This window comes from Columba livia, chromosome 9 (assembly GCF_036013475.1).
Source record: "Columba livia isolate bColLiv1 breed racing homer chromosome 9, bColLiv1.pat.W.v2, whole genome shotgun sequence".
Lineage (NCBI taxonomy): Eukaryota > Metazoa > Chordata > Aves > Columbiformes > Columbidae > Columba > Columba livia.
Window position 1 is genome coordinate 10,151,017 of NC_088610.1, and position 288,201 is coordinate 10,439,217.

The 288,201-nt window shown below is 41.1% G+C and overlaps 8 protein-coding genes across 23 annotated transcripts; 3 read left to right on the top strand and 5 right to left on the bottom strand.

Annotated features, from left to right (window-relative positions):
* Positions 1–2,054: 2,054 nt before the first annotated feature.
* On the bottom strand, positions 2,055–56,167 carry USP13 (ubiquitin specific peptidase 13). 3 transcript variants are annotated; one of them, XM_065072921.1, is made up of 21 exons: positions 55,912–56,165; positions 46,166–46,291; positions 42,103–42,163; positions 32,080–32,201; positions 31,520–31,662; positions 31,138–31,322; positions 26,729–26,823; positions 24,867–25,054; positions 23,167–23,238; positions 22,807–22,900; positions 18,128–18,253; positions 16,715–16,868; positions 14,968–15,142; positions 13,193–13,281; positions 12,704–12,826; positions 10,971–10,997; positions 10,096–10,239; positions 8,984–9,150; positions 8,326–8,488; positions 6,633–6,717; positions 2,055–5,981 (listed from the first exon to the last, which is right to left on the bottom strand). In XM_065072921.1, exons 1-21 carry the CDS (start codon positions 56,062–56,064, stop codon positions 5,888–5,890), a joined length of 2,586 nt encoding a protein of 861 aa, XP_064928993.1. In that variant the 5' UTR covers positions 56,065–56,165; the 3' UTR covers positions 2,055–5,887. The 3 variants fall into 3 exon arrangements, with proteins under 3 accessions (XP_064928993.1, XP_064928995.1, XP_064928996.1); XM_065072923.1 differs by lacking the exon at positions 10,971–10,997 and having other exon boundaries at positions 55,912–56,167; XM_065072924.1 differs by lacking the exons at positions 2,055–5,981; positions 6,633–6,717 and adding an exon at positions 6,735–7,396 and having other exon boundaries at positions 55,912–56,167.
* A 7,904-nt stretch (positions 56,168–64,071) lies between these two features.
* Positions 64,072–69,838, top strand: MRPL47 (mitochondrial ribosomal protein L47). Its single transcript, XM_065072943.1, has 7 exons — positions 64,072–64,580; positions 65,116–65,261; positions 65,823–65,883; positions 66,668–66,764; positions 68,192–68,322; positions 69,013–69,108; positions 69,557–69,838. The coding sequence occupies exons 1-7, from the start codon at positions 64,087–64,089 to the stop codon at positions 69,675–69,677; spliced, it is 1,146 nt and encodes a 381-aa protein (XP_064929015.1). The 5' UTR covers positions 64,072–64,086; the 3' UTR covers positions 69,678–69,838.
* A 990-nt stretch (positions 69,839–70,828) lies between these two features.
* ACTL6A (actin like 6A) lies at positions 70,829–80,996 on the bottom strand. 3 transcript variants are annotated; one of them, XM_065072941.1, is made up of 14 exons: positions 80,847–80,996; positions 79,888–79,964; positions 79,521–79,695; positions 79,048–79,148; positions 77,600–77,697; positions 76,843–76,937; positions 76,509–76,615; positions 76,334–76,423; positions 76,090–76,151; positions 75,658–75,772; positions 75,249–75,329; positions 73,899–73,994; positions 72,719–72,805; positions 70,829–72,114 (listed from the first exon to the last, which is right to left on the bottom strand). In XM_065072941.1, exons 1-14 carry the CDS (start codon positions 80,869–80,871, stop codon positions 72,034–72,036), a joined length of 1,290 nt encoding a protein of 429 aa, XP_064929013.1. In that variant the 5' UTR covers positions 80,872–80,996; the 3' UTR covers positions 70,829–72,033. The 3 variants fall into 3 exon arrangements, with proteins under 3 accessions (XP_064929013.1, XP_021148753.1, XP_064929014.1); XM_021293078.2 differs by lacking the exon at positions 80,847–80,996 and adding an exon at positions 80,457–80,728; XM_065072942.1 differs by lacking the exon at positions 80,847–80,996 and adding an exon at positions 80,416–80,728.
* Positions 80,997–81,008: 12 nt separating this feature from the next.
* GNB4 (G protein subunit beta 4) lies at positions 81,009–155,488 on the top strand. Of its 7 annotated transcripts, none has more exons than XM_005506575.4 (11): positions 81,009–81,214; positions 83,167–83,326; positions 139,469–139,565; positions 144,526–144,564; positions 145,291–145,397; positions 146,334–146,397; positions 147,219–147,381; positions 147,575–147,641; positions 147,802–148,003; positions 149,198–149,414; positions 150,521–155,488. In XM_005506575.4, exons 3-11 carry the CDS (start codon positions 139,509–139,511, stop codon positions 150,625–150,627), a joined length of 1,023 nt encoding a protein of 340 aa, XP_005506632.1. In that variant the 5' UTR covers positions 81,009–81,214; positions 83,167–83,326; positions 139,469–139,508; the 3' UTR covers positions 150,628–155,488. The 7 variants fall into 7 exon arrangements, with proteins under 7 accessions (XP_005506632.1, XP_064929017.1, XP_064929019.1 ...); XM_065072945.1 differs by having other exon boundaries at positions 81,077–81,150; XM_065072947.1 differs by having other exon boundaries at positions 81,148–81,219.
* Positions 155,489–155,769: 281 nt separating this feature from the next.
* On the bottom strand, positions 155,770–180,430 carry MFN1 (mitofusin 1). 2 transcript variants are annotated; one of them, XM_065072926.1, is made up of 18 exons: positions 180,275–180,430; positions 179,684–179,805; positions 178,688–178,823; positions 176,460–176,622; positions 175,718–175,842; positions 174,102–174,210; positions 170,816–170,923; positions 169,955–170,108; positions 169,758–169,825; positions 165,096–165,217; positions 163,480–163,606; positions 163,093–163,197; positions 162,008–162,110; positions 160,828–161,057; positions 160,159–160,314; positions 159,443–159,639; positions 158,148–158,282; positions 155,770–157,331 (listed from the first exon to the last, which is right to left on the bottom strand). In XM_065072926.1, the coding sequence occupies exons 2-18, from the start codon at positions 179,796–179,798 to the stop codon at positions 157,262–157,264; spliced, it is 2,223 nt and encodes a 740-aa protein (XP_064928998.1). In that variant the 5' UTR covers positions 179,799–179,805; positions 180,275–180,430; the 3' UTR covers positions 155,770–157,261. The 2 variants fall into 2 exon arrangements, with proteins under 2 accessions (XP_064928998.1, XP_064928999.1); XM_065072927.1 differs by lacking the exon at positions 180,275–180,430 and adding an exon at positions 180,017–180,242.
* Positions 180,431–183,676: 3,246 nt separating this feature from the next.
* Positions 183,677–188,502, bottom strand: ZNF639 (zinc finger protein 639). 2 transcript variants are annotated; one of them, XM_065072938.1, is made up of 7 exons: positions 188,395–188,502; positions 187,388–187,640; positions 187,085–187,189; positions 186,702–186,769; positions 186,026–186,133; positions 185,185–185,322; positions 183,677–184,912 (listed from the first exon to the last, which is right to left on the bottom strand). In XM_065072938.1, the coding sequence occupies exons 4-7, from the start codon at positions 186,757–186,759 to the stop codon at positions 183,765–183,767; spliced, it is 1,452 nt and encodes a 483-aa protein (XP_064929010.1). In that variant the 5' UTR covers positions 186,760–186,769; positions 187,085–187,189; positions 187,388–187,640; positions 188,395–188,502; the 3' UTR covers positions 183,677–183,764. The 2 variants fall into 2 exon arrangements, with proteins under 2 accessions (XP_064929010.1, XP_064929011.1); XM_065072939.1 differs by having other exon boundaries at positions 187,388–187,618; positions 188,395–188,468.
* Positions 188,503–191,729: 3,227 nt separating this feature from the next.
* Positions 191,730–236,574, bottom strand: PIK3CA (phosphatidylinositol-4,5-bisphosphate 3-kinase catalytic subunit alpha). Of its 2 annotated transcripts, none has more exons than XM_065072917.1 (21): positions 236,275–236,574; positions 218,988–219,401; positions 217,272–217,481; positions 216,454–216,704; positions 214,616–214,861; positions 213,806–213,891; positions 211,844–211,949; positions 210,560–210,712; positions 210,317–210,451; positions 206,465–206,589; positions 205,979–206,060; positions 205,367–205,531; positions 204,722–204,825; positions 203,481–203,652; positions 203,046–203,152; positions 202,407–202,528; positions 201,801–201,879; positions 200,954–201,124; positions 200,305–200,422; positions 199,993–200,144; positions 191,730–198,870 (listed from the first exon to the last, which is right to left on the bottom strand). In XM_065072917.1, exons 2-21 carry the CDS (start codon positions 219,337–219,339, stop codon positions 198,600–198,602), a joined length of 3,207 nt encoding a protein of 1,068 aa, XP_064928989.1. In that variant the 5' UTR covers positions 219,340–219,401; positions 236,275–236,574; the 3' UTR covers positions 191,730–198,599. The 2 variants fall into 2 exon arrangements, with proteins under 2 accessions (XP_064928989.1, XP_064928990.1); XM_065072918.1 differs by lacking the exon at positions 236,275–236,574 and adding an exon at positions 225,436–235,441.
* Positions 236,575–236,749: 175 nt separating this feature from the next.
* On the top strand, positions 236,750–253,285 carry ZMAT3 (zinc finger matrin-type 3). Of its 3 annotated transcripts, none has more exons than XM_005506571.3 (6): positions 236,750–237,127; positions 243,013–243,338; positions 244,692–244,811; positions 246,517–246,683; positions 246,791–246,891; positions 247,926–253,285. In XM_005506571.3, exons 2-6 carry the CDS (start codon positions 243,069–243,071, stop codon positions 248,135–248,137), a joined length of 870 nt encoding a protein of 289 aa, XP_005506628.1. In that variant the 5' UTR covers positions 236,750–237,127; positions 243,013–243,068; the 3' UTR covers positions 248,138–253,285. The 3 variants fall into 3 exon arrangements, with proteins under 3 accessions (XP_005506628.1, XP_064929024.1, XP_005506627.1); XM_065072952.1 differs by lacking the exon at positions 236,750–237,127 and adding an exon at positions 237,246–238,410; XM_005506570.3 differs by lacking the exon at positions 236,750–237,127 and adding an exon at positions 238,527–240,241.
* The last annotated feature ends 34,916 nt before the right edge of the window (positions 253,286–288,201 follow it).

Here is a 288,201-nt window from a genome sequence, read left to right on the forward strand (position 1 = left end):
TTTATACTAGCTGAGGCCTGGCCCAAAGGATTTTGGCACATACACTCCGTATGAGGAAAACAGGGAAAAAAGTAGATCACAGCTTTTCCTGAAGATCATGCAACTGCACACCTCAAAATTAAACCAGAAGTAATAATGTTACAACACAATCTCTCTGAAAGAACAAAGCCAACTTTCTGTGGTTGAAATCGTTACTCAAGCAACTTACCATAACATTAGGGAAGTTTCTTCGCCCCAGGTGTCCTGAGGCAGCCTGTTCCCTAACACATAAACCAGAGTGGGAGTTGACTGGAGGCGTTTTTCAGTTTTGGCTTTCATGTGATGAGGTGAAAGAGCTGACAGAGTAGAAATGACATCTTTATGCATCTGTTATGGGACATTAGCATAAGTAAAGACATGAGAGGGACATAAAATTCCTGTACCCTGCTGTGGACAGAAGAGATGACAGCCAGCAAGGGGGCTGTGACAGTTAGAGGAGAGGGTGACTGACAAAGCAGGACAGCATTGGCATGGATCTGAAGGCTGACACTCTTAATGGACATGTGGGTGGCTCCAGAAAAAGACCCAGAATATACAGCCACAGTTTGCCCATAGAAGGAAAGTTCTGTCAGAAGAACATTGGCTGGCCATGGCTTCAACCAGAACCTTCTACTAAAAAAGAAAAGGGATCAGACACTAAGCTCACATTAAACCTTAGGGAGCAATTAGTGTGTGCTCTTCACCCTGGCACGTTTTGCCAGGAGATGTTAAGGTTAGTTTAGTTCTTGCTTCTCAGATGTACCAACAAAGAAGAAGCAGGAATGCCCATTAGTAATGTGCTCTGTAGGAAACACGGACCAGGAACACAGCCCTGCAGTCCTGTAGCCAAACAACGGGAGTGGCTGGGAGAAAAGCATTAGTGCCAGATCCTACATACAAAACTGTTCAAAAAAAATCACCACAAAGGTTACTGGTAAAGAAGTCTGAAAATATGATCACCTACTCAACCCCAGCTGTCAGCCATGCACTATCCATCTTCAATATTTTTATGGCATTTGTCTTTCACCACGGCTGTGACTCCCTTATTCATGTTATACCTGTAGCACACCTGAGGGACAGAGGGGTGTTACCTCCCATTTTAGCGCGGGGAACAGAGCCCAGGGGTGGCGTTGACTTGTCAGTTATCAATACTGCCTCCACAAGCAGCCCACAGAAGTTAGCGGGCACAAATCTTACACAAGAAATTCTTGCATGAAGTCTGAACAGGGCCCTGTAGCTTGTACAAGAAGCCACATTCTCCCACCTTTTACAGTTCCTACAAGTGGTGTGAACAGAGTGCAGCATGACTTGCCAAGGGCACAAATGCCATCTGTGATAGAAACCAAAACAGATCATTCAATTTGGACTCCAGGAGCTGAACCACCTTCACCTTTTGTATCATTCAACATTTCACATGGCCTCTGCTTCCATGTCAGGAGATGTCATGCTCAGACCGGTAGGTTTACCTCTTGCCTCTCCTCCAGTTCCCAGTCCCATGACCCTATAAAAATACAAAAGGGATGCCATCCCACAATCTTCTTTTTTGGTCTGTTCTTGCATCTACCAAAGAATCCAAATGGCCACACTGCTATGTAAATCCCTTACACGTGAGGAAAAAAGACTTCTTTACTGAACAGGAGGTCAAATTTCTAAATGAATATGAGGAATTACAGACCACATAAAGCAGGAATTTGGAGGTGAAATAGCAACACTGTTCAACATGAATATTGCCAACTCTTGTGTTCAAAGAACATCAACTAGCTTCAATGCTAAAAAACAAAAAGTCAATCTTAGTTTAAATCCTGTTTTCTATTTTTGCCATGTTTATATCCACTCAGAGCCTGGGGATTTTCAAGTGCCAGGAATCACGAGAAATCAAGACACTCACAAACCTCTTTGTTCTCTATGCAGGTTTTCTAATTAGAACACCAAACACCACAAAAAGTAAGAAAAAAGGCAGTATCAAAATATACTCAGTGTATTCCTCTTCAGTTCAGACAGAAAAGAAGGAAGCAAGAATCCACACAGTCACAAGATGTGAGAATATTTCTTTTTAATTTAAAACAGTTGCAACAATGTCATTCACAACCTTTCTCATCTCAGACAAATACTTTCCAAAATGTTAACAGTGCTTCAAGCAAACAACTCCGAATGGTGCAAAGTAAACCAGTACAGACACTTCCAGGATACAACAGTAAAACCACTGAGGAGTGAATAGAAATGAAAAACTGATCTCAGCCATTAAGGTAGGAAGGATGATGGGAAGAGAATAAAAAGTTATGTCCAGTTACATATTTTGCATAGTCTTCCAGTGTATGAAAACATCAGAGATAAAAGAGGCTGTTGTCAGGATGGAGAACAAAAGGAATGAATTGGAGATGCTTCTACAACAACTTAATGAGCTGTGGTTGCATCTGTATTCAGAATGTGCACTATGACCCAGGGGAGGCTGCCTGAATCAAAGAAAATGGACTGACTCTGGCTTCAGTTACACCAAAGAGAGTCAGAATTAATGTTACTGAACCCAGCAGAATTAGAAGTGATAGCAGCCCAGAAACATATAGGCTACTTTTTAGACCATAGCTTTGAAGACATTATTTCGGAGTTTGTGTCTACATGTGTTTTGGAGACTGGAGATTATGACTCAAAACAAAGGCTCTACCAGATCCAGCATGCTGCTAAGAATGAGAGGGGAAAAAGGATGACAAGGAGAAGTTGCTGAGTTTTTCTTCCCTCCACTCTCCTAACCTCAATGTACCATATGAAAAAATAAAAATGAGTCTGAGAAATAAAAGCATTATTTGTTGCCGAGTCCTGGCTTGCCGTAATTCTCAGGTTAGATTGTCTCAAACAGCTCACAGTGATTTTTCTTCCTCTATTCCTTTTTGTCAAGCAGCTCTCAGCACACCCAGCCCCAAAACAGCTCTTACAGTACCCAGGCACATGGAGTTTCCTCATCAGCCACTGCCCAGGCTGTGCACTGAGGCCTGACCCAACGCAATTAAGTGCATACAAATTTTAGCAAGCAAAGCCTGATAAATTAGTTGCTTTTTCAGTACAGTCTGATTGTGCTTAAAAAACAAACAAAAAACCCAAACTCCTCACCCTCACTTTAAGCTGAAGAGTCAGGAGTTTACATCCTGCGCCTCCAGACTCATGATGTACTTCACACATCCTACCGCAAAAATGAGGTGACTTAAGTGGCCATTTCAAAAAAGGAAGGGAAGCCACTATTTTGGGAGCTAATAATTCCTCAAGAAGAATTTTAATATGTTTTCAAGTGCTAAATTTTAGAAGATCCATAAGCCTTTCCCCTAAATTGCTCCTTGCGCTTCTGACCCACTTGATAGTCTAGGAGGCAGCACACAAGAGTGATGAACTGAAAAGAATTTCAGAAGCCGAGCTGCTAGAGTTCACCTATGGCAGCCAGGGAATGGCTCTCCCCTGGCATTCACCATCTCCAGTTTAGCACCCGCCAGCTTTCTAAATGCTCCTCCTGTTAACAGAGATCAATCAGTCCCACAGCTACTCCAGGTTTAGGAGGTACCAGACAAATGGTTTGTTAAGAGTCCAAGCTCCATCCCTACTCCTACAAGACCAGCCATGTTTCCAGTTTAATAATGAACATGGGAACAATGCTGTTGGCCTTTATTTACCCGAGGTTTCAAAATAAAAAGGTAGCAGCCATCAGATCTTGTTTATAAGTAGCCCTTTAAGTTCACATGGCAAGAGGGAAGCTGTTGTGTTGAACTTCCTTGGAATATATCTGGGCATTTAAAAAAAATCTAAAATAAAAAGAAAAGAGAGAGTGCTTTTGTCCTTTTTCTACTACCAGAATGAAAGAGCACAAACATAGATATACAGAAGTTTTGTTCTTTCATATTAAATAGAAGATGTATCACTGCACAATTTGCTGATCCCATTTTCAAATCTGTCATTTTCTGGTGAAACACACAAATACTCAAAACCTAGAAGGAAAACAATTACTAGCATCCTGTATCTCACAGGAGCCACTTACTAATGTTGTAGGACGTTGTTCTTTTGTGTCAATAAGAGCACTAAGTGCAGGAAGCTTTCCCCACAGTTAGGAACCATTTACTCTCTACAGAATTATTGCACTAGAATTTCTCTCATAATCTTTTAAGATCAAAAACTGGTTTAAAAAAGTGGGTTTTGGCTCTGCATGAAGCCATATGACTACAGAGGGGGAACCATGTTCCTCCAAGCACTGGAAAAAATAAAGTGGCCTGCTCATAACCAGATTTTTAATTTGGGTTCTCTTCTACAGTGTGTAGCTGCCTGAATTTTGCTATTAAACTTGCAGGCACTGACTGCAGAGAAAAATCTAATTACACCTCCCTGCCTCTCTTGCACTCTTCTTACAGAGAACTTTTTTTCTTTTTGACTGTTCCAATTTATTTTGAGGGCTCAGTGAGTTTATAAGAGGCAACTCCAGCAACAGTCTCTAAGCAGTGGCCAACACGGAACCTTCAGGGTTTTTCTGGAATCATGAAAGGTTTAGTGCACTCACCATCATATTTTTTCTAGAATTAGTGTTTTCAAACACAATTTAAAAAAACACATGTATTCTTGCCTATGACAAAAACTGAAATAACACCCCCCCAAAAAAAGACAGGAAAGGTCAGCCCCTACCTACCCACCCCTTCATACCTGGCAGGGATATAAAACCCCCTCTTTAGAAGGTGCCTGTTGAAGGGATCAAATTATTGGTGTGTTTGCAAGTCTTAAAAAAGCCAAAGCATCATTTCAAGGTGTTCTATTATTTTTCTTTTCGGGAGGGAGGAGAGAGGTGTAAATCAATAAATTGGCTATTTTACTAAGCAATTTCCCCCACTCACGAATAGCATTAAATATTTAAGTAACCTTTGGCAGAAAGCAGAATTGCACTATGAGCACTTTGTCAGGGAGTTGATTTCAGCTGGAATGTGAATGCTCTAGATGCATATTTCCCTGAAATAAGTGTAATGGGACATTAACACCTTCTTTACCTCTTTCATAAGAAATAAAATAAAATAATAGCCTTGCCTTTGCTAAGGGTATGCATTTAAGTTTATAGTCAGAAAGTCTGCTTCTTTTAGCCATCTGTAATCCTGAATCTGTTGGAAGAACTTGCAAAACAAACATTCAAGAGATGAAGAAACCTATGTCTGCAAAAATAAAATCTACTGTTTGTCTTTGGCAGAAAATGTACAGGGCACTGACAGGACATTGCTTCCATCTCCCTTAGATTCCTAAGTTTATGCATCCAAAAGGCAAACCAAAATACTGTAAAACTGAATTCCAACAGCTATCACTTTAGTTAACTTGTCTCACAGTACTGAAAATGATCTCTCAAAAAGACATTCTGATTTGAAGAACACTCACACAACCCTCCCTCCAACTTAATATGTGATATGATTTCTCTAAGTGGTCTGGACTCCGGCTGAAAATACTGTCTCCCAGTTACCAAAGATGCAAATATTTCTTTGTTGTCTTCAACAGATGCCTGGACAAAACAAGCAGGAGCTGGGCTGAACTGGGCTGGTTTTGTTCATCTCTGAAACTCGTGTTTTTTCCATATAGTAGCTGCAAACTCCACCATTAATCTGCATGGTCTTAAGGTGTCCTTTAAGGTGTATAAATTGAAAACAATGTACTATACATCACCCAATAGAAATTTTCCCACTAATATTTAAGGCGGCATCAAATGACTGTTTTTAAATAAACTATAAATATCCCTTGTTTTCCTTTGCTTTTTGGCAGTCCAAGGGTTGGGGGTCTTTCATTGGTTTTAAATTTTTATTGTACGCTTTTTTGGGCAGGTTAAAAAGGCATATGGCTTCTTAAGGCCAGGTAACAGATTTAAGGCCTAACTTGGTATCCTGTGGTAAAAATAAATGTAGCCCAGGTCTTTGGGAGGTCGTTCTGAGGCACAGACTCTAAGGTCATTGTAGATCATCCATCTGAAATGAAAACAAGACTGATTACATTCCATGTGTATAAAAATCATCACAAGTTTATCAGGGGCTTCTAAGACCCAAACTTTAAAGAGCTTAAAATCTAAAATTAGGCATTGCAACAAAATAAAAGATTAAAGAAGCAGCTGAAGTAGGTGTACTGGCAGAGTGAGGAACCGAAAAGAAGAGGGACATTCAGATGAATAGGTAGTTACTGTTCAGATAAAGGAAAACCAGTGATTCCCAATGCCAAATACTAGGAACATCCCAAAATCACAGCTGAGATCAGCAACACCAAACTAGCAATACTAATATCAGCCCAGTTTGATGGGTTTCTGTTGATGGGGAATGAAAGGAAGTTGGGGGAAGCTCAGATAAACAGAGCCAGATACAGAACTCACGCCCCAAAATGAACAGAGACTTGGAACAGCAAGCACAGTAGAGTCGATGGTACATTTCAGTAAAGACCTCAGAGGAATCAGTACTGACTCATCGCATCTACCATCTGTAACAATCTTCATTTATTTCATGGGAAATGTACACATGGTAATTACATGCATGTTTTGTCTGCCAAGAACACACAACCTGCTCTGTAAAGGTGCATGCTTCAAAGAAAACATTTGCTTATCCTTGTGTGTCTCTCCCAATTCCACTCACCTTCCTTCTTTTTTGAGGTGACAAACATAGTGGCCACTCATTGTGGATGTTCCCATGTGGCTGATGAAGCCAAACAGCTCATATCCTGTTTAAAAAATATAAATAACACTGAAAGTCTTTCGTCGCTAATGCTGCAATCTGACTCCAGGGGAAGTTTTATTTCTAACAGTGGAGAAGTAGCTAAGCACACCTAACTCAGACTTTGCATCCCCAACTACAGTTTCTGTTAAGACTGCAGCATATTCTTGCTTTAGCTAGTGGTCAGATTCACTGTCAAACCTCAAACCAATCCAAACCAAACCCACACAGATCTGTGCACATACAGCAGGGCTGTGATCACAGCCTCTACTAGGAAAGAGAAAACAGCAGATTCATTCCCAGTTCACAGAGCACCACAGAAAGTGCCAGATACGGAGCTCAATCTGCACACAAATTAGCTAAGTTTATAAGCATGAACACAAAAACCAGAAGTTTAAATTTCAGCAGCCCATAAAAGAGAGGACAGAAAAGAAACCACTTCCTTTAATACAGGGACAAATTTTGTGCTTAAAGTCTCTGGAGAACTCAGCATTGGTTCTTGCTCCCCACCCATTCATGCCATTCACCCAGATTACCACCAAAAGTAAAAGGGTACCTTCTTTCAGGATATTGCATAAGGACAGGGGCCTGGATTTTGGTGGAGAAGGCTTTCTGGAGCCATTTTACAGTATCATGTTGGTTATCAGGATTTCAGGCACTCAGTAAATGGTCTCAGTCTATAAAGGCTAAGTACCACAAAAAATAATTACTCCAAATCTTTTTTTTGACCTAATGATAATCAATGATTCCCATGTCTCCAAGAGACTTAAGATTGGTCTTTATAATGTTAAAAACAAATAAATGAATGTTCTTATATAATAACAGCAACGACATATACAAAAATCAAATTGGCTCTTAATTTTTTTTTTTTAGTCAAGATCAGAGATACAAGTTTAGAACATACTACAGTTACTAGAACTGGTCACTAAAGACCCTTCAAAAAACATTATGAGATAACCTTATGTTAGAACCACCACTGAGCTTTTGTACTCTAATGCTTTTACACTTACAACATGTTGTTTGCCTACTTCACAACTTTGACTGCTGTACATCAGCCCCATCTTGTGGCTTTTTTAACAGTAGTATGACTGAGGATTCCAAAGGGAAAAAAAAAAGTAAATAGCAAAGAAGTACTTGCAGGATACCAACTATACCTGCCATATCTAGAATAAGAAACTTGGCTGAAGGGTTTATTCCAATCTCCCATCAGACCAGAGGAGGACAGAAACTCAGGGGGTCTGTAACAGCAGCATTTTCTTAAGGATACTCAGCCTCTGAAGATTTAAACACTCTAGCTTTTCTTTGTCTTTTTTATCTTACAGCAACAAAACAAAAAGTAAAGCTAGGCCAGGAGAGACTTAGATGTTCTGGCAACAAGAAACTTGGACTTCAGTTATCCAGTGAGTCCAGTGAAAGTTTCCTGAGCAATAGAGCCCACAGAACTTAACAGCCCCACAGCACTGGTCTCAGCGACAGAAGCAAGACTGGAAGTAAATTGTCTGGATCATGTTCAAACACCCATGATAACTACTTTCAAAACAGAAAGGAGCTCTGTGAATGGTGTAGGTGTGACACAACAGCATGATAGCCAATTTTAAGCTGAAGGAGAACTTACTTCCAGACCCATCTTTGATCCTGGGTCCCTCCAACCCTGTCTCTGCAAGGATATTGGCATTAGCACTGTTCTCCATATTCATCATGTCCAAAGCAGGCTCATTTTCTTCCTCAAGTTCAGGATGGCTGAATATCCATTCCAGTGCACGCTCCAAGTTATTGTTCTGAGAATCAAACAAGCAAAAGAGCAGCCTTTAATACATTCTCTAGCATCGTGCTACCATTCAGTCTTTGAACAGAGCAAGGGGATCATGTTTGACAGCACTTTGATCTTGTAAGGTACGTACTCTACCTCTATAGAGAACAGGATTTGACATGGAAAATAAATCCTCCCACAATTAATCCCCATGTCCCCTGGGTTCACATCTTGAAGATACATACTCTTTAGGAATCCAGGTTGTTTCTCAACAGATGGCAAAAGCAGCTAAGTTTTCCTCACTCTCCTCCACATTTTAACATTCAAGTGAAACACACGAACCACCTTCCCCACTCCAACCCAGAGAAGTCAGACATCCCACACTCTGCCAGAATAGTTCTATGTGCATCATCCACTAACTGCATTTTTAAATGCATGTTTCAAAGGCATTCGAGTGTGCACATGTACCAAGCACATAAGCTGAAATAAAACCCAAGTGCTACCAGTAACTCATGGAACTCACTGTTGCTTTCAGCGCTTGAATTGCTAGATTCCTTTGGAAGCCCATGGAAATGATAATTGCAACCATCTCTTCAGGAGGTTGGTTATCTAGCCCAACAGCTCCAAATGCAGCTGCTCCACTGGAAGCAACTTCTCCAAATGCAGGTAAGACCAATGGCTCAGCAAAGTCTGGAACAAACAAACATTCATCAGTTTGTTCTTTTACCCCACTGACCTAGAAAGTCAACAACAAACACAAACAAACAGGACCTCAAAAGCAGTCCTGAAATCAACATAAATTCATTTCACTGGCCCATCTGGGACTTCGATGTGTGGAAGGCCTTAAAAACAACAAGATGAACATGCACATTACAAAACATCTAGGTGGACAAACTCATACTGAGCAGGCTGGAACAACCTGGCACTTCACAGAAGTGAAACAACTGCAGGAAAGTGGCAACGTCTGATATGGAAGCAATGATGACACCAGAATAGTAGACAACCCGGCTGATACACGTATAGATATAAAATGAACTGATGCCACAGCTGAAATATATCAGTTAAACCCGAGTGAAATTCATTCTCCATTTACATGAGCAACACAAAAGCCCACAATGAAGTGTGAACTCAACCAGATTTGGAGGTTCCTGGCAAGGGAGTGCTTAGGTGTACTCGGTACTGAATCGTAGGTCCAAACTTTGCGTGGATGAAACACAAGAAGTGGAGAACATCTAGCAGCCCAAGTGGACAGCTGTAGCTGGAGCTGGCTGATATGGAAGAAAAGCAACTGGACCACAGGATTCTTTGCACTTACACTTGATCACAAGTCAGCTCCCCCCTCAGCTGCACAGACTTAGCCAAAGGGTGGAAAACAGAGAGAGCTGGCCCACACCATCACTGAGGACAGAAGAGTTTATTTCTGATGTAGCTTAGATTTGTGCCTTCTTCTAGGCAGAGGATGCCAAGTAACGATCAAGATCTGCATATCACAGGAGCAGCTTAGGAAAATTCACACACCTCCAGGTGCCCTGGGGTAGGGAACGGGGTTTCTCTGTCACACATTACAAAATTTCTACTGACTGCCAAAATACACAACCAGGGGTTGAGTTTAACTTACATCTTCCAGTCACTGACCTGGTTCTTCCATGTGTGCAATGATCCAGTTGAAAGCGACTTCAGCACCCAGGTTGCCTGTATAGTACACAGCTTTCCGACACGCTTCCAAAGGAAACCCCATTTCTGCCAGTTGCATAACCGAAGACTCATCAATATCTAGAGCTACAAGAAAGGACCTTCTAAAATAAAAAAGTCTAATTTCATCCACTGTATAATATTTCCTACTGTTATTCATGGTGCCACATATCACAGTACATATCTCTTGGACTTGTTTTAGTACCGCAGTAAACCCACACCCATTAGAAAACAGCCTTTTACAAAGTAGTAGAGCATCTGTTATAGACCTACTGGTAATCTTTTGTGTTAGTAATCTAAATAGATCCTTAAACCTTGATGAATTCCTACAGGGCTTTATTTACTGTAGAAATTCGCAACTGCATTTCAAGGGGTGAAGAAGTTAGAGCTAGCTAGAGAGGGCAGCCAAAAACAATCACCTCTAAGGCAGGATCTTGCAGGTGAGATAAACAAGAGCTGCTGAGTTTATCAATCTCCACTTGAACTTCATCTCTGAACAACAGGGACCAACAGCTTCAGAGTACAGAGGGAGCCGGAATCAAACAGCTCTGACCCACAGAACTGCAAGGTCCTGCTGATGAGCAGCAGATAGAGGAGCAGCTCATATTCTGTCTACACTGGTGCTACTGCAGACTCTTAAAGAGTCCTGCACACATGCAAGTAAGTGCTGAACAAGTGGAAAAGTCAGCTATTATTTAGAAGCATGCAGAGCAATACTCCATGCATCCCTATGACGACAAAGAAGCCATTAGCTGAGCAAAACCATGACGATTCCTTAAGCAGATGAAATACCAGTCTTTGAAAAATGAGATACGTACACTCCATGAAATGGTTCATCATACGGTCTGAAAATTGAGACAGGAAAAAAAACATGGCAAATGACTTACATGAAAGCTAAGTAGATTCATATGGGAAAAACAATTCCATATTTTTAAAGTCATAGAAACATTTGAGCTCATACAGGCAAGGCAGGTTCATTCTTACACTCCTGATATTTTTACCAATAATTAGACCAGGGATGCTTCTGCCCAGTAATTTCCCTAACTCAGAGAAAAGTGCCACTGGTACTATAAACCAGTAGGAAATACAGCTGATATCTGACTGAAACCAACTTAAGCAAGAATATGTTTTATTTCTATATAAGGTACTGTTACCCATGCACTTACACTAAAACCAGGTCAGATTTTTATGCAAGAGCATAAAAAAAGAATAGGCCTTGGTGAGGAAGCTACAGATAAGGGACAAAATTAACACCTCTAGAGAACTGCATTTTGCCATAGCCTTTGCTCTGACACACATCAGCACCTTGAGACAAAGCCTTTTTTAATGGGCTATACAGCTCACTTACATGCAGAGAAGTGCACTATGTATGCATGCACACCTGCCAGGGCCTATTGCAACCTAACAACTCTTGTAATTTAAAAATAAATAATATTTTGAATCTTAATTTATGCCCGGAAAGCTTTTTTTCTTAAATCACAGTTCTTTGTGTATTAAGTATGGTTGTACAGTGAGTGAATCAATTCTGCATACACGCTATGTTTATTGTTCCACCTTCAGCCAAAGTATTTGAAGTTATCCAAGGAAACTCTACAACTGAACCATCTGCTCAGAACTCTGACAATAAAATCCTGCAGGAAATAATCATAGTAATTGACAGATTTTGAAATTCCTTCTGACCAGAATGTATGATATACTGTATACAAGGGAGTATATAAGAATCAAGAGATTGATTTAGCTACAGTATCACCCGGGCTAACAGGTTTTAGACAAGATTTAGTGTAAGAGTGCTCAAAAGATAACAGCAGTTTAGTAACACCTCATATGAAATACAGGAAAGGAGTGGATTAATGCTTCACTCTACTTCTGACACCTATCATGAGACTCAGTGCAGGGGTCTGAGACCAAGTCCTTTGTACCAGGCCCTGGGAAGTACACAGCAACTTTACTGAAAGGGAGTCACGGCAATGAACAGACAGAAGATGGTCCCTCAGTATAGCTGATATCTATAGATGTCAAGCTCTTCACACACACATCTATCCACTTCAGTCCTACATACCAATCAATGTTCAATAAAGATGAGCACAAAGACTTCATCCTTAAGTAAGGATAATCATCCATGCAGATGGAAGGCATGGAACAACTCTACTGGTAAAGATGTAGAGATCAGAAGGTAGCAGAAGCTGCTCCACTGAGCAGCACTGTACTATTGCAAAAGAGGAAACCACCACACAACAGGGTAGTTACAAGACTATAGTCAGTAAAGCAAATTAAATCTGTTTCACAAAGTATGCTGTCTATCTTTGGGCACAGCAATTTCATAGAAATACTAATTATTTGGAGAGAGTCCCAAGCAACAGCATCAATCACAAATCCTGAAAACATCAAAGCAGAAAAACTGGGGTGTTGTAACAATCTTCAATTACAGAAGCACAACTCTGTTTTGTTTTGTTTTTTTCCATAGTGCCAAAAGGTGAAGATTAAGGAGAATCAGTATGTGCTAAAGGGAAAAGGGAGACAGGAGAGAATCAGGAGAGAAGTCAGTAAATACCTTTTGGGTCATCGGGAATGACAATGGGAGGAGCAATGTCTGGAAGTTCCTCTTCTCCTGGCTGGAGACCCCTGGCCCGAAGGTGGCTGATATCTAGGAAATCTGGCATGTCGATAGAAACATCTACAGAAGCAGAGAAACAGGCTGAGCTCATGAATCCAGCAAAATCACTGCATGGTACAACCTACCCCTTCAGAGAAGGGACTCAAGCTACAAACACAGACAGGAAAATCCTCCTGAAAACAGTTACTTGAGAAATTCAGAACACTAAAGCACCATTTAACCAGGAGGTCAGTCTACATGGAACTGTATTTTAACTCCACAGACCTCATGAACTGGTTTAATTTGTCATAAAACAAGATTCAATTAGGATCTTCACAGTATGAACTTGAGACTCAAGCTAGGTCCTCATTACAGACCAAAGCGTGTGTACACCTTATAGATTATCTTGGATAGAATGAGAAAAAGGTAAATATAAATGGCACATACCAAGCTTTTTGGGTATCCAATCAAGGCCAAAGGTAAATTTCTTTATCTGCACCACTAAGTACTCAGGAAATGAAACAAAACGAGAAGTCCTGGGAAGCACAAGAAATACAATTCAGCGAAACAAGGCAACAAATCACATGCAGCACAGATTTCAGTACCTCAGCACACGGACATGAGTAACTTTAGCCCTGAGTGAGGTGACTAGTAATGGATTATGTGTACACAAATTTCACAAAAACGTTTATGATTATAGGTGAGAAGTATGGCAACAGCTTTCTATGCATTCATATCCTGACTGTCAGCACAAACACTTGCAGACAATTCAACATGTAGGAAGATTATAGAAAACAACTACAAGTAATATTAAACTTGCTTACTCAAGTTGTTCTGAAGTTCACTGTCAGGAAACAAATTTTTAATGACATATTGACTAAAACTTCAGGGCATGGGCTTAAAACACAGCTCAGACAGAATGAAGTTACAATTAAATCTGCATTTTTTTCATTCTCTTTCTAGTAACAGTAGCGTTGTCCACAAGGTATTAGTCCACCTATAAAGCATTTCATTAAGCACGGATAAAAACCTCCTGTAATTTGTAGCTTTTCACACGGAAGTGCTATGTTAAAAAGTACATTATATTCTTATTGAGCTACTGCAATATTTATCAAAACAGAGAAGGACTCTTGAGTTTAAGGGGATCCCTGATATTTGCCCACTTAGTGCAAAAAACAGATTTAATCTTGAACACAACGTAATATTATATGCACCACCATTCTCCTTCTCTATGATCCTGTTTTTCCCTCATTTAATTTCCTGTATCCTTCCCTTTATTTTCCATCCTTTCTTCTAATTCACCTAACTGGGTAAAATACAGTAAATGCATCATAAATATAAGACTGTCCTACTGTACTATAAATAACTACTTTCTAAATTCTTGTTAGCACCACCTTGCAATTTCAGTAACTTTATCAGCCGCAGCACGAAACTTTTGAATTTTAAGTAGCAAATTATTCTTCATCTTTCAATGCTTTTAAAGACCTAGCAGATGAATAACAGGTAAATTACAAATTAACCCTGGATCTATTTAAAGACTAGAATGTTCTTCCAATATGTCCACAGTTAATACAAAAAAATCTTTAGATTTCTGCTGCATTTTTCTCCACCATACGCACTTGTCTCCCAATTTTCAACATAATGTCAGTGAAAGTGTGCTAAGACAGCAATGACTCATTGATATGCTAAGTGGTCTAAAAATAGAAGGTACCTAGCCCCAGCAAACCAGCTGCAGAGCCCAGTTTTCAACCACTTCTTACTGCTGACATAAAAATGGAACCAGATATGCAACTGTGTTCTCAGCAAGAAATACTGCCCCTAAAAACTGCACTGATCTCTACCTGCTGTCCTATTTTTTCTTAATGCTTTTTTAAGCCCAAGATGTTCTTGTTTCTTTTATCTACCTGACTATAATCACACAAGATGGGTTGCTTCTTTTATATGTCCATCTTGTACCATGGCTGCATATAAATGACAGCAAACTTAACATATGCAACCAAACACTGTAGCATATAAAGGTGATGGGTTGAAATCCAAACACAAAAAATAAATAACACAAAATAGCATAAATAACACAGCATAGCACTTCACAAAGGCTAAAATTTCCATCCATCTAAAGAACTTTCTCACAAGAAACACAACCTTCTCATCATGTCCAGGTAGCAAGATAAGTGCAGATCACTACCATTTGGTTTTTAACGGGCAGCCAGGCACACACTTACTTAACTCCTGCAGATTTTGCTTGAAGGGCACTGCTCCAGAAATCCTCTACGTTGCTGGGTTCAGAAAAGGCCTGTAGACAGGCACTAAACGGGATCTTGGCACGGACAAGCTCTGGTGGAGGTCTCCTTGCAGCCTCTGCTTCTCGTCTCTTCAATTCATAGGCGATTAATTCATCTGAGAAATATACATTATGCTAGAAGCTAAATGAACATTGTCCTGGTTATGATGTCCCCATCAGTCTTATTTTTGAAAGTTTTAGAAATGCAAAAACCTACTTAACAATAAAACTTTTACATGGCTCTAACTAGACATCAAATTTTTTTGTCTGCTTTGGGGTCAGGACCTACGCTTACAACCATATCTCTTTTTTGAACGTTTCTGTTCATGGTGAAAAAACACAGAACGGGAAATACTGAGCAACAGGTAACTAAAACCTTGCCATGACAGACAGACTCCTGTGTTAATAGTAACACCAAATACCTGCTTCATCAGCTCAATCTGACTTGGAAAATTATTGCTGTCTATCTGTGCCATCTGCCTTTCTGACTGGACAGGATTAAGTGTGATCTAGAAAAAGTCCTGACACTGGCAAGCTTAGCAGCACTGGATGGTAAATTCATAAACTAATTTTACCTCTCAAGTCATTACCTGGAAATAACGCTTTTATAAGCAGTAGGATCATGTCTGAAAATGACGGACATAGAATGCAAATGTCTCCAAAACTTAAATTTTCAAATCAAAATAGTCTTTTTTTTTAAAATATATCACCCAGTTTTAGGAATTGTGGGCTAGGTCAAAAGCAGTAGGTAGAATTCTCTGTCTTGTGCTATTTCAAAATATCTGATCAAATAATCAGAGTAGCTCCTTCTGGCTTTAAAAAAAAAATTGAGATTATGAAGGAAACCAGAGGCATATCCCCCCCTCTAGTGTTCCAGTGGTACGTCCTTCACTTCCACCTCAAACAAACATTTATTATCTCAGTCGACAAGACCCTTCACCACTTACTGCAGGGGCAATCAAGATCTGCCAGTACCTCCCTCCTGATTACAAATCTTCTAGCCTCCTCAGTCATTTTCTCCTTTAAAAATCTGCTGCTACCAAACACAAATCTGATTTTTTAAATTGTTATTATTTATTTTGTGTGTGTGTGTTTGCAAAATATTTTTACAAAATATTCATTAGCTACTACGTTCAGTTCATTTTTTAGGGTTAAGAAGATTTTATATACTGGTTTACTGTGCAGGACAAAGGATATCCAATCCTAATGTAGATCGCTGGGCACACACGCACAAAACCCAAGGGTAATTACATTGTACTACAAGTGCTGTGGCATATCACTGGGTCAAATTCATGTTAAGATTTAAAATCACAAATCTCTGAACATCTTTATCATACAAACTGCTACCATTCTTGGGGATACATTCCTGAGTGGTGACACTTAATGGTGGTCCCACAGTCCGAGAAAAAAATCTGTCTGAAAACTTGCCAAGAGTATGCAGGTAGAATCCTTCTTCCCTAAAAATAAAATCGGGGACAGTAAAGCCACAAACTGATGTGTATTTAAAATCTCCTTCAAAGAAAACCAAACCAAGTAACTTTCCCCTAATCAGGTCATTGGTTTGATTCACCACACGGCCTTGAACCATTCTATTCATATAAAGAGACGACATGGGGGTGAGAACTTATTTCCCTCGGGGTTGAGAGAGTCACCGGAAGGACAGTCAATGGACCAGTTTCTTTCTTTACCTTTGTTCGTTGCTGCCTCCATGGCAACAGGTAACTGCATGATATAGTCCACCCTCTCTGTGTAGCGGACCTTTCTGGACTGGCAGCATTGTGTGCGTTCTTCCACCAGGAACCGGAAAACATCGCTAGGGTTTTCTGAACCTACAGGGTTCCTCTGAAAGGAATATTAGATCAAATCATTTAAGTGACGATCATTAAAATGGCCAGAAAACCCAAAGGCTACTGGTTGTTTACAGCAAGCACAGACACCAATCTTGCACCCGTATCTGACAGCTTAGCTTGTATTTTATTACATGCAGAACTCTTGCACCCACAGAGAATCCCGCTGAAGTCCACAATGTCTGCACACACAGCAGTATCTTTCCACACGTAGTAACTGGCAGAGTATGTACCTAATGAATCTGACTGAGTCAAGGTAAACAGAAGAAGGTAGGAAGGCGGCAGGTTACAATAAAGATAGAAAGCTCAGGTAAATAACATGGAGCATCTTGTCAGCAAATAGAATTGCTCCTGCCACTCCAAATCTGCACTGAAACAGAACAAGGCACTTGTAGTTCATTATCCAGATGGCAATGTCATACAAATAACATATTTCCTCTTCATTGTTCAGGTTAATGTCTGTTATCAGGAAAAAAAAATCAAAACAAACGAGAAAAATGTCTTCTAACCACCCTGTAATCAATACATGCATTTTGGGATGTGGAACATTATGCATGCAAATGTGAATAACTTCATCTGAACTGTAACACATGAATAAACACCCTTAATTCTTGGGGAAAATGGGAAAAAGAGGGAGGAAGGTTGAAGAAGAAATGCTTTAAATCAAACCTGCATGTATTTGTAAACTTCCTCTTCAGAAAGACAGCATTAAAATTCACAGTACTGATTCTTTTACACACAGTATTGAGCAGGAGCTCAGTGGAACTAACATTTTATACAGAAATATTCAACCGCAAATAGTCACTTTGCTTGCAGCAGGGGAGTCCTTCCTCCCACAAGGATTCAATGATGTACAGCTGGGATTTGTAAAAGAATTGGACATGGTAATTAGTTTGCTCCCAGTGATTATATAAATTTGGAATAATAATAATAATCACAATACTCAATTCATTAATATTCCAAGACAGACTTCAATATGGTACAAAAATGGAGAGCATGTAATCACAAAATGAACAGCAATTTAAAAGTTGCAGTTGATATCAGCAGCACTGGCTCCATGTGTGGTCATGCAAGAGCCTGAAGTAAAGAGCATGAAGAATTAAAGAAAAAAACGTTTCTAAACCAAAATTAATTTAAATTGGTGCCATTTTCCATATATCCAAGGCTAAAAAGAGTATAACAAAAAATGAGCCACTCATAACAGCATTGTCTACCACAACCAGGGAAAAGAAGCAGTAATTCAGATTTTCTCACCTCTACTAGATTTATAAGGTGTAGGAAAAATTCCCGAGCGTCTTGTTGTCTATTAGAGGAAAATTCTGGGTGTCCTTTACTTATGAAAGCCTTAAACATTTGGGGAGATATTCCATTCTGTTGAGGCTAAAAAAAAAAAAAAAAAAGAAAGAAAAAACTTTTAAAGGAGGATTTTTCTTAATTCCTGGACAAAATATCCCGAAGTCACTCCACTACAAACATCTATGGCCTATTTCTGCCACTGGAGAAATGATAGTTTCAGTTTAACTTGGTTTTCCATTTTAATAAAAATGGAAAGGGCCCTGAAACATTATTTGATGTTTTTAAAAAATGTTTTACAGCGTTCACTGTATCTGATTTTTCCATGGCATTTTCAAGTTAGAAAGAGATTGCTGAAGGTTTACTAAAAGTTAGTAGTTTTCTGAAAGCCTACACTGTTTTCCAACATTTGACATTCCTTTCAGAACCCTTTTCCACCTAAAAGCGTGTGGGCATTGAAGCACTTTGGTATATCAGCTAGCAGCTTTATGCAGGACAACACCTTTCCAGAGATCCCTACAGAATCAAGCACAGAACAACCAACATGTGTGCAGTGGGCATTCCCAGATGGGTTGTTAAGAATAAACATGAATTTGCAATTTGCAGGTGTCGGTGATGTTGAAGGACCAGAACATACTTCCTCTGGCCATTCAGTTACATCAGTATGAAACTACCCTAAGGCAGAAAATCTCTAGCTTCCAAGAAAGACCTAGTTTTGACTTTCTCACCCCCTATACCGCTTTAAGAAGCTTCTCCAATCACTCCAAGCTGCATCCTCAAGACAACACTAGCTATTATCCCTTTTAAACAACACTTTTGAAAGGCTCAGATTTTTTTACTCATATTTGCCTTCATTCTCCATGAGACTAACTGATTTTCAAGACAATCCAAGTGAAAGCGTAGCCTTTAGGGTATGTCAGATGTTAAATACTCAGTCAATCCTATTCTTTACTACACTTGGACTATCATACCAATATAAAACCAGAAAAAGCAGCATGAAATGGAAGGTGTGTAAAACACTCTAAAAGAACAAAACTTTACTCTTGGTTTCACCGGGGTAAGGTATTCCTAGACCCATTGCAATCAGAAGCAGATTCTCAATTTTAATCCTTTTTTCAACTTCTGGTGGCACACCAGCAACCACATTAGGCTCAGATGCTCTTTAGAGGCTCATGTAAAGAGACAGAGTCTCAGCATTGCTTGAGCAAGGAGATGTTCTAGGGGTTTCTGAATCATGTATCACTTCAGTGTCCTCAGCTGCCTTTCAACAGAGATAGGACTGAGGAGAGAAATGCATAAACCAGCTCAAATCACTACATACCAGGCTTCTTTCTATGTCAGAAGCAAGAACATGGCAAGGTGGCACATTTGCCCTGATGTCCATAGCAATGAATTTGGAATTAAGCCTTGTTCCCACCTATACATTTTTTACTCAGCCATTTGAGCAGGGAGAAACGAAACATGCCACGTGTGACAGTCTACAGAAGAGGACTGGATCTTGCCCCCTAAACCCTTTCCATCTCAAGGGCAAGAAAAATAACAGAAGAAATGGCAAAGCTCTAAACAGAAAATCAAGTTCTAGCTGACAGCCCTTTAGACTTCCAGCCTGTTTCTCAATGTTAAAGCGGGTCCAAGAACACTGCTGCCATTTCCAGACTCAATGCCTGAGGTGAAAAATTTTAGCTCCACAGTACCACAAATATTTATAGAATACCTGGCATACTTTCCCTATCAACAGTTGCAAAACAGTTTAGCTAAAAATAGACTGTGCTGGACCATTGCAGACCTCTTACGAATGCTTTTACAGGCAACAACTCCCCAAAACTTTGGATGAATTCCAAAGACCCAGAAAGCTAAAGAACCTACTTGCGTGTAGGAGAGGAATAAAAAAGTAAATGAATAAAAATAAAATGAATAATTTATTTTATAGACACAATGCAGAAGTACTTGAAAATGCTGAAGGTATAAAATTCTATGCAATTCTATTTATTATAAGTGTCAGTAAAACTCTCTGGATGACTATCTGTATGTATACCACTGTTATTGTCAGAAGGGGAAGACACCAAAAAAAAAAGGCACCCTTTTTTGTATGCCCAGAGTGAGGGAATGGATAAAAGATCTATACCTGCCTTTTTTGTTTTCTAAATAAATCTTCAATACAACACAGAACAAAAAAAATTAAGAGCTATTTGAAATCCTAATACATGCTACAAATTGTTTGCTAAAGAAGTCATCTGATGCATGTAACTACAACTTTGTTAAACAGAACTTAGGAATGGCATATTTATCATTAAATGCCACTGGACAGCTACTACTACGTGATGTCACCTGTCACTAAAACGTTCTCAACATCTCATTGCTAGTAGTGGCTGCTGGGCTAAACATGGATGTGTAGCTGTTTTCAAAGGGTTTAAGTCCCAGCACATGACTTTTCATTCATATCCTTTATGTTTTTAGGAAAGCAGGTCAGTCAGTACAGATAATTTAATGTGAGCAGTCTGTTGAAATCTATTCCACTATTCCTTAGTCACAGTGATGCACTGATAAGGTTTTAACTCATTTAAAGGAAACAATCAGGACTCATTTGTTGTTCCAAAACAATTAATAGCTACTGTACAAAGCAATTACTCAGGAGACACGGGACTTTCAGATCATGCAAACTACTCTGTACCAGATATTCTATCTTTGTCCAAAATCATCTTAGCATTCTGATTTCAGAAGGAGAAATCCCTATATCAATAACCAATAGATGAAGGTAGAGGAAAATACCTCTTTCCATGGACACTATCACCATTCTGTGACAGAAGTGTGCATGACTTCTGCTGTGTATGAAACTACAAGTCAGTATCAGAGGTTCTTTCATCATAAAGACAGTTCCTTTCTACAGGTAGTATTTTCAGTATTGGTTATTAGTTGATCTTTCATTTCTAACTATCCGATCTGTGGAGCCGGTGGTTTGACTCCACATGCTGCTTGGGATTCCAACAACAGAGGCTGGCAGGTACACAAATATATGCTAAGTCTAGTTTTCCCAGCATCACTTGAAACAAGACATTTCGAGGTAGATGTTTTAAATAGCAAAACAATCCTAAAATAATGGATTAGCTTGGGTAGACAACATTATCTCTGTAACTAACATTTTGCTTAAGACAACTGTTGATTGGATGACTCTAGGGAAAACAAGGCCAATTCCAAAAGCAGCAGAGATTGAGCAGAATGGCGAAATCTAAACTAATCTCACTCTCCAAAGGCTGATGGAAACTTACGCCAACTTAGAACAAAAAAAAAAGAACTTTCCCATCTCACCACTAAGCTACTGACACCTTTTCTTCTTCACAAAAGCAAGCAAGAGCAGGTAAAAAGATAAACCAAGTGAATCAGGTAGTGCCCATAAACCTTGTTAATACAAATAGATCACTCAGACATTTGTCAAAAATCATCCTTACTGTTAAAACCAAGACTGTTGGGCAAAGAATACGAAGAGGTTTCCTGACGACTGTGAGAGTGGATGTATGCATTGCTGGAGGAGGAAAAATCACAGACAGATGAAGACACAGGTCTATGGATGTTCCAATGCAAACACATGCCATAATGAATTTTGCAATGTAAGAGAAACAAAGCAACTTTCATGTTGCAGAAGAACAACACAAAGGCAATATGAAGACTATAGAACCAACAATACTGGAGTTCTCGAAACTAGACACTAGGTAGAAAATGTGAGCTAAAAATCTCTGTTGCTACAAAATTACCACAAATTATAGTAAAAAGCAAAGTACAGTCTCCCACTGGTAATACTCACTATGACAGAGAAATGAAATGCCATATTATATAAACATGGGGAAAAAAAGGTTATTTCATCCTCCAATTCCTCTCTCCTTTGTGTGTAGCATGGTAGCTATGCAGCACGTGCCCCTCAGTATACCTTTGTTCTGAAGCTGCCTGTTCTGAGAAAGCAGATTCCAAAGTCTTCTATTCTGAGTTATTGTAAGTCAGGATATACATATTGTTCTGCCCAGGTTGTTCAGCAATTAGGAGTTTCAATTTATATCCCAAACTACACATACTGCTGCATTTCCAGGATGGATTCCACTGGCACAGACATGCTTCTGCATGATTTCTCTACCATGAGATACTTGAATAAAGCCCCAGCAGACATGGCCATGCACGGCACCTCCTTCATTACACGAAAGCCTCCAGCACCACTCAATCTTGCATTACCTAGACATCTCCTCCTGAAATCTGGTGGAATATTGTCAGACACTTCCTGGAAACAACTCTTTAGTTCTTTATATTCTTTCTGAAACTTGAAGAGGGTTTAGAAGTTTGCTTCCAAATACTCAGGTCTCTCTAGGTAACATTTTTTGTTCCTCAGATAAGACAAACATAAGTTGCAAGTTCTATGCACTTTTGTACTCATCACTGGAGCAGGAGAACACTTTATTAGCTGAACCAACGTTTGCTTTAATGCTTTGCACAAATAGCCCCTGACTAATATATTCCTGACTAGAACCCTGCACATTCCACCTTGCTAAGCATCCCATGCTGGATCCACACGTGTTCTTTAATGCCCAGCACCTGTTCCCTTTTCTCAGGATATCACTTTTATCTAGTTACCAGGCTGCTAAAACTCAGTCAAATACCTTGTGTTCTTCTTTCATCACCTGCTCAATAAGCTCGGATTTCACGGGTGGCTTAGAGTACTGGCCTGAAAGGAGGCCGTGTCCCAATTTAGCCCTGTGGGGAAGAAAGTGACAGGGTGGAAACAAATGTGAGAAAAACAGAAAAGCATAGATTTTTATTCCAAGCAAAAAAGAAATTGACTTTCTTTGATCACCTGATGAAACATCACTACATGCAATTAAGCAGGTAAATCTTCCCGTTCTACCTTGCGCAAAATCTCACTTTCAAGACCATGCAGAAGTGGATTTTTTTGCCGTACCATTAGATTATTTCAATTCTATTTAATTTGACCAAGTAAAACATTGAGAAGTGTCACTTACATCTGAGTGTTGAAATCTTGCGTTGGATCAAGCGGAGAGTAATCAAATATTCGTGGAAGGTTTCCCACATACCTGGGTAACAAGAACAAAGCAGAAGCATTCAAATATTGCAGCTAGATTTACACAAGGATATCCTAACAGATCCTCAGCCCTCACCAGTGACACATCAGCAGACTTCCTCTGTGCTAATGAGTCAAATTTTGTATCATAGCAATGACTTAATCTATCCCTGGCAAACATTTCTATCATGGAAAAATAACAGTAAAGAAATTAGGAAATAGACACGTATGTTTTGCTTAGAAGCTTCTAGCTATAAAGGATATGGAGCTGTCATTCATCTAGAATTTAAATTCTGTTCCTTGATCTTGAAACAGTTGCAGAATGGTGTTGCTCAAAACCACGGAGCTGGGTTGAGAACCAATGCACTTTTGACTCCTAACGAACATTGCCAAATAAATTCCAGTTTTCTATCAGGACCAAAACATATAAAAAATAATGGTTTTTATTGAGTTTCTTCAGAGGAAAGAACACTGAGGAATACATTGTTCTAGACAGTTTGTTGGAAAGTGAAACATTTAGTAGTGCACTATCTGAACACTGTTTCACTTGAGCCCAAGAAGAACAGGCTAGGTAGATATGGCCTTGTTGAAAGAACACATCTAATTTCTGCCTGGTGCTTCTTCCATCAAAGATCTCCACTACTTTGTTGATACTGAGTGCTCCAAGTGACTCCAAGGACCATGCTGCTGAAAACAATTTCCCTTAATAAAGTCCATTTTGATACTTTTTGAAAATGGAGGTAGAAAAGCTGGCACATAATGAATCTACAGACTGTATCCATTTGGCTAACAAAGTGAACAAACGTTAAGTTTTCTCCCTCTTCTTCTCCAGAAGGCCATTGCTACATGAAAACCTGGGAAGCTTTCCAAAATCTAAAAGCCTTACTTTCAGCACACACATTATTACTGCTGTGGGATGAAAGAGGACTCTGAATTTTATTGCAAACCGTAGACTGCCCTTTATAAAAAGGCTTCTTTCCTTGGACTGATGTGTTCAGTTTTGATCAGTCAGGAATATTTCATATTCTTCTGTTGTGATTTTTCCTTTTACTCTCTTAATTATTCAGCGGAAGAACATGTTCACACTACCCTTTTCATGAAATGAGATTTTTTTTTTTAAATAAGAATTTTAATTTAGAAATGCCTCTGATAGTTTCCCTCTTCTTATCCAGACCTGCATGCAAAAGACACATTGCTTTTCACTAGCATGGATCAATATTAACATGTTTGTGTCAGTACAATTTTGTGAACAAATGACACTGGAGCAATAAAGTGATTCGTGCAGCTATACAAAGGCATGGGCCAGTACAAAAAACCCTGATGTGATACCAATGGTACAGAGATAAATAGAGATATGTACACGTGTATAGAAAGCAGAAACAGAGCAATCAAGTTTACAAAGTGGCATATGATTTCCCACCCCTGAAGCTGAGTAAGTTCTCATTTCAAAGGCAGATAGAGTTTTGTGTTCCAACATTTTCCAGAACAGGACAATACATTACTAAATCCTCTAAAGAAGCCACTGAACTGACTGAGACCTGTTTGCAGGTGAGATAAAAATTAAAATACAATTTTGCTTGGAAAAACAAGACTTTGAAGAATGCAGCAGCTAGTGACAAGAACCAGCTTGAAGCTACTTACGCTCGCTGGAACTCTGGGATGCTGAAAATGGCTTGCATGACAGCATTGAGGTAGCAGCTGTTTCCCAGGTTCTTCATGCCAGTGTATCCTGGGCCATACATGGGCTTGAGTTTCACGCCAGCTTCCTGAATCACTTCCCATTCGGAGACTCTTGGTTTTATATCATTATCTCTTAGCTCATTTTCTGTCTGAAAGCAAAAAGATTTTTTTTTCAACTTGTTTAAATTCTGCAACAATTATGCTGCTGCTATCATCATCACCAAATTTGTGATCTGTACTATAGAAAAGAAGAGCCAAACCAATGGGCAAAGGAAGGTAAATCCTGCATGCAGGGGAGAAGATCAGGGTCAGGAGGCCAGCAGCTTGTTCTTCCAAGATACCTCTTAGCTCTTTACCACAGACCACAGGCTCTCCAGGCATTCCTACTTGTGACCTCAGTCCCAGCTGGGAGCTTCACTTCTCTCAGGGCTGCAACCTCAAGCCTCAGCATAAAAACATTGCATTTTTTTCAGGCTTCCTATTCCATTTGTAATGGCCAGGAATAGCTGCTGCTGTAGAAGCTGGTCCTAGCAAACAAACCAGATTAAAAGCTGCAAATCCAAGAACTCTTCCCTTCTTTCAAATGGGAAAAGCCAAAATTTATGATGCTGATGTTTCTCTCCTTTCCAGTTCAGCTTTCAGCTTGTAGATACGGGTCGCTCCAGTGTTATTTACTGCAGCACTACTCCACCACTTCACCAGGAAGTTTTCAGGCTGGTCTGAAGACCAGAAGTGAAAGCTTTGCAACACCTGAGACTAAGTTTTCAAGGTTGCTGAGTAAAACAGGTTTTCAAGAAAGACCACTGGATAAAAAGGACTTCTTATTCACAATATTGGTAAGGAAATTAGTATATAGCAAAAATATTACTAGTACCATGAAGGGTTTTGAAACTGCAGTTTAACACTTCTCTATCATTTTAGAGTTATTATTAGTTTTCTCTCCACATGGGCAATGAAATACACTAAACGAGGATCAGGTTTGTTAATTTTTAGCAGTTTTCATGTGTGTGTTCTCAGGTAGTGATACTAGGCCATGTGCTTGAGTGGAGAGAAAAAACAAACAAACAAAACCAAACAAAAACCACAAACAAAACCCCCACATAACAAAACAAACACCCACTCGGCTTTATAACCATATTCCATTCAGATTTCTCAGATGATTTAAATAGAACTGGAATCAACATCCACTATGATAAATATTATTAAAAGGACTTCTCTACTACTACAGACCAGCAACACGCAACATGTTCAGGAACAGGCCCCTTTTTGCCCCAGCCCCTTTCTAATGTACCACACCACAGACCATGCTGTTTTCTAGACTTGAAACAATGTATTTTTTCATTTTGTAATGTATTGATTAACAAGACCTAAACTGAAATTTATAACTTTATGTAAAAAAGCTTTCAAACAGTTTTTTAATTATCTATTGCTTAGCTTGATTTTGCTTAAGATTTGTATCTGTTTACACATGCAATAGGCTTTCCTTCACTCACTGTAATTATAGATAATCTTCTCATTAAGTGAGGTTTGTTTTCTTGAGGAAAATGGTACATAACACAAGAAGTGAAACATGTAAACTAAAGACTTCGAAGGACCTCTTTTAATAGGAAACTTTAGATTTGAGAGTAATGATTCACTCATCTCAGACCTCAGAAAACAAAACACGATCAGGCTGGCTGAACTCTTCAAAACGAAATAGTAGAACAGTCCGAGGGAATCACACAAATATAAGCTACGCCTATCATTCTTCTCCCATTTCTCTCCCACCCTCAACTAAACAAAAACCAAGTAAACAACAAACTAATACAAGGCAGATTTCCTACCACTTGCATCTGTAGCATATCGATTCCGAAGTGTGCCAGATGTTTTGCTATATGTGGATCTAAAACTGGCTCCTCTTCATCAAAGGAATAGACATCTACAAAAGCAGAGAGAAACAGATGAACCACAGTATCAAATGTTATCCCTTCTCTTTGTCTACCAACATCGCATTGGCAGTACAGGTCTGCCTATACGAGATGCCTTATTCATATTCTCCACATTTGGTTACGACCAGCAGAAAAATGTATAGACATCCACATAAGTCAGTAAATATCTTAAATGTTCTCAGCACAATCAACCTCAACTACTGTCCTCGAAAGAAATTACATGCCCTCACAGTATTAAAACCTAAGAATATTCATAACGGTCTTAGTACTTCCCTCCCCCCCCAAATAAGAAATTTGTACGGAAAATAAGAAACAGGGAATGCAAAATTCTCAGATATGTGGCCAGTCCACATTTTGAATATGGCAACTAGAGATTCTGAGGTTTTGTGGAGCTATTAGACACAGGCAGACATATCAAAACTGAGAATATCTGGGGCTGACTACTGTCAATGTTATTTTAATTTCTAGTACAGTTAAGGAATCCATTTACATCCTTTTCCCTCAGAAATGCAGGGAGAATTGAGAAATTATTTACTAGAAATAAACAAGTATTTATTGGATTGGACACCATTGGATTGGATTTGGGAGACTAATCTTGTGATTATGGAGAAAGGCCAATTTTGTGACTGAAGTGTCTTGCTTTATTTTATGGGAGACCTAGATTTCAGTTCTAGCTCTATGATAGGTACTTACAGGCTTAAGTAAAATCCCATAAACATTTTGGCAGGGCAAAGTTCAAACTGTGGAAGGAAGCAATATGTCTAATACTGATATTTTCATTATGAAACAGAGTTTAATAAATCCAACAGATGGACAAAATGGTTGAGGAAAAAAACCCCTCATTTTTGTGTTTACCAAACAAGTTCTGTAATGAATCTGAGTCCAGGGCAGGTTTCACCTACTTGAGCAAATAACAATAACGCTGCAGGCATCATAAAAGGATATGAGTGATAAGCCATGCACTAGTAAGACTTGAACATTTCTTGCTCTTCTCTGGCCCTTTCCTCTGTAGTGAACAACTGCTTCCCTGCTTTAGTCTCATACCAAAAACCAGAATCCCCTGCCAGTCTGCCTGCACTTCTCTCAGCCAAGTTTCCTTCATTTCCAGCAGGGTTTCTCACAGTCACCCTGCCCCAGGCTGTAACACAAAACTTAGCCAGGAGAAAGAAGAAACAAACACAGGAAAAGAGAGCAGGAGCCCAGGTAAAGGCAGTTCAAAGCACAAATACCACTTCTGAAGGGTCCTTACCCTGCCCTCCTCTGGCAACTACAGACCCTCGGTCTGACTCAGCCCACCACCTATGTGAGACCTGAACAAAAAGGCAGTCTCCTTCAAGTCTGCCAGTGCCCAAGCCACACTGAAGCAAAAGGTTGAAGGTTAGTCAAGACCTCAAAACCTAAGAAACTTTTTAAATGTACCAGCCCTATGAAAAACATTAACTCTCTCAAACCAGGGAACTGTGCTTTGAGCTGTGTTGCCAGCTGCTGATTAGCCATCAGACCCTCTATTAATGTTGGCCCTGGTGACCTCTCTGGCATGTGTGTGGCTGTAGCTGCCCATCTGGTGGAATTCCACTGTGTGGTAGCAGGACAGGACTGTTCATCCCCCCGCAAGAGATCACAACATTCCTATAGTCTTCTGGTGAGGTCACAGCACAGTCAAAAGATTCTGCAAATTTCAAACACCTAATGGAGTGAGATTACACATCAACTGATCTTGGGTGACAGCTTTCAATGTGGAAGCTTTGATTTTGTTTTTCCTCAGCTCTGGCAACTGAAGAGAGAGCAGCCATCTGGGACTACTGACCCAGAGCAGCAGAAATGGAACACAACACACACAAATCTTTTGCTCAATCCCAGCTCTTGTGTCATACATATACTTCAGTACCTTCTGCTGCGTTCCCAACTTAAATTACTGGGAAAGAGACAGAATTCACTTATTTCAAAAAGATCAAAGACCAGCAAATCAAAGAAAGAAGATGACAGTGCCCAGACACAAGTCTGTAATGCTGTCATACAGACTCTGGTAGATAAGGAAAGCAGACAACTCAGCAAATGTGATGTGCAAAACCTGGTATCACTAAAGTGAGAAAGTGGATGAAAGGAAGAATACAAGCAGGGGAAGAATCAAGAAAAATCTGAGACAGGCAACACAAAATATTATTAAACAGAGAAAATTCTTTATTGTTCTTATTATGGTAAGAAAACAAAAACAACAATGCTATGTGTACTTCCTTTTCTTCCATAGCTCAAGATTTATACCTGTTCTGCTGTGTAGACATCACTCCTTATTACTTAGAGGATAAAAGGCAACAACAACACTGTCTTTGAAGAAACAAGTTGCTCAGGATCCCCCAAAGAAGTATGAGACGTTGCCAAGACTGGGATCCACAAAGCAAGTACGTGTCAGAAACCACTGCCAAACCCCCATTCCATTCCTCAAACCAGTTTCAAATATGTAACCTCACGATGACTTGAAATGAAATCTAATGGCATTGTCAAAAGAGGCAGCAGGTAGCACAGTCTGCCAAGTAGTACTCAACTTAGAGAAGCAAGCAACTTTTTGGACTGTGTTGTGCATCCTGTCCAAGGTCCAAGAGTAGAAGACAGAAACTTGGTTCAATTTCTGCCCTGATCCCAGATCCGTTTGTTGACAGAACACTACAAAATGGGGCTAATGCCACAGAAATCTTTCATAATATATACAACACAGCTTTCTCAAGAAAATACAAGGAGATTTTCTCTGCTTCCTCTGCATACATACAGGGTAAGTATAAGTGGAATACTGGCAACACCTCATTCTCTTTCTTACTGATGTGAAAAACGCATGAGTTATGTCAGCAGAGTGACTAATGCTTATTACTCCTCTACCATTACCTCTCCGCCTCCAGCCCAGAGAAGGAGAAGCCAGACAGACTTTGTGTCACAGAGTCTCCCTCCTGAAGCTCATTTGTCATCCAGCCCTATTGAGAGGTTATGATTACCACTGCAATATAGAGCAGAGAGAGAATAATTACTGAAAAGGAAGCAAGGAGAGTTGGGGGAGGGAAGTATTTTCTATAGGGAAACCAAGTAAACATCATCCAGAAGAACAAAGGTCTGTGGAGAACAGCTGCTGCCCCTCATTCAGAGGGAAGGATGACAGCCTGGCCTTTGTTATCCCGAAGGCCACATAAGAGAGGAAACAGCTGATCGATGGGAGGCAGAAGGACAACTGCTGCTAAAGATGAGAAGAAAAAACATGAAAAAAATACCAAAGAATATTCTGTTTATTTTGTAGATGCAATTGAAACCTACAGCTGGGCAAATCCTGAACACCTTCAATAATTAAGAGATTGAGATAGAAATCATCCAAGACCAGGCTCATGCAAGGAAACAATATTCCATCCGGGAGAGAAAAGAATGAATTTTGCTGAGTGTTTCTGTGGCACAGCTGGTTGAATCTCACTAGAGTCTCCACTCCCTGACACTGAATAGGACTTAAAGATGAAAAACTCAACTGATGTGTGTTAAAAAAAATGGCTGCTCTAAACAGCTATTCTTCATCCATATGCTCATAAGCACTAAAACCAAAATATAATAATGCTATGTGTTTGGTTTTTATTTCTCTGTACAGCTGCAAAGGATCTTTTTGCTTATGACTTTTTCAGCTACTCACGCTTTTAATCTTACACACCATAATCTTCTCCACAGCAACACTGTGTAACGTCACACTCGGAGAATATGAAAATAAGGATACATCTATAGCTTTTTTTCTCCCCTCTCAAGATCAGACATTTTACAAAACGAGCATCACAGCAACCCCATGAAGATGAGTGTTCCTTAGACTGAACAGAATGTTACTGAAACAATAAGGAAAACCAGCACAGTTTCCAGTATGATAAAAAAAATATACATGTTGATAAGAAAAGACTTTTCTGAATTTAAAAATCATTGTCCCCTTATTGTTTCTATGTTACACAAGACTGAATCATTTTCCCTAGCAAATGCAGAAGAACTGAGAAACACTGCTTCTCTGGATTCTGCTGTTTCAAAACGATAACATTCCTCTATTATAAATCTGCTATTATACAAACTCAAAAAACTATTTACACCAAATATAGAACAGGAGAAGAAGAGCAGATAGAAAAGGTGAGGGCTTCTCCAAATGGAGTGTGTGGGTCATTTTTCCCCATCCCGATTCACAGGGTCTATCTGTCTCTCAAACACTTGCACTAGAAGCACAAACCCAACTGGTAATAGATGTACATTGACAGTCTCACGCACAAAAGATACCCCATCTCAGAACTTGCCAGGTGGCTGACCTGCTCCATCAGGCGTGATGGTTCCCAACTTCACGGCCAGGGGATAACCCGTCTCCTTGTAGTGCTCCATTGCATGCCCGTTCCCCCCATGGCCATCAAAGAACCACTTGCCACACAGCACCGAACCATCTGTCAGGTTTAGCCACAGATTCTCCCGCAGGTCACATTTAGAGCATTTCCAACCACTGCAAGTGAAATTTGGAAGAAGTTACAGAAATAAGGCAGGAACCAGCCCTGTATTTCCAATTATGGTAGGTCAAACCAAACATACACGCTCAGCCTGGAGTCACTCAAGAGAATTGTTGGCCAAGTTGCTGGCTTCAGTTCTGTTACTCTGGACTGTATTAGAGAGCCTGCAGTGAACAAACCTTATCACCCTCACCTGGGGGGAATTCTAACACCGTTGTCTAACTGTACAAGTGTTTTGGCATGTTTAGATGCCTGTAGTTCTTCTTCCCAGGAGTCAGGTTCCTGCTTTCTGTAGGGTGACTTTGCGCTGAGGAGTGCATCACAAGCTATCGTCACCTGGAAGACAAACGTATGTCAATCAAAACCCAATGTAATTCAGCGATTGGACAGAACTTGGCATTCAGCACATTGCTAACCACATACAGAATTGGATATCAGTAAGAATATTCATATACTTAAATACGCACATGTTCTTCTAGATTGCAGTTGTTACTATTTTAGCAGGAGAGCAAGCACATGTACTATGTGAGCTTCCCTGGGACAACCTGGCATCACAATAAGGGAAGGAATACAGCAGGTAAAAGGAAATCCAGAAAAAAGGAGACTTTAAAAAATTATGACTCTCTATAATAGCTGGTTAAGAAAGATCTTTATGTAAAAATCAAGCAACAACACATAAGAAAACAAAGCACCATGTTGATAAAAACTGAAGCAGGAGACAATTCCTATCACTACTTGCACACACTCACTGACCAGTGCTGGTAACTCTTCTATATTGGGTAATGCAATTTCATAGTGATCAGGAAATAGAACAAGTTTTGCTTCATCTTCATATTCAAAGTCATCACTGTTGAGATCACCGTTTGTCTCTAGATCTGGGAAAAAAAAAGATGGGGACTGTTAGGAGATTGTCCCAAGATCAAGGTTCCTAAATTGTGGCAGAGGTACCACTATAAAGCATTGCTTGCCTGAGATCAGCCTGCAAGTTGACACGGTCAGTAGTTTCTTCTGGCTATAAATGTTTGTGAAGTCCTAATCTAAACTGAAACCTGAACATTCTGCAAGAAGTTTTGAGGACCAAATTTTCCATCTTATTCTGGTCCCCAGTCACAGTTGATTTGCCCCCTTTCCAAGCAGTGCACTGTTGCAGACATCCCATTCTGGGAAGCAGCTAACAAAATTCTGGTCATCTTGGACAAAATCAAGATATAATACTGCTGTGCCTTTTACCCAGGATCTTGGAACACTATAAAATGTGTAGACCAGGTCACACTACCCACGGTCAAATTGCAGAGCAGGAACAATGCACCTCTGTTTCAGCCCCCCATACTTTCCAGATCACAGACCTGGCTGAAACATGCCATGGCTCCCATCCATCTTGAACCTGTGGCCTTTCCTCCCACAAAGACATCCATGGCTGGAAGTATTCCCACATCCATATTCTCAAATAGCATCAGCAAGTACAGTTATAACAGCATTATTCTTCTCTTGCTAACTACTCTCTGCAACCAGTATAACTATTTGTTTAAAAAGCACTTATTAACTACTAAAGCTTTCCTTTGGAGATCAAGCTTTCCACAGTGTTTGTGTACACACTTATTCCAGTGTAAGGATGACTTTTTTGTTTAAATATGAGCCTTGATCAAGCAACATCAGCTAAAACGCTTGTCCAGAAATAAGTGGACTCAAAGAGAAGCCAGGAGGTTATATAGGTAACTAAATGGCAAGTACTTACATCTCTGGCTTCATCAAAAATGTAATTATCCTATAGTGACAAGACCGAATTAAAATTTTGCTCAGTTCTTTCCAGGACAACTGAAAAAGTTAAGGCCAAACATGTGCATGTTGTGTCAGACATTTCACAAGATTCAACTGCAAAAATAGCCTGGGCAAGGATGGGATTTTCTGGATCATTCTGCCATCTGGAGATGCTGGACCTACTATATTCTGATGTACCAGACAGTCACTGACAGAGTAAGGCTCAACCAAGACAGAAAATGCATTAGCAGTAGGTAAAGCTGGTTCTTATTTTCACTGCAAGTACATGCATATGCTAAACGAGTCACTCAAGACTAAAGGAGCACGGGTAGCAACCACTGCACCCTGGGAATATCTGAAATCTCAAATGTATATTTTGGGAGAATAGTGAGGATGACAGAGGCCAGATTGAGAAAACTAAGCTCTCTATTTAGCCAGAGGGCAGTAACAACCTGAACATTATAAGTGAAAAAACATGTATCAAAATACACTTTAACTTGACCTAGAAAGACCACCTCTTGAGAGGAACATAATCCAGTTTCCATTCAATTCTTGGCTCGCCTGCTGCACCAGCCAGTTCTGAGGGGTGACAACACCCACCGTCAGTGACTTCCAGCAGCAGGACCTCTTTCTCAGCAGCAACCAACAAAACCCCCTTCTCACCAATTGAGTATAGACACAAAAGCAAGAATTTTTATTATACTGAAAACATGACATTTATAAAGAAAATATTAATTTGTTACTAATTTTCCAAATCACATCATTTTTTTAATGACCCCTTTCCCTTACTGCAGAATAACAAAGATAACCAGTGACCTCCCTTTACTCGGGGCTTTTTCCCCAGCTGTTAGCAATCCTATGTTTTGATAAAGGAATGAATCTCAGCAAATGCAGCCTGCAACAGTAACCTCTTTTGCTTTATGAAGCAAAGAAACTGAGTATCTCCAAGCTGATGATACATATGGCAACACATCACAGAGAATTTTCACTTAATACCCAGAAATTTGATGGAGGTCAGCATAGCAAAAACCAAAGTACTGACCATTTCCTAAATATGACAGAGGTTTCTCAGAGAGGATAAAAACTCAGTGTATGTTTAGACAGGTTTAAAGGCAGCAAAGGCCTCTTCCAGGGCCTGCAGTCACACTCTTAGCTCAGCCACCAGAGGGAACCTGAGGACAGCTCACATCAGCCACTGGAGATGTCTGTTAAACCTGATTTCCTTAAGATACCGACATTAAGTATATAGTACTTACAACATGCTATACAGAAACAGCAATGATATAGTTGCCTGGGTTCAAAATGCAGCCACACACTCCAGGTCATCTCACAAGCCAGACAACGACAGCCAGATAGTAGCAACTGCTGCTACTGACCTGACGTGCATTTGAACGAGTTTTCCAGCGATAAAAGACTGAGTATCCTATTAGCAATCGTCTGCTGCTGTCTGAGAACTTCACACACTCAGGACCATCAGCTTTTTGTGTGTAATGGGTAGCGAAGGAAGGTTCCTTTTTACCTTCCCAGGCTTCATACCATTCACATTACCAGAAAAGCAGAAAACGATGTCCTGTCAGCATGGCATTCTGGATGTCTAGCACACCGATATGGCAGCAGCACACTTCTTATTTTAAGGAAAGACACACACAGCTTCATAACAGCTCCAGGAAAAAAATAAAACAAACCAACCAACCAAACAAAACCACCACCACCACAGCAACAACAAAAAACCATGAGGATTTAACTGGCAATTCCACTTTTGAAGGTGATCATGTAAAGCTGGTACACTTCCATTCCACACACCTACTCCTTCTGAATGAGAGATAAAGAAATAAAGCCCTTTTGGGCAGTTTCTCGGGGTTCAGAACCAGTACTTAAGAATGGAAAGGACTTCTAAGGTCACTGACCAAAATCTCTTGATACAGCAAATGACCATATAAACTAATACCTTTTGCTGACTGTCAGACAGGCTTCTTAATTATGTCCAGTTGAAAACCCTCAAATTACTACTCATACTTTTAAATCTTGGCTTGTATGTGCTGAGAACCATAGTTGACAAGTTCAGTAAGAAGTTCTACCTGCATTCTATTTTCCATGGCTGTTCAAGGGCAAACACAGCTAAGAAAGCATGAGCATAGATATAAGAAAAAACAGATGACTATTACTTTAGAAGTAAACACTAATGAGGGCAGAGGCCGACCCCATAGCCACTGGGCATCACGTGCAGCCTGCAGGCAATTTTGAACTTGGATTTTGAAACTAGTGCAGATTTGAGAAAGGAACAAGAGTAGATATAGCAAAGAGGAGCAGCAGGAAATCTACTTGCAAATGGAGCATATTTGATTAAAAATTACTGTGACAGCAAAAACATTGAAAAAATACAAGCTTTCAAGCACTATACTTCATACAAAGCTGCTTCTCGGACAAGGCTGCTCTTCCAAGGTGCACTGTGAGAAGAAGAATCCCTGGGCAAAAAGGGTTTACCTAGTTTTAAGACTGAGCCATAAGACAACCAATCAGTTTGTAATCTTTTTGAGGAGCTGACAGCTTGGTGGTGAATGTCCACACGACAATGTTCCCCCCGTGTTGTGGACTAAGAGCTTTATGGTACCTCTTCAGAGCCCCAATTAAGCACTGTGGTCACTAAAACAAAGTGTCCATAGGTCACCAGTGTTGTGTTGGGAAGCCAGGACAACAGGCAAAGCAAAATAACAGACACGTTAAAAGAGAGGTTCGACTGATGTTGTTATTTTGGGCAAGCGGTCAGTAGAGTAAATTTACTCCCGCTCACAGGCATCACTTCAGTGACGCTGTGAAATGCATTGCTGCTGAACTGACTGAAAACAGCAGCTGGAAGTAGAAGACAGAGTAGTGTAAACCAACCCACCAGAGGGGAAGAAAAGGAGTGGATGTGCCCAGATCAGATTTAGATGAGTTACCAACTGACTGCACTAATAATAGTGCCATAAGGAGACTCCAGGCAGGACCCTTGAATGGGATTTCCCGTGCATATGGATGTGTCTGTGTACATATGAAAGGGAATACAAACTGGAAAACTGAATGAGGATGTTGACTAGTGAGCCTACAACTAAGTTTGAAACCCTAGAAAGACATCTTAGGAATCTGGGTTAGATCCTGCTTTCAGTGAAAGGAATGGACAAATATGTATGGAGTTGGAAGTGGAAGACTGAGTCTTTACATCAAATAATTATTTCCTGAAGCCTCTAAATATTACTGAATTGCAGCAGCAGCACTTTGCAAACTATGAGCTTCCTTTGTCTTCAGGCACATTTGGAACACTGACCTCATCAGACTAACTACAAAACCCAAGAAATTAAAAATAAAAATAAAAAATCACTCTACAGTCGTAACATTATCCTTTGTGGCAAAAGAAAAAGCAAAACTTTCTACTAGGATCATGTGAATCATTAACAGCTTGTAAAATAACATTCAAATTGCTTTCTACATTTCCAAAGCATTAGTATGTTATTCTTATTGATAGAGATAGACCTCATCCCTCACATTTTTGGCACAGTCATGTATTAAATAAGCAAAGCTAAACCATCAAAATTCAAATTCTTAACTATTTTGCCAGCAACATTAGCCTTTGTTGATCTCACCTAATTTCCACAGTTCTACCTAAACCATCAAACTATTAAGACTCTATTAGTGTAAGGTATCTGCTCACCATACTATGATTGACACTTAAGCTTAGATGGCAAAGCCAGAAAGCAACAGGTTGACTCGTGACCTAATCAGTTCCTCTGCTACTGCTGGGGAGTATGCACAATTTACTAGGCTAAAAATCAAAAATATTCTCAGGAAACACTTAAATCCTTTTAAATCACAACTTTTCCATTCATAGATATATATACTCCGTGTATGCTTACTTACATAAACTTAAACCACTCAAACCACTTGTGGTGAAAGTCCTCTTCAGAAGCTGACCAAACAAAAACATCCTTAATGAAAAGAGGGTTCTGCTACTGGCTGCTACGAGATCCAGACCTAAGTGGAGCTGTGGTCAAACCCAGTACTGCCACTCTTATGAATCGTCTTTACACTTGGCAACAGCAGCCACAAGTGCACTGCATGTCGACGGCAGGCAGGTGCCATGCAGCAAAAGCTCAGCAAGCTTACATGTTCTCCCAGCCTCTCTAAGTGGAAGTTTTCTCTTCCTTTCTGAGGCGTTCTCTGTGACCAGCTGTGTGTCATGGATACCGCTCCTCACCGCTCCTCCTCTCATCAGCAATTACCATCCTCACAGATCTGCTGACAGAGCTGTTCATTCGAGTACTTCAAAACACTTTTAATTGATGGTCTAAGTCAGCCCTGACTTTGCCCAAAACAGAGCTGACACAACTGGCAGACACTGCTGTGGTAACTGATCTGGAAGAGGACATCTGTCTATGGACAAGTTTTATGACAGCCAGTCTGCCAGCTCTGTTTTGCCCAGAGCCCAGGCTCTGGCACGGATGAACAGATGCCCAGAAAGAGGTACCACAAGGCAAAAATGCGGCGATTCCTCCCTCAGTGCCTAGCTCCTAGCTTCCAGGTGTATATCTGGGGTATTCTGTTTCTTGGGCGTATGGGGTCTGTGTTTGTTTGTCTGGTTGGTTTTGGAGAAAGAGAGATGAGGGAGATACTCAATGCAGCTGTGGTTTCTCTGTTCCAGAGAGAGGTTCACTTCTTATTTATAATGCAAAATAATAGAAAACAAAACATAAAATGCCATGCTATTCCTGATCTTCTGCTCAATTGTTTCACTGCTGCTGACAACTGAGCTGCCATTTTCAGAGAACCATTCACACCAACTCTCCCAACTACCTTTCTGAACAGTAACAGCTAATCTAGACCACATCACCGTGCACACAGTTAAAGCACTTGTCTTCTTCACATTTTTCAACATTTACTTCATCTATGGTTTAGTTACTCACTAACACATTAAAAATCACTTCTAGATTTGATCTCTTAGATAATGTTAAATCAACCAGCAAACTCTATTTCCTCATTTTTCAATCCCTTTACAGACCATTTATGATCACATTAATTCTTCATAATTAGAACATTATGAAGGACTCAATTGGGAGTAACAGGTCCAGAAGGATTCTGCTGGCTGGTAACTTTCTGCTGTAAGAACTGGGTGTCAAATCCCTTCAATACAGGGATCTTCCCTCTTATTCTACTACCCCTTTGACCATGATCTTGTAAGAAAGATCCTAGCAAATCCTATTAACTGGATTGCTCTCATTAACAAAGTCACTGAATACGTAGGGGAACTACTATACAAGGTCCCAGAACCATTACTTAACTTTGGAAAATCTACAACAGTTCTTTTCTATTCTGCCATATTTATACAACTTCCTATCAATTCTGATCCATTCTGTTTCTTCCAGATGGGGTAATACAAAAATTACATTTATTGATGATAATTTCCTCGTCCCATCATGTCTTTTTTTTCCCAAAACTAGTATCACATTTACCATAGTGTTGCTGATTTAAACAAGAGGTTGGATATCAAAGACAACAGTACAGATGTTTCTTATCTGAGACCCTTGTGAAGTCATGGGGAGCTATCATCTTGTCCCATTAATCAATTTCTTTTGAGCTTACAGACTGGATCTAAAACTTCTTGGTGCAGTAGCCACACACACTGACAAGCACAAAGTATCTTCAAACTTGCTAAACTAGATAAAAATGCAGTGAGGATACTGTTCCATGTATCATGGTGCAGACAATCTGCTTTAAATACCACCCTGAATCCTCGCAAAGCTTTCACAGCCTGAGCTGGTTACCACATCCACACTGCCTAGAAACACCCGAACAACTGAGACTAAAGGCAGTTAATGCATTTCAATGCACAATGTTATTATGCTTCCTGATTACATAGAGCACTCATAGCCAATACCCTCCAGCCTTCTCCAAAAGAAAACCAAACCAAAACAAGCTCAAAATGAACATGTGCACATGCACAAACTTTCCTGTGGATCTTTTAATGTTTGGGAAAGATAAAGCTTTCAGTTGGACTGACCCAACCAGTCTGTATTTCTATTGCATATGCTGGATAGCAGCAGTGTGAGAAAGTAATCAGTGAGCATCCAAAAGATGTTTTCCTAATACTAAGGAGATTGAAAAGGGTTTAGTATATTTAATCGCTTTACATCAAAGAGGATTATAAGAAACGATGTAATGAATGCCCAAACTGGATTGACTTCATACACAAAGCTTAATCATCTGGGCCTTCACAGAATTGTTCAAAGACACCTAGAAACACAGTGATGTTAGAGTGTGTGGCAGATGCACATTTCTCTGAGATTCGCAGCCTTCAATAGGGAAGTTCATGGCTCTTCAGCACCTTTTGTGCCCCACCATGTCTGTCTCCACGTACAAACCTAGGGTAATAACAAGGTGCTGACAGTCACATCCTCCCCTGCCCCGGAGCAGGGTGACTTCACCTCCACCCAGCTGGTGGGCTAGGACAGGTGGGACCCTCGGTCAATTGGCAGGGTCATTAACAAAGGAGGTGCCCAGAGTAGCTGCAAAGCTTCTGAACTATGTCGTAATGCCCACAGCCAGACCTGACCAGGCTATAAAACGAGGTCGCTGCCAAAGAACCCTGTTGAGTGGTCTTGGAGCAGAGGGTTTGTGAACTGGAGCCCTCCCCTTAGACTGCAATGCCATCTAAGGAGACTTCCCAGGATTGAGAGCACCTCACCTCCTCAATTTGGGTGAGTGGTTATTTACTGGATATATCCTTGAATGAGTCCTTGCCTAACTCAGGTAAATTATTATTTCTTGTGGGTACCCTGGAGTAAGAGACCTCTGGTTTTGTTTCTTGTGAGTATATGCATGCACATTGTGGATCCTCATTATTCTTATGTTTTTGTACCCCAATAATCTTCTCAACTGATATCTGAACTGTATTTTACATTGTTGGAATGCTAACTAATTGTATAAACCCTGTTTCTAGTTGGTTTATTAGCTATATTCTTCTGGCTAGAATAAAGTCTGTTTTGGAACTTGTTGTCTGCATAAAACTGACTTTGGGGTGCCTCCATAACAGAGTGACCCATTGATTATTGTCTATTCTTGTCTGACAGGGTGAACCCTCCATGGCAGGCTACATATATGGTCTGATAATAGCCAGCTTGGTGCAAACCTCTACCATAGGTGCACAAGGTCACAATAAGAAAGGCAGAACTAAAATGACTTATTAGGATGAGAAGCCCAGCAGCTCTGAACCAATGAGGAAGATGTTGCATTAAGAGATAAGACAACAAATTTTGCTAACCATCTCTGCCACTGTCACATGAAAATGATCAAATCAGCTGACATCTCTGCTTTCATTTCCTCAGCTATGTCCAAGGACAGGAATAATTATTTGTTTTTTTTTTTAAGCATGGCCAAGAAATAATAAAATCTGCTGAGCCAAGGAAGTGGATACAAAACATTTGAATGTATGGAAGTATTATCTCAAGGATGAGAGCATAGAGTTGATACGATTTTACTCCCAGCCATCAGGGACTGCAAAGATGACTGCAACAGAACAACAGACCAGATGAGATACATTTTCCAAAGTGCATTAGATTCCAGAAGTGCTGGATTAAATGGTGATAGTTCTGCATGCTAAATCCACCCCAGTGAAAGTGCACCAGCTTCAGACGTTGCCTGGGACCAGGACACTTGGAACTGCTGCACCAGACCAACTCAGTGGGAACAAAATGCCCATGTGCAAGGATGGAATCTGAGAAATCCTACATGGCACATCAGAGACACTCTGCCATGTACACTGTGTGCTGGCATACCACAATCACAGGAGCCTCAAAAGGTGTGCAGTAAATCAGCAACAATAAAATTTGATCATGCTTTTGTATTTCTTGTTTACAGGCACACTGCTATCACTGTACAACTGCTGCATTGCAACCAGCTTTGCTTCTGAACCAGTTATAAGCATCCAGTGACAAACATTATTTTCAATGTAAACTGACAGTAAATGGCATTTAGACCAGCATCTACAACTTACGTCTCTTCCTACAAAAGAAGTTTCATTTCTTTATGACTCATCTTAAGACTTTTTTCTCTCTAAGTCCTCCTTGCAAAACTTACTCCAGACATTAACAGCAACAACTGATCACAATCTGCACAGGCCTCTTAAGGACACATTCCCCAGATCAAAGCAATTCCAAAGGGAAGCCACTCTGTTGTTTCCCCTTAGCCATAAGAGCTGGTGATTGTAAAGAAAACATTTAACCTTTTCATTACCAGAAAAAGAATTCACTATTAATACAGAGACAGTAAATAATAGATGAATATGAGAAATACAAGTGGTGGGAAGAGGGAGAATGTAGGCATTGCATCAAGTTCTCATTCATATTTATGAGGCACTCAGGCTTTCTGGGTAATCTGAATCAATGGATATTGGGTGAAATGGTCATGGTAAGAAAACTGCTTTCCATGAAGCAAGGGAATATAATTGTCAACATAACAGAATAAGAATTAGTAAGAGATGCTGATAATATATGTACTGTTATATTAATTACAGGAGAGACCACAACACCACTTAGGAACATTCACCTTAGAAATGATAACAACCTTTCCTATGACCAGCTGCTGAGCAGAACAGTGCCACGCTGAGGCCCTATCTTAACATTAAGTACAGAGAAACATTTTAATAGAGTGTCACAAAGACAACGAAGGGACAGAATTAGTCAAAAAACATCTATCAAACCCTAAGCTGTTTGAGAATAGTTGACAGCCTACTTTAGATTAAAATGTTTCGTGTATACATACAGATATATCTGAATATGCACCAAAATTGCTAAGAATTACTTATTTGTCTGGACAAACTTTAAAAACAAGAACCAAATTAAAAAAAAAAAAAAAAAAAAAGAGTAATAACCCAAAATAAAAAGAAAATCCACAAGGAGCTCTGAAGCCAGACATAATGGTGGATAGAACCCAAGTACACATTCAGACAGGGTCAGAAAAGGACTGTGTGAAAGCAGCTGTTAACAATACCTAAAAATAGCGTTCCATTCCTCCTTTTTGGTAAAGCTCCACCAGATGCCCCTGGTACCTTCTGGAATGAGAGAAAGAAACAATTAAAAATCCATCAAGTGAGACAACAGTAAATCAGCAATAACCCCATACCATCACCATTTCTGACACACATCTATCTGTTCATGGTCCTTTTATTAGAATAATGGAATTGTTTAGGTTGGAAAAGACTTTTAAGGTCATCCCTAAGAACCACATCTATGTGTCTTTTAAATACCTTCAGGGATGGCAACTCAATGACTTCCCTAGGCAGCCCGTTCCAATGCTTGACAACCCTTTTGGTGAACTAAATATTAAATCCCAGTCCTTTCTGAGCAAGAATGTAAATCATTCAGCTTTGGCAAAGGGACTCAACGCATCATTGCTTACTACTCTTATGAAGTGAGAAAGCCACCATTTGAACCCTTCATACTTTGCTCTGCTAGCAACTAGGTAGAGCATGTCTCATGGTCACCATGGGTGATGCTGTTCTATCAAGAAGACAGAGACAGTCAGACGTCTCCACCACTAGATGCCCTGCACTATTTCTTAATTACTAAAGCTGAATTGGAGGGGGGGAAAAAGGCTATTATCTGCATAAAAGATTCAATCCTTCATAATTCCAGTATGACCACTTTGCAATGATCTATCAGTTCAGCTAATTTTCTTCTATTCGGGAAAAAAAAAATGCCCTTTCTGTCAGGATCCATGCGTGTTTGCATTAAGATCAATACAAGTTACCACTATGCTGTCTTAATATTAGAGAGTATGGAGGAAAACAAACAACGACCAGGGAATTTGGGGAAGATTTTATTTTATTTTAAATTTAAACTCCACAGCAAAGAATAGTAACTTGCAAGTGACATTGTTTCAAGCGTTACTTTCCCAGTTCAAAATACCTCAGACCACTAGGGAAAACACTAGTAGCTGAGTAAATGTAAAAGTCAATGCACTTGCTTCTTAATGCTGTTTATTAACTGGCACCATTAAAGTAAATCAAATCAAATAAGCCTCTGTGGCTATAATGCCACCATGATGCATTATGTAGTGTATAATGTTAGTATAACTGGTGAGGTAGCTAGGCAACTTTTTTTTTTTTTAATAATAATAATAATAATCATATTGGGATACAACAGGTGGAGAGAAAGCAGCCAAGAACCTGTCAGCCTGGGGCAAGCTCATGTTTGCCTCTGCTCCTTGGTAGGTGAAAGGGTCACATATTTTGGGTGGTTCCCTTCATCATGTAAATAAAGCTTTGGCCAAAGCAGACTGCTTGAATCATCGGTGAGGTGTTATACATCATAGGAAAGTTTTCCATTCTTAGAAAGACCAGATGGCAATTAACAGTCTTTGGCTGCACTGAAGAACAGAACCTATTATCCATATATACAAGAGCCTCAGGGAAAGGGAGTCAGGATTGCAACTCCAGCATTGAAACCCAAGAAAATATCCTCAATGAAGTGAAAATAACAAGCAGAATATATTTTTTTTTTCCTTAATACTGCTGGGAATTGGAAAGAAAGTAGCCAAGAATACAAATCTGAATGAATAAATTATACTTGCTCCCAAGATTATAGCTTCAGAACAAAAAAAAAAAAAGTTGTTTCCTATACTAGAAAGTTCTGACTGAATTCTGATGTCACCAAGTGGGATGTTGTGAAACTCATTAAGACTAGAGATTTCAAAGATTAAGAATTCACATGGAGTGTTTATAACTGCCAGCCTGACATTGTATATTTCAGCTTGATTTTCCAGCTGAACATACGTGAACTGGAATTGTAGATGCTCAATACTCCTGAAAAACCCAGAACTTGACAGTTTTTTACCTTGTTTCTCCACCTGTCACAAAACAATCTTGGCTTCTAATACACGTGACACACCCTGCAAATGTGAGTCTGCACAATGTACCAGTAGTGCCATTAAATTCCATTCGTGATGCTTCTCGTACAAAGTGTCAATGTAGCATATTATGTGTTCCCTTTAACTGTGCCATTGCCACATTTTTATCTATTTTCTTGATAGAGGTAAGAGTTTTACCAGAGGGTGATCCAGAATTTGGACTTGGGCTCATTTCTGATGATTCAGCAGATGCCTGTGGTGCTGATCTGCCACTGCCAGATGCTCTAGTTCTACTTAAGCCAATAGGCTGAAGGTTTGAGCTTTATTTTCTAATTGAATTGTGACAAGATACACAACTCACACTTAATTCAAACACTTTTGGAAGCAAACAGGAATTTCTGCAGCAATGCAGTGAATTCTGCAAGGATGTTGCCAAGCGAACCACAGGCAAGAATAGCAGCCTCACTAAAAGAATCTTAAGATAGCATGTATCCAATGCCTTTGGCTTTATTTTATCCCACACCATCAAAAGCTTGGCTTAAGAAATGAAAACCACAGCGCAGTATGTGCCAAACACTTCAAAAACTGTTCCAGTGAAGGTCTGACGTTTCACGTTGCTCAAAAGAAAACACGGATAGCAACTAGGAAGCAAACAGTCATATTAAACAAACCCCAGAGTTAATACACGAGGAATCCTATCTATGAGCCATATCAGATGACACAAACTTCACCTGCACTGTAGAGTCAAACACTGTTTCCTACCAGATGACCCAGTGCACCAGTGTGTCACCACCTCCAAACATAGATGCCAGGTTCCTCTGCTACATCATGATTCAAAAGAAGAAAAATAGGAACCACTGAACTAGTACAACTGAAGGTGTATGCAACGCCAAACAACAGTCGGTATATTTGTTTCTCCCTTTTGGAGTTCTTCAGCTTAATCTTTATCCAGGAAAGGATTTTTTGAGGCTTCATTTTAACCCCAGTTTACCTTAATATTGAAAATTCCCAGGTCACATGCTGGAAGAAAGTTATATACAAGGAAAGCTGACAGGATTTCTGTCCACCTGTCTCTCGTCCTAGATATCATCTTTCAAGAGTGTTAAATTCACTCAGAACTGTAGCTAAAACTAGACTAGGCTCTTAAAAACTCAGTTAACAGTGTGAAGGAAAATGTTGCTATTACCCTTACAAGGAAAGACTATTCTAAAGTATAACAAACATCATTAGTAATCTCAACCTGGGAGACTAGCAATCCATCTTAGTATAATTCTGATAAAATATGAATAGTCATCTACTGGAAATAAAATAAGTGGTCAGGGCACTTTACATAACTCAGAACCTTCATCACCCAGGGGAAGCATTGCTGTAGAATGAGAAACGTGAAGTATTCTATCCCACAGTTATTTTAGGCCCTTGAACTTGCCAAAAGAGACAGCTTACAGCAGAGTGAGCTACAAGCCAACACACTGCCTTCCATATAGCTCAGATCAGAAGTCATTAACAGCCCTTTAAAGATGCCAGCCAAACCACACAAGGACAGAAGTTTTAAAAAGCACACGTTATAAATTACTGTTGAAATGCAGTGATACTATGGAAGAACAGTGAACATTAAAATTGTATGTACACACTGACATGTGGGGGTATAAGACTGAATGAGGGCAGTGTGTGGCTCTAGAATCCAGCATTAATTTAAGCCAAGCTTTAGGTACCAGGCTAGGTCAGAATTTGTGCTCATGATTTAATCATACAGAAATCTTAGGATGAAAAGAAGTCCTGTCATCCTGAGATAAAACCCCATACAAAAAAAAAAAGTCTCAGAAGCTTCCAGCCAAATCTGAGTCAAAACCAGTAATTCTACACTTCAAAGGCAGGTTTCAGAAAACTATTTAGTTACCTACAGTATGCATGCAATATGCAGACAATATGTATGTGATATGCAGAAGTGCATAGTGAAAAAGATCAGTTGAAGTCAGGCAACAAACTGCCTTCAATATATGACTCTTCAAGGCTTTTGATTCATCTCAAAACTGAAGCTATAGGATTGGTTGGGATCCAAGCACTTAAATTGGATATCCAGGCCCAAATCAGACCATGTCCATTTCTGTCATTCAAGATTTGGTCTATGTCTGAAATGCATTACCTAAACAAGCACAAGAGAGCCAAGAACTGCCAGAGTAGTTGGTAGAAAAGCCACAAGTCTCACCTCTATCACATGTCGTTTCAGATGCAAATATACGCACTGTCCTGTTTTCCGGTAATGCCTTTCAATGTGTTCCCTTCCAAATCCCAGAAACGTATTCATGCACACATAGAGACCTCCTTCTGAATCCTAAAAGGAATGACACAAATAGTTACAGAAGAGAAGGAACTGAACAAGACAGAAAGGACTCAGCAAGCAGAAAAAAACCCACAAAGAACTGCAGACCCCTTCTATTATCACGCAAGCACTTAAAACATGGCTTTCATAGCACTTTATGGTGTTACATTATCAGTCCTCTAAGAGACTTCCACATCATATCACAGCCTACAGAAACTCATTGAAATAGGGTACTTTACAACTACAAATCAGTGAGTGTCCAAATTAGAGGACTAGAAGTTAGTCTTGAAAAATTCCACTTGAATGCCCAATCCACAGAGATTTGTAAGGCACAGAAATAATGAAGCACAGAGATTTGTTTGAAACAGAACTTTTTTTTTTTCCCACTTGATTGCAAGAACAACTTTCCAAATCAGAAGTGTGGCAGAGCTGTTGGCCCAGGAATTCAGCCACAACTACCATTGATCATAATCTTGTCCAAGAAAAACACATCTCAAGTGATCTTACAGCTCTTAGAACAGGCTAACAAGAAAACTGGCAAGTGTTTAATGAACATTCTTTAGTATCTGTCAGGGATTCTCTCTAATCATGCAATCAGAATGCTTGGAGACAAGGGCACTACAAAGGAAATATAAAGATATAAATTCCTGGTATTGATCACAAATGCTGACATTTCAGTAACATAACCTGGCAGGACGCCCATCACTTTTTGCTCTCCCAAAAGCTAGGTGTCGATGTTGGCTGTTGTCAGGTCTTGCTGCATTTTAACACTGCTCCCAGATCTCTCCTACATCACTCAGACTGCCAGGAGGACTTTCAGTCACCTGGCTCATTGGTGTTGGGTCGATTTTTTAAGTCCTATCTAACATGTATTGTTTTGAATACGTGGTGCATAAAAAAGACTGAGCCTTTCAGAAGCACCGCGACCTTCTTTCTATTGTGAATGTGTTTGTGCTATTGGGTAGTGTAGAACACCTCACGTTAAATTCCCCAAAGAACAACATGAACTAAACTCATCTATAGGCACCTTAAAAGGAAATTATTTTTTTATTATTATCTCCAGAAACAAGTCACTTTAGGCACATATATGCGTATAATAACGTATTGAAAACTGTCACAGCAACAATTACTTTGACAGGTTACCACCTGAGAGTGCCACACCTGAAACATGTTCAATATGGTTAACCAAGAAGCTCCCTCCTGCCTGGCCTACCTGTCTTCAAGGCTCTGCCAGGCAGGAACCTCTGCTCTACCTCTGAGCCTAGCCAGGCCACTCAGAGCGAGCACAAAGCTGCCTGTCCTGACATGCCAACCATGGCACAAGCTGGGCTCTCTCCAGTCCTGTGGACTGAAACAAGAAGCAGAGCACAAGTCTGACAGATAACAGCTGATCTCCAATACTGTCCTAAACAGAAGCAGGTGAACACACCTTATTCTCTTCAGAAAAGAAAGATGAAGGGCTAATAGCATTGAGCAGTTGTTGCCCATTTGATACCTGGCATAGACCAGCCAGAGCCTGACAAGGCTCTCCCCTCCCACCACTGCCCCAAAACCAGGCTTGAATGTGCCATTCTAAACCCAGTTAATTCTTCCCAACACATTTCAAAGACTGGCACTGAGTATTTCTCGAGGACTTGAAGGAATCTAAACTTCGTTTACCTACAATCTTTCATCCATAGTTGTGTGCTACTCTTTCAAACATACTCTTTATATCAACATAACTAAAGCCAGGACTGAAGAACTGTCAGGGCGAAGCAAGGGTTTAGACTATCTGCTACTCACACTTAACACACACCATGAAGTCATTTTTTCAGCATCTAGATATCACAATGATTGTCTCTGCAGAGTAAATAGTGAACTACTTAGCCATCTCATTTCTCATCCACATAACTCCTATCTTAGATTGTACAAAAACACCCAAACAAACAAAAAATCCCCAACTAAACAAACAAAAAACTAAACCAAAACAACAACAATCAAACACAGCTCCTTTGAATTTTACGTATTCACAGCCTTGAGAACAGGACTGACATCTATAATTGTGCTCAAAAAATAATAAAGTGGTTAAAAGAAAATTCCAAATCTGGTATTAAAAATATTTATAAAATACAATTGGTTTTACAATGTATTAGATTTATTTTAATTTCTACTACTGTTTTGCACATTTATCTACTTTAAGGCCCATTATAGCTTTGCTGTCTGCTCCTGCATTCCAAATCCTTTTGCATTATCTCCTTCTGTGAGAAAGTCATGGATGTGTCCTCTACAACAGAATCCTATAGGTACCCAGCCTAAATAAAAATACGTAGTGTTGTCACTCTAGGGTCTCAGGAACTTTGTATACAATTTGTTTTCTTGGAGACCATTCTCTCTCTTTCTGGAGGTAATCCAAGAAAGCACTGAACTGTTTCTGATAAGCAGCCTATGACAACAATCTGACACTTTCAATATATGAGCTAAATGTAGCATCTGAGTAAGTTGGTTGTGGTTACTAACAAAACAGTTATTTCTCCTGGAGAACACAGGCAGACTATTCTCCCAAGCAACCTGGAAAGAATTGGACACACTGTTCAAAATCCTAAAAGGTCACAGCAAAACAGGGGCACATGTGAAAAAGCCACCTTTGCAAACGGCTGCATAAAGGATAAGGCCGCTGTTTGGTGCTCAAAGAACACTCAGCTGTGACCTAAGACAGGCTTTGTGCTGCTGAATTTAACCCCACTGAGCACACAAGTAGTTCTGGAAGGAACGATATTGTACATTGGCATGTAAGTCTTTGTAATCAACACTCATTTTAGATGTCTGTGAAGGTTTATGCTGGAGGAATGCAACATACCTAAAGTACTGAAGACACTATTTTATACCAGAAAAACACAGTTTGTCCTGAGAGAGAAAACCAGGAATTTTAGCAGGGTTTTTCCCCCCTCATACTTACCTCAGCATGTAGTAGGCATGTAGAGTGAAGTTTGGAATAAAGCGGTATATAAACATTGTCTTCCCTTATTACTCTGACCTAAAGACATTGTTAGGGCAGAAGCTTGTACTTGCTGCTGAGGTCCAAAAAGCCACTCGAGGCTACACTAGTCTTCTTGCCCTCTGAATAGAAGTAATTGCTCTTCACTGTATCTCTTCCTGTCCTTTTCTGCTGATATGGTCACAGTGTGCCAGGTGCTTTTTGATAGAGAGGGAGACACACTGTCCACACCAGGGAGAAAAGTATTAAAAGAAATAGTCCTTCTTACTTCATTAGATAATAATTCATATTTTGCAGAGGTAGGATGAGGAATGAAAAGGACAGGGAATCCACAGTGAAAGAGAGCTAAAATGTGACAGTTACTCCCTCACATGCCTGAAAAACAGAGCAAGGAAGCTGGTAGATGAGAGGTCTGGTAAACACAAACACCAGTCCACAAGGAAACAGAGAGGGATCACCACATCACTTCACACACACTCATGGCACCAGACACTAGCAGCTTTCAAACACTAATAACCTGAGCAGGATTTGAATTAATGACCTGCAACCCCATTACCAACCCCCTGGAACCATTTAGGTCCCTCAGGGAAATCTATGATTTAGCAATTTCAGCTCCTGAGGTGGCTCAGACAACAATGAATTTACAAAAACACAATTGCTGTGGCGATTTACTAACATGACAAAGAGTTACAGACTTGGGCACAATGACTACTATACAGGTGTTTGCTTTACATCCACTAGAACAAAAGTAAAACTTGCTAATACAGGTACCAGAGAAATGAGTAAAATGGCACCTTGCATCTTCATACCCAAATATAAAGAATGAAAAGTTTGTTCATCCTATCACATATAAAACTGGCACATAAAAAGTGCCAGTTACGACAGATGGTCACTGGCTCCTCTGTGCATTCTGCCATGGTATCCATGAGTGTTTCCCTACAAAACCCTCAACCATACAGAACTGTTAGAGGTTTTATTCAGAGTACCTGTTCACCAGGAATCACTGTAATTAATCTCGCTGTGGTCACAAGACTCTTCTTGTATAACTACTAAGTAATCTTTAATATATTTGGGAGTTACAAGAACACCCCTAACATACATATTGAATCTCGCAATAGTGTAGAAAAATGACAGACATTTTATTTCAGGGCAGGTTTTAAAGAATAATAGAAGTTTCAGCACTTAATATTGATCTCAACAATACATAATAATTTACAATGAGGAATGAAAAGAAAGTGTCTCAGTCATTCACCTGTACTACCTACACTGAAAAAAGGAAAACAAATGAACAAAAATACCAAACCAAAACAACAAACAAACAAAAAACCCAACCAAACAAACTATAAAAACCCAAACCACAAACCACAGCCAACCAACTGAACACAACAGCACTTTGCGGGGGAGGGGGGCAGGGGCGAGAAGAGGATGGACTGGAAATCAACCCAAAAAATGTGTGCTGAATGCCAGGAATATATCTAGTCACATTCAAAAATAACATAGAGTATGAACACTGGCATAATTCTGCCTTTTAGACAACTGTTTTCTGTTATCTGCAGGTGATAAGAAAGCAATGGTACCAAAAGGTAAGCAGAAAAGGAATAATAAAGAAAAGGGCAAAATTTGGCAGCAGGTAAAGAGGAAGAGTGGGAGAACAAACAAGAAAAGGAACAGAACATCACCGACATATACAAGCACTGATGTGAAAATATATACAAGCAGTGAAGAGGAGCCATGTACTAGCAAAACTGGTAAAAGATGTGAGAGATATATGAAAAGAAGACGTTGGTTGGGCAGAGAAGGAAAGGACAAATGATCTGGCAGTAGGAAATAAAGGACAAGGCTTCTAATAACTGGACCGTTAACTTCAAGTGCAAGACAAATCCTTCTCCCTTTTAAAAAGAAAGGGAGAGAGAAACAAATATCAAAGTTACTATTTGATATTTCATCAGACTTTGTGACACCAATATGCAAAACACTGAACAGCTGGAAGAAAGTACACATCACTGAAATAAAAAACTTACCAGGACTCAGGGGTTCTGACGTTATGTGGACAACCAGATGAAGTGATAATAAACAATATATTACAGTTTTGAAAGGTTTAAAATCCTCTACGTTCTGGACTAAATGACAATGACTAGGGATGGCACTGGACATTTCCCTACAAGCACTCAGCTCAAGCAGTGCCGACCTGTACCTACTCCATAGTGCCTTTGATTTTGGGAGGGCCTGGTGATTTTTGCTTTGTGCAAAACTCTGTACAATTCTGTTGGTCACAAAGATGGCACTGTGCTTCCAGAATAGAAAATCTGGGAGAAAAGTTGAGAGGAAACATAATGGCTCCACAATGACTTGGCAGAGCTCCAAGGCTGTCGACTTATCTGCATCACTACATTTATCCTCTAGGACTCCAGTACGTTACAATCAAAGTCTTCTTGCTACCCAAAATATTCTAGCCCATCATTACACTAGATAACAAGATAACTGAAGTTCGGTCAGCCACAGATATAGAGGGAAAGGCTGGTAAGATCCAAATTTAGATCAAACTTACAGAAATGAACAATGCACATATACACTGATTGTTTTTCAAAGGTGCAGAATTATTTCTCATTTGTGAGCCACCGCAGGCACAACCCTTACTGATTTTACCATTCTCCAGCTTTGGAAGACCACTTAGTTAACCTCAGCATCCTAGTACACTCCCAGCCAGCAAAACACTCACCCATGGGCAGCTTTGTTATCTCCCTGAGATTAAACAGTACAACACTGCTCTGATTTTTCAGGTGATCAACCGCCACCAAGCAACTCATTGTCTCAATAATTTGGAGGTCCTTTTGTGGCTGGGCCAAAATCTTTTGTCTGGAGTACTCAATTTATCTTGGTATATTCAATCCTCCTATTTGTTTCTTCACTGCTGCTCTCATCCCATCAATAGAAACAAGACACCAGTCTGCTCCTTCCAGACAGTGGCCCCTGTGACTTTCTCATTTTCTTCAAGGAAGAAAGGAACAGACAGAAAGAAGGTGCTTATTTCTAGAAAATGCTATACAGTGTGGTTGCTGATATCCATTACATGCTGCAAACTCTCAAGGATTTTAGTCTCAACTGTACTGTCTAATAAACAGCCAAGCATCAGCACAGTTTAGCCTTTGGGATTTGTCCTGACATAACCATCACAGAGGCCCTGAGACACAAAAATTAAGTCAGCAACATTCACAAAGGAAGCTGTTGTCAGCAGCAAGGTTTTCCAGCAGAGTGAAGCCAAAGTTTAAACTACTCAAACACACAGAGTCCTGCAATCTACAGAACCAGACTGCTTGGTCCTGTCACCGTGTGAGACACATGACCTGTGCTGTAGTTGTAACCAATGCCCTTTGTGGGAAAGGCTTCAGAGCACATCCATCTACAACATGCATAGCCTGCCCATAAGCTTTTCTTGTACTCCAGTTTGTATCCCCTTTCCAGCAGTTGCTTCTCCTTTGGATGCATCTGGTCTAAAACCTTTAGAGGTCTTTGAGACAAGTATCCCACTAAAAGGTGTAATTTCCAGCTGGGTACTTTACATCTATATAAATAATATTAAGAGAACAAAAGATTATACAAATGCAACTTTTTGTGTCCTGTGCTCTCCTGAACACAAAGTCAAGCTCATCTGCCAAAAAAGGAAGAGAGGTCACAGTGGCCAAAACAGGAGAGAAGAAACCTACATCACAGCAGCACAGATACAGTCACCTGGATGGACTGAATCAGATCTGAAAAATTAGAGGAACGGGATTTCATCCATCAAATTGCAGGGTAGTGGTGGGCTACCACAGCCGCTGGGCCAGTCACGAGAGGGAGCGATACTCAACTCCAGGCTGCGCCCGTGTTTTGTAGGCAGTCTTCCTTCCCTCCTCAGTTCCCGTATGAAGAATCAACGGCTAACTGGAGTAGAAGTCCTCATCAGGGAAGAAGTCTTTCTAGAAGCCATCAAAGCCCCAAAAGAGTAATTAAAAAATAAGTCATAAAAAGGCATGTTTTCTAACCTTATGAGACAAACTAAAAAGTGTCAGTAGGGCTCTTAAGTGCACAGAAATTTGCCTCCTGTTTCTGCTGAATTTCCTGGAAACCAAGCTTAGCATGTTCTGTTGGAAATAGGCCAGATCTAAGGCCATGAATTTCTCATCTGTTTGGTGGTCTTTCTAACAATACTACCTTTCCGACAAGATCATCACGCTACAGTTAACGCACGTGGAAAACAAATACACTGGAATTTTACCATAGATAATAAAACCATGAGCACAATTTTTAACATTGATCATTTGCTTAAATATTATAACGAAACAAACAAACTGTGCAACTTCTTTCAAAAAGAGGCAGACACCTCAATAGGAGGAGGCTTAGTTAGGTTATACATGACTAACCTAAGAAAGTAAGTCCCAAAACCAACCTAATACAAAGCATACAGACATAAACATCTCCCTTCAGCCAAGGCAACAACCTGTCTGTATCCTTTCACTTTCCTTCTGAATGGAAGACTGCAAAAACACAGCTTTGCTGTTTTCATTCTGTAAATGACACTGCTTCACCCAAGAAAGCACACATTAGAATCACCATCCTAGAAACTATTCAGGTATCTGTTAGATGATATGCGAATAAAAAAATAAAATCTGAGACAAGACTTTTGTTCAGCTAAGCTGGGGAGTGATATGGGCTGAAACCCCATGGAAAACAATAGAAACTGAGACTCATTTAATTTTTACTGGTACTGCATAGGTTCAGCCAAGCCTTTTGCCCAGCAAATGCCTATAATGCATTTTACACAAAAATCTTTAACAACAGATGGCAACATTTTCCACAATCTGAAATCTCTTCCCAATAAAGTCAAGAGGAAGAAGCACCGAAAAAAAAAGCACACATTGTGATTCCAACTCCTTCTGCTACTTTTATACATAGTTTCTGTCAAGTTAACTTTTGTTCAAAAGTTTTATGTTTTGTTCAAACATATTGTTCTGCTGAACACAGACTTGCTGTGTTTACTTGAGGTTTGTTGGGGGGGTGGCAATCAGTTGTTTTTTAATCTGCAGCAGTATTTAATATCCCTTCCTACTCGTTAACAGAAACTTTTTATAAACCATAATGCTGAAGAAGCCTGAAAGTGGTACTAAAATCATCAACCATGTGTTCACTCAAACAGAAACCTGAAGTAAAGATCGTGGTAGGTTGATTTTTCCCCCCTCAAAACCTCTTAAAGTATATAATTCAATTAGCACCCCTGCAGTAGGGTCTGATTTGGCAGTTTTAATCAGGCTGCCGCCCAGCACAGTCAGGGCTGCTGGGTGACACTTGAGATCTGAAGAGTGTGGGTAAAAATAACCTCTGTTCAACAAGACATGATGAACACCAGACAGCTGAGTCACCTTTAAAACCAATTTTAATTTTCTGTATTAGGAAAAATTATCAAAGAGGGGGTGATAAAGGATTCAAAAATCTGTCTGAAATGTATCTTCCATTGAATATTCCGTAATGTAAACTCTGAGCTTCCTTTCGATTGCTCCCATTGACTTTAACCTCAATACACAGTGCTCGATCACCCCTGAGAAACCTCAGCTTTGCGTACAGAGGAAACTTTTATTAAAAATTCAGCTCCATTTAAAAAGTGGAATTTCTAAGCACCTGTTTCTTACAAAGCATCGACCATTGCTATTTATTAAGGCTTGCAGTATTACCAGCAAAGATAAAAATGAGTTAGGCCACAAATCTGCCACTGAACACATGCAATCTGTGGAGCTTGTGGACGTTTTGCAAGACAGCTGTAACACCATAAAAAACTTACTGTACATCAAACATTCATTTAACAGCAAGCTAAGCAAGCTGGGGGGGAAATACTACAAGTTTGTTGAAGTCCAATGATGTAACTGAAACCCTGGGAGAGAAAGTGTTTCAAGAGGACTTTCACATTGATGTTCAGGTTGAGGCTTTACTTTGGAAGCTCTCTTAAGATTTTTTAAAAGGAGAACGAGAGCCGAGACAGTAGGAAAACAAAAAGACTGGCATCTGCTGGCCAAAACACACAGACGGGAAGGCCACCTACTGCCTCTTTCTACTACCTCGGTGTGAAAGCAAAAACAAGGTCTCCCGGGGAGAGCAGCCAGACCTCGGACAGCCAGAGCCCATTTCCCAGCAGGCAGGAAAGTTTCCAAAAACGCGCAAAATCCCCGTGTCTAAGAACCAATTCAGACCGCCTTAAGGAGAAAAATAAATAAACAAAGGAACGAACGGACACCGCTACTGTGTGCGCGCCGGCAGCGACCCCGGCCGCGCCGTGCAGGGACACGGGGCACGACACCCGGGCAGGGCAGGGACACCCGGGCAGGGCGGGACCCCACCCCGCAGCGACCCCCACGCGTGGCGGGGGAGGCCCCGCGGCCCGGGCAGGACGGGAGGGGAGAGCTGGCTGCGGAGGAAGCCACGGCAGGTGGAGGCGGGCGGGCGGGCAAAGGGAGGGGTGGGGGAGATACTGAAGCCTGAGGAGGGTAGTGGCCCGGGGAGGGGGCGAAGGGCTGCCCTCGGAGCCAGGGATGCAGCGCGGAAGGGGCCGCAGGAGGAGCGGGATTGCCGCAGGGCGCCCGCGGCGGGGAGGGGGAGCGGAGGCAGCCGGGGGCGGCTTCGCTGCACTCACAGGCGAGTCGTAGGAGAAAGCACACTCCGTCTTGTAGACCCGGTCCCCTGACTTGGGCACCCGGATCGTGGGCATGTAGGGGACGAGCAGCTCGCCCAGGTCCCCGGCGGCCATCTGCGCATCGCCGCCGCTGAAGAGCGCGGCCCGCTGCATGCTCCCTCCCTCCGGCCGGCCGACGGCGGTCGGGCAGTGCGAGGGCAATGGAGGCGGAGGGCAGCCAGGCCCGGGGCAGGGCGCGGCAGCGGCGGCAGGAGCCGGGCCCGGGGGAGGGGAGGGGGAGGGAAGATGCTATTTTTAATCCAATGGCAGCAGGAGCAGCACCAGCTGCGGCGGCGGCGGCACTCGGGGGTCCCGGCGAGGGCGGGAAGGAGGGGCAGGGAAGGGGGGCGGGCCGGGAGGTGCCAGCGGAGGGGGCGCGGGGCCGCGCTCCTGAGGTGATTCTCGCCCCGCGCGTGCCGCCGACCGTTAGGCGCCGCCGGTGTCGCGTGGCCGCTCCGCTTCTCCACAGCGGCCCCGCGGCCAAACCCGGGTTGCGTGTCTCAAGGGATAGCACCTTTAGCTTAAAATGACCTTTTTTTTTCGGCGTCTGCTGTGTTTCTCTTTGCTTTTCACTTCGACAGAATCACAGAATGGCTGGGGTTGGAGGGGAACTCTGGAGATCATCCAGTCCAACCCACCTGCTAAAGCAGGTTCACCAGAGCAGGTCGCACAGGAATGTGTCCAGGCGGGTCTGGAATGTCTCCAGAGAAGGAGACTCTACAGCTGCTCTGGCAGCCTGCTCCAGTGCTCTGGCACCCTCAAATAAGTGTCTCCTCACATTTAGATGGAAACTCCTGTGCTTCCATCTGTGCCTGTTGCCCCTCATCCTGCCGTTGAGCACCACTGAATGAATCTGGTCCATCCTCTTGACACCCACCCGCGAGATATTTATAAACATTGATGAGATCCCCTCTCAGCCTTCTCTAGGCTGAACAGACCCAGCTCTTTCAGTCTCCCCTCACAAGAAAGATGCTTCAGACCTCAAATACTGTTAGGGGAAGGAGGAATAGAGTGAAATAACTTTGTAAGAAAAAAAGTACTAAAACAATACATTATCCAGGCAATATGTAATTATTGCATATGCCAGACAGCACCAGGGTTAAAGAAGTTACTGATGCATTAAAAATGAAGCCATATAATGTAGATGAACATCCTTCCACCCATAGTCCACACTGATCCAAGGATCCACTGATCACTTCCAAGCAGGTGATGTGACCTTTGCTAGAACCACATCTTATGTCAAAAATTAAGTTTCAAAACATGGTTCTAGTAAAATCTCAACAACAGAATTGACAAATAAGTTTCCATCCAGCTGTGAAGAAACAGACCAGTGCAATCTGTTCTCAGAACTTTTTCTAGCAAAAAATCAAATGTTGGGAACAATATGAAATACTGAGGGCAGAAGCTGATGTCAGTGGAATGGCCTTAGACTTACTCAAACCAGACATTATGTCAAAGACTTATGAGCATCTTTGGATGCTAGATAAAAACCAGAAATTAATACAGGGTCACTAGACAGATTTATTTTGCCTGAGGACTTTGTGCTTTTTTTAATGGCTTCTTTTATGATTAACTCAGCATTTATAAACAACGAGAGCCATAATAAGACATACAGGTCATCTAACGTGAAAGACTGACTCCAACAAAAAGGAGAAGTCAAAGCACGGATACAAAATCAATCAGTCTTTCTAATGTTTGGCAGTGCTAGGAAATGGCAAATGAGTTATTTGCTTTAAATAGTCTATCCAATGTTGCTTAATGCAAACGAAGAAATGTATGTGTTTTGACAGTTTGAAACCACAAAATCATCGGGGTTACTAAAGCACTTGTACTTACTGCCTTAAAAAGGTGGGAATTTTGAATAGGGCTGCAAAAGCAAGGGGCAGTTGCCATCACTCTCTGGAGGGATTTGAAACCAAAGGAGTACCATGGCTGGTAGAACCAGAGGAATCACATCCCTCTAGTGGCAAAATCCTGCCAGATGGAGAGAGTACCCTCTGTATTCCCTATGTGGTTGTCAAAAGTGGTGTAGAAAAATAGCTGCATGGTTCTCGAAATGTATGGCAGATGTGTGCGAGGATGTCCTCAGGTGCAACTTGTCTTATTCACCTTATGTCTTAATTTGTTCTTGGTTAATAATGGTTGCATGGCACATTTCCACTTGAGGTTTTACACTCGCTTCATTTGATTTTTTTAATTCCAATTCACTCTGTAAAACAAGCTGAGTTATCCTAAATGTTACCAGAAATGTTACCCTTTTTGACTCCAAAATCACTTACCTGGCCTCTCTACACTAAATGCATTGGGAGAATAAAGTTCCAGGTTTTCATCTTGAGATTTTGATGTCAAGAGTTCCCTTTGTATGTACTAAAAGTTGTGTAATCACCCAGCAGAAGATGGGATGTGTTCACCTAGCAGCAGTAAGATGACCCAAAAAACCCATTAACTAATGTCAACCTAAACCATTCTTTCTGGCTTGATTGAGCAAAACTCTCATGACAACCTCCCATAGCACTTTTTTCCCTTGTTCATCTTAATAAGCCTGTTACAGTAAGAAGAAAATTCCCTAAAGTATCAATAATTTGAATATATTGCTAAAAATATCAGATATATGGCAGTTACTAGGAAAATACTCAGTTTAATATTTGTCCACTTAGATTCTTCTTTCTCATGAGCAGCTTCACATGACAGAGCAGTTTTTAGCATAGAAACAGTGGGGGTATTTTCAAGTATGTGAAAGACATAGGCTTACAAACGGCCCAAAATCACTAAAACTTGAATTTATATGCACCACACACTTTTAAATGTTTAAGAATCTTTCCTTTGCTTTCTACTCCTACACCTGACAATATATATAGTCATAGGTTTAGAGAAGCACTGCTGTCTTAGTTCTGCCTTTTAAAAACACAGGAGATATCTGAGGTAATAAGACCAAAGCCTTGTTAAAATTAATGTTAAAGACTATCCTCCCCACAGCTACTTGGCAGGCAATTGTCCACATCACTAAGTACATATTTAAAACATGAAAGGTATGTGACAATGGCAGGTACCCCTCATGAAGCATTTTCTGAAATATTAACATATTACTGAGCACCGACTCTGTTTTCATCAATGGAGATCCTTTCTTCCACAAGTGGAACATGTGGCTGTGTTTTACATCTGTCACCATAAAATTAGGAAGCATATATAATAGCGAAAGTACCTGTTATGCTTTTAAACCTCATTTAAAAACAAACCATAAAAATAACCAAAACAACCAACCATATAACCAGAGCAATGCAGGAAGATGTTTGGGAGAGACCACTTTTGGATGATCTACACAGATGAAGGGTATTAACAGATATCTAGAGAGAAACTTTTGAGATAATGCAGAGAAAATGATGGCAGATGTTGAACAGTATGCAAGATGAGTTTGACTACAAGTAATCAGAAAGCATTTGTCTAAGCGGTAGATATAATTCTAATATTCCAAAGATTTGAAGCCATTTTTCTTACTTAAGTCATCTTCCACAATTATCTGACACAAAGCATTGTGAAAGAAACAAGCCTTACAGTTCTTTATACCTTTCATTTAAAACTTCAAATACTAGAAATCATATGATGAAGACTAACATTACCTACTTGTTTCGTATATGTTAGGTCACAAACCCAATTCTTGCACTGATGTTCTGAAGAAAAGGAGTAATTGTTGGCCACTGACATAAGGCATTTTCTCTGATTAAAAACTTTTAATAGCTAAATGAGCTTAACTGCCACAGTTTCTTTCAAATTGTCAGAATCAACACATTGTTTACTTTTATTAATTTCCATCGGTAAACAGCAGGATGTATATTACATAGCTCAGTCACAATTTATCAGTATGCATTTAAGACCATGTGTTCTGTCTTAAAATTGTTCAATTATCAGGTGTGGATTTCATAGAATTGTCAACAAGATTTTTATCAGGTGTTTCATAATGATACCAAGGTCCATCTCCCCTGTGTCTCATCAGTCTGCGTGCCTCCAACTCCATCATCCTAAAAAGAAAAGAGCAACAGACACACCCAACATGAAGGTTTTTTGGTTTTGATCATGCATATATCAATGTTTAATGTCAGGGTGTTACTGACAACAGCAATGTGTTTAGCATCTATGGTTTATAGATCTACAGTTTATAAACACTACTGAAACATAGTACCAAAATATGAAGGATTCAACTAAACATGAGTTATTACATCCTTCTATTTAATTTTTTTTTCAGCAAGTCATCTCACACAAAGAGTAATAAAACTACTTGCAGAAGTTCTGACAGCTTCAATACAGCTTTTGACTAAAACATATAGTAGCAAGAAAATCAGAAGTAAATGCAACAGTAGAAAGAGCTCCGCTGTCTTGGTTCCAATAGCAACAGTTCATACAACTCTTCAACCACCAGAGTTTACTCTAAGTATAGAATAAACTCAGTGCAACAATGTCGTTGCTGCCCACAAAATTTTCAACAGCAACAAGAAACGCGACTAATCCTGTCAATTGTTGTTTACTTAAATATTAACAGAGGCCAAAAGAGCTGTCCATTTCCTGACTTGGGAAGACAAAGCTATACCTTTATAAATGTGAACTGCTTTGGAGAGAGACTGTTGTTTTACAGGACAGCCCTTGGATCGTTCCATTTCTGGTAATCCTGATGCCGAGAAGGCAGGGACCACAGACAGTCGCTTCCGCTTTGGCACCAGCCAGTGCAGCAAGCGCTCGGGGTCAGGTGATACGTGAATAAGCACGTTATGTCAGGATCCAATGTAGTATGTTAAGCAAAGTAAAATAGTTAGCTACAACATGTATCAATATTTTTAAACACTTCCAACTATGTAACATACCTCATTTCAGTTTTCCTAGCTTCAATATCAAGCAAAGCCAGCTCTTTCTCATAGTCCTTTTCAGGGGGGTCAAGGAGGTAACGAGCTATCCAGCGACTAATAGGGTGCTTGAAAATATAAAAGCAGAGATTATTAATGCAAGTTCTAAGTAGAAATGTCATCATAACTAAGTCATATTGCATATCACCAGTCCTGAAAACATGTAATCAACACTATGGGTGCTGCCATTCAAACCGTAATAGTGAAGTCAAAACCATGCTGAACTATTTGTACTACCAGAACCATGAAAAGCTGTATTTCTTTTGCCATCTTTAATGCCAAGATAACCCCCAGATGACTATTCTCTAGCAAAATTAAAAGTTAATGGAAGCCATGATTTATTTTCTGCCTGTTGAAGTAAAGTTCCTTAAACTGCCATTCTAATCACAGAAACGGACTCAAAATCTTTCACTGTAATCGGTAACATTTTAAAGTTTTGCTTCCACTTAGAGGTCATTTCACTAGGAAGAAAAGTCTAAATGAGTTGGAACAGTCATAATAGTATTGCCAAATTCAATCACTTCCTATCAGAAACAAAAAAGTGCTTGCAGCAAGCAGCCAGGGACTAATTTTAAGAAAATACAATGAAATGAAAACAGTATAACCTTGAGTTTCTGAATATAAAAATCTTCAATTCTAGATATAAAAGCATGTGTGATGTTGGCCTTAGAAACAACGCTAGCAAACAATACAAAAGAAAGTAATGTCACTTTAAACTCCAATATCTTAAGCTGTTGTAGTTCCAGAACTAGAAACAAAGGCAAAATCTGCATGCTAAGAATAAAGAGAAGAGAAGAGAAGGCTGTTGTTATTATTTAGGAATATTATAAAAGAATTCTTGTCATATAGGTTCAGCAGTTTACTTGCAAATGACCTGTAACTTTACGCATCTACTTGTGTCAATGAACAGATTTCCTACAGCAACACACGTTTTGTAAAGCTAAAAAAAGGGCAAGTTTACCAAAATCATAATTGCACAATTTGAGTTCTACTACACTGACACCCAATGGCAGGGATATGTCCATCCTCACTACCATACTCCACATATTTTACTCCCAAAAGTATCATCAAGAGGAAGGCTGTCCATAACGTGCCACCCTTTTATATGCTATACTCACTTTGTAGTATTCCCAGTACTCTGGAACATAACCTTCGGGAATCTCTGCAAGTTCAGCTTCGCCTGACAAGGAAAAGAGGGGGAAAACATTTAAATCAAGTATTCTTTTTTTAGGTAAGTTACATTCTGCCTTTCACATTAAGAAAAAAAAAAATCATTATTTCACATAGAGAGTAATTAATCCCTCAATCTGAGCTCTGTTCAGAAAAATTGGACTTGTAATTTTCCCAGAGACTTCTCACTGCATATATCTAATTCCTCACTTGAATATAGAGCTGTTCACTAAACCTCGCTGGTGTTTGACAGATTGTCAAAATAAGGAATTGTTTAGTTTTTAAAAATGTTTAGCTTTTAAAAAAAATCAACAGCTACAGAAAAAGAAAAACACTGGCAACATCTTCTCTGTACTTATACAATACTACTATAACTGTTAGGCCTATTTCATGGTCTCCCAAAGAGCAAGCCAAAAGAGATCGCTTTTTTTCTACCCAGCATGTTTAGTTGCCATTTATCCACTTAAGAATTCTGACTGTGTACTTAGCTTTGTCACGACAGAGCACTCACCAATGAAGATATTGACATACATTACGAATAGTGCCGCTGGTATTCCCGTCAGAAATATATAGAATCTCTGTAGAGGGGATAAAAAGAAAAATAAACAGTACAGGAAACTCAGAAGCCTGACAAAATTTATATGAAGTTAATCTGAAAATGATGTCTTAGATTTGCATTCATAAGTTAGATAAGGGTGTTGTACGTAAAGACAGATTGTTGCTTAAAATGAGTTAAATAACAAACTAGAATACAGAAACAGCGACGTTGTGTGTGTCCAGGGGCCTATTTAGTTCCACTTTAAGCCTCCCGAAGAGGTGAGTCCCTGCAGCAGCAGACAGGGACGCTGTCCCCAAATGCTGTCTCAGCATCTTGTGACAGCTGGCTTCAGCACTGAACTGTATGGAGGCACGAACACCAATGCAATATAATCCACAAACACCGCCACGGCGGGCTCTGGTGACTGGACAAGACAGACAACGGGGTCCCGATCACACGAAGGGCGTTGTATCAGGTTGGCTGTTACCCGTCCTAATAGGCTTTACCTGAAACCTAGCTTTTTAAGGGTCACACATGAACACAGATGCATAATCTAAGAACGCTACTACAGCGTTAATTTAAGTACACATCACAATCTTTGCCATTTCGCCAATATTTTTACTTCATCTGGTGTTGATTTGACAACATATATAAAAAAATCCCTCAGGAGGAGGACTCGAAGTCCTTGTTTATGTAAATAGTGCCAATCACATTTTAGAATCTGTCACATCAACACTAGAGAAAGTCGTATTTTAGACACTGTTACGCCATTTACACTGGATGTGTTATGGTGAATGTAATAAACTTGCTTTAAACTCACCAACAAGTTCAGAAATCGAGTATCATAAAAACTCGTTGCCTTGATAATAAACATTCTCTTGCCATGGTTGCTGCTGTGTCGCACAGGAGCTGCAAATCGAACCAAAGTATTATGTGCTTTTCTCCCTTTGGTGATTGTTCCAGTATAAGGTCAACAACTCATGAGGGGAAAAACAAACCAACCAACCAACCAAGCAGCATACAGCTGTGGATGAGAAGTTACAAGCTGGTTTTCTGGAGGACATCAATGTTTCTAAAAGTTTGCCTGAACCAATTTCCTATTTTGCTAGAATGGACTCACTTTTCTTCTAATTTTAGACCTCAATCTATTTCTACCTCCAAGTCCCAACAAACGAATAACTGAATGTCGTTTTATAGGACCAAGTAAATTTACAGATGAGTATATTAAGTTTGGCCTGCTGCCAATTTTGATCCATGTTTTGCCCAAGAAACGCAATTTCTCCGAAGAACGGAGACACACGTTGCAGCCTCTCGAGGGGTTTCCCTGCACACTGAAGCGCTTCCCACGCCAGCTGAGCCCAGGAACAGCCGCAGCAGCCGGTACCGTTCCCGCCGCCCGCTCCGCTCCTGCCCAGCCCCGAGCCCGGCGAGCGCCCCAGCCGGGAGCCCACAGCGGAGGTCCCCGCTCCGCGCCCGCTGTGCCGCCGAGACGCGGCCCCGGCGGGCGAACCTCCCTGAGGAGGCGGGGGAACCTCCATGAGGCGTCCTCCCGCGTCCCTCTCCTCAGGGGACCCCGCTCCCCAGGGGACGCCGTTTCTCCGCTCCCCAAGGTCACTCCGCCCCTGGCACACCCGCCCCCCTCCTTCCCGCCGCCGAGGCCATACCGACGGTGCCGGGCAGGCGGGCGGCCCCGGCGAGCCAAGGCAGACGAGCAGCACCGGCCGCGCCGCTCGCGGCCCGCCGAGTTCCCCAGGCAGCCGCTGCCCGGAGCAGCAGGCTCATGGCCGCCATAGCTGGAACTGGCACGGGGGCGGGGCCAGCAACGCCCCTTGCCCGCGGCTAGGTGAAGCTAGGCGGCCACCATCTTGGAAAAGGGCAGATCCTTCACTCTCCTTCCGGCGCCCGGCATTGTGGGAGCGGCGGCGCGTCATGGCGGGCGCCACGGGGATGGCCGCGCTGTGCCGGCGCCTCACGGCCGCGCTGCGGCTGTGGGGATCGCGGCCGGGCCCGGCGGCTGCCGGGCTCCCCGGGTAGGCACCGGGGCGGGGAGGCTGAGGCGGGGCGCACTGCGGGCCGTAGCGCCGTTCCCGGAGGGAGTTGGGCGCCGGGCTGTCCGCTGTCCTGGTGTCTGACCCCTCGGCCGGGGTTTGCGGGGTGGCTTGTGTTAAAAGGCACCGTACGAACGCGGGATGAAGGATTCCCCTGCACGCCTTACAGTTTTGCAGTCGTTATGCTTCCAGCACGGGCTTTTTGAGCTTGTACCGCTTTTACCATTTAAATCCAATGTAGGAGGTTGTGTTCTTGTACACTGTAGCTCAAATTTGTTCCTTCTTTTAATTTTCAAATTGTTGTTTATCCTGGAGTACAGATAAATGATAATTAGATGAGACAGAGGCAAAGGGGAGAACAGCGAGGTGACATTTTGATGAAGAGTTGAACTCCCATTGTTGCCACTGGGCCGCAGTGTCCGTCTTTGGGACCTGTGCTCTCATGAACGAAACACCCTCGTTTAGCTGAGTATTATTTTTCTTCTCATATCTAGTTTTCCTGCCAATTTTTATGCAGATTGATGCTGAATCCATTCCACAAGAACCCGGCAAAAGCTGAGCCCGTCCATCAGCTGAGGTTTCTGCACACGTCTCTGTCTTGGAGAGGTCTGGAGGAGTTCTTTGATGATCCAAAAAACTGGGGAGAAAAAACTGTAAAGTCTGGTGAGTTGTATTTAGCATTTCTCATCGTTATCTTTGAGCCACTTGTCCTCTGCTGAAATCTGACTGTTCTTTTGCGTTATAGGAAATATTCATAGCTGCATATAACATTAAGTTTTATGTACATACATATACTTGTGCATCTTTATGCTTGTTATTTTTTTTCTGTGTTTATGAAAGCAAATAGCTGTTATGCAGCAAAATATTTTGCTGTAAATCCTCTGCCTTGCTCTTGAGAGTATCATAGAAAAGACATTCTTTGATGAAATATATGGTGCTATGGAAGAAAACTGTTTCAATGTAAAGATTAATTTTATATAATAGTTTTCCTTGTTCCCAGCCTTTTACAAACACAAATAAGCAGTACATGTTATTGCGTTTGTATGTTCAAAGCAAAGCTGAATATCCACAAAGACAGCTTTCCAAGAGGCAGTATATTTTAGAAAAAGTCATCCTAGTTCTGTTGAGTCAGCTGAGCCTGCAAATAGAAGCACTTTTATTTTTTTAGGATAACTTTGTTCTATTAAATTAAGTTTTTAAAGGTTGTAGTTTTTGTTTTTTCAGGGGATGCGTGGAACATAAAGCAGCTAAGGGCCAAGAGTAGTGAAGACCTGCACAAACTTTGGTAAGTACGTTTTGGTCTAGTAGCATCTTGTCTTTCAAAGCAGGTCTGCATGTTTTCTTAAAATGTGGCTAGTGAACTGATTAGCCACTAGCTTAGTCTTCCACACAGCTCTGCATGCTGAAGCTGCTTTGGGCTTGGAGCAGCCCCGTTCCTGTAGTGCTCAGAACAGGAAAGCTGTGCTGCAGGGGCTGTGTGGTGGTTGTGTCCAGTACAGAGGGTTCAGGTTTGGTACAGAGATGCTGAGTTTGAGCCCTCTGGGGCTCAGTGAACTACAGGACAGAGTTGGTTGTGAGCAGCCTGGGGTGGAACAAACCGCTGAATGAGAACAGTTTGCTCAGGTCTGCGTCCATTCCGATTCTGAGAGTCTCTGAGGCTGGAGATGGCATCACCGCTCTAGGCAACCTGTGCCAGGGCTAAAGTAGCACTTCAGTGTTACTATGAGTAGTTCTTTCCTTCTTGTGTTGTGCACCTGTAAGAAGAGTCTGGCTCTTTGTCAGGTATTGGAAGACTACTTAGTGGAAACCTCATCCCTCCTTAGCTCCCTTTATCCTAGGCCAAGTAAATCTGTCTCCCTCAGCCTCCCCTTGTATGTCCTGCACATAGCCCAGCAGAGGTGGGCAGGGGAGGGCTGTCTCAGGATCTTTTTGCTTCTTTATGTGAACTTAGGAGGTATAGGATATGCGATTATAAGTTAGAGAACTGTGCTTTATCCAGCAGGGCAGTAAGTGAATAATTGCCAAAGCATCTAGAACTTATTTTTGAAGTACTATGCTTTCTGCTCTAGGTATGTCCTACTGAAGGAAAAAAACATGCTTTTGACTTTAGAGCAAGAATCAAAACGACAACTCAAGCCTATGCCAAGTCCAGAGAGATTAGAAAAGGTAACTTTTTCATACTAGCTAAACATATAATTCCAAGTAAAATTGCTGAGTGAAAGCTGAAGTGTTTGTAAGCTTGTTAAAACTATTTAAAACTACTTCCTTGATCTTCATGTAAGCACAAACACTGTTCTCAAGCAATGCAGTGGGAAAGGCCTGTCTACTTTTTATATAATGTTAAGGAATATTTTGCCATCTTCATGCTCAGAAACTTGCTGGCAAAACTTCAACATTATCTATATTCTTACCCTTCATAAACCTTTTTTAGCTACTTAACTGTTGCCAGCTTCTTGTCTCTGACATTGTCTTCTCCAAACTTGTGACCTTTGTTTCTTTGCTGTCCTTGATTTTGTCATCCCCTGCTTTTGCATTTTTGTGATTCTGCAATTAATTTATTAAATTCTTTCCTCAGCATCTTTACCATTGAAAATTTCATTTGCTTATAATTCAACTGCCATCTCTACACTTCTGTCTCAGAGATGGAAATGTGCACCCTCACTGGCCAGTTAAATAATCCAGCTGTTTGACACATGATTCTCAGATATCCCCCTCTTTATCCAAATAAATCTGGGAAAAGTCTGACCTTTATGTTGTTCATCTGAATTGCATTGTTTGGTTAATCATATAACTCTTATTTGCCATCACACATAACTGCATTATGATCTCTTTTTGTGTCAGACGTGGATTTATTTGGTCTGCTCTTGTAATTTCATCACTGTACTTATAAATTAGGGAAGATCTAATATAAAATTATCCTCAGCATTTCCTAGTGTATCTTGTTCTAATTTACCGTAATACAGTTTCTCAACTGTCTTTTGTGACTCCTGTTCTGAACAGTATTTTCTGCTTAGTCCCACCTACACATCCATATTCAGCAACTACAAATCACAGCAGAACTTCTGTTGGGAGGGGACTTGTTAAGTAAGTGGCCCAAACACTTCAAAAGTCAAATTTTAGTAATTGCCTGTTTGTTTTTGGCTGAAGCCCAAGAAAAGTAGAAGTCAAGCACCAGTTAAATACTGTGATTGCACCAAGGCAGAATACAGCAATCTGCTTATGAAAATCAGCTGTTTCCCAGAGCATTTATCGTGCTGTCATGTATAATGTGTGTTATGGTAATATTATGAGACAGACCTGACTAAATACCTTCATCTGGCTTTATGTATTAGGCAGATAGTTCTTAACGAATATTCACTGTCAGATATTTAATCTCTCTTGTAACTCGGGTTTTTTTAGGCACCTTTTCTTTACTGTTCTGGTACACAGGGTCACTTCACTCAGTCTGCAACTGTGAGATTACTCATGATGGAACTCCTAGTGTCTTTTACTTTTGTTTTTCCTTTACATTTTGTCTTAGACATGCATTTGAGATTTAAGTTGTCAGCACTGGGGATTTTTTGGCCCATTCTGAAACTATTTCCTGTTTCCAGGTAGAAAAATCTATGAAAAATATAGACTTGGTTGTCAAAGAAAGAGAAACTGCTTTGAGGCTTTTACAAACAGGCCATGAAAAACCAGTACCTGGCGAGTGGAGACATGACTTCTTAGGACGCACCTACTGGTATGGAAAAGAAAATTGTTTCATATGCATGAATTCTTCTCGTGCTATCTCTCTTTACCAGAAAATCCTTATCTAAGAAAGGATGCCTACAGTGTATAGAAAGAAACAAGTTTTCTGGTCAGCATTCTGGTGCTTCTTGAGTCTTGGGGTTTTTTATGTGGTTATAATTGTTCCTAAATTACGTAGTGGCAAGGTCAACCAGTAATTATAACAAAATTAGTTCCATGTGACTATTATGATTTCTGTACTAGGAGGACGTCTGTTACTACAGCTATTCTGTAACACATGAACAAACTAGGGGTACTGTTCAAGTTGAGACATCTGGACTTCCCTAGATACAACATAAAATCCACATACTGGTGGACAACCACCCAAAATATTGCAAGAGCCCACATGAAGTTGGAGTAACTTTAATTTGTAGATGCAAAGAATCTCTGTACTGGGCCCTCTCTTCAAACATATGCAGGTTTTAAAACAAGACCACTTCCTACACAAGGTGCTGAGCTACATACGAGATGGAGTTACAAACCAAGCCAGTAGTAGAGCTGAAAGTAAATACCCACATTCAAATTCTGTGATCTGTTGGTCAGAGCATGTGATCACTGTACTGTAACCACGTGTAACTGGTACAATCTAAAAATGCAGACAAAAAGTATACATTCTGCAGTCACATTTCTCTATCTTTAACAGGTACACTTACAAGGAATGGCCAATACCATGGTACTTGAACAAAAAATACAAAAAGAGGAGATTCTATTACTTACGTCATGTGGATCACTTCATCAGGTAAAAATATTTCTTGACATTGAAAATTATTTTCTGATCTGTTCCTCAGTCCTCCTTATTCTACTTTGCAAGGAAAAATAGTACTAATCTTGTTTTGTGGTTGTGGTGGGTTTTGTTTGTTTTTAAAGCTGGTAGACTGAAAATAAGGCTTTTTAAAATTACTGCTTGTTCTGATGTCTTTTTGCTCTTCCCATCTCAGTTAAAGGACTTAGTTGCCTTGTAAAAGTCATTTTACATGTAGAGTACTAAGATCCTCCCAGAGGCTGGGATTCTGTGGAATTCAAAAGCAGAAGGAAAAAAAACATAGTTTGCTTTGCAGGCATTTTTGCTATTGAAAGCAAATTAATACTTAAGTTGTTCATCATTGGGAGCCCCTATTTGATTAGGGGACCTATTAAGGATGTTACAAGCTATCTAGAAATTAACCACACTTACTTACTTATTTCAGACTCAGACGTGAAAAATTTTTACGTAGAAGAGCAAGAAAGCAAAACCTAGAGAAGAGGAGGCAGAAGGTCTTGGAAAGCAAGTTCCCTCACCTTGCTGCAAAATCCCAGAGGCAGCAGTAACATGCTGGAAGAGAACTGCAAGCAATTGGTCAAGTATCTTTGTGACTGAAACATGAAACGAGTTCTGAAAGCACCAAACAACTCAACTGAGCATTCCCGAGGCTCCATTTTTTAAAATCCCATCTTTGACCTCAATTAAACTTCTAATCTGGAATTGAAAAGCAGCATTAGTGCATAACTCAAGTTAACCTTAACAGTTGTTTCTAGAAACATTTGAAAAATGACCCGTTACCCAGCTACGATAAAAGTGAGACATACATCAGTGAATAGTAGCAACTGACTGCCACATGAATATATAAAGTGTAGGGATAAGTTACCTGGTTTAGTTTAACAAATATGTATTAAAACCAGACAAACACAAGAGCCTTTATTCCCTGATCACGTGAACTACTGATACATCACTCACATTATGTGTGCTTTCTACATAAAAGCATGAGAAAATAGGCTCTTCCATCTGCTGTGGGGAACTTTTTCCCTGTTTTAACTCAGCTTATTAGAACTATGAAATTCTCAGCAGATGAACTTTTACCAATACAGTCTTTATACCTAGATTTCCAGATATCCATGACAAATTCAAACATTTGTGCAATGCTGTTTTGCAGCATGCACTGGTAGTAGTCTGTGAAACTGAAATAGAAGGGTACTGCTCTCAGTTGATGGTAAACACCTACGTCATGAAAGCTTTTAACCTTCTGATGAGACTGTGTAGAAATTTAGAATAAACTCACAAATACTACATTTTTAGGAAGCAAATGCGCTATGCAATGTAATGTGATAAACAGGGGAAACTCCAAAGGAACCAAAACTGTAGGAGATAAACACACCAACCTCCATCATCTTGACCTTCACTTACTCCTCTGTATCACACAAAATACCCGCTTCTCAAACAAACTCTTAACAGTGGTGAGGAAACCCCAGAAAGTGTTTTGCTCTCCATATGGTGCTAAAACATTCACAGATATTACCACTGTACCATAATTCTTTTAAGATAAAACAGAAGATAACTTTGATTACACATATGAAACACTGTAGCTGACTTAAGTTTGCCTCATTTTGTGAGAGAAATGTGGTTCATCAATAGCGTTGAACATGCAGAGCAAGCAATTTTGTCTCGAGCAACTAATGGTTATTACGATCAGACAAAAGCAGGCTGTTTTGATAAATTACTTTATTGTCGGGAGGTAATGTGAAACTGTTTTCAGCTAGAGGCCTCATCATTATTTACCCACAAGATCCTTTTAGGATACAAAAAAATGTAGTAGTACTGTTTATTTTTTTAATCAGCTAAATGCTATTTGGTTTTCCATATCTTTCAAGATAAGAAGCAAAACTTCATTGTGTTCCAATACAGCACATGAGACAGTTGTAAATTAAAGTAAGCTTAACAGCAACACAGAGCTGCATCCTGACAGCCAGTTCCTGCTGAAAAATAAATCATCCTACATCCTCTGATCCTGAGTGCGCACTCGCGGTGCAAAATGCAGGCACTTACTGACCTTGCCGAGGCAGCTGAGGGAGCTAAACCAGCCATAACCAAGCCGTGACCGTTCCTTGCGTTACAGCTCCCTGTAAGATGGCCCAGCCACATCCCGAGGTCTTCTACGACTATTCTCATCTTGGAGAGACAATTCTTTGCCTTAACTTTCCTGGCTCCAACAAGTTTTCCTTCTCACCTACATCACAAAGGCATTATATACATTCTTAGGTGCAAAGCACTGATTGTTTACTGAAATGAAATTGCTCTATAATAGAAAATTAGCAAACCAGTGCTTAATATAACATTCACCACATGGAATGTAACACTTTGATGAGAGAGTAAACTGAGTCACCTATAGTAGATTACTAAATACAAACATTCAGTTTCGAAATGGAAGAGTAACTTTCTCTGCAAGTACTCACAAATTTGCTCAAATATAAAAGACCAAATTTATTTTTTTTAAGAAAGAAATAAGAGCAGTTTAAGGCCAAAGTACCAGGAAGGAAGACTAATATTTAAAAGTAGACAAGAGATTTTAAGTAAATTTGCATGGGCATTTGCAAGGCTATGCCTCTATCTATTAGCTAACCTGTAAAGCTGTTCCCAGGAAAAGACACTAGAGAAAATAGACATTTATACAAAATTATAAAATGCTTGTTACATGAATTATTGCTTTACAAGGGATGTAAACATCCTTTTTCTATGATAGTACCAATTAGGTCTCTTAAAATTTCTAAGGTTTGTTAAAATGGAACTTGAATTACGCAAAAAAATCCAATATAAACTTTCTACAAAAAAGAGTCCATCCCATTCCTGAGTATGCTAAAGCTATAAAACAGAAGGAGCACTGAGCAGGCAGCAGTTTTCACAGTAGGAGGCTTAAGGACATTTTCTTTCTACACACTGTTTCCCTCCTTCTTCATATTCTTGTTTGGAAATCCACATCTGTTGAAAAGTACCCTAAAAAAACCCAAAAAATAATAAAACACAAAACACACAATAGAAAAAAACAAATCAGAAAACAAATGAAGGTTAAGAAAAACATTTTTAGGGTGAAAAGCAAGCAAGTCTTTACATTAAATGAGGTAAGAGGACTTGACCTGCTTATCTGCCTTTTCATTTGAGTTTTATATTGCTGGTGATTAAACTTCCAACAGAAGTTGCAGTATTGAAAACTGACTTCAGTCTCCCTTTTCCTTACTGCTGAACTAATCCTCACAAACCATTTCAGTACTCAGTAACTTGTACAATTAAACTCAGGAATACGACGCAGAAACAGATTTGCCACTTTCATGGTGTACTATATACGTGTCATTTCTAGACACTGCATTTCAAGCCTGCACCTTCCCATTCAAAATGGGAGAATATGGAAAGTTAATTTTTGATTGGAAATGCTCTTGTTCTCTAGTTTTTTTTAAACAGATTTCCTTCACCTTACCCCAAGGATAGACAAGATCATGATTGTTACAGTGGCACAAACTCTGCAATGCACACTTATGCAGAATTGCATTTTTGGGTGACAGGGCTGCTTAGCATAGCAATATAGTAACACAGATTTACTAACCAAAGAAGCCAAAATGGAACCACCAATCCATGAGCTGAACCTCCGCTCCACTGTTGTGTTGTTTGCTATCAACTTCAGGCGCATGCTCTGAATAAAAAAGGAGGAAAAATGAAAGAACAATCAGACAAATAGTAGGCTGGTGACCTTTAGGGACAAGAGAAGGACAGCATGAGGAACCTGGTGTATATACCAACATGCAGGTGAAAAAGGTCAATTTTATTGAACTTGCAATGATGCTCATCTGCCCTGTACTTAGAATTCAAGAACAGTCACAGTGGAACAGAACATTTGTGGCTTTTATCTTATCTCCCAACAGGGAGCAGCAGCAAATGCTTAAGGCCAGAAATAGGGCAGGTAGAGAGCACTAATACCCACAGTATATATGGTCATCTCTTAACAGTGGGCTATGTAAAATGTGCACTGGGACCAAAATGTTTCATGTTGCTGAACTTTAATAACCTCATCCTTTCTGGACCCATTCACTCCTTTTGCTTTCAAAAGGTCTTGTAGCAATAAAATATTTGAATTTCATTGGGTTCCTCCTCAGCTGTTTCAAGCAAGTAACTACCCTTCTCAGTTTTTCCTAACAATTATTTAAGAGTTGATACAAGCACAACTTTTTTTCCTGAGTACGAATATTCAAGAAATATCATAAGCTATATGCACTCGCAAGAACACAGGTGTAAGGTAATAATACTTTCTTTGACATCAGGTGTTTTAAAAAATACATAAATACGTTAAACCACCACGTTTTATTTATGAGTAGGTTGAGTTGTCTGTAGAATCCAGGAAGAACAATTCCCATGACAAAGTGACAAGACCTCAGCCAGAATGACTGAATATGCCTCAGGTTAGTCAGCAACACTTCAGAAGAGAGGCCATCAAGGGAAATAGCAACTGTTACTTATGGACAATTACAGAACTTAGAATCACAATCTGAAAGCAGGAATGGAAAAGCAAAATATTCAGAAAGCTCTTATAATATCTGCTGGAATTCATTTCATATAAGAACTTTCCAAGACTTCTTTCTTTAGAGAAGAAGATTTTTTTACCCCACAGAAATCTCTTCAGCTGCTGGGTTTGTAACAAAGTCAAAGTTATGATACACACTTGTGTATTTATCTGGCACAAATGCAAAATAAGAAGTAACTCAATGAAGTAATTTAAAGAGTTGTTTTACCGGTGGAGTTTTCTGAGACAGCTCCCTATTCAATCTGTCTGTGAAACTCTGTATTAGAGTGTTTCCTCCTGCTACGATCACACTGCCATAGAGGCCCTAAAAAAAAGAAAAAGCAACCTACAATATTAAATCTGAAATCGTTCTGAAAACGACTGTTTCACAGAATAGAGAGGAAAGGCACACAAGCACATACAATCAACAGTAATAATACTGTTGGCATCAAATGATGTATTATTACTCACAACCCAATTAATTTTTTAATCACTTGAAAAATATTTCAAGACAGCTGAATGTTAAACAAGAAAGGCAGAAGCTATGTGATAAATTATTCTAAATGATTTCACAAAATATTTTCTACTATGGAGAACCCTACACCTACAGATATCTCCTGTATCCAGACTGTTGGTTTCCTTACAGCTGGATGTCCCAGCCACAAACAAAAAACCCCACAGCACTACAGCAGTTTTCTATTTCAGTAATGCTGCAGCTGGTGAACACAAATCATGGCCTGGCCTACTCAGCCAGCCTGACACGCCAGTTAAGAGGAAAACTTTTTGCAACAATCCCCATGCAATCTATATCAGACTTCTATATTTTTTTTAAGTGGCACCTGAGAAAGTCAGAACATAGCTTTAAAAAGACAGTTTTCCTTTAAAACATTATTTCTTCCTTCTACTCTCTACAAAAGTTCCATATGATTGGTTATCTAGAAAGTGTATCTGCCATGCCCAAAAATCTGAAAATAAGACTCAAAATTATGAACATAAAATCACAGAATCACAGAATGTCAGGGATTGGAAGGAACCTTGAAAGATCATCTAGTCCAGAGCAGGAACACCTAGATCAGGTTACACAGGAAGGTGTCCAGGTGGGTCTTGAACATCTCCAGAGAAGGAGACTCCACAACCTCCCTGGGCAGCCTGTTCCAGTGCTCCGTCACGCTCACCATGAAGAAGTTTCTTCTCAAATTTAAATGGAACCTCCTGTGTTCCAGTTTATACCCATTGCCCCTTGTCTTATCATTGGTTGTCACTGAGAAGAGCCTGGCTCCATCCTTATCTGAATCCAATTCAATGAACGTTATGCAGTGCCAGCCACAAAATCTGGACATTAGCTATAGGTACAAACACTAAGTAGAAGTTAAAAACCCTGATTTAGCATTTTGTGTAACTAAACAGTAATTGTACATATTTCCACATACAAATATGTAATACGTAGAGAATTGTACAAATGAGTTTATCATTATCATAGGAAATCCACATTTCTTCATCAAGTGTTGCAGTTCTAAAACATTGTATCAGCACAAAAATATCTGTGCCTTAAAATAATACATGTCTGACTAATACTTACCGGCCTGATGTCTATATCACACATTCCAACGCTTGTTGTGACAACATGGCTCACACCCAACATCGTGTTACCAGATAAACCCTAGAATTAAAATTAGTAATCTACAGATCATCACTTCAAAAGAGCATGGCGTACAGAAGCCCTGAATGAGCTGAATTTACAAATATTACTAGAGAGGAAGCTAAAAAAATCCCGTTTTCCCATTCAGCTTATCATCACCCATTCTGAACTACATTTCATCCTTTGCTTGTCCAACCTTAATACACACAGGCATATTGTACCGCAAAGAGAACCACACAGTGTAAATACACACATACAAATAATGAAATTAAAAACATCATGCCATAGGAAGTTGCGATAATCTAGTAATTTAAAGCATTCCAATTACTATGTATCGCAGTTGCTTTACCTTTACATTTGAAGGGTCAAACAATCCCTCAGGAATTTTTAGACGCTCAGCACCGAAGTCACAGTTATAGCCATTGGGGAACTCGTAATGAACTGTTGGCATCTGCGCTGCTACCCTGAAGCATCAGTCAGAAAGTGACATGGTAAAGTGCAATGTAAACAGGATGGTAAAGTATCTGAGTAGCATTATATACCAAGGTTTCAACAAGAATATTGTGATTGATATGACTTACACTTATTATGGTCTCATGCATCTTGGAATATTAAATAAAAAATTATCACCTGGATACATGCTCTGTTTCTACTTTCAGAAATAAACTTTTTTTAATCTAAAAAATTCTTCTGTAATAAAACCAGCCAACAGCAAGGAACAGGCTAAGCACCCCATGCACAAATGATAATTAATTTTACAAGAAGGAAAACAGTGACATACTGTTCATCATAGGTTGAATCTGATACTTGAAGGACAGAAGCTTGGAAGTCCTGGATGACACACTATGGAGTTAAGAACAATACAGTTATAAGAATTTCAGTCTTCAATGTAACAGAATTTATAGAATGGATACTGACTTTTTGAAGATTTTCTAGTTCTTTAAGAGGAAAACCTGACATACTTGCACATAAAACTTTTTTATGGGACACATGGGGAGTGTGAGAGTGTGAGATGACTTACTTACATTACACATGTAGTTGTGCCAAGACCTAGTGACCTGGGGTAACTTCTCTTTTCTCTTCCAATTTGCTGGCGAGCCCTCACGAACTGCCTCCTGAGAATGCAGAAGAAATGATCATCAGTTAGCCATTTAAGCGTCTCCCAAAGAAAACACTTACTAAATAAAGTTACTTCCCCACCTTTGAAGCAATCATATATGGAGGAATTATCTCTATGTTCATTTCCTGAAACAATTCCCGGCATTGCATAGTAATAAAGTCTCCTGCAAGTGGTGACTTTACAATACCTAGAAGACAAAAAGAGAACCAATAAACAAAAAAACCCCACCAACCTGGAAAGCACTGAAATCACACTCACTCCCAACAAACTGTATCAGTGAACATCATTAAGTTTTTCTTTTTTTCCCCCTCCATATTTATGGGGACACACAGATTTAATAACAAAACTGTAGAAGCAGAAAGCAAGCTAACTCAACCTTGATACTACAATGCTGTTAACCATAGAGATTTTTACCTTGCTGAAGTACATATCCATCATGCACTGGAATAGCAGTGGTGTGTGTTGCTCCACTATCCAAAATGAGGCCTGTAGATCTCCCATTAGCAAAACTTGCCAAAATTATTACGGAAAATATTGTAATTTTCACTTTAGAAAAAATGTTGCCATATACCTAGAGCATAACTAGGAATGAGGACCTCGATGTGTTATTCCTTTTCCAGAGCATATCTTCTTCCTGTGAAGTGCACAACCTCATAGAAAAAAAATAGCATTTAACTTCTATCTGTGAACTAACTTGAGCTTTCGATGTACAAAGGTGAGACATCAAGTCAATACTCTACATACATCCAGTTAATTTTGACTCTGAAGCTGAAAACATGTTATTAGTTTAAAATAATTACAAATATTCATCTTAAGGCTATAGGAACTTAAAACTCCAATTACTGTATTTAGTAGTCTGGACAACACCATTTCAGGTCTGTAATATTCTTCTTCCCCATGGTAGACAATTAGACAATGCGGGGGAAAGAAAAAGTCAGACATTGCCTCCAAGGAAAACAGACAGATTGGGAGAACTTCACAATTGAGCTCTAAAGCTTTAAAGTTCAGAAACAGAATTTGTTTACTTCCTCCTTAGATGTTTATGGAAAAACTAATTTGAACAAAGAACAGTTAGACATGCTGTTATACTAGGAATTGCATAGAACAAGTTTACTGTTATTTGCTGGAGGAGAAAACAACAACAAAAGTGGTGAACCATTCCAAAGGATACGCTGTTAAAACAGCAGTTTTACACAAGAAAAAAGCAGGGATGTTGTAGTGTTCAAACATCAATTCGGTCAGTTTTTCACGCTTTGCTCTAGTATTCCACTAGAAGAAAAAAAGAAATCAAACCACAAACAAGTGACCAAAAGGAAGATGTGTTTATCTTGAGGATCATTAGAGCACACTAAAAGAATGCTAACATAATGAAGAACTAATTACATTTATTACAGCCGCGGTTTCAAATTATACCAAAATTCTACAGACAGAGATTTCTAGTAATTTACTTCTTTAGAACATTTTTAAATTAAAATTCTTCTACAATAATGCTTATCTATCATACAGAATTAAAGAAGTATCAACTTAAAAGTACAGAAAGCCTTCTGAAACTCAAGGGCAAAAGTGACATAAACTTGTACTGTTACAACAGATTTCTTGACACTTCTACAGCTCTTCCAGTATCTGTCTCTCAAAGAATTGTCTAAAACAAGCAACATGCCCATCTTTCAAGGGGAAAGATACATGAAATAACTTGCCCAGTTGAAAGAAAAACAGACCCAGATTTTCCTGTTTCCAAGGTATCTTCCTACAGTTCTACTGTACTTGCGATTAAGCCAGGATATATATAAAATATTCTACACATTACTGAAAACATGATGTTTTTTCCAAGTCAATACATTAAAGTAAGATTAGTTCTGTAAGGAGAATGTTAATGGGAACCTCTATTCAGACACCCACTGAGCCATCAAACATGAAATAACCATTGCAAATTCATCCATACTCTGCAAGCTAAAACTCAACACAAGGGAATAATGAAAAAATCTTTTCCATAAGATTTTATTAAAGAAAGGCATAACTTTTGTATGGCATGTCTACCTTTTGTATTCTGATTTTAAGATTTGCTCTTAAAATGCTGAGTGTTAGTAAATGACAGAAACATTGTCCATGTATTTTTCCAGAAATCTGCATTCATCCACTTCACTTACCTTGCAGGCCATTTGCACAAATCAAGACAGAAAAACTAAAACTTCTCCATTATAAATATCATTCTCTGTCATGTAATATTAGTTGTAAGGCTGAATGAAGTAACAGATTTTCAATGGCATTTTGTTAACTGTAACTTAATACATAAGACATCCAAACATCTTTTCACTTTTATTCCAGGCAGTGATATTTTTTTAAAAAAATTTGACTTATTTTCAATAAGTGAAAAACAATAGCACAGTTTCTAATAAAACTCACGTACACTATTTAAAATTGTTTTCTTTTTTAGACATTTTTCTTAAACAGATTACTTTCTAAAACCTGGCAAAGTATTTTAAAGTTATTATTTTTGTAGCTAAGTTTTAACACTCATAACATACCAGCCAATCTCAGACTTGTTCAAGACTAATGTGTGGAGAGTCAGTAAGAAGATACAGCTAAGACTTTTCAAAATACAAAACTGCTTTTACTCACTGGTGCTTCGGACATAAGGACAGGATGCAAACTTGCTTCAGATTTAATATGCATCTTGTAAGTATGATCCAAAATTGCCTGGAAACTATCCCAGTCTTCAACTGTAACAACATTGAAGTGAGCTGATTAGTTACTTCAAGTTTTTTTTCCATTCCATAAATACATACAGGTTTTCCAACACTTTTTTTGTGTAGAGCTCTTTAGCCAAAAGCTATCCTCAGCAGACACACAACTCCTTTAATAGCTTTGCACAATTCTCTTCTCTATAAGCATTGTGACCATAACATTTCAAGAATTACGCTGAAAGTCCACCAATGCTGTAAACCAGCTATACTTTATACAATATATAAATCAAGCATCCCTATTTACGGCTTCTGTTGCCATACATAGCATGTGTTTACATGAAAGCCATGACTTTCTGTAGCCTAGCAATACAATTTTAAAAACAGGTAGAAAAAGACAGAGCACCATACTCATTCCATTTTTTAAAGGTGAAATGGCCTCCATATTTTCCCTTGGAACTCTCAGGGCATTGGTGTCTATATAGTAAGTTGGGCCCCCTTGTTTGCCTTTGTCACCATCTATCTCCATCAGAGTGCTGCCATTGTCCCGTTCTAGCACCACACCAATGGCTGTTGGAAAATCAACCTGTAAGGCAAAAGGTGAACAGTATATGAGAATTATTAATGTTTTGGGTGGTTTTTTGCTCACAAATTCAGAGCTTTCCTTACACAATAGAGTCAGAACAAAACTCAGCATATTCTGAAAACCTGGAACTAACAAACAAGATCTAAGACATAAATTCATGTTGTGTTTCCATTGAGTCACACAGATTCTCACCTTTGGACAGTCCTCGCCTGCATAGCCTGCTCTCACTGTATACGAGCCAATGTCAAAAACAAGAGCCCCAACTTCATCTGAAAAGATTGTTAAGAAAGAGATAGTGAATGATTATTACACTCTACTATAATCCGAGACAAGAAGAAACTTCTCTATTCAGAACTCCAGTTACCAGTACCAGAGCTACAAGACTGTAGATGGGCATTAAACGGGATGTGCAATACTTTTGCTTTAGCATAAGCAAAAGCGGAATTCTAAGAGAAGCGGGACAACACAGCTGCATCGAAACATATGACAAGACAAAGCTTCCAAAGAGTGCTAACTAACAGTCGCGCAAACCCAGGTAAACCCAGCGCTCCCCGGGTGATCGGGATTAGAAATCCGGGAGTGAAAGCGGCGGCTCTGGCAGTGCAGGCTGACACACGGGGGAGCGCCCCCACCCCGCAGGGCCCGACCCCCGCCGAGGGGCTCTGCCCTCCCTCAGGAGAACCAAAGTTTGAAACACAACACCAGGACTCCCGTCCTCACGGAAGGGTGCGCAGAAGAAGCGCTCCGGGAGGAAACGACACCTCAGCTCCCAAAGCGCGGGGTCCTTCTCGGCCCACCCGGCATCCCAAGCTGCGCTAATTCAGCCCAAGGCCACGGCTTGGCCGGTCTCCGGGGGAAACATCCCAGCGCAAGGGCGCCCGGAGAGCAGAAACAAGGCCTGCAACCGCCTCCTCTTCCTCACGCACGCTGCCGCTCCGCGCCTAAGAAGCGGCGGGCGCAGGAGGGCCGGGCCCCGCGGCGGGGCTGTGAAGGAGCCGGGCCGCGGCCCCGCGCGGGGCCTGAGGGAGCGGCGCGGAGGCGGGAAGCGCCCGGGGGAGGCTCGCACGCGCCGCCTCACGGGACGGCGCCGAGCTCAACGGTCGCGGGGCGGGGGAAGGGAGGACGGGCAAGCCAGGCGGCACCGGACTCACCTCCGCCGTACACGCCGCCGCTCATGGCTGCCGCTGAGCCCGCAAAAGCGCTGCCCGGCCCAGGTGTCCGCCGGCTGCTCTTCTCGGCGATCCGGCAACAATAGCGCCTTCGCTCCCCTCTCCGCCGGCCGCTCAGCCTAACTGCAGGCCGCCGCCTTCCCGCCAATAGCAGCGCTCCGTCGAACCGCCGCTCGGGCACAAGGGCCAATCGCGACCGGCGGAAGGTGGGGCTATGCCGCGGACAGCCAATCCTAAGGCAGGAAGCGGAGGACGGGCGGGCAAGAACGCAAGCAAGTACTCAAGTGTAGGTGCAGCGCACGGGAGCTGTGGTGAGGCGGGAGGTGTGAGGAGCGGGCCGGGGAGGTCAGGTGAGGTGGGCTGAGGGAACGGTCTCTGGGTTCGGTGGAGTGGGGAGAGGTACCTTGGGGGTTCTGAGGGCTTGTGGGGTGGCCTTGCTGCCGCATGAGGGGACACTGAGGAGCGGGGTTAATGGAGAGCTCTAGGGAGAAGGGCTGGCTGAGGTTTGGCCTTCCCTGGGTCCTTCCCCTGCTATAGTCACTGCTCCTTTGGGCTCTTCCCCTGAGAATAAAGCGCTTTTAAGTTATTTTTTATATCCTAGCTTTGCGTTGTTCCCTTCTCGCTTGGAGCACCTCAGCCCGTGCTACCAGAGCCTGGCTGGTCTGGGTGGGTGGGCAGTTCTGAGTTGCCAGCTGTTGAACGGCTGAACTTGTAATTGGGGTTTCAATGTGGATAACCATGGTTTGGCGTCAGAGTTCTCAGCCAAACTTGGTGTTCAGCACAACCAGAGAGGGGAAACTATATAAAGTTGTAGGAATTAAAGGAAACTAAAGAAAGAAACCTCAGGTATAACCAGAGGTTGGCAATACAAGAGACTAAAATTCAATCTGGAGAATAGGGGAATTGGCTTAAAATGTAAGCATTCCTGGTATGCACCTTTTTGAATTCTTATATGAGTGTTTTGGTTTGTTGTTTTGGTTTGGTTTGGTTTTTTTTTTGTTTGTTTTGGTTTGTTTTGAAGGGATCAGGGCTGGTTTGAGGGGGGTGTGTGTGTGGCCTCGTATAATCATGAGTGGTCTTTTCAAGTTCATGTAATGTGTAGCTTATTTCTGTAATATTATAGCAAGGATCTTGAAGTCATTAAATTTAGTTAGTGTAATAGAATGTAATCTTCTTTATTGTCTTTACATTTACCTATAAAGTGTTACATAGCATAATGATTGACCTTAATAGCAATTAATTATTGGATTGTAAATAGTGAAAAAAAGTTTCTTATATTTTCACTGTAAGATAAAAATTAGTTCTATGAATCTTGCTTTGTTCTATTTTGATAGGGAGTTCAGAACTTCCCACAAAACTTGGGTTTTTTGTTTGTTTGTTTTGTTTTGTGTTTGTTTGTTTGTTTGTTTGTTTCCTAAGTTGTGACTTAAGTTTCAATTCTATTTCCTTATTTGCACTGAATTTAATCAATGAGGTAAGAAGAGATGTAGCATTTATATTTGGTGTACCCAGTAGTTTTATTCAGGTAGTTTGTAAAGCTGTTGTGGATAGAAGAGATTATTACAAATTTCAGCAAACTTTATGCTAGTGAAGGACAAAAGCAGGCTGGATATGTTTGTTTAGACTACAGCTCCCAAGATGCTGCAGTTAATGTTAGGCTGGTGACTAGCAGACCCCTTTTAAGTCTCATCCTGAATCAAAACATGGGAAAACTTGTAAAATTGGACAGTAAGGGACAACCAGTTGGGTGAGGTTTTTAAGTACAATTAGGATAATGTTAGGAGATGATTTCACTTGTTAACTCTCAAGGGTAAGGAACTTGACACACAGTTTGATTCTCTAATGAGCAAATGTCCTAATTTTATAATGAAATTAAGAAATCTGAAGTTTTTACATAAGTTATAATACAATACAACTACAAAATATGGATAGTAGTATTAGGACGATAAACACTGCTGTTTCACTAATGACACTTCGTAAAGTCAGTGCACCTCGATTTTGTATTATGAAATTTTTAAAGTTAATGTGTTACCATGATTTCCAGTATGTGGCACTAATGCCTAAGGTAGAGTTGTTTGAAGAGGAGGAATTAATTGCAGATGGGAAAACCAGTCTGGAAAATTTGGAATTACAACACCGGAGGATCTTTATTTAGCTCCTTCTTGTACTTAATTTTGTAGTAATTGTTCATTGTATTCAATTGACACTTTGAGCCAGATCACGCTTGTTGCACAAGAGCTGCTTATGATTGATCTGCAAGCCAGAAACAAACACGGCATTCTGCTGCTTAATTTTTTTCCAGTGTTTCTTCTACACAGAAGAATTTCCGGTGATGCCATCAGAAGATGTGTGTCTGGGTCAAGAGGCTTGTGGCTGTGTGAGACATGGAGAGAGGGCGTGCCTGTGCTTGACTCGCCCCTACTGCTCCAGTGGCTGATCAGACCCACAGCAGGAACTGCAAGGTAAGGTGCACTGCAAAATACACTGATATCTAGAAGCCTCAGGATTTGACAAGCATAAGGAAATATAGCCAAATCTGTGTAGTGCTCAAGAAGTCTGGAGGGAATGGTGAAGGAATTTCAAACTGACAACTGCCTGGATCTTACTTTTCCCTGCCTTTTGCTTTTATAGGCATTTACATGAGTTGAAAGTGTATACAATATCATCACTGTTGTTTGGTAACATTTTACAGTGACTTTGCTTCACAGCAGTGTGGATAACCCTACAAAGTGAAATGCACAATAGAAATAAACTCCAGACATCTTTTTTCAGAGTCCAGCTTTGCTTAAAAAAATGTAAATTTAGGATTATTTCAGTGAATTTTCGCATGTTATCCTATGTTTGCATAAGAGCAGGTAAAATCTAGGCTTTTGCCACCACTGTCTATAATGAACCCAAATTTTTTTTTAAAGTATTTTTGCTTAGTTTGCATAGTTCCTCAGAAGCAAGGGTTTTAAAATCAAAGTAGATATGAAGAATGAATGTGTTTTATCTAGGTTCCCATATTGGCACAAATGGCCACAGTATCTCAGCAGGGGTTGCAGGTGTTGGTATAATGTAAGCTATGTGCTTTTCATCGGAATATCACATACTGATTTATTGTATGTAATAACCGTAGAGTCAGGCACTAACATAAATTGTACACAGGAATAAACAGAAGAATAATTTTAAAAGTGAGGCATGAATCAAGACACCAAATAATGACGCTTACTAGTAAATAAAACTCAGTTTCATCAGTGATAGTCTGGAGCATCTGAAGCTTCCTGATTATTGCTTTGAGGTTTTAAAATCTTCATTGAAATGTAATTATTTCAAGCAAGTGCATTCACCTTTCTGGTAATATAAAGCAATGTAGAAAATGATGTCAAGCCAAAACTGAACAGAATGATTTTGTTTCTCAACAAGCTGCAGTTCCTCATTGGATTGCTGGTGGCCCATTGCTTTTGAACAGTGCTGTTCAACTGCCAGTCAATCTCCCAGATTGCAATGCCAGCTTTTAGATATGGATTATTCGTAATGTCTGTGTTCCTCCTTGTTTTTTGATTGCAAAATGCATGTTAAAGATTTTATTTTTCTTCTTTTCAGAAGAGGTCTTAAATGTTTACGTGAACTAAAAAAGTGTCTGTAGGTGAAAATGCAAAATCATCATTAATACTCATTCACTCAAGAGCTTTGAATGACCTCTCAACTTTCCACTTCTTTGCTCAAGTATTTGGGTACTTTGTCAGTTTTAGTACTTCCTTACAGGGATGCTGTGAGTATAAATAAGCTCTTGTCCTACCTCTGCAGGGAAAGAGCTACAACAGAAACTAAATGCTAAACCTCACTAAGGGGCCTCAGTGTTGCCACATGTGACCTATAGGCTCTTACCTCAGAATGGATTCCAAGCACTGAGTTTTGTTTCATATAAAATTTACTAAAGATGGACAACTTAAAACTAGATTTGCAATAGTGTAACACTGTACAGCATGTTTGGGCTTAGTGATTGAAAATGCTGAGGAAAGGAGATATGTCTGAAATCTGTGACTCCAGCAGGGAAGTCATGGGGGATATACTCTCCAAATCTTCTTTGGGAGCTGGTGTGTTTAACTTGTCATTTTGTAGAAGATCCATGATACACTGTTATTTTAGAAAATGATTGAAGGAAGAGGTGATGGTGTTTGCTGTTAGTATACAGTCAACTTCCCATCACCTATAGATGGCCTGACTAGTTTTCGGAGAGGTGGGAAAAAAGAGTATGCATGCTGATATTTCAGCTGACTCTGGCTGGAATAATAGCAGCCGGGATACACTGGAGAATGGGGAAAAAACACATAATATTATTCCTGCTTAATTGTTCTGAACCGTAAGTGGTTCATGTGAAACCAAATTGGAGGATTCTGGACCACTTCACTTATTTAGCTCGGGCATAATATGAATTCACAGAGCCAGATTAGGTGTGAAAGTGGTACAGCAACATCTGCCTGGAACTGGTTCTGAGGTAATAGGTCTGCTGGGCTAAGCCAGTCCTAGCCAGAACTTTATTGTGTCTGTATTGCCTTTCTCAAATGAGTCTCTTGTGTACATATGTCTCATTTTGCTCAGATCTGGCAGCACTTACTGTTTCAAGCTTAGTGCTTGGTCTGTAGTCACTTTGGATTCTTGCAGAGCTTATTAGCTTGGAAGCTGGGCCAAACTTGACCTGGCTCAGTACCACTCATCTGTAGAAACAAAGCTACTTACAGTTGGGAAGCCAGCTTAAGCTGATAAACAGAAGATCTTTGTGTCAGCTGTGCCTTACCATTACATCAGGCATTTTGATCCCCTGTACTTCCCACAGCTAGAATGGAAATTTAGCTATGACAGCTGAGCAGGTAGCATGGAATACAGATCTCCCATTTCTTGGTCAGCTGCTCTGTCTTCATCCTTGCAAGGTTTGAATTCCTATTCTCAGCTTTCCAGGAGGGTGCTGTGTTGGATCAGTAGCAGTTTGAATCTGTGATGCTGTGCAGCTGATAATCATGGCACTGTGTAGCCAGAGGTAAGGAATCAAAGGAAGAGCTTGCTGATTTAACCTGCTCCTCTGAGAGAGAGGAGCCTTGAGTCCCCGTTTCTGCATATGCATTCTTTATTGGGTGAAATAAGGTAGTCTTGGGAGTAGAGCTGTAAGGGTGTGCTAAGCAATGATCCTATAGGAGTCGTGACACTTTTTATGTTTTTTGGAACCCCTTTAGGCTTGGAATCTTGACTTGTGTTACTGTAGAAAGCTATTTTCACTTGACTTTTCGGAATGTTTGTTGTGAAGGGGAGGTTTTGGTGTAACCGTGTCTATTCTGTGCAACATTTGCTCTACCAGGAGGAGAGGGCCTTGGTCAAAGCTGGGGGCAGAGACACTAGCAACAACATCATGCACAATGCGTATTTGGGTTTTGGAATACAAACTAGAGTAGCATTATTTTCACTGGGTTTCAAAACCCAAGGTGTTGGCTTGATTTTCTTGGTTTATGTATTATTGTATCACAAAAAAGAGATAGTGCTGTTTAATGATTAAGGTTATAACAGCGAGGAAAAATAATAGCGCATTTGCTGGATGGGCATGTTTGCAAAGAGATTGTCACTTTTTTTTTCCTGAATTCATCCAGGTCATTAAAATGACAAGTATGTATGTTAAAATCCAAAATGAATATGTAGAGCTATGCAATTGAACTGCAGCAAGACGTCTCATGCAGAAAAGGGTGTGCTTTTATTCAGGAGACACTGATTTATACAGGCAAGCTTAGGATTGCAGGGCTTTATCTGAGTATTTGTTCACAGAAAATCTGTATTTTAGGGCAGTCGTGCTACTACCATTCAAAAGTATTGACTGCTAAATTGCAGTATCACCACATATCTGTATTAATATGCGCCATTTTAAAAAGTCATTGAGGTGGTAGATAAGATCTTTGCATTATTTGATTATCATTGGAATTGCTGCAACAGATAAGTTCATGGCATTTTTAATAACTATTATAAAAATTCTGGGTTTTATATCGCATGCAAATTTATAATCCCTTTTTCTTCCACTTATGTGGTTATATTGGAGTCTGATTTTTTTTCTCTTGCTGCTTTTACACTGGCGTAGTGTCTTTTATTTGAGTGTAACAGAGTTGTAGCCAAGAGATGTATCAGGCCCAAGACATCTTCCTTGCAAGTGAAATTTGGAGGAATTGGTGTTTCCAAGTCTTGTCAGGAAAAGATGTGGTACAGTGCAGAACTTGACAAGACCTGCAGATGATGGAGGTTTCCTTGAGTCCTGATATGTCAGCTTACATGTGTGGGTAGTCTTCATTATTTACTCCTTTCTATGCAAATTAGCTATGGCATAGGGCATGCTGGCTAGGAGGGTAGTCAGGGATATTATTTCTCACAGGAAATAAACAGTATATAAGAGCACCACTCTGTGACAGTCTTGGTATTTTCTATTTATTAATTTATTGAAACTTTTAACTACAGAAGGCTTTTAGGTCAAAAGTTTTATTATAAATCATGACACTTTTTTTCTTCAAACAATCAAGTAAAATAGGGAGAGAAAACTGTCTAGCACTGCGGGATGCTTGTGGTAGGGGAGGACTAATGGGGGCAAGTCCTAAGTATTTTTAAACTAGTGCTTTTAGAAAACTGTGCTTATGCTATCTTTTTGGTTGCTTCCACAGATGATAAGGTTGCAGTATAAGCTGTATTATATTAGTTGGCAACGGATAATCCATCTAGAGCACAGACTGTATGAATATCTTTATCCTAGTAAGAGGCTGGATCAGAAACTTTTGCTTTTTCAGATACACAGAAGAACTGGAGTATGAAACACCACTGGATAAAACCAGGCCTTTTAAGCTATACTGCTCAGCAGCTGCTTATTTTCAATGGCTTGTTTAGATCTACCCTAAATGAAGCTGTAAACACAGTTTCTCTAAGTGTATACCAACGCTTTCATACTCTCAGGTGCTAGCACAGCGATAGCCCCTCCTAGGCGCTTAAGATCCATGTTGCTTACTAGAAGTTCCAGTGCTGTACGGATCCTGAAGCTGCAGCATGTACCAGAGGTGTGGTTTGGTTGGCTTGGTAGCTTTTGGTTTATCTGAACTACCAGCTCTGAAAGAAATGCAGCAGAGATTGCAGGTGTCACCATCATTAGTGGCCTGTGTGACCTTGCCCTGTCTTGTGTTGGAATGGTAGGACTTGCCACTGTCCTCTCTTGTCAGAACTACTCTGATTTTCCTGCCCACGCCCCCCCAGCTGAAGTGCTGGTCATGTATTGGAGTATTTTGGCACATAGTTTGTGGGTCAGGAGAGACTGGTCTGAGTTGCAAAGGTGTTAGATGACAAATCCTGGAACTGGAAAAAAGAGCGAAGCTAATGAATTGCTGATTTTGATGCATCTGTGTTAAAAAGCATTAAAGTGTCTGTGAATTTAATTAAAATTGAGTACTAAAGGATAGTGACAGCAGTGTGTTCAGATGTTCGCGTTTTCTGAATGTTAGTACTTTCTATTCTGTAGTTTATCTCACTGAATTTTGCTGTAATAATATTCTCAGGTAAAGCCAAATCACGGGAAGGCCAGAGCATGCTGAAAGCCTTATAGATTCTGCTACTAAGGAATGTTATCTTTCAACACAGACATCCTTGACATCAGCTAGTCTAGCTGCAAACGTTACTAATGGTGAAGCACAAGGACACTAATAATGGGTTTGGAATCGTCTGACAAGGCACGCATCTGTCCTCGAGAAGAATAAAAATGTTCTTACTTAACAGTGTTAAAAAAAATCATCATTCACCTCTTTCTCATGTACACATGACGTGACAGTGTAAGGGCCTTTATAGAAATAATAATATGTTCTGATAGATTTTTTTTTTTTTTTTTTTAGATTTTTTTTTATTTTTTTGTAGCTCTCTGGCTTATAGTGCATTGAGCCTGCTAAAACCTGAGATAATCTTCTCCAGCTAAAAAACAGCTAAAAACTCTAAAGCCTGCCTGTCTTCTTCAAGGACACCCACATTTGAATGCATCTCAATTTCAATGAGTGCTAAACTTTACTCCAAACAGTTTTAATTACTTGAATTTAGGCAGCTAGGTACAGAAATATCCTAGTTGCAGCTGCTGGTTAGTTCTGTTTAATTTCAGGTTTGAAGCGGGGTAGAGTTCAAAGCCATCTAAGGTGTTTTCGTCAGGACTTCAGCACAAAACTCAATTGTCATGGTACAGCCATTTGCATCCAACTTTTAGTTAAGTGGTTAGGGCAGCTACTTCAGTTCACTTTCTCAGCTCTTTTTATTTCATCTCTGAGAACTGCGCCCTTTCCTGGTTTTAAAATGATCCTACTGCCAATTCTTTCTAGTATGCTCTTATGTGCATTTAGGAATCCAGAAATTCTGAGATTCAAAGAAGAGCAAGTAAAAGGATGCCTATCCTGGTTTGTAAATGGTAACACATGCAAGCAGGGGTGGAAGATGCTTTCTTTGGTTTTGTACCCAAAATCCCTTCAGTTTTATTTAATGGTGTGAAGAAGAATGGTGCAGATGAATATCAAAGCAGATTTCCTTTTTATCTTACTTGTGATTTTTTTTTTTTTCTCCATCTAATTGTGGAAGAATTAACCATACCCATATTTCTCTGGTTCTGTGATAGTATGATGTGTAGGTCAAATTCACTGTGATCATGCTCTGCAAAAATAACAACATGCTTTTGTTCTCTGACGTTTGGCTAGAATCATGTCATCTTTAGGCAGAGTATAGTTATCAGTAACACTAAATACAACTGCTAATGTGTTTATTTCTAATGACATAAACATATGAACTCTTGTACAATTTGTACAAATGCATTTTTAGGGAAAAATGAGGGTAGGAGAGCTAATGTGAATAAATATAAGTAATTTCACGTAACAATAAATAAAGCGAAAAGGAATAATGAAAAATACATTCACTCTTTTCTGAATACCACTGTGAGCTATTGAATGGGAAGTTTTAACAGAAATGAAAAAAGGGGCATAAAAACAGTGTCTGAATTATTAAAATAATCAGAAAACAATTTGCTTCCATTAAAGACTTAAAGATGTTCCCAATGCTTTGATTAAGAAAAACATTAGGAAGTTTCTTATTCACGTCGGCAGGCATCTCTGCAAAATGGAAGGCCCCTTGTGCTGCTCTGAAGCCATTTAATGCATATATGAGCATGGATTCTCAGAACTATCTATAATGCATATAGTGCTTTCTGCTCTCAGTGGCTTTTTTCCCACTCTCTTTACGTCATTTGCCATTTGTGAGGGTTGCCAGGGTAATGACCAATCATCCCTGGAGAGATGCCTGCTAGTAAGGACAACATAGGCTTTCTCTTTTTTTGTATTCTGCAGTATGTATTTGAGAGCTATTCTAGCATCAAGATTGCAGAACTTTTGTTTGGTTAGTGGGGAGTGAAAGTTTGCAGAGTATGAAATAACAGCTTACAACTGTTGAGGTAAGTGAGGATTTTTCTTCTTGATTTTATTAACATCTCCGGATTTATTCAAAACACTGAGCATCATTACCAATTTTTTTTGCTATATGTGTAACTGACCTTGAAAGTAGTGATAGCAGGGAGGTTTTGCCTAATTTGAACAATGAAATCTTAGTAGAGCTGCATATACAGCAGGTCAGGTTTTTATTCTCTTTGTAATTATGAATCCTACAGCCTTTCTTGTCACCACGTTCACCATAATATCCACTCATCCCCAAAATATTTTTGGAAGAATGAATTAAAAACAAAAAAACCCACAGCATGCTGTAATGCAGATTACAGAGCATTAGCTGTGTTGCCTCCAAGGCAAATGGGAAGTTCTGAATAGTCTTCATTGTACTGTATGTATATAACAGACCATGTCAACTGGAAAACTGAAAGTCCATTGAGCCCTGTTTTGTCAGATGTTGAACTCCTGTCTTTAAATATTGTCTATTAAATAGATACTTGCAAGCTCATAGGCTGGCTCTTTGCTCACCTGTGGGAAATAAGAAAATAGAGCCTTCAGATGGCAGAATTTTTTCTGGAACTGATGCTGTCAGTGGAAGCTGGTGATGGTCAGTGCCTTGCAGAATGGGCTGAAATTTTGGTTTTTTGCATGTAAGAGCCCTTAAATAATACATAGGAAAAGGAGGCCAAGAAAATCCATTTAGAAGTTCCCAATGACCTCAGAAGTTTCTGTTATGTGTAATCTGGGTTATGACACATATGATGGAAGTGGTTGGTTTGGGGTGGGGTTTTTTCATGGTGTATTTCTTGGTACAGTCCCCTGTTTGTGTGCTGGCTTCCTGGGAGGAAGGGACAATTGAAGAGGTTGTTGTATTTTTTCTCTGTAGAATTGCTAAGGTATCAAAGTTCAAAATAGTAACTGTCTCATCAAAATTACTACTTGCTGCTTAATATATTTGCACCTGTGCATAGCTTCTGTGTACTTCACATCCTGGCAATCTAACATGTCATGTTGGGCACTACATATATTAACCACAAAAAAGTATGTATATTTATTTCATTCTATTTCCTGCTTGTTGCAAATATATACAGAGAGTGAGTTTGACTCGCACATCTTGCCAGTGGAAATACACATTTAGGGCATTTAATTTATCATGGTAAATTCCAGTTGCTAAATTTTAGATGTTACTGTGTATTCAGATGTGTTTATTATAGCTTTGGATTATCAGAACAACTGGAGCACAGCAGTGAGTCTGAATGTGAACATATGAGAGAGAAGAAAATTGTGTGACAGTTTTAGTCTGAGGTGAAAAGGATCTTTTCATCAGGCTCTTGAGAAAATATGTTTGTTCAGAAAGTAGAACTGTTTCCTCTTTCTAAAAGCCATTACATTTTTTGACATCTCTGTTCTGAATATCACTTTTAAGCAGTCTAAGATACGCATAATAGTTAAATGGTTACACTGGAGGGAAAAAAAAATCAGGAAGTGCAAAGAAAATGTATCATTATCTAACCTTCCTACTTGATCAGCATTCCATATGATTCCACCATTTTTAGTAATCTGTGAAACAAAACCACAAAAATATAATTTTCTATTGTTCTAGGTGGTGTCTTATGACAGAAAAATAACATGAGGACAACTAGATAAGGCATGTTAATTAATAAAGTAGGTTTTCAAATGAGATATTCTGAGGTAAACCTTTCTGGAGAACATGGTGGGTACAAGCCTCAGTCTTCTATCTTTCTGTTCACGTTTATCCTGTCTATCTGTCTCTCCATGTCTCTCTTTCTAACTTGAAAATGCTCTGTGACTGTATTATGTGGAGAATAGCATTTACTTTCAGGCAGTGGGACAGAGAGAGAGAAGCTGAAAGAAGGCAAAGGGAATAAAATCTGCACTGTGAGTTTTTCAGTGTAATGTCTGTCAACAATTATGGCAGGGTATTTGTGGCTCTGAGGAGTGATACATGAGACGGGCAACAACTTCAACAACAACTCTGAGAAATCAGAAGTCAGACCGGAGTAATGAAGGAAAGCTGTAAAGTTAGGTTGAACTAAGTGGCTTTAGCAGTACTTGTACTGGGAGTGCAGTAAACTAATTGAGTAGTAGAGAGCTCCATGGAGCAGGCTGCAAAGATCCCTGGAGCATCTCAATGAGGCTGGTCTGCAGTGTTTGGGGCGGTAAACCAGGAAGGATAGGTTGGTTAGAGAAAGACACTAAAGTTTGGGATACAGTATTTACCCATAACACAGTATAAGTGCTGTTGAGTAATTTGACCCTTTTAATGCCATGTCCATTGCTGGAGTGTTGAATTCCTGTTGTTTCTTTATCTTCTACTTGTGAATACATGGAAAAGAAGAGGAAGAATTAACAGCACAAACTGATCCACTGGTGGAAAGTCAGGCTTCAGACTAGCGTGGAAAAGTTTGGCACAGGCTGGAATACTAGAAGATACCCATGAAACGGAAGACAAATTAGGATGACAAAAAGGAAGCGGTGCTTATCCTAAGAAGATTGAGACATGCTGGATAAGTGCAATAATATATATAAAACATTCAGTAGCCCTAATTCCCCATCCCTTGAGAAACAGAAGGCAAAAAATAAATGAAAGTGAATACTCATTGAGTGAACAATAGTTTCTAAACATAGTGTATGACAAAGCAAATCATTGTTGATAATGGTTTTAGTACTATCACCGCACTGGACAGCTCAGCCTAAGCTATGGCCTTTGCTGTTAGAGGTTGATTCTCCTGAGACCTGATGGATTATTTCAACTTGTAGGCATCATCTGTCCATGATGTGGCATTAACCATTTTTTTTAATAAACAGTATCTCTGTTAAAGGAATACTGTCATTTTTAATTTGTGGCTGTAGAGATTAATAACACTGGATGATGAAAAATTTACTAATTCATTTTTAACTGATCAAAGCCCTGTGGTTCTGTATTTTGTTGCTGTTGTTTGGAATCCAAGCTCTTACTGCATTACCTGGACCTGATTGTCCGCTGCCTTGAATAAGCATAGCTCTATTACTTCTACAATCTGGTGACATAACTCTAAAACTCTGATGTGAAATCATGAAATGCATGTATTCAGGGTATTAGAGAAATAATTTAATTGCTTGAACGTAGTTAAAGTGGCACCAGAAAGCACAGGAATAGTTACAATATAAATGTCTGACTTAAATTTCAAAAATGCCAGTAAGTGGCAAAGGAGTGGTGAAAATGTCCTTTATCATCCAAAGCTGCAATCCAGGAACACAATAAAGGCATGCAGAAGAAAAGTTACTGCTATTTGACCAGGAGTATGCATGGTTAGGAAAGTTTGAAATTTAGTATGTATTACAGTACTTTTCAACATCTCTTTTGAAATGCATGTTAAGGTTCACTTTGAACAAGTAATTAGAGAGGAAAATGTCTTGTGGTTTAAAACAGAATCCATTGTCAGGAGATGGCCATTTTTAAGCACTTGACTAAAAGCATAAATTGGAAGCTTTTAGTACTGTTTTCAGATGATTTAACTTGTTTCATTGCATGTCTGTAGGCTCTAAGTTTCATAGAGATGTAGATGCTTTTGAACATTGGATCACTTATTCCTGAATTTTTACATATTTACTGTATGATGTTGGACAAGTCCATTTAACACTTCAGGGCATGCTTCTTCCCATATGTAAGATGGGAATAAGTAGTAATTGCTTTATAAGAGTATGGATGTTATCTGTTATTCTTTGTGGAGTGTTTTGAGTAGTCATGTTGTTCACGGCTTAGTGACTTAGATATGCAAAGTACTACAACACAGAGCCCTCTGAGATCCCCCAGTTCATCTTGTTTTTCTGTTGTAGTTACAAGGTCAAGTTGAAATAATCCCTGTGATTATAAGAGCTTGTATGAAAAACTTTCCTGGAGAGCGACATCTGTTATCTGGTGGTAATAGTGATTCAAAGGAGCTCTCTGGGAAGAGAATACAGTCTGTCTCGCATGAACAGGATGACTCAGTAGTTCACATTTGGAAAGAGAAACATTCTCCAGGCCTCACAAACGTGATTCTGGAAACTCATTACATGCATTATTACATGCTTTTGTGAAGCTTTCAGACACAGCACAATGTGGATGGTTTCTGGCAGCCACGATCCCATCTTCCCCAGAAGCAGAGGTGACACCAAACCGCCTTCAGTGCCAGTGCTTCAGACTGAGTCTCGTTGTTCTCTCATTCCTCAGTGGCAGCGTATGTGGCTCTCCTTTCACGTTTAGAGTAAGGGGTGTAACAGCTAAGGACTCTAATATAATAAATGCTGAAGTCCCAGAGTCTCTTAAGTCCTGAGACAAGTTTACCTTGTATAAACTCTCCTGTAACATGGTAGGGCTGTGCTACACATGCACCTGTTTATTTGTAAGTGTTTAACAGCTGAAACTATAGCTTGGGTTAATGTGCTTACAGAGATTGTATTTCTCTGAGTATTTTGGGCTATGGACATGCACATCAAATTTCACAAAGATTTAATTTTGTTTTCCATTTCATATGAAATTTGAGTCAAATTCAGTCCCTCTGTGACATGCTGCTACATGTCCCTCTGAACCTTGCTGTTTCAGACCTACAAATCAAAGTAGCCTTATAGCTTCACCTGGAGAGCTGAACGTACATTCGACCTTAACCTGGTGCTGATTGATGGCTGCAGTTCAGTTCAAGTGGAATTACACAACTGAACAACATATGGGTGTTCAGTCCTGTTTACTTGCACAAAGGCTTGCATCTCGCAAACATTGCCCTATACAGAGAGAACTACTCGCAGGTGCTATGTAGTAACGTTATGCAAAATGCTGCAGACCTGAAATACTGTACAGCCTAATTGAGTGCAATTCCTATTGACTTCAATGGGTATTTTATTCAATTAGGTACTGCAGCATTTAGATCATTGCCTTTGTCTTACATAATTGCAAATATTATTGATGCTTTTAAAGCTTTCAGGGATCTTTCAGGCTTTTAGTCCACAAATTGACTGCAATGTGAAAGTCTTGCTCAGGGGTAAGAGGAGTACTTACATACATCTCATCTTTCATTTACTTATTCCTGAGTCTTTCTGTGCTATTCCTTTGGGAGTGCTTATAAAAAAATATGACATTAACAAAGAGGGGGGGAAAGTAGCATTTTCTCAATATAGCAAGATTCAGGTTTCACTTTTGCACATTAGAGGTCTGGCTTTCATATTTTCTTGCCTAAAATTCAGAAGTATATCTGATTAATTTCAGTTCTTATAAAATGATTAAATTAAGGTGCAGTAAATTTAGAATGAATATTGAGGAAAATTAACAGTTGACTGGGGCAAGCATGGATACAGTGCTTGAAAGTTTAAAACTACGCTGGTTGGAGCACTAAAAATTTTAACAAAAAGAACTAACCTGCTTTGCCAAGAAGGGACTGGATGACTTACAACATTTTTTTTTTTACCTTTCTAATGGTAAATCATGCAATATAAAGCCAGTGCTTGAGTTACTCTGTATAAGTAGCACAAACAGGCCCTGTGGAATTTAAATCTGACCGCTTGGCCTCTGATCACAGTAGGGATATGGGTAGGGTAGATGTCCTTTTGTCCTTATGTCTCTGTGTTGGGCGCAGTGAGAAACAGAATAGTTTCTACTTTGTTCCATTCAGTGCTTTGGGGAAAACTGTGAGTAAACCTTTTCATGCATGGTGCATGTAATCACATTTAATGCTTCTTTTTATCTAGAATCAACAATGAAACATCTAGAAATATATAGATATATATGTGAAAGTGAATGAAAACAGAATAGGTTGGTAGGGGTGGGCACAAGCATTTTTAGGATACGTATTATAGAAATCTGATTGCATTCCAGGCAGTATATTCTTACTATAGATCTTCTCAGAAAAATCCGCAGAGCATGCTAGGAGAAGCCACACACATACACGTGCATATTTTTAGGTCTGTTTAGTAAAATTTGAGGAATGTATCTATGGGAAAATTGATAGACATCCTGGCAAGAACACTGACTATTTAATTGTTGTCTTAGGTGAAGTGAAATTGGACTTAAAAAAAAGGTAGCCTCCTATAGAAGACATTTTTCTTGCCGCAGCAGAGCGCACAATAAATGTTATCTGTCAGGGAAAGAAATGGGCTATTTAAATTCAGGCAGCGTAGCATCTTCAGGCAGAAGGGCTATTTTTAACTTCAGATGTAGCTTAATTTAGAAACTGAGCAGTTGAAGTCCCTTTTTTTTCCCACTCCTCCAACTGGAGATTTTTTTATAACGATTGCAGATATCCTTGTGTGAAGATACTGGATAGAATAAAAAATACGTTATCCTGAGCTTCAAGGTCGTGAAAATACACAGCTAAACAAAGCAGCTTTGTGACAATATTGTCATACATGTGTAAACACAGAGATTAGATTAGATCGATGTTTTATTTTGTAAGCATAAGGGCCACTTTGGCAATTTCCCAGGAGGTCACATACAAGTTTTATATCCATTTATGCAAGATCACACCCAGATCTGTATTATTTTATGTAGAAAGTGCTGAAATTGCATATAGCCTTATACAACACATGACAAAGAGAGTGTAAATTTCAGTGGTTTCTAAGGGAGAAATATTCATGAGAAAACTGGCAATGATTCCCTACATTGATTTTTCTGAACCATCTTCTTGTGTTTGGCATTGTTTGTAAGTTAATCACAAGAACTGAGAAACTCAACTCGTTACAGCAGTTATTCAGAATTAAGAATTGCAGATTTGACTCTATTAACTGATTACAGGCTTTTTAATGTATTCAGATTCAGAATATGAAAAAAGTCCTCTCACAAATGGAAGTACTTCCAAGATGGCTTGTTGCAAACAGTTTCTTGCATAATTGCATACTCTATGTCACTCAACATTCTTCTATTGAATTACAATAGCATTTCAGCATAGAACTCGATTCTAACTTAATTTTATAGTTTACCTGTTCAAGCTCAGCCAAAAGCGATTCTGAAAGCTATTCTGGTTGCATAACAATAACAAGAAGTAGAGAGAGACATGTGCCATTGCAACAGAAATAATTGGGTTATTAATAAGCTGAATGTGACATGGAAAAGTCAGCTCTATTTCTGAGCATAGTGACACCTTCACCATTAACTCTTATGCACACACAACTTCTTACAATTTCTGAAATTTTGCTTAAATGGCTGAGCATTTGTTCACATACAGAGAAAATAACTTTTTCTGTAGCTACCTAAAATTCTGCAGTTTTAAGTGAAAGCTTCTGCTATCATTTATTCTTTAACTTCTGACAGCTAAAATTAGAGGCTTTCATTCCATTGTTTTTATACACAGGGTAGCATGATGTAATGTAGTAAGAACATCCTAAAACAAGTTAGGAATTTAGAGTTATATTCAATGAAGGTTAAAAAGAAATATCATCTAGAGCTGGACTATTCCTTAATTGTCTGCTTTGGATGGCGATGTTTTAAAATTCCTCTTAAACATTTGTTTTTAAGGAATGCTTTTTTCCCCAGCAATTTTTTATGTAGAGGGAATATGGGAGTTAGTACAGAAGCTATTAGAGATGTTAGGCTCTGCTGTGGGCTTTTCTTAGTTCTCTACTGGTCAGACAAACCTGAATTAAGGCTGAATTTAGTCTCTGGGAGGCATTTTACTAGTGCTATCAGACTAGAAAATTCAGACTGTGACACACAGTTTGGATTTGGGATGTGAATTCAGAGCCTTTTCTTAAAGAGGATTTTCTTTAATAGAGCAGATACAGTGCACCAATATTTGCTAAAATGTTTCAACTTTAGAAAGAAAAGGTGTTTTTCTCATCAAAGGCTTATCTGAAGCTTGTAGCAAAAGAAACATTCAGCACATATACTTTCTTGTTTTAGGTATGTTGGGATGCTGTCAAGAGGCAGAATTCAGTGTGTCTATTAAAGAGGTTTAAAAAAAGACTAGAAACCATCCAAATGGAGCAGTGGGGTTGTCAAGAAAAAGCAGAAATCTTATGGAAATGAGGGTAATACTTTTGGTCTTACAGAAACACAGGATATACCTTAAATAATTTTCTGAATAGCTTTATAAAATCTAATTTGCTTGAAATTATATTTGTCCATTGGTATCTGCTTTGTTTTCATTCAGTTTGTAGTAAAGAGGAAAACAGCTGTTTTAAAAGCAAATAGTAATTCTGTTTTCAGACATTATAACTCTTAAATAGCAAAATGCAGCAATGAAGAGTTATGGTGATGTAAAGATGATGAAGCTTAAGTAAGGGTAGGCTGTGAGACGTGAGTTTCAAGTAAAGTTAGGGTTTCTGATAGAAGAGCACTAAAATACTCAGAATTACCCTCAGGGAGATTTCTGCCGTTTTAGCCCAAAAACTCTTCTGATGAGATTTTAATTATAGTCACAAGTAAGGCTGAACTAGAAAACTGATGACTTTTGGTTCTGGATCCAATCTAATTACAATAATTAGTTCTTATTTAGTACTTTTCATCATAGCTCTCAAAGTGTTTTGTAATGAAGGTCAATATCATGGCCTTATTTTACAGAAAAAGGAAGCAACTACCTTTGAGCAGCTTGCTAACAGATCTAGGAAAAGACCCAAATCTTGTAACCCAGGTTCAAGTCTCATGTTCTCCCTATCTATCAAACCAAAGCAGTATTTAGGTTTTCATCTGCATATCTGAAACCAGCTTCATCATGGCTTGGACTCGAATTTCTAGTAGTATTTCAGATGGTTGTTATATAATCCAGAAAGGAAATTTAAAAAAAAACCCAAACAATACCCAGGCTTGGATTTTCCCACCTTGTTTCTTACAAAATTCCTGCCTTAATATCCACATAGATTTGTATCCCAGAACCATGAGTGATCTCAACAGGAATTCAGCTGCTACGCTGCTAGGAATGGTGGAACGTTCCACGCAGCAGACTGGCTGGATAGGATGCCCCCAGGGTTTCATGAACAGCCCCCTGAAACCCGCTCAGTACTGTGCAGATTCTTCACTTTGTCTCCAGAGGGCCTGAGATACGCATATTCCTGGATATACGGTACTCCGTGGTATATATTCTGTCTTTACCCTTTTATAAATCCTTAGCATGACAAATTCCACATTCCCCCTTGTAAAGTGACCACTGTGGAGCTGGGAATGTTTTCTGCAGACATTTATATCTCTGTGACCTTGCTGAGAGATACAGACATCTACTCTGGAACAGAGTGAGCCTGGTTTCCTTCCCTCTTTCCTCCTCTGGGCAACTACCAGCTATTATGACCGGGTCAATTTTAAAAGACTTGTCAGTGGTCCACACCGTGACCTGCAGGCTGGATCCAGAGCCGATGTGTTCTATAGGCTCTCTGAGAGATATGGAACCAAGCTGCTGGAGCCTCCTGATTTGTATCTCTGATCCCAAGACAGTGATTACACTCGCTGCTGTCTGTCTGTATGGTTTGTGTAGACTGTTTCCCTTGGCAGGGAATCACATGCTTATTGTACTGGCTCTTCTATAAGAATTTTATTATTTTTTTCTTCAAGAAGTTTGAGCCTTCTGTGTCCCTGTTCTTACAGAGTTTTTTCACTCAGCAAAGAAAATGTAGCGGTGTTTTCTCTGCCCACAAATCACAGGAGGGAGGACATGCAGTAGACTGGAGTTTTTATTAACCAGTATGTTGTCTTCTCAGAAATGTGCAATTGATTTTATCGAAGTGTGACAAATTGCTAGCAGTAAATAAATTGATATTCAGGTGAAATACAGGAGACTGTAAGAGTCATATCGTGTATCTGATTATAAAAATACAATATGCTATGCCTGTATAGCGATTTTCACACATTAGTATGTAACCAGTTCATAAACGTATGTAGGCATCACCATCCCATGTTACATAGACAGGAGATCTTTCATCTTGGAGAAGATGGTCATAGATGAGGTACTAAAATTAGTCAAATTTAAGAACGCATGCTCTCTAGAGGGGATCAAAGATGCTGTTTAGACATGCGAACAACCAGAAGCATCAGAGCAGGAAAGAGTGTGGTTGAACCAGTTAGTGCACTGATAAAATCTGCTACTTCTAGCTTCAGCAGAATTTGTGAAAGTGATAGAAATAGAGTGCAGAAACACACGAAAAGAGATGTGGAAGGCAGTTCCTGTTGCCTAACCGTACATGCCTAGCATAGGTGCCTAAAGCAGGGAGACAATTTTTTTCTGGGCTATTGGGAGATTAAATGCAGAAGATGTTGTTTCAGAAAGTAATTCGGAATCTGTGAGTCTGGATTCTGCTCTGAAGCACCTCTAGAGGAGCCTGATACTCTTCACTGATCATGTAGGAGACTTAGGTAAACAAACTGCTGATTTTAAGGCCCTGAGTTAGGAATTAAAGTTAAGCAGAGGTAAAAACCTCTAAGTCGAAGTGGGATCACTGCAAAGGCAACTCTCTACCTAGACTACAAACCTAATATTGATAATGTTCTTTCCTTGTGTGCCATCACCATGGGAAACTTCCATTTTCCCCTCAGACTTCTTTCCATTATTTATACAACATTCACATCTCATGTGCAGAGGCTGAGCAGTTTGTCTGAAAGACAAAGAAAGTCAGTGGAAGAGAGTACCTTGGAGCTGTGCATTGCATTTGTAACCAAATCTAAAGTCAGACAGACTCAAGGACTCTCCTCTTCTATGTTTCTTCCTAGAGATGGAAGGTTATTTGTCTAATCAGGATTTGTATTTTGTAAAAGTCCTTGGTAAAATCATAAATCGTGCTGTTTAGTTCAAGTTCTCTGAAAAACTGAGAAAACTTCATAATTAAAACAAGAGCAATAGTTTTTGTGCTATATGTGATTTAATAAAAATGCCTTATTTACTGGAATGTAAGTGAGGTCTGGCTTTTCATTAAAATGGATGAAAAATTTTCAACTCAAAAAGGATTCAAATATTTTATTTATGGTTAGAAATACTTTTTTTTTTCCAAATGTCATTACTGACAATCTTGCATCCACGGCCTCGCTTCAGAAGATCTGTTGAATTCTCTGTCCCTTGCATCTGACTTGCAGCACTATTAACGCTTTCCATGTTTCTCTATTGCACTTGTCTTGTTTAACACAAGACAAGAAGCCACGTGGGTGACAGCTCTGTACCAACAAATCTTTACAGACAGATGCTACAACTTGATCCTGATACTCACTGTATGTTTTACTTACTGCTGCAACTGCTACTTAAGAATATAAGCACCAGCTTTTTTTCCTGTATATATCTCCATTTTGAAGTCTGTTCTGATTTAACGTAATATTAATAGGAAACTATTTTTAACCTAAATTAAACAGAGGAACAATTGCATCAATATGTTTCATGGTGCAAGAGAGGATTTCTTCCTTTTGGCTGACATTCATCACCAGTTCTTGCATAAGCATTCACCATACCTAAATAAATTAGTAAAAACAAACTTCCTCCTCCTATTAAGTGGCTCTTTATACAAAGAAGATCAAATTCAGCTGATAAAGTCACCAGGAAGTATGTGTGATATTTAAAGTCAGGTTGACAGTGTAAATACTGCTGCAGAATAAAAAATGTCAGTTTGCCTCAGAAATGCTGTTGTGAATTTCAGGTTGGTCCTATGACAGAGCTAAGGACAGACTCCTTGATTACAGTTTTTACCACTATAAGATTAGTCTTATATTTAGGAGTTATGGGAGAGAATCGGAAAATTTTGTGTGCTGCATGCCACAAAACCATTCCGAAACCCTGTTGCTAAACTGACTCTCTAAAGTGGCTTAATGGAAGGCCAGTTACTGCACTTATATGCCTGGACAGAAAAATATTGCATAATATATGGTAAGGAACAATTTCACATTAGCTGAAGGATGAAATAGAAACACATTAATTCTTTCCTGCAATTTTGTTTGATTTGACGTTTAGTTCTTGTGTGAACAGGTCCTTTTTTGTTGTCAGTTTTGGTTGTAAGGTCGGTCGATTAACCAGACTGTCTGTCGTCCTACAGTACTCTATAATACAGAGGAGAGAGAAATCATTTTGGTTAAAATAAAAATTAGAAACACTGAGAAGAGATGCCCTCAGCCACAAAATTAGGAAGTTAAATCCCTCATGCTTAGCATGGAATAGCAAAATCGGAGTGGGTATATTCCCTGCAAACGGATAACTTAGGAATTAAGCAAGGAAACAGATGTTTATGAAATATGGTAATTCAGTCTTGGAGAAGACAAAAGAATGAAGCAAATTTTTTATTTAGGAATCTGAGTATTATTTTCTTGGATCTGTAAATAAGGGTAAATATGTGAAAAAAATTACTTAAAATCTCTAGGGAAAGAGCACAAGGACAAACAAAGAAATGGTTTCAGTGTGTAAAGCAAGACTTGTTCAGTGAACCACTCAAGCATTTGTGAAAAGTGAGCAAAGTGGTAGCAAAGATAGCTAAAGGAAAATGCATTTTGAAATTCTAGCAAGTAGATTTAAGTTCTAAACGTAACTACTGTAATATATAACTTTGGAAAGTTTTCCATAGAGACACAAAGTATCTTCAACCATGTGGTTGAGAAATGTCATTAATTTAGTATAAAAAATATACTAATACTGTTAATGGATGTGTGTTTTGTGGAGAGAAAAATATCTGTTTCCCTGATACGTATTCTTAAACAATCTAAGCCCTTAAAATGCACGCAACCTGTATCTGTCTTGGTGCTAAACTCTTCTAGTGCCAAAGATAATACACACACACACAAATCTACTCTTTGCACCACTGCTAAGCTTTACTATCCTTTTCAGTCTCTTTTTTTTATTTTTAATGTACTTTTTGATAGTGAGGAGTGAATGAGCAATCCTAGTTCCAAACATGTTCTCCTCCAGACAGAACTCCTGGCGAGCAGCAGCTTCCGCATCCCCGGGCCGACCGCTGTGCCATCCCATCGTTTCTGGTGCCAGCGATTCCTCTGTGCTCGTCTGATGTGGGTGCTCCTGCACTGGGGCTCATAACAACCCTTTCAGCTGTGTTTAAACAGACCCTTTAGATGTCCCTCCTTGACGTCAGCTCGGCTTTGGGGACTAGTTGGTATTTTTCATGTGACTGATAACAGGAGGTTTCCTGATATAGCCTTTCAAAGGAATGGGCAAAAGCAGCACAGCATGATTCTCTAGGGGACATAATCTTTGATACTTGAAAGGGACCTTTTCATCTTGGGCTTTGAGAGGCTGGGCACCCAACGTGCTAAGGAGATTTAGAACATCCTTGTTTAGATTTTTGCCTTAGGAGATTGCTGTCTGATAGGTAAGAATGAACAAAATCCAAGGTAAATTCTAAGTGTTTAATTGTTCATGGAGAAAAAATATTTCCCATGAATTTCAGTCATGTGCATGAGATTCCAAGTGCTTAAGGTGTCAAATACATTTAGGGAGAAAAAGGAAAACTGTTAATAAGGGGATATTCCTGAATGAAAACATCACACACCATTTTTTCCACAATTAGTATTCCTGGTTAGGTCATTGTGTTGATACTGCTCATTTGCATAAGCAACTGTTACAACTTGTGTTCACATACAAAGCAAAGTGTATTGTACTGCATATAAAATTTATGTTCCGTATAAGATAAGAAGTGGGATGCTTCATATGAAGACTGGGATACAGATTAACAGTTTGGTAGCTGTGATCCAGACATCAAGTGAATGTTTTACTTCAGTTACCAGTATAGTTAATGAGAGCAGTGATAATTCTATCAGATGAATTATAATGATGCACTGGAAATTACAGCTGCTGGCATGGAAGCAAAGCTTACTGGTAAGACAAATTGCAGTGATGCAGATAATTTCCAGAATGCTGAGGAAACTGCAGTAATGTGGGTTTGTGGTACATCTGGTGATTTGTTTTGTTGGGGTTCTTTAGGAAGTTGAGGGGTTTTGTTAGTTTGTTTTTTCCTGTGACTGGACAATAGCAAGAATGGAGCTATTTTGGCATAAGTTACAACATTATGTTATCAAAGGTAGATAATAATATAATGCTCAATATATTTCAATATGATAATCAATTTTTTCAGGAGTGACAAAAGTGGGCTTCATCCACTTCATTCCAGTAACTGATATATCCCACAGAAAATTGTTCTTGAGTTTGAAAATGATGGTGAACACAAGAGTTGTGAGCTGGCTGAAGTGCTGGCTCAAGGTAATACTCAAAAGGAAGTCACAAGGCTGAAGGAACGTTACTAATGGTGTTTCTCTGGGATTAGTCTTGGGACCTGTTTTATTTAATTTATTTACTGTTGTGTTGAGGTGAAATTCCTAGATCAAAGTTGGAAGGTGCTGCCAATGCTGAGAAAGACTGGGTTGCCATTCAAAAAGAATTAGTAATGGTAATGTTATATGACATTGGTAATAAGTAAGTAGTATACTGTACAAAGGCATACACCTTGGGTTCGGTAATAACTTCATCTGTACGCTGGGGGTTTATGAACTGGAAGTAACAGAAGTAGAAACAAATCTGAGTGTACTTGTCAGTGGAGGGGTGAATATGATCAGACAATAGAATATAATTATTGTAGAAAAAAACAATGCAATCGTGGAAGGTGAGAACTTTTTAACAGAGAAAGGGACATGGTGGTACCATATTAGGAGTGTTACATCCATTTGAGGATTTCTACAGTTGTGTTTAAGTTCATCTGTCTGAAAATAGCTAAACTGTGAGAGGTACAAAGAAGAGCTACACAATGAGTAAAGGAATGAAGCTCCATCTCTGAAGGAAAATTGTAGATGCCTCATATACCGAAGCAAATGGAGGTTTCTAGGGAGATGAATTATTAAATATACTGGGAGCAAATATTGATAATGGATAGGTTCAGTTTCCATGATCACTTAATCCTTAGCCTGTCTGCTGAGATCACTAACAAAGCTGCCACTTGCTGCCTCTTCAGTAATTTTCTTTTGTGATGTGGCTGCTGGCCGGTGTTAATTCCAAAGGTCCACAAAAACTCGTGCGTGTGACACTGACAAGAGGATTGCCAGTAAGACTGTATTTTTGCTAGTACTGTAAAAAGTATTCAGCAGCCTTAAAAAAATGCATACAGTTTGTCAAATCTTGGCTGCAGATTACTTACAAAAGAAAGAACTAATCTTTATTCAAGATTTTACTGAACTTCCTCCTGTTTGGTCTTTTGAACTGAGCTCTGAGGTGTCACTCCCTCACCCGCGCCTAATGAGCCAGCTCACCACCATGACAGCTGCTGCTGTCTGGGTTTGACTTGCGAGAGCTCCGTAAGTGCGAAGTGTGATGACATCATGCTCCCCAGGGTGCCCGTTATTAGCTGCTAAAAATAGTTACAGGCAAACACAGAATAGAAAAATCAAATGTCTGTCGAAACCACTCGGGAATGGGAAGGTAAAGAGCTAGAGCTCAGCTGAGGGACTTTTTATCTCAAAGGCAACAACGTTGGACTGCCGTCCTAGCAAATGTTTTAGATGATGCTTTAGGACTCGTGAGCTTGGAGGGCCCACAGAGACAAGTTCATCCCTGGTGTAATTCTAAAACTGTCATGGTAAGTGAGCTTTTTGTGTTTATTCCCCACTGGTTAGGTTATCTGATCTGGGTAATCTGTGTTTTGCAGTTCTTAATGTATAATAAGTGTAGCTGTGGGATTCACACCACAAGAATGATGTCAGTGTAGCTGCCAGTATAATCACTATTCTATGCAAAAAATAAAACACAAAGCAATATTAATATTGTAAAACAAAGTGTTCAAAGGCTAAGAAATAATGTACCGTATAACCTATATGCAGGTGTAAATCATGCCTCCAGTCTCCAAATGTATTTTGGGGATATTCCGTGCAAGTTCTTTTGACACCACTCAGAACCTTTAGGCCTTGATCTGTGGACAGGCTTGAAGACAGAGGTTACATTTTCAGGTGTTAACTTAAATGCAGTTTTATAATTTAGACTTCTGTTTAATATTTCTGTGGTATTATCAAGGTGTTTCGGATATTAAGCTGCTCCAAATTAAAGCTGATATAAAAAAGCAAGCGCCTATAAATACAGAAGCAATATAGAATAGAATCATTTAGGTTGGAAAAGACATTTCAGATTACATAACATGAAAGTCTTTGCAAATCTCATCCTGGGTTTTTGATACTAATTAGGTCATGGACAGAAGTGTTCATCAGGGCTTATCAGTGCTGTTAGACGACTTTCTAACTGAGCTCCCCTAACAGTCTTTTCTACACTTCTTAACGTACTAAGAGCAGGCAGGGTAGAAATAGGAAGCTGTGGCTCTTCCATCCGTACACCACAGATTCTCATTCCAAGTTACAAATGCTAACCGGCGAGCACCGGTGAAACTCCTTTGGCCAAAGTATTCTCTTTTTCTCCACTGTTTAGAGTCACCTTGGCTTCATGGTGATTCAAACCCATCAGAAAACAGGGAGAACAACCTCTTCTCTGTCCAGCTTTTGCACCCTGGTCCCAAACTGCCCGGTGTTCTGTTTGCAGCCAGTACCTGGGCTAAAAACACAACTCTGCTGATCTGACAGAGCCTGACGTGTGTCTCTGTCAGCTGCTTGCAGCAGCCTTCCCCAGGGGGACTGAAGAGCCTGATGGATGTACTGCAGGTTATTAGAGTGCATGCTAATGAAGCAACAGATCCATTACAGTATTTATCCATTTGGCAAGATCCAATTACAGGAACTTTGTGAAGTATAAAACAGTTTGATTTTAGCCGCGTCCATCCTGTAAAAGATGATGTCTCTAAGAGATATACCCATCCTAACAGTATTTCCTTGTGCTGATTCATCTATGTTCAAGGTTTTTTGGAGCCAGGATTTGATTCTGCCTTGTTGCTGGTAATATTTTTTTGTACATCTGTCTGATAATCATAGTGGATAAAGCTGAAGAGTCCCCTGGGTCTTTTGCTTGTGGGGTATGACATGTAAAGTACAAGTTTCTCTTCCTTTTACCGATCAAAAGGCAGGGGACTGACGTAGGAATTACTGTGTGGAATTACATTGTCTCTTATGTAGGAATTCAGACAGTGATTGTGATAGTCCCTTTTGTCCCTCAAAAATGAGAATTTATGACTCAAATGGGTTCCTCTGTCAGTCACAGATTTTTTTACCATTATGCTAAAACTTGTTTTAATGGTATAATATCCTGTCCTTTCAGTTGCAAGTGTGATGTTTTAAATGCAAACTGGTTTACAGTCATTTTATTCAGTCTGCAAAACAGGCACCAAAAAAACAAAGTGGGAAGAAATTCTGTATTCAGTGGTGCTGGACAGAGGGGAAAAAGATAATAATAATTAAAAACTCTTATTGAAGAATTTTTCCTCTTTGCATGAGTTTGTGAGATTTATTTTTTTTTAGGAAGAGGACTGTTTTTAGGTGATTCCTTAAAACTACCTGAAGGAGTAGCATCTGAAAGAGAATAATAAGAAGCAGCAAAAATACAGGGACTTCTTACAACATAAAATGCATTTTTAGCAGGTGGCCAACTTCTTGTTTATAGAAATATTTCCTGCTGCATTAAATTTTCCTTGCTGTATCTCCCCGAAGGCTGAACATTGCTGTCTGCTTCAGACAATGCAGCAACGCCCTTATTTTGTACTAGCAAATGATTTTTTTCTATGCACAAGCTATTTCAGTATTCCAGAGCATCTCACTGCTCTAGAATGCATTTATCTGAACGTAAAGTAATTTATTCATAAAAAGGTGATTCTCTCTTGGTTTGGGGGATACCATCAAGGATAAAGGCACATGCAGTAGCACAGACAACTGAGATCTGGCAGAGTTCTTGTCTGCTTAACACTTTTACTGATGGCCTTGACAGTGATTATAATGCCAATAGAATGAAATATCCTCCACAAAATATAATTTCCTGTTGGAATGCTGGCAAAGTAATGCTGATGAGGCATACACTTATTGCGTCATCTACAGGTGATGGCACTATCTTGCATGTTCTGTTTCGAAGGTTAAACAAAGAAGTGTAAAAAAAACTCTCTCAGCAAGAGGTAGAACTACCCGAGCCTTAGGTCTGACTTTAGCTGAGCATTCAAACCCTTGTGCCATGCTTTTTGTGTGCAAATGGACCTGCTGTTTATTTAAACCTCAGTTTAAATAGAAGTGATGTAGAAAACTGAACTGTGTAAATGACTGTGAATGGATTTACTTGATTTTTGTAGAAAATCTAAGGATAGTGGGCCAAAACAATAGATAAAATTAGGGTAAAAGTCTTTGTAAAACACCTGTAGAAGTATTTATCGTATGTTTGAGTTTTACATGGTCCAAGCTAGATCACACTGAAATGATGGATAATTAACAAAACATATGCCAGGAATATGCAGGGTGTCATCAAAAAGATGGACCCAATTTGAAATCACTGTATCTCATGAACAGCTCATGAATGAAACTCTTACCACTTGAAAGGGCAGGGCATGGAGTTTCAAGTGATTACTGCTAGATAAGCCATTAAACAGTTGGTAAATTTTTCTGTAACTGGAACATGTTGCCGTCGGGAAATAGACTGCTTTGACATTGGGTCCATATTTCGAATCACCCTGTGTTTAGATCCAGTAGCAGGAAGCTGAGTTCAACTAGATTCAGACTGGAAATGAGGCATATGTGTCTGTTAGTGTGAGTCATTAAACATTAGCCTGTCTAGACCAGAAACATGGGATATTTCACATGCACAGAAAATTGAGGGTTTGTCTACACAGGACTACACACACATGTAATCCAAATTCACTAACCTTGACAAGTTAAAGAATATGATGTGGAAACTACTTAGGAAATGTAGTTGACTCTTTTGCTGTAAAATGTCAGACTAAAATATGAGAATAAACTCTCTTGCTGGAAAATACATGAGTCTATAGCAATAGCTCTGTCCTGCATGTGCACAGCAGACAAGAGAACAATAAAAGGTTTTCATTATGCTGCATGAAAAGATATTAATGGCACTGTCTCACCGCAAATTTTCACACTATTAGATAGTTAGATTGTGTCCAATCTTGGCTCATCACCAAGACTACTTGCCATAAAATTTGTGACATCAGAAGAGAGACATCCACATTACAGTGAAATTTGAAGATTGTCTAATATGTAACTTTGTGAGACAAGAGTCCTTATCCACAGAACCAGTGTTGTCAGCAGCGCTGTTTGTTTGAATTAATGCTGCAGATTGGATCTAGTCATTGATGCTGATCTCGGCTTATTCAATGTACGTAGGACGTACATTGAATACATTACGTTTTCTAACACACCAAGCCAGCATTCTCTCATGCAGATATCAAAGCTAAAGTAAATGGGAGCAGGCAGCATTTTCCAGCCTGAGATGTCAGGCCATTACAAATTTTGGGTGCCTAAATGTAGATGTAGTATAGATATCAGAGTTGAAAGATGTCTCAAAAATATATCCAAAGTTATATATTATCTGAGGACAATCTAGAATCAGCTGTTACTGCTGACATTGTACCAACCCAGCAAAGGAGTCTTTTGATGTATTTCAAGAAACATGTAAGTTCAGTGTCCTGTAACTGCATCTGCAACCACCAGCCTCTCGGATAAAAAACTTGAGAAGGCTGTTATTTGTTCTTTAATCATTAACTTTGCACTCTTTTTGCCTTCCTTCCTCTCTAAGCTTCCTTTTTGTGAAGATGAAACCGCGTAATGCTGTGTTTGCCTATAGGCGTCCTTTTTCCTGTGAACACAGAGAACCCTGAAGAACAAATAAACTTTTTAAGTTGCTGATCCTGCACGTTTGTAAATGCATTGGGAGATTTGGCTCACATATGGGGACACAAGAATCCCCGTCTCCTAGGGAAGAAACGTCAAAGAACATGAAAAGAAAAGCCTTAGTAGGCACTGGGACTAGAAGAACAAAGAGTGCTTCCAAACTGCAGTAGTGAAAGCCATTGGGAAATGTGGAATAGTCTGACAGAAGCAATAAGAATGATGGTTCTGAGTCAGGCACTAAATCAGTTTAAAAAAAAAAAAAAAGAAGAGGCTTGATCCAAGTGAATTAAAGCCACTTACATTCCTGGAAATGAATTATTTCTACTTTATCAAAAAAAAATAAAAAAAGACAAAGAGGTTAAGAATGTAATTATATGTTGCAGAAAGAATTCAATGGCAATTTCTGTCTCCCAGACTTAGATTCAGGGTACTAACTAAAACTCTGACACGCTGACTTTCTGTATGGATCTCAGCAGCGTTGCCTGCACTGCCTATTTACTTTTCGGTACTTCCTCCTGGAGGCTTTCTTTCAGTCTGTGTTCTCAGCAGGCTTTTAGAGGAAGCTCTGGGTATTATTGTGTGTCCAGAATAAGCAGAAAGCACAGTACTGTCTTCTGTGCATAAGCTCTCCCCTTGTGAATTTACAAATATTGTAGAGAAACAAAATGATCACAGAAATAGTGTTTTGTTAAACAACCTTTCAGAACTGGTGCTGCGGACTTTGTTCCTTGCTTTGTCAATGAGTTCAAGTGTATCAGTTACACAATTTACTATTTGTGTTGTGAAGGCCTTGAAGGAGGTGCCGAAGCCTATGAACCGTGTCTCCCCTTTCCTATCTTAGGCTGAGAATATTTTCATTCTACTCATCTCTGCTTAGATGCAGAGTGTCTGAGGACTTGTTGCAGAGTATCTGTTCCAGTGCACACTGATGTTGTGCCAGTCATATGTCATGAGGGAGCGTCCTCCCACTGGTATGAACAATATGACCGTGAAAGAAGGCAAACAGTGACTGCTTTGTGTCCTCCACAAGATGGGTAGAAGATAGAGGGAATATGTTTTTGTGCACTGTGTCAGGGCCTTGCTTATCAGTTGCACAACACTGCTAATATTTGTTTCCTAGGGCTTACAAATGCAATTAAATCAAGGTTGTAAAACAGAAAATTGTATTCATATGCTTTGTGGATTGATGATGACAGACATACCATAAAATGCTAAAAAAGATCAGCTGCAATTAGTCTATAAAGAACATAATCACCAATATGAATTTGACAGCCATGATTTCAAATAGTCAACTTCATTCTGTTCTATATACTCATTAAGAACGTCTTTTTGTGGTGATTTTGTTGATAGATGGAGGTTGGTTTGAAATAATTATATTAAGATTCAGTTATTCATAAAACTGTATCATTTAATAACAAAAATCCATTTGCTTAGGGGTGCATTTAGGTTGCTGCATTGAACATACCCAGACTCCTCTAGTCACTGGAGAGGGTCTCTGGCATTTTTAATAGCCTGAAGAGTAGAAAAGGACTGGGGCAATTTCCACAGACTTTTTTCTGGTTCTCCTGATGCCCTGAAGTAGATGAGATGCTCCTATATCACAGAGACCACTGGGTTAAATTAACCAGGTTATAATTAAGATTACAAAAACAATCCCCCAAGTTTTATATGCTTGCAAGCAGCATTATCTCTCATTATCCCATTTTTTTTTCCTTGCTACTTCCCTTGAGAGAAGAGTTAAAAATTGCCCTATTATGGGATGAGGGGTGCCCAACGGGCAGCCTGAAAAAGCAATCTGAGAACTATGAATAGCATGGCCAGCTGGAGCCCGGACAGTCTGACTGTGACTGGTGATCCCCTGGAACAAAACTGTGCTGCAGAAGCTGCTGCAGAAAGCATCCCCAGCAGGTGCCACCTGGAGAAGGCAGTGACAAGAGCCTGGCCTGCCAGAGTCAAACACAAAGTGAGGTGAATGGGAATGAAAGAAAAACAGGAAGGGGAACAGTAGGAAAAGGAATTAATCTTTATTTGGTGTGCTGGAAAGATCAAACCTCATTGCACTGTTGCAGTGCTTTGAAGTACATTTTGTCTTAGGACCTGACTCTCCTTATGCCAATTTAAATCATCGGCTTAAAACACAGTGATGTGAATAAGCATCAACCCCTTGCTTGTCTGCTCGTACTGACTAACCTTTATGATGGATGCTTGCTTTTTAGCACAGTAGTGAACCAACAATGCTAAAACGTGGTTTGTTTTGCTGTGTCAAGGGAACCAGCTATCACTGTAGCCACGTCACTAAATCACATTACAACCCTCGGTCTAATGACATTTGTATAGATCTCCAGCTCTCCACTTTTTGTCACTAATCAGAGTAGTCTGAAGATAGTCACGCAGGGACATTATCCCATTTGATGTTCTGTCCCTCTACCTTAACTAATCATTTCTACAGTGCACACACAGGCCAGCATATCCTGACTTTTCCAATTCCTTTTGCTATCTTTATTTTTCTTTCTTTTAGCAGAAATAATTGGGAAATCGATGAGGTTATTGTGTCAGGTCTGTTGCTCGGCTCCCCAGTTTCCTGTTTTGGTGGGATCTAGCAGGAAACTTGAAATCCAAAGAACAGCCAAATCTGTCCTCATGTTTGCTCTGAGAGGCCTACCCTGCCTGTGTAACTGTGATAGGTGAACATGGTTTACCCTTAAAAGATTAAATATGCTTTTCTTACAGTATGTCTCATCCCAATGAAGACAATGGTAGGGTTCATATTAGCACTGCTGGGTGCTCTTGTTTTCTCTTTCTGTTTTAGCAATGCAAAAATAAAAGAAGGTAAATTCACTTCATTGTTATAGGTGCTTGAAACTGCAGTTAACTGCAATTAATTTCATGAAGTGAACAGAATTCTTTAGGATTTTAATCAATGTAGCTGCAGAATTCCGCCAGCCATCTTAAAACCATAACATTTATTTTTAAGATTGAAAATGTTAAATTGATAATTTTAACAATTGTAAGGAATATCCTGTTATATTGACCTTGAGAATCTTATTAAACATAGCAAATACAACACTTGCTTGCTAAAATGGAAAGATGAGATGTTCAGTCACTTAGAGCTTCATATGGTAAGCATCAGGAAAACAGCTACTTTTTAAATGCAGCTGTCAAACTGGCAGGTTGCAAAAGAAACAGATTCCCAGCTATTCAGTAGTTATAAAGATCAAGGTGATCCAGTTTAATCAGATCATCAAAGAGGGAGACTTGAATTTGTTGAATTCAAATCAGTTTTTTTCTGTTCACTCACTTAGGCTGGTCCTAACCACAGGTTCATCAGAAATTCATAATAAACTTTTGAGCTGTTACTCATTCCAAGATGGCACTGAACATCAAATATTAATAGCTGTCAATTATAAGGCAGCAGATACGTGAATGAAAATGCAACTGCCTTTTTGAGAAATGCCTTGGATTGATTATAACCACGTTGACATAAGATGGAATTCTTTGCAAGTACAGATATCAACTGATTCTGGCAATTTCCTTATGGGCATTTTCCAGTGGTATTTGATGTAACCAGGCGTCTCTGAAGATAAGCTGTGGACTCACCATGAGGATCATTTAGAAGTCTCTTCTGAAAAAGACGTCTCTGTGTCTGCTGTAGTTTTGACATGATTGTAGAACTTTACTGATTTCTGACCCTTTGTCCCTGTCTGTCGCTCAGCCTCCACCACTCTAAACCAACCTTTTCATCTTTGGAGTTGTGGAAACCTTGTTTTTTTTCACATGCTTGTGAATGTATTTGCCAAGATAATCAGGACTTCTTTGCAAAGGTGCTACTGCTCTGCCGATTTGGCAGAGCAGGCCAAGGGATGAAGCAAGAAGCCAGAAAGGAACGAAAACCTTCAATTTTTGATTTCTTATTCCAAATGTCTTTGAATCAGCAGCTCTGGGCCCTTCCCAGCGCTTGAAGGAATGCCAGTTCAGTACAGTGAGTGAATAAGGTGCGTGCGGGGGCGACTGCTTCTCTGTCAGTTGTGAGAAGCTTTACTTTAAAAAGTGCCTATTTTTTTGCCAGCATTACAGAGGTTTGAATGGTTCTGAGGAGCGGGTAATGGTTTAGGGAGGCTTTCTTGTTCATGGCCTGTTGCCCAGTCAAATCCAGCCCAGGTCATTAGTGACTAGAACCTGTTACCATGTTAACACAATCTGATGGATGATGCGAACTGTGCCCGAGTACAGTTTCTAGCAGAAAAAGCAGCACAGAAAACAGCATTGCCCTGGTCCCCAATTGACTCTGTCACAGCCAGAGGGGAAGGAGCTGCGCCTGCAGGTCCATTCGGGGCAGAGCCGAGCTGGGCGTGCAGCTGAGCGCTGTCAGTGTGAGCTTCCTCCGCTGCTGCACATCCTTCCCTTCTCTGCAAAGAGAGAACATTCGCCTGCAAAGCTGTCAAGCTGATGCTTTCTCCAGCATTGAAATGACATGCAGTGAAAATGGGTAAGCAAAAATAAGGAGCACCTTGGCTAAGGAGCAGTGAGGTCTTCTGGTAAAAGATACACGGAAGAGCCTGAACGGTTTCATTCAGAGTTCTCGACCAAAGCCCCGAGTATATGAGGAAAATGATTAACAAACCATTAACAATCAGGCATTAAAATGGAAATTACTTCTTTATTGTTATCTCTAATTTTATTTTACAATGTTTTTCCTGATCTTTTTTGAATTTTGCTTATTTAGACTCTCATACTGGTCATTTTCACTTTGCTTATATTTAATTTCGCTACTTTGCTCTTTTGTTCTTCCATCTGAAAAGCCCTCGTGTTGGGTTACTTGCTCAGCAGCAAGGGTAGAAGGAAGGCAGGTGGGCAGGTAATGTGAATTCTGATTTTGGCTCTGCCACTGCTTGCTTGGCAAGCTGTTTACACCACTCTGTGCCTTACTTTCCCACAGAAAGACACTCATAGTCGAAGAAGAATTTAAAATCTTTAGCAGAAAGAACTGTGCATCTACTAGTGCCATTTACTAAAGGAAAACACAAATGAAACCCAGTATTTTATTCCATGTGCTCCTTAAAGTGTATATGAGTTGACTAAGCCAAGTAAGCCTCTGTTCTTCATTTTCCTTTCCTGAATTAGGTCTGAATGTTGAGTCATCATTGATGTACACATCCAAATCACTATAGACAACTTAGCCTTCGAATTGTAAAAAATCTGAAACATTCTAGATTCTTCAGCCCATTTAACACATGTGATATGCAAGTAGCAAATCCTCATAAGTCGTGAAACACAGTTACAGTATGGATCTGAAGCTGCACTGCAGAGAGTATGTATTGCTGTCTCCTTAAACTTCAAGGTTCTCTCTGTTCCCTCCTCCCGATTTAACTTGGATAAAGCATCCACCAACAGGGCACAGTAGTTTTAAGGGCACAGTTGCTGTATAAGTTTGTATTACTTAAAGTCTTTTAAAACTGTTGCAGATAAAAATAGAAATAGTGTTGTTTCTCTTCCTATGCCACAGTGCCCTTTCCAGCATCATTAATTCACTATAACTGAAACCCTTTTCCCTCAGGAATGGCTGGGGTCATAGCAACAATGTTGATGCAGATTCAGGTTAAGAGCCAGCAGCAGCTGTATGCTGAAAAGCTTACTAAAAATGGTCTCTGTCTCTCTGTGGACCTGGAAACCCAGCCTCTTGTATCAGATTCCTCATCTGTGACCATAAAACTCTTCAGGTGCCAAAAATTCTGTAAGTTAAATGGCAAAACTTTAAAATTGCAAGCTTGAGTAATACTCCTAACAACTCAGTGTAAGCTCAGACTCAAAGTTCAGAGAAAGGTGAAAAATATCTGTAATTATTCTAATATGCAACACTTGACTGTAGAGAAAATGTCTTGCTGCACTACACCTGTAGGTTAGCTTAAATTCCAAAAGTGAAAAATAAGGAGCCTTTGCCATCTTTACTGTAATGCAACTGCAACTCCGAGTTAAATTCTTGGTTCATTTACTGATCTTGACCGAAGTGTTTGCCAGTGTGACACCTGACAGCCTGGTATTCTGCACTCTGCAGTTCACAACGCTGAGCTGTGTTCAGTGGGACTGGATTGTGGTTATGTACAGTGGAGTTTGGCACTATGCAAATACATATACTAAAAAATATTACACCTATTTTTTTCTAAGATATTGAGTAGCAGTGCAATACAAGAGTTTTTCATTAAAAATGTGAAAAGCAGTTTGATTTTGTTGCGAATGGAAACTAGGTCATATTTGTAAGAATTTCTAAAGCTCATTAATGGATGTGATCTTGCTTCTGCTCTTGGCTTCCTGTCCCATAAAAAGGCCAGTCGCTGAACACACCTAACAAAATAATACTTTTAAAAAACTGCTTTCTTCCTAATTCCACACTCTTTTACTACCTGTGTCAGTTATTGAATGCTCTGTTAAGCTTCTTGCACCTCTATTCACTTTTTTTGTCTCCACTCATTCCACTTTAGACCTGGAACACAACTTTAATGCACATTCAGCTTTTCATTTGTTAAAGAAGTAACCAAAAACTCCCAAAAAGTGATCACTTGCTGTTGTCTGTGCAGCTAACTAGTCCTTGTTTGCTCCCTATTGCACACACTAAAATCCTCAGGGTTTAGGATTAGGTTAGGTGTATGGTAAAGTAATTGTAATTTACCAAGCAAGATCTAGAAAATACCGTTCATAGGAGGTCTGTTTGGCTGAAAAGGGTTGGGAGGTTTTTCAAACTGAGAGTTAAAAAGGGATCTTCATTGTTTCTGCCCCTCCCATCTGCTGTTCGCTGCAGCTGAAAATGGGGCAGAAAGCCAATATCATGACATTTGAGCAGCCAGCAGTTGGTAGGAAGGAGCCTCCTCCCTGGCCATTTCAGCACAGTTGCTGCCGGAGAGTTACAGCTGATGCGAAGCTTCATCCCCTGAATCTGGGATTTGTAGGCAGACGCTTAATTTTGTCTGTGTAGGTTTTAAATACAAATTCCCCTTCCTCTGCTTGCCTACTTCTCTCCCCCTCCAGGAGAAATCCAAAGAATTTCCAAAACATGCTGTAGAGTTTTCTCAGCCCTCGCGTGCCATTATTACAAGTGGGTTGGGCTGCGGCTTCAGAGAATGTGCAGAAGCACAGTGATTAATATGAGCATTGCTTTTGCCTCACTTAGTGATCTTAAGCATTGGTGAAATACCTTGCAAATTACAGCAAGCAGGTAAAACCCACTACTGGTCTCTCACTGTTGCAACTGATCTTAGAAGGGAACAGTACAGATCAAATGGCTTTTGCAGCCCATTTGATTTTTGTTGTTGTTGTCCTGTGATGAGCATTTTCAGCAGTTCCACAAGTATCCATCATTTTGTCTGAAAGAAATATTTATACATATTATTCATAAATACATGTATACATATAGGCCATACTTGAAGCATCTATATGCACTCCCCTTCTGTTTAAATAGTGTTCAGTGATTGTTCAGTTCTCTTTAAAGGATGAGTCACCTGGCTCACTCCAGCTCAAAACTAGCTGCACAACGCTGCGGAGCATCATCAGTTGTTCGACTGGACCTCAAAAAGTACATGCGCTCTCTGATAGCCACTGTTTCCTTAGTCTCCTAAATAACAAGAAAAATGTTATTACTTTTTCTCCTTACATTCTTTTTCCTTGATTTTTATTTGAATTAAGTATTAAATAATAAGCATGCAGATATAAAAGGAATTGAATTATGCTGGATTGGCAGCCCTAGAAGCTGAAGTTCACTGTTTCTTGGTAGCACAAGGACACTAATAACATGGCACGGATGCTCCCCTCCACCTGGTCAATTAAACAGTGCTCCCAAGACCAGAGCTGGTGGTGAGCAGCTAGTGCAGTCACCATAAACGTTCTTTCTTGGACTTCTAGAGAGACACATAAACAACGGGAACTAAACTGCCACCTTAGATGCATTTCATGTAGAGCATCAGCTGGTGAGCAGAGAGCTCGCTGCTCCTTGGTGCTGTGAAAGGTCACTGTGTGTAAACAGAACCACTGACAGAATGACAAAAGATGATCTGTCATGCTTCAGTTGTGTGGCTGAGCAAGTGGAGGGTTCTTGAAATGAATGAATGTTTGACTTCAGTAAGAATAAAAGCAGGAGATTGAAGGTAAAGCAGTAAAACATTTGCTTTCTCATTGAGGAATAATTTGAGGAAGGTATATCTGAAGGCGGACATGTTTTCCCATCGTGTATATAGAATATAAAGATAGTATGTGTAATCCTGTTTAACGGAGTAATTAAAATGTATCAGTAAATTAAGTAAACTTGTAAGTCTCTGGCTCTTTGTAAGACTTGAATAAAGAATGATCTGAGATTACTCACTTATTAGTAAGGGGTTAATCACGATTTTACTTCTGAGATCTGAAAAGAAGGATAGAAATGTAAGAGAAAAATATGTAGATTAGCATATCTCACTTGGGTAGCTGTGTGGACTGCAGGAGCAGAAGTGCTGTCAGACATAAACAAAGCAAAAGAAAAGTGTACGTACTGTGGGAGCGGCCTGATTTAACCAATCAAGAAAGAGTGATCAAAGGAAGCCAGCGTTGCCATTCTAGAGGTGTCAAGAAAGCAGATTGCTACGTCAATAAATTAATTTTGAAGTCTGAATAAGCAATTTCTTTTTCTTTTGTTTTCCTAAAGTCAGTCGAAGGTGTGGTGTGACTCAGTCGCACCAGCAGAGGGGATTCCCTCTGGATCTTTGTCTCTTAGTTATCTGGGGTTTTTTGTTGGTTTTGGTTTGTGGGCTTTTTTTTTCTTGTCTCCTGAACTAACGTGATTAATTTATGTATATCCTGAAGTGTTTTGGGAAGGAATAAGATAATGGGCTGATGAAATGTCATGGCTTTATGGAACATGGAAAGTACCAGGCTGACAATGAACTCTGCATTTCTCTGGAACCAAGAACAGACATGCATAGACTTTAGTGGTATTTTTAGCCATTGAGATTATATGTGTGCCTGTCCATCTTCATGCGTTTTGGTCTCAGGCTCTGCCAAGACTGAGGAGTTAAGAAAAATCATTGCTTCTTAGTACCCGTTCACTGTCCTGACATGCAGTGTTTCACAAAATTTCCATCGAAAGGGTGTTTAGGGTGCTGCTGCTGCTAACTTGGCTGAGGTTTTCAGTTACAGCTAAATCAGCACAATCTCCAAACAGGTTCCTTTCCTCTACCTTCCCTTTGGAGATGTTTCAGACTTATCAGGCAGGAATCCAAGTACTAGGGGCCTCCAGCAGAATTTAATCTATCAGAAGCCAAAGTGGCTACGTTGGTTGTAGTAACTCATAATTCAAAGAGAACATGTTAGAGAAACTGATCTAGATACTGATTTTTAAAACTCATCTGGCACTGTATCTCAACATTTCTCTTCCACTGCAAGACAAATTGATTCCTTATATACATTCTAAAATAATAAGAAGCATATTGCTGAACTGGCATAAGAATAGTTCCATTAGGGGTAGCTCTGATTTTGCAGAGTAGGGCTTGGCATATGAAGCCAGGGTTCAGAAGCAGAACTGGATAAAAGACCTGTCTGTAAATTACTGCCAGTAACAGGACTGGGGATTTCTGTTTCATTAGGAATTTGTAACTTCTTCATATAGCAAATGACTAAACAGACTACACAATAGGTGAGATGAGTTTTATAAAGAAAGGTAATTTCTTTGTATCACTCTAAGAAAATATGTTCTTCCTTGCAAGCTTTGCGTTGCTGTTACCATTGGACCACTGCAGCTGAAGCAATGCCCCCAAACATGATGAGTTCCCCTGCTGAGAACCATGTCCTGTGTGCTCCATTTTCCCAGTCTGCAACTGAGGAAACTTCCCCATCTCCCAAATGAGTCATGAGGAAAATTATGTCATTTTTAGAAAATGTTTTAATTTGCTCTACTGGAAGGACAAAGACTGGTAATTTCATCATATGTAACTACCTAAATACCATCTGAACTTTTCTGGGGCTTTGCTTACTGCCTGGTATTTTCCGGAGCTGTTTCAAAACAGAAGATGAGAAATGATGTGCTCATTCTGGACTGTATCTTATCAGTAATCACTACTCCGAGATCTGAGGTTTGAATAAAGAAAAATGTAAGGCAACAAGCAGAGTTTAAGGGAGAACTATCCTTGTGCTAATTTCTCCCTTTTATAAAAAAAAAAATAGCAATTTATACAGTGATATAGTGACTCTGATAAAGTTTTTTTTCCTCTCTGAATATGGTACAACAAAATCAAACCAGTTCCTTGTTGATTTTTGTGATGTGATAACTCATTAAATGCAAAGTAAACATATTGCTGAATGACATCTGTCCTTTGGAGAAACAGGGGACAGATGTATTGCAGTGCAGGAAAGCACAGCGTAGACTTTGCAACCAGGACAAAGCTATTACAATAATAGGTTTGAGTCAGTTAAGGGAAGTGCATAAATGTTTTTAAAAACTGATTTAAGGCAAGCAATGAGCTATTTCATTACAGTACGTACTGTATGTTCCAGTATGTACTGCCATTAACACTAAGCCATTTATCACTAATACACTAATAGCTCTAAGATTGCTTTACCCACAGTAGTTAGGATATTCATGTAAAATCTCTTACAAAAATACTGAGGTTTTGTGGTGCTGGCACTGTGGCAGACCCACCCTGAGCAGACGGATGATTGCGGGTGTCCCATGTTCAGTGTTGGGAGTCCTGACCAGGGCTGCCTGATGCTGGCTGTGCCCTGTGGCACTGAGCTCAGACAAGGCCAGCCTGCGGAAGGTGTGGCCGGAGCATCTCACGGCTGAGCTGCTCCGTGTATTCTCAGGTCTCACGTTGGCTGTGATTGCTGTTCGACAATTTGGTGGCGATTTGAGCACTGAACAGGAAAGGGCAGACACACCCACGGGTGCCTTGTCCTGGGCCACCCCTTTCTCTGTCCCGTGCTCCACACCATCGGACAGGCCCGCAGGCCCCGCCACTGCCGGGAGCGGGGAGCAGAACTCTTGAGGTGCTGCCGGCCCTCAGCCCAGCGGCTCCCGCCGCCGCGGGCTCTGCGGCACTCGGTGATGCGGCAGCGCGGACGCCGCCACCACTCGGGGACGGTTTCTCCGCTCGGTGCCTGGTGCTGCCAGGCTCGGGAGCTCTCACGCGAGGCTTCCACGGGCTCTGCGGCTCCTCCGCACCGAACACGGCCGAGGGAACCCGGCCTCGCCCCACCAGCCCAGGGCACGGCGGGCAAACGAACCCCGGTGCTAGGACCTGCGGCTCGCTGTCGCTTTAAGCGCTCTGACGTCAGCACTGCGCTGCCATGGCAACAGCCCGTCACGTTGGCTGGGTCCATGCGGGAGGGGGAGGAGCTCCTCCCGCCGCGACCGAGCGCCATGGAGGCGGCGGCTCGGTGACACCCGTGCGGACCGTTACCCGGCGGCGGCGAGCCGGCAGGTATTTCCCGCCCGGGCCGCGGCAGGGCGGACAATGCCCGCGGAGCCGGACTCCGCCGGTGGGGGCCGCAGCCTGGCCGGCGGGCGGCTCTGCCCGTCCGCCGGGGCTCGGCGGGAGCGTCCCAGGGCGGTGGCTGGTCCCGTGGGGCGGCCGGCGGCGCTCTCCCCCCCGCCGCCCCGGCACCGGGAAGCCTCGGCCAGGCGGGGCGCGGCGGCACGGCCGGGCTGCGGGAGGCTGCGGGCCTCACTTCCTGGTCCGGCGGCAGCGCCCACCGCCCCCGCGCCGCGCTCGGTCGCACGCGGGGTGGGGGAGAGGGGCTGCGGGCGGGCGGCTGCCGGTCGGGGCCGGGGGAAAGGTTCCAGCGCGCTTCCCGCCTGAGGCGGCGCTGCTCGGACCGCGAAGCCTGGGGCGGGCTCAGCCCCGCCGCCCCTCAGCGCAGGGTGGGCGCGGAGCTCTCCGCGCGCGGAGGGAGCGGCTGCAGGGCCGCATTGCCGGGAAGCCCCGGCGTCTCCTCTGCCTTCCGCCGCTGCCGCGCCCCCGCAGAGCCCGGCGGAGCCGCCCGGCAGCGCCATAGCCGCCCCGCGCCCGCCGGCCCCCGCCCCTCCCCTCGCGGGCGGCCCCGTCCCGCGGGCGAGAGGGGGGGCATGGGCGGCACCACCGCGTCGCAGCGCCGGGGGAAGGGGGCGGTGCTCGGCGGGGAGAGCCCAGCCGCAGCGGGGTGACGGCTGAGGCGGCCGCAGGCGTCGCCGCCACCAGCGGCCCCAGCCTGCCCGGCAGCGTCGCTGCGACTCCGCTAGCAGGTAATGCCCCGCCGCCGGGGCTGCGCCTCCCGCCGGGACGCCGGCTGCGGGTCGAGGGGCCCCGTCGCGGCGCCGCCTTGAGGCGGTGGGCGGGTGAGGGGCGCGGTCCCGCCTCGGGGTTACGGGTGTCGGGGTCCGCCGGGAGCGGCCGGGCCCGGCAGGGCTGGGCGACATGGCCGGTTTGCCTTCCTGTCCGTCCCGGAGCGCGGGCACGGCGCCGCGCCCAGCGTCCGCGGGAAGGGTGGTGCCGGGGCAGGGTTAGGCCTCCGCGGCCTCCCCGCGAGTTTGGGGGCGGAAGGGAGAGGCTCGTCACACCGGCGTTTGCCCGGGCCGGGGAGCGGGCAGGCGGGGCGGTCGGCGTCAGCCGCTTGGCAGGTCGTCGGCACCGAGTCCCCAGTGCCGGCAGCTCGGGCACGGCTCCGCCGATGGGAACCCGCGGGACCGCCCGCCCTGTGCTGCCGGTGGTGGGGGCAGCCGCAGGTGGGGCTCACAGGGAGATCGGCTGGCAGCCAAGGTGCCCCTGCCCGCCTGGGAGGTATCTCCGTGTTGCTGGAGTCGTCAAGGAAAGACCTGGTGCTGGAAACAATAGGATTAGCAGTGCGTAGGGCACGTTGACCTGTGCACAGGGGTTTTCAAAATGCTCCTGCCATCCCAGCAGAACAACTTGCCCAGAGATTTGGTTTTAGAACTCTGTACAGCTGGTAGCAACAGGCAGTTTCCACATTAATGCAATATGTAGGGAAACCGCTCTCTTCTCTTTTTTTATTTCTGTATCTATCTAGAACTTGTTTGGGTTTTGGCATTCCGTAAATTCATCATGTGGCAGTGGGGCTGTGCGTTGAGTGAGTGTTGTAACAAGGGTAAACGTGAAGGTACTCCCTGTCTTTAGGAAAAGTGCAAAGTCATTAGATGCTTTTTGTGTCATACTTTGCAGGTACTGCTGTTTTCCACATCCACATTTTCTTTGCAAAATCTGCCTTTTTTTATGTGCACTTATTGCTGAAGTTGTCAGCTTCTTTAATTTTTAGTTTGATGTCCTTTGGAAATTGTGAAAAGCATCCAAACTGCTTATATCCGGTAGACAACAAGTTTAGTTCTGTAATATTACCTGAACTAATGCAAAATAAGCCTCAGATCTGTTCCCTCCTGTTAATTATACAATTTGGGAGTAGATACATTGTCTTTTATTAGACCCATTATTGTAGCTTGGAAAACACACCATTTTCCAGGCCAGTTTTCAGTTCTGAAATAGGAGTATGGGAAGTCTCAAAGCTAAGTATGAGTTGAGGAAAAAATTGCATAGAGTTTAATTTCATTATATATGATAAATTTCTAAAACAACAAAAGAATAGCTGTTCCCTGCTAGGTAGAGCGTATTAGGAAAGGAAGGAAAAAGAATGGCAAAGTGGTCTAGAGAGAGAGAAATAGGTGACCGACCTCCAAAATGCACTATAAAAGCATTGGGAGAGATGAAACTGTGTTTTTCCAGGTCTGGTGGATTTTACGTATTCGACAGACTTGTGTATTCTAGTTTTGTCTCTGCTTGGAAAAATGTTTTGTCTGTTTTGTGCTGAGAATCTGAACTGAGAGACCAGAGCGATTGCGCGGTGAGAGGCAGTTCCTGGGTGGGAACTGGGTGCTTTTCCTCTTTCACCCGTTGTCAGCGCACGCTCGTTCTGGTTCTTAGGGGTTCACCTACAGAATTAACCGCAAAAGCATTTGATGTGCTTTCCAGAATTTCACATGCTTCCATAAGTGTGAATAGAGGATCCAGAGGTTTTTGGTAGTTTTTGAGGGAATCAGTGGCTGTTGGGGTAATAGTGGGAATTTTGGGGGATGTCAGCCTGCAAAGTCATTCGAGAGTGCAGAGGAGAAGCGAAAACTGCTCTCTGACTTCTATTAGAAATACTGGAAATGATGTAAAAGATGGTCACAAATCTGACAATTAAGTAACAATTGAAGCTGGGTAAAGTCTGAAGTCACCTTCATAGGAATAACTACTATATCAACAAATTAAAATGAAACAAACCACATGATGAAGCTTTACAATTCTGAAAGTCTTTTAATGGGATGGGAATCTTTAGTGGGTTTTTGCAATGTTTGTTTGTGATTCTTAAGCACAATAACTGTGAGGTTAAGCTGTACTTCAAAAGAACAGACTGATTTTTATATTGGAAGAAGGGGACTAGGAAAAAGAGGGAAATCATAAATACATGGATATGCCTCACTGTATGTCTAATATGGCAAAATATAGATAATCTTGAATTATGTATTATTTATTTAAAATAAGCAGTTTTTACAGTGGATAATGTAGATTAGTTATACAGATGTAATATTTTGAGAACCAAAGCTGTAATAATAACATGTAGTAATGTCTTGCATGTGTTAATCATGAAAGATTTGAGTTTCAGGTGACAGGGGTGTACTTTTCTGTATTGTTAAAGTGGTACAGCTGGTGCTCTGTCTCTTGCTTAGCCCTTTCCTGAGTGCTTGAAAAGTTGGTCTCGATAGACTGCTCAGGTCATGGACATCTTCAGTAGAAAATTGTTCCCTACAAATGTCATCTGTTGTTGCTGGATAATGAAAGTTTCAACTATATTTTCATGTTGCTTATATAGAATGATAGAATCATATGTTTAGTGTTTAATTTGTCCAGGTATTTTAGTTTTCCAAACAGTTTCTGAAGAAAAAGCTTGGACTCAAAAACCTCATTAGAAAACCTTGCAAAATATTTTAAATACAGAACTGTGCGTAGTTCTGTCCTAGAACATTATACAACTTCTAAAAATGCCACAAAATTTATGAATATAAGATTTTGAAGGTGAAGTAAGAGATTAAAAAAATTTAAAAGATCACAATATGCAGCGTGTTGTAAATCTTCCTCACTTACTGTCTTCTCTGCCAGAATCATAAATAAAGACTGTTGTGTCACTGAAGACAGAGTCATTTGATTTATTGCTTTTTATCTCAGGAGTCACTTTAAAAAGTCTCATCCAACTAGTAAGAAATTCCAAATCCTACCAGCTTGATGTGCAGTGCTTGCTCATGGAATGTAAATACTTACAAACAATAATAATGCAGTGATTGTGGTTTGTACTTAATACTGCCTGAGAGTATCAGTGCTCAGATTAATGCAATTCCCAAGTGCCTGGAACTTGTTTTTTGGGAAGTATGCATAGTATTGCTTAATCAAGAAAATATTTTTTAAGTTCCACCAATTTTTTTCTCTCCATTAATTGAATGCAAACCTGTCACTTATTTAACCTTCTGAAGTGTGTAATTAATTTTAGTTGTTTTTGTTTTGTTCTTGTGTGAAATCTCTGTGTTTTGCAACCTGATGTTTTGTAATGGAATTTATGTGAAAGATGCTAAACAGAACTAAAGCAAATGATAACTAAAAACATGAATGTGTGCTCTTCTCTTAAGGTTGTGGTTTGTTTTCTGATACTAGGGCAGAGAGCTTCACAGCTTCCTAGACAACACAAAGCAGTGCTATTAAAAGTTGCAGCTTTCATTTGAAAAAAGCTGTACTGTTCAGGATTATGTTAATGTGCTCAGCAGCATGTGAGCTGTCAAACAGTCCATATTTGTGGAGAGCCTGAAACAAAAGACCAAGAGGTGAACTTCTGAATGTTTCAAATGGATGTCAACTTGGATGCCATCAATGATACTCAGTGCTCAGATTATTTTGAATTGCTATATTTAGTGTGGGGAAATACCATAATGAGAAGATGAATGAGAGTAGAGCGGAAGGTTTATAAAAAAGAGTTCAAACAAATGCAGATGGACATCAACTAGCAAATAGTGATGCTGTTCAGTGAAGGCAGTGTCACTTCCTTTAAGATGTCTCAGTTTCCACAAGTATGTGAAATGCTGACGTACAGTAAAACTCTGATTCAGTTACTATAACTCGTGCACTCTTTTGCCCTCTGAAAGGACTTAAACTGGAAAGGAAAGATAAATGTGCCTGACTGTAATGTAGAGCAAAAGGCACTTTTAAGTTCCACCTATTACATAAAATCAGTCGTTTGGAGGCAAAATAGGTTTGCCAATTTGCAGAAACTGTGGCTTTCCCTTCCTTCTTATGCTAAGATCTCAGGCAAATATTAATCATATGGATTTTAAACATAAGCCAAGTGTTTGAGTCATTGTGAATCCTGCTGTTTTGAAACATTAAAAGAGCTGAGTAATGTTAAAATTATTTTATAACATTTTAATTTTCAAATGGGGAGCAGGAGAACAAAATAGAATCATCAGCTCATTCCCAGGATTGAATGTGCCTCATAAATGAGATTGAAGATCTTGGAGCTGCTTTCAATGACTGACTTGGCATCTTTGACAAGAACAAATAACCGCCTCACAATCAGCACTGGGAGCTCTTGGACCTGCTGGGTTTGTTTTCATAGTTATTAATTCAGATGTTCAGCACCTAGTCTAGCACAGGGCACCCAAGCAGTTTCAGAATAACTTGATGATTTGATTTTTTGGGGGGTTAATTTTTGTATAATTTTTTGTTGCCCTATATATTTTTCAGGTAGTAATTATTTCTAACATAAATTGCACTTGTATAATTTTATCTTTATATATTAAAATGCAATTTATGTTATATTTGTACACAATTAAAGTCTTGTGTTAAAATTAAATATTTTAAATTGATCTGATTAAAATAAATATTTGATCTGAGTATTTTTCTGGTGACCCTTTCTGCCATTATTGCTTTAAGTGATTGTTCATGTGAACCAATTTTATCTATAGTTTGGAAAAGGAAGACATTTTATTTCCTTCAGATTCATTATTTAAATTGAGCTTAGTTGTTACTGAGCTGAAAAAAATATTCAGATTGCATATATAGATGCTATGCTTGTCCAAATCTGATCTAACACACTATAAATTTAGAGCCTCAGTGTGTATCTGGTGTCTTTGATCAGTTTGGGTTATTTGACTTAAAGATTTTGACAGTCCGATGTGATGTCAGAGTATTAAAAAATTAATAAGTCTGTGGTCTATTAGGTTTTAGGTAGGTTCATTCTGGAAGAGCGTCCCTGCCCTCCCACTCCCAAATGATAAATTAGGTTTAAGCAAAAGTATTTCTCTTGTGTTGCTATGTGAGAATGTAAACTGGAGTCCTTTCCTTCAGGTGTATGTGTTGGTGGCGGGAAGGAAGTAGAAGAGCTCTTCAAGTTTTGTGGCAATCTCAACAATAAGTACAGTAGGCAGAGTTTGAAAAATGACACAGTAATGTTTCCAAGAAGACATTATCACTCAATGTCCTAGAATTTCAAGAAACTAATAGTGATACTGGTAGCATTGTCCTCTCCTTGGACTGGTAGGAAGGACCCAGCAGGGATGTTGGGTGCTCCTGACCGTGATGGGGAGAAGGGCAGCGGTCTGCAGGGAGGTGTCGCAGCATTTCATAGAATATTAAATGCCTCTTCATAATCTTTACTGACACTTGTGGGGCAAGAACTTCTCCATTGTGTTTGCTCTTTCTACAAGTTTGGCTACAAGGTGTCTAAATAAAAAACAATCCAAAGTAGGGGGACTGAGCTGGCCAGGAAGTACAACTACTGTTTTGGGTGCTATGAGCGTAACCTTAATATCAAAGATATGCAACAGAAAAGGGAGACTCCCCTTATGTCTGAGAAGCAGCCCAAAAGGGGGATGTGGATTTATTTTTGTTTGTTTGGGTTTTTTTTGTAAAGCAGGATAAAAATGTATTACAAATCCAAAGTAAAAGTGCTGTAAATGAGTATGTACCTATGTCAGTGCTTCCTTGTCGTTCCTGAAACTTTAGGAAAAGCAGCTGGTTGGGAAGGTTGGGTACCTGCAAACGGGAAGATGTTAAGGCATTTTATTCCTCTCATGTATCATAGTTTGTTATAAATGCAAATAGATGGGCACCAAAAGCCAAACACACACTCTGAAAAGGGATGAGATGAAGAAAATGGGCTTTTCCTAGTGGTGTTGCTTCAGAAGCTTGCGCAATTTTCTGTTTGCAATCTACAGAAACCTCACAGCCCTCATTTGTAGACCTTTGTAGTAACTTTGTCATGATGGCAGCTGAAAGGCCAACATCCTAAGCAAATAGTTAAATGGCTTGAGAGTTTCATTGGTAGGGCTAATATTTGCCTTTTCATTGAGTTGGATATCATTTTTCTTTGAGCTTTGCTTCTGGCAGCAGGAGTTTAAGAATAGCTAGCCATTTTTACAAATGTTTCAGTCACAGTTGCTGAGATAAAATCCCAAGTGATGTTTTTCACTTCTGGGATATACACATTGAAATACTTAGAAGAGCAGTGTCTGCTCTTCGGTGAACGCTGGGAGCACAGATGATGTGCTTGGCAAGGCTGCTGTTGACCCAGCTCACTGTGCTTGAGATATGTTGGAAGTATTTACAAGAGCAGAAGTTTCAGTGGGTTGGAAAGACAACGTGCAGCAAAGCAGGCTGTGGAGCCCCGGGCTGCCTGGTGGCCACGGTGCCTGGCAGATCCCTGCCTGTCTGTAACCGAGGGCTTTGTCTCCACAGAGCAGTTCTGCTATTTATAACCTAGCGAGTGTCGCGCTTTCATGGAAAAGTTCTGGTATTAAAAGACAAAAGTGACTCTTTGGGAAAGATCGCTTCTAGTGGCAATATTGTACTTCTTTCCTTCAGCATTTTGATTCTCTTCCCTCCTCTTCTATTGGAAACTTCATCGAGGGCCACTTTCCTTCCAGTAGTTGGGTGGGTACTCTGACTTTTGGCCACTGTACTCTCTATGTTTGTGTGACCTGAACAGCTTCCTCTTTTTAAAAAAATATTTTTATTTCTTTTTGAGTTATGTACTCTACAAATACATTTGGATTTTAATGCATTGTAAAGGTGTGAAAAACCATGAACCACAAGTTTAATTTACAACTTCCTTTTAACATAATGCAAGCTTTACCTAGATAGGTTCTTTTGTAAGAAAGGTTTTTATCTTACCTTAAAGTTTTTTGCTAAATATAATCAGTATGTTAGAAATACTCCTCCTATGTAGACAGCCTTTATTTTGAGAATTCTGGAAGTGTGAAGATAGTTAGAAGCACGGTGATACGTATTGCTTTAACACAGCATCTTCCTTAAGTATTTGATGTAGTTTCTTTTTCAATAAGTGACTATTTGAAAAGCGGCAACACTGCATGGGGAACATCAAGAGAGTGTAGATTAGGTACATCAGTTTCATCTCAAGTGATACCTTTAGTAGTTACGCACCCTATGTACTCTGCATCACGTGCTCGCATTAGTAGGGATGAAAGTCAGGGCTTTCACTTTCTAGTATGGGATTTCTAATCATTCAGTGGATCTCTGTAATATGAGGTTTTAGATAGATCTTTAAAGACCTATGATAATATGCATCTAAAAAAAAATTAGACAAAACTACTAAAGTAACCTGAACTCTAGTCTGGAAGAGAACTTCATTGTGGTGGCTTAGAAACAAACATAATGGACCAGAAATGCATTGTGAACCAGAAGCAAAATTGAAATTAGAGCTGAGGGCAATAGTTTTGTCTGATCTTTGGATAATCAGTATAAAAAAGCAAATGTTTATATTCCCTTGTTTTCTTATGAAAGAGTACAGCTGTGTGCTAAGTGTTACAGCTGTGTAATGAAGTGAATGGCATAATGCCTCGCTGTGGCTTCGGTACCAAGGGAGTGTGTGTGTGGTGCTGAATAGTGAGGAGGGAAGGCTGCTGAAGACTATCTATAGATCAAATGGATTTTTCTCCCTAGCTGGTGATCCGTTTGAAAGGGCGCAATGTGTACGTGTAACTGGTACTGCTGGGCTTTCTGCTCCTGCAGCACCTCAGAATGTTCCACTCTCAAAAACTGTCAGCCAGAAATTATTTCAGTCAAGTGAACAGTCATCTTAGTTGAATTGCGACACTCTTCTTGTAGACAGCATTAGTTCCTCTCTGTGTATCTTCTCCACTGACTTTAAACCTAAAATGTTCTGTGTACTTAGCGCCTTTCATGCATTCTGTGCAGTCTCTGTGCTCTCAGCTTAGGTAATAATCCTTTGTACATGTAGGTGCCAGACTAGATTTTATATGCATAACACTGCCAGACGCTACAAATGCCAGAGTAGTGTCCCGCTTCAGTAAATATTGATTAAAAAATTAAAAAATCTAACTTGTTTAGGGGTAGATTTAAACGTAAGTCATCTCTCAAAATCACTATGAATTGTCACACTCTCGGGTATAGGTTTGTAGCAAAACTTGCTAGAATAGTTTCTGGGTGTAGCCAGGTATTTGAAGAGGCAAATAATGTGGTTTAGCTCACTCTGTATGAGTCCATGTCCACCTGTCTGTCCTCAAGGAAGAAACTGGACTGGAACCATATCTGCCTGTCTTGTTACTTAGGGTTATATCTTTTTGCTTCATTAAGATAATTTTTGCCAATGCTTACACATTTTGAATTGCAAAACCAGTGATAATTTGTTCAGTGATGGAGTGTCCTGTGGTCAGTAAACCCCATTTTCACTGGAGAATCATTATTATAGTCACTGAAGACAATGTAATTTGAATTTCACATGAGGTTCTTCTGTTTGCAGGGAGTGTGTTAAAAATACATCTGTGCTTACGTACCAAAACATTTTGACCTGGAAACGAACATAGTGAATATAAGATGCAAGAATGTTACTTTTGGAAAATTCACTCTTTTGGACTGTGAAATATTCATGACTTAAAAATTCCTTCCTGTGCTTTTTTCAGTCTTGTGCTTAACACTGAATTTCTTGTTTTTTCCTAGAATCTAGTGTGTGTGGGCAAAGAAGAGCAGAGGCTTTCTATACACGTTTTATGAATGTACTTGGCTTAGACTTGAAGTTGCATTGGAGAAGTAAACTCCCACATCTCTGCGCTTAAGGCACCGGTCTAGTGACCTGTCAGCTTACTGTATGAAGAATAAAAGTCACTGATCACTTTTTACTAGTAAACTTGAGAATTATTTCACTCGATTTTCTGCACTGTGTTTTCCTTTGTCTGTTTTGTGCCTGCTGTCAACAAGGTCAGTGTGTGTTGGTCTATTTGTCTTCCATGGAAACCGTAATCAAAGCAGTGATCGAACGCGGAGACGTGCGGTGATCTGTTAAGACTGATCACCCTGCGGGTTTGCTCTCCCTTGGCAAGCTGTGCGTGCGGTGTCGGCAGCACCCAAAATGTGATACTGACTTGTAGGCCTAGCAGCGCTGCTGCAAGACGTGTCCAGGCTGCACGTCCTCTGCTCGCTGTTAGTGAAAGGCACTTCTGAGTGATACAGTTCTGAAGTTTCAAGCTGAATGCAAATACTTGCATTTGTCTCACTCAGTTTACTTCTGTTAATACCTCCAAGTAGTTATTGTGGTAAAGATGAATGTTTTTATATGGCAGGCTTTATTTCAAAGTTATATTAAAATCACGAGTAACCATGTGTGTATAAAATGGCATATATTTCTGGTTTATTTGCTGCATGGGGGTACGAGGTGTTTAGGTGGAGGAAGGAGGAGGCAATATTGTTGGCTTGACACTGCTTCTGCCACACAGTTGGTGGGTGGGGTTGTATTTGCGATGTAGCTGCGTGGGGCATGTTGGCACATGAAGAGACTGATTTGGTGTTCGCTCCTGTGTCTCTTTTGTGACCTCTCCTTTCCAGTTGTACATGCAATTTTGAGCACATACATTCATAGGTTCCTTAAAACTGGGGATGGTATCTGTTAGAGAAATGGGTGTTTAAATAAGTTCTGCTAATACCCTTCCTCTCGAGAGGCGTTGGTTGATTATTTCCTGTTTTTGTACTGAGGCTGTAAGGGAGACGTATCGCTTTAAAACACTTCCAAAATGTGCAGAAGTGCAACAATAGCGCTGACCTCAGCGTGCAAGGTCACACCCAGGCTGCTTCCTGTTTTCTTCTTGGGGAGATGGGGGCCCTGAATCCCTGAGTCTGTGAGGGAAAACGCTCCTGTGTGTGTGCCTGGGGGCTCAGAAATCAGGGGGGCTGTTAATTCCGTCTTATAATTGAAAAAAATGAAGGAAAAGATTCAGTTAGGATTTCCAAACTTATTTTCTAAATAGTAACCAACTAAAAAAGCTAACCGTTATTTTCTTTACTGAAATGTCTAAGATGTTCTGCAGCTAATGCAGCCATCAAAAGTATATGTTAAAGATACAGAAGGGAAGGAGATGCAATGAAAAGGTTTGAGAGACAAGAAGGAAAGAATAGGGTACACAGTGGCACAATTACAGCCCTTATATACTGTTATTTCAACTTACTATCTCTGCTCGAAGTATTAGTTGGCCAATATAAAAGCTCCATGCGTTGTTTATTGTTGTCATTGTTTGTTGATACAGTACAGCTACAAATCAGAACAAAGAATTCTTGGAAAAAGGAATAGCTGGTAAGGTCTCTTTGAAAAACAGAATAAACAACATAGGGCCAAGATACAGTTAAAAAAAACAACCAACCAAACAAAAACAACAAAAAAAAAACCAAGAAAACCCAAAACATTGTTTAATTTTCTTCAGTGAAGAGCTGAGTGTGTGTGTGGACCTCAGGCAGCTTTACTGTAGTAAATATATTATGTAAAATTCCAACTAAAATACTTTTTATATATGAAGATACGTAACAACAGTATAACATTCATCCATTTATTTTAAATGGCTGTTGCACAGTCAGAGATGTCACTTTAAGCAAAGCTTTGTCCCCGATGTCAAAGTTTATAGATTTTGAACCATTTTTGAATATGTCAAATCCATTCCCTTCAGTCTGTAAGAAATAAAACCTCTCTGTGTTTTTCTTCTCTATTGATGGCTTTGGGAGACAAATGAGTGGGCAAGGGTGCTGAAGTCTTGATTAGTGTCACTAAATGAGGAAACGTTTTATCAAAATCTTCTTGGCATAACCTCAGTATATAAATTATTAGCCTGTGTATATTGCTGGAGCTCAGCTTCACAGCCAGGAGCCCAGTCCAGTGCTGTCAGCACCTACCGAAGACAAGCAGGGAACTTTACAAAGCCACTTCAGCACATGAAGGTTTTGTGTAGTGAAGCCTGAATGTGTGAGTTACCAATATAGCTTCCTTGAGAGACCCGGAGTATTTCTTGGTGTCTTTTTCCTATATTTAGTAAAGCACTGTAGTTAGCATTCCTTATGTTTAGCCACCTGTGTGATCACTAGTAGAGATGATCGCAGAAAACCTGTGTGAAAGCTCCTCTCTTACTGCTACTGCTATGTGTTCATCACTTCTGAGATCTTACTGCATAGGAGTTGGAAAACTGAGGTTGATATGTATAGCTAAGCACTTATTTTAGTTCTAAAGGACTGATTTTTTGGACACTAAATGAAATTCTTGCCTGAATAATTCTTTCAGCGATAGCTCTCAAGAATCCAGTCAAACTGTTCTTTTTGCAGTCCCTTTAATCTCTATATGTTTGGCACAAAAATAGCAATGCTTTGTTGTGGGGAGGAGCATATTTTCACTTCTGTAGTCATTTTTTTTCCTTCTGTCTGTATGGTGATTTTGCATGGGAATAAGCTAAGCTTGCTGAAGCTTTATTTTTTTTTAAAAAAAGGAAAACAAATTACTTAGCATCTTAATTTGTAAACTGCAATTTTCTCTGAGACAGAAATAGCTCTGCTTTGCAGAACTAAAGGTTCCTATCTCTACATGCCTGACTATTCTGCTTTGAATAATCTGCCAAATATCAGCCCATTTCCTGGCTTTCCAGAGCTGCGGCGGCTCTCGGCCCCTGCACCAGCCTCCGCTCCGTGCCGGGGGGTCGGCAGGTCCCTCTGCTGAACATCTTGCAGCTCGGCTTGCGTGGGCTCTGTGTCCTGCCCCGCCACCGGCCGGGCTGTCACAGAGGTCCTGGCCTTGGTGGCTTTTCTTACAGTGTGTCCTCAAGTGCATTCAGGGTGACTTTTTGCAGAGAAAATGGTGTTTTTCTGGCCACAATGTTTGAGTCCACATGTTGCAGAGAAGTACTTTGAAGACAAGAACCTGTGGTAGATTGTCACTGCCTGCCTGTATAATGAAGAATAAAACTCTTAGCAAGTGACACTGCTACTGTATCAGGAATAGTGTAAGGGGTAATTTATCTGCGGAGCACTCAAGCCCTCCAGTGACTTTCTTGGCACTAGATATGCTGTGGAATCTGACTTAGTTAATTATCTTGCCGCAGGAGGCACTTTATTTTGGTATCAGTAAATTGACTTGTACAAGTCTGCTGAGGAAAAATTGCACTGAGGTACAGTTCAGCCTGCAAATGACATTGCTTCTATGAGGGCAAAGATATTCTGCCTCCGTTATGCCATCGCTATTGCTCACAATGAGCTCCCCATATTGTTGCTTCTGATGGGAAGCGTCTCATGTCCTTGACCCCGTTTCCTAGTAGCCTCGTGTCCTACTGTGGTATACCTCCTGGCTGCCAGCAGTGTTGAAAAGTTCTTGCCCTTCCTGGTGCTCATCCCCTGAAGGCATCTTTGCCATAGCAGATGATATTATTCATAGTACATCATGCACATCATGAATTGCATTTGAAGAGAAGCATCTGGCTTCTTCATCAGGGTTCCTACCTGTGGATGTTGAAAAGCAGATACCACTCGTATTCTGCATCTAAGGTGACTCAGAATTTTTTTCTCTTACTAAATGTTTATTAAAAATATTAATAAGTCAGGGAGGTGGAGATTACATTACCCCCGGTCTCCTGAGAAGACAGGAGGAATCCTGACTCGTGCCCATAGAGGTGCAAGAGCTGGTGGCTTTGCTGCGTGCGTGGCCGAGTGTGACACAGCTGGGCTCACGGGGAAGGTCGTGCTCGGAATAAAGAATTTTCCAGGCTGTGGAGCAGTGTTGCTTCCTGGCTGCACTATTTTGTTCTTCCTGGAGGAGAGAATGAAGAGGTACGTGTCCTTTGTAACCTTGTACAGGTTGGACTTGAATCCACTGAGATTTTTCAGTTATTTGTTGTATGAGGAAAAATTTGCAATACAGAGATCACTCCTGTTGTTTGCAATCCCTGTAAGCCCTGCAAAAGCAGTCCCAGAATTTCATCTGATAAAAAACAAGTTGTTTTTTATCTGATGAGTGGTAGCGTTGGGAAATAGTGCACTTCAGGTTGTGGTGATGAGCTGCTTCTCCGCACTCAGGACAGGTTTATAGGATGCGGCCTCTACTTTGCCAGTGCTGCCAGCCATCTCAGTTCTGTGTTCCTGCCGTGCTTCACTGGTCACCTCACTGATACACTTAAAAACAATATTACAGCGAGTAAATGTAGTCTGGATAATGGTTTATGCACACAACTACATCTTGAATATGGCTTCCTCTCTTTTCCTCTCTTAACCATATCACTGTAACATTAGAACAGACACAGATGTGTCTGCAAGCTCCAGGCACGTGCTTATCTTCCTGCATTGCTGTTGTGAGTGGCATCAGTGAGATGTTCACACGGTGGTTTGACAGGAATTCAGAAATGCTGCTCGCGGAGTTAGTGTGAATCTGGAAAAGCATCCATGTGTGACAGCTTTCTCCCTACCCACTCATTTTCTGTGATATCCTGTGGACACCTCAAAATAGTGCTTAAAAAATTGTAAAATCCCAAGTGGAAGCATTTTGCTCACAGTTCTGAATACTTCATGATGGATGATGATCTGAGCACACGAGCAGTTGTACTGAGAGCTGCAGCCAGTCAGTACAACAGTGTTGGATACGCTTCAACTTAATAGTTAAACTGTGCACTTAGTTCGTTTACTGTAGTATCCCAGTGTTTAAATATAGCTTAAGAATATCTCAGAGTTTGCCGTTCAGCTGCTGCGTACTCGAAAGGAACTTTAACGTTTAAAGCTAGAATAATCCAGTTCTAAAATCCATCTAGAATTTGTAGAAATGCGTACTGGCTTCGAGGCCATTCTGTTCATTGAGGTATAGCTTCATCTTGAACCACTGATAGGTTTCTGCTGAGCAGTAACACTAATGACCGTGCAAATTTAGAACATACCGATGTTGCTAGGACTTTTCAGCCACACAACAAGAATTATTTATTTCAAAAATTTATGTAGGAATTTATTTTTTTATCTAAAGGCAGGTGGGTGAGGAGGCTTCTGAAGCTGGATTTTGTCCGTGTAGGCACTTGTACAGGTATAACATGATGTAAAGCTGTTAAGCTTAACAGCTGTTTAGCTGCCAGTGCAGCTTGATACAGCAATGGCATTACTGATGAACAGTACTGATTCAAATGACATTAAAGTCATTAACACTGACTGTATGGTTGAAGGCCAACATGATCCTGGCTTGTATCAGGCATAGTGTGGCAGCAGGACTAGAGAAGTGATTATGCCACTGTGCTCGGCAGTGGTGAGGCCCCACCTTGAATCCTGTGTTCAGTTTGGGGCCCATCATTGTAAGAACAACATTGAGGTACTAGAGAGAGTGCAGAGGAGGTGATGAAGCTGATGAGGGGGCTGGAGCACAATTCTGATGAGGAGCGGCTGAGGGAACTGGGGGTTCAGCCTGAAGAAAAGGAGGCTGAGGAGAGACTTATTGCTGTCTACAACTGCTTGAAAGGAGGTTATAGAATGGAGGGTGTTGGTCTCTTCTCCCAGTAGCAAGTGATAGGACAAGGAGAAGTGGCCCCAAGTTGCACCAGGGGAGGTTTAGATTGGATATTAGGAAAAAATTCTTCACGGAAAGGGTTGTCAGGCATTGGAACAGGCTGCCCAGGGCAGTGGTGGAGTCACCAGCCCTGGAGGGGTTTAAAAGGTGTTTAGATGAGGTTCTTAGGGACATGGTTTAGTGCTGGAGTTGGGTTATGGTTGGACTCGATGATCCTGAGGGTCTCTTCCAACCGAAACGATTCTATGATTATGATTCTAAGTGCAGAATGGTCATTGATGTTCCAGTGTAGGACAACAGCTAATTTTCTAACATGCTCATAGTTTTACCTGTCAGTAGAAAAATGCCATGAATATAGCTACTCCTGACCAGCCATGCCTGCTTCCAGTTGAATAACAGTGTCACTTTCTTAGTGACCACCTATTCTCTGTGTTGAAGTTACTGTTTACAGAGCACTGAATGCGTGGCACATTGCAGGGCAGAAGCTGACTTCCTTTCTCAGAAAATTAGAGATACATCAACTTCTCTGTTGGGAATCTCCTGTTAAAAATAGCATGCAAGAATGCTGAAACAGTGGCAGATACCATGGCTGACTTGCCTTAGGCGAGGCCGTTGTACAAAAAAAAAAGCAAAAACCTTTTTAGAAGTGTAGTTTGACACTGTCAGAACTACAAGTGGATCTATACTTCATAGAGGTCTAGTATTCCAATCAAATATATTAAAATTATAATTGAACTTCAAAAATATAAAAGCATGTGGTCAGCATGCATGCTAAAGAGATTACAGTTTTTAATGCTTGAATTTTGAAATCGGACATCAGTGTTCATGACTTTTATTTTATGCCTGCCGTGTATTAAGCATTATTAAATAGTCTGGGCTTCCGAAATAGAAGAATATGGTAAATAAAGTAGTTTCTTAGAATATTCACATATGGATTTGTAGTTGAACACAGCATAGGTTTAGGGAAGGGGAAGGTGTAAACACCATAGTTTGCTTATGTATAGCTGAAAATATTAGTTAGGCCTTTTAAGTCTCCACTGTGCTCTTAACAATTAGGATGTGTTTTGATTTGGAAATGATCCAATTTGTGTATGTTTGTGGGTTTGTTCTGCAACAGACGTTGTAGTGTTACCTGTGGAAAGCATGGACTGAAAGGAAGGAGGAGTAGTTGGATGATTACTGAAGCTGTACTTCTTGAGCAGTGAGAAGTTTTGTAGCTCTCAAAAAGCCATGTAAGCTGTTATTCCAAGGGTGATTATCTTATTAGTAAGTTGCTTTAAACCCAAACCTTTCACTCTTCAGATCTATGAATTGTTGTGTTTTATAGACAGGAAAAAGCCTTCCAGAGTCAGCCTTTTGGAGCGCATCACTACTGAAATGCAAAGAGCCAGCAGCTAAAGCAAATAAAGATGTTTTCCTAGGGGTCTACGCCTTACCAGACATGCTGGGACCTTTCTTCCTCTGTTTTTCAGCCATTTTTCATTGGAATAAATTTGGATGGACACTACCATATTGTCTCTTATGCTTGAATGAAATGCTTATAAAAATGTTTTAAATAGGTTCTTCTCCCCACTTATTTTCCTTCCTTCCTGAATTTTCATTTTGTGAGTAGTATTCTGACCTTTGTTTTTCTTCTTCTACAAGCTAGAAGTGTTTTGGGTTTTTTAGACAATGCAGTGGGACCACCACCCACACCTTTCTGATGTGCTTTTCTGTCATGAAAAATAACATACAAGTGCCTGGATTGTTCCTGAGCAAGCTACTAGCTTATTTTACTTTCCATGCAAGGATATTGAAGTCTACACACATGTGAATAGACTTAAGAGGTCTCTGTAGTGGTGTTGGGTTCTACTGGGGATAAAGAGGCAGATCGATTGGAGGAAACTGTTCAACACACTGAAAAAATCACATGCAAAATCTGATTTAAAAAAATTACTAACCTGAATGTGTGCTTGCATGTGGTCTTACTGGTTATTGATCTTTTTATTAAGGTTGCTTTGAGTCCTTGTTCAGATGAGAAATGCTTTAGGCTGCTGTGGGCTGTACCAGCTTGGGGATGATTTTAGGAATGGTTCAGTCTTCACTATCCCTTCTTGCTCTAGGGGTACTTTAGAAATGAAAACATCATTGTGCTTTGGCCAAGGAAAATGCTGCTTTTCAGCTGCAGTCTAGGATGCAAAATTTTCCTCTTTAATTAAAACAAAACACGCCTTGGATGTCACATGCAAAGGTGTTTCTACCATAGCGCTGTTGAGCCCGAAGGTCAATGATTGGGGCGACCACTGCAGCCTGTGCTCTCTGTTGCCATCTTGGGGTGAAGACCGACAGAGGTTTTGGGGTGGGTGAGAAGAGGGGTGCTGCAAATGCATTCAGTCACAGTTTTTTGAAGTACAGTGGGTGGTTCTTTGACAGCTGCTTCGATCTTCAAAAAATACTTCATTTAATCCTGCTTTTTGTGGTCGTTTGGGAGTTGAGGTAACTTAGGTTTCACCATATTTATTAGACAGTGTACTAAAGACAATATCTATTTGGAAGCTTTTCTAAAATTATATATACATTCATGGGGGTTTTGTTTTCTTTTTTAAAGAGGGGAAAGTGATACTGAAACTTTTCTTCCCTCTTTTTGGCAGGTTTTCTTCACCAGTGGAGTGTGAGAAATAGAAACCGAAGATGAGTGAGCTGGAACAGTTACGGCAGGAGGCAGAGCAACTGCGAAATCAAATCAGAGTAAGAATTGCTAATTGCTTATTTTTCGTTATAAAGTTATCCTTTAAAGGAATAAAGTGTCAAGATTGCATCTGTTACTTGCTCCTGTTTAAGCTGTGCAGAGCTTAAAGTATTTCTAGAATATATGTTTAAAAATCAAAAAAGCCAGTCATTGATATAATGAAGTGCATTCATAATATTTCTTGAACAAGGTGTTTTATTGAAATTTGCTGTTTTGTTACTAGGAGTGTGTGTCTCTGCAAATTTTTTATTTTGCATATTTTTAAAAGAAGTCAGCAGTAAACCTCTGGAACCTTAGGCACAACAAGTTAAGGGCATTAGAAGAGCTTGTGCCTGGGCCGAGAGTGGCCGCTGCAGTGCCACCCTTGCTAGGCGTGCAGGCCAAAGCAGGCAGTGTGAGCGAAGAGCAGCCGGGGTGGACGTCAGGTGTTGTAGGAAAATAGGAAATTAGGATTTGAGGCCTATATCAGTGTTATAAGCTGTGCTGCTAAGGCTGAAAGTCTCAGCTTGTCCCCTGTATAGTCCTTACCCAGAACCATGAGCGTGGTTACCTTATGCTTGCTTTGTACTCTTAGTTAAGACATTGATAAATGCTATTCTTAGGGTTGCTGATTTCTATGCTAGACTGGTGAACTATGGATAACAAATGAGACAGGTGAAACTTCAAAAGAAGCTAGCCCTGCGACCTGATGACCTGTCGTTCGGTACTTGCCAAGAAAGAAGAAGTGGAACCCGCAGACCACTGGAACGGAAGGAACCTGAGGATATCGACAGTGATAGATATCGACAGTGATAGACAGTGATAAATTTTGCTTAGTTGCATAATACCTGTTAGAACCCTATATAATGACTAGTTATACTGCTGTATGATTGTCACTCTCTGAGGAGGTGACCCAACGCTGCTGTTCCTGTGAATCTTCTACAATAAATACTGCTCAGAGTAACCCACAAGAGTTCGAGTCTCTACCCAGCGCCTACCTACGACCTTTTTTTCACAGGTCTGCAGGCCCTATGTGTTTTTGCTTCCTGTCGAATTTATTTTTTTGAAAATGCAGATGCCCCCATATGTGCCAATTTTTTGTTGAAATTACTCATCGAAGATAAACCAAGTATGAGCTGTCATACCCAAAGTCAGTTTACCAGGAATCTGTCGCAACATGCCTGTGTATTTCAGTGGTGCAGTTTTCAGTAGAGGAAAAAGAACAAAGCATAACAAGGATCTTCAAAGTCTATTTATTCTTGGTCAAAATTTCCTTTTTCTATAAATCTGATTTGTATGGGAATGCCTTGATTGAAATTATTACTTGCAACTAAGACTACAGTTTCCTCAGAATATGTTGCATACACTGACTTTTTTAGCCTGGCATCTGCTGGCAGCAGTTTTTCTGGGGGGGTCTGCTGCTTGCTGCGGTGGACATGAGGCTGCTCATTAGTATCAGCTTATGTGTTAGTGCTTGTGTTGGGGACAAACGCTGCTGTTGGTGCTGCTCGTTCAGTGTCATTCAAGGAGAGCTCTGACTCCAGTTGTTTTCACTTAATACACTACGACAAGCCAGGGTTCAGCCGGTGGTGTGGCACTGGGTGCCCCTTCTAGCAGCTCTGTAGAGGAATGCACATAAATTTTAGTTTAAAATACTATTTTGTAAATTTAAGCTTTATTACGGCATTGCACAAAGAAAAGGTATACAGAATTTTTCAGTTCTTCCTCTGCCCGATGTGTAAAGATTTTCTCATTACATTATTTTGGACTGAGCCCAATAGACTTTAATTCAGTCTTAGTAATTATCAGTCTGGTTTTATGGAAAATGGCATTCTGTGAAGAAGGAGATAACTAGACAAGTAAGAGAGCTAGGCTGTGTTGCAGGAGTGTTTGCTTTTCACATTTTGGAGCATAGAAATCTGATTGGCTCTTTGTATAAGGGCACCGTTTTGTGGTTTTAGGTCAATTTAACTTTTCTCTTGTAACTCTGTCACCCAGACTTGAAACTGGATCTAGGCAGATGCAGCTGAGTAACCGTGCCTGTTCCTGTTGGTGTCGTTTGGGAATTAAGGTTTGCCTCTTTGGATCTGCGTGCAGGGTTGGATATTTTATGCTTAACTTCAGATGAATATCCAATTAGAAAATGCTCCTGATGACCTAGTCATCTTTCAAGAAAACTTCCTTGACCAAACAATTCAGCTTCATATTTATATAAGTGAATATTTATCTCATTAAATCATTGCACAGTTTTCTTCCTGAATAGGTGTTTTGTTTGGAATGGGTAAGAGGATAGATGTAGGTTCTAAAAAAATAAGGGCTTTTAAAGTGTCTAGAATATCTAGCAGGCTGGTAATTTTCAGGAATTATTCTTGATACACTCCTAAAAAGAGGTGAGGTTGCTAACAACATTAGATGTTCTATATATAGCTAGCAGTTTGCTATCTTCCTTATTTATACCTCTTGTTTTTTGCCTGATATTTTCTCTAACAATAATGAAAAATCAGCTTTGTGTTTATAAATGAATTGAAAGTAAGAGTGTACCTAGCAACTTGCTAAAGCAGAATAAACTGTTTTGCATAGCTGTCCATTTCCCAATAGACTCTTACAGTCTGCAGTGTTTAGAAATGTCTAGTGATATTTTTTTACAAGATGTCACTGATGTGAGCACCTTTGCCTCCCCATGCAGTTACCACAGCTGTAGCTCTGTTCTGGGCACAGATAATGGATGGATAAAATAAGACTGCATGAGTTTTGAGTGCAGGAAGTTTGAAACATCAGTGAATGATGAACTATTAGATAGCAGGATGCCTTTGTGGTTAAAGTTAATTCCTGTTTCTGTAGTAAAGTTCCCGAGTGATGCATGTCTTCACAGGGAGGATTGAAATTCAGGAGGTGATGTTTTGCAGTGTTGCATACTTGGCACATTGTCCTTTGAAATTAAATGACATTTTGAAAAAACAGTGAACCAATAATTTAAAAATATAGATGGTCTTCTGGGAAAAAAGTGTGTATGCTAGGAAATGGTGGAGACTGCACATTGATTTATTCCACACACCCCCGCCCCCCCAACCTGCGTTGTCTACTCTATGAACTGAGAAAAACCTACAATTATATAGAGGAACTTTTTATGTTGTGACACTAATGATTCTATCACGGTGATTCACCTGTAGAAATGACAGTTAAAAAGTGAGAATTAAAATAGCCTGTTGAAACTTTGCTTTTCCTACAAATTTGCAAGTCATATGGCAAGTATTAGCCTCAAGTATAGGTGTTGCTAATAGCACTTTCTCTAAGAAAACTTGCTTTGTTTCATTCAGATTGCATTCAGAATTCATTTTATGTTGAACATCTTCAAGTGTTTCAGCTAAACTAAACAAAGTGGTTTACAATTCAGTGTGTTTCTGCCTGGGGATGAAATAAGTCCCGAGCGCTGGGGGATTTGCTGCTCTGGTATTTTAAACCCCTCTTGAATCCAGACGTCAACATTTTATAAATATTTCTACAGTTCAGACATTTTAAAAATAACTTGAGATGACTTAATCCACTCTCAGGCTTGCTTTCTGGGAGGAAAGCTATAAAGGGTGGTCAAAATAAACATGCACTAAAAAATGGTTGAAGTTGCAATGTCAAGTAACTCTCAAGCAAGAGCTGGAAGAATTTTAAGATCCTAGTCTGAATGTGATACGGTTCCAGAGCGTGTGAGTAAATGTTTCCTTTCCTCCTCTCCAAGAGGGCATTGCCATTAGTGTACAGATTAAACACTTTTGTGGGGCGGGGGGCACACAAATTAGTGGTGAAGAACGGCATCCATCATTTGTGGGTTGCCTGCTTCCTTGGTTGCAGAAGTCAGAATGTATTTGGCAAAATTGTGGGGAGCTAGAAATGGTCTTGTGGCTGATCCTTCCATGCTGCTGTTGATAGTTTTATCTCCAGCTTGTGCTGTAGAGTTCCTGTCTAATTTTAAGCCAGTTGTTTTAAACCGTGCTTCTCAGAAGTGGTTGCTGGCTGCGTGCCTCGTTTTGTTTAGCGAAGACAGCAGGCTGAGTTGCAGGAGTGCAGCGCAATTGTACCTGAAGCCGGGTTTTGCAAGACTGGAGTGTCGTGAACTAGGTTTAGTGGTGCTCACCTGTGTCAGGTGTCCAGTCTGCTACTCTGCTTATACAAGCAAAAGTAAAGTCTGTCTTCTAGGTGGGGTTGAATAGTACACAGAAAGTAAGTACTGTGCCCATAGAATCTGAAATAAAAAAAGACAAGAGCATCTGTATGAAGATGTGAGCACCATCCATTCAATGAAATGCATGAGGGTGTTAGTAGAACATCTTTTTTTCTTCATTATGTATGAAGTGCATCTGCAGCTTAAGCGTCAGGAAGCCTGCTGTCTGTCCTGCTCTCCAGATCCTGCCTGGTCATTTTCACCCTGCCTCTTGTAACTGCCATCATCACACCTGTGATGGCAAGGAGAGCTAATGTAAGAGTCTCATCTGGCGCAGAGCTTGCTGATCACCTGCAATACATGGTTGCCTTTTCAGGTGATCAGTTCTTCCTCTTCTCTTGGGCTCAGCACACCCTGAGCAGGCACATCCACAGCAGGGCAGGAGTGTGCAGGGCAGAGGGTGGGCGCTGGGACCATAGGGTGGGCGCTGGGACCATAGGATGGGCGCTGGGACCATAGGATGGCTGTAAATGCCCTTGAATCGCATCTTCTGTAGAAAGGCAGACTCAGCATTTGCTGGACGTGGCCCTTCTTAAACCTCTTGTCCTCCACCACCACCCAGCTTGTGTGCCTGTGCTTCACGTTCCTTGGGCAATAAAACATATTAGGGTGACAGAAGGCACATTGGCATGTAAGGTGGTGTTGGCTTGTGGCTTTTTGAGTGTGGTGAAGTCCAGCTTAAAACTTATTTTTCCTTTAGACGCTTCCTCTCAGTTGGCTCTCAGTGTTGCCTTTTAGATTGAAATTGTTCCATTCTTTTGTTTCAGGATGCAAGGAAAGCGTGTAGTGACACAACTCTTGCTCAGGTATGTTCTTGAGCCTGTGTATAGGCTGTTACTTGATATATTAAAAAATTTAAAATCCCTACAATTTATGACTGTAACATGTTCCTGTTTAGTAGCTGGAAGAACAAAGTAGAACTGGCCTTTGGAAATGCACTGTGTGTATTTATACAGTTATTTAAAGCAAAACACCACCACTAAAAACAAAGCAAATGAACAAAACCAAAAAAAGGCAAAAAAAACCCCAACCAGTCAAAAAAAATGACCGTCTTTTAGTGGGTCTTGGTTCCAGTTTACCTTTTAAATAGAGTGTGGTTTTGTGTTTAGTATTCTTAGAAAGACTTAAATAAATGTCTTCTAGCTGCATTTTAGAAAAGTATTTTGCATTTGAAGCTCTGCCATGCTTTTAAAAGTAACAGTGCATTAAATATTGGGAGGATTTTCTTGCATTGATCTTAGTTAAAAACTCTCAGATTTGATAATCTGAAGTAGCCTCAGTATTACATAGTATTATTTTTAAAAACTTTCTAAAGATTCAGGTGTAGCCGTTGTGAAGCATGTTAGCTTATCCTCTGTAAAAGTCTGTTTTCCCTGGTGCTGTGTGGACCTACCCCTGGCCTGTACGCTAGTATCCTTTTTTATGTTGCATGCCAAGATAGCTTATTTTCTATCAAAGTTCAAGTGTATTTAGTTATCTTGTATATTAAAAATAGTCCTCAGTATCTCAGGGGTGTTTTTATTTATTTTTAGATCACAACAAGCCTGGACTCGGTGGGTCGAATTCAAATGCGAACAAGGCGTACGCTTCGAGGTCACTTAGCCAAAATCTACGCTATGCACTGGGGATCTGACTCAAGGTTCGTACCAGGGAGCTCTAAACCTCCACGTTAAGGGTTAGAAATCTGGCTGTCGCTTTGTTGAATTAGTACAGGGTTTTGGGAGCCGTAGGGAGTGGTGTCAGTGCACTTGCAGGGGGATCACAGCCCATGACTGTGGTGGCTTTTTGTCTTTAGTGACAGTTTGCCTTTTGAAAACCAGTGAGGGCTGCACAGCGGTAATAGAAAAGCCATGAGAGGAACTTTGCTTGTTCTCACCACACACATTTTGCCTTTTCCTTCTTTTAATCAAGTTCTTTGAGGAGCAAGAGGAGGGGATGTGGTGATGCGTACTTTTGGAGCGATGGATATTGTATTTTCCAAGGTGTTGAATAATTATGTAACTTCTGTAAGAACAGATATGATAACTTTAAGGACAAATTTGATTTCACTGTAAAAAAAGATTCTTTTTGTACATAGGGGAAAATGTTCCTTTGCTTCTAGGAGGGAGTTTTGTTATGCTGCCTCGAGAGCAACTGATGGTCACACCTTAGTAGAGCCTTGCGGTCTGTTCTCCCTCATGTAGTCCAGAAAAATCTAGAATCTGCTCTCAAAATAAGGTTTATTTTCCCCTGAATTTCTTGTTTATTTTTGTGTGGCTGTATAGTTAAAATACTAGTATACAAAAAATAAAAGCAGCTGTGGAGAGAGTTCATAAAATGTGTTTTCAGTAGGTCGGTGGTTCTGTTCATCGTTATCACGAGTCCCTGTGGACACAGGGGTTCTTTGGTCAGATAATATATAAGCCTTTGAGATTTTTGCCAACAAATGTTGTTGGTTGTCTGTCCCCTCCCCCCCACAAGTGTCAGTAATGAAATTATGAAATTTGTGAATCACTTAGTACTCATGCATGACGTATGTCTATTTTGAGATTATTTTTGTTTGTTTTATATTAACATATTTTGTGTTTATATTTAGGCTACTAGTCAGTGCTTCTCAAGATGGAAAATTAATTATTTGGGATAGTTATACAACAAACAAGGTAGAGTTATTTATAATTCATATCAACAATTAATGCATAATTTATGTGTTTGAGGGTGGTTATGTCAATTTTTACATGTTTGCAAGGCAAAACATGAAAAGCAGCAGTCTTTTTCTAAGTCAGATCACTTTTTTAAAATGAATCTTCTCTCATGACTGGCTGGTTACTGGAGATACGTTGCAGGTTGTGTCTCAGCAGCAGCAGTTCTAAGTAATATGTATGTTTTTTCTGTAGTTTGCTAATGTGGTAACCTGTAGCTGCTGCTCTCTGTCCATATGGTGTTGCTTCTGAAACTAATTTGGCTGTAAATTGTAGAAATACGCAGGCTCAGAATTCCCAAGCACGCTTTGCTTTTGGGGACAGAGAGAGAAGGAGGGAAAAATAACGGGGAAAGGTGTAAAATGAGCAAAGCTGAGGTGGAGTGCGGAGCGGTGATGAGCTGCTGTAAACTCTCCAGTCTCCGTGGGTACAACCATCCCCTTTTGTGTCCTGTAGTTCGGAGAGGTAGAAGAACTGGACAAAGAAATTGAAGTAGGATAAACAAGTTTAGTAAATGTTTAAGTTTAGAATAACTTTGCTATTAAGTAATGTACTGAAGTTGTGTAGACCCACCTCAGAGACTGCTGATCTTTTTCATTCTAGTATGTATGTATAAATATGAGGCTGAGTTGTAATATGTTCTAAAATGAAAGTACCGAGATACAATACACAATCTACTTGGTGTGTTTAATCTGCTACAGTTAATTAATTATATGAATGACCTCAGTGAAAGCTGAAAGCTGCCACGTGACGTGGCATTCACGAGTTCTGTCTTTCCGAAGATGCACGCCATTCCTTTGCGATCCTCCTGGGTGATGACTTGTGCCTATGCACCCTCTGGAAACTATGTTGCCTGTGGTGGATTGGACAACATCTGCTCCATATACAACCTGAAAACCAGAGAGGGCAACGTGAGAGTGAGCCGAGAGCTGCCAGGCCATACAGGTCAGCAAGGTTCTTGCTTCAGCTTCGGTGTTTTTATTGCACCAAATGAAACGATCTCACCTGGAGGTGTGTTGTGAACTGTGAAACAGTTCCATTGGTTTACAGACGAGTTGTGAGGGAATTTTGATCTTGGATATTAAACTCCAGCTGTTACTCCTGGGTCTGAAACTAACGTAACTGTTTTGTTTTTTAGGATACTTGTCCTGTTGTCGCTTCCTAGATGACAACCAAATTGTCACTAGCTCAGGAGACACCACTTGGTGAGTTTTTTAACTCCTTTGGCCTTTTTTTCCCCACTCTTTTTTTTTTTTTTCTCTCTTTTCATTCATTTGTTTTTCCTCCGATCCCTTAATTGGTGTTTAAAATTTAAATTACCGAATAACCACACGAGTTGTGTTCACGTTGTCACTTTCTCTGCAGCGCTTTGTGGGACATTGAAACCGGACAGCAGACCACCACATTCACTGGGCACACTGGCGACGTGATGAGTCTCTCCCTAAGTCCAGACATGAGGACTTTTGTTTCGGGTGCCTGTGATGCCTCCTCGAAGCTTTGGGATATCCGAGATGGAATGTGCCGGCAGTCGTTCACAGGGCACGTGTCAGATATCAATGCAGTTTGTGTAAGTGATCATTGGTATTTCCACATGGGAAGAAAGGGGGACGATAAAAGCTACAGCTGCCTGAATTCAGTTTATATTCTACTGGATTACCTCAATTTAAAATCCATTACTTTATGAGGCAGAGGTTGTTAAATCGTGTGTAGCAAGGAAGGTTGTCTAATAACTTGCGATCTAGTTTATTATTACTGTTATCTATGATGCGTTCTTGGAATAGTTTCAGCTATGTTTTTGTTCAGTAACCGAGACCTCACTTTATTTTAGAAGCAAAGAATGGAGGGGGGAACTTTTTGCAGTGTGACAATGTGTGAAAAACTGAAAGTTGTGGATAAATGCAATATGCTGATGGGAGCAAAACAGCCAAGCATCCTCATCTTAAAAGCTTTTTGTTGAATGAAAATGTACTTGATCTTTTCTGTTGAAAAGAGCTCTCATTGAAATAGTCTGGAAGGCGAAGTTAAAATCAGTACTTACGTTGAATATTCATCCCTGGAATCATTTTGTAATATTTATAAACTGGATTATATTTCCTCTCTGTCATAGTAACACTATGTTCTGATCTGCAAGATGCAAGCTCTGATAAAAAGGGAATGAAATCTAAATCTAAGCTGCATCTGTTTTTGATAAACATGACAAATTATTAAGGCTGAGAAAATACCAAAGGCATGACGAGTAGAAAAATGCAGTTCCTATACTTAGACCTGAATCCCGAGATGTGTCGAGATCTTTTCATTCCCATTTCAATCAATATGGCTGTTGCAAGGATGACTCCGATTTGGAGTAGATTTTTGGGAAATTGAATTGCTTGCAGTCGCGTGTCTCAGCTGAGCCGCCCTGGCTGAGCGGCTCAGGCTGGAACGGTGTGTTTCTGCCTCCCCGGCTCCTCCCGGCCCTCGGCCAGGACACACGGCCGTGCGTGTTCGTTTTGTAGGAGGGAGTCGCATCCGCTCCGACTCCTGTGACACCGAGTGCAGGAACTGCCTGGGGATGTCCCAGTCAGTCAGGTGTTGCTGGTACAAGTCAAGAAGTGTTCCGTCACGTAGCTGTGTATATGCGGTTTTTTAACAGGCAGGTTTTTCAAACAATAAATCATTCTGCTTTTATCCTGGCGAAAGAATCCTGTGATGTTCATGCATTATTTCAAAAACAATATATTCCTCTGGTGTCAAACTCCTGTCTCTTAATTAAAACTTTCAGTTTTTCCCTAATGGACATGCATTTGCCACTGGATCGGATGATGCCACTTGCCGACTCTTTGACCTGCGCGCAGACCAGGAGTTAATGATGTATTCGCACGACAACATCATCTGCGGGATCACTTCTGTCGCCTTCTCCAAAAGCGGCCGCCTCTTGCTAGCAGGCTATGATGACTTCAACTGCAACGTGTGGGACACTCTGAAGGGGGAGAGGGCAGGTGAGTACATCCCTGCAATGAGCTCGTTTTCCTTTTTCTTGACAGAAGATGGATGTTCAAAATCAGTGCAAAATGCAGAGGTCATTGCCAGTGCTACTGCTGGTGTTCTGGAACCTGCTTGCTTCATCTTAACACCGTTTTCTTTTGGAATGGCATCCTTTTATTTTTTTTGCATTTGGTTATGTCTTCCAGTTGTTGCCCTGCAGCACAGTTTCATCTAGATGGTGTGTGGAGTAAGTGAAATACTCCTGGTTTTGGGTATTGACCATTATTTGTGTGCTGGAAGATGCCAGCTCGTGAGGCTGAGAAACAGCCTCCAAAATTACATTACATCTGCAGAAAATATATTTCACTGAAGTGTTTGAAATTAAGTAATACAAAATTATACATTTGCATTGACTTTTGCACCCATCAGTGGAAGTAATTCAGAATACAGTGGTGGTTTTGCTTTGGGTGAGAGGGGAAGTGGACACTTTTAGTCCTTAAATTAGCTACTTCTCTCGGGATATACACCGTGTGTTTATAGCATAGCTACATCTGTCTCGCTTTGTACAGTAATTCACGTGATGGGGCCTGGTTCACTTCTGAACCTTGACTCTGCTGTTCAGGCTGACAATATCCCCTTCTCCTTACGGGACATGGACAGGCTGAGTTTGACCGGACCTGGTAATCCTCAGTGTTTGTAAAACATGAGAAACTCCAGGTAGTTCCTGTACCCAGAGCATTGTCAGAAGACATCACGTTTGATTTTGGAAGTACTCGATGGCTGAAATTGTGGACAGCATTGCCGAGAACAGGGACAAAACAGCAGAGAGCCTGAGTAGGGATGAGGAGGTTCTTGGGGCAGAAAGAAGGAAAAGTAGTAAGGGCAGGGAGAAAAATGGAAGATATTGTGTGCACATGGTTTTTAAAAACCTCATTGTTGAGTTTCATTGGTTTGGCTGTTGTGATGTGTATAGTTCTTCAGGGTAAAGACAAAGAGGGTGACGAGATCTTGCATTCCGTCTTTTTTTAGCAATTTTGAAGACTTACCTGGGAGAGCAGAGTAACAGCTGAAGTCCTCGACCTCCGATAAATACTGACTTTCATTGCTTCTTCTTTTCCAGGTGTCCTTGCTGGCCATGACAACCGTGTCAGCTGTCTAGGTGTTACTGATGACGGCATGGCTGTAGCTACAGGGTCTTGGGACAGTTTTCTCAGAATCTGGAATTAACTGGGAGCCAAACATGTACATTCTCCATTTGAGACCTGGAGAGATCAATGCTGCAGCCTATAGCTGTGAAATAACATTTCTACCTTGTATTTGCAGGTGAAGTTTTTCTATTCACTGATTATTACACAAAGAGGCTTTCTGTAAACTAGAAAAAAATCAAGTGAAGAAATAGGGGAGGGGGGAAGAAATCACTGACTTTTTAAAAGGGGCCAGCACACATAATCATGGTGACCGACAAACTAAGAGCCAGTCTTTTTGTTTTTGGTGGTTTGGTTAGATTGTCCTTGAAGGGTTTTTGCTTGTGCTCAGTCTGCTAATCCTGTACTTTTTTTTTGTACATAACAGAATATACACATTATAGCAGCCAATCATGTAACATTTGTCTGTATGTAAAGAAATACGTTTGCATTTTTTAAGGAACTACATTTATAGCTTTGCTTTTAACCTGAGATGTCACTTCTGAGTTTTGTAGTGGACGAACTAGATTGCTGTTTTAAATGTTTTTGTGAATTTACTGTAGATAAAGTGAAGCCAATGGTATGTATGTGTTTTTATAATGGAAGGCATTTGAGATTTTTTTAAAGGCCCTGGAGACTCCCAGTTGATACCCACCGCCTTAGTCACTCACTCCTTGACCTGCTTGCCTGTTTTTAATCGTGGGGGTTCTTCCTTTAAGCCAGTGGTTCCTGGTTCATCCATTGGCAATCATGGCCTCCAAACACCAAGGAGTTAATGCCAGGCAGATTTGCAACAACAACAAAAATAATGTAAAAAAAAAAAGGTAAAAAATAGGGTTTCAGAAGTATGAGCTTCCACACTGCAGCTTCTCGCATCAGTTATTCCACGCGGTCCCTGGGTGCGGAAGCCAAGTGACCCGCGTTGCTGTCGATAAGTGGCGAGTGCTTTTCCTTTTGGCAATTCAGCTCCAGCCGCACGAGGCGGTTCTGGCCCATCACAAACTCCGGCTGATTTGCACTAACAGAGTGATCCGGGGCGATGCTCCGTGTGCGGAAAGCAGCGGATTTGCAAAGCTTGCTCAGTGACCGCAATCAGCTGAGCCTTTCGGGAGGACTTTGCATAGATAGAAGATTTCAAAGCGCAGTTAGTAACCTATAACCCCTCTCCGAATGAGGGGGTTGCCAAAGCGTACCACAACCAAAAACGCTTCTTGTCAGTTCTGTGCAGTGTGAATTATAAAAAGGAATTGTGTGGCTTAAAACGAACCAAATAACCTTACTTTTACCTGTGGGACTCCTTAAAACTTCGGACTATAAACTTAGTGACTTGCCTGCTCTCCTGTGGTCACAGAGGTCTGGACCATGGTGGCTTATTAGATGCTAATTGCTCTGCAGCTCTGCTGCTGTAAATAAGCCATTTCCTCTCCTGGTCTTGATTTTATTCCAAATTTTGATGTCAGTTGCTTACAAAATCTGGGTTCTGATTAAGTACATTTGAGTGTAGATGAAGGACAACCAAGTGACTGATGCCCATTCGAAACTACCCAGAAAGGGGGCTGAACTTTTTGGTGCCTGGCAGCGCTTGCAATGGATGTTCTCTTGGGAATCTAAACGTCCGTGGCGGTTTTGGAAAGGGAAATTAAGTCTATTGGCTTCTCTTAAGTGACTTATTTTAAAGATCTGTGAATTCTACATCAGGTATAGATAATGTTAGTCTGCCTTCATCTGAAGTTATGGGGAGCCTGGGTATCTCGGGGTCAGGTAGGAAGTGTAAGTGCCCGATATCGTGTCATGTATCAAACCAGATTTGTGGCTGAGATGACTATTCATCAAATTTCTGACATTTGTAATCCTAAATTTCAGTACTTCCAGACTGTGCCTGTAAACTTGCCCTGTCTATAATGGTGAAGGTGCCAATAAATGTACCAGTCAATCACAGTAAATTCACTTTTTAAAAGAGAGAAAGGCGCATCTTGTGCTGGAGAGGTGCACGTGTACTGACAGCAGACTGGTGCAGCACCAAAGTCACACTGCATTGTATGTGCAGCACCAAAGTCACACTGCATTGTATGTCACAGGAATTCCTCAGCGTTCTGCGTCGTGATCTGCCTGCGCTAACAGAACGATGGCAGAATTCGTGTTGCTCTCTGGAGCGAGCAGCTCTTTGGGATCCTGCAGACTTGGTTCATTTTTCAGTGGTACACTTGATTAAGTTTCTTAACTCACAGCTGCCTTGAGTGAATCATTCTGGAAATTTGTTACTATGGAATTTTAAGAAAATATTCTTTTTCTAAAAATCTTTTTTCCATGGAAGTGTGTTTTGAACCAATTTCCTGGTCAACACCGTTGCAAGGACGGGTGCCATTTTTACATTCTGGTATTAAAACTAGTTTCTACTTGCAAAACTCCAAAAAACAATTTTACACATGTATATAAATAACTTTTCTTAAAAGTTCAGGTAGATGGTAAACGTGGTAATGGCTCTCATACAGGTATCACTGCAAATAATGTCACTATTATTGCCTGATGGGCAATTGTCTGTTGGGTTCAGCTGCTTTTAAAAGAAATAATAAGGAATGTGAACTGCTTGCCGATGAGGTTTCCAAAAGCATCGTACAAGTATCTGCCGGGTTTTGCTGGGGGTAACCGGTGTCTGTAGCTGCAGGTGCGGAGGCGGCTCCTCGGGTGTCGGTGCACAAGGGAACCTGGAAGAACCCCGAGCACCACCGGGAAAGCAGCACCTGACGCTTCTTGGGAACTTAGAGCCAGCCTGTGGTCGATCCTGTCAAGGTGACGTTTGCTGCCAGCAAATTGCTGTCCTGGATGTAGCTCAGAGTTTTGTTCTTTAGAGCCTACAGATTTTATGTAACACATTGTTATTATATGAGGCCAAATAATGAACTTGCACAGGCTGTGGCATTTCCTTTTTTAAACGGCTGTAAGTGACCTTTCACTATTGATGCCCTTACTAAAATGGTTGCGATTTTCATGGTAAAAGCTCAAACTCCTCCTAATACGAGGAAGGTAATAAAAGGACCCTTCACAGGTTTTACTTAAAAGGTTTTATGCCCAGAAAACAGTATGTGCCTGTAGTTCAGTGTAGGCCCCGGTGTGCAGCCGGGCTGATTTGACTGCGCCATGGCAGCACCTGCGCTTACACAGCGGATTCTGCAGCACTCGTGGGTGCAGCTTAACCTGTCTTGAAAAGTTTCTTGCCAAACTGCATCATTATCTGAATGTCAAATAACTTGTGTAATTACAGAAAAAGGGTAACTAAGAACATCGTGCCAAAACGGTGCCAAGGTAACTCTTTCCCAGCCTCTCTTCCAAAAACCTAGTGGGTTATGGCTCGGGAAGTGGAACTATGTGCTGTAACAAGATTTATTTTATTCAGGTACAGTTTTGTCAGCATTTTCTAATGTTGATCTAACTTAGCGGTAGAGAACACTGACCGGGCAAGTGCCCAGCTTGGAACAATCCTGTGTGCACCCGGACATCCATTTATTGGTAGAGATATTGGTCGAGATTCTGGAAGCCGCACAAAGCTGTTCCGTGGCATCTCACTGATGTGTGCTCCTTAACTCCAGTGACGTGGGCCTGTTTCCACCTGTCTCCAGACCTCTTTCCTTCCGCACATCGCTGCCCTCTGCCTTGCTAAACTGCAGATACATCGTGGTATCTGGCAGACCTGACCATTCAAGGTATTGATAACAATACATACAATTGGAAGTGGAACGTGGATTAAATAGGCTTTTCCCCACCTAAGGAGAGGGCCTGACCTTGACTTGGCAAAGCTGAATTGATGTAAGAGCTGGTCCTAGTGTGCTTACTGTAATGCATGGGTTGGAAATAGTTTAATTCAGTTAGTGTAACCGCTTGTCCCACAATGAAGTTCACATTACTTTAAGGTGGAATGAAAACATTGTGCAAACATTCCAAGAGTGCTTAGTTGTTCCTCCTCGAGGACACTGTCACCTCCACTAGGTTTAGTGCTGTGCTTTGAGATGTTGGTGAGAGTATTGGCTAATTCAACTAGTTGGTATAAATGGTTGTGTAGCAGAATGACTGATTTTTGAGATAGCATTTCCTGTACAAGTAATTAAGCATGGGTTGATGGTGCACTTTGTATAATCTGGCGTGCATGCTGGGAAACGACTTCCTACACTTCAGAGGCACCACAAGCCTTTTTATCCAGTTGCTGGTTATGTAAAATACATGCAGAATGTTAATGCAGTGTTGTTATGGTAAATGTGTGAACAGTGTTACTAATTGATATAACTGATAACAGATTACATGTGCCTGACATTCTTATACCACACAGTATGTTTAGGTTTTAACTAATATGGACTTCGGTGGAATAGTCTTAGATATTTCAAGCCTTTGTTTTACTTACACAATGGTGCTCTATTTGTGTTTTTCTCCTTTTTTTTAAAAAATGAAAGCATCTGAACACTTGTAGTACATATGACATCCAAAGGAGTCCAAAACAAAATGCTTCTAAACATGCTTGATGTTAATTTGCCTTCAGTTTCCAGCATTTCTCATCAGCTAGGTTTGTTTTTTGGGTTTTTTTTACTTGTTGCTGACTACTTTGGAAAACTTCGGTAATGTTACCAATTATGAAGTGATTCTGCACTGCCTTTGGATTGTGTATGTATTCAGAAACAGTCTTAAAGCTTTTATTTAAGCTATTAAAAAAACCAGGGACTCGTGCCATTTGTTCTTTAACAGTGCTGTTGTAAAAAGACTTCCCTGTGAAAAAAAAAAATATCACTTGCTATGAACTCTGTTTATAGCTTTTTTTTTCCACAATGGATCTTTTCCTTTGTATTTGTACAGTGGCTCAGTGAAAGATGTTGCCATGAGTTGATATTGTAACCAATAAACAAGTGCTTTTAACCAGACTCCGTCACTTGGAGTGTTTCATTACAGCTGTAGTGACGAGTGGCCCCTGCCCCAGGGATCCGGGGACGGTGACAGCCCAGCCCTGCCCTCAGCACTGAATTCCGGCTTCTGTTTTCTCCAAAACCAACACGTGTAACCGCTCATTAACTGTTCTATGGAGCGCACAGCCTGGCGGCTGCAGGAAGCAGCTTTTTCAGTGCAACCTCAGCAGTTCTGTCCTCTACTGTGACCTGTAAGAGCTATGCTGAGGTTGTCACCTTCGACACAACTGCCAAATGACTTACTAGAGCAAAGGAGTAGTATTTTTTTAATAAATAACTGTAGAACACATGCATTTCAAGTTTTATCGTTATACAATGTCCATAAAAATGCTCCAGAAAAAGAGCATTAACACACATCTGTCATGTCACATACAAGAAGGGTGGGCTGATACTCATTTTCGTATTTCACAGTTTCCCTCAAAAAACCTCGTGGCCCCTCATGCATCTGCTAAGGAAAGTTCCAAGAGAGCCGCACGTGTGCTAGCACAGTCAGACACAAACACCAAACGCATCGTGCTGAAACAGCGCTCTTTGTCTTCAAACCAGTAACTGCCTCCAGCATTACACTTTGACATCTATTTCCTTTAAAGATAGCCCTTGTTTACTGGAAAATAGCAAATCCCCACATCTTGAAGTTGAGTATTTCATTTAGTCATGTTAACGCTTCCATAAAAATATAGAAATATCCTGAGAAGGCTTTCTCTTTTAAAATAAGTTATATTTTAAAAGCCTAGTTAGAAAAAAGTAGGTGTTGAATGACTGCAGATGGCAACAGCAAAAACTTATGTATTTTTCTCAAAAAGAGGCCTTTGCGTTGCTGGAGGGGAGGGAAGGTGAACTCCAAGCACCTGCCTCGGTCTCAGCTACAACAGACCCGGCCGACAGCAGAACCGAGGGACCGCTCCGGGTCACCTGTCAAACCCCCGGCTCCCCCCGCTCCAGCCCGGCCCCCGCGCTCCCCGACCTGCAGCACTGCCGTCGGACCCTCTGCCCAGCAAACCCCCGTGGGGCCGCTCGCCCCAACAGCGCTCTCGTGGGCAAATGACCATTTCACCACTTCAGCTGTGAGAAGCCTGACAAGCTTGTTGAAATAGGTTTATTTTTACACAATCGGTGCCATCTTGGCTAAATGCGGCAGCCGGGGGGAAACCAGAGCCTACAGCATTTCTCCAGTCAGGGCTCTGCTGTTTGCCATCCTCTTTCACTTCCATTTGAGGAACTGCTGCCCAAAACAATTTCACTTGCTTTCAAAACAGTCGAGAGTCCTTTCCCCTTGCTAGAGTTTGTACTTCCCTTCATTACTCAAAAACACGCACACAAAGCAGCAGCGTCCTCCCTCCCTGGCTAATTCCAAGCAACCGAAAGCAGCAGACAGTAGTAACTGGGCTGAGCTCGCTCTCCCTGCATGAGCTCCTGGATGCCAGGAAGCGAGACCTGCCCCTGCTGAACACCACTGGAAACCAGTAAGGATTGGGGTTTTTATTGTCAAGTGCCCAAAAAAATTTAGTGTTGTTTAAAGATCATTTTTAACTCAAAATCTGCAAAACAAATAGAGTACCACAGCTCTTAGTTCACCATCCCAGTCCCAACCAAGTTTTACAATAATTAAAAAGTGTAGTCAAAGTAACATTTAGCATATAAATCATTTCATGTGACTCCACAGAGAAGTGTCATTTGTAAAATTTCTACTTTGTCCTACAAAGGATCACCGGGAAAGTTAACAATTATACTTTATTTACCCTTTTGAAGAAAATGTTTTGTAAAGCGATCTAGTTCATTCTCAAGGTGAATGGCTTTATTTCTGTAAAACAAACAAAAGCAACAGATTTACTTCAATGTAGTAACATCACAGGTAGAATCAACACACCTGTTTAATTTCTATTCCTCCATTCCTGAAACCAACAGCACTAAGAAAACCTGAACACGAGCTGTGGTCAGAGCCGCGGACGCTGGGAGCGCAGGAGCCGAGCGGGCAGCACAAGGCTCCAGCCGCCTCCCAAACCTCTGCCCGGGCCCTCCCTGCTTCTGGCCTTTTGGTGTTTAACCCGGGAGAGGTTCTGCACTCCCGTGTCGTCCTGCGCTGTGGGGACAGATGTCCATCCGACTGCGGTCGGGGACGCCCGAGGCCAAGATGCAGCCCACAGCCAGGGGAAAGCACACGAAACCAGGGCCGAGGCTGCTGCTAAGTCCCTAAACCACCAATTGCTGGATGCTTCTCTTCTGTAGAGACCAACTACTGGAACTAAGAGCAAAACAATATTGCAGTGAATGACTGAGCAGCGTACAGCTGCTCTCGTGTTCTCCTATGGGGAGGGTTCTTTGGGAAGGTGCCACCCTCATTTACCTGCGCGAGATTATTATTCTTGAGAAAGCCACCTCTCCCATACCATAAACAGAGACAAAGCTAAAGACAATCTAAAGAGTATTTTTGGAGCTTTGCTGATTCACCTATGTCGAAGCATGCATTCATTTAGCTTAACCAGAGCTGTCCAGTTACAAGTAAAGGAAACGTACTGCGGCACACCCGCCTGCCCCGCGCCTGCCCCATTTCCACTGGAAAGCAACAGCGAGCGCCAGCCTCCCTGAATTTGTCCATGGCCGGTCCCCCCCGACTCACCTCAGCTGCCTCGAGTTGCTCTGTATGTTCTCCAGCTGATCTATTTCTTTGGAAAGCCTAGCGATTTCGTTTTCCAGGTTTTTCTGGGTAATATCCACCTGCTGACAGAGCCGAGCAAAGGTAGTGGCCATTTCCCTAAAGGGAAAACAAGTTTGTAATCATGATTTACAGAAGTCTGTGCTATGAAAAAAAGTAAATTAAATTAAGAAGATAGAATAAATAAATCACATAGCATTGCAGTGTACAGTAGAACGCAGCAATCAAACTCTCCAGCTGCTAAGGGACTACAAAACAGCAGAAAGCAGGAGAACTATGTATTTTTTAAAATTAAAAATAGAAACCTTAAGCATACAAAACGCACCTCAGTCTATGCCAACATCATGTCTGGCAATTTTTAATTGAGCATCACCAGGGACAAGTCTGAGATGGGGACTCTGGCACCAACACGTGCTGGAGCAGCAGAGGGACGGGAGCCCTTTGCAGGGTGGCCCTGGACTTGCTCCCAACCTGAGCTCCAAGTCTCTTTCTTACACAAAGGACAAAAGCACCCAGTTACCACCCCGGGCCGGCAACCAGGCTCTCCCACAGGAGAGGAGAACCCTCTTCTCCTCCCTACTTCACCTCCCTGGAGCATTGGTTTGCGTCCAGCTCTTCCATGTCCTCACAGAGACACACGGCTGCTGGACACGGGGATGAGTCTCTTTCCTCTGCTGAAGCTGAACTTTGTATTAGTAAAGAATCCCCTGGGCTAGGCTGGAGAGGTGGTCTGCACCCTGGCGGTTAGAGGTCTCATTTAGCAGGCCTAATTGTCTGAAATAATAATTTCATCAAAACAAACTGTTTCAGCAGGAGAGGCTGAGGGAGACAATCACCCAGACATTACATTGCAGAGACAGGTAGAAATGTATTTGGGAAAGAGACAGAAATGGAACAGTTCATAAAGGCTCTGAAGTTCCCAGAACTGACCCGAACCAACCCCTGAGGCACAACGGACGCTCACAATTAGACGGACTCGGTGCTGGTCCAATGCTCATCTAAAAGCAGAACTCGGCCTCTGCTAGAACCGAGCCGGCTCCCACGTCCTCAGAGCAAGGCGCTGGACAAGGCCTACATCTGACAACTAACTCTCACACGTACACGGGCATGTCTGTGTGGATCTTTTTAGGAAGTTATTTCAAATTCTTGTAAAAGTTCCTCATAATAAACGCCGCGGGACACCACAGCTGCCTTCCCACACCAGGTACAGCCAGTCCCCAGGCCAGGACACCACCGGCAAACAGCGGTGTGATACTTACTGTTGCACCTGATGGCTGCAATTAGCGCTGGTCAGACTGACGATCATCTGCAGCTTTTCAGTAGCGTAGTTGACAAACTGCTGTTTGAAGGCTCTCTCTTTTGCTTTAGTGGTCCAAGTCAATCTCTCATACAGATACAACAACCCGTACATACTTAAGGAAAGAGAGATGAGCTTCCAGCCTATTGTTCTCCAAATCTGAAAAAGAAGATTCTTCATTAGCTTAAGTAAGTTGCCCACAGAATAAAATCTAATTCCACCCATGTTTTTCATCATCTTCATAGCCCTTTCACCAAACTAGTTTAAGAAAATGTATTATTTCCATACTATTCAGCAGAGAAATATAGCTGTAATCAAATGAGCTGGTGCCCCCGTAGCACGGAGAATCTGCAGGGTACAGAAGCCTCGCTGCTTTTTAGCGAAGGAGGAAGCAAAGCTCCCACTAAATCCAAACCTAATGAGGCACCATCAAATCATCCTCTAATTCAGAAACTGAACGCAGACATATGGCATAGAGAGTAGGTCCAACTATGCTCAGAGTAATTAGACTAATTTTTTCTCTACAAACTGATTGCGGGTATCCAGTGTACTACACGTGCTCTTCTGGCCTGGTGTTACGAAGTCCATCACACACTTCATGTTGCACCCCAAACGGGAAACACCAGCTTAACCTTTGCCATCACTTCTAGTAGAGGGAATGTTGCTAATACTACTTGCCACTCCGCCAACAACGATGATGCTCATAGAGGTCCGCGACGTCAGCGAAGCTAAACTCATAACCAAAGGAACCATGAACTCGTCGTGCGAGACGCTCTCCGGCGTTGCGGCAGGAAGGCTGGCGGCAGACGGGGTGGTAGCTAAAGGACGAGGGATCTACGAGAGTGGAATATGGCAGCCTAAGTAAAACACATTAAGGAACTACACAGCAGACTGGTCTTATTTTATTTTCATATATTCAGGGTGTGATTTACTTTAAGGAAACTCTTTGGCACAGAAACCTCAACAACGCTCCTGATAAGCAGTGGAAGTTGTGAGAGCCCTTTGCCCAACAGGGGACTGGGTTAGAATACGGGTTCTGCATAGGACTGGCTCTGTTGTAAGGACCCAAAAGTTATCAATTAAAAAGTTATCCAAAGGCTTCAATCCAAAATAAAACAAAAGTCAGATAACAGCTACACAAATTTTAGGAAAGGCTTTTTGTTCCATTCTAACCCTGAATATAATCCAATAAAGACAACTCTCACTAAAAACATTTCACACAAAGGAAGTGGGGGAAAGGAACAGCAAGCATGTAAACAGTAGAGGCAAATCCAGTAAAAATCAATATATTCTCATCAAGGTAAAACAAGGCACTTCAAATGTCAGCCCAGTCTCTGAAGCACTCACTTGTAAGTTTGGATCTGCTAGTCCCAATAGCACTCTCTGAGCTTGTTTAGGACCCAAGAAGCGGTTGACAAGCGAAGACCATCCCAAGGAAAAATGGAACATGATATCCTCTTGAAAATCCGCACACAGACTATGACAGTTTAGATCGTAGCTGAGGTCAAACCTCCTGCATGGAATCAGCAAGTGGAGCTGATTCTGAACACCAGAAGGCAACAACGGTTTCAGATTTTCTAGAAATAAAACAGATTAGTGAAAATGAGTTAACATTAAATGCTTTACATCATATTCACAAGTAGCATCCTTGCACTGCTGAGCAGCTTTGTGAACTATAAGATCTAAACTGACCAAGTATCTTATTTATGTATTTATTTGTAAAACTGGTGGGCATTTCAGAAGTATTGATCCTAATAGAGCAGGCAAATTATTGCTCTGATAAAATAATCATGCAAAATCAATCGATAAAGCACTGCTTCAAAAATTGATCAAATTAACTGAAAGGCCTCTACCAATGGTGAAAAGATAATTATGAGCTAAGAAAAAGTTGGTTTATCCAGCAGTTCTGTGGCACCATACAGAAAAGGCAACGTTATTGTGTAAGACAACAGAAGGATTTGCGATCTTGCTCTGAATCCTTTATTACCAGAAACAGATCAAAAGAGAGAGATGGATAAGCAATTGAGTTACTACTTATTAAAAAAGTGCAGAAATACTTTGTGAAACTGTCCTCTTTTGTGCTCAGAATCTGGAGGGATGTAGGGAGTGGATTATACTTCAGAAATATTATCTGACAATGTATTTCATGTATCTGTTGTGGAAGCCAAAGGTTTAAATGGGTTTACAAATGGATTAGACGAGTTCCCAGAGGACAGGTCCACTACTACCTGCTTAAGCCATTAATCCAGACACAGTATCTTGGCTCAGGGGTCGCTGAACTGGGGACGGATCTCTGTATTTACCCTGCTTCGTTATTCTTCTCCCCACGCACCTGTTACTGGTCAGTATCAGAGACGGGCTACTGAGCTGAACACACACTCCGTCTTGATCTAGATGGCTTTTCCCTTATCATTTTGAAGTGTTAACATTAAATCACCATCAGAAAGAAAATTCTTTCAAAAGCAAGTTTTCTTCAATTGTCTTCCTTTAAACAAGAAGTCTGAGCAGTCCTCCTCCCCCATCTTACCGATCATCTCCTGCTGGGACTGATGCATCGCCTGATTGACTTCACTGGAGCAACGATCAGCCAGGTTCTTTCCCAAACCGTTTTCTATATGTTTGTTCAGCTCCTGAAGTTTTATAAAGAATATATGCTCATCAATTTATATTTAGCTAATCAACTGCATTATACAGCGCAGAGCTATGTTAAACACTAAGCATTGGTATTTACAGTGGAAAGAAAAGCGTGTTACCATGGAACTACCACGCTTTTAAATTGCACACTGTGACTGGAAACCTAACTGAAGTGACACAGGAGAGATCCTTCCAGGACTGAAACCACTAAAAGGGATAAGAGGTCTGTATTTTCAATAAACTGTGACACTACTGAGTGTACCACTGTGCCCTGCAAAGCCTTTGCTATCGTCATTTGGTGGGAGCCAATGCCACTGCTCTGCACAAAGACAAGCCGAGCCCTGGGCCCACAGGGAGGTTTGTTCTGGGCACTTTGCAGAGCGGGGGCAGCACCAACCACCCCGAAAACCCAGCGCTGCCGGGCGAGCAACGCGGCTCCGACCAGCGCGGGTTACGGCAGCTCACTCAGCAGCAGGAACAGCTGAGCGTGAGAGGCCAAAGATGAACCTTATAGGCCTAAGTTCCTTTAAAATACTGAGTCTGAGCAGGAATTTCTAGAAGTTTAATAAAAACTGCCTTTTTTCTTTAATTTTTTTTTAAAAAGTGTTAGGCATTTGCAAGCTCATTCTGGTTTTGGATCTATTTCATTTTAGGAGTAGTGAAAATTGTTTATGTAAGGTCTTTATTCACTGGAAGTGAAAACTACAAAGCAGGATGTCAGCAAATTAAAGTTCTGGTAACAACTCTAGTGAAAAGACAGTTAAAACCAAAAGTAATTTTGTTTCAAAAACAAAGTGGAAAATATTTTCAACCTTTTTCAGTTTTAGATAAACAGAGATATGTGCATGTCAGAAAGCAAAAATCCTGCAATGCTTTAACAAAGTGTCACATAAAATGCTACGCAAATTATGAAAATACAGAAGGAGAAATTAAGGGAAAGACAAAGAGCCTGGCTTCAAACGATGCCAGAGAACTTACTGTCTTATAGAGCTTCAATACTTGAGGAGAAGGGTGAAAATCTGAGTAAAATTCATCAACTAAAACAGAAAGTCGGCAAATCTCATCAGTCATGGCAGAGGAGACCTGGAAGAACATGGCAAATAACATAAAACGTTTCTCCTGCCTTTTCCAGTCAGAGTGAAAACAGATCACTGCATTAACTGTTACAATAATTGATTCAATGACCTGACAGGAAGGATTGCTGTTTTGAGGTGGTTTTTTTTGGTTGGTTTGGTTTAATATTGGAAAAGGGATGTACTAGACATTTCAAACATACTTCATATGGTGGGTGGGCACCTAAACGAGCCACCTCACAGAACAGTCAACGGTGGAACCTGGAAGGTTTTTCACATCACCATTACTTACTTTACTTTCTACTTCCTCAGTAACACGTTTGATTTTTTCCTTAGTATCTTCTGTCAAAACGTTGAGTTGATTTCGAACAAAGTCCAATCTGTCCTTCTGATCTTCTCGCTCTTCCATGGAATGGACCCTGGCAGAGCAGAAAGGAATCACCATCACCAGCAGGAATTCTTCCTGGAGCAGAACAAGCCCCACGACCAGGCAGGGACCACCTGGCTGAGGGTTCACTGAGCAGCCAAAAAGAATCCCAAGCGACACTGGCTGAAGGAAGCAGAAGCACCGCTTCAGAGTGACCGCAACAGAGATATTCCATTTACAGGCACGTTTAAAGGATGCACTGAGCGAATATAACCCAAATTCCTTGGTTGTGATGTATTTAGGAAAACAGTATTTGGAGCTGGAATTGTTACCATAATTACAATGGAAAAAAGTGGGAGCAGTCTATCCTGATTTCAAAATTTAATAATGGATAAATCTGATCAGACTGTCCTACTGCTGCTCACCAGCACCACTCAACTATTCCTTAACAGCGACAGGCTCTGACAACCTGGCAAAGCAAAGGCACAGACAACTCTCTTCAGAAGTCCCTGATCTATCATTGAAGTAAAAATTGCCTAAATTCTAGAGGAGTTATATCTTAAAGGGCCAGCAGAAACATCAAACGGCAACTCATATTAAGAGGGGCCACTACAGAGGATTTGACAGGTTGACTGACAGAAAAAAGTAGAAAATCAGAATATTTTCAAACATTTCACAGCGTGTTTTCATAGGATCTGACAACGTGAGACAAGTTAGTATGTAAACACGCATTCAGAAGTGTGTTTGACAGGCATAGTGGAGTCTGTTGAAACATAAAGACACACTTTTAATAGAAGAAGATGGACAGAAAGGATTAAACACAACAGCAAGTTCATCGTGTATGAGAGAGATAAGAGGTAGCAACAAAAGTGAGGGGAAAAAACCATACAAATGTAAACCTCAAAGAACATGTGAAACTATCAGCCAGAGCTGCTATGATTAGCACTAAAAGGACTACAAGAGCGAAGAGAAAATAAAGATAGTTAAGATATTTATTTGGAAAGGGCAAGAGGCTGAGCCTCTGTTAGTGGGGGCTCTTCTCACCCCTAACAGTGAGTATTCTAAGCCATTGCAAATTGAAGTTCATCCTCTTATTTATTTTTTCAGTTAAGAAAAAAAAAACACTTATGTCAGGCAGGCCCAAACACTTCTGCAATGTTGGATACGGCCAGAAAAACTTCACACTTCAAACAGTTTTGAAAAAATATTTGAAAACCCAGAGACTGCCTTAGGAACTGTAAATCAGTAATGAAGAATAACAAAATCAACCGAGATCCCCAGGCAGAAGTCACAGACCAAGGACAAGACGAGACGATCTTTCAAGGTCCCTTCCAATCCCTAACATCCTGTGATTCTGTGTGAAGACTGAGTGGTGCAAGTGAGCAGCAGTAAGACTGACACACCAGAAAAATTCCCTATTTCTTATCAAGCAAGAAAAGTGAATTTTAAAGTCCATAATGGGCCAAGATATCACCGGCATAGAAACGGCTCCTCAGAGGATCTGGATGAACCGAAGCCAACCAGCTTTCCAAGCAACCTACCTTTTCTCCGCTGCTGCTACGTTTATGGCGTCCATAATGTTTTTCACAGTATCTATTATCTGTTTAGCTCTGATAGTGTGCTGTTCAAACTTGGTTTTCACGGCTGACTGCGAGATACACTCCTGCGAGGGGCCCAAGCCACAACACATTACTGCAATTCCATGCCAACACAGTCAGGAATTTCACTCTCAGAAAGCACATGCTGCTAATTTTACCATGAACTTAAACCAACGGGAAATAAAAAGAGAGAAAGCATATAGAAATTAAAGGACAACAGAACTGAAATCTCAAAATGAGTCTACAGCAGCAAATCTGTACCTTCATGTTGATTCACAGTAATGTGCATAGGTTTTAATTATTTTAAAATAAACTAATAAAGAAAAAAGAAAACTCAGATGAATACATAAGATAAATCTAGCTCCTCAGAATATTTTCCAAACTATATCTTCAAAATTACAAATGTCTAACATGACTGCTGGCAATATTGCCTAGCTTCAGTTTTCTTTCTTGCAATAAATATTCGCAGTTTCAAGAAGCAGTTCTGTCAATAAAATCTGCCATGCTCATGTCAACACTGAGCCTTCAGGAACAAAATACATGATTAGGAATAAGAAATAAAGATTTTCTCACAGGATAAAAAAAGAAGTTAAGCTTAGTTGCAGATTACAGGTGTTAAATGAGTAGAGAACGCTCTAAAGATAAAATTTCTATTCAATCTGCAATCTTGAATATTGTACAGCGATTCAGAAACTACAGGACACTGACTGAAAAGATACATAAATGTTCGATGTGGGCAAAAGCAAATCAACTGTGATAAGCCATAAATTAAGTCTTTGACCTTTTTTCAAGCGAGAGTTTTGTAGCCAATTAAATGTTGCTGGTGCTCAACATGCGCTAAGTCACCACAAAGTAGCACCATCTTCTGTGTTTGAGGGGAAGAAAACAAGCAGCGAGCTTCCTTTTACCAAATCTGTGAGGTTTTTAAACTGTCTTGCACCTCTGGATGCACCTTTCACAGCACAAACAAGCTGAGGTTGCTTTTAGACTTGCCTATGACCTGAGCATATGGTGTAATAACACATTTCAGCTATCTAAAAACAATAGATCAAAACAAAATAAACAAAATGAATAAAATATTCCCTGTTCCTCGATGAAGCAGATCTAGAAATCAGCAATGAAAGGCCAGAGTTTCATTAATATCAGCACATTGTAAGAGCTAGACTAGACACAGAAGAAAGAGACTTCCCAGCATTAGTGTGCGGTAGATAAAAGGATGACAGTCACAACACAATCAGAAAATCCGAGTTAGAGCACTAGGAAAAACACAAAGGTTAGTTAAACGACTGGGAAAGGGGGACAGCAGCAGCTTTGCTGTTAGTCTGTAAATAGGTATGCATCAAAACAAGGAGAAAAGGCAGGTTTCAACAGCATAACCAAAACCAGTTACCTTCCAGCCCACTTCCAGTACAGTAAGCGCTCCGCTCGCTGCCTGCCCGCGGCAGCAGGGAAGGGCTCGGCAGTACCGCACTAATTCAGGCTGTGTTATTCACTCCAACTTACAGCCGAATGACTGTTCCGCCCTGGCTCCCTCCTCCCCACACCATTGCTGTTGCCAGTTTTCTGAAGAAACTTGGGAAACATGACAGCAGGCACAGCGGGGTCTGGTTTTACGCAGCATATCCCCTAAGGACGACTGCACACAGGGCACTGTGCATGTGCTTCGCTGTTTCCGCAAGGCATTTCTATGTATATCTCATTGTAAGATTTCGCAAAAAAAAATACACATACTATTTTCTGTTATTCCACAACATAAAAATTCAGAATTGATCCATTAATCCAGCCCTTTCAGGCTGCATATCTTCCTTTCTTTGTTGTAATACAGCTGATACACATAGTAACAGCACTTTTTAAAAATACGACATGAATCTCTCAAATCTGAATTTCATCACTGCTTACAAGTGCTTCTAGCAACACCTAAACCAGTTTTTCTTTTAGTAACTTTAACTACCCTGTGCTTTGCAGAAGAACATGCTATATAATTTTTTGGAATGTCTTCTGCCCTCATGCAAATGTTTACAGAAATGTAGTTACAAACCTTTTAAAAATGTTCCATCTTTTTCCCATGTCACAACAAACTAGCACTGATGGGTTGTTTCTGTATTATTTTTATACTCTTGCTATACCAAGCTCCTTTCAGTCCTGGGATGGACAGGATGTTCCATCCGGGAACTGATGCTAAAATCAGGAATGTGGATATATTGGAGAAGTAACGGTTCCTTCCCTGAGCCCTCGTGGAAAAGAAGAAGCCGTCCAATTTTAGTGAAGAGAAAAACAGGGCGAGAGAATCCAGGAGGAGCAAAACCAGCAGATATATCCAGTGGGAACATGGATTGAGTGGATGGGTTTATAAATGAGGTGATGAGGTAGCTGAGAGATGTGAACTGGGTGAAAAAGTGCAGGAGACGTTTGGAAACTCTGAGCAGGGCACCTGAACAGGGACAAGGAGCTGAAGGCAGGACAGACAGACAGAGGCAGAGAAGGGGTCAGTGTCTGACAAGGGCAGACAGCAGCATCTGTGCTCTTGTCCCTTCGCTTTCACAGACTGGAGCATAGTCCAAGAGTCTCAGGACTTGTATTCAGGGCTGTGCAGCACCCAAACCAGGTCTGGCAGTGCATAGAGCACAGAATCAAGTAGGATTTCATTCCCAGACTGAACACAGAAAATTCTACCTGATGTATGATATTCTTCATTAATACATGAGCTGGTATAGCCTAGTGTTGTAAATGTAACTGACACCAGCAAACTCACGTCATCAGTCGCTTTATCAGCTCAAGTGACAGTCATTGGAGTATTCGGTCTGAAGATTTCAGATCTGGTGAACCATTTAGGTATCAACCTTGCTTTAAAAGCAAATAAAATGCCATTATAGCTTAAGAAATTGCCCACAAGACCTGAATGTGCTGCAACATCAGACACTCAAAATATAAGTTACTTTGGCAATCTTAATTTAGCACGTGTTGTCATGCTCTTTAAGTGATGTGATCACACTCCTATTCCAAGCCATTCATTATGATTTCAGGATGAAACACAGCCAAGCAGGGGAAAACATCACAGAATCCACGCTCACTGTGGGAGTCAGAAGGTTTGCAGCAAACCAAACGGAAAATGTAAAAGAAGAAAGAAGATGTTTTAATGCCATTCAGTGCTGTCACAGAACTGGTTTTTGTTCCTGCTTCTGCCAAAGAAACGTGTCATGTCTGTGACCACGTGATGGATGCTTCTCATTTTGGTGGCCAACTTGAGACTGTGGCATCTGATTTACAGATGTGCTGAGCGCTCACAGCATCACATGATTTAACAAGTCATCCATCCATCTTCATCTTAAAATATCCAAAGTGCTGATTTTGTCAAAAAAGCTTTTGATACAGTACATGATAAAGTAAGTTAAAGAACAATAATTGATTTAGAAGCTCAATTTCCACTTTCTTCCTACGGGTTGAAAGTTTCCTACTAAAGCTCTAAGGACAAAAGTTACAAACAAAAATTTATGTTTGGCTACCAGGAGAGGCAAAAGCAAGAAATTTCATGCCTCATGGACTCAGGCCCTGCTGGTATTCTGAACCAGTCACTTCGACAACTCAGTCATCTATCGTAAGATTATGGATAAGGATTAAATTTAAACTTCAGTCTGACATTTTCTTGCTTATGCAAGACAGAATCAAGCTGTTGTTTTAACACCTTTCTGATATACACACATAATTCCTTTACTTGGTTTTGCTAAAGTCAAATGGGCTTGCTTGTAATGAGAGAAGAAATACTTCTCAGAGGCAGTTTGATTTTTTTTAAAATATACTGAGCAAGGAATTACTTCTTCAGGCATGCGAGAGCCGTCCTGAGCATTGTTCAGGCCCATGTTGTGTGATATAAACCAAAACCATCAAGGCATATCCAAAATGCCTCCTTAAGATATCCAAAAATGGCTTTAATTAGAGTTATCAAATTCATCAATACAAATAGAACCTATCACAAAAAACCTACTCAAGCCCCTAGCCAGTCCTACTTCTGAAGAAACTGTGAAGTCCAGCTATGAATACAGGGAAACAGAGGGTGAAGGATGGATTCTGTACAGCAACAGGGATACAAACATAGTGTTAGTGTTCAGGAGTATCAGAGCTAAGAGGTGGATAATGGTGATAATTTCAAAACTCTGGCTTTAAAATCGCAAGTAAATATTTAGATTTACATTGATTGGTGAAACAGACTTTCTTACTATTTATGTCCTGAATTACAATGATTCATTACAATACTATAACTTCAGAGAGAAATAAGGCTTAGTACACAGCAAATATTTCGCATCTCATGGTTGTAAGTGATACACTCCTTTCTAAGAGCACCATCTCTTTTCGTATTGGTATTGAGATCTCAAAACACAAGCTATGAGTCCAGTTTTGGTCCCTTTCCACACTGAACAATACTTATTTCTAAAAACTACCTGCTGTTCAAGGTGAGAACAGATGAACAGAGCCCATGGACAAGGCAATGCTGTCACATGGTTTGAATACCTTACACTCCACCTGTTAACATGAGTTACATTCAGTAAAATTAAGCTAAGCTACCTTTGCATTGAAAAACAGGCAGTCTACAAAGCCCATCATAAATACCTCAAATATCTGCTCAAAATGCTGAAATTCTTGGAATCTTGTTTGAAATCCTTCAGCAAGGGCTCCACCTGTGAAACATAACGGATGATAAGGGAGAGAGCAACACCTCACAACAGTGACTGTATATTAAATACTATTGTTTATCAGGTTTTATGATATTTTTCTGTATTTGAGGAAAAGCAAGAGTTCCTACACACCACCCTCCGGCATTCCTTGGGCCTTCTGTCTCCTGGCACTCAGAACTTCTTTTGCTGAAACAAAAAAGATGCGATTCCTCGCTTCTACAGCATCAATAACTTTGAGCTCATCAACTAGAAATGTCAGACAGCGCTCCATGTGCTGCCTGCGTACCTAAGGAAAAGGTAAAAAGCTCATGAGAAAAAAGCAAAAATTGAGTCATCATCAAATCAGAATGTCAGAGTCAGAAACAGATACTGAACAGCCCCTTAGATGGCAGCTGCCTTCTCACCCTACTGATGCTTGCAGCAGCTGCCTTCACCCATCTAAACAGCCCTGGAAGTAACGATACTTTCTTCTGTGACTGTCGGTATTTATGTCAGTTGGATATCTCAGTCAGTTACTGGGGTAACCACTTCATTCCCCTTTTACAGAGAAGGAGGTGTCACTTGGTTGCTATTGGGCAGACCTGCAGAGCACCCCAACCTGTTACCATCCAGTACTGCACTTCACCAGCTGCTCTGTGCAGATAAAAGTGTGAAATGTGTGCCCTTGGGCTGCATTACCCTCACAGGAACAAAAGAACATTTTAAACAAGCTTAACTGTGAAGGAAAAAGGTTCTAAACAAGCTTCCTATTGTATTACCTGCCTGCATATATTGTAGTTTGAACTGCAGGTTGCTTTTTGCTCTGAACAAGAAATAACTGATTTCCATTTTCTGACCAAATAACTTATCCTTTTATTAAAAAGACAAAGCTGGTGTTTACGTATTAACAACCATATTACCTAGGTAATTTAGCATGCTTTTATGCATATGGATTCTTTATAAATACATATAGATATTAAAATCAACCAAAATAAGAGCCATGAAGTCACTCACATCTTCCATATATTCTGGTTCTGATGCGGAAGCATCCCATCTATTATTCAAGATGAAGATGTTCGGCTTGGAAAGTCGTTCATTCACTTTATGGAAAAAATGCTTCTCCTGAGAATTAAAGCACAAACAGAAAACTCCCTAGAAATCCAAAGCAGAGTCACACATTCTTATGTAACAAATTCTGAAGTTTTTTTAAAAGTTTCCTATTAGAAAGGATTCATTGGCATTAAAACCCACAGATAAACAACACAAAGGCTTAAGATAGTTCAAAAGTCATCAAATGTCTTAACATTGATGCCAATGCTAAAAGATACTGCTAAAAATAGGTACAAATACAAATCGAGACAACTTCCAGAACAAATAATTTAGCAAAACCTGGAAAAGAAAGTCAGTTTTTCTATAGATCTATCACGTCTTTCTTTTACTGCTTTCACTCTTATTATCACAAAACTTCATCTCCTTTGATACTCCTGGCCCTCTGTTAAATTTGCTTGCAGTTGTGTGACATTCAACATATCGTTGGGGAAGAGAGAAAAAAAAATTAACACATAAAACACGACTGTATCTGTTCGTTTAGTTTTTTAAATAAGATGCTTGGATAAAACTACAAAGTCTTCTGTATTTGAACTACCAAGAAAAACTCTCCAGAAAAACATCCTCTGACTCAGGGGTATCAAACTCATACATTTATACAGTCCTAAAATTACATTCGGCCTGCTGAAGGCAATCGCAAGGCTGATGTGGCCCTGGTGAAAATGAGTTTGAGACCCCTGCTCTAACTGTATTCTTGAAATGGGCAACGTCAGCTTGAACGGCAGACAGTTACATTTCCTGCATGAGGATGCAATGGCTTGAACCACAGGAAAAAAGTCATTGCTGAATGTTTCAATTTTAAAAACAAGACATACAGGCACCTGCTATTTTCATAGTCATAATGGGTAAGTCGCGATGGAGGGAATGCCCCATCAGCACAGCTCAAACAGAAGAGATCTCTCTGCTGCCATCGGCTTTTTGAATCTGTGGCAGGACACCACCATGTATCCTGGACATAACACTGGAGATACATTAGTTTCCACCAGCCGGGGAATAAGTACGTATAAACAAGATTACTGTTGCAGAAATAAGGACCTTGTCTGAAAAGAATTTATAAGGGAATAGTAGAAAAAGCCCACGTTTATGCAAAAAAAAAACAACCCAAAACTGTGGTTGTGTAGTAGCTGCCAAGCATTCTCAAACCTGCCACAGTAAGAGGCAAAAATAACACTTAAGGCAGATGAGAACATGGTTATCACATGTTCTACCTGAAGGACAAACTTGTATAGATGAAGAGAGAAATTTGCCACAATGCAAAGCAAAATACAAATGCTTTAGAGCAGTTACATAATTGTTAAAGGCAACTTCGTTTGTGTCTACAAGGCTGAAAAAATTTAAAAGGAGAAAATAATAAGAGGGCTCTTTAATAAGCCACAGCCTCAATCATGGCTAAGATCAACTTCCTTTCCCCCCATACACACCCCAGATACTCGTTATTCCCAGATTCTAGTAATTACAAGGATTTACGGACAGGCATGGCAACCAAAAAAGCTCAGCAAGACTTTAATGCTTTGAACAAACTGCAAGACTAACCTCTTTCTATATAGCAGCTTTCAGCCGTGCGAAACAAGGAGCAAAGATTGGCCAAAAACCACATTAAAAAGCAGAGCAGCACTTCTGTGACTGGGTGTTAAGGATCAGACAAATACAAAATTAACAGAATCTTCCAGCAGACATACAGCCTATTCCTTTTGCCTGCATATTTACTATCTCAGTCAGATTGTTTTTAATGGTTCATTCATCCAGATCAAATAAGACAACCAGATCAAATTTGGCCTTTCCTCTGTTACTTCATTACACCAAACTGAAATCTGGCACACAGGTCTCTAACGTTTCCATGGTTTTATACAGTAACAAGATGTTCACTAAAATCCAATATTTGTCTTCCCTTTTTTAATTGAAAAATAAAACAACCTATCATATGCACATAATGAAAACAATTTCTAGACCCCCCTCCACACTAAAAGACAAAAAGTGTCCTTCACACAAGATAATGGAGAAGATAAAGCCATAGTTGTGCGACATCATCTCTTTGCCTTGGCTGTTGTCAGAATCTTCTTTCTTTTCCTTTTAAATCACATCTCTTTTGTACTTGAGTATTTGTGGATTTGGCTCAGAAGACAGAAGGTCACATTTTTAAACTCATTTTATGTTCCCAGATTTCTATCAAACTATTCTAATTTGCTAGAATGCAAGGAAATACTGTCGCTGCACATTCAGTTCCTTACTGTATTAAAATCACCTCAAAAATTAGAAAGTTCAGATTCTGCACACCACAACTATGCTCAGAGCAATCAGAGCATTTCATTTGTCTACAGTAGGCTCAATAGAAGTCTTCTGGAGATTTCTCAGTAGCATTACACTACATTCTGGCAGTTACGCTTCCAATAACTTCGAAACCTTATATTGATATTGTCTGAAGTCACAATACTTAGTTTAATCAAAACTGGAGATCACTACAAAATTAAAGCAAATCTCTGGTCTTGTATTTTGAGTCTCACAAGAGCTCCTTTGGCCACCTTACATGCTCTCCTTCTACAAGTCACACGATATTTAGCCTGCAAAGTATACAGAAGTCTTCTCTCTCTTGAAACAAGGCTTTATAGAATAAAGGTGTTAAAATATCTTCAGCTCTCCACACTGCACAGAATCATGCAACATGAGTGCTTATTGACAGCAACTTCTTCAGAAGAAACACAGTCCGATGAGGGCAACCTGTGGCACTTGTCCTCAGCACAAAGTGCATCAAAGGAATTCACCCTCTTCTCAGACAAGAACACATGAGGAGCAGGACACAAATTCAACTTCCTTCACCTGCTTTGTGTATTTTACTGAACTTCTGGATATGAAATACTCCATAATTCATTGATAATACAAGTGTCTTCAAGTGACAAATATTGACAAATTGCAAAGCAAGACAAGCACTACATTATCCATTGATCAAAAAAGAAACTGAGATAGAAAGGACAAACGTGATGCTCAAGTCAGAGTAAGCAAAGCTAGTAAGAAACTTGGTTCTCTCTTCCCTAGCGAGGGATACACATTATTTCTTGCCTCCCAGCACCAAATTCTATTTAGAAGATCTAAGTTCAATGGTTCACGGCAGCTTCATAAAAGGTCTAAGAGAAGCCATTTCAGTTATGGAACTGCTGAGTATTTAAATGAAGTACCATAAAATCATTGCATATCGTACCGTGTTCATGAGAGTTGATTCAGAATTGGCAACCAAGACAAACACATCAGCATCTAAGCAGAATTTGTCAATCCAGCTGTCCAGTTCTGTAGTGACATCTGTGCCAGGGCTGTTGAGAATAAAAAATACAAGCTCGTATTTACACAGCAAAGGACTATTTGATTTTTCAAAATTGATAAAAATAGAATGAGATTGCCTAAGGGCCTTGTAAGAAGATACAAAGCTTTATCGCTTTAGACTGACGCTTACCTCAGGCTTACTGCAAACACAGCAAAAGCCAATTACCATTTCACATTTATCAGTCACTCACTCATTGGACCATCTACTCATCCCAAAATGCAGTTTCTAACGAATAAATACGCAAAGCATAACAGCCAAGGGAAGTGACAGGCAGTTAATCAGATATCCAGGCAGTCTCACAGAGTGGTCCACCTCCCTATATCTCAAGTTTTCCATTTTATTTAAACACGATGATTGTTCATAAAATATTTTTCCAGTAATAAAAACCTACTGTGAAGTTATATGCTATGTAAGCTGTGCATAGATTTAATAAGAAATAAAAATGAAGTTTTTTTAAAGTAAGTGGAATATGAAAGAACATCAGGTCATGTTTGCAACACCTCAGTTTCTGCAGGTTCACTTCTCTACTTATGCTTCACCTTTAGCAACCAAGAGTGTGCAGATCAAATCATGCCTTACATAGTATGGATGCAAGGATTCCCTCTCGGCTTCTAGCATTCTTATGCTAAGACATGTCCCCAAGGAGACAGCACAACTGCATAAGCTGAGAAATCCAAAAGTGCCTCAAACCAACCAGCTCCCTGTGGCAGCCAGACTGGTGTTCTCTGCCACTAACACAGGACTCGAGCTTGCACTCAAGAAAATAATGACAAACTCCCACTGATTTCCAAGGTGCAAGATTAGAGATTCAACCAAAAGCACTGCAATTTATCACAACACACTCCGGGTGTTATTTTGCTGCTTATGAAGAAATCATACTTACAGATTCACTCATACTTGAGTGAATTACCACGAAATGCAATCTATATTGATTCACAGATCACCTAACATATTGAAAAAATATTACCAGGTCATACCGCAGTGGCCAGGGATACGAGCATTTGACACAGACAAAGCAACAGGTTTCAGAATTCTTTAAATACACCAACTGTAGGAAACGCTTGCCCAACACAGGCACACATACACAACAGTCATGATTATGTTTTGAGGTCACCTACTACTTTGATATTAGGCACTGCAACTCTTAACAGAAGCTTTTAAAAATGAAGTCCAAATTGCTTATGCTTCACGTGATCAGTTTGAAGCATTTAAAGACAGTAGAAGGGCAAAAGGTTGTTGCTGCAACAACCCTACTCACACTTCCAAACCATTTGTTTTAAAGGTAGCAGTATCCTCAGCCAAAAGCTGGTCCCTTATTCAGCTCAGTCACAAGACACTTGTCTGTTCCAACTGTTACAAGGCCAAAATTAGTGGGGTGATGACAGGCAGCAGTATATACAAAGAACAAACTGTGCTCTCAAAAAAAAGCACCTTTCAATAATTTTGCAACCAAACCATAATCAATCAGTAAACATTTACTAACGCAAAAAACATACCTGTCCACTAAAACCAAATCATCTCTCAACAGGGCACACTTTGACTTGGGCCAAAAGACATGGACGAGACAGCCAGCTTTCAAATCTTTATCCATGTGAAGCGCATGAGCAAGCTGATTGACTGTCTATAAAGAGAGGACAAACATTAACATGCACCACAAACAACTCGGCAAACCAGTTTAATTTGGTTCTCCAACAAACCTGGATAGGACCTATCTGGAACAGGATAAGAGAGTTAATAATTCCTAATGGTGAATATTAGCGATTTTTTAAAAAGCTCTTAGACTCAGCAGCTAAAGAACAAGTTGTGCATTGAAACCTAGATGGGATTTTCTTTGGAGTGACAAAGTGGTATTCTCTACAGGGTTAGAGTGTGTGACACTGAACATCATTGTGAATTTGCCCCAGAGATTTAACACATCAATGTGAGCACTTAAATAAGCTAAGCAATATAAGTCCAAATAAGAGGCATGTTCCAAACCCTTAACAAGTACTCTCAGTTCTATAAAAGTAAATCACTCAACATACACTGTGCTACAACGTATCAGTTGTTTCTCTGAAATATCCAAGGCTCTGAAGTAGACCATGCCAATTTGTTAGTTATTCATTCCTGCATCAGGAACTTAAAAATGCAGAACAAGTTAGCCTTATACTTTTGTTAGACTTGAAATCGTTGTTAGAATACACATCTTTTCAGAAATGGTTACTGTGAAAAGTAGCATTGATCATTCAAGAACTGTACCTTGACACTCTTCTTTTCATCTGATCCTTCTGTCATAAGATAAGCTTTATCTCCATCTGTCCCTTCCACACTGAGAAAGCAGTTGGTTGTATGGCCAATCCCACTAGGAAGCACCTTATCCCACAGCATTGCATTAATTACCGAACTCTTCCCGCTGCTTGTTCTAGGGGAAAAGAAAATCAAAGCACTCTGAGGCCAGTACAGCAGCATTACACGTACCTTTGTTTGAACCCAAACGTGCCCCCATTTCATTGCATCAGACCCACACAGTGGAGGCTGTTTCGGGTGACAGAGCTCCAAGCCAGGGCAGCACAGCTTTCCAGAACAGAATAGGGAGTGTAGGAAAAGTTCATCTGAATAGCAATTTCAAAAATCTTTCTTGGTATCAATACTGCCTAGCCAACCAAGAAAACCTAAATTAACCAAAATGCTGTCGATTAAAAGGAACTATTCACCAACTCAAGATTCTGCAAGAACTTTAAGTTCTCAGTAATGTCCTACTTCACACCGTAACTCTCTAGCCTTCACCCATAAAAATGTGAGGTTTAACCGTTACACAACACTATGAAGTAAGTTACATAGACTATAACTCATTTTAAAGCTAATTCTTCTGGAAAAACATCTCAGTGCCCACTGTACGACATTTTGCAAATACATTAAAAATGTCGGAGGGAGAGCTAAAGTCGCTTTTTCCTGTGCTGAAATTCTGCCCTTCGCAAAAGCAACTTTTATGACACGTCACATTTGGTAAATGGACTCAACTCTCAACTTCTAACTGTGAAAAATCAAGGCTGAGACAAAACTCATTTCTTTTTCCCAGATCCTTTCATTGTTTTCTTTAAACAGCTGAACTATTTTTAGCAAAGTGAAGGTACGGCCAATGTGTTGTACACATTTTTAGCAATACTATTATAAAATTTTTAGAACTAAAACATGAAGACTCATACTACAGAAAAACTATGTAATCACATGCTTAAATTTAAGCACAGAAAAATCAAATTTCCTGAAGCCACACCGACTAGCAGACAGCAGATTAACCACACACATAAAAGCACTTGAAAGCCCTGGAACCATAGTCCTTCAGAAGGACTTCACTATTTTATATCTGAGTTCACATGCAGTAACACAGATTTTCATCACGTTTCCACACCCTCGATATTTTATAGCAACAGAATGACACACCGTTTAGAATGCAGATATTTACTGGAAGTGTTACGATGTAATCAAAATTTCTCACTGAAAACTTAAGACTTTTCTACTCAGATGAGACTGAAATCCAAACCACAACACATACAATCACTGACACATGAACCCCCAGTACTTTTGGTCTAAACACCTGAAAGCATCTCTTTAGAATACTTCTTATGTAGTAACACATTTCAGCTGCAACAAATACATTTAACTCCCTTTTATTCCTGCTGCAAAAATAAAAAGATAGAGCTGAGTTGATCCTAAGCTGACTCAAGTTAAAAATTTTCAAATCCTGAAAAGACGTTCTTTTTAAGAACAGAAGTGAATTTAAATCTCTCATAGCTTTGGAAATGCTACCTAAATATGTGAAAGGTTTGGTCTCTAGTAATAACACCAAAGACTGTAACTAAAACTTTTCCTAATTAGTGATTCAGGAAAGCAGAAATTCAGCTTCATTCAGATTGATCTGTCAGTCGTACAGTCCATTGTTACTGTTACCCCTTATAATAATCACACAGATCTGCCAAACTTATGACACAACTAATAGGGCAAGTGTCTTGAACCGCCTATTTTTCTTCAGCTGCTTATATGGGGAAACAAACAGCTCAAAGTTTAGTTTTTTGGTCCTTGCGATCAAACGCAAAAGTTCTTAAGAGTAACAGTCCAGTAAAACAAAGATACTAAACAAACAAAACCATCACATTAAAAGAAGAAAAGGCGTCCTGGAGAAGACAATGACAAACTCAGACTTTCCTAAGTCAAATAATGGATCTATACAGAATAATAATTTTACAGAGTTTATCAATGAAAAACATATAACAATACATACATAACTAATCTACAGTCATGAAGTCAAAGAAATATCCAGCATCAATTAGATAAAGGTGAACATGGGTATAGCTATTATATTTCAAACAGTAATTTTACAATGAACCACTAATTCCAGTGCATTTAAATTAGAAATACAGTCACTGAGCCCTGCAAGCAAAAAAAAAAAAAAAATAATCAAATTAAGTTCTGGTAATTCTGTTCATTACCTGCCAAAAAATGCCACTTTCATGTGTCTCCGTGACAGCACCTCACCGATGACTGCTAACTTTTTTTTATAAGTCTGTATTTTTGCTAATTCATCTTCTGTTGCTACATGTTCAAGCTCTGGATTCCTGTATGTTGCTACACATAGAAAAAGAATAACATAAAAACAATCGCAGATAGAGTAGATGGGTTAGGATACAAGATACAGATCATGAGTACTTCACACACCAACAAAGATTTGTGTAGGTTGTAATTATACAGCAATAAAAAACCAACACAAACAAAACCCCACTAAAGACACTGATATTAGCCCTTGTCATTTGACAGCTCCACCACAAGCACTTGTGAAATCATGACATAAATCACTGCAGATAAATCAACAGCCTAACTGCTGGATTTAAAATCTATTCAGAACTTGAATGATGCTCCTCAACACGCCTGTGACCACAGACTGCTGCACCCCGGTCCTTGTGACACATGCCTCCCTCCGAAGGGAACACTGGGACCTCACATGGATCCACCAGCCAGGCTGGGTTCTCCTGTCCCTGCACAGCTCACCGGGGCAATGAGCAACCAACGTTGAGTGGTAACACACGTGTCTACACATTGCTAAAATGTCTGATGGTGTAATCAGAAGTTCTTTGCATTACATCATGTGGGTCTACTTTCCAACTGAACAATGGGAGAACCTGTTTGCCCTTCTATGCAAAAGAAACTGCAACAGGACTATAAATGCTGGAGTGGTTAAGCTTTCACCCTGGTGGAAAGGAGGTCAGGCTACCAGCCCAAGTGATGCAATCAGATTTTCATACATGTAACCATTCTAGGCATCCCAGCTAGCCTAAGCTAAAAAAAACAACATCAAATGAAAAATGTGGCTATTTCTGAAGGCATATGTTTACACAAACAGCACACTGATGGACGCCATGCTGTACGTTGTGCTGCTATAAAACATACTGAAAGCAACAGACAAGACCCTTGTGTTTAAGAACACCAACCTTCCACAAACGTGGCTCCTTCGGTGACATAGTCCAGCAGCTGGTCGAAGATGGCAGTGATTGTCTTCTTGGCCAGCACAAAGTGCTTCAGCGGAGAGACGGCAGTGTCTGCCATTGTGGAACTGCAAGGAAAGTTACATAAAAGTGACCGAAGCATCCCATACACCCAGTTACAGGGGAAGTCATGCACTTCTCACCCAGATGTTAAAAACAAAACAAAATAAATCAAAACGAAACTCAAAATCAAAGCCCCAAACCACGACGAATATCAATAAGTTTGGTTTACGCTGGTTCCATTACTCTGGCAAACTCTCCTCCCCTTGCCACACACACCGACAGCGGCTCACGAAGCTCGGGGAGGGATCTAATCTGATTAGGTGCGGGTTGTTCTCGAAATACGAGACTTTCCCCTCAGAAAACGTCGCTCAGAACCTCCCCGCCGCCCGGAGGTCAGCGCTGTCCCCTCGGCCCAGCGCGGACAGGCCCGCGGCTCCGCCCGGCAGGCCCTGCCCCGCCGCTCAGGGCCGGAGCGGACGCAGCGGACAGGGCGCCCCCGGTCCCTCACGGCGCCCCGAGCCGTTCCGCCGTTACCCGGCAACCGCCGCGCCGCTGGCGGGGCCCTGCCCGCCGCCCCGGCTCTCCCCGCCGCTGCCTCCTCCTGGCCCGCCGCCGCCGGGACGGGGGCGGACATCACTTCCGCTTCCGCCTCTCCTCACCCCGCTCCCGGCCTCGCCGCGAGGGAGGGCGGGGGTCCGCCATTTTTACTGAGGGCCCAAGTGGGGGGGCAGCCGCCATCTTCAGCGAGGGCAGAGGAGCGCGGGGAGCGGCGGCTGCTCCTGAAATGGAGCCGGGCTCGTCCCGGGCCGCTGCCCTCGGCCCCGGGAGGAGGAGCTGGGCCCTCCACAGCCCTGCACGCCGGTGGGGCCCGGGGGCAGCCTGCTGTGCTCAAAGGCCGTCCCTCCCTGCGCACCCAGAACGCAGCCGAGGGGCAGTTCCCGCCTTGTGCCGGCGAGAATGACGAACCCCTGCACTTCAGGGGTTCGAAAGCACGGGGAGTGTCGACATTTGATACATCACCGTGAACGAGCATAATAAAATGAGAACGACCACAACAACGGAAATCAGTGACAATAAGCATTCTAGAGAACACATCACTGAGAATTATTAATTTTGCTGTATTTTAAGTTCTTGCAATAATGAGCAGGATTTAAATTTTGTTTTGAAGTTAACAGAATCTTTCCTGTTAAAATGTTCTTTTGTTCAATAACAAACACAATCTGGGAAGTTGAAATACACAATAGGTATTTAAGTCTAAAGGCTCAAAGCCTGAAAATCAAAGCATCAAGTACATACTCCTCCCAATTTCAAAATACTTCCAACAGCCCCCAGTCAGACAGCTGCTGGAGAAGGAGGTGACATGTGCAGGTACCAGTGTAATGAACAACAGAATTTGATATATTTATTTGGGGTCTTGGAGAAAAATAAAACTCCTGGCATCATACTGATTACTGCAATTGATTTGTCTCATTCAAGACCGAGGGAAGTGCCCAGGCTCTGGGGTTGAAGACAACTGAAGCCCCTGGCAGTTCCAGAGCAGCCTCGCCCCCTGCCCTCAGCTCAGCTGGGCTGTGTCACATCTGTGACCTTCGCTCACACATCTCACATAAACAAACCCGACTCTTCCACGGGAACAACACAGTCCTTGGCACACACACTCATTCCTTTCAGCCTTCCAGCTTCTACACACATTCCACTCATTATCTATTTTCTCTACTTAGTATCATTCCTGATGATGTGGAAGCCAATATCCTACCTGTGTTCCTGCTAAGGTAATAGGAGACCCACTACTCCTCTACATGGCCATTTACTTCCACATAGATGTTAAAAAGAAAATACTAACATTAGTCCCTTATTTATAAAACCCAACCTAAGACAAACTTTATTTCCTAATTAGATACCGTGGGGTGCATTTTAGTTAGGAAGCATTTGGTTTCATACCATTCCTCTGGGTTATTCTTTTCATTCCCAGTTCAGAGAGAGAAATAACTCAAAGTTATTCAGGAGTCAACAAGTTTTCTGTATCACAGAGTTCTGGGCTTCTACAAGAGACCACCCTTCCTGCACAGGACACGGTGCTGGTCTATACACACTGCTGAAGCCCATTTTTTTGTTGCCATTGTTTGTTTACATGTATTTTCCCCCCCACTTCTTGTCACTGTCCCCTGGAGCGGCTTTCTCTCCAGAGCTCAGCTGTGCCATCCACGCGGGTGTCACCAAGGGCAGAGTTTTAAGAGAACCAGTGTCCTCCCCTCTTAGTTACACCCGTATGAACAAAATTAACTTTCCACATATAAAATGATTCTTATTAGAGCTTTGTTGGCTATAGTATTGCTACCATTTTAAGCCACCCAGGATGAATGTGCTCAAAATAGGAAATGAGCAGTTCTACCACAGACATTGTTGTACAATGGACTAATTAAATACAGTCAGGACAGCGCCAGGTTGCGCATTTCAATGACTCTACAGAAGTTTTAGTAGTAAATCAGCAGTTCAAACTGATGAAAATAAATGGTCTTGCCTCCTACAAAGAAATATACACCAACTGGTTCATAGCAGACTTTCCAGAAATACTTCTCTAGAAACTGGAACTTCCATAAACTGATGATACTCAGCCAATTTTTATCCTTAGCTTTAAAAATCAAATGCAAAGACCTTTACCTGCCTTGAAGTTGGTAACACCAAATCTCACCGATTAAGTTTTGTACATTCATTATATCTATACAAAGCTTGCATTAGACAATCTGACATTACCAATTTACAATCATTGCAGAAAGAAACAAACTCCACCACTAATTAATGGGTAATTTCACCCTGATAACAAGCACAATCTAAATGGTCTCACTCTCATCTGTCCAAGCATCCACTCAGAAATACAGCTACAGAATGAACTGTAAAAATTCACTTCCAAAGATTATAATGGCACGACAGCACTATCTGAACAGTTGTGTGAAATAATTTCAAAGTGATTAAAGTTAGTAAATCTTTTGTACTGTACCAGTGTTTTAAGCCTGTATATAGAAAAAAATTTAAAATTTACAGAATATAACTGACCTCAAATTAGTAGCGTTGGAAAGCTGATTATGAATCTACAGATTTATAATAATACAATTATAAACTAACAGACTTGCTCTGAATGACGTTGGTGACATACATAATTCCAGTGACAACTAAATTAGGATTTTAGATATGAAAAATCACAATCTTTGTACATTCTCAGCTGGAACACCTAGCAAATTACGTTACAATTACTCCTTAAAACATAACCCAATCTGCACACAAGCAATATGTGTCTACTGGGTGCATTAAAAGATAGGAACTGAAGGTAAAGAACAGAGACAAAAAGATCACATGGGAGCTCTGTAGTAAACGTGTGGAAGAGAAGGTTGTCCGACAGTCCCACAGACGGGTTGAAATTAAACACTGAGCAAAGAAAGTGAACGATGAGGTTGGATATGTTACCTCAAGACAAAAATAGGACAATTTTAAAAGCTTATCAAGAGTATGAGGTGGGTAATGCAGGCTGGTATGCGAATTGGGAGATGTCCATGCCTGGGAATTTTTAGAACACCCTTATCTTTGGCAGGCTGGTGTAATTTGCTCAGCATAAGGACAATGAGCTGCTGCCACAGAGGGTAACACGAGCTGCATGTGCAGCTGAGATCACTATGGTGTTACTTAAGCATGGAACTCAGTGTTCGCTTTCTCTTTGTCCCTTTTCAAACTCAAGAGCTGCCCTTGTACATCAGATGTGAAAGTGCAGATGACCATGAGAACTGCTATCACAACATACAACTACTCCCACTGTCCCTCCCCCTAAAATCTGATCCACCACACTGTGTGATTATTCCTACAGAAACCCCTAGGGCAAGGGAATTCACAACACCAAGCTGTTATACATGCTGATATAAAGATAAAAACATAACAATTGTACAATTGCTGTTAAAGTTGTATTTAATATCACATTTCAGTGACTGGAAATTGACTCCAACTCTAACAAATTGATTACAAGTAAAGGAAGTAATCACGCTGTCTCATGTATCTGAAGATGACTTATAAGATCCTTTTCATTTCCAAATCTCATTAAACAATCGGTACATTTATGAGGCAAATCTGCTGAATGCCTGAAATCCAAATGAGTTTTAAGGTCTTCAATCTGTCCTGTTGAATATTCACAGTATTGACACAAATAAATCCCTTCAGATAAATGAGAGCTTAAATGCTTGCAATACTCTAACATACCTGAAAATCCCTTCCCACAGTCATCACAAACATGAGGGAATATTTTGGTGTGTTCAATAGCTACGTGCCTGTTGACATTTGTATGCAGCCTGCTCCTAAAGCCGCACACTTGGCATACAAAGAAGTTTTTGCATTTGTCAAAACTGATTTTGTTTATGAGACTGTACTGTCCACGCTCCTTGTTATTATAGCTGTCACTTAACTCTATCAGCCGACACGCATGTTCGTTCACCACGTGGCTATGCAGATCTTCCGGATCATTTGTTTCATGCTCGCAGAACTGACACAGATACTGCTCGTCACAGCTGTGTTCCTGGAAGTGCAGGTACAGCTCGCTGCTGGAGGAGAACTGCATATCGCACTGCTCACACCAGTAAAGGTGGTCGTTGAAGTGAGTGTCTGCTATGTGCTGACTCAGGTTCTCAAATATCACTGTTTTGTAATCACAATATTTACAGATGTATGGATCCTCCTCGTGGAGTTTTACGTGCTCAATGAGCTGCACTTTGCTGGAGAAGCTTTCTTTACAAACTTTACAGACATGAGTGTCCGCACACGTCTTATGCTTCAGGATCATGTGCTGCTTTAAATCGGAGAAGTACTTGCTATTAAACTCACAGAGCTCACACTTGTACAAGCCACTGCTGTTGGCTCTCAGCAAAGGCCACTTCTGTTGAGCTGTGATATTCAAAGCCTGGTTCTTCTCAAAGATTTTGCAGGCTTCCAGAGGGATTTCCTCTAGGTCCTCAGCTTCCAGCTTCTCAGGTGACACAGTTTGTGTTTCTATATCGTGAACTTCTACAGCATTCACTTCTGTTGTAGAAATTTCTACAGTTTGAATATCTAGAGGTTTCTCTTCCTCTGTAGGGCTGTCACTGAATATAGGTGAGTCACATAAGTCTCTGCACATTCCAGGATTAGTACCTTTATCTGCAAGAGGAAAGAGATAATACCAGAGGGTTAAAAAAAACCTGGAAAGCACCTGGGCGCGTATTTAATTTTTCAGCTAGTTGTAGCAGCATACAAACGCAAAAAACAGTTATTTTTCCCCAGCCAGATTACATATTATGTTTAACTAACAAATAAAGAATGTAAACTACAAATTTTTTACCTCGTGTCAAAGCAAAAAAGTTATATTAAAAGCTATCAGCCATGCTCTCCAGCTTCCCAGCACCAAAGCTGCAAACACACATTGATTTTACCTTTATCCTTCTTTTTGAGGTCTGTGTAGTGCAACCCCACAACGTTTGAATGGGAGCCGCTCCACTGAGAAGTCCCAGCATGCACGGGACTCCCGTCATCATCTGTGTCCAGGCTCTGCACGGGACTGTGGAATCTACCTGGCAAAGACAGAAGGAGGATTTTCTTGTCATTGTTTGCCTATAACTAGTATCGCCATCACGCCTTACAAAATAATTCAAGAAGGTGTCATCTCTGTCTTTAAAATTTCAGCAAAAAAATAGTCAGTTTATTATACTGGAAAAAACTTAAAAATCCTTAAATGAAACTTTACATTTGAAAATCAATTTAAAAAAATATTCTGAGATGTTTTTGTACATCACATTCTAAAATACAGTGCTTTGTAAGGCTTCTGGAGACTTGCTGGCTAATTTGAGTGAAAAGAAAAATAAATACAATAATAATCCATCCTCACACTCACTCTGCTAAACTTTACAGCCACTCAATGTTTTACAAAAAGGCATTTTGTTTTCCATAAGTACCAGTACAGTTTCATACAATCGCTGGTAAATTCCATCTCAGCTCTTATTTACATCAGCTTTACATTACCTAGTGTATATTTAAATAAACAAGTCTAATCATTATAAATACTGTAAGGATCTTTCCATCATCATTTTTTTTACTTAGAAAACTGTATTTCAATTCTAGCGATTAAACAACCTTCCACCGGTCTAAGGTGTATCAGATCACAGTGCTGCTCAGAAGTCACCCACTACATATTTTCTACTTTATTTACTTGTATGAATGTGAGCACAACACACTTAGTAAAGAACTGCAGAACAAGACCCCAAAATGTAATCTTACCTCTGTTTTCGGAAAACTTTATATCTGGCTGTTTCATAGAACAGACACTATAGCAGTGGTCAGAAAAAATTCCACTGTTGTCTATGTATTTGCTTGCACCTGAAGAATCTACAACAAAACAAAAGTTTTACTAATGCCTGGATGTAGCTCCATATGTACTTAATGTTCATCAAAATTATCTTAATCTGCTGCATTTTTACTTCTTGTGTTGGGACAATTCTGTGCTGGTCAGATAATATTCCTGGTATGATTTACAACTCCAGCTGTCGTCCTGATGTTTGGAGTATCAGATACAATCGTTATCAATTTCTGCTCCCAATGGGGACAGCAACAGCAGCACCGTCTGTCCAGCACTGAACTCTTCTGGACACCCCCATCCCAGCTACAAAATCCCTCCCCCTGTGTGTCGATAGGATCATCTTCATTTTGTAGCTTGTGCAAGTTTCCCAGTTTGCAGGGAGCACAGAACAAAGCTGTTCAGATGCACTGACTGGGAGTGGCTGCACAGCAGAGCACAGAGTGGGTACTCCGTACATTCAGACCAAGACTTCTTATCCCACCCTTTCTATTAATGACCTTCCACGTATTAGCAGATGGGGTCCCTTCTTGTAACAAAGTAATTATTTTGAGAAAAAATAAACTTAATAAAGTGGCATAACTCAAACTCTAGACTGACCTGAATATCGAGAAGGGTGTAGAGTCTTCCTTTTCCTCTTTTTAGGATGCTCGTTCATTTTGAACAGTCTAAACAAATTGTGAAGTGAAAACATTTAAGTATTAGACAGACTTTTTTTGTAGGCAGGTTGTCTTTCATTACTTTATGAATCAATACAAACTTTTTGAAAACCCTCACATGAAATCTAAGAGGTTTTTCCCACTCCTCTTTCTCACCCCCAGCCCGTTTTGTTACAGTTAAGAAAACATTAAATGTACATAAGTACTGAAGTCTCGTTTCATATTCCAACCCTGGTGCCTTTTGTCAGAGACCAGGTATTCTGAAGCAGAGTCCTTCAGATGAAGTTTTATGTTGAAAATACTAACGAAGTCATGCACTCTTACCAAAAAATCCTAGACTCTTCACGATCAACAAGCAGAACAGCTAAAAAGCTGATGGCTGTACAGCTCCCAAACCCAGCAAATACATCAGCTTGAGAAGATTCCCATCTACAGAGAAACACCATTTTAAAACATTTTAAAACTTTAACGCACACACACACACACAAAACAAAACACAGATACACAAGTATTACAAAGAATGAAGCTAAAAAACTTGAAGTTTATGTTAATTTTGATTTAGAGTATCATAATTAGTAAGATAGGTTCATCAGAGTATTTATTTTTGTATAGTCTCAGATTACTTGCCTTCCACTTCATTTGGCAGCTCCTGACAACAGCAAAGTTGATGGAGACAACACCAAAACCGCTTGAGCTGCGTGTCGGCCCAGTTCTGAAGACAGCAAGGCTGCAAACATGGACTCTGATGTGGGTTCCTGTGCCACCACTGCACCCATGGGCCTACGATCTTCTAAAGCCAGTGCCGTCCACCACAGGTGAAAGCGGGAAAAACAGGCTGCTCAGCAGGTAAATACTGATCTTATGAGATGAAATAATTTGTCTGAATTAAGAATTAAGGGGAGAAAACCATGAAAAAGACTTTACTGTCGTGTGATGGTCTAGAAGAATCGAACACCCTCACCGCTTTTTCTGATTGCAAGGGAAGAACCTGCAGCACACGGAGTTTTATCCCAGTTTAAACGGCTCAGCCTTCTCCCTGCCCGGTACCGTTCCCGGACCTTTCTCAGCTCCTGGGCGCGGTTTTGGGAACGGCCCGTACAGGCCCTGGAACGCGAGATCCCCGGAGGCCCCGCGGGGGCCGGAACCGGGGACCGCCGAGCGGACCCGCGGCAAACGCACCGCTCCGGCCCCCCCGCCCGGCGACACCGCGGGCGGCGCCTCAGCGCGGAGCCGGGAGCGGGGGCGAGGCCGCGGCCACGCTCCGGGGACGGGGAGCGGGCCCGGACGGGATCCGCCCGCGGGGAGCGCCGCAGGCCCGGCCCCGCCTCAGCGCGGAGAGACGCGCGGGCCCGAGGGCGCTGCGGAGCGTGAGTCACTTCTCTGCGCCCCGGCGGGGGACGCGGGGCGGCGGGCGGGCCCCTCGCCTCAGGGCGGCGGGTGCGGGTTCTCGCTTCAAATGGCGCCGGGGCGAGCGGTAAGATGGGGGCGGGCGCGGGGCCACGGGCGGCGGCGCGCGGGCCGCGCCCGGAGGGGTGAAAGGCGGGAGGAAGGCGGGCACCGGCGCAGCCGCGGGGCTCTCCGGGTCTGCGGGCCACGGCGGCGGCCGCTCCCCCCGCCTGGCCGCCGGAACTCACCTCCCGCTCGGCGCCCAGCGCCGCCGCCGCCTCCGTGCGCGGAGAAACCGCGGGGGAAGGGGCGGGGCCAGCGGCGGCCACGGACATGGCGCCCCCTGGCGGCCCGACAGGCACCGCCTGTCCGTCGCCATAGCAACCGCGGGGGGGCAACGTAAACCGTTAGTTCGTGTCAATTTACACGATGCCGGCATCTCACCGCTGCAAACTAACTGCTCGGAGGAGTTCTCCAGCTCATTTTCATATAGAGGCTTTGTTCGTGGCTTGTAAAGCGTCTGGTAGCATATAACCTCATTTTGGAGAGGGCAGGCTCATGTGAGGGGGTGATGTCAAAGCAAGAACCTCATAACACAAAAATATAGTTTTTGTAACAACAGAGAAGCTCCTGTATAGGCAAATCAATATAAAATAAGGATTGGAGAATTAAAATAGGCAACTTCCCCTTTCAAAATTTTCCAAATTCATAATCACACACACAAAAAAATCCTCTTTTTCCCATTGCATCTTTGCATTTTTATGCCACAGTATAGAGCAGTAAATTCTATTTCTCCACAAAACAGGAGATTTTTCAAAAGAGTAAAATACTGTTTAAAGTAACTCATTTATCTTGAAGACACCAGGGAGACCGTTACTGTCACTTAATTTGATGACTTAAAACTGAGCATGGAATTCCATATGTGGAGCTATTCTGCTCTTGCTTAGCCTGAAGCTACCTAATTTTAAGATCAAGCTTCCAATTAGCAGAGTATCCGCAACATCCCTAATGCTGTTGCTCTAGTGATGAGTAAAATTATATATATATGTATATATATACACCCTGCTTCTAGCCTCAGTTTTATTCAGTAGCTAGAAGGAGAGACTGGATTTACTCAGTTTATAAAATCCTACCTTTAGCCTTTGTCCTGAAAGCTGGAAATGTACCTTTAGGGTGACGTGACTTGGTTAGAGCCACATAGAAAGAGCTTCATCCTGCGATCACACAGAAGTTTTGACAGTAAGCAGCACGGCTATAAGTAAAGGTATCCTTGTGAACACACACCGCTGAGCCCTCAGAAACAAATGCGGTGTATCTATTATCTCTGGAGCTGAACTGCCAATCAAACAAGATCTTGGCATCCCAGGTCAGTTTGTTCTCTGCTGAGGTTTCACCAGGACAGTTTGTGTTCAAGTTCTCATCTACTGGCTACAGCCACCCAAATGGGTGCATGCCAACATATTTATCCCTCTATACACCAAAAGTTTTCTGGGTAAACATTCCAAAAAGGAAAAAAAAAAAATAAATAAAACCACCCACACACTTTCCCCAGTTGCCAGCAGAGGGTAGTAATGGGAATTTACAATCCGTAGTTTTCTAAGGTTAAAAAAATATAAGTCTATGAATCCCCACAAACAAATAACAAAAAACAGAAAAAAGAAAACAACCACCACCAAACAAAATACACAGAACACCCCCCACCCCATCCCCCACAAAACACACCAAACCCCTTCCTTTGAATTCAGTCCTGCTCGGCAAGACAGAACAAGACCAACCACGTCCCTTCCACATGCAGCACAACGCATCTCTGTACCTTTGTTTGATTGCTTCTCCGCACAAAGCAGCACAGCCCAACACCACCTATGTCAGATAAAAAGACAAGACTTGGAGTGAAAGGCAAACATCTGAGGAGAATCCGCTTTGAAGCTGCAGATTGAGTTCAAAGTCACCAACATCAAACAGTGTCATCAAAGCTTCAGACAGAAAAGTCTAAATGAGTCTTCTTTCTTTTTTTAACCACCATGTGCTCAGGCTGTTCAGACAGCTCTGGGTCAGGGTTTCATCACCCAGAACCCATTCCAAGTGAAAATACAGAAAATGCTGTGTGATATCCACCTTCCGGTTTCAGTGATTCACACAGATGCTCGTTTCAATTCGCAGGGATGTGTCTTTACTGAAATAAGAATGGGGCAAACTATTTTTTTTCTTCAATGAAAGCAGTAATTGTAGCTCATGATAATCTTTGAAGGTAGATTGTTAGTGTTTAAAAGGACATATAGGAGATCACCTGAGGCATCCTGTCTAGCATCAGTTTTCCTGCCTTTTTTTTATTGCCCTGGGTTCAGATTTTGGATCAAGTCTCTCCAAATCAGGTTGGAAACCAGAGTGATTTCCCCACATAAAATCAGGAGAGCTTATTGAGGCCCCGTGCTAAAGCAAACTTTGCAAGTCATCCTTCTGTTTCACCAGCATTATTTTGCAAATTTTCCATATTTTTGATGCTTTATGGATTGAGACTTAGAACTACCAAAAAAAGACAACACGGTAATGCAGTAAAGTCTGAAACTTGTATTTGAGCAAGAACTAATCATGTCCTTTCCCTGAACCATCCAGTGCACTTAAAACAAGGCAGTAACCACTCATAACCATTTCATAGTTACTGGAAAAGGTAAAACTCACCTTATGCTGTAATAAACAGAAGTTAGTCCAGATTACTGGAACTAGCTACTCCAAAATCACTAACCATACTTGGATTCACGCTCTCCAGACTAGAGCTCAGCTCCAAAATAAATGTAAGGATAATGATGTCCTTTTATTTGTAAGGATGTAACTTTTTTTTACAGAGTTCAAATCCAGTGCAGACTGAGCACCTGCTGGAACGCAGCCCTTTTCCAAGCAGTGCTGATCAGAAATAAAATTGACTCATCTACAAAGTTCAAAGCTTATTGGGGACAAAGATGTATAGAAGCGACATGATTAAAAACCCTGACACTTCCTTCATCCCTCAAAACAAGTGAAATTCTCAGCAAAAGAGCTCAAATCCCTCCCCATGATAATAGTTTGTTGGAAACCAAAGTCCAGGGTGACCAACAGGTCCATGCAAGCAATTCCACTGCAGCCCCCTGTTCTTGTATTTGCCAGTGCATCATTTCCCAGAGACTTTTCTCACTCTTTCAAAACTAGTACTGGATACAAAAATAAACCTAGTTTGTTTTATAAACTATACTTTTGGTAACAAAAGCAGGAAGGATATTTTTCAAAACCAAACCAGATTGGTTTTAGCAGAGGCTTTAGAACCATCCAGCTAAAACACTTGAACAGCACCTGCTCTCTTATCACAACTTCTACAGCCAACATTTAAAATATGTTACTTATTTTGAAGATCAACATGTACAAGAACCAACACCATGTGCATTTAAGACTTCCCACTCATAAATAATGCAAATTCTATTTCTGTTCCCCCCTACAAATTAACATGTATGCCATTTCTATCTTGTAGCCATTTTCTAAAGGCAGAGCTGCAGCACCAAATCACACCGCCAAGACTGAGGATTCCTTAAACTCTCACTTCAGAATTCACAAGTGTACCAACCATATTGTTTTAATTTAGTTGTTAGTATATACATGAACACTCAAAAGTGTGATAAAAACCAAACAAAAGTAGGGCTTTTTTTAATAAACAGCATGTGATACAGACTGCAAAGATAAATAAAAAGCAGACTTTTTACAGCTTCCCATGAACATGAACTACAAGAAGTATCATAGGCCAAACTTTTGTTACTTGAATAGCACAGCAGAAGGGGAAAAAGAGCTTTTTTTTTTTAAAAAAAAAAAGTACTGCAAGACTATTCTCAGTATGACAACACATGCATCTTTCTGCATCTTAAATACTTTTTTGGCCCATTATTACTAAAAATGTCTTGCTTTCTAACTACTTTACCACAGGACCTTTATTACAGAATTACATACACATGGCAACATCCCTCCCACCCCCTAGTAGTGGTTATTTCAAAGGTAATTGCCTCATTTTTAAGAGATATTTCAAGCACTGGTGGGTGTTTGTGCTCTCCTTTTGACGCAGACATGTAATGCTTCTAGCTTCAAAGTTACATCTAAGCATCAGGAGATGACACCCTCCCGGGCTCTGTTTATCCAAAATGCCACCAGGATCCTCCCCTGCCTTAGGACAAGCATTGCCCACGGGTGGAGGGAGGTGAACGTCCAACCTGCGCTCTGCTCAGCACGGGGGAAGCACACCTGGAGTGCCGGGTCCAGCGCTCCCAGTATAAACTGGCCATGGACATACTGGCATGGGTCCAGCAAAGGGTTATGAAGATGATGAAGGGAGGCTGAGAGAGCTGAGATTGTTCAGCCCAGTGAAGAGAAAGCTTGAGGAGCATCAGGTCAATGTATATAGTTGATGGAGAGGAGGAAAGACAACAGGCGAGGCATTTCTCAGTGCTGCCCACTGAACGGACATTAGGCAACGAAACAGAAGAAATTTCATATAAACATTAAGAAAAGCTTTTACTGTGGACTCTTGTTTCTCAGACAGGCTCTAGACCCAACTGGATGACGGCCTGGGCAACCTGCTCTGGCTGATCCTGCCTCCAACAGGGCTGCTGGACTGGACAATTTCCACAAGTCTCCACCAACCTCAGTGAATTTATGCGATTCTGTGGAAGTTCTTGTGATTGTGGTGTCAGTTGCAATGACCACAATACTTTCAAAATGTTAAGCCTGAGAATCCAGGACAGCAGACTGCAATATTTTAAATCCTTTTCTCCATCAGAGAAATGGATTTCAATAGTGTATGCGGATATTCAGAGTTAAAGCTTGCAGAGGTGCAAGAGGGCAAGGGGAAGAGATGATACTTCCAGGTGATGAATTCAACATTTATCTTCACAAGAGAAGATGAAGGATTTGAACCACAGTGGCTGTAAGACAAGAAAGAAGAGGATTCATCTCCTCCTCCCTTCCTCTTCTTTCCCCTGCCCCTAATGAAACAGTAAGACAACTCTAGACAACCTGGGGCAGTTGATAATTCAGGATATAGAACGCTATTAATAAGGCCTGGGAAGAGATTATACATACTTAAACCAAATAAACAAACCAGAATGAGACTGCAGTGATGAATATCCATGTTTTGGCTCTTATGGATTAACTAAACTACAGCAGACAGAAGATTCTTAGAAGAAATAGCTTCTCCTTGAATTAGGCTTTCTATAACTTCAGCAATATGATTAGGTCAGGTTTAACTGTGATGAATTTAATACTAGAACAAATTCCTAACAAAACTGAACACAGTTGCACTGAACTAAATGGTTCCTAAACCAGTTTAATAGCTACTGGGGAACTGGCACTAGAATTTCAGAAACAGTCAAGATAGAATTGGTGTATTTTTTGCCACCTTTATGCTAAAAGAATATTGCAGTACATACAGAAGTGACAGTAAGGACACTTAAACTTAAGACACATTTATGCAAACCAATGGGGATGTTGGCTTCAAAGTACAGGCAGAGCATTGCTTCAATTGACCTTCTCTTACAAATATTTGATATTGTTTCACACTATGGGCATGTTTGTTTTTTGGGGAGAGAGGTGGTGGAGAGCGAAGAAATAGGGACAGAGGGATCCATCTCTGGCTTAGACTCAGGGCTGCTAATACAGCAAGAGCTCATCCTTCTGTAAGTCTATCCCATAAAGCTCAGGAGTCAAGAATATTGCACTGCAAATTAAGAACAACTGTTCTTCCTGAGCATGGGTTCAACAAGTCTTTATACGATGAAAGAGCAGGAAGAGGAAACATTTAAGGTAGCAAGCAATAAAAATCCTGGAAGTCTCAGGAATGAAAGTAATTATAGACAAGATTACAGCAGGCATGAATTAGAGAGCTGAGAAGGCTAAAGTAAAATTGTCAAGTGTTTGTCTGGGCTGCTAGTAAACATTCCTCTCATTTAGAGAGTGCCTTTCATACTGAATCTTATTCATAAGTAACCTGGGAGTCTAATATACATATAGTCTAATTCTGATTTCATATGCTGTTGTGAATCAAGAGCAACCTGAAGTCAGTGTTATATCAGCATAAATGAAATGAGAATTTCTCAAAGACCAGAGCACCTATAGATGGGTTAGTGTATGCAGATCGAGAACTTCTATATCGAGTTTCCAGTTGGCTTCCCTTCATTAACACAGATGTAAAAAATAAAGCAAAACACCAAAAAACCCAAACCAAAACCCCCACACCAGCCGCAGGGGTGATGAGCTACACATCATTGTGGACAGACAGAGCCTTACCTAAATAGAGACAACTTTCAGCACAAAAAAAATACAAATTCATTATTTGTATGAAACATGTATTGCAAAATTAAATCTGGATTCATAAATCTGCAACAACATCCACAGCTATATAGTATTTAAAAAAAAAAAATGTGGTTCTTCCATTCAAGTAAAACTAAAACAAGTTAAAAAATAAATCTTAGAAGCAGCGAGTTACAATTCTTTCTGCAATACCACTCCATTTGCATTAACTTGAAGCATTTTCAAGATGTCAAAGACATCAACAAAACAGTAATTTCAAGTGGCTTTTTTGATATTTGCTTTTTGAATGGGTCCAGCCCAGGTCTGCAACCTGTACAGACATGCAAAACAGGAGGCATTCACAATTATTATTAAGAACAGACGTTGGAACATGCCAGTTATAAAATGACAAAGCAAAGAAAATACCTTCAAATTGTCAACAAACATGGGCTACTGACCACCTTACAGGTATTTAATATTTTACAATAAAGGGAAAGTTGGAAAAAACTCCAAAACAATCCTCCAAACCACTAACAGTAGGGTCATCACATACAAAGTTCTCTACAAGCTTGGTAATTTCTATATTGCTGTTAAGATGCAGGCTTATATCTTCTCCACAAGATGCCAAACCACTCACCATTTTGTTTTAATTGAAATGATTTTTTGTAAGTTGTACTGAAAGTCTGTGTCACCTATGGAAAAAACCTTATTGCACCCCTTCAGAACAGAAAAGCGTGCATACCTAAGTCAGTACAGGTGCTTCTTCTGCTACCTTTAGGAAAGCAACATATTTTTAAGAAAAACGCATAGGCACCAGCCTGTTCTGTCATTAAATCAAACGTAGTTTCACAGTTGAAAAAGTTACTGTCCTTAAATTTGTATTTCACTAAATCACTAAATTTCCCAGCGCTTTGTAATAAAAGACACAGCCCAACGCTGGGCTCCTTGCTCTGGTAGCCCCACTACCAAGTGTTGCAGGAGTGAGGTGTCAGATTCAACTCAAGCTCAGAATAAGCTACTTAGTGTTTCGTGCAGCTGTGAGAATAAAAGGGCACGTTTTCAAAACTCCATGTAGTGGGATTAGTTAAAAAAATCCAAATCCTACGCAATCTCTGTTAAAATCTCGAGGTCAGTTACAGGTGCTTTCACAGTCTGTGAGCAGCTCTGATTTCTGATACTGAGAACAGATGACACCCTCTCATTTTTACAGCAATCTAAGTAAATAGTACCTCCACTATCTTCAGTCAAGTTACATCAGCACAAAACTGGCACAACAGGAAAAGGTAATTAGGGTTCAATACTTTGAAGCTTAAAGTTTTTTTCTTTCCTGAAAGACTGGCAGAACGTTTTTCAAATGCCCATCCTGGTTATGGTAAGAACAACTGCTTGAAGCCCATGAGCTCCTCCTATTTTTTTTTTATTTAAAGGCTATAATTATCTCAAATTGTTATGTCTGTATCACTATGAAGTTTCCTTTCTTTTACTATCTGATGTTCACAATAATTTCTACAGCTCGTGTACAGCATTTAGTTGCATTAACTTCTGGACACAAAGCCTGATTCCTCCTACCTTTCTGTTTGTGCAAAAAGGGTGCAGAACACTGTATGCTTGAACTGAAAGACATTTATACTCATATTTACAGAAGTAAATAGCTAGAAAATGGCAAAGTACAAAATAAGCTGGGCTCATCCAATACATTTGAATACACTTTTTCATCCAGGCTGCAAAAGGCTGACCATCTCTTAGAGAAGTGAGGTAAAGCATTGTTTCAATACCAGATAAATAAGGATAATGTAGCACCTAATATGGCATTTGTGCAAGTTTTACTCAGTTAAATTAAGAGTTACAGCCAACAGGGTTTCAGATTTTGTGAACTAAATTTAAATTGAAGCTAAGCCATGATTTAGAAGAGCTAAACCATTAGTGTGTTGACCGCCAAGTAATATTTACAAGGGTAATTTTGCTCTAGAAAGTATGACCAAGGTTAGCAAGAGTTAAAATATTCATATGAACAAAAAGGAATATGTAACAGTCAATAAAATGAGCAATGGGAAGTCTATTGGACTAGTCCAAAATATTTCATAGAACTAATGAAATAAAACTTCACATTCCCCATACTATTCTTTGAACTTCTGCAGTTTTCACAAAATCAGGCTTCTCCCACAACATCAAGTATCCATGTGTGCAGTATTCAACTGCGGGATCTTGACTATGAAAGTGTCTTCAAAGACCAAAGCCCTGGCTAGACAATCCCCAAAGTCTTTCATAATGTAACCGATTGCACATCTTTCATATATTACAATTCGCTAAATGAAGCCAACCACTCATTACCTCATCAGCCTGCACAATGTACAGTTTATTTATATACTTATATTCTAATCTAACACCAGCTGTCAGCGTATTTTATATTACATGGGGTATTGCACTTTGAGTGGCACCTCGGTGCGTGTTTGCAAGTGAATGAGCTGAACCCCTGAAAGCCCCAGACCTCTGGAATTCACTCCAAGTGCTGCCAATCTAGCAAGTTTAAAATGTCAGGATGAGCATCACCCCCAAAATCATGGGTTTCACTAATTAAAAAACCTGTTTCATAATTAGAAAATCAGTCCTACCTGAAGTTGTGCATAAGGGCAAACTGAAATCCTCGGTACTCTGAACAGTTTGAAAAAGTGGTGCCAATTTAATTGATTGCACACATCATAATTGTGTTAGAGGACAACAACTAGATTTACAAATATATATTACACACACACACAAAAGAGACACAGCTATAAAATGTTTGGTAACTCTACATGCTTTGAGCTAGCCAACGTATCTGCTGTATGTTGAACTGCTTATTATTCATCATATTGAAAATCTAAATTGCTATTTCTGATGTATTTGTTACTGGATTAAACAACCACTTCCAAATGAGGAAGAGAAAGAGGAGAAATGGCGGACCCAAAGACTGAGGGTTTAAATGTACGTTCCTTGAATAGTCAGCATATCACTTCAGTAACGTAGAGAGTGATGCCCAAAATTTTTTTGAAGAGACTTAGGCCAAGTTCACCACTGGCATTAGTGGGTTTATCTCCCACTGCTTCAACGGTACTTGTATCCTCTTTCACCAGGGTTGAATTTGGTCCTAGGAGTATATCTCTGGTCACCTTCAGTGACATTAATGGAAACGGGAATCTTGAACAGATAGAACTGGGCTGCAAAATTAAAAGATTGAATATTGGACAAATCATGTAAATAAAGAATATATATTAATAATAGTTCCTATTATATAAATAGCCTTTATAAAAAAATAATCTTTCAATAATTTTAATAACTCACCTTTCTTTAGGTTCTGGAAAACATGTATGAAAAAAATCTATTCAGTTCAAGTTAGATTAAAGCAAACCTAAGATGAACACTACAACGCTGTTGCACTAAACCCAATTCTGACCATTCAGTTTCCAGGTTAGCCAGTTTTTGGGGATGATAGGGAGTTCCCTCGTGAAGCTGTGAATTGCACCCCTAGAAATACTGAGCAGAAGAAACACCATATGGAACAGGCCTATTTCCTACTGCTTTCAGAAACTGTGCAGATGACTGACCCAGAAATCAAAGGGTCATCTAAACCCCATGAATGTTAATGCCTCTGAGCACATTTAAAAGGCACTGTCCTCTCACTATTGTTTTTAGATCTTTGAGCTTAAAACTCCTTCCCTTCAAACTATGCTGCATTTAAATATTCCCTGTCATTTGAATTCTCTCCACTCTTCTCAATCCAGCATAGTCTCCAGCTGCTGTACCAGATCTAAGGTAATATGTGATGGACTCTATGTTCACGCTAGCACTATTTTCTTTTTTCCTTCTAATTTATCCTATCAAATGAAAAAAGGAAACATTCTTCCAAGTTTACCTTTTTGGGCTTAAGGCATAACATGAAGTCACACATCATACTAAAGCTTATTTTTTGAAGTGTACAATTTTAGTGCTATCTGAAACCCTGTTTTACATTATTTTTCAACAGTTGTCTGAGCAGTTCATCTCTTTTCTTGCCATAAATTCTAATGTTGTTCGTGGTTTGTGCAATTCCTATGCAACCAGTCTCTGCTTCTAACAGGTATTAACAGTGCAGTACCCACAAAGCGGGCCATCAGTTCTTGTTTTCTTTCCTTTCATTTCAGTTCAAAGCATGTTGCTTTATTGTGTGGAAGATCCAGTCCATTTTTGTTGTCCAGCCACCATGGTGAGCATCATTCATCTGTTTCATGAAGTACTCAAGAGCTTCCTGCTCTGTTTTGTCCAACGCAAGGGTCTTTCGAATGTATGCAATATCGTCAAATGACTGCAGTTCTGGCATTCCTGAGCCAAGCATCATGGAGAAAAGATTTATGAAGAGATTGGCATGCTGCCGAATTGCTAGATACGCCTTATAACACATCTCCTGAAACCTGGAAGAGACAGGGGAAAAAAAGCTCAGTGTATTTCCTTATTAGATGCATATTACTTCTTCACCTCCAAAACAGTTTTCAGGTAACTGGGAGTTAAGTTAATAAGAACACCATAATGTTGCTGAGGAAACTTCCTCATCTTCATACTTAGATTATCTTCATTTCTGTAAGAATTAGCAGTGGTCAGAGTAACCAGCAGCCAAACTGAAGACAGGCTTTCCAGCCTAAAACCTCATTTGCCATCCATGCAAATGTTCCACACATGTTTCTGGGAGTTCACAGAGCTATTTTAGTCATTGCTACTGACACTGCAGATTTCAAAGCACATTTCTTGACATGCTGCTGCAAACAGTGCTTTCCTGGTTATCAGGGACGCACTTCTCACCCATAGTTTTATGAGAGCACTAGATACTCTGGATAATGCGTTTGCAGTATCACAATATTGGGCAAGAAATGCCAGTGTATGCTGGAATCATTAATTGAAGTCAGGTTAAGAAAAAAAAATGCAAAAAAGCTTCACTACAGCATTCAGATACTAGAACTCAAAATCTGTCTTCCAAGCCCACAACATAATGGAATTAAAATTAAAATAGAAACTTCTCAAAGACTGGATCTCTAGAAAAACAGGATTTATTTACATATTTATTTACTATTATTATTTTAAAGTTCTCCTTTCTTAGGAGGTTCTGCAGAATGTCACAAACTATAAAAGCCAGCTGAAGAGCTGATACCACAACAGCTACAGGAGAGAGAAATATTGCTGAGTGACTACATTATACCTGACATATAAGGATTCTCAGTTTTTGCAGATACACAATCCCAAGAGGACTTTACGTGTTAAATTAAAAAAATTCAGATATTTAAGAATTTATATATTCACATGTGTGCTGACCCTGCAAAGCTAAAGTGGGGTTTCATGAACTGAAGGCCACATTAGCACTGATACCACCCACTGATTTACAAGTGGATGGCTGATCTCCAACTAAAGAATTAGAACATATCCACTGCAAACCAATTAAAATACTACTTTTCAGTTAAAATGTCTAGTTATTAAAGGTCACCAGTAGTAAAGTGCATTTTAGGTATATACTCTGGAAGTTAAATGCTTAAAAACAGGCTCACCTTTCAAACTCCCTTGTTTTGGTACATTCTTGGGCTCCTTTACTAATCACTATTAAAAAGTCTTGTGTTAAGACAAATGGCACACGTTCTCTTTTATAACCAAATTTTTTCTTCTTGTGATCAAGGAAGTGCCCAAAGTCAATGTGAAACAGCTTGGAAAGACAGAAAGGTATTTTAAGATTAGTAATTCCTTGTTTAATTGATGTCATAGCAAAATTCAGCACTTATAGTTCAGATGGGTTTTTTTTAAAACAAACTCATATCAAAGTGAGAGATGACATTAGGCTGTATTTTTCGAAAAATGTATCTTACTTGTCCATCATCTTTTACCATGATGTTACTATTGTGACGGTCACCAATGCCCAGTATAAAGGTAGCAACACAGTAGCCAGCACAAGAACGTGTAAACAAGTCAATAGCTGCATCATACCTATGGAAAAGAAGCAAAGGAGATATTTTCCTACAGATATTCAATAATAAATGTGCAGATTTTCCCCCCATCCCTATTAAGTAAGAACCAGTTTATACTATCTTCTCTCAATGAAGCAGAGTTGCTGGACCTTAACACTTTATCAAGGTAAAGAAGAAATTCAGCATACTCTGAAAATAAAAGTACTTACAGTTAGATTGCAGAACAGTAAAGTAGTTATTAAAGTGAGTGCCCCTTTTTTGAAGGCCAGCGTTTTTCATTTTGATGAGTTACTGTTAAAACACAGACTTAAGCCATGTCTTCACAGTTCTACCTCCAACTTACACTTCGCTGCTGAGAAGTCACACAACCACCCAGAGTCATTAAAAGAGCTACAAGCAGGGAAACAACAAAACCACAAAAAACAAACACCAAAAACCATACCTACAAAACCAGATGGACATAATTTTGCACTTGATAAACTTTAGTTCTCTTTAAGTTTCCATCAAAAAGAGGACATGAACAAGAAAAACAAGCAACAGGAAATCTCACATTTCTCCTTTGTTCTTGTCCCTGAGCCACTGATGCAATGTATGGCTGTTGAACTGCAATGCTCCTTTTAAGCCTCCTTTACACTGAATCTGCATGATGGTATGAGAGCTCCTCACCACTTCGATGAGTCCCACACAGTCACCGATAGACAAACATCCATAAGGCAACATCCTGAAAGACAAAGGTGGTTTGTTATTGTTGTTGTTTTCCCCCAGAGTTAAGTTTTAAGACAACAAGCAGCAGACACATTTGATAACCTTTATCTGGTGTAATCTCTTTCTTACTTCAGGATATGAAAATGTTTTAATGTTTTATAGGTGTATTATCATCAGTTTTGTGGAAAAAAATGTACCAAATATTAGTTTATACAGAATAGCATTCTGCAGAAGCTACTGCACCCACAGACTATTTAGAGGCAGAGAAGCTGTGTGTATATCGGACTGGGTAATACCCACCTTGTGTGCTCAGATGAAGGTACCAACTACAAAGTCATCGCACAACAGGGCTGCAAGTTTGTCAACTTTTTCAAAGCAAGTCTCACAGATACCATCAGCAGACCAGTGTGTGGCTAGTGTGTGTCAGCTCCTGTAGCTTTGCCTGGTGTGTAGATCCCTCACAGCCCTTTGAATAAGACTGAAGTATTTTTCAAATACGATTGTATCTTTACAGAATCCGATAGTTTAGCTAACTGAACGTTATTTTTTAAAAAATTACTCTAACATGTACAAACATGCCTATTTGTAGCATTTAATTTATTACCCTTGGGAGAACAGAAGCATTGGTAACCAACCAATGCAAAAAAACCCATTAAGAACAGTATTCCTTGAGAATGACCTCAAATGCTTACCGAAGATCAAGACCCTGATTTTGCCAGATGTTTTCCATAATTCTGATTATCTGAAGTGTCAACATGTCCTGACGCAAGTCTGGAATAGTCAAATACATAGAGATTGCAAATTTCATAACACCAGAACATTTTGTTAAATCTTGTTTTACTTCTCCTCCCAAAAGTGTGTCTAAGGGAAATGAGGCTCGCACAGTTTAGTGTAGGTTTCGTTCTCTCAATAGAGAAAAGCAGATTTTAAATAGTTGAGAATGAATAAAAATTAATGGTGGCGATTTCAAAACTGTTTAAAAATAAAAACTAAAAACATGACAATGGAATTACAGATTACACATCTGTAATATCTTAAAGACATTTTTGAGTAAAAAACCCAAGTATTAAATAGTACCATGTTCAACCTCAGACTGAGCATCTTAGAACATACAAGATTTGTACACGACTAAGGACAATACTAATTTGTGCATGCTTAATTTTTCTGGAAAAGAAAATTGCTTTGCTCAGATTTTTTTTTTTCAATATATGTATTTTATATGCTTAGAAAATATACTAAACAGTAGGTTAGGAAATAAACAGATACATAGCTTTTGGATTACACTTATTTTTCCTTACCATCTCCATTTTTAAATATGATCTCATTGTTCTGAAATAACAATTCAGACATAATATCTGGGTTTTCCCAGTTCAACCACAAGGGCCTTTTTGCAGATGACATTATCCTGCACTCCTCAAGCCTGTAAAAGAGAGAAGAGTTCTATGAAACAGGCACAACTGGATTCTCATATTATGTTTCTGTAATAGTACTAAGTTCTCACTGGTTTCTTCTAACTCTTTGAACTAGTATCAAATATAAGATACACAGGTATCACACACACAACAATCAGCCACTTTTACTTTCAGTTCCAAACTTAATTTAGCAAGTACAATATTAACCTTTTGCTAAGCCCAGCAGAAGAACTGGCTATGCCATAAGTTTTCCTCGGGCAGTGTGTGTTCCTTACAAATGGAAGAAGCACTGCAGTTCCCATCACCTTTACAGAACAGCTCACTGTCATGTTGCTCCCTAATTTGTTACACCGTTAGATTAAAACTACATCACTCTTTATGAATTACTCTGCTACAAATTTTGTTTAGTTAACTTTGAAGATATTAATGTTTAGTATGCTAGCATTTAACCTTAATATTGTTAATGTTAACATCACTACACATCTACTTAAGTATCCAGATAAACTTCAAAACTGAAGACAGTACCGAAGATTTCCCAGTTGATGCGCAGGATTAAGAGGAGAGATAAAACCTTGTAAAGCATCCATAAAATCTGGCCGTCTCATTTGTTCAACAAGAAACTTCATCTGTACCTGATAAATAATCACATTTAGGTTTTGAGAACACTAATTACATGTAAATGAAGTTAAGTTTCAGATTTTTAGCTTTGGTTTTAAAGCACGGCTTTGCACAGTTCCAACATAAGCAACTCAGCTTAGCCACATACTACACAAATTGAAACCTTCAGCTTTAAGTTCTATTGCTTCCAGAGGCAGACAGCAGCAATGCACACAGAGAACATTACAGCTTCTAGGAAAACATATGATCTACCAAAGTTAGCATTTATACTTTTCTAGTTAATAAAATAAAATTCCCATGACTGTACAGCAACAGTTTTGGTATGTGGACAGTTTAAAATACCTTCTGGGTCTCATCTTTTTTTTCCTGTTTGAGAATATCTGTGAGGTTAATCAATTTCTCCATAGCCTCCACCTGCCTGCTCAGATGCTTTAGGTACATTCCACACGCTCGACAATAGGACTCCAGAAGTAAACCAAACCTCTGACTTACAGTTTTATTGTGCATTTCAGACCTACACAGAGAGACAGAACAGTTATAGCTTAAAGACAAGACCACTTAGAGGTGCCAAAAATGAAGCTATATCTGTAACATCTTCCTGAGGGCCATCTTTTCAGGTACATAACTTGTATTGACCTCCCACAACTCATTTCATTCTGACTGATTACACTTCAGTACCCTTTCCAATTAATTCAGCACAAAGCTTATAGGCTTTTTCCCCATTCCTCTTTGCTCCACCCTGTCCTCCTTTACCCCTTGCCTTTACTCAAAATCCACACTTTCCAGGAACTCTGAGGGAAACATCAGACTTTCAATTCAAGTTCCAGATTTCTTCGCTGAGAATAAAGCTAACCTGTTTCATTTTCTCCTGTCTCATGTAGCCAGCCTCAGGCTGTGGCCCCTCTAGTTTACTTGTTGTTACGTATCTCAGCCTTTGCACAGTCTGTGTCTGATCACATTGTCTGATAACAGCATTTTTAGGTGGGACACAGCTACAATCCAGTATGCCATAAGATGATTTATGCTCAGCCTCCTCAACACCAGAAACTACATAAGCCTGTGTTGTACTCAGTAAGGAAGAACAGAGATATCTTGACTATCAAGCTCTCTGAAGTCTTTAAGAAGCATGTATGAATAGTTACTTTTCAAAGCCTTATCTAGTCAAATTGGGTGGTTTTATTTAGATCTCAACCATTTCCAAAATTTTCTGGGAAAGACCAGTGGGGCATCTGGTATACAAAATAAAACTCAAAGAGCAGAAGTCTGTCAAATGTGTAACCAGCTAACAATATGGGAGGCTTCCAGCAGTATTAGTTAAACTACCCTACTTTTAAGAATAATCATCATTAGATAAAAAGAAATACAAGACTAAGTATCTATTATTAACCAACTTTGGAAACTGCAAGGGATGACTTCTGTTACGAAACTATGCATTCAAACTCTTAACCAATATAAAACAAACTTTAAGTGTTAATATTTTCCTAAAAAAGTGACATTTAGTATGCCAAGCCTTTAAAACAACTAATTGTTTACAGCTAATAGGAACTCCATCACCCCTTAACATAGCACAATATTAAGCTTACTTTAAATGCCAAAAGAAGAAGTGTCCTATCCTTTGATTGGTCAGTGCCTTCTTGAGTAAAAATCTCACAAGCTGATTATCTAAATACTGTTCATATTTCAGAACCTAAAGAAAAAATTAAAAAAAATAAAATCAGCTGCAGTTATTATTTCTATGAACAACATACAGATTAAAAGCAATCGATGTTTTACATTAAGTTCTGTAGAATGACTGATCTTGGCATTAATGCATGTATGTGTTTGGGTTTGAACAATATCTGCTAACACCACATTGGCTGCCTCTATTTCAGGAACTTAATATCTGATGCTTCCTTTACTGTTACAAATACTTGAGCCTCAACTTACTCAAAATTTTGTGAATGTGCTTCTGCTCATACTTTCCCATATGTCAGGACAGCTGAAGCAGCTCCCTGTTCCAGTTGGTGGAACAGTTCTGCATCTCTGCAAAATTCTGTCATTAACTACCACCAAGCAAAAAAAACCCAGCAGTACAGAAGAGCAACTACATTTCATCTAAATAATCCACAATGCAAATGGATACTTTTGATGACCTCTTTTTCACATCATCTTAACTTTTGTTGTATTTTAAGCCTCTCTGATTATTGAATATACACAACACATCAAGTATACCAGAACACATTCTATACCTGTACTAGCTGGATTAAATACTGAGACAGTTTGTCGTCTGTCAAGTACTTCTCTAGACACCGAACTGCAAAAGCTCGCACCATTGGATCTGGATAATTACAGTCCAAAAGCTCCATTGCTTGCTCTGGCTTGATTGGAGGCCAATCTTTTACCAAACAGTACATCTGTGGACAAGAATTCCAAGCACATCACGCACTTGCATTGATTAGGAAGAAATTGTAATACACGACCATTAGAAGGTATCGTCAGACACAAACTACATCTGAGTAGAAGCTGTTTACTTGCCAGTCTTCTCAATAAACATCTGTTATTTTATCTACTATAAAAAGAATGAAAACAAAACCTCACATTTAACTGTAACTGACAAATCAGCAACATAACAAGGATTCAAGTGATGCCACCAGAAGGAAATCAGAAGACTCAGATTGAGCTAAGTAACTAGAACTACAGACCAGACTGATCAGTCAGTTATAGTGGCAGCTTGAATCACGTAAGTTTCCATTCAATGTATCATGCACACATAATGTTAATTAACTTCCAGAAATTCTCTTTAAAATAGCTTATTTAAAAGCTCCTTCACAACTTAAAACTAATTTAATGCTATGTGTTACCTGGGCCACTTCATCTCTAGAATTCCATTTAACAGACAAAAGTAATTTGGGCAGAATTTCTGGAGTATTCACACAATAGTGTCTGCAAAAGAGAAAAGGTTGTATGTTCAAAATGGCATTTTTTTTCTTGAATAACCACCTACTATCTGCCCTCAGTCTTGCATCTTTTTCTTCCTTGGTCAGCAGAGCCCAACTGATCCCATAAGGTGCTGTCAAGATCTATGCATGAAAGCTAAGACTGCAGGCATGGGAAAAACATGAACTAATTCAACAACTTACTTTTCTCCATAGGCTTACGAACCAAGACATATGATGCAGAATGCTTTAAAAGCCTTTTCTAAGACACTAACCCAAACAGAATAAAGAACAGAATAAAGAAAAGGGAGCAAAACCCAAGACAATAAGGAGAAATTTAGAGTGAATGGGGTGAACTTTGACTGTGACAACAAGAGTTTTTTCTTTGGTTTGGTTTTTGTTTTTAAATACCTGTGGCTCCAGAGGAAGTCCTTCTCTTGCTCAGTGATTTCAGACAAAGGATCCCGTGTACAGATGGCTCGCAGTTGCTCCTTGTCACTTTCCCTTAATTCGTTATCTCGAGCTATTCTGTTGCTCTGCAGAGAGAGAGTTGGCCATTAACCCTCCACACATTTCCTTCTCTTGTCATACAACTTACTTGAAATATTTTAACAGCAGAGCAACACTTATAGCCTATGGCAGGCAATACAATCTTCTTGTTTCCTTTTGTTATAACTGAGGAATTCCAATTAAAATAAAAGACGAAAGACTAGGCCTTTGATTTCTACAACTGCTTTTAGTCACTACTGGAACAAGAGGCACATGGAACTAAACCAGCTGTGTGGAGAGACAGCAGCCATTGACATCTGATGAACAACATAATGCAGCACAAAAATGCAACTGGTCATTTCTGTCTCCAGTTTTGAGAGTGCTGAGAGCTGCTGAAAGGAGTGAAAAAGACTCAGAACTGAAAAAGCAAAATATGGGGGATGAAGCTAGGTAAATAAAGGTAAAACACTGTAGGAAAGCCTGAGTAACAGGGAGACTGGCAAACATTAACCAGAATTAGAATATGGTATTCTCCAAAGACACAGAGAACAAGAACCGGTACACGCCCAAATTAATTTTATTTAAGACTTCATTTATTAGAACCAGTTTAGACCTATAGCAAAGGTACTGAAACTACTACTACTAGATTTTTCACAGCTCATGTGCCAAATTCAATTCTTCTCCTATACCTTCCATTTCTTAACACATGTCACGTGTGTGTCACAACGTAACATATTAAATGATGCAGTTTGAGGTTTCAACTACAGAATCAATTGCACTGCAAAAAGGAGAAATCTTAAGCAGGTTATATTATTGCCTTTAGTATAAAATACAACTGCAAAACCCAAGTTTGACACTTAAGATGAAGCTAACCCAAAAATTCTACAAGAGTTGAACAGTGCTTTTATAGTGAACTCACATTTTCACACCTGTATGATACCTACTACTACAAAACTAAGATCAATTCTTTTCCAAATTCAAAATGTTTAAATGTAGAACCACAGTATCTGTCCTCCTGTTCTGCTCTTTCCCTGGACAATTCCTACAGAGCACATTCAACAAGATAATAAGCAAGAACAAACTGAGTTTCATCTGCCAGTTTTGTGGATGGACGTTTTCAACTGGTTGAACTAGTACTTGGGAACAGAAATACTGACATGTCTTTTAAAGAAAGTCCTTCCAATGCATCTGACTTAAAAATAAAGGGGAAATAAAAAAGAAAGCTGCAGAACAATCTGAACAACCTGAAATTACCAGGTAGGAGATCAAGACACCCTTTAAAAGGTGAAGTGGTGGTATTTCTAAGAATATGCACAAACACAGAAACAGTTGTCAGGTTATATCACAGGATATCTACCTCAGACTAAAAGTCCTTTACTCTACATTTATCTTTAATTACATATATTATGTGTTCTTATGATGGGTTCACTACTATTATACGGGACAAGAATATCCTGGCCCTCAAGCTTACATCTACCAATATTAAGGTATGAATCAACCAGCTCACAAGATTTTTAGTACCTTACCTGTCAGTAGCATGATAGTGAAAAAAACAAACAACATATTGGTGCACTTTTACACCAGACTGGACTTAGAAATGGAGGAGATTATTCAGGACTACTGTCTATGTGGCACAGGAAAATGTCTAGAACACACTCAAATATTATGGTAACAGATACAGTGCAAGTAGCAAAGCCAGAGTCATTCTGTAAGGAAGTTAATGGATAAATGACTTCATAATTACACCCTACTGCTGACATAAGATCAAATAGTTGGCACTGAACAAGTCATTAATTGTACATATTCATCTTGATTCTGAAAGAGTCATCCTAAATAGTAAGTGAAAGTCAAAAAAGTATAAAATGTACCTGCATAGTGGGTCAGAAAGATCATAGTTTAGGTCAAGCCCAGAAGGAAAATGCATTTATCCTGTTGCGGTCAACACCAAAAACTTGAAATTCTATGAATTGTGGGACAGTAAATTAGATTTAATATTTGAAAATTCTTCCATATTTGAGATATTAATGGACCTATAAGTGATCTCAGTATGCATAAAGTGAATTTAAATGCAGTGTAATGCATTTTACAGTTAAACAAGAGAGTTACGCTCTTTGTATCATAATGAAAACATTTATATAGAAATCATACCTCAGTGACTGCGTTGCAGATTTTGACCATTTCAGACAAGCATTTTTTACTTATTTTAGACATGGTCAATGCTACACAGTAACCTAGTATCTGATTTTTGAATGAGTAACAACATATTGCCTTTTAACTCCCTAAATATAGTTACAAACAGCTATAAATACACACAGTACCTGACTATAGGAAGTTTGGCTTCAGACCTGAAGACACCACACATTAAAAGATAAAGGGGACAAATACAATATTAAGAGATCACTAGTGATGTTCAAACTTACCAATTGTGTAATGAAATATGATTTAAGAAAGCATAAGTAATAAGAGGATTTTGGCAGACACCAAGGAGGGTTGAAAGAAAAGCAGTGTGAATAATGAGAGATCAAAGCAGCGATACGTGGTTTGTTTCCTCGTCAACTTAGTCACTGATGCAAATGGGCTTTCTCCATATTTAAACACTATGACCTCCTCCTACAGTATTGTAAGGAGTATCACAAAAAAGACAAGGTAATAATTTGAGACTGTTGGGGTTTTTTTAATTGTAAAGTGTAAGCTGATCATAACTTGGTCACTAATAAGAGCTTATTCTCCCCACCACTTACTATTTTTGCCTTCAGATGGAACAAAACAATGAGCTGAACATATATACACGCAGGTAATAGGCTGCATTACAGCAAAGGAATGTGATTTACCAAGAAGCCAACTGTCCTTAAACACTTTTTGAGAGCCCTGCAGCACAGCTCAGTCACAATATACACCATAAGCAGATACACCACTCTATGATGGGCTTCCTGTAGAGTATCAGGAGCAATCAAATGCTTGCAACCCTTTGTTCAAGATATGCTGAGATGGGACTGTTACGAATATCACCAGAATTCCCAAACTGGAAGCTTACTGACGCTTACACGCTTTTCAGCACAGCAAAACTTTCCACATGGAGACTCCTTCGCACAGACCACAAATGTCTCTTGAGGAAACTCAAGTCTTTGAACCAGCCTCCAGAAGTAAAACACACCAACTCAATTCACAGCCTTGTCTTTAAATACATAGCATTGTTGCATTGTTAGCTTTACTGCTTTCCTTTTTTCTCCTTTTAATCAACCAAAATGTGCTTTTAAGAAAGATTCAGACCTCACCAAAAAACCAGCTGTCAATGCACAGATTTTGTTCGTGCAAGAGAAGAGATCGAGGACCACACTCATGTATGTACCAATCGATTCCCTTAAAATTCCCTGTATTTATGGCTATAACTAGCCCATTAAACAGCCAGTAAAGAGTTATAGGCACCTTTAGGTTACAAAAGGAGAATTACAACTTCTGAGGAGTTAAATTAAGTAGCTTAGCCACCTGAATTAGTGATATAAAAGTGTCAAAAAAGCCCTAGCAGCTCACACAGGAAGTTTCTCCTTAAAGTATTTTGGTTGGGCAGTGAAGCATTAGGTCAGTTTACTGGTAGCATAAAGGAGGGAGAATATATTACTCACTTTACTAAACACAAAACAAAAAACTCATTTTTTGCTTTTACACCAAAACAGAATATATGGGAAAAAGTTGTCTTTATCACTAATATACTGAGTAAAATAAGTAATACTTTTGTATTTTAGTAGGTAATCTTGGAGGGGGAGTTTGCCTTACCAGCCCCGCACAGCTGTAGTTAAAGCCCAGTTCACGTGATATAGTCCAATTGGCATGTTCTTCGATCACCGTCATATCTGGGAACTTTACAGGATTGCTAAACCAATCGAATTCCAGCTCTAAACATGGAGTTTCCTACGTAAAGGGAACTTCAATTACTTTTTCTGCTGAACAATACTCATCAGAATACAGCATATGTTGAAAACGTACTTTTAAGGAGGAAGCCAGCATGCAAATACTTACCTTATTTGGGTTTGATCCAGTAACACCAATAGGATTCAACAAATCCTCCAGCCCATGAGGTACCGCCCAAAGGTTCAAAGCCATTTTCCCAGAAACAAGGGTGTCTGTGTAATCAAACATGTTTATATTTCCCCAAGCCAATGGACAGTGCTCCTTTAAGAGATTAAAGAATGATTGTTGAGTGTCATGTATTTATTGCAGAGTGGGTCACAAGAAATAACATTTTCACCCCAGAGCAAGTTGTTACATTCCCAGATTAGCAGAAAGCAGGTTGTGAATGCTGTACCATATTTTTTTAGGACTGACTCTCCTGGCAGTCATTTTGCAAAACGATATCGAAACACTTGCAAACACGTGCTAACATCTTCCCCAAATCAAAATAACTCAAGATGATGGAAGGGTTTTTTTGACAGAGAGAAACTTTTTATCAAGGCCTGTAGTGACAGAACAAGGGGCAACAGTTTTAAACTGAAAGACAATAGGTTTAGTTTGAACATAAAAATAAGTGACATATATATAATATTTAACACGATAAGGGTGGTCAGACAGTGCAACAGGCTGCCCAGAGAAGTTGCAGATGCCTCACCCCTGAAGTGTTCAAGGTCAGGTTGAGTGGGGCTTTTGAGCAACCTGAACTAGTGAGAAATGTCCCTGCCCAGGGCTGGGGAGTTAGACTAGATGGTCTTTAAAGGTCCTGTCCAACCCAAACCATTCTATGATTCTGTAAGGTTTGGAAACCTGGTCATAGACAAAAGCTATATAGTACCTGTGACACACATCCAAACTCAGAATGTAAAGATGCCAGTGGCTAGAATTGGATGACATATGTAGATTCTTAAAAATTACTATTGGAGATCTTGCATCCAATGTTAAAAAAAACACAAATTGCCTTTATTTTAAAAATCCAAGTATAAACCATTACCCTTATTTAATAAATATATAAGTAATATATGGGTTTAGAAACTTGAGTTTAAAGGCACCTGCACCTCAAAACACTATCACTAATCTTTGGGTCTGACGTTACAGAACAGAAGCAACTTAGTGTTGAATGGATAAGCTTTTTCCTGTGCTGTTTAATTTCTGACCACCAAAAAAACAACCCCAACACACAAACCAAAGTGGTAATCTGAATACAATACAAGAAAAGAAAAACATATTTCAATCAGATTCAAAAAAGCCATCACACTAAGACACATCGTCAGGATGGCATTTATCAAATACCTTCCCAAACTTGACTTAAGTAGCTTTTGGTCATTAGCTTATTAAAGCAATGAATTATTTCACCTCTTTGGCACCCTTCCGGCCTTTAACAGAACAGATAGAAAGGCAGAGCCGAGCAGCACGTGGAAGATCGGGAATGTACATGTCATACAGTAGCCACTCATTCCATCTGTAACATTTAAAAAGCAGAATAAAACCAAGTTAAAGGACAGCACGGAAGAGAACTGCATTTAGTCAGCAGTTACACTAAAAAGCATTTGTTTTATTTCTACCTAAACTGTATACGTGCAATAAGAGTACAATTTCCTACTCTTGCAGGAAGGGTTTGACCACATCTACTGTTTTGAGGAATGGCAATTTCCTCAGTTAGCCTTCTAGCCACAACACCTTTTAAAAAGTCACCCTAGGATCAGTTCCACCAAACTCAGTAACAGGCTCATTCACTTTCACTCCTGCAAACCCACTGACTGCAAAGGCCAGAGTAGCTCTAACCTAAAGCCAATGGATATGCATATGTGCTACACTAAATGTAGGGTTTCGCTTATGAAATATTTTTCACTTTGGGAAAAAAGAAAGTGGGGAGAAAAATGTAGCATCACTTTCAGAACTCCACTAAATTCAAACTACTGGAAAGTAAAAACATAATTGCAAGATGGGAATATAACACAGAAATCCAAAGCAATATTCCTAACTCAGATATTATTCTATTTACCACAGTAATATAAGCACAGATTCATCCTACAGGAATATACATTTTGCTTTCATGAACTTCATGAGCAGACATTCTCAGTTGCTTGAACTGTGCTTTTCAAGATTAATTTCTGAATACAGTTTATTTTCTTAAGTGGACTGGCATGCTAAACTGTCTCAGTTGGAAGAGACAGCACCTTCCAATTTTTCAGTGTCTGTAGCTACTAAAAGCAGAGTTTTTCAGAGAAATACTTGTCCAAGTCCTTTTTTAAGAACGAAGAAATTGACAGATAAACTTTCATTCAATTTTCTTAGGTGTGCATTTCATGTAATACAGATCTATGTAATTATGTCCATGTTTTCAAGCCATACCCTTTACCACCCTTCCAAGAAGATTTTCTCCCTAAAGCAGTTAAATGATCAGTTCAAGTATAGCTATACTTGGGGCAACTCAGAGGGAGAGGCTATTTTTCAGCAGCTATGTATATTATTAGCCCCGCTAATTATAAAACCTAATTATATTAATAGAAAACATACAGACAAAAATAAAAGTTTCAAAATGTATTAATAAAGACATGAAGTCAAACAGAAAATGCAAGTCAAGGATTATTTCTGAACACATACTTTCACCTAGTCCTAGCAGATGCTGAAATCTCACACCTCCCTGTTAGTCGAAATTAGAGGAACATTATTTAGATACTTCTTCTCAATAGGTTTATATATGCTCACATAAAACTTATTTTTGCACTTTTAAGGTCATGTGATTTATTCTTCCAGAAAATATTGACGGCAGGTCAAATCTCCTGAAAATAATCAGCCCAGATCTAGCAGTCACTTCCATGTGAGCAGACGACAGCCATATCCCCACATACAGCAGTTCTGCTTTAGAACACCCTACGCAACCTCACTGGAACAAATTTGCAGGTTATATCGCATGACATTGCCTCATGGTGAAAGTGAAATCTGAACCTGCAATGGGAACACCTGCTATTGATCCATGGTCAAAAAATAGAGCTCAGTCACCCAGAGCTATGCTGATTTCCCAGTATTAATGACTAACTATAGTAGTTTCACAGCCAACTGCAAATGCATGTTAAACAGATTTGTTCAGTAAACAAACTATACTATTATATGCAACAAGACAAAATACTCGTGTATGAATTCACTCTATTTATAGAGATATATAAAAATGTTCTTACAAAACTTAAGGCAAGGAATTCCCAGTAAGAAGCTCTACCTGAACAATGGCCAAGTTGAGCCTTTACTCCTTCAGTGCTATCATTTATAATGCCCTGGAAGACAAGTTTTCTGTAGTTTTTCAAGTACATGGCTTACCTGGGATTAGAACAGGGTACCCTTTGAGTATTCACATTGTCACACAAAGGTTCTCCTCCATGGTAGATACCTGTTCTAACGTAGATCTGAAAACAATCTTAATATTAGTACTATCTTTGAGACAATACTATAAACATTTTTTCCACTGCTATCAACATATACTGTGGTTACAGCATATTACCCTTAATTTCCATCAAGTAAAAAAACAAAACCAAAACTGAAAACCAAACAGCCCATCACTCCCTAGGCCAAATTCATTCATGCTCTGCAAGGTGTGAAGCATAGTATAAGTATACCTTTCTAGAAAAAATGCTTTGGTCTTTTTCCTCATTAATTGCAAACCTAGTTCTTAAAAAGATATGGTAAGAAACTTGAAATGAACACTAAAAGAAAAAAACAAAACACTCCTGGAATTTATTCTCAACAAGGTATAGTGAAAGACCAAACAAATTCTGAGAACGTTAGAGTGCCAGTCTTGCCGTATGTCTTCAACAGGATTGAACCCTACCTACCTTTTCTCCTTGATCTCCCCACAAAAACAAGATGGCTTTTGTTTTCCTATCCATTACATACTTGGCTGAAGTGAACCATGCAAACGATCCTTCCATTAGGTAGAATACTTAGCTAAATACTACTACTCACAGTTCTTTAGTAGTATACGAGAGTTTTCCGGTGCTAAAACATGGCGATATTTTTTAGAATTCTGTACTTCAACTTAAGTAACAGAGTGGTCTAATTTTTTACCATGTTAAATAACACCTTTTTCACAGAAGGGAAACCACATATGTTGCCATACAGCATTTGCCTTACCTTGTCAATGTCTCTAATGTTTACATTTACATAGGTTGCACAGAGGATTCTTATTCTGAGAGCACTATTTATAGTCCAGAGGGATTTGGCTGTAGCTTCTCCGTTCATGTAGGGTGTAGCTGTAGAGATACGCCTGGAGTAAGATGGCATTGTAAAGGTGTCCAGTGGCAGCTGGTTATACAGGCTTTCCTTAGCCATCAGCATCAGATTGGGCATGCGACCAAGCATTATACAGCTTCTTATATACTGCAAGAAAACAAACCCAAAATTCAGTGTGTTTTCCAAGCTTACGCTTTTGGTATTCTGTACCTAAAAATACACAGAAAAATATAAAAGTATTTAAAGAGCTTATCAATGTCCCTGTATGTGCACCCTTCATGGTGTTATAACATCCAACTGTTTAAATACATTGTTGGGTAGGATCACACAGCACTTCATACAGATTTTGAGATTAACACCTACAACAGTGGAAGTCTGAACTGGAGACAGAACAGAGCTGACAAAAGGACAGGTCAGGTTTCTTGCAGTGCTTCGTAGCTCTGGCACAGTGCAGCACACACCGAGCAGGGTGCTTGCAGAGCAGAGCTGCTCCTGGAAGCACTGAGCTGTTCCTGCCCCAGCCACTGCGCAGACCCAGCCTGGGCAACTGATGCTCCCAGTCGCAGGCAGCGAGCACAAGGCAAATGGCACACACACTGATTTTGGGTTCCGTTGTGCTTGTTACCTTCTGCCCAGCACCGATCCTGACAGACTGGAGCTGTAAAGCTGCATGGTGTCCATTCAGGAGTGGTGAGCACATTTAGTCTGGCAACAGTACCACTAAATACAATGTGTTAAGGCAGGTCCAGTCCTGGAGTGTAATTAGCAGGCTCTTTTGTGGCAGAGCAAAGGCATCAGGTACTTCTGAAGAAACCATGCTAGATCAAATAGGTCTAGTGTTTGATCTCCCGATGACTGTGCAGAATTATTCATGTATGCCTGCACTTGTTCCCCAGCTCCCACAGAACAGAGCTGCTTTTCGCATTATTCAGGATCCCCCCACCCGCTTCTCTGCCCATTGCTCTGGAGAGCAGATCGTCAACCATTCTGGCCAAAGGAATGGAAGCTGTTTATTACAATTCAGTCCTCAAAGAGGAAGCAACAGCAGCCTGCCAGGAAATCTACAGGGTAACATTGTTGCCTGCTCCAGGGGGCTGCTCTGATGTTCTTCTGTCAGCAGTTCTGTCTCACACTCGCAGCACTAACAAAACCCAGGCAACGAAGGACAGACAGCCACAAGGACGACTTAATGATTTGTGCAGTGCTGGACGTTTGTCACTTCTTTAATAGGATAAAAAAATTTAAAGGTGTAAGTAACAAGAAAACAGTTTGTTCAGATTTTTTTCACTCCTAAAGGGGGACGGGACAAGATTCACAGTAGCAATGGTTGCTTCATAATGTAACATCTGATCAAATTCCCTTTTGTATTACATCAGCCCAATTCAAGCGTACCTTATCCCCTGCCATCAGATATCTAGGATATTTCTGAAAGCAACTACCACTGATTTATCACTAATGTTAGAGGTAAACTACTTCATTCAAAGACAAAAGAAATTACACTAGTGATATACATTCTAGCTTAAATTACTTTTTCTCCCCTCCTCTCTTTCAAAGCACATATAGCAACAAATACGCACACTACATATATGCATTAGCCAATTAAAGCCACATATGCTTTTATTTCTATGTCTGGATTAATTGAATGAAAAAGCACACAAGTCATAAAACTGATCATTTTTCTCCCTCACAAATTTGCATTATTTCAGTATAATTCAAAATAAAACCATTATGTTACTCACCTTATACTGGCTCAGTGGATACTTTTCTAGCAAGTATTCATCGCAGCCACACACTTTTAAAATATATTTGCCCTGGTACTCCAAGACGCAAAGTTTCAGTTGTTCGGACGACAGTAACATGCTTCGTGTTTTCTTCCTAATTGCTTCAGCAATCACTTGCTCAGGCACACAGTCATGATTGATTTTTAAGGTGTATTTCTGCTTATCATTGTTTGGTGAGACTATTACCCATATCACCACTATAATTTGCCCTAGAATAAATGTAAAATAATGTTATGCCTATCATTTTCAATACAGTTTCAAAACAAAACAAAAATCTAAAACCCCCAAAACAAACAACCCCCCCTTGACCCCAAACACAAAGCTGCTTGCAGTACTACTGAAAGATGTAAACAAGATTCACAGCCCAAACTCTCAGAGGGCTTATAACTTCTGCAAGGAACTACATGCTCTCCGTTTATTTTTGATTGTAGTAAAAGCTCAAACTTTTACTCATTGAAGTTCAAAACTGAATCCTACTGAGCAGTCAGCTGTCAAGAAAACAGTAGTAACTGTTGCATACCCATTAAAAAAAATCACCTCTATATACCAAATTATAGTTCAAGATTTAGTTATGAGAATAGCAAAAAAATGTACATGTTGTTGACTTCTGAATCTACACTTCAGCAAGAAAGTTCTGAGTAACTTATGCTGTAAGATATTGCTAGAGTGTACTAAATACATAAGGTAAAACAGTGATTTACCTAAGTCACCAGCTGCACTCTTTGATTTCAAGCACTGCAAAAACACATTGTTTCTACTGTAAATATTTATCTTACCTTTATCTAGTTTATTGTATATGTGTTTGGGTAGCTCAGATGAAGACTCTACATTTGGAGGACAGACATATAATGCTCTACTGTGTGGTGCATTGGCATCTCGAAGTTCCACAGCTTCTTTACAAACATTAAGAATATTTCTTCTGAAGTCTTGTACTTCTGGATCCTTTACCATGTCAAATTCACAGACAGGCATGCCTATAGCAAAACCTACAGTGGTGAAGCATGAGGAAATAATTGTAGCTGATAATTGAAACTAAAGATTGCTTCTATCAGCAATAGAAAAAGCATGCTTTAAGCAAAACACAACATAACATTTGTGTTAAGCACTGGTTACTACTTGTATATGCAATATTTTTATTTCATTCAAGAACAACTCAGTTAAGTGTAGCCAGCAGTCACAAAAAGGGTTAGAAGACACACAGACAGTCACAGGAGATCCTGGAAGCTTTAAATCACCACTCTCACAGCAAACACTCTTCCCGGAGGAAAAGCACCAGTAATAAACTTCCTTTGAAGCCAGCACAAAGTTTCTGAAGTGGACCAGAGAAACAGTGCTGACTTTTTTCTAAAACCCTGGCAGGATTATTGGTTACTATGAGAATGATAATAAACTTTGCTTCCAACAGAATGACAGCTATTCAATTTATTTTGTGAACTACACTATCTAAAAACGTGACAAGCACTCCAAGAGATATTGAACTTCAACTGTTTGGCATAGATTCATGCAATAAGAGTCCATTTCTCTCAGGTCCTCAGTCTCAGATAAAATTCAATTTACCTTAATGAGATTACTTGCATAAATAGTAATTTATGCAACTACATTCAAATGGAAACTTTCAATTGTCCTGTTGCACGGTTAGCTAACCACTGTTCTCCTTAAGTTCTGAACAGGTTAAGCTTTACAAAACAGAAGCAGTTTACTTATGATGCATTCATAACAATGAAGTAATTTAACAATTAGGAGCACCCCAGAACAAGTATTTCCAGTTGACAAGTCTCTACCACTGCAAGAGACTGTTAGCAACTAAACAGGAGTGGGGATGTTTGTAGTGCCTGAATTTAGATGCTGAAACAGACACCAGTCTCTCTGTGCCTTTTCAGTGGATAATGGAAAGTGACAAACAACCCCAGAGACTATTCAAAACATCAGAATTTGTCTCCTCTCTGCCCCTCCAACCTCTGGTGTTTTTGTTTCCCTCCCACCCCCGTGCTCTTTTTGTCATGCGCAGGGGGAGAAACACCTCATTTCTGAAATTTGACTTTCTAAGCAGGATAGAGTGGTATTAAAACCTGTGCTATCCTAAATATGGTTTAAGATTTGTAGTTAAAGCCAGAATTTACAATTTTGTAAACTTCAAAGGAAATACAGAGTGACTTCCTAAACAACAGAACAAGCTCTGCTCTGTAATATCATTAAATCCTGCTAATAGACAAGCAAAAAATATCCTGTAACCCACATACAAGCACTTAAAAAGCAAAGATTTCACATGCAAATGAAACAGAATAGGGAAAAAAATTAATTAATTCATAGTTTACAGATGTTGGCTTTACCATGCTCAGCATCTTCAGACATTTGATGCAAAAACTGACAGTTATGAAATGCAAACGCTGACTGATAGATACAGGTGACAAACAGCCCATTTCAATTTCCTTTTATTTTGAATAGAAGAAGCCAAGTAAACAGATTAGCTATGTGTAAATAAAGAATCTCACCTATTTCTCTATTAAGAATCTTTTCTTCTCTGTTACCTACTGGTTCGATGACTTTTAGAAAAGGCTGAAACAGTCGCAGGTCACAAAGTCTCCGTGTTTCGTCAAAAAATTCTTCTCTTTCTGCTTCTTGTGTGACACTTACAAAAATGTAAGAAGATTCATCTTGAAGGAGCTGATAGAGAGGGTATTTTCTTGCTTCTTTAAAAAGTTCATGTTTAATTGTTAGTAAGGTGGCCTCACGGAGGCATTCTAGAGTCACTATCATTCCATTTGGGAGAAGACACTCCACAAGGATCCGTGGTGGCATCAAGTGGATGCCCCATAGTTCACCAGATGATGGTCGTGGAGGCATTTTTAAGTCTTTAGATAACTTTGTACTGGAATTTTTTCAAGTAGTGATTCATACAAGTAAACCTAAGTAAAAACCAGAAATTTAAATATTAAAATGTAAAATATGAACATCACAAGGAACTTTAGATAAAATTGTTCAAACACCACTTTTACTTGTAGAATAATATTCATTACAATACACTCAAAAAAAGACAAGATCCTTAGACATCAGTTTTATCAAGTATTTGATGTAGATATCTCCTCAAATAAAATACTTACTAGTAGAGTCGGTTTGAAAAAAATGCCAGTACATGTATTGTCTTAGAAAAATCAGAGGATTATTTCTATTTACCTGAAGTTTATAATTTACAATTATTTACACTTAAATAGCATAGAGGATGAAAATATCTAATATTCAAATCCCTATTACAGCAATTTCAAAGCAAATCTCAAATCCAGTTCTTCACATTTTGGACAGAGAAACATTTGTCATTTGGATGAGACACACACCATCAGCTCTGCTCACTTTAGCCAAACCAATGCTTCATTTTTATTTTTTTTTTTCCACTTTTTCTCATCCCAAACCTCTTAAATATTCACACACCACTAACATGAACTTGATTTTAAGATTCCATGTACATACAAAACTTGGCCTTAGGTTTTTTAGTTCAGTATAAGCGACTTCCACTGGCAACAAACCCTTGTATCCACAAAACAGACAGAAGAACTGAGCTCCATTGACATTTTTTGGTCGGGCTTGTTTCATTGAGGATCAATTCCCTGTTCCAGTTCCCTTTGGCAGCTGCATGAATGTCTTTGCTAAGCCAAAGGAAAGGAGGGGAACGCATGCCTGACCCTCTGGCAGCACTGCCTTACACTGGCTGAGAACAGGTACAAGAAAAACTGTCTCCAGACAGAGTAGAGATGTCTGATAGCCCAGCAGCCAAGAACAGATGCAAACAAAGAGCAAAGGAACATGGCAGGTGTGCAGTAATACTTCGTCAATAAGCTCTCCTAATCTTCAGCTATTTTACATCTCCTTAAACTGAGGCAATATTCATGTATTTGAAAGAATCCATAAAGAACTATTGAGTTCATTCAGGAATTTTTCACATACAAACTGTTGGCCTCTGTGACAAGAGCCAAGAACACTCCATGTTACAAATATATTTGCTTTTGTTTGTTCTGAAGCCTGATACTTCCACCTGATACCCTAGATTTCTTGTACCAAGTTCCTTATAATTGCTCTTAATTTTATAGAAATCCATCAAATCCTCCCCACCACCTCTTTTCCATAATAGTCCCAGATGATTTACTCCTCCTCTGCCCAAAAGTCACTCTATATTTTTGTTAATCCTTGTCACCTTCCATGTATCCCTTCCACCTTCACAATACCTATCTTGCAATGTAGAGGGGGAACAACCATATCTGCCCACCATGTTCCAAGTCCAAACCGAGCACAAATTTACAGTGATACAATATGTTCTGCTGCTTTTCTGACTGTCACGGAGCAGCAAGACATTTTCACTGAACTAAATACCATAGACCTAAGCTCTCACTGCAGAACAGTAAGTTACTGCAAAGGCCATCATACATCATGCAAGTCTCCAGCAGTGCATTACTTACACTTAGCCCATAATTTCATTGACTTTGACAGGTACATTATGAGAGACGGTAATATCAACAGACACCTGAACAGCAGTCCACTGCCCACCACACCTCTATCAACCAACTGTCCTGAAAGCAAATGGCTGGGATGACGACCAAGCTACTACTCTAAAGCCATTCTTGGTAACCTTTTAAGTCAAGAACCCTCTTTAGACTGCATCTCTGTCTTGGTTTCTTACTAACAGAAAGGAAGGAAAACCCCAAACCAACAGCTTCACACCTCTTCTCTTTCATCGGCTTTCTGAAAGCTCTTACTGCAGAAATGCAATAAATGCTATACTTACGCTTTGCTGAGCAAATGTCTTAATATATATTTATATACAAATACATACATTTCTATTTATATAAATACATATTATAAATGTATATAAATACAGATGTAAAAATGAAATAACGATCCTAATTTCTGTACTTCTATGCCTTGATACTTATTTTCTGAAAAGTTTCCTTCCAAGTACATCCAGTACCTGCTTCTGCCACGCTTCAGTTCTTAAAAAGAAGCATTAGAATTAAAATAATGTTTTCCCAAATCTACTGCTTCCTAAGCAACTCTGAGTAGCAATACGGTTGTCTTTTTTAATCCCTCCTTTGTAGTTTAGTTTGGGCTTTTAAAAATATCAACAAAAGTACTAAAGTACCACTGCAGGTTTAGAAAAATGCTTTTCCTCTAACACCTCATGCATATTTAGAAGGGCTTTGCAACTGGCTGCTTTTTTAAAAAGAGCTTAAAGAAGCTATTTTTCTCATAGTTGCAATAGTCTTAGTGAGCGAATGCTGAAATGGAAAGTTCTAAGCACATTCACAGTGTATTTAAAGAGCCAAACTCAGAAACATTACCAGTTACAAAACATTACAAATGGACCCAAATAACATCATTTAGAGTAACTTGGAAAATTCTGAATTACTGATAACTATCCTCAGCTTACAGATAAAAGGAAATAGAAGGTTAAATAGCATCTTTTGGATCAGCCAAAGCATGAACAAGACTCCCTCTCCATACCAGTGAATCACAAGCGTATTTTCATTTCTTAATTACAAGCATAGGCACAAACACATTACTGTTAAGGCATATACCAGCATAAAAAAAAACCCAAAACCAACAGCATGCACTTGTAAGAACTTTTCTGTCCACACATACAAACAACAATAATATAGATGGACCACAATCAAATTAAATATTCCCAACACAGACTGAGTTTATCCCAGCAGCCTTTCAAGTTCGGTTCCACAACCTGCTGAGGCTCCTCTGAAGTGAGGGCTGTCAGAGCCCATCTTCTCCCTGCCCAAGGCAGCTCTTCTCATTCCTCACTGCACCAGCACTCGTGCTCCCCAAGCCAGCGCATTACAGGGGCAAAGAACTACTCATTTTTCCTCTCTCTGGTTAGCTCCTGCTGTTTCAGCTGCTTCTTTGAGATAATCATGGAGTCAGATGAACACCAGGTTCTACACAGGGAAGCGAGCACAACTGCAGCAGCGCTGAGCTGGTTCTGCTTCCAGAATGGTGGTTGGTTCCACTGCAGGTTTCTTGTCCCTCCCCACCAATAATTGCTAACAAAACACAGAGACAGGGCTGGGACACACATACATATTAAATCCTTTTAGACAAGTATCTCTTCACAGTAAATGTCAACCATGGCTTTTTAAAAACTTCAAAAATTAAAGGACAATTCAATACAATTTATTTGAAGACTTGCAAGTGGTCCAAAAGGGACACCTCAAAAATCTACATTCTTTTTAGAGCAACTGCACTGAAACAGCAGCTTTTGTTTTAAATTGGGATACAGACATGTGCTGGAACCGCACATATAGTCATTCTGTGTGCACATTCATTTTACTTGCACATGTAAGTACGCCTCCAGGGTTTGGATCTGGAAAGCAAAAATGTAAACAGAAACAGTTTTGAAGTATAGTTGGCAGCTTGTGTTTCTGTGTACACTTGAAATCTGGAAGGCTGCCTGGAATAAACAGAATCAATTATGTTCTTCAACAGTAAAAGACTATAATTTTAAGAGAATTCTGAAGAGATGTTATTTCACTGCAACTACGGGTACACACCAGCACTTCAAATGAACACTTGCAATCCCTGACCTTCCAAAAACACCTTCAGCTTCTCTTCCCCTGCCAAAACCTCTGAGATACCGCAGATGCTCAGAGAGACCAAACTCAAAGATGCCAACTGACACAATCACATTCTTTTCAACTCCTTACAGCCTTCCTGATCCATTCAGCACATTCTCCATCACTAACCTTGCTTAGCACCCAACCTAGAAGTGAGCAGATTTCAAAACTCCATTCAAAAATAGTAAATACACACAGAGGAAGCGAGAAATTAAACAACATACCTCCCAAAATACTGATTCCCACTTGCCTCCAGATACATGTCTCATATTAATACTAATTTACATAATTTATTTTCTTATAAGATTGAAATCAGCTATAGTCTGATGTAGCTGATATAGTCCCTTATTAAGAATAACAGATTCCAAGTTTGGAAAATTGGGGTTCGGTAAACTATGACAGTTCTATCACCTCACAACACTGAATTGTGCAGAACTACAGCAGCACGGTTAACTCCATTTCATTCTCTTGAATATTTTATTACAAGTTACATACAGATGAGATTCTCAGGGACATGGTTTAGTGCTAGAATTGGTTATGGTTGGACTCAATCTTGAGTCTCTTCCAACCAAAATGATACTATGATTCTAAGTTACAGCCTACAGCCTACAATTATTTTTCTAATGCCTCCTTGATGACATCCAAATATGTTAACTCTGAAAAGGTTTCCTTGAGACCATCATAAAGTTTGCTGCTACTTCTTCTGAAAATAATTCCTTTCCCTTTAGGAACGGAGCTCAGCAAGGGAGAAATTCAGTAAGAATTGTACCACAGGATAGTTAGTATTGGTTCCTAGCATTAGGACTCTGAGAAGTAATTTCTATGGTCAGAACTGAAGCAAAGCAAGCTTGGGAAAAATTAACTTGAATAAAAAAAATCCATATATTTTCCTCTAAAGACATCTGAGGTTACTGCAGCTGTGTTCACCACCGTTTCACACATAAAAGCCCTGTGCATCTATAGCTCAGCAGGACACGCTGGAAGTATTTTTTCCTCTGTGTTTTTTGTACATTAACATTTTGCCAGAACAATCTCAAACAGAAGTGTCACTGATCTAAGTATTCTGTGTCTTGCTGAAAGGACTGTAACTGTTCAGTACAGATGGAATCCACATTACAAAAACAAGCAAACAAGAAATGACCTTCCATGGGCTCTTCTATCAGACAGTGTGGAGAACCCTCCCTTGCTAAGAGAACACTTATTTTTACAGATTATCTGTTTACAGATTAGATTAAGTGAATTGATTTTCACTGTCTAGAGGTTATGCAAACATTCTACCAGCTCCACACAGATACCAATATTTGGCAATTTATATATATATAATAATGTATATAAAACACAGTTAACTGATAAGGCTTTTTTCCCTGTAGTGTAAATTATCTGTGGGCATGCTCTCCAAAGAGAAGAGCTCCATCTAATATTAACACATATGTCTTATAAAGCAGGTGAAGGCCCCCTGCACAAGTCTGTGGGTCAATCTAGAGAAGAAAGTTTGTTCGCTTTAGGAGACTTACTGCTAAGGTTTTCTGTCATCAGCATGAGCACTTACAGTTAATCTTCAGGCTCTGCAAGAAGGAAATCCTTCCATCTATAATGCATCAACTACCAAGAAATTTAGCAAGCACAGAAGTAAGCAAGAAAAAGTGTACAGTGCTGTAATACTACATTAAATGTATAAGGTATGGGATCCTTATGCAAAGAGCTACACATTCCAGGGACTGAGAACTGAATAGTTTTCCATTGCTATAAACATGAGCTAGCATTTCAAAAACAATTCAAAAGGATAGACTAAACACTCAATATAATTTTATCAGTGCATACTTGTAACTGAATTAGTCATTCAGTAAACTACTACACTTTAATTGAAGTCCATTGCTTTTCCCAGTCATAAGGCAAATCCCATTACATTGCTTTCATATACAGAATGTAGCAATGTTTTATAATAGTTTGTAGTAGCTTCAGCAAAGAGCTCCTCATTAGGATTTGTGTCTAGATTCGAGTTGTTTACCAGGTAGAAGTTTCCTCTAGACTCTTAGCATTGCCTTAAGAAAAAGGCTTCTACTCATTGAAAAATCCAACTGTGTTTGTAGATTCCGATTTACTGCATGTTTATGTGTAGGTTATATGATCATCTTGATTCCCTATCAAACTCACAGAAGGTATATCCCCAAATAAGCCATTTAAACTCCTGTGGAATTCCTAAAAAAAGGGGGAATAAAAAAAATCCCTTGGACAAGAGTAACACTTTCCAGAATGTACAGTATTTCAAACTTTCTGAAGACCAAAATGTTTTACTCTCATCCTTAGACACATCAAGCACTCCAAAACTCACCATGAAGAAAACCGGGCAGAGCTGCCTGTCTAATCTCGCTGCTGTCCCAGCCTGCTGTCTGGTGACAGTAAGACTGCCCCAGACTAGATATTTTCAGTATTGTCCTTTTGTTCTCCCTGCTTGCCACACTGGCATTCTTCCAAACTCCAGGAAGACTAGTACAAAGATGTCTGAAATTGTCCTCTATGCAAACATTATTGCGCACAGATTTAAACAGCAGCAATATTGCTTTGTTTAGAATAGAAAGCTGGAGACTTATATTGCAGTTCTGTCTTCACATTTCTTACGTATTACTTTCATCATCATTTCACAGAAAAGGCCCAGATACGCAGAATTGCTTATCTGATCACAAACAGCAGCTCAAGGGAAACAAACAATGATTTAACACTGTCAAAAACACATCTTCCTAGCATTTTGTTTACTTCTGAAACAGGCAAGTATTTCCAAACACTACCAATTTTATTTGCAGTTACCTACTACCTTCCCCCACCAAAACCCAATGCTGAGTACCTTGGCCTTGCTCTAGACAGAGCTAAAACCCCCTAACATTATTGGTAGCATCTGCAGGATTGTAGTACAGCAGAAATACAAGATCATTATTGTGAATATAAAACCTCACTGAAAATGAGCAAAAAATTTCAGTTTATTTCAATATGAAAACACTGGTTGACCTCAGTAAATTTTTATTTTTCAAATCCCTGCTCACCCTCCCCGATCCAAGCGAGCATATTGTTTATAACTTTACTCGCTATCTGGGAGCCATGAAAACAGGATCACGAGAAAGGGACATTTGCAAGTTGCTGGTGACCTCTAAATTCCCACTACGACTGTGCTTTTTCCCTAGGGATCCCATGACATAGCAAGAGCAGAATGTCTGTCCCAGAACATTTTCTTCCAGTTAAAGGCAGAGTTTTTTCTTTGTTTAACAAAGGATAGCCTGGAATTAAATTTTCCTTTCTAGTCCTAAATCAGTCAGTAATTCCATTTCTAGCTACACCTCAAAGGAAAGGATTTGGTTATTTATAGAAACACTAGTAGTCACAAAGCACAACAAAGAATTAGAAAAGTAACACTTCTTCTCTTCACACTTAACATATCTGCTTACTCATTATTTCAACCATTAGCTTGGCTTCCTATGCAGCAGGATGAGAACTACACTGCTAGCCGGCTGTGTTCTCGTTGGAGCTGCTCCTCCGCAGCCAGGTGTGTGCTCTGCAGCTCAGGCAGCAGCACTCTAATTCTTTCAGGCTCTTTAAATCAAAAGCCTTAAAGTTCAGCAACAAAACCAGAGCAACATGCCATTTTGCACCAATAGAAATAAGATTTTCCTCTGATTACACGTTTTTCCTTAATGCTCTATTTCATATCAGCAACAAACATTTTTATGTGAACATCGGAAAGAACTTGAAGTAAAAGTACATAAACCATATTCTGCTCCTTGCTACAAATAACTACGGGCTTCCAGGTCAGTTTTCACATGTCGAAACATTCTGCTTTAGGAAATCAGTGCAAGATGATGCAAACAAAAAATTACTCTAGAGTGTCTTTTATGAAATCAGGTAAAAAATGGTGAATATATATATAAAAACACAAAACTCCACCTTAAATAATGCTGTTTACTTTTCTTCCCATGTTTCTTCCCATCCTCCCACCTTCCTGGGATATTTGGAACCCAGACAGTAAACAGGATCTTTAACAACAGGAAGCGCTGGCACACAGACAAGGACAAGGAGCTGAGCAGAGGGAACCCAGGTGTCCTGTGCTCTGCTCTAGTCTGAATCTTCCCCTAACACAAGGATCTGTAACCCAGATCCTGAGCCCTTCCTGGTGCTATCTCCCTCAGGCACATCCCCTCGGCTTTTAGAAGCAACTCTGCCACAGCAAGATGAACCTCCTGTTGTACTGAAAAACAGATTTCCTCTCCTACTGTCCATACCTAGAAGGGCAGGGAAAGAACTGTAATAAATCAGCAGAGGTACTGCAGTCCTCACCCCACCACGCTTGCCTCTCTACAAGCAGTAGTATCAAGAGGGTTCAGCCTACAACATTCATCTGAGCAGCTTCTCTGGATGGAAGGCACAGAGATAAATGTGCGTTCATAAGAAAATTTAACTGAGATTAGTCTCACATCTGTTTTTGAATAAAGGTGGATGTAAATTCATAAAGATCCACCCTGTGATCCCTTCCTTTACTAAAAAGCAGCTGAAAAGACATCAAACTCAGATTGACTTATAGCATATTGTGTACTTCCCACGTAACATTTCTTAGGATGGAGTCCCAGAGCAACTTTAACTTGAGATAAAAGGGTTTCTTCCACACTAAATTACTCCAGATTCTAACAGCAACTATTGTGTAAAACAAACAAACAAAAAACGACAAAACAACAAAAAAACTCCACAAACCTTTAGAGTGGCAGTAGATAGCAGCATTTTTGCAACTTTGCAGATTTTTAAGCATGAAACAGTGAACTGGAAGACAGAAGTTTCTGTTTCGTAATCCAGATATAAATTAGCTGTCTATTTATCTTAACTAACTTCTGTAGCCAAACAGCGTTTATAGAAGTATAGGTTTAGTCTACATGGACTTACTGAATGCAATTAGCAAAAATCATTATTTCTACTAGCAGAGAACAGGATGCAACTTCACTTTTGATAGGTTATTAACTCCCTTTTAAAAAACATTTGTTGAAAGAAGGAAGTTTGTGACAGTTAACACAAAGGCACAGCCACCTTAATGAAAACTTCCAATTCTGCTGCTAAATACACTTGCTCTACAAACAGCTGAAATTCACTTAGTTCTTAGCAAATTGTCCTATACAAAGACATATGGAACAAGACAGCAAGCAAGCAAATCCAGTTCTTTGCAACCCCTGGCCCTGTAGAAGTGATTGCCTACTTCTACATGAGCTATAATCACAACAGGAAAATACTATGGCTTTTCAAGAGTCAGTTAGAAATAATTAAGTACTACTCCCTAGTAGACTCGTTTGTGATACAGAGCCAATGGTGATTAACTAAATATTTATTTAGCAGTAGATGATAACCCTGCTGAAAGGTAAGCACCATTAGTTTTCCATAAAAGATTATCAACAGACCTTTATTTACTACAGCAGCAGCCTGAGCCTGTCCTGCTCACCCCACATACCAAGTAGGAGCAGCACAGGGGGACGCTGAGCAGCTGTGTTCAGTGCCACCACACGCTCCCACCAGGCTTCACCTCCCTGAAGGTCACACATCATGCAGGTGTAGTACACCTAAGCACACTGGAAAACTGTGTCTTCCATGTAAACAACACTGCTGACCAAATTACTGATTTTTCTAAGCACATTTGGCTGCTTTAGATAAGTTACAAAGAAACCAAAGTTTGTCTGAAACCTTAGGGAATGTAGCTTTAGAATCATAGAATCAAAGAATGTGCTGGGTTGGAAGGGACCCACAAGGATCATCAGGTCCAACTCTTGTTCCTGCATATGACAACCCCACAGTTCACACCATGTGTCTGAGGGCATTGTCCAGTCTCTTCTTGAATACTGTCAGGCTTGGTGCCTGGGGAGCCTGTTCCAGTGTCCAGCACCCTCTGGGTGAAGAACCTTTTCCCAATGTCCAACCTAAACCTCCTCTGGCACACCTTCCTGCCATTCCCTTGGGTTCTGTCATTGGTCACTAAACAGAAGAGTTCAGCACCTGCCCCTCCTCCTCCCCTTGTGAGGAAGCTATAACTGTGATGTCTCTTAGTCTGGTCTTCTCCAGGCTGAAAAAGCCAAGTGACTTCAGCCACTCTTCATACGGCTTCCCTGCCAAACCCTTCACCAACTCTGCAGCCTCTTCTGGACAATGTCTAGCAGCTTAATATCTTTTTTACCCTGTGTTGCCCAGACCTGCACCCAGTGCTCCAGGTGAGGCTGCACCAGCACAGAGCAGGGTGGGATAATCCCCTCCCTGTCCAGCTGGCCATGCTGTGCTGGATGCACCCAGGACACAGTTGGCCTCTTGGCTGCCAGGGACACTGTTGGCTCATGTTCCACTTGCCATCAACCAGAACCCCTAGATCCTTCTCCGTGGAGCTGCTTTCCAGCATCTCATCTCCCAGTCCGTATGTACAGCCAGGGTTGCCATGTTCCAGCAGCAAAATTCGGCACTTGCCCTTGTTGAACTTCAGGTGGTTGGTGATTGCCTAGCTCTCCATTTTGTCCAGATAGGTTCATTCTTATTCTAGCTATTGACTCTGGTTGAATAGGACTTTTCTCTGCATTTACAGGTTGAGTGCCAAATCATGACTCCAGACACTAACATACTTGCATCTGCGTTCAAGTACAAACAAACATGATTCACTGTGACTATGTATGTCATTAGGTCCTGCATGCTTCAGCCTGAAGTATAAAACCAGCTACGGTAAACTGTGACAAATGTTTCTTCATCATGTTTAATCAAATGTTTATCATCTCTGTACAGATCTGTTAGAAGCATCTGCTTTCCAAGCCTTATGTTTTGCAAACAAAAAGGCATGATTTTAAGTGTGGGGCTACTGAAATACTAATATTTGCGTCAGGGCATCTTTTTCCTATACTTCAAGCTGTTACCCAAGTTGTTTCTTTAACAAGGTCAGAGTACCAACAATTCATGTTTACTACATCTGAAAGAAATGGCTAATATTTGCCTAAATAGATAATGTTTGCAATCAACACGAACTTTCCAAAGAAGAAAGTGATATAAGCTCATAGGTATTTAAAGAGTGAATACCAGCAGTATCTCCACAATAGTGGAAAGATTTCCCAACTTCCCAGCTTGGAAAGTTACGCTCCTTGTATCACCTTGCAGTTGCTTGCGATACTACCCTATCTGCTTATGCATTATACAATGAAAGGCTTGGAAAAGAGTTGATGAAAGAAGAGTTAAAGAGCTGCATTGAAAAGTAATTTGACAACATAATTGAGAAGAGTTTCCACAGTCAGGAATAAGTCTTGCTGTCCTTCATGTATCCACTGCTGTTTTGCTGCTCATTGGCTTCTGTTTTCATCCTTTATCTATTGTTGGTAGTTATGCCACCTTCCCCTACATGTCAAAACATTCCAAGCTGGAGGTATCTAAGATCTAGAGAGTGCTGCTGAGCAGTGATAACAACATCACTGTTTTATCCTCCATTTCAGAGCAAGTTATTAGAATTTTACTAACCAAAACCTTGGTAGGCAGTTAAACATAAAAAACAAACCAAAACCAGTTAAACTTCACCTTCTCAAATAACATGTTGCAATCAACTTTAAGTGCCTTCTTTTAGCTAGAAACCAATTATTTAAAAGTGCACATAACTGATTAAGTTTATAATCTACAATGACAGCATTTCAATTTCACATATTACTGGTTTACACCAAAACATAATTTATTATAAAATCAATCTTCGTAACAAACTTTCTAGGCTAAAAGCAGTACTCACTGGCACCCTGTTTGGACACATCCTCAGTTATACACCCTAATCAAAACTACTCAAGATGTGTAGATGTTGCTTAAAAATTAGCTCTCTTAGGCATTAGAGGTTTTCTCAGGACAAGTGCTCTTGTATAGAACTTAATATTAAAATTTAAGGAGATTTCAGGAGGTGACAGCATGAAATTACAAGAAGATAAAATACAATATATTAATCACTGTCCACCCTCCAGTGAGAATGCCTTGACAAATTGGTACGTGGAACTGGTTGTTCAACATCCACATAAACTTTTCAGAGGGCAGCAGAACAGCAATTTTCAGTTTTATTAGTAACACTTTCACTTTTATAATCCAGCCACAACATTTGCCGATCATTCTGGTAAAAGCCAGGAACGTAAATACAAAAAATGAAGAATAAGTGGTATGTTTTATGATCCACACAGCTGAATGGCCACAAAAAGCATTATGTGGAATGGAAGTTTTTATTTCTCTTTTCCCAAAGGAAGCTCACTCTATCTAGAAACTTCCCCTTATGTCAGCACCATTAACTTCTATCGTTTAAATTATGCCTGTAGTCAAGAGTTAGTGTTTTCCAGCCTTAATGTAAAGTACCCAAGTTAACAGCAAGAGTTAAAAAACAGGAACAGTCTTGGAACACACTGGGCAAGAGTCATTCATCACCATTAACTGCCACGTTAAGTATTGGCTAAAGACTGACTAATTAGTATGGAATAACAAAAACCGTTAAGTCTCAATGACAAATAAGGTTTTTGACATGTTGTACAATCTAAAGGCAACCTTCCAATTTTCTTTTTTGCTTGGATTTGTGAGAAAACACCCAGGGGATGTTTCTCTATATTTCTTTGCCTCAGTAGAGGGTCATAATGTACAGCCAATAAAGTGACTCAGCTGTCTCAAAATTTCAGGGAACTTTACAGTAAGTCTTACTCAATAAGTCTCCTATATTTGACAAATAGGCTTTGTGGTTCACAATCCTCAAAAGCTACGTTTACAAGCATTTCTTTATATCAGAAACTATAAGCAAAACTGCCAAAGTTTTCCTACATGAAATCCATGAAGTTAATTTATGGAAATATTTTAACAGGTAGACAAAACAAACCCCAATAAACAAACATGAAAACAAAACCACCAAAATCCAATCTCTTTGAGGCATACCTAACCTCCTACCGGTACAAAGCAATAGGGCATGAAATAAGAGATCGCTGAACCTTAACTTCTATGTTTGACCCAACTGTTCTTAACTAGACTGGAGGTCGTCACTCAGTTCTGCTGCTGCGAGTTTGCAGCCTCCCTGAGAGGCAAAGCTGCACCAGAACTGTCATTCCTTTCCCTTCTATTTGACAGAGATAAGCTGGTTTATTTGAATTTTGTTTTCATATTTCTAGAGTTCAGGTATCTGAGCACAGTTTTTCAAAAATGGACTATAAATATTCCCAACAAGTGTACTTAGACAGTTATGCCTGCTAAGTGTTGCTATTCCCCACTTTACTGGCTTAAGGAGAAGAGCACTCGTAATAGAGAACAAGGGATGATGTCCACTAGCCCTCACATTCCTTGTTTGAAATACACAGGTTTCTCAGCCTGCCTTTCACTAAATATGTACCCAGAATTAACTAGAAAAATACTTTGCTAGAGTTGAAGTGTTAAGGTATTCTATGCAATATAAAACAACATACTGGCTGCAAAACCATTAATTACTGCTTAGACTAATGAGACCAATCCAGAATTGCATAGACTGTACTCAGTCTGCTGCCTTTCCATTTGACCACAAAAGTTAACCTAAAGGATTTATAAAAAATGCCCCTTTTTTTATTTAAAGTTTAATTCCCTCTGCTCCCCAGTTGGGCTTGGTTTTGTAGTGGATGGGTTTTTGGTTTTAAAGTTAATGCTATAGCAGTGCTGCAGGGAAAAAAAAAGTTAATACTGAAGAGCATTATTTCTGATTAATTGAATACTCCATTAACCATTCAGAAATAGAATTATAGAATAAATTCATTTGAAAGGAACCTCTGGAGGTTATCTGGGCCAACCCCGTACTCAAAACAATTCACATATGTTTGGTGTCCAAATAAATAGCAAGAGAAACAAATCTATTTTCTCTCTCCACTGCTCACATTTGGATTAAGATACTACAAAGAGAAACTTGTAACAGAATTCTTTGCCATGACACAATCAACTTAAAGGGCAAAAGAAAATTCCCATCCAGTTTTAGCATAAATATTTTTGTGGCCTCTTCTAGCCACAGCTACAATTTCAGACAGGCATCATCACTTGAAGCAGCTGGATGTCTGGCTTTTTAAAAGGATGAGACAAAACTCCTACAAGCATGGAATGTAATGCATAAAAAACTGAAAAAAACCCAACAAACTGTATCTCAGCTTGGACTACAAGTCATGAGTCTGTCTCTTCAGTTAGCCAAAGTACATCACTTATTTTTTCCCCTAATGCTCCCCCTCCAACTTGATCACACACAGAAACCCATACAGCACACTTTTCCTCAACTGTGAAATTTACTAGATTTCACACATTTTTCAGTAATTACAAACCAGTAAGTCATAACACAAAACTTAGTTTTGTAATAGTATTTTAAGACTAAACTGGAAGGACTAGTTATTGGAAGGACTGTTATTCCTGCTCTAGTTATAAATCATAAAAATCAGTTTCTTCATCAGTATCAAAGGTTAAAAAAAAATTCTTAGCTTCCCTCCACCCAAATACAGTATTTTTCAAATGTCCCATTAACTACAGCCTTTGTTAACCTTGATTAATGTACTCGACTGTGCAAAGCGAACCTACATATGATGCTAATCTACAAGATGCTAGTATTTCTTGTGTGATTTGGAACGAACGTATTATCATCCCAGTTTCCTTTCCCCCAAAGCAGGCAGGAAAAGCAATAGCAACAGTTCTCTACTTGTACGTGACTGACACTTGTAAGGTGTTCAGAAATCCGAGTGTTCCTGGTACCCAGAGAATCTGCACCAGAAGTCTAGGAGGCTACGAAATGAATTGACAAAAAGTTTAAGAAAGCTGTTTTTGCAGACTAAATGCCAGCCTTATGCTTGTTGTTTAGCCATTAATAGATAAATTTAATTTCTTTCTGTGTTAAAACTATGATGACTATCAAGGTTGTTCAAACTTGTATTACACATGACCAAGCCATTAGAAAGCACACTGCACGTTTCAATCTCAACAACTGTGCTCAGAAGTCCATTCTTTACGCAATAACACGTTTTAAAGGTGTTATTTTCTTCCAATAACCGGAAACCTTTTATGATATACTTGGTATATGCTGGTGAAGTGTGAAACCCTTGTCTGTTGTAGAAATTCCTATTCTAAAGCTTCCAGCAACTTTTTTAAAGTGAGTTAGCTACCCAGGAAGAACTATCCCCCATTTGGTTCCAGAGAGCAGGAATAGCCTGGCGATCAGAGAAACAGTTAACTAAGTACTGAACTACTTCATGACTTCCAATGAAGCACAACTGCTTTATAAACAGCTCAACTACACCACCTTTCCCAAAGAATGCTCTAGAAAAATAAACAAACAAAAATAAAACACCACTCAGTTTCACTATTCATGCAACTAAACTGAAACAAGCAGGAAAACAAGGCTGCTATTAACACAGAATGACAATCTGAAGCAACTAAAACACAGGGATGTGGATTTGTAGGCTGGGCTCAGTGTGCTTTGAAAAAAAACAGGAAACACTGTCTCCAGGTTGCTAAGAATGGCATCAAGCTAACACCTATGAAACACAGAGCATCTGCTCCAGTCAGACTCCAACTGCAGCTCTGAAGCTGTCATATGTATTAGCTTAATGAAAATGCAGAATATTTTGCAGAACACATAAAGAATTGTGTTGTTTCATAAATTCCCCTGCAAACACCAAGCTTGGCTGATGTGTGGTTTGTCTACATGACATTGCCGAAAATACACTTCCAAATAACTGACCACTCTGGAAAAGATTGCCAATGTTCTTATTTGAGAATAAAGTTATTTATTGTGAAACTTTAAGCTCACATGGGGCTTGATTTCAGAACAGCTTATCTAGTCAGCTCCCTATAGCAGACAAGCCATTAAATCCCATCATCCCTAGTACTGAATTATTCCTAGGAACTAACGATGTTTACACACAAGAGGTGGACTTTGACTATTACACTGCATTATAGAATTGCAGCATGAAAGCAACTGAAGCAACAAGTATGAGAACATCTCCATAAATTAGTTGTGAGGTGGGAGAAATTCAAGAATGATTCAGATCATAATGGAAAAGTTTCTAATTTTACCCAATGCGACAAACACGAAAGCCTGCTACAGCTCAAAGCTGAGATGTGAGGGTACAAGTAACTAATGTAACAGGGTCCAGATTTCTTCTATTAAGTACTACAAAATCCAGACTTGGAATCCAGCTTACTTCTTCTTCACAAGTTTGCTGCAGAGTGATCCTAACTACAGAATTAACTCCAGCAAAGCTTTATAGTCCATACTGTCTATTTCAAACATGTACTTCCCTTATGCTTGTTCTGAATATGCACAGTTTATAAAGCCACCTGTGTTCAATCACATCTTTAAAGCCAACAAGAATAAAGTTAGAGAGAAAAAAATATATAGAGACATACCAGTAATAGCAGAAGTAACAGGTCTGATACCTTAATAACTTCAGGAAAACTGAAAACAGCAACAAAGTCCCCAAAGAAAAACAAACATGCAGTTTGTATTAGTTTGGTCATAGCTTTGTTCACATACAGTCTACTAGAACATACACAAATGCTGGTAAGAAATAGCAGATTCATACTCAACGTCAATAGAAAACTCCCTCTGGACAATATGAAATAAGTGAGAAGTTTTTTTATAGGTGACACAGATGTGACACTGCTACCGTAAGTCAACTGCAGCCAGAAAGAGGAGCCTGTGTGCCACAGATTCATATACACACCCAGTCGGAAAGGGCTCCCAGTGTCATTAACCAGCCCAACCGTGAGCCCACACGCTCCATCCCAGCGACTGCTGAAACATCGGTACAGAAAACAGCTGTGACTCGGGGATGGAGGGAGCCACACTCAAACGCAACAAACCACTACAGTTTTTACCCTCCCAGGTCAGGTCCCTACAAGAGACCCACAAGCCAGGATCTGCCGGAGGAAGCCCTCGGAGCTTTCCCAGCCCAGGGAAGCGCCACCGCAGCTCCGGGAGGACGCAGCCCCACTACGACCCCCCCGCCCACTCAGGGTCGCGCTTCCCCACCCGACTGCCAAAGCCGGCACGACACCCCGCAGCGCAGCCCCCGCCCGGCCACAGCGCCCAGGAGCCCCGAGCCCTGCCGCGGGACAGCCCTGAGAGCGCTGCCGGCCCGCGGGGCGGCCAGGCGGTCCCAGCACCGGCCGCGGCCCCACTCACCTCACAGCCGCGGCCTCCCCACCTCCCAGCCGGCCCGCGGCCGCCGCCCCAACGGGCAGGGCTGGGCCGGGCCGGGCAGAGCTGGGTCGAGCAGCGCCCCGCAGCACTCACAGGCTTTCAGTACCCCCACGGCCACCTCTGCGCCCCTACGCGGGCGAGCAACCCCCGGGCGCCGACGGATACAGCCGCTCCCACCGAGCCGCCTCCCGCACGGGCAATAACAGGAAGGGAGCGGGGCCCTGACCCCGGATGGGGATGGCGCCGCCCGCCGGAAGTGGAACGGCGGCGGGCCGGGGGGAGAAGGCGGTGGCGGGTCGCGCGGTGTGCGCTAGCGGAGGGGCGCGGTGTGACGTCACCGCGAGTGAAGCCCCGCCTCCCGGCCCGGCTCCCGCTGCGGGGCGGTACCGGCGGCGCCTCCCGCCAGCCCGGAGCCGCTCCCAGAGCCCGCGGCGGTGTTCTGCTGCCCCCTGCCGCCGCGGCGGGACCTGCACCGGCGCTGGGGAGCCCGCCTTCCCTCCCGCTCTCCTTGGCCGGCGCTGCCGGTTCAGCACACAGCACCGGGCCACCGGTGACCTGACCGGAGCGAGCTTTCAGAAAAACGGGTTCTGCCTGCCCCGGGCGAGCTGGGTGTGACAGGCCAGCCGTGCCTCTGTCCCGGTTATTGTCGTAAAGTCATTAACGCTCCGCCGCGGTTCCGCCACACGCAGCAGAACCGCGGTGGCCGAGCCCAAGGCGCTCGCGTTTCCCGGCTGGGTTACCGGTGACACCGCGAGTTTCCTTCACAACTGGAGCTGCCGCTGGGATCGAGTCACTGCACGTGAATCTGGTGTTCTGTGCGGAGAACGGCCCGCGGGTGAGTTCCCTCACAGTGAGAAAGCAGCGGGAGAACGTGTAAAGTGTGAACTCCCCGGTGTTCTGCGTTAACCGGGGTCTGAGCTGGGTTGCTTTAGCTCTGGGAGAGCAAACAAGACCCAACAAGCGAGGATGGTGTGGAGGTGATGACAGGAGGGAGGCGACAGGGAGAACGTGGGTGATTAACCCGTCAGGCATGCCGGTTAATCACTCCTGTTTTTCAAGGGATATTTATCCTCTTGCCAGGAGAGATGGCATAAGCAAGTTTTGGAGCCAGCTGTGAACGTGATGAGGGCGTTGGTGAATTCTCCTCCTTGAAGTGCTGCCCCAGGGCCTGGCAGAGCACCGTGTTGTCACCGTGGCTGAACTGCTGCAGGTGACCCTGGCCATTGGCCACCCGGGTCTCAGCAAAACATACCCCAGCAACCGTGGTTCCCGTGAGCACACCTGGCTGTGAGCTGCCCCCGTTTGCTGCTTGTGCTACAGCTCACCGTGGTTTGTGCTTCAGACCTGCAGCAACGCGTCTGCTAAATGGGAATTTAAGATCTCACAAAAATTAGTGAGGATGGGCGGGGATAGCTGGTGCATTCCCAGGTGGGTTGTCTGGTCGCCACCCTAAAGTGTTGGTGATGGTTTCAGCTCATAGTCCCTTCTCAGCGTTTTCCCGTTCCAACAAAAGGACAAAATCCCAGAAAGTTTGTGTTGAAACGCGGGGGCCCAGCCGTAAGGGCTGAAGGGACATGAACTCACTGTGGCTATGAGCAGCGTGAACAAGCTGAAGAGAGGAAAATAAAACACAGATAAATGAGGGTTAGCGGCAGTTTCTGCTGCTGGAAACAGAAGGTGCCAGAGCAGCGAGATGAAATAACCTCGTGCAAACCCGCAGCGCAGGCTCTGACTGAGCAGTTAAATATTTGGAGCAACTTATCAGCCCCGTTTTAGCCCGTAATGCCGAAAAGCGCGTTACGAGGACTGCGCGTTCCCCTGAGATTGTCCCAAAGAAGGCGGATCCGGACAGCCAGCAGGTACCGGGCACCGGAGGGCAAACGGGACGGGCCAGCGGCGCGGCAGGGCCACGCATGAGCTGAAACCCCCGGTGCCAGCGCCGCGGGGCTGTCACACGAGTGGGGCTGCTGCTGGTTTCGTGGGAGCAGCACCAGCGCGGAGCAGCAAACCCCACCGCGACCGGATGCTCCAGGCTCCGCCCCGCCGCAGGCCCCGCCCCGCTGTCGTCACTTCCTGCAGCTGGTGCCGGCCGTGACCGCCCGTGCTGGCCCTGCGGGGGTAAGCGGTGAGGGGGCAGCGGGGCCGTGGCCCCGGCCGGCGCGGGGATGTGCGGGGGGCGGCGGGGACACGGCTCAGGCCGAGCGGGCGGGACCGGGGGTTTCAGCAGGGCCGGGAGGCGGTGTGGCCTGTGGGCTCGGTTTTACTGGGGGGGCTCGTCGTGTTTCTGCCGCGTTCCGGGGCGCTCAGGCTGCTCGGGTGGTGCGTCTGCCTTTACTGTGTGCTGGGTTTGCATCGGCGTTTCCAGAGCTGTGCGCTGGTGCCATCAGTCTTCGGGCTGCGGTTATTCCCAGCTAGCGGGTACCCGGGATTTTTATCCCTCAGAGTCCATCACCGAGGCTGCAAGGCACTGCTACTCTGCAGAAATGTCCGCTAGGATCACAGCGGCGTTTTCTGATGTGCTGCTGGTGTAAGAGAAAAACAATACCCTTAGTTTCTGGGTTGCTAAATGTGTGTCCTCATCAGTGGAGGGTTAAGTGGGCCCAGCACCTTGAGGTAGAATTGTGAATGATGTGTATTTGGTGTGGTGCTCTGTTTCTGATGCCTGTAGCATTATAAAATGACTCTGCTTTTCAGGATGAAGTTCCGTCTATGGCCAAGAGTAAAGTTCCTGGCAAAGTTAGGTTAAGTGATGTCAATGTTTCTAGATAAAAGCTGGAGAAGAAATGCGTCCTGTCTTGGAAAAGCAAAAGAAATATAAAATGAAACAAAACAAACCCACAACTTGTTCACAATGTGTTTAAATTTCTGTCACTGTTATTAGCTGCCACAGCTGCATTTAAAAACTAGTTCTGGTGGGAACACATGACACATAGGTGTCTCGGTATGCTTTACACTTATGGCCAAGGAAGGTCACATTTTGGATGTGCTTTCCTCATCAAAGGGTGCTTGGATTTAAGGTCATACCAGTCCCTGTTATCTGTGCCACCACCAGTGCCTGTGTGCTGCCAGGCTGTGGTCCTCAGGATGTGGACACTGGGTCTCCTCATTCACTGCTGCCCTTGGGATGCCCCAACCTGAAATTTGTGAGGAGGGCTGCATGTTTGTGTCGCTTGTATCCACCTGAGGACAACTGACCTGGACTAGAAGTATATCCTCACCCATAAGGCATGTAGGAGGAGACATGGCTGAGATCTGAGAGATGCTGTCTTGCTGGAGAACTCTCCTCAGCTCGCTCTGGAGAGCTGCAGGTCCTCACTCTGCCCTGGGCTGTACCATCATTAGTCCCTGGGGACCAAGGTTCCTCGTTTCTTTGCTGTTTTGTAGTGTAAGATTTTGCAGCTTCTCAAGTGAAGAGAAGGGAGTCAAAGCTGTCCCATTACCTTCTCCTGGACAGGGTGTCTATAGCAACCAGCAGTGGAGGGTTAAAGGGACATGTAAATTATCTGAATTTGAGCAATTCTTTTTTCTTTTAAATAATATCTGTAAGAAAGAAATCAAGATAGTTTGAGCAATTTCAGTGATGAAAGGTCACCATTAGAAGAAAATCAGTGTTGCATATGCTAAGTCAAGTAGTTCTAATTCTAAAATTGCCCATGCAGCATTAATTTTATCTTCAGACTACTGTTTACTTTAAGAAACAGTAGATGACCTTACAATTAAAGATTTTCTAAGAATATTACATTATACTTTTTCCCCCGTGGATGCAGATCCTGTAAGCACTGTTTCCTCTCTTGTATATGACAAATCCATCTATGACAGTTGCGTGTGGACGACTTGATGCAACAAACACTCATGCAAAATTAAGAAGATGGATCCCGACTGTCATTTCCTGTAAACCTCTTTGTATTGCTCTGTGAAGTATTTAGCTGTAATTTACTTCCATTTTAAGGTAAGAATCCCATTATGGTGGCATAATAAAACTCTGAAATTGGATGGCGTGCTTACCTGCTTGCATAGCTGATCTAAACTGCCTTGATAAGTCAGTGATATGATGTATTTAACCACCATGAATATGAACTTGTTCCATCCGTAGCCCCACTGAAATTAATTAGACTGTCTACAGACTACTAGCTGAGGAAATGAAAGACAGCAAAATCTTATTCTGTAGTTCTGATTAACAGGAACACATATGCTGAAAGATGGAGGGAAGTTATGTAGCACCACAGAATTTACAGTGCTGCGGGATGATTTGCGCTGTACCTGTGTTTCCTTTTTGCTTTTGCTTTTCCTTTCCTTTTCCTGTGTTTCCTTTTGCTTTTATGGTGACATCTTGTTAGTTATAGTTCTGCAATTTCTCAGAGACTTGATGGTGGAGCACTATTTAAAAACATAGAAACTCCTGATGGCTTTATTACTGTCTTAGAGGCTTGTCCCAAAGGCAATGCATGCTCTTTCCCCACCCCTATCGCCCCATTTCTCTTTTCCCTTACCTTTAGTTACTAGTAGTAACTAAATTGCCTCCAATCTTGTATTATTTCAAAATCTGTTTTGTTTTGTTTTTTGAATTATCTTTTATTTTTCCTAATAGAACATAGGTCTCTCTGGAGCCAGACTTACAGAGGTAATATGGTGCCTAAAAATGCAGGTGTCAACTGGGATTTTCAAGAGCTTGAATGTGGCAATTTATTTATCTCCAGCTAATTTTACCAGATTGAAAATCATAGAATTGTAGAATGGTTTGGGTTGGAAGGGATCTTAAAGATCATCTAGTCCAAACCCTGTCATGGGTAGGGACACCTTCCAGTAGACCAGGTTGCCCAAAGCCCCGTCCAACCTGACCTTGAACACTCCCAGGGATGGGGCATCCACAGCTTCTCTGGCAGCCTGTTCCAGTGCCTCACCACCCTCATTAGATTACATCTAATCCATAATAAATCTGCCATCTTTCAGTTTAAAGCCATTACCCCTTGTCCTATTGCTATGTGTCCTTGTAAAAAGTCCCCCTCCAGTTTTCCCCCTTTAGGTACTGAAAGGCTGCAATAAGGTCTCCCCAGAGCCTTCTCTTCTTCAGGCTGAACAACCCCAACTGTCTGAGCCTGTCCTCACAGGAGAGGTGCTCCAGCCCTCTGACTGTCTTCACAGCCCTCCTCTGGACCCACTCCAGCAGCTCCATGTCCTTCTCGTGCTGGGGGCCTCAGGGCCGGACACAGCACCGCAGGTGGGGTCTCACCAGGGCAGGGCAGAGAGGGACAATCACCTCCCTTAACCTGCTGGCCATGCTTCTTGTGATGCAGCCCAGGATACAGTTGGCTTTGTGGGCTGCAAGCGCACAGTGCCAGGTTATGCTGAGCTTCTTGTCGACCAGCACCCCCTAGTCCTTTTCCTTATGCCTTCTAATCCCAGAATTTATCCCAGATAAATGCTATCTGCTTCTCCAGGTTGCTAAAAAGCCTTTGAAAGCAATTTCGCTTTTCACTTAGGAACTATCTCTATTTTCGACTTAGGAACACAGTTCTGAGGTGGCATTTAATTTACCTTTCCCTAATTTTCCAGAAGCATTATTTTAAAATGTAGATTTGGCTCACCCTTTGCTTAAACAAACAAAAAAGCCCATAGCATAAACAGGGTCACTACCAATGCAGCCTTAGCTGAAAATGATCTGCAAAGGCCAAGATAACGTTTCTCTTGATCCCAGTGTAGCAGTGAACAGGATTTGTTATGATAAGGAGCTAATAAGACATTAACAAAAGTAGCTGTGCATTGATTCATAATATCACAGCTCTGCATTATTCTAGGAATGTTCATCCAGGGTTTTACATGTGATTTATAAACTTTAATTAAATAAGCCTCACAGAATCTCTTGTTGGAAATGTAGGGTTAGTTCTAAGAACTTGAATTAACTGAGAGATAATTGAATAAAGGTTAATATGGGATAAGCTCTCCATTTTGCAGAAGAAGAAGATGTATCTTTAGATGGTACATTGGTTGTAGTTAGTAAAGGAAACATAAGAAAGAGCTCAAGGTCATTCATCAAGGCCATGGAAGAGTCCTTGGGAGCTGACTGTGTACAACAACGTCTGCTCAGGTTGATTCCCACTCTTCTGCTTTTGTTGACTTACTTGAGAAAAGTGAACTGTAGAATATCTTTCCTCAGGAAGGTCTTTTTGAGGGATGTGTGTGTGTATGTATTTTATATCTACCTACAAAAAATAAATCTGCTTTGAAACATTTGGATTCTTTTAAAGTCATCAGTGGCAGTAATACATTGCAATATTTGGTTAGGTCTTGGAGTGTGAGCTTGTACTTAGGCTGCCAAAAGAGGATGTGGGTGACGGTTGCGTCCCTCCTATTCCTGTAACACAGCTCCATGTGCTGCGCTTGTTATACGTCACATCTTGCAGTCGTGGAGCAGTGGGGTGTGTGCTGTTGGTCAGGTACTGTGAGTGGTTAGGAGACTTCACCTGTCCAGGAAGGTGCTGTGGGGTGCTAACAACTACATTTTGGTCTTTGATTCACTTCTTATACATGTGTCTTTTGATCTGGCCCTGGTTGTCTGGGATGCTGCTGTTCCTGTGAGGTAAAGTGTTATAAACTGACTTTATCCTGCTTGGCATTGTGAAAAGACAAAGTAGAGGCAAGGAAGTCATAGAAGTTATCCCTTGGATCGTCAGTGTTCCTATTAACACTGCTTATTTCAGCATCTGTGTTTCTCTGGTCTAGATCTGAAGAAGACTCCTCGTCCTTCAGAAGTAGCATGCCCACAGTCTTCCTGGCCAATGATTCTTCTACAGCAAGCAGGCCTTCTTCCTCATCCTGAGAAGCCTTCATCTCTTCCTATGTCAGTGGCTACAAGGCCAAGAGCCAGCTCACCACTGTCCCCACCAAAATCTCTCGGACTGGGGCCTTCCTTTCATCAGACACAAGAAGAAGAGCTTGCAAAGGTGGTGGAGCAGGACCCTATGCTGGAGGAACTATGTAAGCCTCTGTGCTGCAAGCTTTGCAATGTCACTCTGAATTCAGCACAACAAGCCCAGGCTCATTACCAGGTAAGGAGAACAGCACGAGACAAAGCTTTCAGGACTGCTGCATGTGCAGTATGTGTAGATGTACCTGTGCCAGTGCCCGTACTGCTGGTCACGTTGCTGTGGGAGCACAGAGTGAAGTGTGGGCTAATGCACAGGGAGCACCTGAGCTGCTCCAGGCTAGAGAATTGGTACCCAGATGGCATGAATGAAAAGGCAGGTGCTCATAATTTTCCTTTACTAAAATCTGTTTTCCACTTGCACACTCATCCGATAAAACAGATTTTCTGATTACATAGACATAATTCTGTAAGGCCCGGACAGATATTTTCTGCTGGATCCAGCAGTGCAGTTAGAAGCTGCTGCCATGTGCTCATCACTGCCTCCTTCCTGAGGTTGTGCACACAACTCTGGATCTGCTGGTGGGGCCATTTGTGCAAACTTTCTCATCTGCTTTGGACAGCATCAGCTGAGCCAGCTCAGACCAAGCTAATTTTTTTCAAGCTGGTGTGGTTGATTTGTCTGAAATAGGTTAGGGGCTGCTTGCCTATGCTTCTTAGCTGAGGGATTGAATATTTCATAGTCTTATGTTACACTGTTTTACTAGTGCTGTATTTGTGTGACATGTGGAGATAGTAACTTTCTCCACCAGTAAATCCAAAAAGGCATTTGTCCATATCCTCAGCACATCAGACCCAGATCTCAGATTTGCTCTTGGCCCTGAAAAAGTGGTATCATGCCAGTTAAGGGGTAGGTTGAATTATTGTTATACTTCAACATCTGGTTTCTGCAGTATTTCTTCTGTGTGGGGATGGAAGTGCATTTACAGTACATAACTTGCATTTATGCAAATGCCTTGCTGTATGTCCACAATGCATTTACATACTCTCATGTAGCTCTATCAGGTTTTCAAAACACCCAAAAGAACCACAGTATATGTTTCCCAAGAGAAAATAAAACGTAAAGCAGGAGTTTTTATATTCAATGTCATATTTTCACTTGTGCGTGCAACCTTATGAGAAGTGTGTGTGTGTGTGTGTTCAGGCTTATCAAAAAGCTATACAAAGCAGTTAACATTCCATGTTTAACATACAAAATACTAGTTTTAAGTGAAATGGAAACAGATTGAGGAACTAATTGTAACCTTACTGATTTGAGAAAATCAGTTGAAAATGAGACTAAATCATGCTAAGTGATGAGCATTTTGGAGAAAAGGTCAGCATCTCTTAGGTTCTGAGCTGTTATTTTCTGGATGGCAGCTCCTTTACCTGAGGTGCCATCTTTGTGGCCACTTTCTCATTTTGGTCTCTGGATCCTTTTTCTTTCAGTGTAAGATACTATTATTAGGACAGCAATTAATCTTGGTTCTCTTTCCAGGGTAAAAACCACAGTAAGAAACTCCGAAATTACTATGCTGCCAATAGCTGTCCGGCATCTGCCAGGATGAGTAGTTCGGTTGAGCCTGCCCCACCTCAGGTTGTCTCCCTTCCAGCTCAGGTAAGGCATGGGAAGTTGACTGAGATCCTGCTGCTTGTCACCTCACCCCCAGTAAGGATCACTAGTTGTCACACTTTGAGGATTACTGCAGAAGCTGGGAAAGAATTTTGCTTGTGATGGCACAGGCTCATGGAAATGGCCTGTTATGAACTGTTTGCTTTCCTTTGAAGGTACAGATACTGATCTGCCCTTGCAGATTGGACTTGAAATGTTCTATTTCTGCATGGCAAATGCTTTGTTTCCCAGCAAGTCCGGTATGCTGCTGATTATTGTTTGAGGGCAGGTATAAAACAACATTGTTAGAGCTGAATTTGAAAGTGAGGATGTGGCATCTGCTCTGCACAATCATCCCTCCGTTGTGTGAGAGAAGCCCACATGGAAAAAGTGCTTAGGTGCTCCTGCACCCATTGCCCAGGGCTGTTATCTAATTCCTCTTTTGTTGCTCCTTTTGCAGTGCTCATTCTTGTGTGTAGGGTGAATGGGTGGTTCCCTCAGATTAATTCTGTATCAGGCACATTAGAGGCAAAAGAGATGATTTTTGCTTTCTTCTTCCAGAATTCATCACATCTGATTGTCATGGGACTGAACAGCTAAGCTGGCTCTTGTACAGCTGGGCTGCAGGGATCGAAGCTCTGCCTGTCGTTCTCAAAAGCATAAGCCTCTGTTGTCTGTAGAAAAGCCAAGAGCATTTGCCGTAAGTGGCAGATTGTTCTGTGCACTGTTGAAGCTGCCAGAGGGAGACTCAGTCCTGTGGAAATAACTCTGCAGCTCACAGAACTGAGTCGAGAGGGCTCAGGGTCCAGTCCTAGGTAGTGGGACATGGGTGCTGTACCTGCTAGGGTATCTGATGCCTTTTTTAATGGAGAAAATGGTCCATGGCAATAAAAAGACTGATCCAGGACCATGTGAGGATTCATGTTGTAATATGGAAGTCAAAACAGTGTGTGTCTATAAGCTTGAACAGTATCAAAGGAGATGTGGAAGAAACTTGACTTGGCAAGTGCCACAGCGAAATGGCTGTTTGAACCACTGCTGCTGCATTGTTTACAAAGCACTTTTGTCTGGATGATACACACCGAGGAGACGTGGTTGCTGCCCCAATCAGTGTGTGGTCTGACTAGACAGGCAGGAGCTACTCATGTGAGGCTGGGTCTTTCCTTGAAGGTCTCGATCCAGGTGTCCTCCCACCTGAAGGGTAAAGATCAGAGATTTGGCACCTCTGCTGTTGGTTTTTTTTAATCTCTTAGTGTGGTTAGGGAGCTGTGTAGAGATGGTACTGTGGAGAGATTAGTTACACTGTAAATACCTTTCAGTGGGTCTTCCTCAGTGTGAAAGTTACTGTTTGTCAGCTCCCAGCAGTCAGGAGTGGAGGAGTTAAATCACTGCTGTGAAGTAAACAAGCCTTGGTAGTTATTGCAAAAGTACAGGGTGTTTGTTCAGGTTGCTTTCCTCTCCATATGAGGTCAGAGATTTCCCTAGTTCTTGAGGAATTTGCAGGTTCTCTCAGACTCTGGGCCAGGGAAAATGAAGTTCTTGTAAGAACAGTTTGGGGACCACTTGAGAGTGTCCTAATCCATATGCTCTAATTCCAACTCTCTTGCTGTCTGATGAGGACAATACTGGTCTCGGTCCCGCTGATTCAAGTATTTCAACGATTTAACCTTCTTGTGTTTGTTTCACATGCTCTCTCTCCTTTTGCTGCTAGATGGGATCCAGTAAACCAGGTGGCCGAGTGATCTTGGCCACGGAGAATGATTACTGCAAGCTTTGTGATGCCTCATTTAGCTCTCCAGCTGTGGCACAAGCTCACTACCAAGGGAAAAATCACGCCAAACGGCTGCGTCTTGCAGAAGCACAGAATAACTCATTCTCGTAGGTATTGTTCAACTTCACGCTCAGGCTGAAAGCATGTGGCAGTGTCTTTGGCTTTTTCTCAGAAAGCTCTGAACTGCAGCTGTTTGTATGTGTTTAATTTTCAGGGATGCATCAGAACTAGGCAAACGAAGGGCAAGGAAAGAAGGGAATGAATATAAGATGATGCAGAACAGAAGAAATACGTATACAGTTCAAAACAACACAGGTAACTGGGAGATTGAGTCTGTTCTATAGTTGGAATAATAATGAATAATAAACAGACTTGTTTTTCTGCTGTTCCTAAGGTGTGTTTTAGCAGAGGTTGTGAAGGGAGCTGGTCCTAGCTCTGCTGATCCTACATGTCTGCATGTTTTTTTTCTGAGCTGCTAAAGTTGCTTTGTTTTGTCAGCCTGCTTGTTAGTTTGGTTTCTCAGTTGGTAAGTTAATTTACCATCTGCCTGTATCTAAGGCTGCTCTAAGTGGTGACAATTTTCCTGCTTTATTTTCCTGGCGAGTGGCCAGGTGCTTTGACTCCTACTGTAGCACATCAACCTGTACTGGCACTCCCATGGCCAGAGTGAGAGAGCATGTTAGCCGCCCTCTGAGACCATCTGCTCCTAGAGTAGAGTTCTTCCTCTGATGTTAGCTACTTACTTTGTCTCTTTGCTATGATTTAAAGTGTGTTTTATAGTGTCCTGCCTGGCATCTGTTTCTCTTTTTCATTTTATGTTATGGGCACATATTAGCTGAAACCCCGATTCCTGGTGAAGCTTGGTTTAATCATGTCATTCCAACCACTGTCATGTGGAAAATATAAATATTTTTAAGTTATATTAAATGCAATTTTGTGATAATTTTAAACTGAGGCTTCTTGTTCTAATCAAATGACTGTTCTAATTCTCAAATTGGAGGGTTAAGAAAGAAAAAAAAAACACAAACCAAAACAAACTTGAATCATCACTTAAATTATTAGGCTCCTAATTTTCAAAGCCCTATTGATTCTTGATAAAACTGAGGCACTAAGCCCGCTCTACAGCTTTAGAAAATACCAACAAGTACCGTTCCATTATATGCTACTCCCCTTTAAATCGGGATCTCAATGAAGAAGTCATGTGGGAAAATGAGGTTCAGTCTCTAATCTGTTGAAGAAGAGAATCTTTGCCTTCTTTTTAAACATTTGTTGGACTTAGAAGTTGTCACTGAGCTGCCACAAGCTTTGCTTTCTTACAGAAAAAACAGACTTTTCTGTTGCCTCCTCAGGTCCCTACTTCAATCCCCGCTCACGCCAGAGGATTCCCCGGGATCTGGCCATGTGCGTCACCCCCAGCGGCCAGTTCTACTGCTCCATGTGCAATGCAGGGGCCAGCGAGGAGATGGAGTTCAGACAGCACTTAGAAAGCAAACAGCATAAAAGCAAGGTGTCCGAACAGCGGTATAGGAATGAGATGGAGAACCTCGGCTACGTACAATGACGCGCCACCCTTGGTAGTAGTTTGCAAATAGAGCAGCTTGTCTCTCGCCTGCTGTTTGCCACATGCCCTGCTTTGTGCTCCATTCGATAGGAGTCTGCTCTCGAGCTATACATGTAACACCTGCAAACTTAATGGTATGGTTAGATTTCTTTTCTGTCATAGTTGGCAGGATGACGCTGTGCGGGACATGAAGTGCTTTTGATGTTTGTTTGCTAATTATCTAAGGCTCTTCATTGTACTGAGTGGTGGGGAGGACTTTGTCTTCTCCCCAGCCTTCTGCATGAATATGCAAAGCCCAAGAAGTGCTGGGAACTTCTGTGGTTCTACCACACAGGTGGACCATGTGCAAAGCCCACTCCCCTCTTTGCAGATCACAGAGCAGTGCTCCCAAATGCCTCCCTACAGCAGACTAAGTCTCTGGGCAGCTTGGAAAGGAAGGGCAGGCATGGGACCTGTGAATGTGGGACTTACGTGGTGTACTTGTCCACAAATTGCTGCTTGTGGCCCCCATTACAGCCCAGAGTAAGTTCTTTCCGCATCCTTGTAGAAAGGCTGTATGTACCTCTCCTTGGAGGGTCATGCCTCTTACCGCTTCCTCTGTGGTGCAGATTTCATTCTGAACATCTGACATTGGATATCAGCTGATTAGCCCCATTCAGAAATACTCTCTTCTACCAGTTAACAATGAAAAAAGATTCTCCGTGTTGCTGGCTGGGCTCCTTAATGTACCACGGGTGTAGCTCATCTCCCTGAAGAGAATCTGTGGGGATCTCAGTGACTTGATGAAGTGAATTGGAAAGCAAACAAGCTCAGATGAGATGTATTCTGCTCTGATTCTGCCTTAGACTGAGCACGGTTGAGAACAGGTTGGAAGGAGCTGTCAGCTGCGATTTCTTTGCATACTGATGTAGAAGAAAGCAAGTGTTGGTCTCTGGCCTGCAACTCTGTCGCTGTGGGAAAGCAGGGCTGCCTGGCTCTTGAGGAGCACATGTTGATGTGCTCCACTTCCATGCCATTCCCTGCACAAGGCCCAGAGGGTGTTACGGAGCAGAGGTGAAATGCTCCTTTGGGCTAGAGCTACCAACAGTGGATGAATTTTTTCCCCTCTTTGTATCCCCATGTCAGAATAGGTTTTAATTCCATTCCTTGATGTGAACTTCATTGTTTTAGGGATCATCAGAAATCCAAAGTTAGGTAGGACGTAAATGTCAGGGATAATGATTGTTTGAGTAACAGCCTTTTGGCCACACAGAAGTATTCATGAAACTTTTTAAGCAACTGTGTAAGTGCAGACAAACCCAAAGGGTGTGTGTCTGTTTTGATTTTTCTTAGCAAAAGTAGAAAGGAGGTAAAGAGCAGAAGTAGGGCTGACATTTATTTTTCTGCTCATTTGGGTAGATGTGAGGAGCTGTGGTTGAAATGTGGTTCACAGTGTTTCTAAAACATTGTCTTCAGTGGCAAGTGTGGCACGTAGATAACCTCTGTTGGACCTGATTCCCCACTGCGCTGCCACAGCTGTGCTCTGGTGCAGCTTCATTGACTCCAGTGGCAGGAGCAGAGATGGGGTAAAGGAAGCACCATGGCTTGTCTCTCACTCTTGTTTAGGCAGTAGGTTGAATTAGATGCAGCTCCATTGGTATCAGTAGCGTTTTACCAGGGGTAAATTTTACCTAGCCCATGATGTTGAAGGTAGTTCTCCCAACCCCTTTTCTTGCTATTCTGATCCTGCCTTTTGCATTCCAGAAGGACTTTCTGCTTGCCTTAACCAATGAAAAATGAGTAAACTAACAAAAATCCGGGTAGTTTTTATTCATCTTTCTAGTCCGCCTCAAAAAGGTTTGTTGCACTTGGCCACTCCTCAGAAATCAAGTATCATTCTCTTTAGCTGCCTAAGTGTCAGGTTGCCGTACAACCTTAACACAGCCTTCCTAATTCCAGGCAAGGTGAGCTCTTGCACAGTTGTCAAAAGCAACCCCCTGCATCATTCCATGCTGATCCTTGCCCTGCGGATACAGGCAGAGCGATGGGCATCCTCTTGAATGGGATTCCCTCTCCCCTGTGCTAAGCCCAGTTAAATAAGGTATGTGCACTGGAGCATGTCAGAAGGTGGGAGGACAGGTGCCCAGGTTTCAGAGCACTGACTGAGCAGTTTTGGCAACCTATAAGTTTGTTTCTTCTGTGCTTTCCTGCCTCGGGCTCACCCTCTGTGCAGCCTTGAAGAACATTCCCCTTCCAAAAGTCTCATCAGCCTTTTCCCCGTCATCTTTTGCAGTCAAGGGGCTCTGGTTTTCTCTTTGTGTTCTGTCTTTGTTTTGCTAGTCTGACACTGCAATGCAGGGACAGCAGGAGTTGGATGAGCCTTACCACAATGTGCTTCACCAGAGTGATCTCTGCACTATGATTAAACATCCCTCCTGCTGTGAATTAAAGCGTGGCATTTCCCACAGGCTGCAAGTAGTAGCAGAAAAAACACACTTTGTGAAATCTGAGCAGGACGAGCTGTAGGTACTGGTGTTTAGCTTACTGCTAGGGCCAAGAAGACATTTTTGTCTGCTTTCACGTGTCCCAAAAAATCAACTGTTCACCACTTTGCTTTGGTTGCTGCTCCTGCTCTCAGCCCAGTGATCTGCTCCTCATTTGGCAGCGACAGCTGGAGGTGTCAAAACCCAGTTTGCTCCACGTGCCGATACCGCCTGGTGACAGCTGGTGCAAACCTGCCGCAGCACACTGGTGTGCTTGTACATTGGGAGGATGCGCGAGGGAGGGCCAGGGGGCTGTTTCTGTGGGCTGCTCTGCGTGGGGCCAAGTCTAGTTTTGAGGAATAGCTTCAATCTGCCTTGAGCAGAGAGGCCACTATCTGCTTCGTTTTGACCAAGGGAGTGCAATAAGTGAATGTTACCTGAGAATTTCAAAGTGGTGGGTTACATAGCAAGTATAAAGCAGACAGTAAGAGTTGAGCAACAAGGGATTTGCCACATGGGAGGATAGAGATTTCTTGCTGGGAGAAACAGCTGAGACTCGCTTTGCCCCAGTGCTCAGTTATGGCCTTTCCCTACGGGTGACCAAAGCTTTCCTCTCCCTCTTCAGCGTTTCTTAATGATTTTTGATCTTCCCACTCTCCCTCCAGCACAGGAAATTGTTGACTGCAAAGAGAAAAGACCCCACCTCAATAATATCATCAGGGTTCAGGCCAATGCAAACTCTTACTTATCAGTGTTCAAACCGCATATTGAAAACACGTCCTGGCCAAACCGTATTTGACATAGGTGGGCTGGGGAGAAAACTGTACAGCTGTAGTACCATTTTCCAGACCCCGTGAGTCTTTCTCATGTTTAAACAAAGTACCAAACTCAAGAAAGAGGACTTCTGTGAAGCTGTCACATTGGCCAGTAGGTTAATGACCTTTGCTGCTAGAAACAAAATATAAATCAATGTGTTCATATTTATTTTACTGCGCTGACCACTAATTGATTTGTTAATATTTAAGGCATTGTTCTGTAAGTTGTTTTTGTTGAAATAGAAAACTCTACATTGCACTTTGCTTTTGGATCAGAACAGGTATTTGTTGTATTTGTGAAAATGTTTTCCCTGCCACGTATGTATTGTTATCTTTCCCTTGATACAAAAAACCCGACCAAAACAAACAACAAAACCCACCCCAAAACAAACAAACAAACAAACCTAACCAGTGAATCTTCTTTGTTTCTTTTAATGCCAAACAAAATGGGGATTTCCTTGCAACTTGCTCTTGAATGTCCATTTCTAATATTAGTTTTTCCTCCGATGGTTCCTTTGGTAACTTGGGATGATAATTTTTTGGACACAGATGAACTTCATACTACATTTAAGCATTTCTTTTAAGGCAAGGAAGTAAATTATGTGGAATCCATGTATTTGTGAGGAGTATCAAAGTGATACTGTTTTGTTTGTATTCTTAGCTGTTGTTTTGCATTCTGCACTAATGAGTAAATGTGTTCTAATCTTGCCTAACATTCGTCTATTTTTGACTTTTTGCTTTCTTCATGTAGATCAAAAGGAACCCTGAAAACTTCGGTGGAGTTGCTTAGGATGGTTATCAATGTAACAAAATGCAGATTTTTTTTCTGTAAAGATTTCTGTCTGTTTTCCTTTCCTAGATGCCCATTATGGGGCATTAGAAGGGAAAGGTATTGCCATGTTTGGATTCATATTTTAACTTACTAATGCATGATGTCCTTTTGCTACATTATTTCAGTAATACTATCACTGTAACCAGTGGGAATCTTGCCCAGGTCAGGAGTAAATGAAATACCCTAGCTAAATATATTGTGTTGGCTAGGGCTGGGCAAGGTACATTGCTAAAATTTGTCTTTTACTCCTGTGTTTGGGTTACAACACTCTTAAGCTTTTGCTTTTTGACGAATGTGTATCTGGTTTTGTAAGGATTTGGTCCTGCTCCAGCTAAAGTAGTTTGAAGTACATTGACTTTAGTTGAGTAAGAACAAGCCTTGAGACCCTTCAGGAATTTCATACTGCTGATGTTTTCTCATATATGTGGTTTATGTTTTCTGGGATTATTTTTTTTTTCTTTAATTTTACAACAATATTTACAAGGATGCTCTGGATGAGATGGGCATCTGTTGCCGATTATGGAAAAACAAACGCCATGGTTGCAGAAGAATTAACAGAAAATGGAGAAGTGTGGACCTGGTTTCTTTGAAGTCAGTGGCTAAGCCCCTGTGTTTTGAGCTGGGCTGGCTTCTTTGCCATCTGCATAAAGTTGGAAGTGAAAATAAAATTCACTTTCAAACAAATGTGGTCAAACAGTTGTCCTGGGAATCTCTCCTTTAAGAAATGTATCACAACTAAAATTGTATCTTTTTATCAGAAGAATCTGCAGGTAAAGGCAGGACTGTGCATTTTTAAATATAAAATCAGTTTTTCAGTCTGTGTTTTGCAGGGGAAAAATTACTTGATTTAATTTCCTTCTCCATCTGTCCAGCAACATCATTTGCAAGTGCTTTTAACGTGTTTCATCTAGAGCCTTCTTGTCAGGTTGGTTTTGTACATTTGTCCTTATTTTCTTTATATTGTACTGACCCCTGTGAGGGAATAGTTGATGACATTTTTTTTTTCTTCCTCAATATATAATAAATCATCTTGCTCTTATCATTGTACAGCCTCAATGTCTAGTATCGCTGCTGCTCATGATACAGCTGGACTATGCATGACTGAATTGATTTTAGCCTAGTGTTGAGTGCGACTACATGAGTAATATGTTTCAATACACTGACAAAGGATTATATTCCAGTGCAGAACTGGTTGCTGTGAAGGGGGTCAGTGCACTTCCAGCTGTTACCGATAGCCAGCCGAGTTGAGGAGACTGAGGGGTGACCTCATTAATGTTTACAGATATATAAAGGGTGAGTGTCACGAGGACAGAGCCAGCCTCTTCTCGGTGACAACCAATGATAGGACAAGGGGTAGTGGGTACAAACTGGAACACAAAAGGTTCCACTTAAATTTGAGAAGAAACTACTTCTCAGTGAGGGTGACAGACACTGGACCAGGCTGCCCAGGGGGGTTGTGGAGTCTCCTACTCTGGAGGCATTCAAGACCTGCCTGGACACCTTCCTGTGTAACCTCATCTGGGTGTTCCTGCTCCGGCGGAGGGATTTCACTGGATGAGCTTTCAAGGTCCCTTCCAATCCCTGACATTCTGTGGTTCTGTGAGTTCTCCCCCTGAGCTGGCTTGGCTTCAGGAGCGGTTGGGAGCGCTTGGCATCTGACGGGAGGGGAACCAGAAGGTACGGGGTGGGCTCTGCTCGTGGCTGTGCTTTCCCCTGGCGCAGACACCACAAGCCCTGGAACAGCCTCAGGCTGACCATGGACTGACTTTTAACTGACTGAAAAAAAAACAACAGTGGGCACAAGCTGAGCCTCATACTTAACATTTGCACATTTTCTGCCAGTGTGCTCTTTCCCTCTTTCATTACTTGAGGGTTGAAGAAGAGCATATGCTTATGCAGCGTAGATGACTTTCCAAACAAAAAGGACATTCTGAACTGGAGCCTTGAAGCAGAGGACATCTGAGGTTTGCTGGGTTCGACTCAGGTAAGAGACAAACGTTGCCCTTGCTCGGTGCCGCAGCCACGCTGTCAGTGCAGGGAGCTGTTGACCTCAAGGGCAGGATCCTGGTGGCACATGTTCAAGGTGTGGGACAGTTGTAGAGGCACAGCTCTGCATGCAGAAGCAGCTGTCTAAACAGGGATGTGTCCCTGCACTCCCCAGTCGTCTGTTACTCAAGGCATTGGGCCATTACAGGGAACAGTGACACCCTGGTGGCATTATCCTGATTTACCGTTTTGTTGGGCTGGGAGCTGGCTGAGTTCTTAGGTGACTTCTGTGCTAACAATAAATTGCAGGTTTTATGCGTTCTTAGTTATAGTAAATAGGGTCATAAAGACATTTAAGTGGAGCTTAATGTTAAATCTGACCCCAGCCCTTCATTGTCTTATGCCCAAGCAGACTGTGTTACTCTCAGTCATCCAAGGAACCAGAGAGGAGCAAAACTCTACAGAGCAGCATGTCCCCATTATCTGATGTTAAACCACTAAATTTTCAATACTTACATGTGCTAATTGTATTCCATATTAATTCTATAGCAATTTGGCACAGCCAAGCCATAGTGACACACACAAACCTGGGCAACCTAATTCACAGCCACGGGTGTTTGTTAAATTAGGTAGCAAATAAAATAATACAAAAATGGATGAAAATCTGAGACTAATTGTATGATTTGAAAGCATAAGTAGCCCTCCTTTTGCCTCTCTAATTACTCTGATGTCTAAGGATCTCACTTGGTTGTCTTGCACCATTTTAGAGCTGATGAAATAAAGTTTGGAAGAAATAAGTGATTCACCCAGAAAGTCTGTGGCTGAAAAGGAAGATTGAATCCAAGACCTTTAAATACCAGGCTGCTGACCCTGCCACTTCTCCATTCAGCCTCACAGTTCACAGACTGATGAAAATCACTGGATTTTTCAAATAATTTTATTAATAATAATTTGTTTTTTCTTGTTTATATAATGGCTTTACAATGCATTAGGAAATGTACTTTAGCCCATGGTTTTAAAACAATGAAGCTTGGCAGAGAGCTCTCAATATTGCTTCTGCCATTAAACCTTAGTGGAGAGGTGGAAAAAACAGCTTTTAGGAGGATTGTAGTGGGTGCGTGTTTGCAAAGTGCACGTTCTGGAGGCTCTTCTGTGTTCATTTATGTCCACTTCACATGAATTCTCTCTATTCCTACTGCTAGTTCTCCTAAAGCATTTGTTTTGAATACTGCTTGTCTGTTTTGAATAGAAAAGAGCTGCTATAACATGTAGTACCTAGAATTCATTGGCCTAATCCTTCAGTGAATGACACACTTAACTGATCTTATTCCACTGGCTTTGCATCACCTCTCTACCTGCGTAAAACAAGAGCAAATCTATTTAAAGCCGGTGGAATTACACAAGTGTAAAGAGAGATAGAAAGATCATTCATAGTATGTTATCTGAGACTGGAGAGTGTCTTTAACAGGTGTTTGCTGTACATATAAAGATGTTAAAAAAGTATTAATCTGAGGCTTGTTTCTTGATATCAAGGTAAAAAGAGGTGCTGTGAATGAAAGGACAAAGTGTAGGGTTGTAAGAAGAGAAGAACACAGTTGCACGATGAAGTAGAAATGTTGCATTGGGTGCGTCTGAGGAACTGCATGCAGGAATGTGGTATTTACCTGAAGAAGGCAGCCTGTGTACTTAGTTAAATGTGATGAGGCCAATAGTGTGCAAAACACTACCTGAGCCTGTGTATTACCCTGGGGTTCAAATGATTAAACGTATGTATGAAAAAGAACTGTGAAAAGTCAAATGGCAAAATCCCCGTGTGCCAGAAAATATAATGACATATGGATTGATGCCTGATATTTGGGGAGCCTGTGAAGAATACTTCAGACTTAAAGGAATTGTAAAAAACAACAGCATGATGCTAAAAATCTTTGATTGCAGCTGACCAGAGAGCTAGAGAGCAAACTGACATGTATGACAATGGCTCGTTTTTGCTCTGTGTGAACTTGCAGAGGTGGGGATTATTTCAAGAGGACTGGAAGCTCCTGTGTGAGGCAGCGCTGGCTCAAGAGCCTCCAGGGATTCGTCCTCCTCCGTTTTGTCCTGCTGTGTGTGTGTGTGCATGTGAAGCAGTATCTTCCTCCTTGGTATTATCCACTAATTAGAAGAGATCATTTTCCAGTTGTTTCTTGTTGCAGCTACCTCTAATACTGTTTGCAGTATCTCGGCAGTATCATGTTTTGCTTAATTAGGAAGTGGTCAAACCACCGAATGTGTGGCGGTCTTAGACAAGCAGCTCCTGTTTCTAAAAGCTGGTGGGCACCTGCTGCTCGAGTAACAGTGATACTTGGAGTGTATTTGGATTGGCAGGTGCAAGCTCAGGCAGAGGAACAATGCAGTGCATCTCCAGGGTACTGCATTTATTTATGTCGGGTGGGGTTATTATGGGCTGCTGTACGTTCTGCTGGTCTGTCTGGTCACCAGCACCAAGGTACTCAGGCACAAGAGCTGTGTGCTTCTCATGCCTCCTCTTATCACTGGTCTCTGTGACTGTGTCTTTGGGGTTCTGTTTTCTACTAACTTATCTTTGGTTTACCTTGTCACACAATTGCAAAAATGTGATTAATAGGACAGCTGTTATAATGTTTGTTTAACGACTCTGATTTAAAGTTTGTTTACTTGTGTGAAGCACAGATTTTTATTACGCAAACCCCAAGTAATCTCTGATGAGCACTATTGAAAAGTACAAATAAAAGTGGTAACAGAAGAATATAAATATGAACAAGACAGATGTTTCAAGGTTGCAGTGACCCCAGGCACATGAAACTGAGGAGGAAGAAATGGGAGGCAGCAGTGGATACTGCCAGTCTGTCTTTTGTTAGTCCCACAGTCCCAAGACACACACTGGATGTTCAGCTGCCATATTTGCAATTATACCCTTGAAATAATATCTGATAAAATCCAAGCTACACTGCTGACCATTGCATTAGCCTTCCCTTGAGGCTGATCTGCTGCATCCTGGCAGGCAGGATGCAGAAGGCTGGGGGATCGTTCTGCACGGCTGAACAGGCTGCACCTTCCCCTGCACTCGCTTCCCACAAAGGAAAAATGCAGCAGGGCTTGGTTAAACCCTTGTCCTTTGGGTGGGCTGTGTGTTAGTCCAGTGTCAGCACAGAAGATATGACAATGACTGTTAAGAAGATGAGGCTACATACCTGAAGCTTTGATAGAAGTGTCGGAGATTATGGGTGAACGGAGTATGAAGAGAGGTGTTAGAAGTCCCATGTGGATGTGTGGAGCAGTATCTTTCCTTTTAACAGGTTTCTTGACAGAGAGATGGTTACACGAGCCTGGAGTCTTTTCATACCTTGCCTAGTGTCTAATACGTGGGACAGATTGCTGAAGACAACGTTGTTAATCTAGATTAGCATTAATCTTCATGCAGCTTCTCAAAGCTGCTAAGAAATGCAAAGATGGGACAGGCCACAGCTATATGTATATATGTGCTGGGTATATATTAGGACGTAATAAGCTTCCAAGGGAGTTCTTAATTTGGATACAGACTATATATGCTAATTATATGGCAACAGCCTTGACAATTAGCATGCATACTTTGAACTTGCATTTCTGATTGTGGTAACAAAGCCAGCGTTGCCTTCTCCTCTCACTAACTTCAAAGGCATTGTCTTGATTTAAGAAATGGTGTCCTAAAGCTGTTGTGAGAATGTGAAGCTGTGTTGCTGCAGTTGTAAGGCTGCTCACTTCACAAACTGCATGGTAAACGGATGATCAGCCATGCTTTCTGAAATGGTTCATGAGAGTTTTAAGGTTACAAAATGACAGCCAGCATTTATTGTCATTGCCATATAACATGGTATTCCCAAGGTGAACACAGCAAAGGTCCTCCAAATCAGAGCATCACTCCCTAAAATGTCAGGATGCAAAGATATATCTTGGGTCTGGATCACAGGCTGTAATATTTAAAAGAGGATATAATGTACACATCTTAGAGGGAAAATTAATAATTGGTGGAAGGAATGAGATTTGAAACAGAGACGGAGAATTTGAAGTTCTCTTGGGTGATCCTGCCAACCCTTGGACACAAGAGTGGCATAGATCACAGGTAACATTTAATAACACTTGGAACTTTAATCTGCTTGGGTGTTTTCATAAATCTCAGCAGACATTTTAAATTGCTGTAGCATTTTTCTAAATCTGATTGCAAGTCATCTTTGAAAACAAGGCTTAGAAACACAAGCAAGTTAGTCTTCTACATAATTGATCTCCACAAAGGAGACTTGTCAGTATGTAGTTGTGCAACTGCAGTGGGTACAGCTGTAGCCTCTGAGCCCAGCCAGGGCCATCGAGGACAATTCCCTGCACAAAACTGGAGTTACCTGGACCACCCACATCAAAATTAAAGCCTGTGGTTCCCTGTCTCTGCCAGGGTGCAACACTGGTTACCAGTCTCAAACTACATGTTTCATATAGAAACCCATCATCTTAACGCTGCAGTGCCACAGATCAAATTATAAATATTTCAGTGTCTTCCTGGAGACTGGTTGAGGTCACCCTGTGCTCAGTAGCTGCTGCTGAAGATGATCTAGATTTCTTTCAGAAGCAAAAGAAGCTGTGTCACATCACATGGGAACATCACTTATGTATGGCATTTGGGATAAAACTTAATGTTCTACAATTATAGTGTTTGATGGCTGGCAGCGATTTTGCCAGACAAATACCATGTATCTTTCCCAGAAGGGTTCAATCTTTAACACTGTTTTGATGCTGGAGGCTTTTCCAATTTCTGTTTATTAAAAATGACTTATCCATGTTGGAAGTGCTGCTTTTAACCCAATACAGCTGGTGCCACCTACAGCACTGTGGAAAAATCATGGCTGCAGCATTTTCCTTCTGTGGAGTTGTTCTATGACCAAAGCAAACAGTCCTGTTGCAGAAATTAAGCCTTTGGAGGACTAAATATGTGTTAGCTCTTCATCTGCTTTGTGTGCTTTGAGGCTGCTTCCAAGTAGTTCCCCTTTTACACCCTCAAAGCATAGAAATCTGTTGCTAAGACTGCAGGGAAATTAGGAGAGTTGACTTGCTGTCAACTTGCCAGCAGGAGCTGGGGCTAAACTACAACAAGTACAAAAGCAGCAGTGTCAGCTCAGTAAACTGCTTACAGCGCTTCAGCTACCTCTAGCGATCACAAACATCACTGTAGACCAGCAATGACACTGGTTAATCTCATCTTCACGTCTTTCCAAGCCCGGGACTTCAGGCAAGGTTGCAACAGGGCTCTGCCAGTGGCAGCAATGGTCATTGTGACATCCTTGTGCACGAGGAGCAAGCAGGCAAGTGATACAGCAAATTTCAGTCTTGTCGGAGAGGTTCAGCTGTTTCTTCTTTGGCTCTGAGGTTAGCGCGCTTGTTGGCAGCCGCTGGTACAAGTACTTGAATGTACTTGAGAATTGTCTGAGCTGCATGGACACACCTGCCATGGCTGAAGTGCTTCTGGGGGCAAGAGCTGGTACCAAAGGCAACTGGACAAGTGTTGGACAAGACTCTTGGAGCAGGGAATGACAAGCAGTTGACATGAAGGACAGTGGCAAGTAGGAGCTTGCCATGTGTCCAGTTTCCAATTTTGTCTCCAGAGAAAAGAATGGCCGCTGAGGCAGCACGAGTCAGCGTGCCAGGAACTGGGGAGAGCTGCCCTCTGTGGGATGATAGGATCCCCCTCCAACGGGCCTTCAACTCAGAAAAGCCACAAATAAGAATAAAAGCATGTAAGAAAAAAAAAAAAGGAAACAAAATAATCTATCAAGACTGCGATCAGCAGCAAGTACCACAAATCCCCATGAGATGACAAAACAGGAGCACCCCCTGGTTCTGGGACCTCTCCCCCCAGAACCCAACCCCACCCTCACAATGACCTTGAACCCCCTCTAGAACCAACAAGTGAGCTAGAACCCACCCTAAACACCCCACTACCACCAAACCAAACAGCTCCAGAATTCATACCTGTCTCATCAGTCTTCAGTCAGGTTGAGACTCTGAAGTCCTGGCTGCAGCCATTGGGGTGGCTGTACCTTGCAGGGGCTCTCGCAGGTGCTCAGAGCTGTCAAGACGCAGTTGTCCCTTGAAAAATGTGTGTGGGATGCCTGTTCCCACGTCCATGCACACGTGTCTGTCTGTTCTGTCTAAACCAGCCAGCTCAGCCCCATTTCAGCCAGGCTTCCACATGCTGTGATCGCACCTCCTGATGGCACTGCATACATACTTATAGAAATGCCAAACAATCGCCTCCTTAAACCCATATTTCAAGCTTTTATTTAATATTGCCCCGTTTTCAGAGGCTTTAAGAAAGGTAGCAGTGCTTTATTGATATGGATTTGTTGTTTTGAGGCAGGCAAAGTGATGGTATTTTATTTCGATTTCAACAGCACACCCATTAGGATTTCAAAAGGTGGTAATATCCACTGGAAACAGAAGAGGGCAGCTGGTTTTTGAGAAATGAAGGGTACATTGACTGTTTTTGAGAATGAAATAGCAGTCACTCAGATCTAGATGAAAGGGCTTTTTTTTTCATGAATGAATAAAAATAGCACAGTATTCCAGGGCCCATGCTAGTGTAATTAGTGTATAAAACAGCTAGACCCCCATCACCTTCCACAGAGTCCCTAGGCTTCGTCTGGCAAAATTAGATTCCTTGTAATTTTATTGCAATGTAATTAAAAAGTAACCAAGGGAATACAGAACTTTGACTTCAGAGATGTTCAGTATCTGACAGAAGAAAAAAGCTTTTGGTAGCTCACTGGAATAGCCAGTTTCTTTGTTTACTGGCCAAACAAAACAAAACCACAAAAACAAATGTGTGAATTGTCACTCTGCATTTATGGAAAAATCAGATTTAGTACAATGTTATTCAATCATCTGAATGCGTACTTTTAAATTCAATTTATATTTAACAACAAATGCATAAATTCCAAAGCAAAACATCATTTTGGAGTAAAATCTTTCTTTAAATAAAAAAAGAAAGCATTTTGTGACTTCTTAATTTTTCAAGGTTCATTTTCCAAGGAAAAGAGTTACACAAGTTTGACACGAGTTTACCATGAGGTTAAGTGTATCTGAATATTTTTTTTCCTAGCAAATATTTAGCTGAAAACCCTTCAGCTGCTCTGGTGAGCAGCCCTGAGCCCTGGGTTTAGCCACAGAGCAGCCACACTCGGGTAGCAGCACCAGCCTGCCTGTCTGCCTAAGCCTGTGTACCTATTTGTCTGTGTCTGCAGGCTGCCTATAGGCAGTGTAGGTGGCCTGTTTTTGCATAAGAAATTTTCCACGTCTGATTTGTCACACAGTGCCTGTTCCCTCTCCAAAACTCACAGCCCCTCATCCCCTGGTGCCCATGGCTCGATGCGAAGTCAGGAACCAGGGTGTATTTTTAAAACAAAAACGATTATACTGGTTCACATGGAGACGTATGTGCTGCATAAGGTACTTAATGAGAGGGGCAGTTAATCCCAGTTCCCCATGGGACTAAACAGCACCTAGAGGAAGGGTGGGAGGAGGTGCTGGGGTGGAGCTGCCTCTGCTCCCAGAGCAAAGTGACAGCAGGAGGGATGGTGCAGTTGGCTTCTGAAGTCAAGAAAGCCTAAATATCTGCATAGGACTTACACCTTCCAGTGCCTTTGTCAGTCCAGTTAGTAGGTAGTTTGGAAAATTAACTCGTGACTCCTTTCAGAGCCTTCCCAGTGTCACTGAGCCTTCCTGGCTCTGAAAAACAAACAAACAAACAAACAAACAAACAAACAAACCAAAACAGAACAAAAAAGCAAAAAAAAAAGTGAGAATTTTTGTATTTGGCTTCAGTGAGGAGCATGTGAAAAGGAAATTGTATTTTTTTTTTAAGTGCTCTGAGGCAGAAACAATTAGAGACTCTGCAATGAAACAGGAAGGACTGAAAGAGTAACCCAAAAAGCCTACTCTTCTGATGCAGAAAATAATGAGGGCTGCCCTAAACTTTTAATCAGGAGCTCAACTTTTATTTGCAGCTCCTGACAAGGATAGCAGCCCTTAATAATGCTTCTGACAGTTCCAAACTCCTGAAATTAATATGAGAGCAACAAGAATTTAATGGAAGCACTAATTACAGATGCTGGAATTATTCTGCTGCAATTCAAAACCTCTGATGTGGAGAAACTCTTAGCACGGATGGGCTGTCATCTAATTTCTGTGAAGTTTTGCCGTGAAAGGTGACCCTGGCTTTACACACCTTCATTCTGCAAGACGTGGGCATCCTTCCCTCCTGTTGACTTCCACACTTTGCAAAGAGTTAGGATGCAAGCAATTAATTCCTCTTGCTCTGGAAACTGTACTGCTCATACCCTCATGCATCCCATTCCCTCTGTTTCCCCTCTCCTGATTATTCAGAATGTCCCAGACTGGCAGGCTTAAAACCAGGCTTTTTCCAAAACCACTGACTGATTATGCAGGTGGATTAAAGCCAGGTGGCTGTAGCAGTTTGTTCCTAGGTTGCCACCTCTTCAGCAGAAATAGCCAAACTGCACATGAAACAAGTCCTGCTTTGCGGTGTTTTATAGTCTAATTTGTGTGGACAAACTGACACCAACAATTTGGTGCCACACCACCTGTTTTTTTCAGGTATCTGTGGTGCGAAAGATGGAGGTGAAGGCCAGGCAGCCTCCAGGAGATGTGAGAAAAGAACAATTAATGAGAGGAGACAACTCAGTCTTTAATCCACCTGAGTGAGCATCCCCAAAATCACAGATCTTTGGAAAAGAGATTTGACTGTATCAGTGGACCTCCTCATGCTTTGGTTATAGAGTCATAGAATTGGAGGATAGTTTGGGCTGGCAGGGACCTTCAAAGCTCATCTAGTCCTACCCCCTTTCAGTGCACAGAGACCTGTCCAGCCTGGCCTTGAAGAAAGGCCAGACCACCTTTCACCTTGGGCTTCCTCCAAAGCTCACAGAGGTGCACAGAAATGCTGCCAGGTCCCTGGGTCCTGGTGGGCCGTAGGAGGTGGCCCCACAGACCAGATGGCAGCCCCCAGTGCATGCTGTGCTGTTGTGCAGCACCCTTGATGTGATGCCTGGTTCTTTGCCTTCATAGTGATGCTGCAAGATTGCTGCTGGCCCAATGAGATCATCTAGACACCTAGAGAAGCTTGTCATCATCCTTCCAAAGGCTGTGTTTGGTGTTTGGAGGTTGGCTCCATGGTGGAAAGCCCACACAGCCCTCCTTGCATATCTTGAAAATGCTCTTTAAAGGGAGAACTTTGATTTCAGACTATTAGATAGAGATAGGAGGGAGTCACAATCCTTGGGGCTGAATATGGATCTCCCCAAAACATGAACAACTTGTGATCTTTGTAATGTTTTTCTTGTCTCTTTTACAGCCAGCTGTGAAACCTGAACCTTGGTATTGGTTTCAACTGTTGAATGACATTAGATGATTCATCTCTTCTATTAATAAAAAGTAATACTGTTTTCTGCTTTGCACATAATGCCTTTTGAGAAATAGATGAACACATAAGGGACATCGAAGAATTATTTAATCTAAGCTTTTTTCTTCCGTCCTGTATTTTGTCACTTTATTGAATGATTACACTGCGGTTCCTGCTCTTACCCAGTTACTCTGGGGATGGTGCACAAAGGCAGGAGCCATCTCGTCCTGCTCCAGTGCCCCTCTTGTAAGGGAGGGGTGTGCATCTTTTACCAAAAAGTAATAAATGTCCATCAGTATAATGGGGTGAAGAAAAGGATGGAAAAAACACCAAGCTGTTTTCACTATGCTGTGTTAATAAGCTGAAGCCATGATCATAAAAATGCCAGCATGAGCATTGAAAATTGTAGTCTCAGTGATTCGTCTGAAAAATCTCGTTTGGCCAAAGAGGTGGCTTGGAGATTTTCCTCCCTATCTGGTCAATGCTCACAGAGTCATGTGCATAAATACAAATGTTCCTGGGAAACATTACAATCAATCAATATGCTTCTGTGGCAATAAAGATGGAGAAGTTTTTATTGTCGTGGTAATACTTGGCATGTGACACGGATTTTGCAGCTGAAAGATGGCCAATTTTATGGATTTTTGAGCTCTTATTACACTGTGAGGACCTTGATGGAGTGGAATTCGAACACCCCTTTCCTCCTCCCCTTCCCCTCTGCTATTAGAAAGGGAGCAATAGGTCAAAGATGAATTGATGGAAGCAAAAATGATAGTCAAGAGAAATCTTGCAGCATTCAATTTTGGGGAAGAATATTTGTAAACCAAATACTTAGTTCCAAATATGACCATAAAATAACATTCCCTCTACAGTTGCCTGAAATCAAGGACCACATACTGACTGTGAATACTCTCAGCCACACTTAAAGAGCACAAACTCTGCATGCTGTCGGAAATAGGTGCTGCAGACCCCTGTGTTTAACTTGCCCAGAGCAGGGGGGACAGTGATACCCTTCCCAGGACCAGCTGCTCTGCACATTACATCCTCATCAATGTGCCAGCTGCCTCCAGCCCCAAACTACAGAATTAGCTTCCAAGGCAGGGACATGGGTCTTCCACCTCTCATCAGCCTTTTCCTCTCATCTAGGCAGGAGCTGGCTGGTGCCTGGGTTGAACTGTCCTCAAATCATGTCTCTATGTCTCTACATGGGTTTTGTGAATAAATACATATTCATACTCTTTTCTCTTTGCTTGCTCCCCTTTTCCTTTGTTGTTGTTGTTGTTTTGGTTTGTGGTTTTGTTTGTTTGTTTGTTTTTTGTTACATCTGACAGTAGTTTTCTGTGCTATGTTGAGTCCAAGCTCACTGGGCTGTGACCTTCTTTTATGTCATATTTGCACAGCACCTGCCATGGTGGTCCCCATCCCCAAAAGAGATGGGAGAAGAAGGGGACCCTGTGCTTCCACTTTGTGGAAGCTCAGTCTTTTTATTTTGCTGGGTTTTGGGGCATGAGGTAGTACTGTCATAGGAGGGCTAACCCCAGCTCACACTAAAGCTACTAAGAGTACAGAATTTTTTAATGAAAACAAAGAATTTCAGGTGCTGTGAGTGGAGGGAGAATAACATTTTATGTAAGCATCTTAAAAGTGTCAGTTACCCATATAACTTAGTGGTAGGTGGCCTCCTAACATATCTGCACTGGGGTTTGTAAATGCTATTATAACAACAGTAAATTTTAAAGAAAGAAATGAGTTAACTTTCTAGGACTGTAAACAGAAAGTCTTTTCTGCTTTAGTGACATTCTCACTGCTGTTAAAGGTTTTATTAAAAGGAAGCTGCATTTTTCTCAGCACATTATGATTGTGATTATTTCCCCAGCACTGACAGCACTTTCTCATTATTTAGTAGATGTGCAAGAGCCTGGTCTGTCTCCCATTACAGTCAATAACTATCTCCCTTAATTAGTGTTCAAATGACAATCAGTCTCTTAACATTACTATCAATTAGGTGCAGCACAGCCATGCTGTTGTTGGTTTGAATTCTACGAGATGAGCTGTCTTGGCAGAGGCCAGGCAGGATCCTGACAGGACTCAGACACGGGGGTTTGAGTTGCACCCACTGACCATCAGACTCCCCAAAATGCTGCTGAAGGAGGAGGAGAGTCTCCTGAAACAACAGACCCAGCACAGCTGGTTTAAGTGCTTTGTGTCAATCAAATGAATAACTTAAAAGCATCAGGAATTTAATTGTACCCACAGAAAAAGGAGTCTTTCCTCCTTTTTTCCTCTGTGCCGGATCGTTCAGTGACTTTGGCACACAGTGAACTTTCACCAAGCACTTGGCTGGGGCCCAGAGATGAGGACGTGCAGGTTTCTAAGGCCAGCTACAGCAAACGATAACTGGCTCGGATGCTGCAGCTTGGAAAGCTGGTGTGTAACAACACTGGGTTTACTCTGCTCCGAGTGCGGCACATCAAGGAATTGATGTAGATGTTGAGGAGCTACAAAGGGAGTTTGCAATGATTGATGTGTCATCATGACTCCTCCAAAGTACCTGAGAAGTGGGACGCAGGACGGTGCAATGCAGGTACCAGGGACTACAGCTTGTGTTTGCAGTGCAAGGTTATTTATTCAGATTGGGAAGTATTTGCAGTACTTCAGTCAAAGAAAGAAAAAAAGAAAAAAGGAAAGCAAGAATGTGCTTTGATGAAGTTAAAGCGCAGAACAAACCTGGCTCCCGGCTGACTGTACCAAGGTTTGCTGAAATTTAGCTTATCAGCACATAGTGATATTTGCTAGCAAAACAGACTAAATGATCTAAACCAAAGCACATGGGGCTGTTATAAACCTCCTATGCCTTAGAATAGAAAATTGCATAGAACTGGCAATTTTCTCATAACACTCTTCCCCAATGTGATGGAGGTTATTCTCTGGAAATATCTGTTTTCATCTATGAAAACTTAGGCTGCCACCTATTTTTCTCTGAACCCAAAGCCTACGGTACAAGTGTACTATTCAAAATCCTGCATTTTTTTTAGACTATGGCATTTCACAACCACGTGTTACATTTGAATTAACTCTGCATATGGGAGACCAAGGCAGACAGAAACCCGTGCTTTGCCCTGGGTCCCGTAGATTAATGTGGGAATGAGGACTATTTCCACTTGGACACCAGACTTTGCCCCCTCTGCCTGTTTTCCTTATCTGAGTTGATAGAAGGCCCTCTTGGCAAGGATAGAAGTTGTCCATGTGGAAAAGCAACCTTATAATCTACGTTTTTCGCTTGCTCAGATGCAGAGAGAATCTAGAAGGCAGCACACAGCTGATGCCACACTGCCAGAGGGTTTTCAAGGACTGCCAGGAGCTAGTCCATAGAAGTAAAACAGGCAACTCCAGACCAGAATGAAACTACTAGTATCAATTTAAAGACAGAAGTTGCTAAAGGAGGTAGAGGTTGCCTGTGTTCCTTCCAGAGAGGACTCTCAGTCTTGCTGACTAACCTCTTGTCCTGGTTTTGTTAAAAAACAAGTATCTCTTTTAGTGAATTTGCCTGTCAGCTAAAGCTTTCGTATTAGCTGCATTTTCCTGGAGAACCAGATACATGTTTTGGTAAACATAGCAATGGAATGCAAAGTTATTGATAAGCACGGATGGATATCTCCGGAGAGGAGCAACGAGAAACAGGTGACCAAGAAACTGACCAACTGCATGTAACATTCCATTCATGCGAATACTTCATATAAAAGTGGGAGATCACGAGGATCTCATCCGTTTTCCTTCCTTATCCCTCTTTTTTTTACCTTCTGCTTATGGCCGACATTAGAAGAGGGCCTTGCTAGTCATCCCTGAGAACTGATGCCTAGTGACAGACCGAATCCAGCTCCGGCTGGCTGCAGAGTCCAATCCAGGACTTCGGGTGCCGGCTCTGCAGTTGCTGAGACTTTCAAGATTGGTTTTGTATATTTTGTATTATTTCCTCTATTCTTCTTAGTAGCATTGGTAAAACATTTTTAATTTTTCCAACTCTCTTCTCTCTGTCCTTCTGTCCCTCCCGATCGCCTGTCCTGAGTGGGAAGGGGGGAGAGGGGGGGAAGTGAGGGGGAGAGGAGGTTAACAATACTTCTGCCGGGTTTTATTGTCACCCCGCAATCTAAACCCTCGACACCTCTTTGCTGCATACACCTCTTTGCTGCATACCGAAGGACGAGCCCCAGCCACCCGGCACTGCCCAGCGTGAAAACATCAGTAAAGATTGATGGAACCAGGACTTTTCCTGCAGGATGAAGGGCATGAGCTGCCATGAAATACCACCAGGGCACCCAGGCACTGCTTCACCTGGGCATTTCCTCAGGACTGCCTGTCAGAGCAGGATTTGGGGGCAATAAGGGGGAGCAGCATCCCCCCCTCCCTACCTACACCTCTCTGCTGTCTTTATTCATTTACATCTCACAATGGAGTTTAATTTATCTAGATGTGCCAGCTCAACGAAACTTCAGTTTCTCCTCTTAACTGCTGCGATAATCTCACCTCTGTTGCCTTTTGAAAATAGAAAAAGCCATGCAGCTAAAATGGACCGTTTTGATGAGTATCTTCATGCTTTTTCAGCTCGCTCATTGCTTCGCATAGTAAAAAACTTTAGAACTTCACCTCAGCATGTGAAGTGCTGATTTCAATTTACATTAATTTCAGACACCACAAAAGTGATTCACTAATAGCTGAGAGCATTGTTACCACTTCTTTTTTTCTGAAGTAAAGAATGAAGAAAAGGGTCTAAGAGAAAACCATAGATTGTATATAATAACAATTCACAGTGAAGCAAATACCCTTAATGTCCCAAGGAAAGTTTTTGCAATAAAATATATACAGTTCCCTCTTTCGCTGTTAATTCTTATTTCACACTTTTTATCTGCCGAGTTTTTCAATTTTCTGAGTAAGATGAGGAAAATGAAATCTTGGTGCTCGGTGCCCGGGAGCGGGAGCAGCCTCATCGAAGAGAAGCGAGTTTCCTCCCTAACCCTGGGTAATTCATTCGCCTTTTGCAGGCAAAGTCTGGGAGGAAGGAAATCCTCACCCCAAACAGGGTTTTCCAGTTACATCGCAAGGTCTGGTGGGTAGTCTCCAGAGGAGAACTCCAAAGAGTGCTCACTTAAAAACCAAACGCATGGTATATATGCTAAGAAAAAGGTCAGAATTTGTTTATTTATTTATTTATTTTTAGCTTGAAAAACTGAAAAATGGCCCCGCTTAACAGCAATGTACTTATCTCCCTTGGAATGCGAATGAAGATTAATCCCCAGTCACATTGCGAAAGACTTAGCTTTGAAATAACTGTTACAGTGATTTTAAATTAACATATGCAGCATGCAGACTGAATTATATTCCTCTGAGTGTGTCCACTCTGGGCACTTTTTACCACAATTGAATTGATTGCCAATTAATGTAAAGTAGTCACAAATTTTAAGGCTAGCATAGACACTTTCCCATGTTAATATCTGAGTTGGCTGAGAATTAATCTGAGATATCTACCCGAATGAACCTTAGAGATAGTTTTGCCTATCAGATGTGAGGCACTTGTTACTAAAAAAACAATTACATATTCATTCAAAACAGTTGAGGAGCAATGTTTAATTAGTTACATACTATATATTGTGGACAATTAATTTATATAGACAGGGACTCGACTGGCCTGAGTTGTATATTTAGCTGTGCTGTCAGGTTTGCAAATCATCTTGGGAAATCATTTACTTCTTTGTGCTTCTATTCTAACCTCCTCCCTAACACCAGCAAAAGAGAATGAAAAATGCTGTTACGTATCAAAGTTAAGTGTTGTTTTGTTTTGTTTTTAATACTGAGGTTTGGTTTGGTTTGTTTCCAGTCAAGGAAATCTCAAAAAACGAAGCAAAATATTTATCTCCAAATATTTATTCAACTTTCTTTGAAAAATATGAAAGCATTTTGAGAAGACCCAGTCTCCTGCAAAGCATGCTGCTGTTCTTGGTTGCATCTGGTTCACGTGTTATCATTTGAAGCTTGATGAAGTGAATATACAGGTGCTTTTGCATTTACATGACATTTTCCATTTGCTCTGTACACAGACACATGATAATGTCAGGCTCACTACAAGCAAAAAGTCTGTTCAGTACTTTAACTATTTTCTTCCCTTGCTTTGGAGAAAAGCCTTAGGACCCCCAGCAGAAGTGTTATCTCACTGTACAATTGTTCTGCATCTTCCTATGGTGCAGCCCTTTATGAGGAGCCACGTTGTGTACGGTGGTATGTACAGATGAATGAGCAGGTTCATATAAACACCAGAAACTTGCTTTTCACATCTTATCTCCTATCCAAGTGAGCACAAACACCTGCTTACAGCTGCCTAATGGTGAGAACCATGCACGCTCCTGGCTAATGACTGTGATTGAGCCAATCTGGCCATTGAAGGAGATGAAAAGGAGCTGGCAGAGCCTTCTACTTTCTGCTGGTAATCACCCACCTCCCAAAGCACCACGACTCCTGCTTAGATCTTGAACAGCAGCAGACTGTGTTGCCCAGTGCTGTTGTAACAGATGCTGCAGAAACTGTTGGGGCCTCTTTGCCAAATCAAAGCAAAATATTTAAGCAAGAGAGACAAAGTGGATTATTCTGCTCCCAGGTTCCTTGTTGAATTAGTTGCCTCAGGACTTGCACCAACACTTCAATGACTAGGTCTGCTGGGTCCACGAAGGCCCCGAACCCTAGTGAATGTCTCAAAATCGGGGTGTTGCAAGCATGCTCAGCAGGGATTGGTAACTTCAGGCTGGGCTTCCCAATTCAGCCATGCCAAATGTATATTGGTCATACTGGGAGGGAGTACAGCATCTGGAGCTGATGCTGCAATACAGGCATGAGGGCATTCATAGACATCCCCACACCCTGTCACCCTGCACTTGCAAAGATGAGTTTCAGCTTTGTGATTTTCCCAAACTCTCCATCAAAGTCCCTCCAAGTCTGTAGGTAGACCTGTGGCTTAAGGAACTGAAACTTCTGCCAGACTGATCGAAGAAAAGCCCCTGTACAAACATTGAAAGTGTCTTAATCAAGGTCAGTAAGTGCCAGCACAAAATGAATTGAACTTTATGGGAAAAAATGGCTTTTCTTTTTAAGAAAGGTGGATATTTTCTATTGATTTTTTTTCTTTACTCAGGATTTTTCAGTGAATCCATAAAGCAACTTTCACTGCAATGTTCTTGGAAATAAATGGACCACATATTATGCACATTCATTTAAACCCAGCAGATCTATTTAAAAAGAATAGGAGCTGATTGAGTTAGCTTTCTGTAATTGAAAAGGGGCTTGGCTGTACCAGTCTTTTTGCAAAGTAATTTATCTGCTTGAAAGTTGGATAATCAGCTGTAGTTAAGCCTCATTCTGCTTTCAAGATGCTTGTTCTGTGTCTCCAGTCTAGGCTTTTCCTGAGCCATCCTGAGTTTAGCTGTTATCTTAAGCTTATACAAAGTTCAGTGAATTAAATTGGAATTAGGTCTGAACACTGCTGCTAGTCCAGTCTAACCACTGCCTCAAGCCCATCCCTGTGGCAGGGGATGGTGGTGTAACCAGGGCAACTCCTGGGAAATGGTCCTTGGTAAACACGTGACACCAACACAGCATAAGCTGTGAGCAATTCTGCTTTTTAAGTGGGGATGCTCATTTAATATTAATTGTGAAGAGTTGGTATGCTGCTTCAGCCTACAGGCTTCCACATCCTAGTGCCCTTTTTGTCTCCTGCCTAGGCAGCTACACAAACCATGCAAACAGGTTTGCTTTTGGACCCATAAAACCACTCTTTGTCCCATTATGTTCGAGAATACAGCTCCCCCAAACCTTTCACCACTACTAATCATCTGTGTCTCCTTGCTGAGTTTTTCTTCTCCACCACCACAGGTTTTGGATATTAGCTATCCTACTGCCCACTTGCTTCCCTTTGATATCCTCCCTCCTGGATAGAGGTTAATCCTGAGAAAAACCTCCCAAAGGATCCTCTTTCTACCTACTCTCATGAATCAGTGAGCGGTTCAAGTGGCAGGGCTAGGAGCAGGTCACTGCTCAGGGCATGTCCCCGAGCAGTGGTAATGGGGACAGATGGGAGCTCAGGACCCCAGAGACTCTTTGATGTCAGGAGAGCATTGGCTCTTCCTTTTCATTCACATTAGCCTGTGCTGGCTTGTGGGGGGGATGTAACACATTGCTCCCCTCTTGCATGAGTCAGATCTGCCACTTGGTGAGAAGGAAGCAAAGTTGATACAATTGGTGATATCTATGGATCAGGACAAACAGCCAAAGCAGCAGCTGTTTCGTTGGTTGTCCCCCTGCATGCAGAGAGGATGGCACAGCCTGGGGTGAAGGTGCAGGAGAGCTGCCCAGTCCTCAGCATGGGCTGGGTGCATGGGCTCCTCAGACCTCCTGCATCCTGGGCTGAGCTCTGGGAGAGATGCTGATGACATGGGCGTGCTGCCAGACCCTGACAACGTTTCTCCTGATTTGTAGCCTTGGGGGAAGGAAAAACATTCAGGAATCAATATTAGTGGATTTTAAATGAAGTACTAAGTTATCTCACCTTCAGTCATAGTGGATTTACTCCAGAATGATTCCTACAAAAAATTTACTGGTTTTCAATGTAAAGAAATATGCATTACATATCTCAGTTCCTGAGCAGAAAAAAAAATATATATAGGAAACGGTAATGATTCCCTCTCCTTCCCCAAATCTATCTAAGCACCTCCAGATTTATCTCACAGAAGGTTACTTGTGAAAATACCATGATATAATGTTCTTTGTGGAACAAACCCCTCTGCATTACTGCAGCATGTGGCATAGATACAATAATGATATCATACATCAACTACATTGAGTTTATAAATATACGAATAGAGAATGATCTGCAAGTTGTTTTTCCTTTTGGCTGGGGGACCAGGTGCCAGTGGATTTAATCAACGTACACTTACATATTAGTGTAATATGAGCAAATAATTTTTTTTTTTTTTTGTACTAGGAAACACCTGTGGTAGAAAAACAGCAATATAAATACTTCATCATTTCAGCCACAGCTGCTCCATGGCTCTTGTGCTGAATTCTAGGAGACAGTAAACCCCTTAATCATTTCTCTCTTCTGCAGTTTGTAGCCAAAACATAATTATAGTAAAACACCAAGTTTTGCAAAATGAAGGAGATGAAAGTGTGACCCCTAGCACCAGCCCCAAGGTGGGATAGGGATGAGCTTGAGGATGGCAGTACCACCATGGAGCTGACTACCCCAGGATGAACAGAACCTGAACAAGGGGAAAAATAGCATCATGATCTAGCAGAGGGTCCATGATGAGGACATGAAACCCCATTCACTGACCAGAACCAGCAACAAACATGCACAGGCCCCAGGACAGAGCTTAAATGCAGCAGCTGGGCCAACAGTCAGGAGTGGGGGGGCAGGTCCCAGGTGAGGATGATTAGGATAGATTAGGGGCAGGTCCCAGGTGAGGATGATTAGACTTTATTGGTGCACTCAGGGCCTCATGCTTTAAAAGCGACTCCTTTGGCAGGTTTTAGTCTTTTTTGCAGGGTGTGATTTGTTTCCTGTTTTCTGGGAGTGCTCCTCAGGTATGCACCGTGTCCTAGAAAGCCTGGGTTTATTTGGAGTCTTAACTCTGCTTTATCTGGTGCTTTTAATGCTAGTGTGCTATAATTGTACCTGGAGAGGGGGCTGCTAGTAGATATTAATTTCTTTATAGGTTGTTTTGGTTCTAGACTATTTGTTTGACTTAATCAGAAATTGCTGAAAGCTCTAGATAAGGATGATCTAGCTGGTCTGGCAGGTGGTTGGCCATTCCAAGGTGTTCCTTAAAAAGTCAAATATGCTTAATAATGAGGAAGGTTATGGATGGATCCCAACTTGTCTGTTTAATGCTTTTTGTTAGGTGCATTTCTATTTGTTATGAGGATTGTGTGACCCTGCTAGAGTTTTGTGGATGAGCTGGTAGCTTTAGGTATATGTGGAGTAGCTCTTGTCTCTAGATGACACTAGAGGTGTAAGTGAATCTTGTGAAGAATGGGGAGCTGCAAGGTGTATGGAGACACTAATAGTGGTCAGGACACCCTGAAAAAAGTTTTTGTGATACTGTAGGCAATGGTCCAGTGTTGGCCTCACTCTCTCCACCTGCATATGAGTCTGGATGGTGGAAAAAGAGTCAGGTTTGCTCCTGGAGGAGAACTATGAACTCTTTCCAAAATCTGGCTGTAGGCTGACCTCTGTGCTCACTACCAGGAGGCTGGGGCAACAGCAGAAATGCTGTGGTGGATGCTGGGCTGGCTGTGGGGCTGTGGGCAGCTTTTTGGGGTGAAATTGCTGGTCTCATCCCAGCTTGGCCAAAAGCTCAGCCTTTGGAATTGCTCTCTTGCACTGTTTCCCACTCCCATGTGGCAAATGGCTACCACTAGTGAATCTCCAAAGCTTTTCATTAGGAGTGTGATTATACTTCAGTGTGTTTTTTCCTAAAGAAGCTTAAAAAGAGTCCAACTCCATACCCTGATGCACACATTTTTATCTAGTAATTAAAGGGTCTTATCACACTAAGCTCTTGTTTAAAAATAGTTCACTACTCCCCCTGGACTACAGAGGGAAAAAGTCAGTCTTGAGTAACATGCAATAGAGAAGCTTATTCATTTCCTATCACTTCTGAAAGCTGGGTGGAGAGCCCTGTCCCAAGGAGGGAATCTGGAGAGACAAAGTCAGCAGGAGAAAGGGGAGAGGAAGAGAGAATCACAGCAATGAAATATTCATCTCTTTCTGGAAAAAAACAACTAAGCTCATTTATTATCTCAAGTGGATAAGCATGGAAAGGTACCCCTAGTGAGGAGAAATGTGGAAGGGCAGAAAGGACAGGATGATGTTTTAGCCTGACTTGAAGCAACCAATTGCAAAGGGTGCAGGAAGGGGTGGCAGTGTCATCAGGGCTTGTTCCTGTCTCTCTAAACTTGGTGGTAGTGTTTCTGGAGCTCTTTGCTACCTGGGCTACTAGCCTCCCTGGCTACCATTTTAAGGTCAAAAAACAAAACAAACAAACAAATTTGGTGTGCTGAATGAGGAACCAAGGGTGCCTTTTGCAAGAAGAAAAACCTGCCTCCCACCTTACACTCCATAGCCCAGGCCATCCTTTGCAGGGTCTTTGAATGGTGTCTTGCCCAAAGTCTCATAACTACCAACATCTCTGGAGTATCTGTAATGCTCTGGTGAGAAACCTAATCCAAGAAAATAATCAAAGGACAGAAATGGGAATTTATTTCTTTACTTTTCCATTAATCCAGCTTGACAATATAATAAGGGGAAGGTCACCTCATATGCTGGTGGTGTCAGGGTGATGCATGGTGGGGGTGGACCATGCACAAGGATGGAGCACTCCCGTAGCCCCAGTGTGAAGCCCCCTCCTCCCCGCTGTGCTGCATGAGCCCGTGATACATGCTGCAAACATCACCCAAATTACACACACAGCTGTTCCAGCACCAATTAGTCATGTGATATTTTAAACATCAAATATTCTTTCCCTGCTTATCAACACTGTAATTATGGCCTGCCAGGGTTTTATGCTCTTCTTAAAATAAACACCCAAATGTTCATGTTAACCCTTCAGCTCTCTGCTGCTGCCAGGTTTCATGGCTGCTCATGGGGGAAGCGGGGACCACAGGGCTTGTGTTGTGGGGCAAAATGGGGGGCAAGGGCAGCAACTTGCATGGGGCATGCAGTGCCAAGCCCAGGGTGAGGACCTGAACTTTCTACTATCCTACTTCAAGATCCTCACAGTATGTCACACTCTCGCCTTTCTTGGTGTATGTGTCATGTTATGAATATACTGAAGCTACAGCAACATTTTGGAGGTTCCTGGGTAGAATTGAAAATTTTCTTGATAATTCTTTTTTTTTTTTTTTCCTGTGAGACATGTTTTTACTATGTAGTTGAAGTTTTACATGAAAAAAAGCACACTTTAAGGGAGTTTGTTTTAATTTTGTTTAATAAAAGCTGTTTTACTTTTGATCCACTAACCAAGGACATTCTTGCTTTCAGTTTACAAAAAGGGGATGAAAACCAAAAGTTTCAAGTATCCTTTTGAGAAAAATAAAATTTCTGCAGTTTCACAGAGGTTTGCTTTCTCAGCTCCCTGCATCCTGAGCCTGTGTTATTGCCAGATGATGTTGGGTGTGCAGCACTGTGCAAGTTGCAAAATCTTTTGCCTGGGCAGGGGCTGTGAGAAATCTGTGGGCTTCATTTTGGTGGCCAGATGGGTCCTGTGCACTGGGCTGCAGCACTCACAGCCGCTGTTACCCTGCTGTGCTGGGTGCTGTGAAGGCAAAGAATACTCATGGTGCTTTGGGGTCACAGCGGGGAGAGGTCAAGCTTTGCTGAAATATGTGCAGCAAGTATCTGTGTTAGCTTATGGCTGCTGCAGGCTGAGTTTTTCAGATGCAAATGATCTGGGTCATCTCTCCCAGGCAACCTCTGCTTTTTTGTAGGCCTGTGCTCAAGAAAGGCCCTGTGGCTGTGCTGGGTTGGGAGCAAGGGGCACTGGCACAGCCAGCCCTGCTCCCACCTCGGGGGGTGCTGGGCTCTCTGGCTGCTGCTTGGGCTTTGAATTCCCCAGCACTAAATTCACCCCAAACAACTGATTAAATGAGCAGAGAGAGGCTGCAGGAGAGGTCGTGTGTATACATCGGCTCTGAGTGACAGACCCGGCTCTGTTCTCACCTTCTTGATGACCTTAGTCTCTCCACTTTTCACGCCTCCATTGGCTTTGCTATGCAGCATTTTGTTTGGAAACCTGAAACTATACAGCGCACTGCAGTTAATAGCAATGACGTGCAAGTTTGTTTTTTTTCATTATTTTCTATTGCTGCTTAATGACCTAAACATCTTGAACACTTTTGATAAGTTGGCTGAGGTGTATAGATTAAATTCCTGGACTTTTTGCTGTGAAGGGCTCTTAGTGATGAGCAATGACACAGCTAATCTACAGCTCTTGGGGACTGGGACATGCTGCAGTAATGTGGGAGACCATGGCCCAGCCCATGTACAAGAAGTCCTGCTCTATGGGTGCAGCTCCAGCATCTGCTGCTGCAGCAAATGTCAATGTAAAGCAGGGAAGAAAGGTCGTGAGACTGGCTTGGACTAAGCCAAGCTCAGCTATGTCCCAGCTTGCTCTTTATGGGTGTCCCATAAGCCTTTTGTTACCCAATTTTATTTTGGCCTTGTGGTTACTTATTTCTTGAAGGGCAGAGCTTGCTGCTGGTTTTCATCTTGAAAGGCAGCATTAATCTATTGCAGCTGTGTCAGGGCAGTCACTCAACTTGTGCTTTTGCATCTGTTCTTAAAAACAAGCAAACAAAAAACCCCCAAAACAACAACAACAAAACCCCAAAACAACCACAAACCAAATAGTAATTTCATTATTTGCAAGAAACTGTATTTTCAAACAACCCTCTTCCTTCTATTATTTTACTGCTGGAGAATGATGTTTTGAAGCCTTGACTTTCCTCCAGGAGCTGTGTTGGGTGCTGCCTTGCACTGGTTGTCGATCAGATCTGGAAGATGGGCTTTTGCACAGGTCTTGGTGCTGGGCTGACCAGGTGGAAACCACCTTGCAGGTCCCTCACAGCCTGCCCTGCCCTGCTTGGTGGCTCCCCGGCAGCGAAGTGGCAGATACAAACACAGTGGGAGTCCAGAGACTGAGGGGGGGATGCTGCTAATGAGGGTGTCAGAGGAGTGTGGTACCTCAGCTCAGGCTGGCAGGTACAGCTTAAGCAGCTTTGCCATTTAGCAAATATTTCTCTGCTTCTGAAGGGTTATTGGCCATTCAGGACCTGAATTTTCAAAATGGCTTTAGCATAGCCTCTAAAACTGAAACATATCCCTGCTCTTCAAAAAAAAACCTGTATGTGTCTGGTATTTCAAAGGCAACTCAGTGAGCCAGAACTGTCCTGTAACTGTTCAGTTGCCTAAACCTGCACTGTAGTATGAGCTGATCGTGACAGCCTGTACTTTGAAACACTCACAAGATGCACATCCAAAAATACATGGGCAAATTGTGACTCCAAGGGCACAAGCTCAGTATCTGGCTTTGAAAATGTGCCTCTGTAAGAGAAATGCATGTTACCTGTTGGCTGAAGTTTGTGTGCCCCAGTTTCCCCTCTGGTAGGGGCACAAGGGGCTGCTGTGCCCCTTGCAGACCCAGCTCCAGCCTGCTCCCCAGGACCCATAAGCAGCTGAAAGAGCCCATCTCAGTTCCAGCTTTCAAACCCAAAGCATTACCCAGCCTCTGAGCCCTTTCCCTGCTCAGCTGCTCTTGCTGTAGGCTTTGCTCCACACCAAAACCAATTGCCCTTGACAAAGCTGAGTGCAAGTCCTGCAGGTTTCCTGGGCAAATTTCAGTGGATGTTTCCCTGGTCTCCACTGTGCTTTTGCTCTGTAATTCCCACATCCCCAGAGCCTGCAAGTTTCCAAATTCTTTCCTTGTGCCTGACAGCAGAGTTGTGTGTGTTGGGGTGTTCAGAGCATGAAATAACTGCTTTGAGTGTAGTAGCTGGAGCTTAGGATTTATTGCTCTGTGTGACAACGTGGTTTCTCTCAACATGGCAATTCAGGTCAGTGCAAACAACACAGCTGGGGTATGTCTTGGTTTGATACCAAAATGACATTTGATTTGTTTATAATACAAGATAAATGAAAGCAAGAAATATGTTACTTTCAACTCCAAACAGAAATTCCTCATCTGAGGAGGTCATGTTCTCTCTTTTATGTCTTTTAAGATAAAATGTTATTGATACTGTCACAATCTCCTTTTGAAATTTTGGGATAAGAAATACCAGTATCTGATAGAAAACTATTGCTGAAAAATCAATTATCTTGCTTCTGTGAGTAAAATCTCAGACATCTGTATAAAGGCATGTCAAGGGAGAAGGCTTTCAGTGGTGGCACATGAGGACATGGCTGTTCCTGACTGGCCTCAGTGATCCAGGCTGAGGTGAGGGGTGCTGCCCTGCCTGAGCAGCCTGTGGCATCTCTGGCTCTTCTGCTGCCATGCTCTGGCAGTGGCTGCCATCACTTTGCTCATTCTTCAGACCTTTCCCTGGGCCTGAGCTTTTATAAACCTGTGACTCAACACAGAAAAACTTTGCCTGCTGAATCCCTGCTCAAAATAATAATTTTCACCAATGATTTTTTTTCCTGTATCCATACAAGAGCCATGTATGTATAAATCTGTAGAAGCTTGACTTCACCTGCTATAAACCACTCAACATCTTTGTGCTCAGTAGCACTGTCCTTGCTGGTGCTCTGGGCAGAGGTGATGTGCTGGCAGCAGCCGTGCCAGGCTCTGGGTCAGGCTCACAGCTGAGCCTGACCTCAGCTCCACATCTTGCTCATAAATTTGCAGTCCAGTGGCAGAGCTTGAGCTGCTGCCATACCCAGGGGTAGTGAAGATGCTGTTATCAGTGCTTGTCCCTTAGAAGACATGGGCAAACTTGTACTAACTGCTGTTGCCAGGTACACAATTAGCCTTGCTAATTCACAGCTCTTTGAGCTACGGCTTGAAACCCACATTCAGGAGGACACAGAAAAAAAGTCTTGAACTACTGTACAGTCCTTGCCTAGTGCACTGCTAGACAATCTCATCTTCCATAGAACTGCATAATTATTTTTATCAGTTCAAAAATCTTAATGTATTGCAACTTGCATGTGCTTATTTGCTTTCTAAGGAGCAGGAGATGCTACACAGTGCAAATATGTAATACATTGAGATTGCATTAATTCTTTATATTCCATATGCTGGAGCTAGCCTGGAGTCACTGAGCAGGAGCTCTGCCAGATTCAAACAATTTTATTAATAAAAAAAAAAAAAAAAAAAAAAAAAAAAAAAAAAAAAAAAGGAAGAAGAAAAAAAAGGGTGGTGGGGGGAGGTGTGGAGACACTGAAAATAAGCACCATTGAGAAAAGTCTGTTACAGTCTCCACTGTCAGTGAAGCCCTAGTCTCCAGGGGAAAAAAACCTTCAAACAAACCAGGTAAACACTGAACAACAAAAGTGAAAGAGGGTGTTTAAAAATGACTCATTAACTAAAGGTATTTTGTCTGGGGCATGGCCAGGGGTCCTGTGGAAAATGGTTTATCACTGGATAGTTAGAGCCTGTATCACAATCCATATATGCAAGAGGTGTTGTGTGGAGGTTGCTCAGGCAGCTCTACTTCTGGTGTTTTGTAACTTTTGAGTGTTTTCTTTTGCAATGTGAATAATATTCTTTTAAGTGTAGGTTTTGGGTTTGTGTTTTTTTTTTTGGTTTTTTTTTTTTTTTAGCATGTAATTATAATCTTGTTCTACATAATTTAACAGCATTGGGGCATGAGATTTTTATCGAAGTCTGTAAATAATTGTCAGACTGGCTTGTTAAACAGCTGAGGCAACACAAGAGAAGGACAGAGGTGAATATTTCCACTTGCATAACCGAGAAGAGGACAAGCCCACCCATGTGTGTACATGCAGCCTCTGCAGTGGGTGAGACGGCCTCTGGGCTTGGGGCAGTGGTTATACCATCACCATGCTCTAAGCAGCTCCTGCAAACCACTGTACATGAGGGATAAAAATTATCATCAAGATATCTGCTCCACACCATAGTGCACACTCAGTGCCACACACCAATGGCATTCCCAAGGTGGGCTGCCACCTCCTGTCCTGCCCTTGGTGTGAGGTGTGAGAGCTCTGATGGTTATCTTGGGCATGAGCCACTTGGGTTTGGGAGCAGGGGATGTGGTTCAGTACAGCATAAGTGTCAGTGATCAGTGATGACATAAGAGGGTCCCAGATGCTCTTTCCTCACAGTCCCCTTTGGGGGAACCCTTGAGTCATTTGTGGTGATAGGAGCATAGCAAGCTACAGGTGGAGATGGCCAGCACTGAGGTCAAAAGGGCTGGTGATGTGAAAGCCTTCTTGCCCAAGTTAGTGCTGACCCAGTTTTTGTGACTCTGACTGTGGGAAGTAAATGATATTTGGGCTTTGCTTCTCTGGCTTTCCTGCCTGTGTTGACCAGCATGGCCAAGTCGTCACCCAGAGAGAGGACAGAAGAGATATAAGGGGACTCTGAATGGATAAGAGAGAACCACAGATTTCCTAGGTCATTGATTTGCTATTTGCAGCCAGAATGTTACTGGCCTGGGATGAAGGACTGCCAGAGATGGCACTAGAAATCTGAGACTGCAGAGATTTTTTTCTTAAGGTGACTTCTCAGCAGCTCAGAGCTAATGGAAGGACCAGAAAACCAGCAGCAGCGAGGGCATCCCAAGTTCCTGCACACAGGCCTGTGGGGGCTCTGGAGCAGGCACTGCTTGCTGTCAGGGCAGGGACAGTCAAAGCTGCCCAGGGTCCCCTGTGTCCCTCTGCGACATGGGCTGCAGTCCCTCACTTCTGCCTCCGGTCTCAGGATTAACTTGCTGGTTGGAGATATCCTGTAAAGACCTGGTTCTGACAGGAGAGGATCTGAATTCCCTCTGGTGTTGGCCCTGATTTTATTGGTCCTCGTTTTGGTTCTACTTAGTGCAGAGAAAGCCTTCTGGATAGCTCTGCAGGATGTCCTCTGTAGTATACTTTAAGAGTGAAAAATGGAGTATGATGGAGTATTACCAGAAAATTAGGTTTTTAAATGAGGTTGATCGAATTATCCACTTAGCCAACTACATCAGAGCTTCTGACTTTGCTCCCATTCATTCAACAAGACCTGTTTGGGGCACTTGCCTACCAGGTGTTGGGGTGTCCTTTCCCCAATGCTGCCTGTCCCCAGGTGTGTGCCTGGTATGTCCTGGCTGCTCAGACTAAAACACCACATGTTGCCCCAAACAACTTGTGCACTGGGAAATCCCTGTGTGGAAGCAGATGATGCTCATTTCTCCTGAGCAAAGAACATAATCTTATTTTTTTTTTTGTGATTTGTCTTTTTCCTTGCTTTCCAGCTCCTTCCTGAAGGCATTCTAATAGAAACCTGGGACTGATGGGACTTCCCTGCAACAGTTCACATGCTATAAACCAACATGCTCTAGGACAGATCGCTTGGCCTGGGGTTCACTGTTGGGTGGGAGATGATGTCTGATACGTAAAGGGTGAGACCCAGCAACTCTCTGTGCTGGGGAGGGAAGAGCACTTGATGGCTTTCCCACTCATTTTTGAGCATATGGTAAAGTGGTGTGGAGGAAGTGGTGAGTAATTACCCTGGGACTCCCTCCGTGCTGGATTTTGCAGCCTTCTGCACTTTTAGCAAACTCCCATTGCATTGTTCAGCTGTCTTGCTGTATTAATGGCTTTGAACTCTTGCTTGTAAGGAGAGTGATTAACGTGTTGCTGCTTAGTCATCACTTTGCTTCCTACTTAATCTGTGATTAATATAACGGAGCCAATGTGTGTGGTGATTAAAGCCATAGGTGTCCTCCATGTGGAAGGGTTTCAAAGTGCTTTTCCTTCTTGCCCACCCTTGATTTTGGGTCTGGAGCTGCCTGGCAGCTTCTGGTACAGCAGATCCTTTGCTTGTGATCTGGAGTTAAGTGTGCAGGTTGCTAGTTGCTAAAAAGTGCTTTTATAATTGAACACAAAATAGTAATTACAGTTATCCAAAAGAATAGCTGGGTTGGAGGCTTTAAGGAGAGAGATGATGAAACCTCCCACCTTCCTCACATACATTATCACATGATATATTAGAAAACTTACCCTAGGAAACTTGCATTTCTTGAACATTTTAGGCTGAGTTGCGTGGGAAACATGTTTTCAACTCCACATCACTCTGTTTTTTTTTGTGGGTTTTTTTTGTTTTCCTATTCTGCCTATGAGATTAAAAAATGAAAATCATCAAATGTGGGTTGTCTGAATTTAGAGTTGATGAGTTAGTTTTCTGTATTTGGAGTTAATAGGCTAGTTTGTTGTGTGAATAAAGTTAAGTGTTGCGGTAGTTGTGAGGCGACTTGGAGGCGGGGAGCTTGTGGTCGGTGGGGGTGCCTGCGCCCTGGAGCCCTGGAGCGGGGGACAGCTTGTGACTACGAGATAACGATCTTGTTACCATGCGAACACTGCCTGACTAAGATTCCCGCCTTAGCTAGCTTAATGTCTGTTAAAGTGATTAGCCAATCAGCATGAAACATGTGTGCCTTAGACTATATAAATGTATGTTTGCCATACAATAAAGCGGACACCTTGCTTGCATCAAGTTGCGTCCCCGTCTCTCAATCGCGGCAAATTGGTGACCTCCGACGTGATCGTCAGCGACGAAACCGCCGAGGATTGAAAAACCGCCTACCTGGTGGCATGTCGCGAGTCCCGCAGAACGTGGAATGAGCTGCTGAAAGGAAGCAGGATAAGCCGGCCGGCCAAACAATCCCTCCGTCTGGAACGAGAGGTGAGCTGCGGGAAACTAGCAAAATGGGGAATCAGGAGTCTTTCCCTGAGAGAGACGTTTATGAGCTTATGAAAGCTCTACTTAAGAAGCATGGGAAAAAGACTCTTTCGGAACAAGATCTTAAGTTAATCCTTAAATGGGTGCAGGTTAAGATCCCCGCGGTGACTGCTTCTTCTATTTTTACGCGTGAACTTTGGGACGATGTGGGGGTAAAGTTATGGGACGCAGCTACCTCAGGAGATGAGGAAGCGCAGTATATGCTTCCCAGTTGGAGAAAAATCTTTGAAACCGTAAAGGCACAAGAGCAAAATCAGCGAGGCTCCGAGGAGGGAGCTCAGTCACCTCCCCCCTGCCCTTCTAAAATCGCTGGTGGGGCGGAACCCTCTGCGCCACCGTTAGCTTGTGCTGCTGGATATCCCCCGGAGGGTGATCCCTTTGACCCGGGTCCGATTTACCCTGAAAAGGAACCTGATCTTTTTCCCCCTGATCCTCATGAGGTTTGGGGAAAGATTAAGCGCCAAGCGATAAACGAGGGGGAGTTGGAAATAGCCAGAACTATAGTAGCCCCCGTTATATACCAAGGACGGGGGAGGGCTCAAGCTCAGTGGGAAGCTCTTTCTTTTTCGGTAATTAAGGAGTTGCGCCGTACAGTTACCGAGCATGGGTTGTCTTCCCCTTATTTTGCAAGCCTTTTATCTTCTGTATTCGATACATATGTCATGACCCCACATGATTTAAAATCTCTCGCGCGATTGTTATTAACCCCAACACAATATACAATGTGGGAGTCTCAATGGAGAACGGGATTGCAGACAGTTTTGCTGGGTTATGCAGGACATGCTAATGCCGCCTTAGCTGCATTGACTATAGAGCACCTCACAGGAACAGGGCAGTTTTCGGATCCCGCGGCCCAAGCTAGGGACATTCCTCGGGAGGCTTTGGAAGCAGGCAGAGAAGAAGCGAAAAGGGCCTTGTTGAGAGTTCCTGACTCTGGCAGACCCCAAAAAGCATTCACTAGTATCACTCAGGAACCCCGTGAGCCGTATATGCAGTTTATGGATAGATTAAAACAAGCCTTAGAGCGGCAAGTTGATAACGTACAGGCTCGGGAGATTTTACTCCTTAAACTGGCTGTGGAAAACGCTAACGCCGATTGTAAAAAGCTCTTGAAGTCTCTCCCAAATCAAAACCCTACCTTAATTGAAATGGTGGAAGCCTGTAATAGAATTGGCACTATGGATCATAAATATGAGGCCATGGCTGCTGCTTTTGCGGCCATGCACAGCCCGATGGGCGCCGACCCACAGCGAAACTGCTATGGGTGTGGAAAACCGGGACACCTTGCTTGCATCAAGTTGCGTCCCCGTCTCTCAGTCGCGGCAATCAAAATTTTCTGTAAACCGAAAAACTTGGAAAAAATTAAGTTGGGTCAATATAAAGTGCTCAGTAGGATAGCAGGCAGATCACTCCATTTCAGGTTCAAATTTTGTGTGTGCTTTTTTTCCAAACCAAATGAATTTGACCTCTGAAACAAAATGGTGTATTAACCATGATGTATTTAAAATTGAAAGTAGTTTGGGGTGAACTGAATGGTAAAAAGTGTTTCACCCATTTTCTAACACTTCTCTAAGATGTGTTAGAAATGAAGGACACTCCTGAAAAAAAAAGCTATAAAAATATTTTTGCAACCTATAGCAGGGGCTGATTCTGCTGTGCTGTATGAGAGCGGGGGTGAATGTATCTGCTTCCATTAATCTGACCTGCCTGACTCCTGGAGATACTTCTACTTGTCATCTGTTTTTTTTCCTCAGACTTCCAAAGTCAACAAACCTTCACTGTGCTCTGGGTAAAAAAGTTGATTCCCCATCTCTGCCCATCTTTTTTATGAGTAATTTGCTGCTTTTTGCCTGGAAATGGCCACACTTTAGTATTGCTGAGCATATAGAGTTCGCAGAGCATTTTAGAATGAGCATCTCTTACTCTGGGTATTACAATAAAATCACGAGTCAATGAAATATGTTAAGTTCTCACCTGAAGAAATGTAGTTCAGTTAAAAATATATACTCACCTACCAGCTCCCTGTGTGAAAATGGAAAACCATAAAAAGTAGACAGGCTTGTTTGGAGGGTTCTGCTAATGTTAACACAGTTTTTCAGTGTTCAGAGAAATCTGATTAATTCTAAAAAAGCCTGGTGTGAATTCACCTGGCAGCATTTCCATTTTTTTTTTTTTTCTTTCGAGATAATTTCTGAAGGGCAAATAAGTCCTTTGTGTGAAATGAGGTGTGGCATGGTTTGGTTTGTTTTGTTTTTCCTCCACTCAACAATGCAGATCTGGGCTGAAAAATGGCTAGTTGTGGGACTGGCGTGTGGCTGGAGGCAGTGTGGCTTTGCTGGGCAGTGTGTGAGGCATCAGCCCCTCCTGGTTCATTGGGATTTCTCAAACAGAGGACATAGCTTGAGACAGCCAGCTCGTGATGGGTCAAGTGCTGTGCTGGCCATGCTCCTGGGGCTGAAATGGCAAGAGCCTACCTTCCAGGTGTACCAACAACTGGGTCTGCCTGCAGGGTCCTCCCTAATTTGCAGGAGCTCAAACATTTGAATTGAGTAGCCTGACCACTCCTTTTTGTTTTTTGTCAGAGAGAGAGGGTTGGGTGTGGAATATTAAGCTGGTTCTGTTTGAAGTGCACAGGATCTGTGCAAATGAACCACTCCCTGCAGCAGCAGCATCTTCTATGGGGGCATCTGCACCCAGGAGAGGAGCTGACACCCAACAGCTGCTGCCCAGCACAGGTAATAGCTGATAAACACTCCTTTCCTTCTTCCTGCTGTCTTCTAATTTTGTAGCTTTTATTCTCTTTGGGGGAGGCACTTTTCTTTACTCATAGGAAAGATCAGTGATGTTCTTTGAGATGCTGATCATCTGAGCCCAGCTGGAGATGCTTGTGGTTATATCTGTGTGATTGATTCTGCACTTTGCTGATGGTTGAGGAAAATGGAAGGAAGGAAATGTGTCCCCATCAGCCTAAAAAAAAAATAAAATGTTCAAAATGTTTGGTGAACTGAGCAATTGCTGATAGTTTTGTTTCGTGTCAAAGGAACAATTTTATTTCTTTTTCAAGCTTTCCTAATAAAAAACTTAAGGCCACCCTTCCCCCCAGCTTTTAAAAGGCAACATCAATTCAAACTGAAAAATGGAAATATCTTGTTTTCAAAACACCGAAACAGAATAATTGATGTTTGCCTCTGCTTTTTGCTGCACAACAAAAACAATTTGCTGAAGTTTGTATACGGTTGTGAGATGTCTGGGTACACCACAAACTACTGGCTTCTTTCTGAAAAATTGAATGCTGGGAAGTGACAAGTGTTCAGTGGAGCAGAAAAGTGAGGGTTTTTTCCCAAATCTTTGATAGATGATGAGCAGTACAGCGGCTAATGGGGAGCTGATGCTATTGTTCTGAGTCTGTGAGTCCAAGGAAGAAGCTGTATTGCTGAAAAAATATTGGTGCGATCCACTTGAGTGGCTGCTGCTATTTTAATAAGGCATGACTGTATGCTAAGGGAAATTAACTGACCAGTTTTTAAGATGCTACTACCTTGAAATTGCCGTTCCTTCTGGAGGTTATAGTAGTACACACATATTGCTCTAAGGTCATAGCTTTTGTAGTTAAACAGGCACAGGGGTCTGCTTGGACCAGGCTTATACCAGCAGCTTCTTCCCTTGAACTTTTCTTCTGTGGCTGGTGATAAGGATGGAGATGAGGATGCAAAGCCAAGCAGCATCTCCTGCCTTGACTTGGGATTTCATCCCCTTTTTGTCCCTCACATTTGAAATGACTGCTTTTGTGTCTTTTTGAGATGTGCAGGATCTTGTTTCCTGAGCTTTCTCTTCTCTCTGTGTTCCCCTTGGTCTTCCACAGAAGCTGGGTACACTTGTCCTCCCACTTGTACCCTGGGTACATTTTGTGAGATAGTGACATCTCCTCAATTAGAAAAGCTAAACCAAAAAAAGCTCTCTGTTGTCCTAGCTGGTGGCATTTAGTTAGTCTGCTACAAGATGCCAAGTTTCAGAGTATTACAGCAGAGATGTTCACACTTCAGCCTTAGATTTAGATGTTCCAGAATAGAAATAAGACCTGACATAAATAATCTAATTAAGAAAATAACTATTAAAAGGCCATGTGAATTTGGCACCCGGAATACTTATGCATGCTTTAAATCCCATAAGGGTGCCACTCAAAGGCTCATAATGCCTTTGAATACTGCGCCGCTGTTCTCTTATCTCACTTTTCCATTCAGGGGTTTTGTGGCACTGGTTGTTCCCTGGTGTCCTGAAAGCCCAGCTCAGATATCAAGAGGTGAAATGTTTGTGGTGGGAAGAGTCAACACCAGCCTCAGAAACGTGGTGGATTTACTTGATCAGTGAATTTTGCTACTGTGTACTTCTCATTCTCTTGAGCAGGCTACAGGAATATCAGTTCTTTTTGTAAGGGATAAATGTGCTGTTAAAATGGAAGCAGATAAAGAAATAGCACAGGGTAACATCCCTTCTGAAACATGACCTGTCTTTGGGGCAGCAGGAGTTGTCAAAATCACATTTACAGTGCTGACACTTCAGTAAGGGGTTAACTGTGCCAGTGATCAGATGGATGATTCCCTTTAAAATTATTGTTTTACCTCACTTCATCCAATTACTCAAGTTGTTTTGCTATCCCACAGATCTCTCTGTTAATGTCAACAAAATGATTATAGACTGCAACAGCGTCAAGATATTTCACCCACAGGAGTGCTGGTGAAATGTTTATGGCCCAACATGTTGTAAGCAGTGTTTGATGTGTAAATGTCAGGAACAATCAGCTTTCCTGTCATCAGAACCAAAATGTGCAAATGCAGGCACCAAAAATGTCACATGCACAACTGAAGAGCTACTTTATTGCAGGCCATGTAAACATCATGTAAATGGCCCATGTCAGTGTCAGTAATGGTGTTGAAAGGCCACTGCAGCTCTTTGCTAGTGAGGCTGTGCACCATTTCTGATTTGTCAATCACGGTTGGCAGCATAGTCCTTCCTTTG

What these genes read in the sequence shown, in the direction of transcription:
- ZMAT3 (XM_005506571.3), top strand. Translation starts at nt 243,069, where the DNA reads ATGATTCTTCTACAGCAAGCAGGCCTTCTTCCTCATCCTGAGAAGCCT. An exon ending in GCACAGAATAACTCATTCTC is followed by an intron (nt 246,684 to 246,790) that starts GTAGGTATTGTT and finishes TTTAATTTTCAG; the next exon opens with GGATGCATCAGAACTAGGCA. An exon ending in TACAGTTCAAAACAACACAG is followed by an intron (nt 246,892 to 247,925) that starts GTAACTGGGAGA and finishes TTGCCTCCTCAG; the next exon opens with GTCCCTACTTCAATCCCCGC.
- MRPL47 (XM_065072943.1), top strand. Translation starts at nt 64,087, where the DNA reads ATGAGGCGTCCTCCCGCGTCCCTCTCCTCAGGGGACCCCGCTCCCCAG. An exon ending in GCGGCTGCCGGGCTCCCCGG is followed by an intron (nt 64,581 to 65,115) that starts GTAGGCACCGGG and finishes ATTTTTATGCAG; the next exon opens with ATTGATGCTGAATCCATTCC. An exon ending in GTCCAGAGAGATTAGAAAAG is followed by an intron (nt 66,765 to 68,191) that starts GTAACTTTTTCA and finishes TCCTGTTTCCAG; the next exon opens with GTAGAAAAATCTATGAAAAA.
- USP13 (XM_065072921.1), bottom strand. Translation starts at nt 56,064, where the DNA reads ATGCAGCGGGCCGCGCTCTTCAGCGGCGGCGATGCGCAGATGGCCGCC. An exon ending in CTTTCTCCTACGACTCGCCT is followed by an intron (nt 46,292 to 55,911) that starts GTGAGTGCAGCG and finishes CATTCCTTTTAG; the next exon opens with GATTCAGAAGGAGGTCTCTA. An exon ending in TGCACACATGGAAGAACCAG is followed by an intron (nt 9,151 to 10,095) that starts GTCAGTGACTGG and finishes TGTTTGTTCCAG; the next exon opens with ACTTTGCTGAGCCATTGGTC.
- ZNF639 (XM_065072938.1), bottom strand. Translation starts at nt 186,759, where the DNA reads ATGAACGAGCATCCTAAAAAGAGGAAAAGGAAGACTCTACACCCTTCT. An exon ending in AAAGTTTTCCGAAAACAGAG is followed by an intron (nt 185,323 to 186,025) that starts GTAAGATTACAT and finishes TGTCTTTGCCAG; the next exon opens with GTAGATTCCACAGTCCCGTG. An exon ending in CCTCAAAAAGAAGGATAAAG is followed by an intron (nt 184,913 to 185,184) that starts GTAAAATCAATG and finishes TTCCTCTTGCAG; the next exon opens with ATAAAGGTACTAATCCTGGA.
- PIK3CA (XM_065072917.1), bottom strand. Translation starts at nt 219,339, where the DNA reads ATGCCTCCACGACCATCATCTGGTGAACTATGGGGCATCCACTTGATG. An exon ending in ATCCACTGAGCCAGTATAAG is followed by an intron (nt 214,862 to 216,453) that starts GTGAGTAACATA and finishes GTTTTCTTGCAG; the next exon opens with TATATAAGAAGCTGTATAAT. An exon ending in CATCAACTGGGAAATCTTCG is followed by an intron (nt 202,529 to 203,045) that starts GTACTGTCTTCA and finishes TCTCTTTTACAG; the next exon opens with GCTTGAGGAGTGCAGGATAA.
- MFN1 (XM_065072926.1), bottom strand. Translation starts at nt 179,798, where the DNA reads ATGGCAGACACTGCCGTCTCTCCGCTGAAGCACTTTGTGCTGGCCAAG. An exon ending in GTAGCAGCAGCGGAGAAAAG is followed by an intron (nt 163,607 to 165,095) that starts GTAGGTTGCTTG and finishes CTGCTCTGCCAG; the next exon opens with GGTCCATTCCATGGAAGAGC. An exon ending in GTCCCAGCAGGAGATGATCG is followed by an intron (nt 161,058 to 162,007) that starts GTAAGATGGGGG and finishes TTTTATTTCTAG; the next exon opens with AAAATCTGAAACCGTTGTTG.
- GNB4 (XM_005506575.4), top strand. Translation starts at nt 139,509, where the DNA reads ATGAGTGAGCTGGAACAGTTACGGCAGGAGGCAGAGCAACTGCGAAAT. An exon ending in ATAGTTATACAACAAACAAG is followed by an intron (nt 146,398 to 147,218) that starts GTAGAGTTATTT and finishes GTCTTTCCGAAG; the next exon opens with ATGCACGCCATTCCTTTGCG. An exon ending in AGCTCAGGAGACACCACTTG is followed by an intron (nt 147,642 to 147,801) that starts GTGAGTTTTTTA and finishes CTTTCTCTGCAG; the next exon opens with CGCTTTGTGGGACATTGAAA.
- ACTL6A (XM_065072941.1), bottom strand. Translation starts at nt 80,871, where the DNA reads ATGAGCGGCGGCGTGTACGGCGGAG. An exon ending in TCCTTATGTCCGAAGCACCA is followed by an intron (nt 77,698 to 79,047) that starts GTGAGTAAAAGC and finishes TTTTTCTTCTAG; the next exon opens with TGGAATACTAGAGCAAAGCG. An exon ending in GGCACAACTACATGTGTAAT is followed by an intron (nt 76,152 to 76,333) that starts GTAAGTAAGTCA and finishes TTAACTCCATAG; the next exon opens with TGTGTCATCCAGGACTTCCA.